The sequence below is a fragment of the Lithobates pipiens genome, unplaced genomic scaffold (genome assembly GCF_037356315.1).
Source record: "Lithobates pipiens isolate NorthernLeopardFrog02 unplaced genomic scaffold, aLitPip1_a1.2 Scaffold_13, whole genome shotgun sequence".
Lineage (NCBI taxonomy): Eukaryota > Metazoa > Chordata > Amphibia > Anura > Ranidae > Lithobates > Lithobates pipiens.
In genome coordinates this window covers 154567261-154808546 of record NW_027507718.1, presented here as the reverse complement: position 1 = coordinate 154808546, position 241286 = coordinate 154567261, and the positions used below count along the sequence as shown (strand labels likewise).

The 241286-nt window shown below is 48.8% G+C and overlaps 2 long non-coding RNA genes and 60 pseudogenes across 2 annotated transcripts; 24 read left to right on the top strand and 38 right to left on the bottom strand.

The window, feature by feature from the left end:
• Positions 1–44162: 44162 nt before the first annotated feature.
• Positions 44163–61274, bottom strand: LOC143976050 (uncharacterized). Its single transcript, XR_013272474.1, has 2 exons — positions 60774–61274; positions 44163–44266 (listed from the first exon to the last, which is right to left on the bottom strand). It is a non-coding gene; the product is annotated as an uncharacterized LOC143976050 (long non-coding RNA).
• On the bottom strand, positions 47440–47558 carry LOC143979177 (5S ribosomal RNA; annotated as a pseudogene).
• On the bottom strand, positions 47666–47784 carry LOC143979847 (5S ribosomal RNA; annotated as a pseudogene).
• Positions 61275–63584: 2310 nt separating the features above from the next.
• On the bottom strand, positions 63585–63703 carry LOC143979242 (5S ribosomal RNA; annotated as a pseudogene).
• A 328-nt stretch (positions 63704–64031) lies between these two features.
• On the bottom strand, positions 64032–64150 carry LOC143979428 (5S ribosomal RNA; annotated as a pseudogene).
• A 1077-nt stretch (positions 64151–65227) lies between these two features.
• LOC143979808 (5S ribosomal RNA) lies at positions 65228–65346 on the bottom strand (annotated as a pseudogene).
• Positions 65347–65455: 109 nt separating this feature from the next.
• LOC143979224 (5S ribosomal RNA) lies at positions 65456–65573 on the bottom strand (annotated as a pseudogene).
• Positions 65574–65680: 107 nt separating this feature from the next.
• Positions 65681–65799, bottom strand: LOC143979638 (5S ribosomal RNA; annotated as a pseudogene).
• Positions 65800–68222: 2423 nt separating this feature from the next.
• LOC143979344 (5S ribosomal RNA) lies at positions 68223–68341 on the bottom strand (annotated as a pseudogene).
• A 345-nt stretch (positions 68342–68686) lies between these two features.
• Positions 68687–68805, bottom strand: LOC143978533 (5S ribosomal RNA; annotated as a pseudogene).
• A 314-nt stretch (positions 68806–69119) lies between these two features.
• LOC143979752 (5S ribosomal RNA) lies at positions 69120–69238 on the bottom strand (annotated as a pseudogene).
• Positions 69239–69333: 95 nt separating this feature from the next.
• Positions 69334–69452, bottom strand: LOC143979474 (5S ribosomal RNA; annotated as a pseudogene).
• Positions 69453–69560: 108 nt separating this feature from the next.
• On the bottom strand, positions 69561–69679 carry LOC143979853 (5S ribosomal RNA; annotated as a pseudogene).
• A 108-nt stretch (positions 69680–69787) lies between these two features.
• LOC143978824 (5S ribosomal RNA) lies at positions 69788–69907 on the bottom strand (annotated as a pseudogene).
• A 1254-nt stretch (positions 69908–71161) lies between these two features.
• Positions 71162–71280, top strand: LOC143979854 (5S ribosomal RNA; annotated as a pseudogene).
• Positions 71281–71579: 299 nt separating this feature from the next.
• Positions 71580–71699, top strand: LOC143979861 (5S ribosomal RNA; annotated as a pseudogene).
• Positions 71700–72721: 1022 nt separating this feature from the next.
• Positions 72722–72840, top strand: LOC143979865 (5S ribosomal RNA; annotated as a pseudogene).
• Positions 72841–74396: 1556 nt separating this feature from the next.
• On the top strand, positions 74397–74515 carry LOC143979792 (5S ribosomal RNA; annotated as a pseudogene).
• A 95-nt stretch (positions 74516–74610) lies between these two features.
• Positions 74611–74729, top strand: LOC143979726 (5S ribosomal RNA; annotated as a pseudogene).
• Positions 74730–74839: 110 nt separating this feature from the next.
• On the top strand, positions 74840–74958 carry LOC143979769 (5S ribosomal RNA; annotated as a pseudogene).
• Positions 74959–75184: 226 nt separating this feature from the next.
• Positions 75185–75303, bottom strand: LOC143978785 (5S ribosomal RNA; annotated as a pseudogene).
• Positions 75304–75413: 110 nt separating this feature from the next.
• On the bottom strand, positions 75414–75532 carry LOC143979563 (5S ribosomal RNA; annotated as a pseudogene).
• A 495-nt stretch (positions 75533–76027) lies between these two features.
• Positions 76028–76146, top strand: LOC143979362 (5S ribosomal RNA; annotated as a pseudogene).
• A 109-nt stretch (positions 76147–76255) lies between these two features.
• LOC143978350 (5S ribosomal RNA) lies at positions 76256–76372 on the top strand (annotated as a pseudogene).
• A 108-nt stretch (positions 76373–76480) lies between these two features.
• LOC143979394 (5S ribosomal RNA) lies at positions 76481–76599 on the top strand (annotated as a pseudogene).
• A 1837-nt stretch (positions 76600–78436) lies between these two features.
• Positions 78437–85240, top strand: LOC143976049 (uncharacterized). The gene is made up of 2 exons (XR_013272473.1): positions 78437–78654; positions 85137–85240. It is a non-coding gene; the product is annotated as an uncharacterized LOC143976049 (long non-coding RNA).
• Positions 85241–98771: 13531 nt separating this feature from the next.
• LOC143979159 (5S ribosomal RNA) lies at positions 98772–98890 on the bottom strand (annotated as a pseudogene).
• Positions 98891–99702: 812 nt separating this feature from the next.
• LOC143979330 (5S ribosomal RNA) lies at positions 99703–99821 on the bottom strand (annotated as a pseudogene).
• A 108-nt stretch (positions 99822–99929) lies between these two features.
• Positions 99930–100048, bottom strand: LOC143979833 (5S ribosomal RNA; annotated as a pseudogene).
• A 323-nt stretch (positions 100049–100371) lies between these two features.
• On the bottom strand, positions 100372–100490 carry LOC143978035 (5S ribosomal RNA; annotated as a pseudogene).
• Positions 100491–100598: 108 nt separating this feature from the next.
• LOC143978695 (5S ribosomal RNA) lies at positions 100599–100717 on the bottom strand (annotated as a pseudogene).
• A 107-nt stretch (positions 100718–100824) lies between these two features.
• On the bottom strand, positions 100825–100943 carry LOC143979698 (5S ribosomal RNA; annotated as a pseudogene).
• Positions 100944–113983: 13040 nt separating this feature from the next.
• Positions 113984–114102, top strand: LOC143978869 (5S ribosomal RNA; annotated as a pseudogene).
• A 335-nt stretch (positions 114103–114437) lies between these two features.
• On the bottom strand, positions 114438–114556 carry LOC143979656 (5S ribosomal RNA; annotated as a pseudogene).
• A 108-nt stretch (positions 114557–114664) lies between these two features.
• LOC143978755 (5S ribosomal RNA) lies at positions 114665–114783 on the bottom strand (annotated as a pseudogene).
• Positions 114784–115903: 1120 nt separating this feature from the next.
• LOC143979737 (5S ribosomal RNA) lies at positions 115904–116022 on the top strand (annotated as a pseudogene).
• Positions 116023–116130: 108 nt separating this feature from the next.
• Positions 116131–116250, top strand: LOC143979467 (5S ribosomal RNA; annotated as a pseudogene).
• Positions 116251–116359: 109 nt separating this feature from the next.
• On the top strand, positions 116360–116478 carry LOC143979683 (5S ribosomal RNA; annotated as a pseudogene).
• Positions 116479–116585: 107 nt separating this feature from the next.
• Positions 116586–116704, top strand: LOC143979447 (5S ribosomal RNA; annotated as a pseudogene).
• Positions 116705–118801: 2097 nt separating this feature from the next.
• Positions 118802–118920, top strand: LOC143979139 (5S ribosomal RNA; annotated as a pseudogene).
• Positions 118921–119799: 879 nt separating this feature from the next.
• Positions 119800–119918, top strand: LOC143979746 (5S ribosomal RNA; annotated as a pseudogene).
• Positions 119919–121191: 1273 nt separating this feature from the next.
• On the bottom strand, positions 121192–121310 carry LOC143979009 (5S ribosomal RNA; annotated as a pseudogene).
• Positions 121311–123410: 2100 nt separating this feature from the next.
• On the bottom strand, positions 123411–123529 carry LOC143979817 (5S ribosomal RNA; annotated as a pseudogene).
• Positions 123530–144616: 21087 nt separating this feature from the next.
• LOC143979659 (5S ribosomal RNA) lies at positions 144617–144735 on the top strand (annotated as a pseudogene).
• Positions 144736–144842: 107 nt separating this feature from the next.
• Positions 144843–144961, top strand: LOC143979523 (5S ribosomal RNA; annotated as a pseudogene).
• Positions 144962–145514: 553 nt separating this feature from the next.
• Positions 145515–145633, top strand: LOC143979294 (5S ribosomal RNA; annotated as a pseudogene).
• Positions 145634–186735: 41102 nt separating this feature from the next.
• LOC143978903 (5S ribosomal RNA) lies at positions 186736–186854 on the bottom strand (annotated as a pseudogene).
• A 107-nt stretch (positions 186855–186961) lies between these two features.
• Positions 186962–187080, bottom strand: LOC143979791 (5S ribosomal RNA; annotated as a pseudogene).
• A 5759-nt stretch (positions 187081–192839) lies between these two features.
• On the bottom strand, positions 192840–192958 carry LOC143979426 (5S ribosomal RNA; annotated as a pseudogene).
• Positions 192959–193066: 108 nt separating this feature from the next.
• Positions 193067–193185, bottom strand: LOC143979739 (5S ribosomal RNA; annotated as a pseudogene).
• Positions 193186–193292: 107 nt separating this feature from the next.
• LOC143979747 (5S ribosomal RNA) lies at positions 193293–193411 on the bottom strand (annotated as a pseudogene).
• Positions 193412–193520: 109 nt separating this feature from the next.
• LOC143979418 (5S ribosomal RNA) lies at positions 193521–193639 on the bottom strand (annotated as a pseudogene).
• A 109-nt stretch (positions 193640–193748) lies between these two features.
• LOC143979758 (5S ribosomal RNA) lies at positions 193749–193877 on the bottom strand (annotated as a pseudogene).
• Positions 193878–193985: 108 nt separating this feature from the next.
• On the bottom strand, positions 193986–194105 carry LOC143979583 (5S ribosomal RNA; annotated as a pseudogene).
• A 345-nt stretch (positions 194106–194450) lies between these two features.
• Positions 194451–194569, bottom strand: LOC143979824 (5S ribosomal RNA; annotated as a pseudogene).
• A 107-nt stretch (positions 194570–194676) lies between these two features.
• Positions 194677–194795, bottom strand: LOC143979868 (5S ribosomal RNA; annotated as a pseudogene).
• A 108-nt stretch (positions 194796–194903) lies between these two features.
• On the bottom strand, positions 194904–195022 carry LOC143979721 (5S ribosomal RNA; annotated as a pseudogene).
• Positions 195023–195129: 107 nt separating this feature from the next.
• On the bottom strand, positions 195130–195248 carry LOC143979342 (5S ribosomal RNA; annotated as a pseudogene).
• A 22397-nt stretch (positions 195249–217645) lies between these two features.
• On the top strand, positions 217646–217765 carry LOC143979799 (5S ribosomal RNA; annotated as a pseudogene).
• A 320-nt stretch (positions 217766–218085) lies between these two features.
• Positions 218086–218204, top strand: LOC143979278 (5S ribosomal RNA; annotated as a pseudogene).
• Positions 218205–223829: 5625 nt separating this feature from the next.
• On the top strand, positions 223830–223949 carry LOC143979798 (5S ribosomal RNA; annotated as a pseudogene).
• Positions 223950–224269: 320 nt separating this feature from the next.
• LOC143979276 (5S ribosomal RNA) lies at positions 224270–224388 on the top strand (annotated as a pseudogene).
• The last annotated feature ends 16898 nt before the right edge of the window (positions 224389–241286 follow it).

Genomic DNA, 241286 nt, shown 5'->3' with positions numbered 1-241286 from the left:
CTGACAGAGGGAGAGGTAGCTGACGGGGGGGAGAGTAGCTGATGGGGGGAGTAGCTGACAGAGGGGGGGGAGAGTAGCTGACAGAGGGGGGAGAGTAGCTGACAGAGTGGGAAGAGTAGCTGACAGAGGGTGGGAGGAGTAGCTGACAGAGGTGGGGAAGAGTAGCTGACAGAGGGGGAAGAGTAGCTGACAGAGGGGGAAGAGTAGCTGACAGAGGGGTGGGGAGAGTAGCTGACAGAGTGGGAAGAGTAGCTGACAGAGGGGGAGGAGTAGCTGACAGAGGGGGGAAGAGTAGCTGACAGGGGGGGAAGAGTAGCTGACAGAGGGGGGAAGAGTAGCTGACAGAGGGGGAGGAGTAGCTGACAGAGGGGAGGAGTAGCTGACAGAGGGGGGAGAGTAGCTGACAGAGGGGGAGGAGTAGCTGACAGAGGGGGAGAGTAGCTGACAGAGTGGGAAGAGTAGCTGACAGGGGGGGGGAGAGTCGCTGTCAGAGGGGGGAGAGTAGCTGACAGAGGGGGAGGAGTAGCTGACAGAGGGGGGGGCGTAGCTGACAGAGGGGGAAGAGTAGCTGACAGAGGGGGGAGAGTAGCTGACAGAGGGGGGAAGTAGCTGACAGAGGGGGGGAGTAGCTGACAGAGGGGGAGGAGTAGCTGACAGAGGGGGAGGAGTAGCTGACAGAGGGGGGGGGCGTAGCTGACAGAGTGGGGGAGAGTAGCTGACAGAGGGGGGAGAGTAGCTGACAGAGGGGGGAGAGTAGCTGACAGAGGGGGGGAGTAGCTGACAGAGGGGAAGAGTGGCTGACAGAGGGAAGAGTAGCTGACGGGGGAGAGTAGCTGACGGGGGGAGTAGCTGACAGAGGGGGGAGAGTAGCTGACAGAGGGAAGAGTAGCTGACGGGGGGAGAGTAGCTGACGGGGGGAGTAGCTGACAGAGGGGGAGAGTAGCTGACAGAGGGGGAAGAGTAGCTGACAGAGGGGGAAGAGTAGCTGACAGAGGGGGGAAGAGTAGCTGACAGAGGGGGGAGAGTAGCTGACAGAGGGGGGGAGAGTAGCTGACAGAGGGAGAGTCAGAGGAGCAAAGTATCTGACAGAGGGAGAAGAGTATCTGACAGAGGGAGAAGAGTATCCGACAGAGGGGGAAGAGTAGCTGACAGAGGGGGGAGAGTAGCTGACAGAGGGGGGAGAGTAGCTGACAGAGGGGAGGAGTAGCTGACAGAGGGGGGAAGAGTAGCTGACAGAGGGGGAGAGTAGCTGACAGGAGGGGGGGAAGTAGCTGACAGAGGGGGGAGAGTAGCTGACAGAGGGGGGAGAGTAGCTGACAGAGGGGGGGGAAGTAGCTGACAGAGGGGGAGGAGTAGCTGACAGAGGGGGAGGAGTAGCTGACAGAGGGGGAGGAGTAGCTGACAGAGGGGGGAGAGTAGCTGACAGAGGGGGAGGAGTAGCTGACAGAGTGGGAAGAGTAGCTGACAGAGGGGGGGGGAGTAGCTGACAGAGGGGGGGAGAGTAGCTGACAGAGGGGGGGAGTAGCTGACAGAGGGGGGAGAGTAGCTGACAGAGGGGTGGGGAGAGTAGCTGACAGAGGGGTGGGGAGAGTAGCTGACAGAGTGGGAAGAGAAGCTGACAGAGGGGGGGGGAGAGTAGCTGACAGAGGGGGGGGAGAGTATCTGACAGAGGGGGAGTAGCTGACAGAGGGGGAGAGTAGCTGACAGAGGGGTGGGGAGAGTAGCTGACAGAGGGGTGGGGAGAGTAGCTGACAGAGGGGGGAGAGTAGCTGACAGAGGGGGGAGAGTAGCTGACAGAGTGGGAAGAGTAGCTGACAGAGTGGGAAGAGTAGCTGACAGAGGGGGGGAGAGTAGCTGACAGAGGGGGAAGAGTAGCTGACAGAGGGGGAAGAGTAGCTGACAGAGGGTGGGGAGAGTAGCTGACAGAGTGGGAAGAGTAGCTGACAGAGGGGGAGGAGTAGCTGACAGAGGGGGGAAGAGTAGCTGACAGGGGGAAGAGTAGCTGACAGAGGGGGAAGAGTAGCTGACAGAGGGGGAGGAGTAGCTGACAGAGGGGGAGGAGTAGCTGACAGAGGGGGGGGAGAGTAGCTGACAGAGGGGGAGGAGTAGCTGACAGAGGGGGAGAGTAGCTGACAGAGTGGGAAGAGTAGCTGACAGGGGGGGGGAGAGTCGCTGTCAGAGGGGGGGAGAGTAGCTGACAGAGGGGGAGGAGTAGCTGACAGGGGGGGGGCGTAGCTGACAGAGGGTGAAGAGTAGCTGACAGAGGGGGGAGAGTAGCTGACAGAGGGGGGGAAGTAGCTGACAGAGGGGGGAGTAGCTGACAGAGGGGGAGGAGTAGCTGACAGAGGGGGAGGAGTAGCTGACAGAGGGGGGGGCGTAGCTGACAGAGTGGGGAGAGTAGCTGACAGAGGGGGGGAGAGTAAGCTGACAGAGGGGGGGGAGTAGCTGACAGAGGGGGGAGTAGCTGACAGAGGGGGAAGAGTAGCTGACAGAGGGAAGAGTAGCTGACGGGGGGAGAGTAGCTGACGGGGGGAGTAGCTGACAGAGGGGGGAGAGTAGCTGACAGAGGGAAGAGTAGCTGACGGGGGGAGAGTAGCTGACGGGGGGAGTAGCTGACAGAGGGGGGAGAGTAGCTGACAGAGAGGGGAGAGTAGCTGACAGAGGGGGGAAGAGTAGCTGACAGAGGGGGAAGAGTAGCTGACAGAGGGGGGAAGAGTAGCTGACAGAGGGGGGGAGTGTAGCTGACAGAGGGGGGGAGAGTAGCTGACAGAGGGAGAAGAGTATCTGACAGAGGGAGAAGAGTATCCGACAGAGGGGGAAGAGTAGCTGACAGAGGGGGGAGAGTAGCTGACAGAGGGGGAGGAGTAGCTGACAGAGGGGGGGCGTAGCTGACAGAGGGGGGAGAGTAGCTGACAGAGGGGGGAGAGTAGCTGACAGAGGGGGGGAAGTAGCTGAAAGTGGGGGAGGAGTAGCTGACAGAGGGGGAGGAGTAGCTGACAGAGGGGGAGGGAGTAGCTGACAGAGGGGGGAGAGTAGCTGACAGAGGGGGAGGAGTAGCTGACAGAGGGGGGAGAGTAGCTGACAGAGTGGGAAGAGTAGCTGACAGAGGGGGGGGGGAGTAGCTGACAGAGGGGGGAGAGTAGCTGACAGAGGGGGGAGTAGCTGACAGAGGGGGGAGAGTAGCTGACAGAGGGGTGGGGAGAGTAGCTGACAGAGGGGTGGGGAGAGTAGCTGACAGAGTGGGAAGAGAAGCTGACAGAGGGGGGGGAGAGTAGCTGACAGAGGGGGGGGAGAGTATCTGACAGAGGGGGGAGTAGCTGACAGAGGGGGGAGAGTAGCTGACAGAGGGGTGGGGAGAGTAGCTGACAGAGGGGTGGGGAGAGTAGCTGACAGAGGGGGGAGAGTAGCTGACAGAGGGGGGAGAGTATCTGACAGAGGGGGAGGAGTAGCTGACAGAGGGGGGAAGAGTAACTGACAGAGGGGGGAAGAGTAACTGACAGAGGGGGGAGAGAGTAGCTGACAGAGGTGGGGAGAGTAGCTGACAGAGGGGGGAGAGTAGCTGACAGAGGAGAAGAGTATCTGATAGAGGGAGAAGAGTATCCGACAGAGGGGGAAGAGTAGTTGACAGAGGGGGGAGAGTAGCTGACAGAGGGGGAGGAGTAGCTGACAGAGGGGGAGGAGTAGCTGACAGAGGGGGGGCGTAGCTGACAGAGGGGGAAGAGTAGCTGACAGAGGGGGAAGAGTAGCTGACAGAGGGGGGGAGAGTAGCTGACAGAGGGGGGGAAGTAGCTGGACAGAGGGGGGGAGTAGCTGACAGAGGGGGAGGAGTAGCTGACAGAGGGGGAGGAGTAGCTGAAAGAGGGGGGGGAGTAGCTGACAGAGGGGAGGAGTAGCTGACAGAGGGGGAGGAGTAGCTGACAGAGGGGGAAGAGTAGCTGACAGAGGGGTGGGGAGAGTAGCTGACAGAGTGGGAAGAGTAGCTGACAGAGGGGGAGGAGTAGCTGACAGAGGGGGGAAGAGTAGCTGACAGGGGGGAAGAGTAGCTGACAGAGGGGGGAAGAGTAGCTGACAGAGGGGGAGGAGTAGCTGACAGAAGGGGAGGAGTTGCTGACAGAGGGGGGGGAGAGTAGCTGACAGAGGGGGAGGAGTAGCTGACAGAGGGGGAGGAGTAGCTGACAGAGTGGGAAGAGTAGCTGACAGGGGGGGGAGAGTCGCTGTCAGAGGGGGGGGAGAGTAGCTGACAGAGGGGGAGGAGTAGCTGACAGAGGGGGGGTAGCTGGCAGAGGGGGAAGAGTAGCTGACAGAGGGGGGGAGAGTAGCTGACAGAGGGGGGAAGTAGCTGACAGAGGGGGGGAGTAAGCTGACAGAGGGGGAGGAGTAGCTGACAGAGGGGGAGGAGTAGCTGACAGAGGGGGGGGCGTAGCTGACAGAGTGGGGGAGAGTAGCTGACAGAGGGGGGGAGAGTAGCTGACAGAGGGGGGGGGAGTAGCTGACAGAGGGGGGGGAGTAGCTGACAGAGGGGGAAGAGTAGCTGACAGAGGGAAGAGTAGCTGACGGGGGGAGAGTAGCTGACGGGGGGAGTAGCTGACAGAGGGGGAGAGTAGCTGACAGAGGGAAGAGTAGCTGACGGGGGGAGAGTAGCTGACGGGGGGAGTAGCTGACAGAGGGGAGAGTAGCTGACAGAGGGGGGAAGAGTAGCTGACAGAGGGGGGAAGAGTAGCTGACAGAGGGGGAAGAGTAGCTGACAGAGGGGGGGAGAGTAGCTGACAGAGGGGGGAGAGTAGCTGACAGAGGGAGAAGAGTATCTGACAGAGGGAGAAGAGTATCCGACAGAGGGGGAAGAGTAGCTGACAGAGGGGGGAGAGTAGCTGACAGAGGGGGAGGAGTAGCTGACAGAGGGGGGGCGTAGCTGACAGAGGGGGGAGAGTAGCTGACAGAGGGGTGGGGAGAGTAGCTGACAGAGGGAAGAGTAGCTGACGGGGGGAGAGTAGCTGACGGGGGAGTAGCTGACAGAGGGGGGAGAGTAGCTGACAGAGGGAAGAGTAGCTGACGGGGGGAGAGTAGCTGACAGAGGGGGGAGAGTAGCTGACAGAGGGGGGAGAGTAGCTGACAGAGGGGGGAAAGAGTAGCTGACAGAGGGGGGAAGAGTAGCTGACAGAGGGGGGAAGAGTAGCTGACAGAGGGGGGGAGAGTAGCTGACAGAGGGGGGGAGAGTAGCTGACAGAGGGAGAAGAGTATCTGACAGAGGGAGAAGAGTATCCGACAGAGGGGGAAGAGGTAGCTGACAGAGGGGGGAGAGTAGCTGACAGAGGGGGAGGAGTAGCTGACAGAGGGGGGAGAGTAGCTGACAGAGGGGGGAGGAGTAGCTGACAGAGGGGGGGAAGTAGCTGACAGAGGGGGAGGAGTAGCTGACAGAGGGGGAGGAGTAGCTGACAGAGGGGGAGGAGTAGCTGACAGAGGGGGGAGAGTAGCTGACAGAGGGGGAGGAGTAGCTGACAGAGGGGGGAGAGTAGCTGACAGAGTGGGAAGAGTAGCTGACAGAGGGGGGGGAGTAGCTGACAGAGGGGGGGAGAGTAGCTGACAGAGGGGGGGAGTAGCTGACAGAGGGGGGAGAGTAGCTGACAGAGGGGTGGGAGAGTAGCTGACAGAGGGGTGGGGAGAGTAGCTGACAGAGGGAAGAGTAGCTGACGGGGGGAGAGTAGCTGACGGGGGAGTAGCTGACAAAGGGGGAGAGTAGCTGACAGAGGGAAGAGTAGCTGACGGGGGGAGAGTAGCTGACGGGGGAGTAGCTGACAGAGGGGGGAGAGTAGCTGACAGAGGGGGGAGAGTAGCTGACAGAGGGGGGAAGAGTAGCTGACAGAGGGGGAAGAGTAGCTGAAAGAGGGGGGAAGAGTAGCTGACAGAGGGGGGAGAGTAGCTGACAGAGGGGGGAGAGTAGCTGACAGAGGGAGAAGAGTATCTGACAGAGGGAGAAGAGTATCCGACAGAGGGGGAAGAGTAGCTGACAGAGGGGGGAGAGTAGCTGACAGAGGGGGAGGAGTAGCTGACAGAGGGGGGGGGCGTAGCTGACAGAGGGGGGGAGAGGTAGCTGACAGAGGGGGGGAGAGTAGCTGACAGAGGGGGGGAAGTAGCTGACAGAGGGGGAGGAGTAGCTGACAGAGGGGGAGGAGTAGCTGACAGAGGGGGAGGAGTAGCTGACAGAGGGGGGAGAGTAGCTGACAGAGGGGGAGGAGTAGCTGACAGAGGGGGGAGAGTAGCTGACAGAGTGGGAAGAGTAGCTGACAGAGGAGGGGGGAGTAGCTGACAGAGGGGGGGGAGAGTAGCTGAAGTAGAGGGGGGGAGTAGCTGACAGAGGGGGGAGAGTAGCTGACAGAGGGGTGGGGAGAGTAGATGACAGAGGGGTGGGGAGAGTAGCTGACAGAGGGAAGAGTAGCTGACGGGGGGAGAGTAGCTGACGGGGGGGAGTAGCTGACAGAGGGGGGAGAGTAGCTGACAGAGGGAAGAGTAGCTGACGGGGGGAGAGTAGCTGACGGGGGGAGTAGCTGACAGAGGGGGGAGAGTAGCTGACAGAGGGGGAGAGTAGCTGACAGAGGGGGGGAGAGTAGCTGACAGAGGGAGAAGAGTATCTGACAGAGGGAGAAGAGTATCCGACAGAGGGGGAAGAGTAGCTGACAGAGGGGGAGAGTAGCTGACAGAGGGGGAGGAGTAGCTGACAGAGGGGGGGCGTAGCTGACAGAGGGGGGGAGAGTAGCTGACAGAGGGGGGGAGAGTAGCTGACAGAGGGGGGGAAGTAGCTGACAGAGGGAGGAGTAGCTGACAGAGGGGGAGGAGTAGCTGACAGAGGGGGAGGAGTAGCTGACAGAGGGGGAGAGTAGCTGACAGAGGGGGAGGAGTAGCTGACAGAGGGGGGAGAGTAGCTGACAGAGTGGGAAGAGTAGCTGACAGAGGGGGGGGAGTAGCTGACAGAGGGGGGGGGGGGAGAGTAGCTGACAGAGGGGGGGAGTAGCTGACAGAGGGGGGAGAGTAGCTGACAGAGGGGTGGGGAGAGTAGCTGACAGAGGGGTGGGGAGAGTAGCTGACAGAGTGGAAGAGTAGCTGACAGAGGGGGGGGAGAGTAGCTGACAGAGGGGGGGGAGAGTATCTGACAGAGGGGGAGTAGCTGACAGAGGGGGGAGAGTAGCTGACAGAGGGGTGGGGAGAGTAGCTGACAGAGGGGGGAGAGTAGCTGACAGAGGGGTGGGGAGAGTAGCTGACAGAGGGGTGGGGAGAGTAGCTGACAGAGGGAAGAGTAGCTGGCGGGGGAGAGTAGCTGACGGGGGGAGTAGCTGACAGAGGGGGGAGAGTAGCTGACAGAGGGAAGAGTAGCTGACGGGGGGAGAGTAGCTGACGGGGGAGTAGCTGACAGAGGGGGGAGAGTAGCTGACAGAGGGGGAGAGTAGCTGACAGAGGGGGGGAGGAGTAGCTGACAGAGGAGAAGAGTATCTGACAGAGGGAGAAGAGTATCCGACAGAGGGGAAGAGTAGCTGACAGAGGGGGAGAGTAGCTGACAGAGGGGGGGAGTAGCTGACAGAGGGGGGGGCGTAGCTGACAGAGGGGGGGAGAGTAGCTGACAGAGGGGGGAGAGTAGCTGACAGAGGGGGGGAAGTAGCTGACAGAGGGGGAGGAGTAGCTGACAGAGGGGGAGGAGTAGCTGACAGAGGGGGAGGAGTAGCTGACAGAGGGGGGAGAGTAGCTGACAGAGGGGGAGGAGTAGCTGACAGAGGGGGGAGAGTAGCTGACAGAGTGGGAAGAGTAGCTAACAGAGGGGGGGGGAGTAGCTGACAGAGGGGGGGGAGTAGCTGACAGAGGGGGGAGTAGCTGACAGAGGGGGGGAGAATAGCTGACAGAGGGGTGGGGAGAGTAGCTGACAGAGGGGTGGGGAGAGTAGCTGACAGAGTGGAAGAGTAGCTGACAGAGGGGGGGAGAGTAGCTGACAGAGGGGGGGGAGAGTATCTGACAGAGGGGGGAGTAGCTGACAGAGGGGGGAGAGTAGCTGACAGAGGGGTGGGGAGAGTAGCTGACAGAGGGGTGGGGAGAGTAGCTGACAGAGGGGGGGAGAGTAACTGACAGAGGGGGGAGAGTATCTGACAGAGGGGGAGGAGTAGCTGACAGAGGGGGAAGAGTAACTGACAGAGGAGGGAGAGAGTAGCTGACAGAGGGGGGGAGAGTAGCTGACAGAGGGGGGATGAGTAGCTGACAGAGGGAGAAGAGTATCTGACAGAGGGAGAAGAGTATCCGACAGAGGGGGAAGAGTAGTTGACAGAGGGGGGAGAGTAGCTGACAGAGGGGGAGGAGTAGCTGACAGAGGGGAGGAGTAGCTGACAGAGGGGGGGCGTAGCTGACAGAGGGGGAAGAGTAGCTGACAGAGGGGGAAGAGTAGCTGACAGAGGGGGGGAGAGTAGCTGACAGAGGGGGGGAAGTAGCTGACAGAGGGGGGAGTAGCTGACAGAGGGGGAGGAGTAGCTGACAGAGGGGGAGGAGTAGCTGACAGAGGGGGGGAGTAGCTGACAGAGGGGGAGGAGTAGCTGACAGAGGGGGAGGAGTAGCTGACAGAGGGGGAAGAGTAGCTGACAGAGGGAAGAGTAGCTGACGGGGGGACAGTAGCTGACGGGGGGAGAGTAGCTGACGGGGGGAGAGTAGCTGACAGAGGGGGGAGAGTAGCTGACAGAGGGGGGAGAGTAGCTGACAGAGTGGGAAGAGTAGCTGACAAAGGGGGAGAGTAGCTGACAGAGGGGAGGAGAGTAGCTGACAGAGGGGGGGAGAGTAGCTGACAGAGGGGGAGAGTAGCTGACAGAGGATGAAGAGTAGCTGACAGAGGGGGAAGAGTAGCTGACAGAGGGGGGAGAGTAGCTGACAGAGGATGAAGAGTAGCTGACAGAGGGGAAGAGTAGCTGACAGAGGGGGAAGAGTAGCTGACAGAGGGTGGGGAGAGTAGCTGACAGAGTGGGAAGAGTAGCTGACAGAGGGGGGGGAGAGTAGCTGACAGAGTGGGAAGAGTAGCTGACAGAGGGGGGGGAGAGTAGCTGACAGGGGGGAGAGTAGCTGACAGAGTGGGAAGAGTAGCTGACAGAGGGGGGGAGAGTAGCTGACAGAGTGGGAAGAGTAGCTGACAGAGGGGGGGAGAGTAGCTGACAGGGGGGAGAGTAGCTGACAGAGGGGGGAGAGTAGCTGACAGAGGGGTGGGGAGAGTAGCTGACAGAGGGGGGGAGTAGCTGACAGAGGGGGGAGAGTAGCTGACAGAGGGGGTAACAGACAGAGGGGGTAGCTGACAGAGGGGGGGTAGCTGACAGAGGGGGAGGAGTAGCTGACAGAGGGGGAGGAGTAGCTGACAGAGGGGGAGGAGTAGCTGACAGAGGGGGAAGAGTAGCTGACAGAGGGAAGAGTAGCTGACGGGGGGAGAGTAGCTGACGGGGGGAGAGTAGCTGACGGGGGAGAGTAGCTGACAGAGGGGGGAGAGTAGCTGACAGAGGGGGGAGAGTAGCTGACAGAGTGGGAAGAGTAGCTGACAAAGGGGGGAGAGTAGCTGACAGAGGGGAGGAGAGTAGCTGACAGAGGGGGGGAGAGTAGCTGACAGAGGGGGGGAGAGTAGCTGACAGAGGATGAAGAGTAGCTGACAGAGGGGGAAGAGTAGCTGACAGAGGGGGAAGAGTAGCTGACAGAGGGGTGGGGAGAGGTAGCTGACAGAGTGGGAAGAGTAGCTGACAGAGGGGGGGGAGAGTAGCTGACAGAGGGGGGGAGAGTAGCTGACAGGGGGGAGAGTAGCTGACAGAGGGGGGAGAGTAGCTGACAGAGGGGTGGGGAGAGTAGCTGACAGAGGGGGGGGAGTAGCTGACAGAGGGGGGGAGAGTAGCTGACAGAGGGGGTAACAGACAGAGGGGGTAGCTGACAGAGGGGGGGTAGCTGACAGAGGGGGTGACTGACAGAGGGGGGTGGCTGACAGAGGGGGTAGCTGACAGGGGAGGGGTAGCTGACAAAGGGGTAACTGACAGAGGGGGTAGCTGACAGAGGGGAGGAGAGTAGCTGACAGAGGGGGGAGAGTAGCTGACAGAGGGATTGAAGAGTAGCTGACAGAGGGGATGAAGAGTAGCTGACAGAGGGGGAAGAGTAGCTGACAGAGGGGGAAGAGTAGCTGACAGAGGGGTGGGGAGAGTAGCTGACAGAGTGGGAAGAGTAGCTGACAGAGTGGGAAGAGTAGCTGACAGAGGGGGGGAGAGTAGCTGACAGAGGGGGGGAGAGTAGCTGACAGGGGGGGAGAGTAGCTGACAGAGGGGGGAGAGTAGCTGACAGAGGGGTGGGGAGAGTAGCTGACAGAGGGCGGGAGTAGCTGACAGAGGGGGGAGAGTAGCTGACAGAGGGGTAACAGACAGAGGGGGTAGCTGACAGAGGGGGGGGGGTAGCTGACAGAGGGGGGTGACTGACAGAGGGGGGTGGCTGACAGAGGGGGTAGCTGACAGGGGAGGGGTAGCTGACAAATGGGTAACTGACAGAGGGGGTAGCTGACAGAGGGTGGTAGCTGACAGGGGAGTGGAGCTGACAGAGGGGGTAACTGACAGAGGGGGGGTAGCTGACAGAGGGGGTGGCTGACAGAGGGGGGTAGCTGACCGGAGGGGGAGTGGCTGACAGGAGGGTGGGTGACTGACAGGAGGGGGTGGCTGACCGGAGGGGGAGTGGCTGGGGTGGCTGACAGGAGGGGGTAACTGACAGGGGGGTAACTGACAGAGGGGGGTAGCTGACAGAGGGGGGGTAGCTGACAGGGGGGGTAACTGACAGGGGAATGGAGCTGGCAGAGGGGGGAGTAGCTGACAGGGGAGTGGAGCTGACAGAGGGGGTAGCTGACAGAGGGGGTGGCTGACAGGAGGGGGGTAGCTGACAGGGGAGGGGTAACTGACAGAGGGGGGTAGGGTTGCCACCTTTTCTTCAAGCCAAACCCGAACATTTTAGCCGTGCATGGCACTTTTTTTGTAGTGTACCCTGTAGGAATGTGAAGACCTGGGAAACCTTTGGGTGCACTAAGGAGAGCAATAATGTGGCACGCTTTATTGGACAGGGTTACCTCAGGGGTCATTGTCACCCCACTTTATAAAATACGGGTCAGTGTTACCCCCTCCATAATTTAGGGTCTTCCATAGAGAACCCCCATTAGGTCCCCTTATATCAGCACTCCCCTTAGAGACCTCTATTAGATCAGGGAACCCCCCCCATCAGTGTCCCCTGCCCCTAAAGGCCCACATTAGACTGACTTACCAAGAGCTGTTTCAAGCCAGGAAGTGTGGGAGCCGGAGTTTGGGGGTGGAGCAAAGCTGCTCTACTGTAGTGCTATTTTCCTTCTTTCGTTCCATTGTGTAGGGGGCTTGGAGAGTAAGCAAAGTAGAGGCAGGTGCTGCATCACTGTGCCCAGTGTCTGCAGGACACAGGAATCAAAATACATCCAAACTTGTGCACTCACTCACAGGGCCACTGTTAGGAATCATGGGGCCCTCACCCCCTGTGGGGGGAGAAGAGGTGGGGGCGGGAGGTGAGAAAGGGTGAGAGGAGAAGCAAAGGGGTTGAGGAGGCAGAAGAGAGAGGGGGGGAGAAAGAGAGATGGGGAGGGGATTGGGGGTGTGATGGGGAGTTGGGTGAGAGAAGCAGCTGAGAGGGAGGAGGGGTGAGAGAGAAAGGTGGTAAGAGACGGGGTGGCCTGACAGAGAGGGGGTAGCTGACAGAGGGGGAGGAGTAGCTGACAGAGGGGGAAGAGTAGCTGACAGAGAGGGGAAGAGTAGCTGACAGAGGGGGGAGGAGTAGCTGACAGAGGGGGAGGAGTAGCTGACAGAGGGGGGGAGTAGCTGATAGAGGGGGGGAGTAGCTGACAGAGGGGGAGGAGTAGCTGACAGAGGGGGAGAGTAGCTGACAGAGTGGGAAGAGTAGCTGACAGAGGGGGGGAGAGTAGCTGACAGAGGGGGGGGGAGAGTAGCTGACAGAGGGGGGGAGTAGCTGACAGATGGGGAGAGTAGCTGACAGAGGGGGGAGAGTAGCTGACAGAGGGGTGGGGAGAGTAGCTGACAGAGGGGTGGGGAGAGTAGCTGACAGAGGGGGGAGAGTAGCTGACAGAGGGGGGAGAGTAGCTGACAGAGGGGGAGGAGTAGCTGACAGAGGGGGGAAGAGTAGCTGACAGAGGGGGGAAGAGTAGCTGACAGAGGGGGAGGAGTAGCTGACAGAGGGGGGGAGAGTAGCTGACAGAGGGAGAAGAGTATCTGACAGAGGGAGAAGAGTATCCGACAGAGGGGGAAGAGTAGTTGACAGAGGGGGAGAGTAGCTGACAGAGGGGGAGGAGTAGCTGACAGAGGGGGAGGGCGTAGCTGACAGACGGGGAAGAGTAGCTGACAGAGGGGGAAGAGTAGCTGACAGAGGGGGGAGAGTAACTGACAGAGGGGGGGAAGTAGCTGACAGAGGGGGGAGTAGCTGACAGAGGGGGGGAGAGTAGCTGACAGAGGGGGGGGGAGTAGCTGACAGAGGGGGAGAGTAGCTGACAGAGGGGAAGAGTAGCTGACAAAGGGGGGGAGAGTAGCTGACAGGGGGGGAAGAGTAGGTGACAGAGGGGGGGAGAGTAGCTGACAGAGGGGTGGGGAGAGTAGCTGACAGAGGGGGAGTAGCTGACAGAGGGGGGGAGAGTAGCTGACAGAGGGGGGAGAGTAGCTGACAGAGGGGGGGAGAGTAGCTGACAGAGGGGGGGGGGGAGAGTAGCTGACAGAGGGGGGGAGAGTAGCTGACAGAGGGGTGGGGAGAGTAGCTGACAGAGGGGGAGAGTAGCTGACAGAGGGGGGAGAGTAGCTGACAGAGGGGGAGGAGTAGCTGACAGAGGGGGAAGAGTAGCTGACAGAGGGGGGAGAGTAGCTTACAAAGGGGGGAGAGTAGCTGACAAAGGGGGAGAGTAGCTGACAGAGGGGGGGAGAGTAGCTGACAGAGAGGGGGAGAGTAGCTGACAGAGGGGGGGAGTAGCTGACAGAGGGGGAGAGTAGCTGACAGAGGGGGAAGAGTAGCTGACAGAGGGGGAAGAGTAGCTGACAGTGGGGGAAGAGTAGCTGACAGAGGGGTGGGGAGAGTAGCTGACAGAGTGGGAAGAGTAGCTGACAGAGGGGGAGAGTAGCTGACAGAGGGGGGGAGAGTAGCTGACAGAGGGGGGGGAGTAGCTGACAGAGGGGGGGGGAGTAGCTGACAGAGGGGGGGGGAGTAGCTGACAGAGGGGGGGAGTAGCTGACAGAGGGGGGGGAGTAGCTGACAGAGGGGGAAGAGTAGCTGACAGAGGGGGAAGAGTAGCTGACAGAGGGGTGGGGAGAGTAGCTGACAGAGTGGGAAGAGTAGCTGACAGAGGGGGGAGAGTAGCTGACAGAGGGGGGGGGGTAGCTGACAGGGGGGGGAAGAGTAGGTGACAGAGGGGGGGAGAGTAGCTGACAGAGGGGTGGGAGAGTAGCTGACAGAGGGGGGGAGTAGCTGACAGGGGGGGGGAGTAGCTGACAGAGGGGAGGAGTAGCTGACAGAGGGGGGGGAGAGTAGCTGACAGAGGGGGGGGCGTAGCTGACAGAGTGGGGGAGAGAAGCTGACAGAGGGGGGGAGTAGCTGACAGAGGGGGGAGAGTAGCTGACAGAGGGGTGGGGAGAGTAGCTGACAGAGGGGTGGGGAGAGTAGCTGACAGAGGGTGGGGAGAGTAGCTGACAGAGGGGGGAGAGTAGCTGACAGAGGGGGAGAGTAGCTGACAGAGGGGAAAGAGTAGCTGACAGAGGGGGAAGAGTAGCTGACAGAGGGGGGAAGAGTAGCTGACAGAGGGGGGGAGAGTAGCTGACAGAGGGGGAAGAGTAGCTGACAGAGGGGGGGGAGAGTAGCTGACAGAGGGGGGGAGAGTAGCTGACAGAGGGGGAGGAGTAGCTGACAGAGGGGGGAGAGTAGCTGACAGAGGGGGGAAGAGTAGCTGACAGAGGGGGGGAGAGTAGCTGACAGAGGGGGGGGGAAGTAGCTGATAGAGGGGGGAGTAGCTGACAGAGGGGGAGGAGTAGCTGACAGAGGGGGAGGAGTAGCTGACAGAGGGGGAAGAGTAGCTGACAGAGGGAAGAGTAGCTGACGGGGGGGGAGAGAAGCTGACGGGGGGAGTAGCTGACAGAGGGGGAGAGTAGCTGACAGAGGGGGGAAGAGTAGCTGACAGAGGGGGGAAGAGTAGCTGACAGAGGGGGGAGAGTAGCTGACAGAGGGAGAAGAGTATCTGACAGAGGGAGAATAGTCTCCGACAGAGGGGGGAGAGTAGCTGACAGAGGGGGAGGAGTAGCTGACAGAGGGGGGGAGGGCGTAGCTGACAGAGGGGGAAGAGTAGCTGACAGAGGGGGGGGAGAGTAGCTGACAGAGGGGGGGGAAGTAGCTGACAGAGGGGGGGGAGTAGCTGACAGAGGGGGAGGAGTAGCTGACAGAGGGGGGGCGTAGCTGACAGAGGGGGAAGAGTAGCTGACAGAGGGGGGGAGAGTAGCTGACAGAGGGGGGGAGAGTAGCTGACAGAGGGGGGAAGTAGCTGACAGAGGAAGAGTAGCTGACGGGGGGAGAGTAGCTGACGGGGGGAGTAGCTGACAGAGGGGGGAGAGTAGCTGACAGAGGGAAGAGTAGCTGACGGGGGGAGAGTAGCTGACGGGGGGAGTAGCTGACAGAGGGGGGAGAGTAGCTGACAGAGGGGGGAGAGTAGCTGACAGAGGGGGAAGAGTAGCTGACAGAGGGGGAAGAGTAGCTGACAGAGGGGGAGGAGTAGCTGACAGAGGGGGGGGGGCGTAGCTGACAGAGGGGGAAGAGTAGCTGACAGAGGGGGGGAGAGTAGCTGACAGAGGGGGGAAGTAGCTGACAGAGGGGGGGAGTAGCTGACAGAGGGGGAGGAGTAGCTGACAGAGGGGGAGGAGTAGCTGACAGAGGGGGGGGCGTAGCTGACAGAGTGGGGGAGAGTAGCTGACAGAGGGGGGGAGAGTAGCTGACAGAGGGGGGAAGTAGCTGACAGAGGGGGGGGAAGTAGCTGACAGAGGGGGGGAGTAGCTGAAAGAGGGGGAAGAGTAGCTGACAGAGGGAAGAGTAGCTGACAGGGGGAGAGTAGCTGACGGGGGGAGTAGCTGACAGAGGGGGGAGAGTAGCTGACAGAGGGAAGAGTAGCTGACGGGGGGAGAGTAGCTGACGGGGGGAGTAGCTGACAGAGGGGGGAGAGTAGCTGACAGAGGGGGGAGAGTAGCTGACAGAGGGGGGAAGAGTAGCTGACAGAGGGGAAGAGTAGCTGACAGAGGGGGGGAGAGTAGCTGACAGAGGGGGGGGGCGTAGCTGACAGAGTGGGGGAGAGTAGCTGACAGAGGGGGGGAGTAGCTGACAGAGGGGGGAGAGTAGCTGACAGAGGGGTGGGGAGAGTAGCTGACAGAGGGGTGGGGAGAGTAGCTGACAGAGGGGTGGGGAGAGTAGCTGACAGAGGGGGGGAGAGTAGCTGACAGAGGGCGGAGAGTAGCTGACAGAGGGGGAAGAGTAGCTGACAGAGGGGGGAAGAGTAGCTGACAGAGGGGGGAAGAGTAGCTGACAGAGGGGGAAAAGTAGCTGACAGAGGGGGAAGAGTAGCTGACAGAGGGGGGGGAGAGTAGCTGACAGAGGGGGGGAGAGTAGCTGACAGAGGGGGAGGAGTAGCTGACAGAGGGGGGAGAGTAGCTGACAGAGGGGGAAGAGTAGCTGACAGAGGGGGGGAGAGTAGCTGACAGAGGGGGGGAAGTAGCTGATAGAGGGGGGAGTAGCTGACAGAGGGGGAGGAGTAGCTGACAGAGGGGGAGGAGTAGCTGACAGAGGGGGAAGAGTAGCTGACAGAGGGAAGAGTAGCTGACGGGGGGGAGAGAAGCTGACGGGGGGAGTAGCTGACAGAGGGGGAGAGTAGCTGACAGAGGGGGGAAAGAGTAGCTGACAGAGGGGGGAAGAGTAGCTGACAGAGGGGGGAGAGTAGCTGACAGAGGGAGAAGAGTATCTGACAGAGGGAGAATAGTCTCCGACAGAGGGGGGAGAGTAGCTGACAGAGGGGGAGGAGTAGCTGACAGAGGGGGGAGGGGCGTAGCTGACAGAGGGGGAAGAGTAGCTGACAGAGGGGGGGAGAGTAGCTGACAGAGGGGGGGAAGTAGCTGACAGAGGGGGGAGTAGCTGACAGAGGGGGAGGAGTAGCTGACAGAGGGGGGGCGTAGCTGACAGAGGGGGAAGAGTAAGCTGACAGAGGGAAGAGTAGCTGACGGGGGGAGAGTAGCTGACAGGGGGAGTAGCTGACAGAGGGGGGAGAGTAGCTGACAGAGGGGGGAAGAGTAGCTGACAGAGGGGGGAAGAGTAGCTGACAGAGGGGGGAAGAGTAGCTGACAGAGGGGGGGAGAGTAGCTGACAGAGGGGGGAGAGTAGCTGACAGAGGGGGAGGAGTAGCTGACAGAGGGGGGGGCGTAGCTGACAGAGTGGGGGAGAGTAGCTGACAGAGGGGGGGAGAGTAGCTGACAGAGGGGGGGAAGTAGCTGACAGAGGGGGGGAGTAGCTGACAGAGGGGGAGGAGTAGCTGACAGAGGGGGAGGAGTAGCTGACAGAGGGGGAAGAGTGGCTGACAGAGGGGAAGAGTAGCTGACGGGGGGAGAGTAGCTGATGGGGGGAGTAGCTGACAGAGGGGGAGAGTAGCTGACAGAGGGGGGGAGAGTAGCTGACAGAGGGGGGGAGAGTAGCTGACAGAGTGGGAAGAGTAGCTGACAGAGTGGGAAGAGTAGCTGACAGAGGGGGGGAGAGTAGCTGACAGAGGGGGAAGAGTAGCTGACAGAGGGGAAGAGTAGCTGACAGAGGGGTGGGAAGAGTAGCTGACAGAGGGGGAGGAGTAGCTGACAGAGGGGGAAGAGTAGCTGACAGAGGGGGAAGAGTAGCTGACAGAGGGGGAGGAGTAGCTGACAGAGGGGGAGGAGTAGCTGACAGAGGGGGGGAGAGTAGCTGACAGAGGGGGAGGAGTAGCTGACAGAGGGGGGAGAGTAGCTGACAGAGTGGGAAGAGTAGCTGACAGGGGGGGGGGAGAGTCGCTGTCAGAGGGGGGAGAGTAGCTGACAGAGGGGGAGGAGTAGCTGACAGAGGGGGGGCGTAGCTGACAGAGGGGAAGAGTAGCTGACAGAGGGGGGAGAGTAGCTGACAGAGGGGGGAAGTAGCTGACAGAGGGGGGAGTAGCTGACAGAGGGGGAGGAGTAGCTGACAGAGGGGGAGGAGTAGCTGACAGAGGGGGGGCGTAGCTGACAGAGTGGGGGAGAGTAGCTGACAGAGGGGGGGAGAGTAGCTGACAGAGGGGGGGAAGTAGCTGACAGAGGGGGGGGGAAGTAGCTGACAGAGGGGGGGGAGTAGCTGACAGAGGGGGAAGAGTAGCTGACAGAGGGAAGAGTAGCTGACGGGGGAGAGTAGCTGACGGGGGGAGTAGCTGACAGAGGGGGGAGAGTAGCTGACAGAGGGAAGAGTAGCTGACGGGGGAGAGTAGCTGACGGGGGGAGTAGCTGACAGAGGGGGGAGAGTAGCTGACAGAGGGGGGAAGAGTAGCTGACAGAGGGGGAAGAGTAGCTGACAGAGGGGGGGAGAGTAGCTGACAGAGGGGGGGGCGTAGCTGACAGAGTGGGGGAGAGTAGCTGACAGAGGGGGGGAGAGTAGCTGACAGGAGGGGGGGGAAGTAGCTGACAGAGGGGGGGAGTAGCTGACAGAGGGGGAGGAGTAGCTGACAGAGGGGGAGGAGTAGCTGACAGAGGGGGAAGAGTGGCTGACAGAGGGAAGAGTAGCTGACGGGGGGGAGAGTAGCTGATGGGGGGAGTAGCTGACAGAGGGGGGAGAGTAGCTGACAGAGGGGGGAGAGTAGCTGACAGAGTGGGAAGAGTAGCTGACAGAGTGGGAAGAGTAGCTGACAGAGGGGGGGAGAGTAGCTGACAGAGGGGGAAGAGTAGCTGACAGAGGGGGAAGAGTAGCTGACAGAGGGTGGGGAGAGTAGCTGACAGAGTGGGAAGAGTAGCTGACAGAGGGGGAGGAGTAGCTGACAGAGGGGGGAAGAGTAGCTGACAGGGGGGGAAGAGTAGCTGACAGAGGGGGGAAGAGTAGCTGACAGAGGGGAGGAGTAGCTGACAGAGGGGGAGGAGTAGCTGACAGAGGGGGGGAGAGTAGCTGACAGAGGGGAGGAGTAGCTGACAGAGGGGGGAGAGTAGCTGACAGAGTGGGAAGAGTAGCTGACAGGGGGGGGAGAGTCGCTGTCAGAGGGGGGAGAGTAGCTGACAGAGGGGGAGGAGTAGCTGACAGAGGGGGGGGCGTAGCTGACAGAGGGGGAAGAGTAGCTGACAGAGGGGGGGAGAGTAGCTGACAGAGGGGGGGAAGTAGCTGACAGAGGGGGGGAGTAGCTGACAGAGGGGGAGGAGTAGCTGACAGAGGGGGAGGAGTAGCTGACAGAGGGGGGGGGCGTAGCTGACAGAGTGGGGAGAGTAGCTGACAGAGGGGGGGAGAGTAGCTGACAGAGGGGGGGGAGTAGCTGACAGAGGGGGAAGAGTGGCTGACAGAGGGAAGAGTAGCTGACGGGGGGAGAGTAGCTGACGGGGGGAGTAGCTGACAGAGGGGGGAGAGTAGCTGACAGAGGGAAGAGTAGCTGACGGGGGAGAGTAGCTGACGGGGGGAGTAGCTGAAAGAGGGGGAGAGTAGCTGACAGAGGGGGGAGAGTAGCTGACAGAGGGGGGAAGAGTAGCTGACAGAGGGGGGAAGAGTAGCTGACAGAGGGGGGAAGAGTAGCTGACAGAGGGGGGGAGAGTAGCTGACAGAGGGGGGGAGAGTAGCTGACAGAGGGAGAAGAGTATCTGACAGAGGGAGAAGAGTATCTGACAGAGGGAGAAGAGTATCCGACAGAGGGGAAGAGTAGCTGACAGAGGGGGGAGAGTAGCTGACAGAGGGGGGAGAGTAGCTGACAGAGGGGGAGGAGTAGCTGACAGAGGGGGAAGAGTAGCTGACAGAGGGGGGAGAGTAGCTGACAGAGGGGGGGAAGTAGCTGACAGAGGGGGGAGAGTAGCTGACAGAGGGGGGAGAGTAGCTGACAGAGGGGGGGAAGTAGCTGACAGAGGGGGAGGAGTAGCTGACAGAGGGGGAGGAGTAGCTGACAGAGGGGGAGGAGTAGCTGACAGAGGGGGGAGAGTAGCTGACAGAGGGGGAGGAGTAGCTGACAGAGTGGGAAGAGTAGCTGACAGAGGGGGGGGGGGAGTAGCTGACAGAGGGGGGGGAGAGTAGCTGACAGAGGGGGGGAGTAGCTGACAGAGGGGGGAGAGTAGCTGACAGAGGGGTGGGGAGAGTAGCTGACAGAGGGGTGGGGAGAGTAGCTGACAGAGTGGGAAGAGAAGCTGACAGAGGGGGGGGAGAGTAGCTGACAGAGGGGGGGGAGAGTATCTGACAGAGGGGGGAGTAGCTGACAGAGGGGGGAGAGTAGCTGACAGAGGGGTGGGGAGAGTAGCTGACAGAGGGGTGGGGAGAGTAGCTGACAGAGGGGGGGAGAGTAGCTGACAGAGGGGGGAGAGTAGCTGACAGAGTGGGAAGAGTAGCTGACAGAGTGGGAAGAGTAGCTGACAGAGGGGGGAGAGTAGCTGACAGAGGGGGAAGAGTAGCTGACAGAGGGGGAAGAGTAGCTGACAGAGGGGTGGGGAGAGTAGCTGACAGAGTGGGAAGAGTAGCTGACAGAGGGGGAGGAGTAGCTGACAGAGGGGGGAAGAGTAGCTGACAGGGGGGAAGAGTAGCTGACAGAGGGGGGAAGAGTAGCTGACAGAGGGGGAGGAGTAGCTGACAGAGGGGGAGGAGTAGCTGACAGAGGGGGGGGAGAGTAGCTGACAGAGGGGGAGGAGTAGCTGACAGAGGGGGGAGAGTAGCTGACAGAGTGGGAGGAGTAGCTGACAGGGGGGGGGAGAGTCGCTGTCAGAGGGGGGGAGTAGCTGACAGAGGGGGAGGAGTAGCTGACAGGGGGGGGAGTAGCTGACAGAGGGTGAAGAGTAGCTGACAGAGGGGGGGAGAGTAGCTGACAGAGGGGGGGAAGTAGCTGACAGAGGGGGGGAGTAGCTGACAGAGGGGGAGGAGTAGCTGACAGAGGGGGAGGAGTAGCTGACAGAGGGGGGGGGCGTAGCTGACAGAGTGGGGGAGAGTAGCTGACAGAGGGGGGGAGAGTAGCTGACAGAGGGGGGGAGTAGCTGACAGAGGGGGGGAGTAGCTGACAGAGGGGGAAGAGTAGCTGACAGAGGGAAGAGTAGCTGACGGGGGGAGAGTAGCTGACAGAGGGGGGGGGAGAGTATCTGACAGAGGGGGGAGTAGCTGACAGAGGGGGGAGAGTAGCTGACAGAGGGGTGGGAGAGTAGCTGACAGAGGGGGGAGAGTAGCTGACAGAGGGGTGGGGAGAGTAGCTGACAGAGGGGTGGGGAGAGTAGCTGACAGAGGGAAGAGTAGCTGACGGGGGGAGAGTAGCTGACGGGGGGAGTAGCTGACAGAGGGGGGAGAGTAGCTGACAGAGGGAAGAGTAGCTGACGGGGGGAGAGTAGCTGACGGGGGGAGTAGCTGACAGAGGGGGGAGAGTAGCTGACAGAGGGGGGAGAGTAGCTGACAGAGGGGGGGAGAGTAGCTGACAGAGGGAGAAGAGTATCTGACAGAGGGAGAAGAGTATCCGACAGAGGGGGAAGAGTAGCTGACAGAGGGGGGAGAGTAGCTGACAGAGGGGGGGGAGTAGCTGACAGAGGGGGGGGCGTAGCTGACAGAGGGGGGAGAGTAGCTGACAGAGGGGGGAGAGTAGCTGACAGAGGGGGGGGAAGTAGCTGACAGAGGGGGAGGAGTAGCTGACAGAGGGGGAGGAGTAGCTGACAGAGGGGGAGGAGTAGCTGACAGAGGGGGGAGAGTAGCTGACAGAGGGGGAGGAGTAGCTGACAGAGGGGGGAGAGTAGCTGACAGAGTGGGGAGGAGTAGCTAACAGAGGGGGGGGAGTAGCTGACAGAGGGGGGGGGAGTAGCTGACAGAGGGGGGGAGTAGCTGACAGAGGGGGGAGAATAGCTGACAGAGGGGTGGGGAGAGTAGCTGACAGAGGGGTGGGGAGAGTAGCTGACAGAGTGGGAAGAGTAGCTGACAGAGGGGGGGGAGAGTAGCTGACAGAGGGGGGGGAGAGTATCTGACAGAGGGGGGAGTAGCTGACAGAGGGGGGAGAGTAGCTGACAGAGGGGTGGGGAGAGTAGCTGACAGAGGGGTGGGGAGAGTAGCTGACAGAGGGGGGGAGAGTAACTGACAGAGGGGGGAGAGTATCTGACAGAGGGGGAGGAGTAGCTGACAGAGGGGGGAAGAGTAACTGACAGAGGGGGGAGAGAGTAGCTGACAGAGGGGGGGAGAGTAGCTGACAGAGGGGGGAGAGTAGCTGACAGAGGGAGAAGAGTATCTGACAGAGGGAGAAGAGTATCCGACAGAGGGGGAAGAGTAGTTGACAGAGGGGGGAGAGTAGCTGACAGAGGGGGAGGAGTAGCTGACAGAGGGGGAGGAGTAGCTGACAGAGGGGGGGGCGTAGCTGACAGAGGGGGAAGAGTAGCTGACAGAGGGGGAAGAGTAGCTGACAGAGGGGGGGAGAGTAGCTGACAGAGGGGGGGAAGTAGCTGACAGAGGGGGGGAGTAGCTGACAGAGGGGGAGGAGTAGCTGACAGAGGGGGAGGAGTAGCTGACAGAGGGGGGGAGTAGCTGACAGAGGGGGAGGAGTAGCTGACAGAGGGGGAGGAGTAGCTGACAGAGGGGGAAGAGTAGCTGACAGAGGGAAGAGTAGCTGACGGGGGGACAGTAGCTGACGGGGGGAGAGTAGCTGACGGGGGGAGAGTAGCTGACAGAGGGGGGAGAGTAGCTGACAGAGGGGGGAGAGTAGCTGACAGAGTGGGAAGAGTAGCTGACAAAGGGGGGAGAGTAGCTGACAGAGGGGAGGAGAGTAGCTGACAGAGGGGGGGAGAGTAGCTGACAGAGGGGGGGAGAGTAGCTGACAGAGGATGAAGAGTAGCTGACAGAGGGGGAAGAGTAGCTGACAGAGGGGGGGAGAGTAGCTGACAGAGGATGAAGAGTAGCTGACAGAGGGGGAAGAGTAGCTGACAGAGGGGGAAGAGTAGCTGACAGAGGGGTGGGGAGAGTAGCTGACAGAGTGGGAAGAGTAGCTGACAGAGGGGGGGGAGAGTAGCTGACAGAGTGGGAAGAGTAGCTGACAGAGGGGGGGAGAGTAGCTGACAGGGGGGAGAGTAGCTGACAGAGTGGGAAGAGTAGCTGACAGAGGGGGGGAGAGTAGCTGACAGAGTGGGAAGAGTAGCTGACAGAGGGGGGGAGAGTAGCTGACAGAGGGGGGGAGAGTAGCTGACAGGGGGGAGAGTAGCTGACAGAGGGGGGGAGAGTAGCTGACAGAGGGGTGGGGAGAGTAGCTGACAGAGGGGGGGAGTAGCTGACAGAGGGGGGAGAGTAGCTGACAGAGGGGGTAACAGACAGAGGGGGTAGCTGACAGAGGGGGGTAGCTGACAGAGGGGGAGGAGTAGCTGACAGAGGGGGAGGAGTAGCTGACAGAGGGGGAGGAGTAGCTGACAGAGGGGGAAGAGTAGCTGACAGAGGGAAGAGTAGCTGACGGGGGGAGAGTAGCTGACGGGGGGAGAGTAGCTGACGGGGGGAGAGTAGCTGACAGAGGGGGGAGAGTAGCTGACAGAGGGGGGAGAGTAGCTGACAGAGTGGGAAGAGTAGCTGACAAAGGGGGAGAGTAGCTGACAGAGGGGAGGAGAGTAGCTGACAGAGGGGGGGAGAGTAGCTGACAGAGGGGGGAGAGTAGCTGACAGAGGATGAAGAGTAGCTGACAGAGGGGGAAGAGTAGCTGACAGAGGGGGAAGAGTAGCTGACAGAGGGGTGGGGAGAGTAGCTGACAGAGTGGGAAGAGTAGCTGACAGAGGGGGGGGAGAGTAGCTGACAGAGGGGGGGAGAGTAGCTGACAGGGGGGAGAGTAGCTGACAGAGGGGGGAGAGTAGCTGACAGAGGGGTGGGGAGAGTAGCTGACAGAGGGGGGGGAGTAGCTGACAGAGGGGGGGAGAGTAGCTGACAGAGGGGGTAACAGACAGAGGGGGTAGCTGACAGAGGGGGGGGTAGCTGACAGAGGGGGGTGACTGACAGAGGGGGGTGGCTGACAGAGGGGGTAGCTGACAGGGGAGGGGTAGCTGACAAAGGGGTAACTGACAGAGGGGGTAGCTGACAGAGGGGAGGAGAGTAGCTGACAGAGGGGGGGAGAGTAGCTGACAGAGGGGGGGAGAGTAGCTGACAGAGGATGAAGAGTAGCTGACAGAGGGGGAAGAGTAGCTGACAGAGGGGGAAGAGTAGCTGACAGAGGGGTGGGGAGAGTAGCTGACAGAGTGGGAAGAGTAGCTGACAGAGTGGGAAGAGTAGCTGACAGAGGGGGGGGGAGAGTAGCTGACAGAGGGGGGGAGAGTAGCTGACAGGGGGGGAGAGTAGCTGACAGAGGGGGGGAGAGTAGCTGACAGAGGGGTGGGGAGAGTAGCTGACAGAGGGGGGGAGTAGCTGACAGAGGGGGGGAGAGTAGCTGACAGAGGGGGTAACAGACAGAGGGGGTAGCTGACAGAGGGGGGGGGGGTAGCTGACAGAGGGGGGTGACTGACAGAGGGGGGTGGCTGACAGAGGGGGTAGCTGACAGGGGAGGGGTAGCTGACAAATGGGTAACTGACAGAGGGGGTAGCTGACAGAGGGTGGTAGCTGACAGGGGAGTGGAGCTGACAGAGGGGGTAACTGACAGAGGGGGGGTAGCTGACAGAGGGGGGTGGCTGACAGAGGGGGGTAGCTGACCGGAGGGGGAGTGGCTGACAGGAGGGGGGTGACTGACAGGAGGGGGTGGCTGACCGGAGGGGGAGTGGCTGGGGTGGCTGACAGGAGGGGGTAACTGACAGGGGGGTAACTGACAGAGGGGGGTAGCTGACAGAGGGGGGTAGCTGACAGGGGGGGTAACTGACAGGGGAATGGAGCTGGCAGAGGGGGGAGTAGCTGACAGGGGAGTGGAGCTGACAGAGGGGGTAGCTGACAGAGGGGGGTGGCTGACAGGAGGGGGGTAGCTGACAGGGGAGGGGTAACTGACAGAGGGGGGTAGGGTTGCCACCTTTTCTTCAAGCCAAACCCGAACATTTTAGCCGTGCATGGCACTTTTTTTGTAGTGTACCCTGTAGGAATGTGAAGACCTGGGAAACCTTTGGGTGCACTAAGGAGAGCAATAATGTGGCACGCTTTATTGGACAGGGTTACCTCAGGGGTCATTGTCACCCCACTTTATAAAATACGGGTCAGTGTTACCCCCTCCATAATTTAGGGGTCTTCCATAGAGAACCCCCATTAGGTCCCCTTATATCAGCACTCCCCTTAGAGACCTCTATTAGATCAGGGAACCCCCCCCATCAGTGTCCCCTGCCCCTAAAGGCCCACATTAGACTGACTTACCAAGAGCTGTTTCAAGCCAGGAAGTGTGGGAGCCGGAGTTTGGGGGTGGAGCAAAGCTGCTCTACTGTAGTGCTATTTTCCTTCTTTCGTTCCATTGTGTAGGGGGGCTTGGAGAGTAAGCAAAGTAGAGGCAGGTGCTGCATCACTGTGCCCAGTGTCTGCAGGACACAGGAATCAAAATACATCCAAACTTGTGCACTCACTCACAGGGCCACTGTTAGGAATCATGGGGCCCTCACCCCCTGTGGGGGAGAAGAGGTGGGGGCGGGAGGTGAGAAAGGGTGAGAGGAGAAGCAAAGGGGTTGAGGAGGCAGAAGAGAGAGGGGGGGAGAAAGAGAGATGGGGAGGGGATTGGGGGTGTGATGGGGAGTTGGGTGAGAGAAGCAGGCTGAGAGGGAGGAGGGGTGAGAGAGAAAGGTGGTAAGAGACGGGGTGGCCTGACAGAGAGGGGGTAGCTGACAGAGGGGGAGGAGTAGCTGACAGAGGGGGGAAGAGTAGCTGACAGAGAGGGGAAGAGTAGCTGACAGAGGGGGGAGGAGTAGCTGACAGAGGGGGAGGAGTAGCTGACAGAGGGGGGGAGTAGCTGATAGAGGGGGGGAGTAGCTGACAGAGGGGGAGGAGTAGCTGACAGAGGGGGGAGAGTAGCTGACAGAGTGGGAAGAGTAGCTGACAGAGGGGGGGAGAGTAGCTGACAGAGGGGGGGGGAGAGTAGCTGACAGAGGGGGGGAGTAGCTGACAGAGGGGGGAGAGTAGCTGACAGAGGGGTGGGGAGAGTAGCTGACAGAGGGGTGGGGAGAGTAGCTGACAGAGGGGTGGGGAGAGTAGCTGACAGAGGGGGGAGAGTAGCTGACAGAGGGGGGAGAGTAGCTGACAGAGGGGGAGGAGTAGCTGACAGAGGGGGGAAGAGTAGCTGACAGAGGGGGGAAGAGTAGCTGACAGAGGGGGGAGAGTAGCTGACAGAGGGGGGGAGAGTAGCTGACAGAGGGAGAAGAGTATCTGACAGAGGGAGAAGAGTATCCGACAGAGGGGGAAGAGTAGTTGACAGAGGGGGGAGAGTAGCTGACAGAGGGGGAGGAGTAGCTGACAGAGGGGGAGGGCGTAGCTGACAGACGGGGAAGAGTAGCTGACAGAGGGGGAAGAGTAGCTGACAGAGGGGGGGAGAGTAACTGACAGAGGGGGGGGAAGTAGCTGACAGAGGGGGGGAGTAGCTGACAGAGGGGGGAGAGTAGCTGACAGAGGGGGGGGAGTAGCTGACAGAGGGGGGAGAGTAGCTGACAGAGGGGGAAGAGTAGCTGACAAAGGGGGGGAGAGTAGCTGACAGGGGGGGAAGAGTAGGTGACAGAGGGGGGGAGAGTAGCTGACAGAGGGGTGGGGAGAGTAGCTGACAGAGGGGGGAGTAGCTGACAGAGGGGGGGGGGAGAGTAGCTGACAGAGGGGGGAGAGTAGCTGACAGAGGGGGGGGAGAGTAGCTGACAGAGGGGGGGAGAGTAGCTGACAGAGGGGTGGGGAGAGTAGCTGACAGAGGGGGAGAGTAGCTGACAGAGGGGGGAGAGTAGCTGACAGAGGGGGAGGAGTAGCTGACAGAGGGGGAAGAGTAGCTGACAGAGGGGGGGAGAGTAGCTTACAAAGGGGGGGAGAGTAGCTGACAAAGGGGGGAGAGTAGCTGACAGAGGGGGGGAGAGTAGCTGACAGAGAGGGGGAGAGTAGCTGACAGAGGGGGGGGAGTAGCTGACAGAGGGGGAAGAGTAGCTGACAGAGGGGGAAGAGTAGCTGACAGAGGGGGAAGAGTAGCTGACAGTGGGGGAAGAGTAGCTGACAGAGGGGTGGGGAGAGTAGCTGACAGAGTGGGAAGAGTAGCTGACAGAGGGGGGAGAGTAGCTGACAGAGGGGGGGAGAGTAGCTGACAGAGGGGGGGGGAGTAGCTGACAGAGGGGGGGGGAGTAGCTGACAGAGGGGGGGGAGTAGCTGACAGAGGGGGGGAGTAGCTGACAGAGGGGGGGGGAGTAGCTGACAGAGGGGGAAGAGTAGCTGACAGAGGGGGAAGAGTAGCTGACAGAGGGGTGGGGAGAGTAGCTGACAGAGTGGGAAGAGTAGCTGACAGAGGGGGGAGAGTAGCTGACAGAGGGGGGGGGTAGCTGACAGGGGGGGGAAGAGTAGGTGACAGAGGGGGGGAGAGTAGCTGACAGAGGGGTGGGGAGAGTAGCTGACAGAGGGGGGGGAGTAGCTGACAGAGGGGGGGAGTAGCTGACAGAGGGGGGGAGAGTAGCTGACAGAGGGGGGAGAGTAGCTGACAGAGGGGGGGAGAGTAGCTGACAGAGGGGGGGAGAGTAGCTGACAGAGGGGGGAGAGTAGCTGACAGAGGGGGAGGAGTAGCTGACAGAGGGGGAAGAGTAGCTGACAGAGGGGGGGGAGAGTAGCTGACAGAGGGAGAAGAGTATATGACAGAGGGAGAAGAGTATCTGACAGAGGGGAAAGAGTAGCTGACAGAGGGGGGAGAGTAGCTGACAGAGGGGGGAGAGTAGCTGACAGAGGGGGGGGGGAGTAGCTGACAGAGGGGGGAGGAGTAGCTGACAGAGGGGGGAGGAGTAGATGACAGAGGGGGAGAGTAGCTGACAGAGGGGGGGCGTAGCTGACGGGGGGGTAGTTGACAGAGGGGGAAGAGTAGCTGACAGAGTGGGGGAGAGTAGCTGACAGAGGGGGGGAAGTAGCTGACAGAGGGGGGGAATAGCTGACAGAGGAGGGGCAGTAGCTGATAGAGGGGAAGGAGTAGCTGACAGAGGGGGAAGAGTAGCTGACAGAGGGAAGAGTAGCTGACGGGGGGGGGAGAGTAGCTGACGGGGGGAGTAGCTGACAGAGGGGGAGGAGTAGCTGACAGAGGAGGGGCAGTAGCTGATAGAGGGGAAGGAGTAGCTGACAGAGGGGGAAGAGTAGCTGACAAAGGGAAGAGTAGCTGACGGGGGGCAGAGTAGCTGACGGGGGGAGTAGCTGAAAGAGGGGGAGGTGTAGCTGACAGAGGGGGGAGAGAGAAAGGTGGTAAGAGGAGGGGGTGGCTTACAGAGAGGGGGGTGGCTGGCGGGGGGTAGCTGGCGGGGGGTAGCTGACCGGGGGGGTAGCTGACCGGGGGGGTAGCTGACGGGGAGGGGAGCTGACGGGGAGGGGAGCTGACGGGGGGTAACTGACAGGGGAGTGGAGCTGACAGAGGGGGTAGCTGACAGAGGGGGTAGCTGAAAGAGGGGGTAGCTGAAAGAGGGGGGTAGCTGACAGGGGAGGGGAGCTTACGGGGGGGGGGGGGTAGCTGACAGGGGGGTAACCGACAGGGGAGTGGAGCTGACAGAGGGGATAGCTGACAGAGGGGGTAGCTGACAGGGGAATGGAGCTGACAGAGGGGGTAGCTCACAGAGGAGGGGAGTAGCTGACAGGGGAGTGGAGCTGACAGAGGGGGTAACTGACAGAGGGGGTAACAGACAGAGGGGGGTAGCTGACAGAGGGGGGGGTAGCTGACAGAGGGGGGTGACTGACAGAGGGGGGTGGCTGACAGAGGGGGTAGCTGACAGGGGAGGGGTAGCTGACAAGGGGGTAACTGACAGAGGGGGGTAGCTGACAGAGGGTGGTAGCTGACAGAGGGTGGTAGCTGACAGGGGAGTGGAGCTGACAGAGGGGGTAACTGACAGAGGGGGGGGTAGCTGACAGAGGGGGGGTGGCTGACAGGGGGGTGGCTGACAGAGGGGGGTAGCTGACCGGAGGGGGAGTGGCTGACAGGAGGGGGTGGCTGACAGGAGGGGGGTGGCTGACAGGAGGGGGAGTGGCTGACAGGAGGGGGGTGGCTGACAGGAGGGGGTAGCTGACAGGGGGGTAACTGACAGAGGGGGGTAGCTGACAGGGGGGGTAACTGACAGGGGAATGGAGCTGGCAGAGGGGGGAGTAGCTGACAGGGGAGTGGAGCTGACAGAGGGGGTAGCTGAAAGAGGGGGGTGGCTGACAGGAGGGGGGGTAGCTGACAGGGGAGGGGTAACTGACAGTGGGGGGTAGCTGACAGAGGGGGTAACTGACAGAGGGGAGCTGACAGAGGGGGGCAGCTGACAGAGGGGGGCAGCTGACAGAGGGGGGTAGCTGACAGGGGAGGGGAGCTGACGGGGGACTGGCTGACAGAGGTGGGTGAGAGGGCAGATATGAAAGACAACTCAGCGAGGACTCGAGGAGACACAGCAGGGAACACACCAGGCAAGGAGGCGGGACTTCGGGCAGCCGCGATCACCCACAGTCAAGCCCCGCCTCCACATGTGACAATGTCCACCGAGCCGATCAAAGACCTTCGTGTACGCCACCCGCACGTGACACTATCAGCCAATCACAGGCTGAATAGGTATGCCCGCTGCCCATCGTTGAGCGTGGCTCGGAGACTGAGCGCACAGGCAGTAATATACACTGTTACGCTGATGAATCAGGATTCACCGCTCTAGGGTGAACTGCAGCTATATGTGCCCGGGTTTCAGGCGGCTTGAAAACCGGGCACATGTGTCCAAACCCGGACTGTCCGGGTCAAAACCGGGCAGGTGGCAACAATAGTGGGCACTGATAGGCATAGTTAAGGCGACACTAATAGGCACAGATAAAGTGGCACCGATAGGCACAGATAAAGTGGCACCGATAGGCACAGATAAGGCAGTACTGATGGGCACAGATAAGGCGGCACTGATGGGCAAGGATGGGCACAGATAAGATGGCACGGATGGGTGGCACTAATAGGTACCACTGATAGATGGGACTGATGGGCACTGATAGGTGGCTCTGATAGGTGGCACTGCTGGGCACTGATGGGCGGAACTGATGGGCACTGGTAGATGACACTGATGGGCACGGATATGTGGCACTGGGGTACAGCACCGTTGTTGAGGCAGATTGTGGGCACTGATGGGTGGCACTGATGTGTGGCACTGTGGGCACTGCTGGGTGGCACTATGGGCACTGCTGGGTGGCACTATGGGCACTGCTGGGTGGCACTGATGGAGGGCCCCTTTTTTTATTACAGAGGTGGCACTGGCAGGGGGAGGAGGAAAAATAGCCTATTACCGGCTCCGTTGTATCACATGATCAGCTGTCATTGGCTGACAGCTGATCACGTGGTAAGGGGTCGGGATCTACCCCTTGCTCGGATCCGTGATCAGGCGAGTCTTGTAGACTCACCGATCACAGAGCACGCCGCGTGCGCCCCTCAGGCTGCTCATGCACGGGACGACGTCATTATACGTCGTCCCAGCAAAGGGGGTCCTCGCTGTAGCCGTCATTTGGCTATAGCGCGGGTCTCTACTGGTTAAACTGAGCCGCAGATCTAAACCATTCTGCAGAAACTCCAAAACTACTGAGGTGGACGGAGTAGTGGGGTCCCACTGCTTACTTTCTGCAAATGTTTTAAATGTATTCCATATTTTAGAATAGATAAAGTTCGTGGAAGGTTTCCTAGCCTTTAGGAGAGTAGAAATCACCCCCACTGAGAATCCTAATGACTGGATATTCTGCCGCTCAAGATCCAAAGATGTATATTCAGTTTGTGAGGAGCTGGGTGCACCAATTTCCCCTGTGAGAGAAGCTGCGGGAACACTGGAATCTTGAACGGCGGGGCATACGCTGAGGTTCACTGCCCATGGGAACCACGGCCTCTTCGGCCAGTACGGCAGAATAGCTATCACTCTGACTGGCTCCATCGATAATCTGATTAAAAACTTTGCGATCAAGGGTCTGGGGGGAAACGCATATGCGGTCTCGCATCGCCACAGACTCGAGAGGGCATCTACTGCTTCTGCACGGGGATGAGGCAGACGGGATGGAAATCTCGGCAGCTTCGCATTCATTGGAGAAGCAAAGAGATCTATTTCTGGTGGCTTCTGCAGACTCATGATCCAACTGAAGTCTGATGGGTGCACTGCCCACTCGTTGCTGTCTGGAAAACAACGTGATAGGTGATCCGCCTGCTGATTCAAACGGCCCGGAAGGTAAACTGCCTTTAAATCCAACAAATTTCTTTCCGCCCATAACATAATGGGCTCTACTTCCTTTAATAATGTGATGCTGTGCGTTCACCCCTGCCGTTATATATATGAAACTGCTGCTCTGTTGTCTAGCCGCACTAGCACTTGTTTCTGCCGTAGATGTTCTTTTAGACTCAGCAGAGCTAAATACACTGCTCGCAGCTCTAAGACGTTGGAGACTACCCCCGCCACAGGGACGTCCCATTTCCCTTGCACTGCCAGGTGATCTCAGTGTGCTCCCCACCCTTTCGAACTTGCGTCGGTGGTAAGAATGGTCCAGGAAGGGCATTGCAGGATCCGAGGCTTTGAAATGAGGTCTTCCTTTGACCCCCAGAGGAGACTTCTCTTCATAGAAGCTGAAATTGATATGACATAGGGACTTCTTCCTCCACTGCGTCAAAAAGCCCCATTGAAAAGTCCTCAGATGCCAATGAGCCCAAGGTAACATTGGAAGGCAAGCCGCCATGGTCCCAATTAAACTCAAGCAATTCGAGGCTGACAGGTGGGAGAGAGATCTGACGTGGACCATCTTCTGAACAATCGCCTTCACCTTCTGGGGAGGGAGGCGCACTGTACCAGCCTTGGTGTTGAATAGAGCACCCAGGTAAATCATCACCTGAGTTGGGGTTAGGAGGCTCTTCTCTGTATTTACTAACCATCCAAACTCTCTCAGAGTCCTCAGAAGAATCTCCTTGTGGTAGCTGGGCTTGATCGGACGCTAGCAGTAGAATGTCATCCAAAAAGTGAAAGACTCGAAGGTGCCAGGGCTGAAATTAGAACTTTTGAGAATATCCTTGGTGATGTGCATAGGCCAAAAGGCAGGCATTGAAACTGGAGATGTGTTGAGCCTATTGCCACTCTCAAAAATCTTTGGAACGCTGGTAACACGGGAACATGGAAATAAGCATCTTGCGAGTCTACCGATACCATCCAGTCTCCTGGTTGGACCATCTGGATGATCGTCTGCAAGGATTCCATCTTGAACGAGTCGAGCTGTATGTAACGATTTAACCTCTTCAGATCCACCACTGGTCTCCACTCTCCACTCTTCTTGGGGATGAGGAAGAGAGGAGAATAGAATCCCATGAATCTCTCGGAGGGAGGGACCAGTAAAACTGCCTGTTGTACTACAAGAAGGTAAAGATATTTCTGCAGAGCTTCCGCTTTCTGCTGTGAAGTTGGACTTTTTGTTAGAACTAACAAGTCTTGTGGGGGCACATCTTGGAAGGTCCAAAAATGGGTAAAATGGACTGTAGAGACCACACCCACGGATCTTCGCAACGACTGCCCGATACCTCCGCAAACCTCTTCAACCTGGCTGCAGTGGCCTTTTGTCAAAAGGACTTTGTCCCCTCCTGCATATTGGAGAGGCTTCTCTATTTGCCTTTAGAAACGTGGCCTGAGTACTCCTCCAATTCTTTTTGGGGTCTCTGCCTTGTCTAAAGTTGGAGAAATTCCTATTCCTGGAAGCTTGGAATTTTGTTGATGCCACGCGTGAATGCCTCACCCTTCTATCCTGGGGAAGTAGCCCCAACTTCCCTCCTGTCACTCTCGAGATTGCCTTTTCCAGTCTTTCTCCAAAGAGTGCCTTCCCATCAAAAGGGATTTTGCACCAGTTTTGTTTTGATGCTGCATCGGCTGCCCATGGCTTTTATAATGTCGTCCTTTGGTATATCTTCTCGGATGACTACTTCAATGTTTTCTGTCCAAACTTTAATGGCATTAGACACCAAGGCTAAAGCCACAGCCAGTCTACATGCTCCTCCAGCCAACTGATAGGCTTTTTTCAAATCCATCTATACGCCTGTCCAGAGGATCTTTAAAAGGAGGCCGAATCCTCCATAGGTAGGGTGATGTTCTTGGTTAAACGCACCACTGCTGCATCAAATACTGGAGGTGTATCCAGGAAGGCTGTATCTGACTTGGCCAGCGGGTACAACTTCTGGAGTCTATTTAGGGAGAAGCGTTTATCCGTCCTCTTCCATTCCCCTTCTATTAAATCCTTTAATTCTTCTAGAAAGGGAAAAAAATGAATTTCATTTTCAGAAATGGAAAAAAGGGGGGGCGTGACCGGATGGTGATGGTGGTGGTGCTGCGGGAGGAGTGAGAGGAGATGTGTGTGCTCTCACGACATGAGGCGATAATGAGGCGATAATAGCTGTGTCCGCGGTACCCCCCCCTGATTCCCCCAGCGGAGAAACAAGGACTGCGTGCGTGTACCTGTGGAGGTTCGGTGATTCCAACGGAGGCCGGTGCAGGACGCCTGGTGAGAGTGGTGGCGTGTGCGTGCGCCGGCGGGTCCCTCGAGTCCTCCACTGACAGCGCGCGGAGGGCGGAGGAGAGGACTCTCAGCTCCTGGTGAAGACCTCGTATAATCCCCTCGTATAATCGTTCGAGATGAGCCGTTCGAGATGAACCGCTCGAGATGAACCGTTCGAGATGAACCGCAGATGAACCGCAGTACTGAGATGGGATAGAATGTCACGGTTACAATCAGGTACAACGCACGCATAAGATATTAAAGGCACAGTTACAGTATTAAGTGGAGACTGTGGAGAGACATTGATTTGAATTTTTTAAATCAGAACCCTTACTACTGCTTTTTGAACTTAACAGAACCGAATTAAAGGAGAAGTAGAGGGGGGGGGGGGGGGGGGGGGTTGCTGTGGACGTTACAGTATTTCTGGGAAAAAAGTGCAATAATAAGAAATATATGTAAATGGAAATTTATTGGCGGCTATCTCTCATAATTGCTGGAAAAGGGGATGAAGAGGAGTAAAAGGAAGGAACCGGTTCATTTTTAATACAGTGGAGTAGCTGCGGAGTAGCTGAAATCTGTGAAAATTCTCGTTTTTTTTTTTATTTATTTTTTTTGTGTTGTTTGTCCTGGCCCAGGGAAAATTACCCCCCCCTCCCTTTTTTTTTTTTTTCCTCCCTCTCTTTCCTTTTTTTTTAAGAGAGTAGGTAAAGTGCGGGATACCTGCGGATTTGAATTATGTCTGCAAGGAGGAGAGGGGAGGAGCATGTCAGGCAGGAAAATGTTGGGGCACAATCACTGAGATCGGCCAAGGACAAAGATAAGGAAAAAGACCCCCAGCACGGTGCAACAACAGCTGGGATATCAGCAGCAGCCAAGTTGGAAAAATATGCTCATGCCCAAACCCCCGATAACACGCCAACTAAGGGGGGACAGGGGAGTCAAGTGAAACCTCCTATGGACAGAAAGAGTCAAGGACAGGCGACACAAGTGGGTACAAAACATACAAATAACAAAAGCATGGGTGTAACCGGAAGATCTGAGATAAACCCCATGCAGGAGCCCTCAATAGTTGGTGAAGAAGAACCGACGCTGAAGGAGGTCTTGGGAGCTGTTAACGTTTGTAAGCAGTCACTGCTAGAGTTATGTGATCAAACAAGAAGTATTAAAGAAGAACTGGCCTTTATGCGACAGGAACTTCAGATAACGGTTGACAGAATAACAGCAGCAGAAGGTAGAATTTCTCAGATTGAAGATGAGGTGTACCCACTAAACCAAGAGGTTAAAGATCTTAAAATAAAGATGGGTAAATATGACGGGAAATTGGATGAAATGGAAAACAGACTCCGAAGGGACAATATAAGATTGGTAGGCCTCCCGGAGAAGTGTGAAGGCTCTGATATAATGGAGTTTTTGGAAAAATGGTTAATTGAAGTGTTTGGTAAAGAGACCTTCTCCCAACAATTTGCCATAGAAAGGGCACACAGAGTTCCGCTTAGAATCCTGCATCGGGGGGGTCAGCCCAGATCCGTGCTACTGAAATTTTTGAATTTTCAAGATAAAGTTGCTTTGCTTCGCAGGGCCAGGGAGATGGGGAGTATTATTTATAGAGGCGCAAAAGTTTCGTTCTATTCTGACTTTTCCCCAGATCTGCAGAAGCGCAGAGCAGAATTTATAGAGATCAAGCGCAGACTCCAGAAATTGGACGTTACATATGCTTTGCTCTACCCGTCTAGGTTACGGGTAGTAGCATTGGGAGAGACTTTATTTTTTGACACCCCGGCAAATGTAGAAGCTTGGGTGCAGGAGAAGGGAGATCAATTATTGAAGAAGTGATGTTTTTTATTTATTTTTTTGTATGTGTATGGTTCCTTTTTATCCCCCTTTTTCCCTTCCTCTTTTGCTTTCCCTATTTGCTTTTTTTTTTTTTTTCTCTCTCCGGGGGAGGGGGATATTTGCATAGAGGAGATGTATTAGATGCACTGTACATGAAATAAGGGGAAAAATTTTGTATGATATACTTAAGTCGCGGTGTAGTGAGTGGCACATAGTATAATAGGAATTTATGAATGAGAAATGGGAGGGTCAAAAGGGGAGGCTGTTTAGGATGAGGTGGATATGGGGGGGGATAGGGAGGGGGGTGGGGATGGAAATATGAGAGAGGGAGGGGAGTGGAGGGAGCAGGAGGGTGTGTGTGGGAGTGTAGTGGTCACGGGAAAAACCCCCAGGGGTAACCTGGATAGGTATGTAGGGGGGAGGGGGGAGGGCTCAGGGAATACGGGAGTATACAAAATACAGGAAAAGGGTAAAATTTTCACAGTTAATGATGATAAATTAAAAGCGATGAGTAAACACGGGGTAATTGTATGTATAGATGTAAAGTTTAGATTTCGCTTTCACAAGGGAAGATTGAGAAGGGTTGACACAATGAAGTATAAACAAGTGTATAAATTTATTAGAGTACTTATTGAGTGGGGTCTCACTTTCTTTTTTACACCTCCTTCTTGCATCCTCTTTCTCGTTATGAACTATAGGGGGAGATGTAGGGATTATCTCTGCTCAACGTTAGGGAATTCTAATTTTAATGTTGAGTTTTAAGGTTTTTTGCTCTTCTTTTTTCCTTCTCTGCACCTCTGAGAGTTATGCAGTCTAGAGTTTTGAACATTGGCTCTTGGAATGTCCGAGGGCTAGGATCATCTGTAAAAAGAGCAGTAGTGTTTGACACCCTGGAAAGGTGTGATGTAGGATTGATCTGCCTACAGGAGACACACCTAACTGAAGAAACCAAATTAAAAAATCAGAGTAGGAAATTCCAAGTTCAGTACCACTCAGTCCACACCTCCTATTCGAGGGGAGTGGCCGTGTTGGTAAGGAGAGAGGTGGCGTTCTCCTGCCGACAGATCAATATAGATAAAGAAGGGCGGTTTATTTTTTTACATTGTGTAATTGAAGATCAGGAGTATGTTTTTGCAAATATTTATATTCCTCCTCCATTTAAACTGGAAGTTCTATATTGCTTGCTGGAATTTATAGTGGATAAATCAGGGATTCCAGTTATAGCAATGGGAGATTTTAATGAGGTTATTAATAAAAGCCAGGATAGGTTTCCATCAGGAATATATATGCAGACAGAAGCTGAGACCCGGTTGTCTCGATTTTTGCTGGAGGGGGGCTTGTCTGATATATGGAGAATGCGTAACCCGGATCAGTTGCAATACTCATGTTTTTCAAGCTCATACTCCTCACTCTCAAGAATAGACTTAGTCCTTGGGAATGAGGAGGCGAGCCGAATAGTAAAGGAAATAGTTTACCAACCTAGAGGGGTGTCAGATCACTCGTTAGTGACAGTATCGATAAATCTAGGGGGTATAAAACCCCCAAGAGTATGGAATATGAACCCAGTATGGTTCGAGTTAATAGGGGACCCCGATAAGGTGCTATCTAAAGTAGTAGAGTTTATGGAGTTTAATAATGAGTCTGCAGAAATAGGAGTAATATGGGATGCACTGAAGGCCTACCTCAGGGGGATTCTTATTCAACAGGTAGCGAATGTTAAGAAAACATCTAATGAATGGGAGAATAGGGTTAAAAGGGATTTAGTAATCGCAGAGAGAGCATATATAGAAAACCCCACCCCAGAGAAACAAAAAATATGGATAGAGAAACAACGGGAATACAAGGTAGTGATCACCAGGAAAATAGAGAATAAAAGATTGTTTCAGAAACAAGTGGAGTATGGGGAAGGGGAAAAAGTAGGAAAGATGTTGGCACAGATTGTAAGAAGCAATTCCTCGCCTTCCACCGTCCCAGTGATTAGGACTGAGAAGGGTGAAATCACAGCACAGAGATCAGTGATTATAGATACCTTCAGGGGATTTTATGCTAAACTGTATACCTCACAGGGGACGGGAGATGGCGAGGATATGGATAGGTTCTTTGCGAGTATCAAAATACCGTCCCTAACTAAGGAGGAGAGTGAGATAATGGAAGCCCCATTAACAATTGAGGAAATTCAATGCGCAGTGTCAGAAATGGCCAATAAGAAATCCCCAGGACCAGATGGTCTTCCTGTGGAAACCTATAAATATTACGGTAGAATATTGCTTCCAGAGCTCCTTAAAGTATTTAACTGGGCGAAAAAGGAGGGGAGATTGCCTACCTCAATGACTGAAGCGACAATAATAGTCTTGCACAAGGAGGGGAAAGATCCATTGGAAACTCAGTCTTACAGACATATTTCCCTTCTATGTGCGGACGCTAAAATATTAGCCAAAGTATTAGCCATCAGATTGAATAAAATTATATCCAGGTTGATACATCCCGACCAAACAGGTTTTATCCCAGGCAGATCTACAAGTACGAACATAAGAAGATTATATCTTAACATGCAGGTACCAACTGAAAACGAAGGCAATAAGGCAATAATGGCTTTGGATGTAATCAAGGCCTTCGATAGTTTAGAATGGAGTTACATCTGACGGGTACTGGGGGAATTTGGGGTTGGCCCTAATTTTATTGCATGGGTAAAAACCCTGTATAATGGCCCCAGTGCCAGAATTAGGGTTAATAATGAACATTCAGATAGGATCTTATTAGAGAGGGGGACAAGACAGGGGTGCCCTTTGTCACCCCTGATCTTCGCCCTGGCAATAGAACCACTAGCTATTGCAATTAGGTCTAATATGAATATGGTTGGTTTTCAAAGGAGGGTGAGGGAAGAGAGGATAGCGCTATATGCGGACGATATTCTCCTCTTTCTGGGGGACACAGAGCAGTCCCTCAGACAAGGGATGAAACTTATTACAGATTTCGGGAGGTTTTCAGGCCTGGATATAAATTGGGAAAAATCAGCTCTAATGTTATTGGATAAAAGTAGGGCTCAAAGCCCAGTGATAGGTGTGCAGCTGGAAGTAGTGGAGCGCATGAAATATCTGGGGATACACATACAAAGAGATCCTAATAATTATATAAGTGACAATATGGTCCCATTAATAGCTAAATTTAAAAAAAAAATCGAAATTTGGAAAAGACTCCCATTATCGACTGCAGGGAGATGTAATTTGATTAAAATAGTATGGATGCCCCAGTTATTGTATGTGTTACATAACTCCCCGATATGGGTAGATATAACGTGGTTCAGGAAAATGGAGGTATTATTTCGAGAACTTATATGGAGAGGGGGAGTATCAAGGATTGCTCTACAAACTTTGCAATCTCCAACAAGAAAAGGAGGAATGGCAGTTCCACACCCAAGGAGCTACTTTTTAGCTGCTCAACTACAACACCTGGGAATGAGTGAGGAGATAGGTGGTGGAAATAACAGGGCCCTAATGTTAACAGAGACACCTCATAAGAATATGGTAGAAGCTCTGGAGGCAAATTCATTTCCCCAAAAAAAAATTCCTACAATAAAATTAGTAGTAAAAGTGTGGAAGGCAGTTAAGGCGATTAAAGGTCTGGGAGGCTTAACTCAATATACCCCTCTGTGGGATAATCGGAACCTGCAGGAAATGGAAGAAATAGGGGGATATAAAGAATGGGAAGTAAAGGGGATAGATAAGCTGGCCCAGTTATATACAGGGAAAATATTAAAAACATTTAGCGCTTTAAGATCAGAGTTTGATATATCAAAACAATCATTTTATAAATACCTGCAAATTAGACACGCTCTAGAGAAACAATTCAATAGGCAAGGCCCAGTGTGGAATAATTCCCCTATTTTTGGCAGATTAAATGTTTCAGTAAGGACAAAAGGATTTATAGCGCATGTATATCCAGCTATATGCGAAGGAAGTATAGGGAGTCCAGAAAGGTTTAAATGCAGAAGGAAATGGGAGGAGGAATTTGGAATCTTTACAGATGTACAGTGGATGAAAATACTGGAGGATGGATATTCAATTTCAGTTTCTCCTGCCCAGAAGATGTCACATTTAATGCTGCTACATAGAGCCTATTATACACCAAAAAGACTGTTTAGCTTCGGTTGTAGAGCAGATGATAAATGCCCTAGATGCCAAGAGTCTGGAGACCTGGCACACATGTTCTGGCGATGCCCAAAATTGTTCCGCTACTGGTCAGAGATTGTTACCACTCTGAATGAAATATTTAGAGTGGCGATCAAGGGGGATCCCAGGATATGTGTGCTGGGCCTGGGAGAAGTAATGGGAAGTTCGCGATATACAAATATAGCAATACTGAGGTGTTTGTTTCAGGCAAGAAAATTGTTAGCACAAAGGTGGCAAGCAAAAAATGCCCCTTCAGTAGCGGACTGGCAGCTAGTAATTATGGAAACAATATAGAAAGAGAGGGTGATATATTTAAGGAGAGGAAATTTTAATGAATTTAAAAAGATGTGGAAACCCTGGTTGGATAGAATGGGCTACCCAGTGTGAGGTATGGGAGAGGAGGAGGACGGGTAGAGAGAGTGGAAGGAAAAAGGGGAAGGAAGAATACCTGGGTAGTGAGTGAAAAGGGGGGCCAGATGGAAGAGTTGTCGACACATTATGGATAGGAATGCTTACTTAAGGCTTTATTCTGCTCTAGAGAACTACTGTATTTGTTAGGGTGAAATAAGTGTTATACGTGCTATAGAGAATGTTTCTCTTGCTTTTACCATGTAAAATAATGATGAAAATGAATAAAGATTATGAAATTAAAAAAAAAAAGAAATGGAAAAAAGGTTTTTGTCTTTTTAGGAGGCTCTTCCACCTCTTCCCAGCAGATAGCTTGTTTAACCACCAAGACAAAAGGTTGCACTAATGAAAAATTAAACCCCGAGGGTTCTGATTCATCTGAGGAATCCTCCGACTCGGCACTGTCCCCAGCAGATAAGGGAGGCGGGGTTGAAGAAGTGCCTGCTGGGTCCGCGGATGATTGACCCTGGTTAGTCATTTCTGACGTTTGACCCCTAAGCGTGGAGGGAGTTGTATGAATTAGCTCTGCTAATGAGTCTTTAACCACTTAAGAACCGGCCCATAGTCGAATGACGGCTACAGAGCGGTTGTTTAACTCTGGGAGGCCGTCATATGACGTCCTCCCAGAATTCCGCTCTCACGTGCCCCCTGGGGCGCGCACTCGAGAACATCCTTGACTGCCGGATCCACAGGACCCGGCGCATCATGGATCACGGTAAACGGCCGCTCATTGCGGTCGTTTACCACGTGATCCCCCAGGTCAAATGATGGAGCGATCACTTGTAAACAAACCGGCGTCATAACATAACATAACGGCGTTCCTCCCTCCCCCTCTCTGTACCGATCGGTACAGCGGAGGGGGAAGAGATCAGTGTCAGCAGCGCTGTGGGCTGCATCTGCAGTGCCCACATCGCTGCTCACCGAAAATTAACCCCATCATACCCTGCCATTACTCTGCAATACTCTGCTGCAATACTCTGCTGCAATACCCTGCAACAGCACTCTGCAATACCCTGCAACAACACTCTGCAATGCTCTGCAACACCCGCCAATACCCTGCAACACCCACCAATACCCTGCAACACTCTGCAATGCTCTGCAACACCCTGCAACACACTGCAATGCTCTGCAACACCCGCCAATACCCTGCAACACACTGCAATGCTCTGCAACATCCGCCAATACCCTGCAACACTCTGCAATGCTCTGCAACACCCGCCAATAACCTGCAACACTCTGCAACACCCACCAATACCCTGCAACACCCTGCAATACCCTGCAACACTCTGCAATACCCTACAACACTCTGCAATACCCTGCAACACTCTGAAATGCTCTGCAACACCCGCCAATTCCCTGCAACACTCTGCAATGCTCTGCAACAACCACCAATACCCTGCAATGCTCTGCAACGCAATACTCTGCAACGCCATACTCTGAGATATCCAGTCATACTCTGAGATACCCAGTCATACTTGGAGATACCCAGTCATACTTGGAGATACCCAGCCATACTCGGAGATACCCAGCCATACTCGGAGATACCCAGCCATACTCGGAGATACCCAGCCATAGTCGGTGATACCAATAGACATCCCCCCCCTCCCGCCGCCCTCTGGTGCTTCTACCGACTCGCCAATACGATCAAAGCCAGAATCTTTTTTTTATTTTTTATTTTTTTTCAGGCTTTCCAGCTTAGAGGTGAGATGCAGGGTCTTATTGACCCCATATCTCACTGTAAAGAGGACCTGTTATGCCATATTCCTATTACAAGGGATGTTTACATTCCTTGTAATAGGAATAAAAGTGATCAAAAAATTTATTTTTGGGGAAAAAAAGTCAAACTAAAATAAATAAAGTAAAATGAACAATACATTTTTTTTTTTAAAGCACCCCTGTCCCCATGTGCTCGCATGCAGAAGCGAACGCATACGTAAGTCCCGCCCACATATGAAAACGGTGTTCAAACCACACATATGAGGTATCGCTGCGAACGTTAGAGCGAGAGCAATAATTCTAGCTCTAGACCTCCTCTGTAACTCAAAACATATAACCAGTAAAAAAAATCTAAATCATCGCCTATGGGGATTTTTAAGTAGAGATGTTTGGCGCCATTCCACGAGCGTGTGCAATTTTGAAGAGTGACATGTTAGGTATCTATTTACTCAGCGTAACTTCATCTTTCACATTATGCAAAAATTGGGCTAACTTTACTGTGTTTTTTTTTTTAAGCACAAAACTGTTTTTTTTTTTAAAAAAAAGCATTTGAAAATTGCTGCGCAAATACCGTGCGAGATAAAAAGTTGCAACGGCCACCATTGTATTCTCCAGGGTGTTTGCTAAAAAACATATATTATGATTTGGGATTCTTTGTAATTTTCTAGCAAATAAATGATGATTTTTACATGTAGGAGAGAAATGTCAGAATTGTCCTGGGTGCTCCAGACTGCCTGATGGAGCTCCCTGCATGTTGGGCCTCTGTATGTGGCCACACTGTGTAAAAGTCTCACACATGTGGTATCGCCGTACTCGGGAGTAATAGCAGAATGTGTTTTGGGGTATAATTTGTGGTATGCATATTGTGTGTGTGAGAAATAAACTGGTAATATGACAATTTTGTGAGAAAAAAAAAAAAGTAAAAAAAATCTTGATTTTGCAAAGAATTGTGGGAAAAAATGGCAACTTAAAAAAAACTCATCATGCCTCTTACTAAATACCTTGGAATGTCTTCTTTCCAAAAAGGGGTCATTTGGGGGGTATTTGTACTTTTCTGGCATGTTAGGGTCTCAAGAATTCAAATAGGCCGTCAGTACTTCAGGTGTGATCAATTTTCAGATATTGGCACCATAGCTTGTGGACTCTATAACTTTCACAAAGACCAAATAATATCCACCAATTTGTACTTATTTTTACCAAAGATATGCAGTAGTATAAATTTTGGCCAAAATTTATGAAGAAAAAATTACTAATCTGCTAAATTTTATAACAGAAACAAATAAAAATTCATTTTTTTACCAAATTTTCTGTATTTTTTCCTTTATAGCACAAAAAAAAAAAAACGAGCGGTGATTAAATACCACCAAAAGAAAGCTCTATTTGTGTGAAAAAAAGGACAAAAATTTCATATAGGTCCAGTGTTGCATGACTGAGTAATTGTCATTCAAAATGTGAGAGCACCGAAAGCTGAAAATTGGTCTGTTATTAAGGGTGTTTAAGTGCCCAGTGGTCAAGTGGTTAACCACTCTTTTGATCAACTCTGTAACTTGTTCCACCTCTGCCTTTTCGTGATCCGTGCAGGCTTGAAAACAGTCTTTACAGATCAGTTTATCTGTCATTACCTGCCTGGGAGGGCTAGCTGACCGATGCCTTTTGGATCTTGCTCTTTCCTTAGAATGATGAGAGCTAGTTGAGCGGCTGTGCGCCGAACTTGGGCGTGTGCGTCCGTTGTGATGACCAGATGTCTGATTAGACGTTCTCTTGTGTATAGGGCTAAAACTAAAGTAATAGTGCAAGGCACTCTTTTAGTCTGGGATAAACACAAAAAAAAACGAAAAAATAAATAAAAAACATGAGGTGCGAACCCCTACCTAAGAAAGGAAGGGTCTTGGTCTAGCAGCGGCTGACTCATAATCGCAGGGCAGGCAAGGGCAGAAAGCGACTGGACAGAATACTAAAGAAAGCACAATAGAATCCCATGAAACCCCCTGGCCATACACCCCCCCTGATTATATATATATCATAGTTGCCAACTGTCCCGAATTTCCCGGGACATTCCCGGGATTAGTACATTTGTCCCGAATTAATTTTGTCCCGGGAAATGTCCCGGGAAATTCGGTTTGTTCCAGGAAATTGAATTTCCCATTTTTTTGCCGCCGGCCGCTAGAGGTCTATGGGAGGACAATGTCTCCGCCGGCCGCCATTTTTAAGAAGACCAGAAGTTGGTCTACACATGTGGCGCCGCCCACCCCCGCTGCCAGTGTGTGTGTGTATCAGTGTAAAGTGCAGTGGGCGGTGCCACAGTTAAATGTCTCCGCACGGCAAGAGCTGCATGTCGGGGGCCAGTCTGTCACTGTGGATGTCGGAGTGGGGGCCAGTCGGATGTCGGGGGCCAGTCATGGTATGTAGATGTCGGGGGCCAGTCTGTGGATGTCGAGGGCCAGTCTGTGAATGTGGGGGCCAGTCTGTGGATTTTGGGGGCCAGTCTGTGGATGTTAGGGGCCAGTCTGTGGATGTGGGGGCCAGTCTGTGGATGTCGGGGGCCAGTCTGTGGATGTTGGGGGCCAGTGGTATGTTGGGGGCCAGTGGTATGTCGGGGGCCAGTCTGGAGATGTGGGGGCCGGCCATTGGAGTATGTGGGGGCAGGTCTGTGCAGGATGTGGGGGGGCAGTCTGTGGATGTGGGGGGGGGGCGGTCTGTGGATGTCGGGGACTGCATCTGGGAGAGGCCAGAACCCAGACGGAAAACTGCCCAGGGCAGAGGTAAGATACGTCCAAACACTATCCGTTAGGTATGAGGAAAAAAAGGAGATGTTGTCATTTTTATAAGCTATTAACTATCCTGAGGGGAGGACTCTGGGGCAGAGCTATCACAGGTATGCTGCCATGGTGGCACCAGGAGAGTTTTATTTGTGGGGAAAAAATAAAGGAAAAGGACAATATTTGGGCACGACGTCGCTCTTACTGTATGCAAATTTGCGTTCGTGGTGTTACTTTTTTTTTTAGAACGGTTGGCTTTTTAGTGATAACAACCAAGGCGGCTAAAAGCCGTTCGAGAGGGGACGTCCAACCCCCCCTCCAGCCGCTCTTCCTGTCCCACTGGTAGACCTGAGCCACCAGTCGGCACGTCCGCCCCCCAAGCTGAGACCTGAACAAAGCCAGATCATTAAATTCAGAAGGAAGAAAGAAATGACTGCAGATCCACAACTTCCGATTGCCTTTTATATTGTTTCACAAAGATAACACCAAAGACACCAAACTATGGTCATGTGGACGCATTTCACACATACATCTTGTGCTCATTCCGGTCATCTGCAACGAGATATTGGTAACATTAAAAAACACAAGGAGGATGATATGGGGCTTTAGGCCTCAATTATTGCATTAACAACCTTTAAAACACAATGCACTCAATTGTAATATTGACAAGCTAGGCATTTTAAAACAATAAAATGCTTTCCAGAAAAGCCCGGCGCCGCAGGGGTTAACAAAACCCCGTAGGCAGAGGGCTGGCATGACTGTGTGAACAGTGCATGTCAGCCCTGCATGATAGGGGGCGGGGGATTGGCCGAGGGGAGTAGGGTGGGAGTTACTCAGTGCAGAGAAGTTGATCCCGCCCCCTCCACGAGGCAGCATTCAAGAAAAAAGTTTGTATGGGACAGCAGCATGGCAGCCATAGAGGAGCTGATTGCAAAGGTTAGAGAGGAGGCAGCCACTCGGGGAGAGGCATGGGTGCAGGAGACACTGGGGGTTTTGCTGGGGCAGCCGGGGGGGACATCCACGGACGGAGGGGGGGGGTGGGGGGGCGCCCACGGAGGTCACGGCCCCCATCCAGGTTTTCACCTGAACCCCCCAGGAGAGGGAGGGCTGATGCCAGCAGTCCGGGGAGGGCTCCATCGGGCCCCCCGGCGAAGAGAGCCACCAGGACTGGAGGGGGGAGACTGAGGAGCCCATCCCCAAGGAGGCTGGGACAGAGGAGCAGGCCGGAAGGGGGATCTACTGGAGCCTCTTGGCCCCATAGGAGAGCAGTAGGAGCGGATGCAGCCCCCCCACCCAGCGTGGAACATGCAGGGTTAGGACCTCAGCGGAGGAGATCTCAGGCTACGGGGGTGAGTCCACCCCCCCCCCCCAGGGCTAGCATCGCCAGGTCGGGTGAGGAGGGACGGAGACTGGCGTCGGCGATTGGTGGTCGATCGGACGGGGCTGAGGTGGTCCGCACCGGCCCTACAAAGGCAACGCAAAAATCCACTGGCGGGTACGCAGCACGGCGGCAGGCCAGGTCGGCTGTTTTACCCTCGGCAGCCAGGGCCGTGTCCCCTGGTGGGCTGTCTGGAGAGGATGCGCTAATGTCCGGTCACAGGTCGGAGGGTAAGGTGTCCGGATCGGAGGAGGAGGTTCCGAGAAGTTCAATCCCTGCTAGGGTGTCCGAGAGATTGGCTGGTGGGATCGCTCCTGTGCCACCCGGTGAGTACCCTTTAAGTTTACCTATTGGTGGGGGGATTGTTTTGGCGGGTGCCGGTGGTGCTGTGAGTGCGGGTACACAGGAGGTGGTGGAGCAGGGGGGTTTGAGGACAGGTGGGGCTGTCAGGGCAGAGAGTGGGCTGTTGGGTTTTCTGGCTGGGATCAAGGAGCTGGTGGGCAGGTTTGAGCACCAGGAGAGGGCTGCTGCTGGCCCGGCGGCGGCGTGGGTCCCTTCTGGCGGGGTGTCCGGGGGTGTCGCAAAAGGCACGGAAGTGGTGGTCCCGGCAGTGGCTGGGCCCGCGGGGCAGGAGCCGCCAGTGCCCATTAAGGCATCGAGCGGGAGCGAGTCCTCTACTAGACAAGACATTGTGCGTTTGGCGGACTCTTCGAAATGCGAGGTGTATGTCTGCTTTGAAGGGCCATTGGGGGCTCATTTAAAGACAGAGGTACGGGAGAAAATATGGAAGGGTGAGTATGTGGAGATATTTTCACTACTACCACTAGAGAAGTTCAACCTGGACAGGGTCAAGCCGGATGATACTAAAAAAGACGACGAGGAGAAGCGGCGGTACAGACTGATACAGAGGACCTTTGCGAATTGGCTGCAGGCATTCGCCATCATGGCGAGTGTGATTGGTGAAAAGAACGCTGAGCATTGCTCGGCTCTTTTCTGTTACATGGACTCGGTTGGGGAAGCTTACCGAGTGTACGGGGGAACCGCGTGGCTGAGATACGATGAACAGTTTTGCCAGCGGAGAGCGGTGCGGCCGTCGCTGAGATGGGACCACAAGGACATTAGTCTGTGGATGCGCCCGATGACGTCAGCGAGGGCACTGGGCCAGTTTTTTCAGGGGGGGGCAGTGGATCTTCTACTCCCGGACAATCGGCCAGTAGAAAGAAGGGAACGTGTTGGCAGTTCAACGAGGGATCCTGTAAGTTCGGCGGATCCTGTCGGTACAAGCACGAGTGTTCCGGCTGCGGGGGAACGCACCCGTTGTCACGCTGTTTTAAACAGGGCAGGAACAGATCTGGAGATGCTGCGCAAAAGAGGGAGGACGCCAGTGATGGTGGAAAGGATGCGACCGTTTCTCAGTAGGTATCCGGATAGGAAGGCAGCACGCCTCTTGGAGGAGGGTTTCACAGAGGGGTTTCGGATACCGGGTAGATTAGAGGTACCGCGGAACCTGAAGTCGGCCTTGCTGCATCCTGACGTGGTTTCTATGAAGCTGCGTAAGGAGGTAGAGTTGGGATGGATGGGAGGCCCTTTTCTGGTGGCACCTTTCCCTGATCTTGTGGTTTCTCCTTTGGGGGTGGTTCCAAAGAAGGAACCGCAGATATTTCGGCTAATTCACCACTTGTCTTTTCCGAAAGGGGGGTCGGTCAATGATGCCATTGATCCTGAGGAGTGTACAGTTAGCTACACGTCCTTTGATGCGGCGGTGAGTTGGGTCCACCGATATGGGCGGGGGGCGCTGATGGCGAAAACAGACATTGTGTCGGCTTTTCAGTTGCTCCCCGTCCATCCCGAAAGTTTTCGGTTGTTGGGGTGTCATTGGGACAACATGTTTAATGTTGACTGTTGCCTCCCCATGGGGTGCTCCATTTCATGCGTGGTGTTTGAAACATTTAGCTCATTTGTGGAATGGGTGGTGCGGGATGTCGCAGGGCTGAACTCTGTTATATCCATTATTTGGATGACTTTCTCTGCGTGGGTCCGCCGGATTCCAGAGTGTGCGGGGTGTCGCTGGAACACGTAGCGGAACGGTTCGGCATCCCGTTGGCACCCGACAAGATGGAAGGGCCCAGGAAGGTCATCACCTTTATGGGTATTGTGTTGGATTCTGAAGCGATGGAATGCAGGTTGCCGGAGGACCAGCTTGTGGATCTGAAAACCGTCAGGGTGATGTGGCCGTAGGAAATTTTGTTGGCCACTCTCACCCCTCTTGACAAACCCCAAGATGGTCGCCTCGGCAAACAAGCAAAAAAATAAAACAGGTCGTCGACGCCAACAACATATTATAAAAAGCCTACGGCACCTTGTACTCCCAAGCGGTCTCCCACCCAGGTACTAACCAGACCCAACCCTGCTTAGCATCCGAGATCAGACAAGATCATGTGCATTCAGGGTGATGTGGCCATAGGCAATCTCGCTGGCCAATCTCAAACCTCTTGACAAATGCCAAGATGGTCACCTCGGCAAACAAGCAGAAAAATGAAACAGGTCGTCGACGCCAACAACATATTAAAAAAAGCCTACGGCACCTGGTATTCCCAGGAGGTCTCCCATCCAGGTACTAACATGGCCTGACCCTGCTTAGAATACGAGTTCAGATGATATCTAGCGGATTCAGGGTGATGTGGCCTTAGGCGATCTTGCTTGCCACTCTCAACCCTCTTGACAAACGCCAAGATGGTCACCTCGGCAAACAAGCAGAAAAATAAAACAGGTCTTCGACGCCGACTACACATTAAAAAAAGCCTGCGGCACCTGGTATTCCTGGTGCCACCTGGTGATGTGGCACCGGCTCTAGTAGAGCAGCCATTTACTATTTACATTGCCTATGAAATCTGCTCTGTTGGGACCACAGAGCATATGCGCAAGGGGAAATCACTGGCAATGCATTCTACACTGCTCCAAGGTGGGCATACTAATGAGCAGCAAACGGGTAGTTAACAGCATTATATACAAACAATGCTACAGTGGGCTTGGGAGGGGGTCCTGTCTAAATCCTGCTCTAGCAAATGGGCAGCAAGTGATATCTATGTGCATTGTGCCTGAACCCTACTCTGTTTTTGCTTGCTACTGGCTACACTATACATGGACATTAATGAATAGTTTTCATTGAAAACTTTCATATGGTTTAAATTATGGACGTTTAAACCTATTTGTGTGGGAATGGCATGTGTCATACCTTTTCCCCTATGGGGAGAAGACATCTTGACCCAGTCCCTAAAGTCTGAACCAAGAATAGGACACGTTGATTTTGGCCTGGCCAAAGTTTGTTGGCTGTAGTATGGTGCCGTCATACTCTAACCAAGAAAAGCTAAGAACCATTCCAAGATCAAAACACCGAATTCCCAGGAAGAAAGGATGAACAGTTAGAATAGGATCTGCCATTCGCTTCATAAGCCATAACCAAACATTTGGACTGCCTGCCATGTTGCCCTGGAAGCAGTTGGAAGAGAGACTGAATCAGATCTAGCCCGGCCTTCTCAGAGGAATGAGCACTCTTCCGCCAGTCCAGCACGAACTGAGATTGACCCAGTCCCTCAGCCTTCTACTTCAGAACAACCTAGCAACCAGACTAGAGGCTTAATTATAGCTTACAATTGAAATGTAAGATGGTCTAACACTTAGTAAATTCGAATTTACATGGGCTGGTCGCCTGGCAGCTTTCAAAATGATGACCTTACCAAAATTATTATATCAACTCAGGTCCCTTCCAATATGTATCCCTAAATACTACTTTAAATCCTTACAAAGCAGTTTGGGAAAATATCTATGGAATGGCAAAAAATCCCGTTGCGCATACCATATACTAATTAAACATAGAAATATAGGTGGTGCGACCGTACCTGATCTACAGGATTATTATGACGCAACTCTTTTGACCCAATTGCAAGAATGGTTCTTGCCTACTCCTAAAACTTTATGGGGACAAATTGAGAAAGACATCACACGACAGCCTAATATGCAATTCTGGTTACTTAGTAGGAAAATTAAGTCCACAATTACAGCTCAATACCCACCAACGGTGAAAGCAACGCTACACTCTTGGCAGAGAATCATCACATACAAATGGGATAAAACTCCAATCACGGTGTTAAACCCTCCTCTAACAATCATACCAACATTAATTCCTGGCGTACAAATACACGACTGGAATTTGGGTCGGGATATCAAACTTGGTTCCTTCTTCCAACAGGGCTCATTAAAGCCTTTTTCTCAGTTAAGTAATGAATTACAGCTTCCGAAATCTGAGCGATCTACATATATTCAAATAGAAAAGTGTCTGCTACACAATCCACAACTCAGAGCTTCAATCCCGGTTAAAATATGGTCTTTCCTCAATAACCATGCCACCTCACAGACAGGAGTAGCTACAATATACCCAATTCTAGGGGAAAAAAACATACCCAGCAAACTACCTTCCTTCCTTAAATGGGAACAAGATTTGGGGCAAGACTTTTCGATTAAACAATGGATGGCTTCCCTACGAAGCATATATAGGGCCACTGCATGTGTTACACTATGGGAATTGGCACAAAAAATTGTTTAAAGACAATACCTGACTCCACATATCCTAGCAAAATTCAAGGGGAACTCGTCACCTAATTGCTGGAGAAATTGTACCCAATTGGGGACCCTATTTCATATTATGTGGGACTGCCCAAGCTTACATAACTACTGGCAGGCAATCTCCCATTTACTCACTTCCGTAACAGGTATTGTCCTTCAACTTTCACCAGAACTAGCCATTCTGAATATGAATTTACATACGATTCCCAAACAATATCGTAAAGTAGTAACACATATACTTTTAGCTGCAAGACTATCCATAACTAGAAAATGGAAAACTGACTCTCTTCCTACTGTGACAGAAGTTATAGAATTAACCCAACTTCACCACTCCTACGAATTGTTATTTCCTAATGACAAATCCCTATATATTAAGGAATAGGGATGAGCCGAACACCCCCCGGTTCGGTTCGCACCAGAACATTCGAACGGACCCCAAATTCGTACGAACGTTAGAACCCCATTGAAGTCTATGGGACTTGAACGTTCGAAATTAAAAGTGCTAATTTTAATGGCTAATATGCAAGATACTGTCCTAAAAAGGGTTTGAGGACCTGGCTCCTGCCCCAGGGGATATGGGTCAATGCAAGAAAAAATGTTTTAAAAACGGCCGTTTTGGCAGGAGCACTGATTTTAATGACGATTAAAGTGGAAAAAAAAAAGTGAAATATTCCTTTAAATATGGTGCCTGGGGGGTGTCTGTAGTATGCCTGTGAAGTGCCACGTGTTTCCCCGTGTTTAGAACAGTCCCTGCACAAAATGACATTTAACGGAAATAACGTCATTTAAAGCTGCTTGCGGTTTTAATGTTATATCTGGTTCCTGCAATATGGTTGAAAATCATTGAGAAAAATGGCATGGGTAGCCCTCCCTGCTCATTACCAGCCCCTTTGGGTCTTGTACGCATATTAAGGGGAACCCCGTACCTATATTAAAAAAAGGAAACGCGTGTGGCCCCCAGGCCCTATATACTCAGAACAGCAGTATACAGGCGGTGCAAACAAGACAGGGACTGTGTAGGTTTGTTGTGTTAAGTTGAATCTGTTTGTAATTTTCAACTGGTACATTTTTAAAGTGTAGCTCCAGTCAAAAAAAAAAATGTTAAGCTTTTTGGAAAACATAGGGAAGGGTTATCACCCCTGTATAATTTGTTTTGTTGTCCATCTTTTTTCATCTCACTTGCTGTTGTCTCCTTCCGTTTGCAAGTAGGAGATCTTTGTAAGTTGGATGTTTGAAAGTAGGGGCCTGCCCTATATGCTCTGCAGAAATGGCGGAACAAGGTGTTGGTTTTGCCACAACATTGTAAGCCCTCAAAGTGACTCTTGGTGGGCGCTGGAGCGCCCTGCTGTGAACGATTATATCAAGAATTGTAATTACATGCCATTGTTGAACAGTGGTAGAAAAATTGACCTTTGGTGGTTGTGGTGCTGGTGCCACAACACTATAAGTCCTCACAGTTACTCTGGGTGAGCACAGGAACGGGCCCTCCTGTGAAATATTATATCAAGAATTGTAATTACATGTCCCTGTTAAACAGGGGCAGAAAAATTGGGCCTTAGGCACTGGTGCTGGTGCCACGACACTGCAACCTCTCCCATATACTCTAGTTTTATTGCAGGAATTAGCCCTGCTGCAAAGCTTTGCATCAAAATTTTTAATTAAACGCCCCTGTTAAACAGGGGCAGAAAAATTGGGCCTTAGGCACTGGTGCTGGTCCCACAACACTGCAACCTCTCCCATATACTCTTGTTTTATTGCAGGAATTAGCCCTGCTGCAAAGCATTGCATCAAAAATTTTACTTAAACGCCCCTGTTAAACAGGGGCAGAAAAATTGGGCTGATGGCATAACCCAGAAACAGAAATGTTCTTCCAACATATCATCGGAGGCGGAAGAGGATAGACAATCAACATAACAGGACAGTCACTCAGCATCAGCATAGGCAGTCTTGAAGGGATGTGATATTTCAAAAAAAATTATTCGGTTACATCAGCTTCAGGTGCTTGGTAGCTGTGGGTGATCCAAGACTGATTCATCTTGATGAAGGTCAGTCGATCAACTGATTCGGTAGACAGCCGCACCCTGTGATCGGTAACAAAGCCACCAGCAGCACTGAAGGTGTGTTCCGAAAGAACGCTGGATGCAGGACAGGCCAGTAGCTCAATTGCATACTGTGCAAGCTCTGGCCAGTGATCCATCCTCAAGACCCAGTAAGCCAGAGGATTTTCGGTAGAAAAGGTGTCCAAGTCTGACCTTGCCCCTAGGTATTCCTGCACCATGTAAATCAGACGCTGGCGATGGTTGCTGGAACCGATCATACCTTGGGGCTGCGGACTAAAAAATTGTCTGAAAGCATCAGTCAGACGGCCACCTTCTCCGCCGCTCCTTCTGACCGATGCCTCAGCAACACGTTGTCCAGGACCAGGAGTTTGTAACCTCCCAGTCTCTGGGAACGCATTGCACAGACCTTTCTGCAAGGCCTCCCGGAGATGTCTCATCCTCTGCTCCCTCTGCGATGGCAAGATAAGGTCGGCAACCTTACCCTTGTACCGTGGATCAAGGAGAGTGGCCAGCCAGTAATGGTCCCTCTCCTTGATCCGAAGACTACGAGGATCCTTCCGCAGGCTTTGCAGGATCAGGGAGGCCATGCAGCGTAGGTTAGCTGAGGCATTCAGTCCGGAGTCCTCTGGGTCACTAAGGACAACATGATCCGCAGCTACCTCCTCCCAGCCACGTACAAGTCCACGTGTTTCTTGGGACTGTAAATCATCCCTACAAGACTGCTGCTGCTGCTGCTGATGCTGAGTGCCAGCCTCCACCTCCATGCTGACACAATCATCCTCCTCCTCCTCTTCCTCCTCCTCATCCTCTTCCTGTGTGATGGGTGGCACAGCAGGAGCACTGTCTGGATAAAGGGGGCCTTGAGAGGCAAGGAAGTCCTCCTCTTCCTGCCTCTGTTCTGCCTCAAGTGCCCTGTCCATTATTCCATGCAGCGTATGCTCCAAGAGGTGGACAAGAGGTACAGTGTCACTGATACATGCACTGTCACTGCTCACCATCCTTGTGGCCTCCTCAAATTGTGACAGGACAGTGCATGCATCCCTGATCATGCCCCACTGGCGTGGTGAGAAAAATCCGAGCTCCCCTGACCCTGTCCTGGTGCCGTAGTCGCACAGGTACTCATTGATGGCCCTCTGCTGCGTGTGCAGCCGCTGCAGCATGGCCAACGTTGAGTTCCACCTGGTGGGCATGTCACATATAAGGCGGTTCTTGGGCAGGTTCAACTCCTTTTGGAGCTCAGCCAGCCGAGCACAGGCATTAAATGATCGGCGGAAATGCACACAGACTTTCCTGGCCTGCTTCAGGACATCCTGTAAGCCGGGGTACCTGCCCAAGAACCGCTGCACCACCAGGTTAAGGACGTGAGCTACACAGGGCACATGGGTCAGTTGTCCCTGTCGGAGGGCGGAGAGGAGGTTGGTGCCATTGTTGCAAACCACCAATCCTGGCTTAAGCTGGCGTGGCGTCAACCACCTCTCGGCCTGCCCCTGCAGAGCTGACAAAACATCCGCCCCAGTGTGGCTCCTGTCCCCCAAACAAACCAGCGCAAGCACGGCATGGCATCGTTTTGCCTGCGTACTTGCGTAGCCCCTGGAACGCCTATGGAGCACCGCTGGTTCTGAGGACAGAGCACTGGAAGAGGCCATGGAGGAAGAAGAAGAGGAGGGGGTGGAGGAGAGAGGTGTGTCACAACCAATAGTAGCATTTTGGAGGCGTGGTGGCGGAACAACCTCCAACACTACTGCACCTTGTCCTGCATCCTTCCCAGCTGCCAGAAGAGTGACCCAATGGGCCGTGAAAGACAGGTAACGTCCCTGTCCATGCCTGCTGGACCATGAGTCAGCGGTAATATGCACCTTACCGCTGACCGCCCTGTCCAGCGAGGCAAGGACATTGCCTTCCGCATGCCGGTAGAGAGCCGGAATCGCCTTCCGTGAGAAAAAGTGGCGTTTGGGGACCTGCCACTGAGGAACCGCACATTGTACAAACTCACGGAAGGGGGCCAAGTCTACCAACTGAAAAGGCAGCAGTTGAAGTGCTAGCAATTTAGCCAAGCTAGCATTCAACCGCTGGGCATGTGGATGGCTGGGAGTGAACTTCTTTCGCCGGTTCAGCAGCTGGGGCAGGGACATTTGCCTGCTATAATCGGACATGGGTGTACTGCTAGCAGAGTGCCCGGAAGCACTTGGCTGTGACACACCTAATTCTACACCTTCATTCCTCTCAGAGCAGGTTTCAGAGAGGACTGAAGGTCTAGTGGGGTTGGAGATGCCAGCTAATGAGGAGCAAGGAGAGGGCCGCTTTGTTCTTTGGTGTGGGTCTTTGAGGTACGCTTGCCAACGAGCTGCATGGAAGGTCAACATATGTCTGGTCAAGCATGTGGTGCCCAAGCGGCTGATGTTTTGGCCACGCTAGATACGCTTGAGACATATGTTGCAAATAGCAGCGGTGCGATTTGATGCACTCGTCTCAAAAAAGGCCCACACCAAAGAACTTTTAGCATAACGTGCAGAGGCAGCGCCCTGCACAGGCGGAGCTCTGCGGTGTGATTCAGTGTGCTGCCCCTAAGCTGGCCCCCGGAGGGCATCCTGCCTCGTTGGACATGTGCCTCCTCCTCCTCCTCCTCTCTCCTTCCAGGCACCCACGTGGAGTCAGTGCCCTCATCATCCCCTCCCTCTTCATCGCTGTAGCAAACCTGGCAGTATGCTGCAGCTTGTGGAACATGACTGCCAGATTGCTGTCCTTCTTAAGCATCCCCTTTCTCTGCATTCACGCTACTGCCTTCCTCTAGCTGAGTGTCATCATCAGAAGCTACAAAACACTGGGCATCCTCCTGGAGCATGTACCCAACACTGTGCTCAAAGAGTTCAGGAGACTCCTCAGGAGGACCTGGTGGGTCTAGGGACGGAGTCATTGATGATGACATTGAGAGGAGGGAAGACGATGCGTTGGCAGCTGCTTTGCTAGTACCCTGAGACTGGGTGAGAGAGGATGAGGAGGATGAAGAGGGCTTGGTCATCCACTCTACCAAGTCATTGGCATGTTGCGGCTCAACATGTCCAGCTGCCGAAAAGAAGGACAAGCGTGTCCCATGGCCACGTGCTGATGACAATGCACCGCGTCCATGACCAGCACTGTTGTCTCTAGACACAGAGCCTGCTTGCCCTCTTTTATCGGCTCGCGCCTGTCTGCCTCTCCTTGCTGGCCTTCCAGACATGGTAATGGCCTGAAGGGAGTTGGGTAAAAAAGCAGTTGGGTAGTGTATATTGTGCTAGAGACACACAACACCCACTAACTCCTGCAGATGCCTTTATTATAGAACACCAGAGATAAAGGGGTATATACAGATGTATACTGTGCTGTGCTGGAGGCACACACAACTTCCAATAACTCCTGCAGATGGCAAGTGGGCTCAAATAGAGAAGAGCTATGTAGGTGGATATAGCGGTATGTACTGGGTACAGAGCACACAGACAGCACGCACTAGCTCCTAACACTACTGACTGCAAGCTCTGTTATAAAAGATAGATCAATAGCTATATAGGTGAGGTGAATATAGCGGTGTATACTGCGGTCAGGGCACGTAGACAACAACCACTACACAACAGCAAGATCGAAAATCGTCCGAAAATGATCGGTGTGTACTGTGTTGAAGGTACACAGAACACCCACTAACTCCTGCAGATGCCTTTATTATAGAACACCAGAGATAAAGGGGTATATACAGATGTATACTGTGCTGTGCTGGAGGCACACACAACTTCCAATAACTCCTGCAGTTGGCAAGTGGGCTCAAATAGAGAAGAGCTATGTAGGTGGATATAGCGGTATGTACTGGGTACAGAGCACGCAGACAGCACGCACTAGCTCCTAACACTACTGACTGCAAGCTCTATTATAAAAGATAGATCACTAGCTATATAGGTGAGGTGAATATAGCGGTGTGTACTGCGGTCAGGGCACGCAGACAACAACCACTACACAACAGCAAGATCGAAAATCGGCCGAAAACGATTGGTGTGTACTGTGTTGAAGGTACACAGAACACCCACTGCTTCAGACGCCAACACACTACACAAGGCCGCCGCGCTGGCGGCCTTATATAGTGTGGGACGTGCACTACACAGCCTGAGCTATGATTGGCCACAGGTATCCTGCCTGTGGCCAATCATGGCTCTCCTCGCTGCTGGCGCTGCGATTGGCCAAGCATGCGGGGTCTAAGTGCATGCTTGGCCAATCATGAGCCAGCAATGCACTGCGCCATTGCAGTGCATTGTGGGCCGTGAGTGCCACACGAATTTGGCGCGAACGGACCAAAACGTTCGGACTTCGCCGAACGGGCCAACAGCCGATGTTCGAGTCGAACGTATGTTCGACTTGAACACGAAGCTCATCCCTATTAAGGAACAACAACTATGGGAACCTTGGAGTACATGGTGCAAAAATTACACTTCCACAATTTAGATAATGCTGATTCTTTAATCATATAGAAGAAAGAACTCCTGTGCGTTTTAATATTTTTTGGATGGCTTTAAAAATAATTTCATAACAAAATGACAAATATATCACATGTCTGTTTATCTGAATTGAGCTGCGGAGTAAGAATAGATCTTTATTTTCCTTCATAAAAGATAACTACTGTGTTTGAATTTCCTTTAGGATGTTGGCCTAGGTACTCCAAGACACAGATAGATCCCTGTGAAGGTGTCTTGGGGTCCAGAAGTGGCCTTTATCCATATCGCTATTTATAAGTCTTACAATAATTATATTACGGACTTTATTATACAAGTTCTAAGAGACTTACTCTTGTTCGAGTCCCTTTATGACTATGAATATTAGATACTTGGGAATACTACTTTATTCTTTATTGTGGACTATTTGTTTCTATGCTATATTGTGCTGAGAAAACCCTGTCACTACATTATACTGTTATGTTACTTTTATTACTATATATTATTTTTTTGTTTTGTATCCCTTGTTGTAACCAACTCTGCTAAAAATCTCAATAAAAACATTTGAAAAGAAATGTAAGATGGTCTTCCAACAGCCGCCCTTTACTTCCAGAGAGCGGGGGCTCTCTGTAGACTTTCCCAAGAGGGATCAGACTGAAATCCCTGCTCTCTTTCTTATTCCTAACTCCATCCAGCAATATTTTTGGGTCCACAAAATTCATTGATGAACCCAAGCAATGAGTTATGATTAAAACTGCTTCTATAGCATGTTAGACAATTTATTTTATCATCCTTAACCACTTAAGGACCGCCGCATGGCAATGTACGTCAGTGCAATGGCACCGACAGGCGCAAGGGCAGCACAGTGGTGTAGTGGTTAGCACTCTCACCTAGCAGTAAGAAGGGTCACAGGTTCAAATCCCAACCACAACACTACCTGCCTGGAGTTTGCATGTTCTCCCTGTGCCTGTGTGGGTTTCCTCCGGGTACTCCAGTTTCCTCCCACAATCCAAAGACATGCAGGTAGGTAAATTGGCTCTAGTATATGCATGGGGACCTTGGATTGTGGGCTACTTGAGGGTAGGGACCAATGTGAGTGTGCAATGTACAGGAATAGGGACAATTGTAGACACTCACTCAGATTAAACTGGATGGACTGGTGTCTTTTTTCAACCTAACTAACTATGAAACTATGAAAGCACGTAACATGTACGTGCTCGCCTTCCAGCGGGTGGGGGGTCCGATCGTACCCCCCTCCCACTGGATGTGGCGGTCCGTTCCGCTTCAGGAGCGATCCGGGATGAGGGGATGGCCGTTGGTTTCTGGTCATCCCCTCTCGATCGCTCCTGGCGAATGAGAAGCTTCCCCCGCTGTGTATAGTAAACACAGGCAGGCAGGGAGGAAGTGATGTCATTCTCCTCGGGGCGGTCTTATTGACCGGACTACGAGGAGAACAGTGAAAGTAAGTGTGCACCAACACTACACTGACATGTAGGCACACAGATCCCCCCCTCCCAGTCACAGTGTCACTGATTGCAGTGATCATTTATTTATTGATCACTGCATTTAGTGTCAGTTGTGACAGTAAAAACTGTCAGGGCAGTTATTGTTAGGTCCAGGGTAGCCCCCTACCCCCCCAATAAAGGTTTAACCCCCTGATTGCCCCTAGAGTTAACCCTTTCACCCCCTTTTGCCAGTGTCACTAAGCGATCGTTTTTCTGATCGCTGCATTAGTGTCACTGGTGCCGCTAAGTAGCTAGTTTTTTTTTAGGTTCACCGCCAGGTTTTTATAGTGCTAGGTACCCCGATATACTACCCAATAACGGTTTTAACCCCCTGATTGCCCCTAGTTAACCATTTCACCCCCTTTTACCAGTATCACTAAGCAATAGTTTTTCTGATCGCTGCATTAGTGTCACTGGTGCCGTTAGGTAGCTAGTTATTTTTTTAGGTTCACCGCCAGGTTTTTATAGCGCTAGGTACCCCGATATACTACCCAATAATAGTTTTAGCCCCCTGATTGCCCCTAGTTAACCCTTTCACCAGCGATCACCGTATAAGTGTCACTGGTGACGCTGGTTAGCCAGTTAGTTATTTTGGTTCCCCGTCAGGTTTTTATATAGCGCAAGGGACCCCCATATACTACCTAATAAAGATTTTAACCCCCTGATTGCCGCTAGTTAACCCTTTCACCAGTGATCACCGTATAAGTGTTATGGGTGACTCTGGTTAGTTAGTTTGCTTTTTATAGCATCAGGGCACCCACCATTTATTACCCAATAAAGGTTTAAGCCCCTGATCACCCGGGGGGTGATATCAATTAGGTTTTAGGGTCAGGGTCTGCGTCGCTACAGGCAGCGCTAGGTTAGTGCCAGTACTGCTAACACCCACACGCAAAGCATAAACCTCCCGTAGTGGTATAGAATCTGAACAGATCAATATCTGACTGATCAGATCTATACTAGCGTCCCCAGCAGTTTAGGGTTCCAAAAAAACGCATTGTTAGCGGGATCAGCCCAGATACCTGCTAGCACCTGCATTTTGCCCCTCCTCCCAGCCCACCCAAGTGCAGTATCGATCGATCACTGTCACTTACAAAACACTAAACACATAACTGCAGCGTTCGCAGAGTCAGGCCTGATCCCTGCGATTGCTAACAGTTTTTTTTGGTAGCGTTTTATATTTAAATCCGGAAGGCAGTGCTTGGATTCAGGGTCCCGTACGGGGCTAGGCTCCCAAAAAGTCCCACATATGTGGTATCCCCGTACTCAGGAGAAGCAGCAGAACATATATTTGGGGTGCAATTCCACATATAACTATGGCATGTGTATGCAATATATCATTTTGTGACAACTTTTTGTAAACTTTTTTTTTTTTGTCATTATTCAATCACTTGGGACAAAAAAAAAATATTCAATGGGCTCAACATGCCACTCAGCAATTTCCTTAGGGTGTCTACTTTCCAAAATGGTGTCATTTGGGGGGGTTTTGTGTTATTTTGGCATTTTATGGCCTTCGAAACTGTGATAGGTAGTGGGGAGTGAAATCAAAAATTTGCACCCTTAGAAATCCTGAAGGCAGTGATTGGATTTCGGGGTGCCGTACGCGGCTAGTCTCCCAAAAAGTCCCACATATGTGGTATCCCCATACTCAGGAGAAGCAGCAGAATATATTTTGGGGTGCAATTCCACATATATCTATGGCATGTGTGAGCAATATATCATTTAGTGACAACTTTTTGTAAACTTTTTTTTTTTGTGTCATTTTTCAATCACTTGGGACAAAAAAAAATATTCAATGGGCTCAACATGACCCTCAGCAATTTCCTTGGGGTGTCTACTTTCCAAAATGGGGTTATTTGGGGGGGTTTTGTGTTATTTTGGCATTTTATAGCCTTCGAAACTGTGATAGGTAGTGAGGAGTGAAATCAAAAATTTGCACCCTTAGAAATCCTGAAGGCAGTGATTGGTTTTCGGGGTGCCGTACGCGGCTAGACTCCCAAAAAGTCCCACATATGTGGTATCCCTGTACTCAGGAGAAGCAGCAGAATATATTTTGGGGTGCAATTCCACATATAACTATGGCATGTGTGAGCAATATATCATTTAGTGACAACTTTTTGTAAACTTTTTTTTTTTTTGTGTCAATATTCAATCACTTGGGACAAAAAAAAAATATTTAATGGGCTCAACATGCCCCTCAGCAATTTCCTTGGGGTGTCTACTTTCCAAAATGGGGTAATTTGGGAGGGTTTGTACTGCCCTGCCATTTTAGCACCTCAAGAAATGAGATGGGCAGTCATAAATTAAAAGCTGTGTAAATTCCAGAAAATGTACTCTAGTTTGTAGACGCTATAACTTTTGCGCAAACCAATAAATATACGCTTATTGACATTTTTTGGGGCTGAAGTGGTTAATGAGTTTTATGTAGGTACCCACCATCTGCTAATGCTGCAGGAGCAGAAAAGGGATTCCATCTTGCTTGAAGAGATCATGGCTTGCCATCTTGCTTGAAGAGATCATGGCTTGCCATCTTGCTTGAAAATTTAATGGCTTCCCATCTTGCTGGAAGATTTAATGGCTTCCCATCTTGCTTGAAGTTTTTATGGCTTCCCATCTTGCTTGAAGATTTCATGGCTTCCCATCTTACTTGAAGATTTCATGGCTACAGTGAGCTTGGGAGGGGGGTCTTGTCTAAAGCCTAGCTGCAAGAAATGGGCAGCAAAAAATCTATGTGCATTGCGCCTGAACACTGCTGTTGATTGAGCTATATACTTTTTCATTCCTAACTCAGTCTAGCAATATTTTTGAGTCCACAAAATTGAGTGGTTAACCCAAGCAATGAGTTATGATTAAAGCTCATAACTCAGGCAGTTGATTGGAGCTATATACTTTTTCATTCCTAACTCAGTCTAGAAATATATTTGGGTCCACAAAATTCAGTGGCTAAACCCAAACAATGAGTTATGATTAAAGCTCATAACTGCTTCTATAGCATGTTAGAAAATTTATTTTATCATCATCCATGATTTTTATGTAGGTACGCACCATCTGCTAATGCTGCAGAAGCAGAAAAGGGATTCCGTCTTCCTTGGAGTGTGCCTGGCTTCCCATCTTGCTTTGAGAGATCATAGCTTCCCATCTTGCTTGAAGATTTCATGGCTTATCAAACAGTCATGAAAAAGAGAAAATTTACAATGGCATTATGCTTACTTATCCAGAGATAATGAAATCTGAGGTTTGGGTTAAAAATACACAATCGAAACCATGGCACGATATACATTTTTTTTACTGTTAACCTAAAATGCTTACTTCATGGTTAAACCTGGCTTAACCCTTTCATGACTAAGCCTATTTTTGGCATTTGGTGTTTACAAGTTAAAATCCATATTTTTTGCTAGAAAATTACTTGGAACCCCCAAACATTATATATATATATATATATATATTTTTTTTTTAACAGAGACTCTAGAGAATAAAACGGCGATTGTTGCAATATTTTATGTCACACGGTATTTGCGCAGCGGTGTTTTAAATGCAACTTTTTGGGAAAAGGAACACTTTCATGAATAAAAAAAAAAAACAGTAAAATTATCCCATTTTTTTTTTGCATAATGTGAAAGATAATGTTACGCCGAGTAAATAGATACCAAACATGTCACACTTTATAACTGCACGCACTTGTGGATTGACGACAAAGTACGGTACCTAAAAATCTCAATAGGCAACGCTTTAAACATTTTTTACGGTTACCAGGTTAGCGTTTCAGAGGAGGTCTAGTGCTAGAATTATTGCTCTCGCTCTGACGATCGCGGCGATACCTCACATGTGTGATTTGAACACCGTTTACATACGCGGGCATGACTTCCGCATGCGTTTTCTTCGCAATAAAATAAAAAATGTGATCACTTTTATTGCTGTCACAAGGAATGTAAACATCCCTTGTGACAGTAATAGGCGGTGACAGGTACTCTTTATGGAGGGATCGGGGGTCTAAAAGACCCCCCACCCCTCCTTTACACTTCAATGTATTCAGATTGCCGAAAACGGCGATTCTGAATACCGGATATTTTTTTTAAAACCGGCGCCATTGGCAGCTGAGTAAACGGGAAGTGACGTCATGACGTCGCTTCCGTGTTTACTATGAGGAGACTGGAACGAAGCTGATTACGGCTTCGTTCCAGTTCCTCCCCAGCGGCATCGCACCAGGAATCGGTGCTCCCGATCGAGCGGGAGCACCGGTAACAGCGGCGGGAGGCGGCGGGAGGGGGGGATGTCCCCTCCCGCTCCTCCGGCATAACAGCCAATCGGCTTTTAGCCGCATCGGTTGTTTTGGCTGGATAGCCAATTGCCTGCTGAAAAAAACAGTACCGGGATGATGCCTGCAGGTGCGGGCATCATCTCGGTATACCGCCTGGAAGCCGAGTACGCACATCTGCGTACGCTCGGTGGGAAGGGGTTAATAACAAGGTTGAATATAGACAGGCACAGGGAGAACATGCAAACTCAGGGAGGGAGTGTCATGGTTGGAATTTGAACCAGCAACCCTTCTTACTGCTAGATGAGAGTGCTAACCACTACACCACTGTGCTGCCCAAACCACTGTGCTTCAATATCTCCAGGTCACTTAACCCCTGAATCTCTAAAGCTGGCCATGCACATGTCAGTTTTTTTCATTCAGCTAGTGGGTTAAATTTAAAAAACAACGCCTGACTGGATTCCTCCATCCACACACTCAATGTGGGTGCTGGAATCTTCTCCACTGTATTATTGAATTCTGACAGCAGGAAGGCTACCTTGCTGTCAAAATATACAGATCATCTCTCCAGCCTACAGCCCTGACTGATTGGGAATATCCTGACTTCTGTTCAACCACAGTGGCCACACATGGATCCAAATTCATCTTTAGTTACTCTAAGGCTTGCCATACATCTTTCTGGGTTATTGTATTCTGACAAAAGGGGAGATGACCCCACTGTCAAAATAAACTAATCAGCACTTATTGAAAGTAAAACCTTCCAACAAGCCGGTTCGAGAGAAGTCGATTAGAGAAAAGTTTCATGATGTGCCTATTTTGTGAGGTTCCCCCCCCAAAAAAAACCTATACCTTTGTCTTAAATAACTTATGATTGACCAGACGACACATTCTCTTTGGAGTCGAATGGCCATAGCAGCCTTTTTATTACCAGCAGATGAAAATACAAAATTCTTAGAAACAACATAACTTAATGCATATAAATACATTTTACAACAAACATTATAACCAGATATATATATCCGTATTACACATTCAGGGTGATATGGCCGTAGGCAATCTTGCTGGCCACTCTCAACCCTCTTGACAAACGCCAAGATGGTCACCTCGGCAAACAAGCAGAAAAATGAAACAGGTCGACGCCAACAACATATTAAAAAAAGCCTACGGCACCTGCTATTCCCAGGCTGTCTCCCATCCAGGTACTAACCAGGCCTGACCCTGCTTAGAATCCGAGATCAGATGATATCTAGCGCATTCAGGGTGATGTGGCCTTAGGCAAGCTTGCTTGCCACTCTCAACCCTCTTGACAAACGCCAAGATGGTCACCCCGGCAAACAAGCAGAAAAATAAAACAGGTATTCAACGCCAACAACATATTAAAAAAAGCCTACAACACCTGTTATTCCCTGACGGTCTCCCATCTAGGTACTAACCAGGCGCGTCCCTGCTTAGCATCCAAGATCAGGCGCATTCAGGGTGATGTGGCCGTAGGAGATCTTGCTGGCCACTCTCAACCCTCTTGACAAATGCCAAGATGGTTATCTTGGCAAACAAGCAATAAATTAAAATAGGTCGTCGATGCCAACAACATATTAAAAAAAAGCCTATGGCACTAGGTATTCCCATGCGGTCTCCCATCCAGGTACTAACCAGGTCCGACCCTGCTTAGCATCCGAGATCAAACGAGATCGATTGCATTCAGGGAGATGTGGCTGTAGGCGATCTTGCTGGCCACTCTCAACCCTCCTGACAAACGCCAACATGGTCACCTTGGCAAACAAGCAGAAAAATAAAACAGGACCCCAACAACATATTAAAAAAAAGCCTATGGCACCTGGTGTTCCCAGGCGGTCTCCCATCCAGGTACTATCCAGGCACGAGCCTGCTTAGCATCTGAGATCAAACGAGCTTGAGTGCATTCAGGGTGATGTGGCTATATTTGATCTTGGTGGCCACTCTCAACCCTCTTGACAAACGCCAAGATGGGCACCTCGGCAAACAAGCAGAAAAATTCAACAGGACGTTGATGACAGCAACATATTTAAAAAAGCCTACTACACCTGGTACTCCCAAGCGGTCTCCTATCCAGGTACTAACCAGGACCGACCCTGCTTATCATCTGAAATCAGATGTGATCGGGCGCATTCAGGGTGATATGGCCGTAGGCAGGGCCGCTGATAGAAATCATGGGGACCTGTACAGCCTACCTGACGGGGCCCCCTTCAGCTCCACCCTGGCCCCGCCCCTGGTCCCTTCTTTAGCCCCACCCCTGGCCCCACCCATTGCCCCTCCCCAGACCCCGCCTTGAAACAAAGTGTAGGTTTGTCTACAAGTGACATTTGTTTTTCTCCAGTCAGTTATAGGTTTGATTATACAAAAGAAATACTGTTTTCAGATGAGAACATACCTCTTTAATATCTATATGTAATACAAACAAAACAAATAAATAAAATGGTATTTTGGAGAGTATTGGCAGGGTATTTATTGCAGAGTATTGGCAGGGTAAGTATTGCAGAGTATTGCCAGGGTATTGGCAGGGTATTGGCGGGGTATGTATTGCAGAGTATTGGTGGGGTATGTATTGCAGAGTATTGGTGGGGTATGTATTGCAGAGTATTGGCAGGGTAAGTATTGCAGAGTATTGGCAGGGTATTGGCAGAGTAAGTATTGCAGAGTATTGGCAGGGTAAGTATAAAGTATTGCAGAGTATTGGCAGAGTATGTATTGCAGAGTATTGGCAGGGTATGTATTGGCAGGGTATGTATTGCAGAGTATGTATTGCAGAGTATGTATTGCAGAGTATTGCAGAGTATGTACTGCCTGGGAGTACCAGGTGCCGTAGTCTTTTTTTTAATATGTTGTTGGCGTCAACGACCTGTTTTATTTTATTTGTTTTACCTGTTTTAGGCCATCTTGCTGGTCACTCTCAACCCTCTTGACAAAAACCAAGATGGTCACCTCGGCAAACAAGCAGAAAATTAAAACAGGTCGTTGACGCCAACAACGTATAAAAAAAAAGCCTATGGCAGCTGGTATTCCCAGGTGGTCTCCCATCTATGTACTAACCATTTCAGACCTTGCTTAGCATCCGATATCAGACGAGATCGGGCACATTCAGGGTGACGTGGCTGTAGGCGATCTTGCTGGCCACTCTCAACCCTCTTGACAAATGCCAAGATGGTCAGCTCGACAAATAAGCAGAAAAATAAAACAAGTCGTCGACGCCAACAACATGTTAAAAAAAAGCCTACGGCACCTGGTATTCCCAGGGGGTCTTCCATCCAGGCTCTAACCAGGCCCGACCCTGGTTAGTATCCGAGATCAGACGAGATCAGGCGCATTCAGGGCGATGTGGCAGTAGGTGATCTTTTTGGCCACTCTCAACCCTCTTGAAAAACACCAAGATGGTCACCTCGGCAAAAAAGCAGAAAAATAAAAGAGGTTGTCGACATCAACAACATATAAAAAAAAAAGCCTACAGCTCCTGGTATTCCCATGCGGTGTACCATCCAGGTACTAACCAGGTTCGACCCTGCTTAGCATCCGAGATCAGATGAGATCGGGCGCATTCAGGGTGATGTACAGTAAGCGATCTTTCTGGCCACTCTCAACCCTCTTGACAAACGCCAACATATTTACCTTGGCAAACAACCAAAAAATAAAACAGGTCGTCGACGCCAACAACATATTAAAAAAAAGCCTACGGCACCTGGAATTCCCAGGCGGAATCCCACCCAGGTACTAAACAGGCCCGACCCTGCTTAGCATCCAAAATCATATGAGATCGGGCAAATTCAGGCTGATTTGGTCGTAGGCGATCTTTCTGGCCACTCTCAACCCTCTTGACAAATGCCAAGATGGTCTCCTCGGCAAACAAGCAGAAAAATAAAACAGGTCATCGACGCCAACAACATATTAAAAAAAAGAATACGGCACCTGGTATTCCCTGGCGGTTTCCCATCCAGGTGCTAACCATGTCACCCTGAATGTCCCTAGACCTAAGTGCAGCGTTTGATACAGTAGATCACAATACTCTACTCGTCCGCCTCACAGAAGTAGCCGGAGTCCAAGACATAGATCTCCAATGGTTCGCGTCCTTGCTAGGAAATCGGTCACAGACAGTGAAACTAGTAAAATTCCTCTCCGAAACTCAGGCAGTCACCTGCGGAGTCCCTCAAGGCTCTCCTTTGTCACCCCTTCTCTTCAACATTTACATTTGCCCACTTCTTCAAATCATCAGATGCTCAGATCTCTGCTTCCACTCTTACGCTGACGACACGCAACTTTATTTCCGGATCAATGGAAAAAAAGATCACCAACAACAACTTGAAAACTGCCTCAAATCAATAGAGGAGTGGATGACCACTAACTCCCTCCAGCTGAACGAATCAAAGACAGAGCTTCTTATCTTACACCCAAATCATAAGCCCGAAACCAAAACCTCCTGGTCTCCACCAACCGTCTTTGGACAGACTATCTCCCCAAAGACCAAAGCGAAGAGTCTCGGGGTTATTTTAGACGCACAAATGTCAATGGATGCGCATATAGGAGCAGTAGTCAGTGGATCTCACCATCTGCTGTGCATGCTTCGCAGACTCATCCCTTTTATCCCAAAGAATGATAAAAGCAGTGGTAGTTGGAACAATCATTAATTCACCACTGGACTACGCAAATTCGCTTTACATAGGATTACCACAATATCAACTTGCGCGATTACAACTGATCCAAAACACGGCGGCAAGGCTGATAACAGAAAAAAAAACCCTGGGAATCCATCTCTCCTTCGCTGAGGAGCTTACATTGGCTGACCATAAAAAATCGGATGACGTTCAAGACCCTTTGCCTCACCCACAAATGCGTGCATAGAGAAGCTCCGCAATACCTAATGGAGAAAATAAATCATTACACACCAAACCGCAGTCTTAAATCCAAGGGGGATCGGAGATTCGCTGTCCAAGGGCCTCGGCTATGGAATGCTCTACCAATCAACATCCGCCTGGAAGAAAATCACCTGGCTTTTAGGAAGAACCTCAAGACCTTCCTCTTTTAGCAGATGATCAATGCTTGCCACAGCGCCTAGAGGTGATTCAGTTCGCATTGTGCACTATACAAGTATTTCATTCATTCATTCATTTGTTCATTCCCAGGCGGTCTCCCATCCAGGTACTAACCAGGCCTGACCGTGCTTAGCATTCAAGATCAGACAAGATCAGGTGCATTCAGGGTGATGTGGCCATAGGCAATGTTGCTGGCCACTCTCAACCCTCTTGACAAATGCCAAGATGGTCATCAAACAAGCAGAAAAATAAAACAAGTCATTGACGCCAACAACATAATAAAAAAAAGCCTACAGCACCTGGTATTCCCGAGCGGTCTCCCATCAAGGTATTAACCAGGCCCAACCTTGCTTAGCATCCGAGATCAGGCATATTCCAGGTGATGGGGCTGTAGGATCTTGTTGGCCCCTCACAACCCTCTTGACAAATGCCAAGATGGTCACCTCGGCAAACAAGCAGTAAAATAAAACAGGTCATCGATGCCAACAACATATAAAAAAAAAGCCCACGGCACCTAGTATTCTCCGGCAGTCTCCGATCCAGGTACTAACCAGGCACGTCCCTGCTTAGCATCCACAATCAGACAAGATCGGACGCATTCAGGGTGATGTAGCTGTAGGCCATCTTGCTGGTCACTCTAAACCCTCTTGACAAACGCCAAGATGGTCACCTCAGCAAACAAGCAGAAAAATAAAACAGGTCGCCAAAAACATATTAAAAAAAAGCCTACGGCACCTGGTCTTCCCAGACGGTCTCCCATTCAGGTACTAACCAGTTCTGACGCTGCTTAGCAATCGATATCAGATGAGATTGGCACATTCAGGGTGATGTGGCCATAGGGTTCTTGCGGCCACTCTCAACCCTCTTGACAAACACCAAGATGGTCACCTCGGCAAACACCAAGATGGTCACCTCGGCAAACAAGCAGAAAAATAAAACAGGTCGCCAAAAACATATTAAAAAAAAGCCTACGGCACCAGGTATTCCCAGGCGGTCTCCCATCCAGGTACTAACCAGTCCTGACCCTGCTTAGCATCCGAGATTGGGCGCATTCAGAGTGATTTAGCCATATGCCATCTTGCTGGTCACTGCAAACCCTGTTGACAAACGCCAAGATGGTCAACTCAGCAAACAAGCTGAAAATTAAAACAGGTTGTCGACGCCAACAACATATTAAAAATTAGCCTACGGCACCTGGTATTGCCAGGCGGTCTCCCATCCTGGTACTAACCAGGCCCGACCCTGCTTTGCATCCAAGATCAGATGGTATCGGGCGCATTCAGGGTGATGTGGCTGTAGGGGATCTTGCTAGCAACTCTCAACCCGCTTGACAAATGCCAAGATGGTCACCTCGGCAAACAATCAAAAAAGAAACAGGTCATCGACGCTACCAACATATTAAAAAAAAAGCCTACGGTACCTTGTATTCTTAAGCGGTCTCCCATCCAGGTAACAACCCCGCCCGACCCTGCTTTGCATCCAAGATCAGACAAGCTTGGGCACATTCAGGGTAATGTGGCCATTGGGATCTTGCTAGCCACTCTCAACCCTCTTGACAAACACAAAGATGGTCACCTCGGCAAACAAGCAAATAAATAAAATAAATAAAATAAATAAAATAGGTCGTTGATGACATATTGAAAAAAAGCCTACGGCACCTGGGATTCCCAGGCGGTCTCCCATCCAGGTACTAACCAGGTACGACGCTGCTTAGCATCTGAGATCAGATGAGATCGGGCGCATTCAGGGTGATGTTGCCATAGGCAGTCTTGCTGTCCACTCTCAACCCTCTTGACAAACACCAAGATGTTCACCTCAGCAAACAAGCAGAAAAATAGAAGAGGTCGTTAACACAAACAACATATTAAAAAAACACCAACGGCACCTCGTATTTCCAGGCAGTCTCCCATCCAAGTACTAACCAGGCACGACCCTGCTTAGCAGGAACATTCATGGTGATGTGGCTATAGAGGATCTTGCTTGCCACTCTCAACCCTCTTGAAAAATGCCAAGATGGTCACCTCAGCAAACAAGCAGCAAAATAAAATAGGTCGTTGACGTCAACAACATATTAAAAAAAGCCTACGGCACCTAGTATTCCATGGTAGTCTCCCATCCAGGTACCAACCAGGCCTGACACTGCTTAGCATCCAAGATCAGACGAGATTGGGAACATTCATGGTGATATGGCCGTAGGGGATCTTGGTGGCCACTCTCAATCCTCTTGACAAACACTCAGCAAACAAGCAGAAAAATGCAATAGGTCGTTGATGTTAACAACATATTAAAAAAAAGCCTACGGCATCTGGTATTCCCAGGCGGACTCCCATCCAGGTACTAACCAATGCGGACCTTGCTTAGCATCCGAGATCAGATGAGATCGGGTGCATTCAGGGTGATGTTGCCATAGGCTATCTTGCTGTCCACTCTCAGTCCTCTTGACAAACGGCAAGATGTTCACCTCAGCAAACAAGCAGAAAAATAGAACAGGTCATTGACGCCAACAACATATTAAAAAAAGGCCAACGGCACCTGGTATTCCCAGGCGGTCTCCCATCCAGGTACTAACCAGGCACGACGCTGCTTAGCATCTGAGATCAGACGAGATTGGGCGCATTCTGGGTGATGTTGCTTTAGGCAATCTTGCTGGCCACTCTCAACCCTCTTGACAAACACCAAGATGGTTACCTCAGCAAACAAGCAGAAAAATAAAACAGGTCGTTGATGCCAACAACATATTAAAAAAGAGCCCACGCAACCTGGTATTCCCAGGCGGTCTCCCATCCAGGTACTAACCAGGCCCAAACCCTGCTTAGCATCCGAGATCAGATGAAATCGGGTGCATTCAGGGTGATGTAGCCATAGGCCGTCTAGCTGGCCACTTTAAACCCTCTTGTCAAACGCCAAGATGGTCACCTCGACAAACAAGCAGAAAAATAAAACAGGTCGTCAACGCCAACAACATATTAAAAAATAGCCTACGGTACTGGTACTCGTAGGAGCTCTCCCATTCAGGTACTAACCAGGCCCGACATTGCTTAGCATCCGAGATCAGACGAGATCGAGTAGATTCTGGGTGATGTGGCCATAGACAATCTTGCTGGCCACTCTCAACCCTCCTGACAAACACAAAAGATGGTCACCTCGGCAAACAAGCAGAAAAATAAAATAGGGAGTTGATGTTAACAACATATTAAAAAAACCAAGCCTGACACTACTTAGCATCTGAGATCAGATGAGATCGGGCGCATTCAGGGTGATGTTGCCGTAGGCAATCTTGCTTTCCACTCTCAACCCTCTTGACAAACGCCAAGATGTACACCTCAGCAAACAAGCAGAAAAATAGAAGAGGTCGTTGACGCCAACATATAAAAAAAAAAGCCAACAGCACCTCGTATTCCCAGGCGGGCTCCCATCCAGGTACAAACCAGGCACGACCCTGCTTAGCATCTGAGATTAGATGAGATTGGGAACATTCATGGTGATGTGCCCGAGGAGAATCTCGCTTGGCACTCTCAACCCTCTTGACAAACGCCAATATGGATTTTTTTTTTTTTACTAAATGGGAGGGGGGGGGGGTGGCGCCCGGGCGACCCCTATGGACGGGCCTCCACTGCTCCTGGGAATACCCAGCGCCATGGGCTTCTTTTTGTTTTTTTTGCCATCAACTTGAGGCTGCCCATAGAGATTGCCTATGGGCACATGACCCTGAAAGCACCTGGTCACAAAGGCTAAGCAGGGCTGGGCCTGGTTAGTACCTGTGTGGGAGACTGCCTGGGAATACCCAGTGCCACAGGCTTCTTTTTTTTTTTTTTTTTGGCGTTTACTTGTTTTTTCCCTTGTTTCCCAAGATGACCATCTTGGCATTTTGTCAAGAGGGTTGAGCGTGCGCAAAGAGGTTGCCTATGGCCACATCACCCTGAAAGCAACAAATCTTGGCTTATCTCGGAGGCTAAGCAGCATCGGCCCTGATTCGTACCTGGGTGGGAGACCGCCTGGGAATATCAGGTGCCGTAAATGTTTTTTGTTTTGATTATTGGTGTTGACTTGTTTTTTTCCCTTGTTTCCCAAGGTGACAATCTTGGTGTTTGTCAAGAGAGTTGAGGGTGCCAAAAGCAATTGCCTTCAGGCACGTCACCCTGAAAGCACCCCATCTCGTCTGATCTTGGAGGTTATGCAGGGTCGGGCCTGGTTCATACCTGGATGGGAGACCGCCTGGGAATACCAGGTGTCGTAGGTTTATTTTGTTTATTTTTTTGCCGTTGACTTGTTTTTTTTCCATTGTTTCCCAAGGTGACAATCTTGGCATTTGTCAAGAGGGTGGAGGGTGCCCAAAGAGATTGTCTACAGCCACATCACCCTAAAAGCACCCCATCTCGTCGCATCTCTGAGGAGAAGTAGGGGTGGGCCTGGTTAGTATGTAGATGGGAGACCGCCTAGGAATACTAGGTGCTGTAGGTTTCTTTTCTTTTTTTTCTCTTTTTACCCATGGATACCATCTTGGCATTGTCAAAAGGATTGAAGGTGCACAAAGAGATTGCCTACGGCCACATCACCCTGAAAGCGCACCATCTCATCTGATCTCGGAGACTAAGTAGTGGCGGGGCCTGGTTAGTACTTGGATGGGAGACCGCCTGGGAATACCAGGTGCTCTAGGCGCTTTTTTTTTTTGCCATTGACTTGTTTTTTTTGTTTTCCATGGTGACAATCTTGGCGTTTGTGAAGAGGGTTGAGGGTGCCCAAAGAGATTGTCTATGGATTCATCACCCTGAAAGCGTCTGATCTCAGAGGCTAAGCAGGTTCAGGCCTTGTTAGTGCCTGGATGTCAGACCACCTGGGAATACCATGTGCCATAGGCTTCTTTTTTTTTGGCGTTGGCTTGTTTTTTTCCCTTGTTTCTCAAGGCGACCATCTCGGCGTTTGTCAAAGAGGGTTGAGGATGCCCAAGAGATTGCTTACGGGCCATATCACCATGAAAGCGCCCAATCTCATCTGATCTCGGAGGCTAAGCAGGGTCGGGCCTAGTGACCATCTTTGCGTTTGTCAAGAGGGATGAGGGTGCCCAAAGAGATTGCCTATGAGTAGGGTCGGGCCTGGTAAGTACCTGGATGGGAGACCGCCTGGCAATACAAGGTGCTGTAGGTTTCCTTTTATTTATTTTTTGGGACGTTGACTTATTTTTTCCCTTGTTTCCCAAGGTGAATCTTGGTGTTTGTCAAGGGGGTTGAGGATGTCCAAAAAGATTGGCTATGGCCACATCACCTTGAAAGAGCCCCATTTTGTCTCACCTCGGGGGCTAAGCAGGGGCTGAGCCTGGTTAATACCTGGATGGCAGACCGCCTGGGAATACCAGGCCCCTGTGCTTCTTTTCTTTTTTTGCATTTACTTTTTTTTTTTTTCCTTGTTTCACAAGGTGACTATCTAGGCGTTTGTCAAGATGGTTCAGGGTGTCCAAATAAATTGCCTATGGCCACATCACCCTGAAAGCGACCAATCTTGTCTAATCTCAGAGGCTAAGCAGGGTCAGGCCTGGATGGTACTTGGATGGGAGACTGCCTGGCAATACCAGGTGGCATAGGCTTCTTTTTTTCTTTTTCTTTTGGCGTTGAATTTGTTTCCCTTGTTTACCAAGGTGACCATCTTGGCGTTTTTCAAGAGTGTTCAGGGTGCCCAAAGCGATTGCCTAAGGCCACATCTCCCTGAAAGCAACCGATCTCATCTGATCTCGGAGGCTTTGCAGGGTCGGGCCTGGTTAGAACCTGGTTGGGAGACCCCCTAGGAATACCTAGTGCCGTAGGTTTCTTTTTTATTTATTTTTTGGCGTTGACTTGTTTTTTGTCTTTTGTTTCCCAAGGTGACCATCTTGGTGTTTGTCAAGAGGGTTGAGGGTGCCGAAAGAGATTTCCTATGGCCACATCACCCTGAAAGTGCTCGATCTTGTCTGATCTCGGAGGCTGAGGAGCGTCTGACCTGGTTAGTAACAAATGGGAGACCTCCTGGGCAGTGGCGGTTAGTGAAGTTTTAGGATGGGGGCGCAAGACCACCCCCCCTCAGATTTGCCCTTCCACTTATCACAAGCCACACCCCTTATTGAATCAACATCATATACCAGGCTGCACATTATACACTGGGCTCTAATAAAGCAGATGAATCATGCCTATCTTGTGTATAACCACATCAGGCACCTTTTCTACAACCTGTAAATCGCACATATTTGCATTCTGCAACCTGTAAATCACACATATCTGCCTTCTGCAACCTGTAAATCACACATATTTGCATTCTGTAAATCGCACATAACTGCATTCTGCAACCTGTAAATTGCACATATCTGCATTCTGCAACATGTAAATCACACATATCTGCATTCTGTAAATCACACATCTGCATTCTGTAAATTGCACATATCTACAACCTGTAACTTGCACATATCTACAACATACAAATCGCACATATCTACAACCTGTAAATTGCACATATCTACAACCTGTAAAAAGCACATATCTGCATTCTGTAAATCACATTCTGTAAATCGCACATATCTGCATTCTGTAAATCACACATATCTGCAACCTGTAAATAGCACATATCTACAACCTGTAAATCTTGTTTGGGGGGAGTAATAACCCTTTTTTTTTAAATCTTGTTTGGGGGATATGCTGCCAAACATCGATAATAAGTTATTATTGGTGGTCGGCAGCAAACCCCCCCAACAAGATTTAAAAAAAAAGGGTTATTATCGGTGGTCTGCAGCATTAACCCCCATACCTGCCCCCTCAAACAAGATTTAAAAATAGGGTTTATATCGGTGGTTGCCAGTTTTTACCCCCCACACCACCCCCCCCGCTAAACAAGATTTTAAAAATAAGGGTTATTATCGGTGGTTGGCAGCATAACCCCCCCCCTTAGACAAGAGTTTTTTTTAAAAAGGGTTATTATTAATAACCCTTTTTTTAAAGCTTTTTGGGGGGGATGTATGCTGCCGGCCACCGATAATAACACTTTTTCTTTAAATCTTTTTTAGCAGGGTGGGTGAAGGTGGTTGGGGTATGCTGCCGAGTGCGACCACCATAGTAACCCTGTGGATTTGGAGGGGGGTACCGGCGGAGGCGCTGAATAAATAATAACGAATTTGTAAGCTGCCATGCGGCAGCCCCTTACCTGATCCTCTCAGGCGGGCAGAACAGAGAAGTGCTGTGCCAACGTCACTTCCTTGAGTGACGTCGGAAGCACTGCCCACCGCTCACTCAAAGTGCAAGTCTTTTTTTTTTTGGGTGTTGACTTGTTATTTTCCCTTGTTTACCAAGGTTAACATCTTGGCGTTTTTCAAGAGGATTGCGAGTGCCCAAAGCGATTGAATACGGCCACATCTCCCTGAAAGCAACCAATCTCATCTGATCTCGGAGGCTTAGCAGGGTCGGGCCTGGTTAGAGCCTGGATGGGAGACCCCCGGGGAATACCAGGTGCCGTATATGTTGTTGGCGTCGACGACTTGTTTTATTTTTCTACTTGTTTGCCAAGCTGACCATCTTGGTGTTTGTCAAGAGGGTTGAGAGTGGCCACCAAAATCGCCTATGGCCACATCACCCGGAATGTGCCTGATCTCGTCTGATCTTGGATGCTAAGCAGGGTCGGGCCTGGTTTGTACGTTGATGGGAGACTACTTGGGAATACTAGTTGCCGTAGGCTTTTTTTTTTAATATGTTGTTGGCGTCGACGACCTGTTTTATTTTTCTGCTTGTTTGCCGAGGTGGCCATCTTGGCATTTGTCAAGAGGGTTGAGAGTGACCTGCAAGTTTGTCTACAGCCACGACACCCTGAATGTGCTCGATCTCATCTGATATCGGATGCTAAGCAGGGTTGGAACTGGTTAGAACATGGATGGGAGACCACCTGGGAATACCAGGTGCTGTAGGCTTTTTTTTAATATGTTGTTGGCGTCTACGACCTGTTTTAATTTTCTGCTTGTTTGCCGAGGTGACCATCTTGGTTTTTGCCAAGAGGGTTGAGCGTGAGCAGTGATGTGGTGATGTGGCAATCTTGCTGACCACTTTCAACCCTCTTGACAAACGCTAAGATGGTCACCTCGGCAAACAAGCAGAAAAATAAAACAGGTCGTCGACGCCAACAACATATTAAAAAAAAGCTTACGGCACATGGTATTCCCAGGCGGTCTCCCATCCAGGTACTAAGCAGGCCCAACGCTGCTTAGCATCCGAGATCAGACGAGATCAGGCGCATTCAGGGTGATGTGGCCGTAGGCAAACATTCTGGCCACTCTAAATCCTCTTCACAAACGCCAAGATGGTCACCTCGGTAAACAAGCAAAAAAATAAAACAGGTCGTTGACGCCAACAACATATTAAAAAAAAAAGCCTACGGCACCTGGTGTTCACAAGCGGTCTCCCATCAAGGTACTAACCAGGCCCGACCCTGCTTAGCATCTGAGATCAGACGAGATCAAGCATATTTCGGGTGTTGGGGCCGTAGGTGATATTGCTGGCCACTCTCAACCCTCTTGACAAACTCCAAGATGGTCACCTTGGCAAGCTTGAGAGGGAATGGGATGTTTATCCCAGAGCGTGTGGAAACCGATGACCTTTTCCTTAAATAGTTTGTGTGTCTGCATGTTAGAGTGAATGATGTGGAGGGATATTGGTTTGTGCGTACCGAGAAAGGGCTAATGTCACCTTAAGTCAGTCGGTTGAAACATGTGAATCAAAAAACAATTAACAGATGCATCATAGTAACTTTTAGAACCATAACTATAACCAAAAAATAAAAGAGAAAAGAAAAGAAAAAACAGCCGTCCAGAATTCAGCTGGGCGGTATTATCTCGTAGATGAGCTTGATCTCTGGGCACATGTATATAGAAGCCTGTCAGGTGGACGAGCCTGGTTCCGCAAGAAAGCCATAGGTAAGCAGTCCCCAGATAACAGTGACCATCTTGGCGTTTGTCAAGAGGGTTGAGAGTGGCCAGCAAGATTGCCTTTGGCCACATCACCCTGAATGCACCCGATCTCGTCTGATCTTGGATGCTAAGCAGGGTCGGACCTGGTTAGTACCTGGATGGCACAACGTCTGGGAACCCCAGGTGCCGTAGGCTTTTTCTTTTATATGTTTTTGGCGTCGACGACCTGTTTTATTTTTCTGCTTGTTTGCTGAGGTGACCATCTTGCCGTTTTTCAAGAGGGTTGAGAGTGTCCAGCAAGATTGCCTATGGCCTTATCACCCTGAATGCACCTGATCTCGTCTGATCTCAGATGCTAAGCAGTCGGGCTTGGTTAGTACCTGGATGGGAGACCGCCTGGGAATACCAGGTGCCGTAGGCTTTTTTTTAATATGTTATTGGCGTCGATGACCTGTTTTATTTTTCTGCTTGTTTGCCGAGGTGACCATATTGGCATTTGTCAAGAGGGTTGAGAGTGGCCAGCAAGATCGCCTATGGCCCCATCACCCGGAATATGCCTGATCTCGTCTGATCTCAGATGCTAAGCAGGGTTGGGCATGCTTAGTACCTGGATAGGAGACCGCCTGGGAATACCAGGTGCCGTAGGCTTTTTTATAATATGTTGACTTCGACGACCCTTCTTCTTCTTCTTCTTCAGATGTTGCCTCGTCGAGTCCTCCGCTCACAATAGCTCTGACCGGGCACGCGGCGACTTATATAGGGACATCACTGGATGATGTCCCCGCCCATTATGGTGTCACAGTCCCAGAGGATGCTGGGACTGTTACATCATAATAGGCGGGGACATCATCCGGTGATGTCCCTATATAAGTCGCCGCGTGCCCGGTCAGAGCCATTGTGAGCGGAGGACTCGACGAGGCAACATCTGAAGAAGAAGAAGAAGAACAGAACAGAAGGCGGCGGCAGCGGCGGTGACAGCGGCGACAGAAGACCGGGCCACCGCCTGTAAAAGAGCTATATAAAGGCGCGGTGGCCCAACAGAAGAACCGAAGAGGGGGGACAAGACCCCCGAAGTCGGAAGAAGAGGGCGGCGGCGAGGAAGAAAGCCGGACTCCTCCGCTAGTAAAAGAGCTACAAGAAGATAGCGGAGGAGTGCGGCGAGAAGACCCCCGAAGACGGAAGACCCCCGGAGCTGTGCAATAAATTATTTTATCTTGTGTGTTGTGTTTTTTTTTGTACTTTATTTTACAGGTGAATGGGTAGGGGTACATTGTACCCCATACTCATTCACATAGGGTGGGGGGCCGGTATCCGGGGGCCCCCTTATTAAAGGGGGCTCCCGGATTCCGATAAGCCCACGCCCGCAGACCCCGACAACCAACGGCCAGGGTTGTCGGGAAGAGGCCCTTGTCCTCATCAACATGGGGACAAGGTGCTTCGAGGTGGGGGGGCCGCGCGGCCCCCACTTCCCCAAGGCACCCCCCATGTTGAGGGCACGCGGCCTGGTACGGCTCAGGAGAGGGGGGCGCTCGCTCGCCCCTCCTTTCCTGGCTGGCCGGGTAGCGTGCTCGGACAAGGGTCTGTTGTGGACTTGGGGGGGACCCCCACGCGGATTTTTTTCGCCGTTGGGGTTCCCCTTTAAGTCCATACCAGGTGGCGGGGCCAGCGGCGTCTTCTTCGCGGGCCCCGCCTACCTGGAGACCCGCTCGAAATGAGCGGACTTTTCTCCGGGCGGGAAAAGTCCATTCATTTCAAAAGTACGGCGGACTGGCACACACGCGGCCAGATTGTCCGCCGAAATGCGAGTCCAGCGGGAAGATTGGAGTGCAAAACTACTTTCTAAGTCCGCCGCACTTTCGGGTCAAAAAAGTATGCCAGAAGCCTACACATGGGGGGATTGTCCGGCGGACTTGAGTTTGCCGGACTTTTCCACCCGCTTGTTTGATCGTGTGTACGCGGCATAAGAGTAGCTAAAGATGAATTTGGATCCATGTGTGGCCACTGTGGTTGAACAGAAGTCAGGATATTCCCAATCAGTCAGGGCTGTAGGCTGGAGAGATGATCTGTATATTTTGACAGCAAGGTAGCCTTCCTGCTGTCAGAATTCAATAATACAGTGGAGAGGATTCCAGCACCCACATTGAGTGTGTGGATGGAGGAATCCAGTCAGGTGTTGTTTTTTAAATTTAACCCACTAGCTGAATGAAAAAAACTGACATGTGCATGGCCAGCGTTAGAGATTCAGGGGTTAAGTGACCTGGAGATATTGAAGCACAGTGGTTTGGGCAGCACAGTTGTGTAGTGGTTAGCACTCTCATCTAGCAGTAACAAGGGTTGCTGGTTTAAATCCCAACCATGACACTACCTGCCTGGAGTTTGCATGTTCTCCCTGTGCCTGTCTATATTCAACCTTATTATAAAGCCAGGTTTAACCATGAAGTAAGCATTTTAGGTTAACAGTAAAAAAAATGTATATCGTGCCATGGTTTCGATTGTGTATTTTTAACCCAAACCTCAGATTTCATTATCTCTGGATAAGTAAGCATAATGCCATTGTAAATTTTCTCTTTTTCATGACTGTTTGATAAGCGATGAAATCTTCAAGCAAGATGGGAAGCTATGATCTCTCAAAGCAAGATGGGAAGCCAGGCACACTCCAAGCAAGACGGAATCCCTTTTCTGCTTCTGCAGCATTAGCAGATGGTGGGTACCTACATAAAAATCATGGATGATGATAAAATAAATTTTCTAACATGCTATAGAAGCAGTGTCAGAGTTATGAGCTTTAATCATAACTCATTGTTTGGGTTTAGCCACTGAATTTTGTGGACCCAAAAATATTTCTAGACTGAGTTAGGAATGAAAAAGTATATAGCTCCAATCAACTGCCTGAGTTATGAGCTTTAATCATAACTCATTGCTTGGGTTAACCACTCAATTCTGTGGACTCAAAAATATTGCTAGACTGAGTTAGGAATGAAAAAGTATATAGCTCAATCAACAGCAGTGTTCAGGCGCAATGCACATAGATTTTTTGCTGCCCATTTCTTGCAGCTAGGCTTTAAACAGGACCCCCCTCCCAAGCCCACTGTAGCCATGAAATCTTCAAGCAAGATGGGAAGCCATGAAATCTTCAAGCAAGATGGGAAGCCATGAAAACTTCAAGCAAGATGGCAAGCCATGATCTCATCAAGCAAGATGGCAAGCCATGATCTCTTCAAGCAAGATGGCAAGCCATGATCTCTTCAAGCAAGATGGCAAGTCATGATCTCTTCAAGCAAGATGGAATCCCTTTTCTGCTCCTGCAGCATTAGCAGATGTTGGGTACCTACATAAAACTCATTAACCACTTCAGCCCCGGACCAATTGTCAGCCTAAGGACCAGAGGTCTTTTTACAATTTCGCACTGCACTGCTTTAAATGGTAATTATGCGGTCATGCAATGTTGTACCCAAACGAAATTTGCGTCCTTTTCTTCCCACAAATAGAGCTTTCTTTTGATGGTATTTGATTGCCTCTGCAATTTTTATTTTTTGCGATATAAATGGAAAAAGACCGAAAAGTTCGAGAAAAAAAATATATTTTCTACTTTTTGTTATAAGAAAAATCGAATAAACTCAATTTTAGTCATACATTTCGAGCAAAATTTATTCAGCCACATGTCTTTAGTAAAAAAAATGTCAATAAGCGTATATTTATTGGTTTGCGCAAAAGTTATAGCGTCTACAAACTAGAGTACATTTTCTGGAATTTACACAGCTTTTAATTTATGACTGCCTATCTCATTTCTTGAGGTGCTAAAATGGCAGGGCAGTACAACCCCCCCCCCCCCAAAGGATCCCATTTTGGAAAGTAGACACCCCAAGGAAATTGCTGAGGGGCATGTTGAGCCCATTGAATATTTTTTTTTGTCCCAAGTGATTGAATATTGACACAAAAAAAAATGTTTACAAAAAGTTGTCACTAAATGATATATTGCTCACACATGCCATAGTTATATGTGGAATTGCACCCCAAAATATATTCTGCTGCTTCTAATGAGTACGGGGATACCACATATGTGGGACTTTTTGGGAGTCTAGCCGCGTACGGCACCCCGAAAACCAAGCACTGCCTTCCGGATTTAAATATAAAACGCTACCAAAAAAACTGTTAGCAATCGCAGGGATCAGGCCAGACTCTGCGAACGCTGCAGTTATGTGTTTAGTGTTTTGTAAGTGACAGTGATCGATCGATACTGCACTTGGGTGGGCTGGGCGGAGGGGCAAAACGCAAGTGCTAGCAGGTATCTGGGCTGATCCCGCTAACAATGCATTTTTTTGGAACCCTAAACCCCTAAACTGCTGGGGACGCTAGTATAGATCTGATCAGTCAGATATTGATCTGTTCAGATTCTATACCACTACGGGAGGTTTATGCTTTGCGCGTGGGTGTTAGCGGTACTGGCACTAACCTAGCGCTGCCTGGGGCGACGCAGACCCTGACCCTAAAACCTAATTGATATCACCCGCCGGGTGATCAGGGGGTTAAACCTTTATTGGGTAATAAATGGTGGGTACCCTGCTGCTATAAAAAGCAAACTAACTAACCAGAGTAACCCATAACACTTATACGGTGATCACTGGTGAAAGGGTTAACTAGGGGCAATCAGGAGGTTAAAATCTTTATTAGGTAGTATATGGGGGTCCCTGGCGCTATATAAAAACCTGACGGGGAACCTAAATAACTAACTGGCTAACCAGCGTCACCAGTGACACTTATACGGTGATCGCTGGTGAAAGGGTTAACTAGGGGCAATCAGGGGGTTAAAACCATTATTGGGTAGTATATGGGGGTACCTAGCGCTATAAAAACCTAGCGGTGAACCTAAAAAAATAACTAGCTACCTAGCAACACTAGTGACACTAGTGCAGCGATCAGAAAAATGATCGCTTAGTGACACTGGCAAAAGGGGGTGAAAGGGTTAACTAGGGGCAATTAGGGGGTTAAAACCGTTATTGGGTAGTATATCGGGGTACCTAGCGCTATAAAAACCTGGCGGGGAACCTAAAAAAAATAAAAGTGCAGCGCTTGGCCTCTTAAATATAAATGTGACTTAATAGGAAAAATGTGTGTGTATGGAAAATGTGAAAAACCTAAATAATGCGAAAAATCATTAGTGAAAAATACTTTGAAAACCCAAATGTCCAAAGAAGTCAAAAGAAATTAATCTGTAACTCAAATGTCCATTAAAGTGAAAAACCAAATAATCATAAAAAATAATGTGACACAATATAAAGTCCCATGTGAAATATAAGACAAAAAATGATGATTGATCTTGTATGTTCAAAACAACAATAATAATGCTTGACCACGTGGACCCTTCACCTCTGTAAAGCAATAATGAATGCACCTCGGGTGATTAGGGTGTGCCCAGGCACGCAGCATGCCTGGGCACACCCTAATCACCCCAGGTGTATTAGCATTATCCAGGAGCAGCACCAGTGATATGACGTTTTGAGGCCTAAGAGAGGATCCGAGCGTATTTGGAGACTATGTGATATCCGAAGGATTGGGTCGTTTCCCGGCTTCTTGCACCGAACGATTGGGTCGGCTTTCGGCTTCCTTATCGAAACGTCTATGTTGATCGTATCTGCGCAGACTGACCTCCCTTAACAGGGGGTCACTGGAGATCTGGTAAGCCTCCATTCATTATTGGTTTACAGAGGTGAAGGGTCCACGTGGTCAAGCATTATTATTGTTGTTTTGAACATACAAGATCAATCATCATTTTTTGTCTTATATTTCACATGGGACTTTATATTGTGTCACATTATTTTTTATGATTATTTGGTTTTTCACTTTAATGGACATTTGAGTTACAGATTAATTTCTTTTGACTTCATTGGACATTTGGGTTTTCAAAGTATTTTTCACTAATGATTTTTCACATTATTTAGGTTTTTCACATTTTCCATACACACACATTTTTCCTATTAAGTCACATTTATATTTAAGAGGCCAAGCGCTGCACTTTTACTTTTTTATGCTTTTGTGTGCCCAGTATCCGGGTTATAGTGTTCAGCTGCTGTTTTTATATCATTTTATTTTATTTTATTTTACTAAGCGCAGATTTCTAATTTCTTTTGTAACCTAAAAAAAATAACTAGCTACTTGGCGGCACCAGTGACACTAATGGAGCGATCAGAAAAACGATCGCTTAGTGACACTGGCAAAAGGGGGTGAAAGGGTTAACTCTAGGGGCAATCAGGGGGTTAAACCTTTATTGGGGGTCGGGGGCTACCCTGGACCTAACATTAACTGCCCTGACAGTATTTACTGTCACAACTGACACTAAATGCAGTGATCAATAAATAAATGATCACTGCAATCAGTGACACTGTGACTGGGAGGGGGAGGGGGGGCAGGGTGCGATCGGGGGGGTGGGGTTTGTGTGCCTACATGTCAGTGTAGTGTTGGTGCACACTTACTTTCACTGTTCTCCTCGTAGTCCGGTCAATAAGACCGTCCCGAGGAGAATGACATCACTTCCTCCCTGCCTGTGTTTACTATACACAGCGGGGGAAGCTTCTCATTCGCCAGGAGCGATCGAGAGGGGATGGCCAGAAACCAACGGCCATCCCCTCATCCCGGATCGCTCCTGAAGCGAAACAGACCACCGCATCCAGCGGGAGGGGGGTCCGATCGGACCCCCCACCCACTGGAAGGCAAGCACGTACATGTACGTGCTTTCATAGTTTCATAGTTAGTTAGGTTGAAAGAAGACACCAGTCCATCCAGTTCAACCTGAGTGAGTGTCTACAATTGTCCCTATTCCTGTACATTGCACACTCACATTGGTCCCTACCCTCAAGGAGCCCACAATCCAAGGTCCCCATGCATATACTAGGGCCAATCTTGGACAGAGGCCAATTAACCTACCTGCATGTCTTTGGATTGTGGGAGGAAACTGGAGTACCCGGAGAAAACCCACGCAGACACAGGGAGAACATGCAAACTCCAAGCAGGTAGTGTTGTGGTTGGGATTTGAACCAGTGACCCTTCTTATTCCTAGGTGAGAGTGCTAACCACTACACCACTGTGCTGCCCTTGTGCCTGTCGGTGCCCTTGTGCCGACATACATTGCCATGCGGCGGTCCTTAAGTGGTTAAGGATGATAAAATAAATTGTCTAACATGCTATAGAAGCAGTGTCAGAGTTATGAGCTTTAATCATAACTCATTGCTTGGGTTCATCACTGAATTTTGTGGACCCAAAAATATTGCTTGACTGCGTTAGGAATGAAAAAGTATATAGCTCAATCAACTGCCTGAGTTATGAGCTTTAATCAGAACTCATTGCTTGGGTTTACCCACTGAATTTTGTGGACCCAAAAATATTGCTGGATGGAGTTACGAATAAGAAAGAGAGCAGGGATTTCAGTCTGACCCCTCTTGGGAAAGTCTACAGAGAGCCCCCGCTCTCTGGAAGTAAAGGGCGGCTGTTGGAAGACCATCTTACATTTCAATTGTAAGCTATAATTAAGCCTCTAGTCTGGTTGCTAGGTTGTTCTGAAGTAGAAGGCTGAGGGACTGGGTCAATCTCAGTTCGTGCTGGACTTGCGGAGGAGTGCTCATTCCTCTGAGAAGGCCGGGCTAGATCTGATTCAGTCTCTCTCCCAACTGCTTCTAGGGCAACATGGCAGGCAGTCCAAATGTTTGGTTATGGCCTATGAAGTGAATGGCAGATCCTATTCTAACTATTCATCCTTTCTTCCTGGGAATTCGGTGTTTTGATCTTGGAATGGTTCTTAGCTTTTCTTGGTTAGAGTATGAGGGCACCATACTACAGCCAACAAACTTTGGCCAGGCCAAAATCAACGTGCCCTATACTTGGTTCAGACTTTAGGGACTGGGTTAAGATGTCTTCTCCCCATAGGGGAAAAGGTATGACACATGCCATTCCCACACAAATAGGTTTAAACGTCCATAATTTAAACCATATGAAAGTTTTCAATGAAAACTATTCATTAATGTCCATGTATAGTGTAGCCAGTAGCAAGCAAAAACAGAGTAGGGTTCAGGCACAATGCACATAGATATCACTTGCTGCCCATTTGCTAGAGCGGGATTTAGACAGGACCCCCTCCCAAGCCCACTGTAGCATTGTTTGTATATAATGCTGTTAACTACCCGTTTGCTGCTCATTAGTATGCCCACCTTGGAGCAGTGTAGAATGCATTGCCAGTGATTTCCCCTTGTGCATATGCTCTGTGGTCCCAACAGAGCAGATTTCATAGGCAATGTAAATAGTAAATGGCTGCTCTACTAGAGCCGGCCTTTGGTTTATATGAAATTCAAATGATGTGTTGTGCAATCAAGCCCACTGAAGCATTGTTTACAATGCCATTAATTCCCCTCCACTACTCATTTATATGCCCAACTTGGAGCAGTGTAGAATGCATTGCAAATGATTTCACCTTGCACATATGCTTTTTGTGGTCCCAACAAAGCAGCATTCATAAGCAATGCAGATAGTGATTGGCTGCTCTAGGGGAGCCAGTTATATGAAATGCAAATGATGTGTTGCACAATCAAGCCCACTGTAGCATTGGTTTTATACAATGCCATTAATTCGGCCTTTGCTGCTGATTCATACCCAGTCTGGCGCAGCATAGAATGTATTGCGCCTGATTTCCCGTTTCAGGCTCTCTGTGGTCCCAACAGAGCAGTGTTCAGATGCAATGCACATAGATTTCTTGCTGCCCATTTGTTGCAGCTAGGCTTTCGACAGGACCCCCTCCCAAGCCCACGGTAGCATTGTTTGTATACAATGCCATTAATTTGCAGCATAGAATGCATTGCGATTGATTTCCCGTTGGTTTCCAGCTCTTTGTGGTCCCAACAGAGCAGTATTCAGACACAATGCACATAATTGATTTATTTTTATTTTTTTGTTAGGCTTTAGTACGGTTATTAGTTAGCATTAGAACCATATTGTTTAATGTGAAAATGATGTATATTTTTACTGCTGAATGCTTTATTTTTTTAGAAGCCAGGAAAGCATTTTATTGTTTTAAAATGCCTAGCTTGTCAATATTACAATTGAGTGCAGTGTGTTTTAAAGGTTGTTAATGCAATAATTGGGGCCTAAAGCCCCATATCATCCTCCTTGTGTTTTTTAATGTTACCAATATCTCGTTGCAGATGACTGGAATGAGCACAAGATGTATGTGTGAAATGCGTCCACATGACCATAGTTTGGTGTCTTTGGTGTTATTTTTGTGAAACAATATAAAAGGCAATCAGAAGTTCTGGATCTGCAGTCATTTCTTTCTTCCTTCTGACTGGAATGATCCAGTATGGCTGGGCTGCTGTTCGATCTAAAGTAAGTGAAGGGTACACATTTTTTCTTCATTTTATACATTTATTTTTCTTTAAAGATGCATTTAGCCTTTAACTCCAGGGCACGTTCATCCCATTGGTGGTCAATGGGCAGCATGTCTCCCCTTGGTGGTCAATGATGGGCAGCATGTCTCCCCTTGGTGGTCAATGATGGGCAGCACGTCTCCCCTTGGTGGTCAATGATAGGCAGCACGTCTCCCCTTGGTGGTCAATGATGGGCAGCACGTCTCCCCTTGGTGGTCAATGATGGGCAGCACGTCTCCCCTTGGTGGTCAATGATGGGCAGCACGTCTCCCCTTGGTGGTCAATGATGGGCAGCACGTCTCCCCTTGGTGCTCAATGATGGGCAGCACGTCTCCCCTTGGTGGTCAATGAGGATTCACTATTGAGTTGGCCCACCCTTTTGCAGCTACAACAGCTTCAATTCTTCTGGGCAGGCTGACCACAAGGTTTAGGTGTGTGTCTTTGGGAATGTTTGACCATTCTTCCAGGGAGAGCATTTGTGAAGTCAGGCACTGATGTGGACGAGTAGGCTTGGCTCGGGATTCTCTGCTCTAATTCATCCCAGAGGTGTTCTATTGGGTTGAGGTCAAGAATCTGTCCAGCCCAGTAAAGCTCCTCCATCCCAAACTTGCTCATCCATGTCTTTTATGGATTAGTTGGGGCTACTTCCCCAGGATAGAAGGGTGAGGCATTCACACGTGGTATCAACAAAATTCCAAGCTTCCAGGAATAGGAATTTCTCCAACTTTAGACAAGGCAGAGACCCCAAAAAGAATTGGAGGAGTACTCAGGCCACGTTTCTAAAGGCAAATAGAGAAGCCTCTCCAATAATCAGGAGGGGACAAAGTCCATTTGACAAAAGTCCACTGCAGCAAGGTTGAAGAGGTTTGCGGAGGTATCGGGCAGTCGTTGCGAAGATCTGTGGGTGGTTTCTACAGTCCGTTTTACCCATTTTTGGACCTTCCAAGATGTGCCCCCACAGGACTCGTTAGTTTTAACAAAAAGTCCAACTTCACAGCAGAAAGCGGAAGCTCTGCAGAAATATCTTCACCTTCTTGTAGTACAACAGGCAGTTTTACCGGTCCCTCCCTCCGAGAGATTCATGGGATTCTATTCTCCTCTCTTCCTCATCCCCAAGATGAGTGGAGAGTGGAGACCAGTGGTGGATCTGAAGAGGTTAAATCGTTTCATACAGCTCGACTCGTTCAAGATGGAATCCTTGCAGACAATCATCCAGATGGTCCAACCAGGAGACTGGATGGTATAGGTAGACTCGCAAGATGCTTATTTCCATGTTCCCGTGTTACCAGCGTTCCAAAGATTTTTGAGAGTGGCAATAGGCTCAACACATCTCCAGTTTCAATGCCTGCCTTTTGGCCTATGCACATCACCAAGGATATTCTCAAAAGTTCTAATTTCAGCCCTGGCACCTTCGAGTCTTTCACTTTTTGGATGACATTCTACTGCTAGCGTCCGATCAAGCCCAGCTACGGGACCACAAGGAGATTCTTCTGAGGACTCTGAGAGAGTTTGGGTGGTTAGTAAATACAGAGAAGAGCCTCCTAACCCCAACTCAGGTGATGATTTACCTGGGTGCTCTATTCAACACCAAGGCTGGTACAGTGCGCCTCCCTCCCCAGAAGGTGAAGGCGATTGTTCAGAAGATGGTCCACGTCAGATCTCTCTCCCACCTGTCAGCCTCGAATTGCTTGAGTTTAATCGGGACCATGGCGGCTTGTCTTCCAATGTTACCTTGGGCTCATTGGCATCTGAGGACTTTTCAATGGGGCTTTTTGATGCAGTGGAGGAAGAAGTCCCTATGTCAGAGAATATCAATTTCAGCTTCTATAAAGAGAAGTCTCCTCTGGGGGTCGAAGGAAGACCTAATTTCAAAGCCTTGGCTCCTGCAATGCCCTTCCTGGACCATTCTTACCACCGACACAAGTTCGAAAGGGTGGGGAGCACACTGAGATCACCTGGCAGTGCAAGGGAAATGGGACATCCCTGTGGCGGGGGTAGTCTCCAACGTCTTAGAGCTGTGAGCAGTGTACTTAGCTCTGCTGAGTCTAAAAGAACATCTACGGCAGAAACAAGTGCTAGTGCGGCTAGACAACAGAGCAGCAGTTTCATATATATAACGGCAGGGGTGAACGCACAGCATCACATTATTAAAGGAAGTAGAGCCCATTATGTTATGGGCGGAAATAAATTTGTTGGATTTAAAGGCAGTTTACCTTCCGGGCCGTTTGAATCAGCAGGCGGATTGCCTATCACGTTGTTTTCCAGACAGCAACGAGTGGGCAGTGCACCCATCAGAGTTCAGTTGGATCATGAGTCTGCAGAAGCCACCAGAAATAGATCTCTTTGCTTCTCCAATGAATGCGAAGCTGCCGAGATTTCCATTCCGTCTGCCTCATCCCAGTGCAGAAGCAGTAGATGCCCTCTCGAGTCCGTGGCGATGCGAGACCGCATATGCGTTTCCCCCCAGACCCTTGATCGCAAAGTTTTTAATCAGATTATCAATGGAGCCAGTCAGAGTGATTGTACTGATCTGCCGTACTGGCCGAAGAGGCCGTGGTTCCCTTGGGCAGTGAACCTCAGCGTATGCCCCGTCGTTCAAGATCCCAGTGTTCCCGCAGCGTCTCTCACAGGGGACATTGGTGCACCCAGCTCCTCACAAACTGAATCTACATCTTTGGATCTTGAGCGGCAGAATTTCCAGTCATTAGGATTCTCAGTGGGGGTGATTTCTACTCTCCTAAAGGCTAGGAAACCTTCCATGAACTTTATCTATTCTAAAATATGGAATACATTTAAAACATTTGCAGAAAGTAAGCAGTGGGACCCCACCACTCCGTCCACCTCAGTAGTTTTGGAGTTTCTGCACAATGGTTTAGATCTGCGGCTCAGTTTAACCAGTAGAGACCCGCGCTATAGCCAAATGATGGCTACAGCGTGGACCTCCTTTGCTGGGATGACGTCTATTGACGTCGTCCCGTGCACGAGCAGCCTGAGGGGCGCACGCGGCGCGCTCTGTGATCGGCGAGTCTACAAGATGCCTGATCACGGATCCGAGCAAGGGGTCGATCCCGACCGCTTACCACGTGATCAGCTGTCAGCCAATGACAGCTGATCATGTGATACAACGGAGCCGGTAATCGGCTATTTTTCTTCCTCGCGCTGACAGCGCGAGGAGAAAAAAAAGAGCCGATCACCGGTGGCCGTGATCGGGACATTAGTCCCGATCACGTCCAGCTTACCAGTACCCACCTGCCCCCTGCCAGTGCCACCTCTGTAATAAAAAAAAGGGCCCTCCATCAGTGCCACCCAGCAGTGCCCATAAGGCCACCCAGCAGTGCCCACAGTGCCACCCAGCAGTGCCCACAGTGCCACACATCAGTGCCCACAGTGCCACCCATCAGTGCCCACAATCTGCCTCAACAACGGTGCTGCACCCCAGTGCCACATTTCCGTGCCCATCAGTGTCATCTACCAGTGCCCATCAGTGCCGCACATCAGTGCCCAGCAATGCCACCTATCAGAGCCACCTATCAGTGCCACCTATCAGTGCCCATCAGTCCCATCTATCAGTGGTACCTATTAGTGCCACCCATCCGTGCCATCTTATCTGTGCCCATCTTTGCCCATCAGTGCCGCCTTATCTGTGCCCATCAGTACTGCCTTATCTGTGCCTATCGGTGCCACTTTATCTGTGCCTATCGGTGCCACTTTATCTGTGCCTATTAGTGTCGCCTTAACTTTGCCTATCAGTGCCCACCAGTGCAGCCTATCAGTGCCCACCAGTGCCGCCTCATCAGTGCACTTCAATGTAGGAGAAAAATGACCTGTTTGCAAAATTTTATAACAAACTATTAAACATGATTTTTTATTTTTTTGCATCTTTTTTTGTTTGTTTAGCAAAAAATAAAACTCCCAGCTGTAATTAAATACCACTAAAAGAAAGCTCTATTTGTGGGAAAAAAATGATAAAAATTCCATTTGGGTACGGTGTTGTATGACCGCGCAATTGTCATTCAAAGTGCATCAGCGCTGAAAGCTGAAAATTGGTCTGGGCAGGAGGGGGGTTTAAGTGCCCAGTAAGCAAGTGGTTAAAGTGGTGCTCAGGCCAAAATTACACTTTTTAAATAAAAATACCCCTATAATACACAAGCTTAATTGTATTCAGTACAGTTGGTCTGTAAACTAAGGTCCGTTTTGTTAGGTTATTACAGCATTTTGAAAGTTTATAAAGTAGCAGCAGACTGTGGCCATCTTAAGTGTGGGCATCTGAAGCCAGACTGTATTTCTTCCTGGATTTCAGCCTTGCAGATCTCGCACATGCTCAATGCTGCACAAGCAGTGTAATAAGTTTCAGGTCAGGTTTCCATGGCAACGGCAGTGTTGGAGGAAGTTGCCACCCATATCTATGCAAACCCCTCCTCCCTCCAGGAACCAGTAAATATACTGCATGTACAAGAAATATTATTCAAGAAACACACACACACACTATATATATATATCGTGTTCTGTACATATACACACACACACATATCTACACTCAGCTGATACTTTTTTCTGTACAGCTTTTCATTTAAAAAGAAAAAAAAAATAATTAAAAAAATAATAATGTCAGCAACACAATTAATTTATGCATCTAGACGTATTGAAGACGACTTTATGAAGTTCAAACTGTGCATATTAATTTTGAAAAATTGTGCTTGTGTTTTGGTGTTAGGCCCCTTTCACACGGGATGGATCAGTAATGATCCGCCCCGTGATGATCCGCTTGCTCAGCGGGGATCGCTCTGTTGTCCCCGCTGAGCCGGAGGATAACAGGGCGGTCCCAGTACACTGTGCATGGACCGCCCTGTCAGCTCTCCGCTCTCCTCTATGGGGGATCGTCTGTCCGTGTTCATCCGATCCGCTCTGCAGAAGGATAGAAAAATAGGATTTTCCTCCGTCTGCAGAATCGGACAATTGCGGAGGCGGACGATATCGGGTGTTTGTGGATGTTCATTCGCCGACTCCCGCTATCCCATAGGAATGCATGTATGTCCGTACTTCATCCGCAAACGGATGGATAAAATACGCACATAATGTCCGCATGTGTGAATGGGGCCTTAGATGGGATGGTGGGAGTATTTAAAAAAACTGCTTATTTACAACTATTTGCACAAACAACTTTCTCTATGTTACATAGATAATCGGGTTAAAAATAAGAAAATATTCCCCCAGCACATCGCATCACCCCCCTCCCCGTAAAATCGCATCGCCCCAGCACATTGCATCACAACGCCCCCAGCACATCGAATCGCATCTCCCCCAACACTTCTCATCGCATCGGCCAAAGCACATTGCATCACTCCGACACATCAAATCGCATCAGAACATCGAATCGCGTCGCCCCCAACAGATCGCATCAAATCGCATCACCCAAGCACATCGCATTGAATCGCCCCAGCACATTGAATCGCATCTCTCCCAGAACATCAAATCGCAACACCCAAGCACATCGCATCGCATCTCCCCCAGAACATCGAATCGCATCACCCCCAGCACATTGCATCACCCCCAACACTTCGAATTGTATCAGTACATCGAATCGCATCACCCCAGCACATCTCATCGCCCCAGCAAATCGAATCGCATCTCCCCCATCACATTGCATCTCCCCCAGCACGTTGCATCACCCCCAGCGCATCGAAACGCCCAAAGCACATCGAATCGCATCTCCCCAGAACATCGAATCACATCGCCCCCAGCAAATTGCATCGCCCAAAGCACATTGCATCACCCCAACACATAAAATCGCATCAGAACATCGAATCGCGCCGCCCCCAACACATCGCATCGAATCACATCATCCAAGCACATCGCATTGAATCGCCCCAGCACATCGAATCGCATCTCCCCCAGAACATCGAATCACATCACCCCAGCACATTGCATCACCCCCAACACTTCGAATTGCATCATCACATCGAATCGCATCGCCCCAGCACATTGCATCGCCCCAGCAAATTGAATCGCATCTCCCTCAGCATATTGCATCTCCCAGTACATCGAATCGCATTAGCACATCAAATCGCTTTGCCCCACCACATACCATCAAAACGCATTGCCCAAGCACATCGCATCGCCCCAGCACATCAAATCGCATCACCCATCGCATTGAATCGCATCACCCAAGCACATCGCATTGAATCGCCCCAGCACATCGAATTGCATCTCACCCAGAACATTGAATTGCATCACCCCGGCACATTGTATCACCCCCAACACTTCGAATTGCATCAGCACATCGAATCGCATAGCCCTAGCACATCTCATCGCCCACAGCACATCACATCTCCCCAGCAAATCGATTTGCATCTCCCCCAGCACATTGCATCTCCCCCAGCACATTGCATCTCCCCCAGCACATCGAATCGCCCCAGCGCATCAAATCGCCCAAAGCACATTGCATCACCCCCAACACATCGAATCACATCAGCACATCAAATCGCTTTGCCCCACCACATCGCATCGGAACATATCACCCAAGCACATCGCATCGCCCCAGCACATCGAATCGCATCTCCCCAGAACATCGAATCGCATAACTCCCAGCACATTGCATCACCCCAGCACATCGATTCGCCCCCAGCACATCACATTGGCCCCAGCACATCGAATCGCATCTCCCCAGCACATCGCATCGCCCAAAGCACATTGCATCACCCCCAAAACATCGAATCGCATCAGCACATCGAATCGCTTCGCCCCAACACATCGAATCCCATCGCCCAATCGCATCGCATCTCCCCAGAACATCGACTCTCCCCAAAGCACATTGCATCACCCGCAACACATCGAATCACATTGCCCACAGCACATCACATCAAATCACATCGCCCCAGCACATCGCATCGCCCCCAGCATATTACATCACATTGCCCCCAGCACATAGAATCGCATCTCCCCCAGCACATAGAATCGCATCTCCCCCAGCACATCGAATCGCAACTCCCCCAGCACATTGAATCACCCCCAGCACAACGCATCGCCCAAAGCACATTGCATTGCCCAAAGCACATTGCATCACCCCCAACACGTCGAATCACATCAGCACATCGAATCGCTTCACCCCAACACCTCGAATCCCATTGCCCAATCGCATCACATCTCCCCAGAACATCGAATCGCCCCCAGCACATCACATTGAATTGCATCACCCCAGCACATCGCATCGCCCCCCAGCATTGACATCACATCGAATTGCATCTCCCCCAGCACATCGAATTGCATCTCCCCCAGCACATCGAATCACATCTCCCAGCACATCGAATCACCCCCAGCACATCGCATCTCCCAAAGTACATTGCATCACCAGCAACACATCGAATCGCATCGCCCCAGCACATCACATCGAATCGCATCGCCCCAGCACATCGCATTGCCCCCAGCACATCGCACCACATTGCTCCCAGCACATAGGATCGCATCTCCCCCAGCACATCGAATCGCATCACCCTCAGCACATCGAATTGCATCTCCCCCAGCACATCGAATCACATCTCCCACGAACATCGAATCACCCCCAGCACATCGCATTGCCCAAAGCACATTGCATCACCCCCAACACATCGAAATTGCATCAGCACATCGAATCGCTTCACCCCAACACCTAGAATCCCATCGCCCAATCGCATCACATATCCCCAGAACTTCAAATCCCCCCCAGCACATCACATCGCATCGCCCCCAGCACATCGCATCACATCGAATCACATCAGCACATCGAATCGCTTCGCCCCAACACATCGAATCCCATCGCCCAATTGCATCTCCCCAGAACATCGAATCTCCCCAAAGCCCATTGCATCACCCACAACACCTTACATCAGAGTCCCACTTTATAGCAGAGTATCGCCCCCTTGCATCAGAGTGTGGCAGAGTGCGGCAGAGTGCCCCCTTACACATACACTATATTGTCAAAAGTATTGGGACACCTGCCTTTACACACGAACACACACAAACTTTAATGGAATATCAGTCTTCGTCCATAGGGTTCAATATTTAGTTGGCACACTCTTTGCAGTTCTAACAGCTTCAACTATTCTGGGAAGGCTGTCTACAAGGTTTAGGAGTGTGTCTATGGGAATATTTGACCATTCTTCCAATAGTACATTTGTGAGGTCAGGCACTGATGTTGGACGAGAAAGGCCCATCTCGCAGCCTTCACTCTATTTCACCCCAAAGGTATTCTATTGGGTTGAGGTCAGGACTCTGCATTCCAGTCACGTTCCTCCACCCCAAACACGCTCATCCATGTCTTTATGGATCTTGCTTTGTGCACTTGTCCAAATCACTTGGTGGAGGGGGGATTATGGTGTGGTGTTGTTTTTCAGGGGTTGGGCTTGGCCCCTAAATTCCAGTGAAGGCAACACTTAAGGTGTCAGCATACCAAGAAATGTTGGACAATTTCATGCTCTCAACTTTGTGGGAAGTTTGAGGAAGGCCCATTTCTGTTCCAACATGACTGTGCACCAGTGTACAAAGCATAATCCATAAAAGACATGGATGAGCGAGTTTGGGGTGGAGGAGCTTTACTGGGCTGGACAGATTCTTGACCTCAACCCAATAGAACACCTTTGGGATGAATTAGAGCAGAGAATCTCGAGCCAGGCCTACTCGTCCACATCAGTGCCTGACTTCACAAATGCTCTTCCTGGAAGAATGGTCAAACATTCCCAAAGACACACACCTAAACCTTGTGGTCAGCCTGCCCAGAAGAATTGAAGCTGTTGTAGCTGCAAAAGGGTGGGCTAACTCAATAGTGAATCCTCATTGACCACCAAGGGGAGACGTGCTGCCCATTACTGAGCACCAAGGGGAGACGTGCTGCCCATCATTGACCACCAAGGGGAGACGTGCTGCCCATCATTGACCACCAAGGGGAGACGTGCTGCCCATCATTGACCACCAAAGGGAGACATGCTGCCCATCATTGACCACCAAGGGGAGACATGCTGCTCATCATTGACCACCAAGGGGAGACATGCTGCCCATTGACCACCAATGGCATGAACGTGCCCTGGAGTTAAAGGCTAAATGCATCTTTAAAGAAAAATAAATGTATAAAATGAAGAAAAAATGTGTACCCTTCACTTACTTTAGATCGAACAGCAGCCCAGTCATACTGGATCATTCCAGTCAGAAGGAAGAAAGAAATGACTGCAGATCCAGAACTTCCGATTGCCTTTTATATTGTTTCACAAAGATAATACCAAAGACACCAAACTATGGTCATGTGGACGCATTTCACACATACATCTTGTGCTCATTCCAGTCATCTGCAACGAGATATTGGTAACATTAAAAAACACAAGGAGGATGATATGGGGCTTTAGGTCCCAATTATTGCATTAACAACCTTTAAAACACACTGCACTCAATTGTAATATTGACAAGCTAGGCATTTTAAAACAATAAAATGCTTTTTTGGCTTCTAAAAAAATAAAGCATTCAGCAGTAAAAAATATACATAATTTTCACATTAAACAATATGGTTCTAATGCTAACTAATAACCGCACTAAAGCCTAACAAAAAAATTAAAATAAATCAATGATGTGCATTGTGTCTGAATACTGCTCTGTTGGGACCACAAAGAGCTGGAAACCAATGGGAAATCAATCACAATGCATTCTATGCTGTGCCAGGCTGGGCATGAATCAGCAGCAAAGGGCAAATTAATGGCATTGTATACAAACAATGCTACCGTGGGCTTGGGAGGGGGTCCTGTCGAAAGCCTAGCTGCAACAAATGGGCAGCAAGAAATCTATGTGCATTGCATCTGAACACTGCTCTGTTGGGACCACAGAGAGCCTGAAACGGGAAATCAGTCGCAATACATTCTGTGCTGCGCCAGACTGGGTATGAATCAGCAGCAAAGGGCGAATTAATGGCATTGTATAAAACCAATGCTACAGTGGGCTTGATTGTGCAACACATCATTTGCATTTCATATAACTGGCTCCCCTAGAGCAGCCAATCACTATCTGCATTGCTTATGAATGCTGCTTTGTTGGGACCACAAAAAGCATATGCGCAAGGTGAAATCATTTGCAATGCATTCTACACTGCTCCAAGTTGGGCATATAAATGTGTAGTGGAGGGGAATTAATGGCATTGTAAACAAACAATGCTTCAGTGGGCTTGATTGCACAACACATCATTTGAATTTCATATAAACCAAAGGTCGGCTCTAGTAGAGCAGCCATTTACTATTTACATTGCCTATGAAATGTGCTCTGTTGGGAACACAGAGCATATGCGCAAGGGGAAATCACTGGCAATGCATTCTACACTGCTCCAAGGTGGGCATACTAATGAGCAGCAAACGGGTAGTTAACAGCATTATATACAAACAATGCTACAGTGGGCTTGGGAGGGGGTCCTGTCTAAATCCTGCTCTAGCAAATGGGCAGCAAGTGATATCTATGTGCATTGTACCTGAACCCTACTCTGTTTTTGCTTGCTACTGGCTACACTATACATGGACAATAATGAATAGTTTTCATTGAAAGCTTTCATATGGTTTAAATTATGGACGTTTAAACCTATTTGTGTGGAAATGGCATGTGTCATACCTTTTCCCCTATGGGGAGAAGACATCTTAACCCAGTCCCTAAAGTCTGAACCAAGAATAGGGCACGTTGATTTTGGCCTGGCCAAAGTTTGTTGGCTGTAGTATGGTGCCCTCATACTCTAACCAAGAAAAGCTAAGAACCATTCCAAGATCAAAACACCGAATTCCCAGGAAGAAAGGATGAACAGTTAGAATAGGATCTGCCATTCGCTTCATAAGCCATAACCAAACATTTGGACTGCCTGCCATGTTTCCCTAGAAGCAGTTGGAAGAGAGACTGAATCAGATCCAGCCCGGCCTTCTCAGAGGAATGAGCACTCTTCCGCCAGTCCAGCACGAACTGAGATTGACCCAGTCCCTCAGCCTTCTACTTCAGAACAACCTAGCAACCAGACTAGAGGCTTAATTATAGCTTACAATTGAAATGTAAGATGGTCTTCCAACAGCCGCCCTTTAATTCCAGAGAGCGGGGGCTCTCTGTAGACTTTCCCAAGAGGGATCAGACTGAAATCCCTGCTCTCTTTCTTATTCCTAACTCCATCCAGCAATATTTTTGGGTCCACAAAATTCAGTGGGTAAACCCAAGCAATGAGTTCTGATTAAAGCTCATAACTCAGGCAGTTGATTGAGCTATATACTTTTTCATTCCTAACGCTGTGTATACATGTACGTGCTGGCCTTCCAGCGGGTGGGGGGTCCCGCTGGATGCGGGCGGTCCGTTTTGCTTCAGGAGCGATCTGGGAGGAGGGGATGGAAGTTGGTTTCTGGCCATCCCCTCTCGATCGCTCCTGACGAATGAGAAGCTTCCCCCGCTGTGTATAGTAAACACAGGCAGGGAGGAAGTGATGTCATTCTCCTCGGGGCGGTCTTATTGACCGGACTACGAGGAGAACAGTGAAAGTAAGTGTGCACCAACACTACACTGACACGTAGGCACACATAGACACACAAACCCCCCTCCCCCTCCCAGTCACAGTGTCACTGATTGCAGTGATCATTTATTTATTGATCACTGCATTTAGTGTCAGTTGTGACAGTAAAAGCTGTCAGGGCAGTTAATGTTAGGTCCAGGATAGCCCCCTACCCCCCCAATAAAGGTTTAACCCCCTGATTGCCCCTAGAGTTGACCCTTTCACCCCCTTTTGCCAGTGTCACTAAGCAATCATTTTTCTGATCGCTGCATTAGTGTCACTGGTGCCGCTAAGTAGCTAGTTATTTTTTTCGGTTCAGCGCCAGGTTTTTATAGCGCTAGGTACCCCGATATACTACCCAATAACGGTTTTAACCCCCTGATTGCCCCTACTTAACACTTTCATCAGTGATCACCATATAAGTCTCACTGGTGACGCTGGTTAGCCAGTTAGTTATTTAGGTTCCCCGTCAGGTTTTTATTTAGCGCCAGGGACCCCCATATACTACCTAATAAAGATTTTAACCCCCTGATTGCCCCTAGTTAACCCTTTCACCAGTGATCACCGTATAAGTGTTATGGGTGACTCTGGTTAGTTAGTTTGCTTTTTATAGCATCAGGGCACCCACCATTTATTACCCAATAAAGGTTTAAACCCCTGATCACCCGGCGGGTGATTTCAATTAGGTTTTAGGGTCAGGGTCTGCGTCTCCCAAGGCAGCGCTAGGTTAGTGCCAGTACTGCTAACACCCACGCGCAAAGCATAAACCTCCCCTAGTGGTATAGAATCTGAACAGATCAATATCTGACTGATCAGATCTATACTAACGTCCCCAGCAGTTTAGGGTTCCAAAAAAACGCATTGTTAGCGGGATCAGCCCAGATACCTGCAAGCACCTGCGTTTTGCCCCTCCGCCCAGCCCACCCAAGTGCAGTATCGATCGATCACTGTCACTTACAAAACACTAAACACATAACTGCAGCGTTCGCAGAGTCAGGCCTGATCCCTGCGATTGCTAACAGTTTTTTTGGTAGCGTTTTATATTTAAATCCGGAAGGCAGTGCTTGGTTTTCAGGGTCCCATACGTGGCTAGGCTTCCAAAAAGTCCCACATATGTGGTATCCCCGTACTCAGGAGAAGCAGCAGAAAATATATTTGGGGTGCAATTCTACATATAACTATGGCATGTGTGAGCAATATATCATTTAGTGACAACTTTTTGTAAACTTTTTTTTTGTATCATTATTCAATCACTTGGGACAAAAAAAAAATATTCAATGGGCTCAACATGCCCCTCAGCAATTTCCTTGGGGTGTCTACTTTCCAAAATGGGGTCATTTGGGGGGGGTTTGTGTTTTTTGGCATTTTATGGCCTTCGAAACTGTGATAGGTAGTGAGGAGTGAAATCAAAAATTTGCACCCTTAGAAATCCTGAAGGCAGTGATTGCACTGAAGGCAGTGATTGGATTTCGGGGTGCCGTACGCGGCTAGACTCCCAAAAAGTCCCACATATGTGGTATCCCTGTACTCAGGTGAAGCAGCAGAATATATTTTGGGGTGCAATTCCACATATAACTATGGCATTTGTGAGCAATATATCATTTAGTGACAACTTTTTGTAACCCTAGCAACCAGACTAGAGGCTTAATTAAAACAGGTCGTCCACGCCAACAACATATTAAAATAAAGCCTACGGCACCTGGTATTCCCAGAAGGTCTCCCATCCAGGTACTAACCAGGCCCAAAACTGCTTAGCATCCTAGATCAGAGGAGATTGGGCACATTCAGGGTGATGACCACTCTCAACCCTCTTGACAAAGGCTAAGATGGTCACCTCGGCAAACAAGCAGAAAAATAAAACAGGTCGTCGACGCCAACAACATATTAAAAAAAGCCTACGGCACGTGGTATTCCCAAGAGGTCTCCCACCCAGGTACTAACCAGGCCCAAACCTGCTTAGCATCCGAGATCAGATGAGATCGGGAACATTAAGGGTAATGTGGCCGTAAAAGGTCTTGCTGTCCACTCTCAACCCTCTTGGCAAACGCCAAGATGGTCACCTCGGCAAACGCCAAGATGGTCACCTCGGCAAACAAGCAATAAAATAAAACAGGTCGTCGACGCCATCAACATATTAAAAAAAAGCCTATGACACATGGTATTTCCAAAGGTCTCCCATCCAGGGACTATCCAGGCCCGACCCTGCTTAGCATCCAAGATCAAACTATATCTGGCGCATTCAGGGTGATGTGGCATTAGGCGATCTTGCTTGCCACTCTCAACCCTCTTGACAAACTCCAAGATGGTCACCTCGGCAAACAAGCAGTAAAATAAAACAGGTCGTCGATGCCAACAACATATTTAAAAAAAAGCCTACAGCACCCGATATTCCCAGGCGGTCTCCCATTCAGTTACTGACCAGACCTGACCCTGCTTAGCATCTGAGATCAGACGATAGCGGGCGCATTCAGGGTGATATGAACATAGGCAATTTTGATCGCCACTCTCAACCCTCTAGACAAAAGCCAAGATGATCCCCTCGGCAAACAAGCAGTAAAATAAAGCAGGTCGTCGATGCCAACAACATATTTAAAAAAAGCCTACGGCACCTGGTATTCCCAAAGGTCTCCCATCCAGGGACTAAACAAGGCCAACCCTGCTTAGCATGCGAGATCAGCCAAGATAGGGCACATTCATGGTGATGTGGCCTTAGATGATATTTCTGTCCACTCTTAACCCTCTTGACAAACGGCAAGATGGTCACCTCAGCAAACAAGCAGAAAAATAAAAAAGATCCTCAACGCCAGCAACATATTAAAAAGACGCCTACAGCACCTGGTATTCCCAGGCGGTCTCACATCCAGCTACTAACCAGGCCCGACCCTGCTTAGCATCTGAGATCAGACGAGATCGGGCGCATTCAGGGAGATTAAGCCATAGGCGATCTTGCTGTCCACTCTCAACCCTCTTGACAAATGCCAAGATGGTCACCTCGGCAAACAAGCAGTAAAATAAAACAAGTCGTCGATGCCAACAACATATTAAAAAAAAGCCTACGGTACCTGATATTCCTAGGCGATCTCCCATTCAGTTACTAACCAGGCCCGACCCTGCTTAGCATCCGAAATCAGACGAGATCGGACTCATTCAGGGTGATGAGGCCATAAGCGATCTTCCTTACCACTCTCAATCCTCTTGACAAAGGCCAAGATGGTCACCTCGGAAAACAAGCAGAAGAATAAAACAGTTCGTTGTTGCCAACAACATATTAAAAAAGCCTACAGCACCTGGTACTCCCGAGCGGTCTCCCATCCAGTTAATAACCAGGCCCAACCCTGCCTAACATCCTAAATCAGGCACATTCAGGGTGATGTGGCCGTAGGCAATCTTGCTGGCCACTCTCAACCCTCTTGACAAACGCCAAGATGGTTATCTCGGCAAACAAGCAATAAAATAAAACAGGTCGTCGATGCCAACATCATATTAAAAAAAAGACTACGGCACCTGGTATTCCCATGTGGTCTCCCATACAGGTACTAACCAGGCCCGACCCTGCTTAGCATCCGAGGTCAAACGAGATCGAGCGCATTCAGGGAGATGTGGCCGTAGGTGATCTTGCTGGCCACTCTCAACACTCCTGACAAACGCCAAGATGGTCACCTTGGCAAACAAGCAGAAAAATAAAACAGGACGTTGACGCCAACAACATATTAAAAAAAAGCCTATGGCACCTGGTGTTCCCAGGCGGTCTCCCATTCAGGTACTAACCAGGCCCGACCCTGCTTAGCATCCAAGATCAAACGAGCTTGAGTGCATTCAGGGTGATGTGGCCGTATGCGAGCTTGGTGGCCACTCTCAACCCTCTTGACAAACGCCAAGATGGGCACCTCGGCAAACAAGCAGAAAAATTAAACAAGACGTCGACGACAACAACATATTTAAAAAAGCCTACGGCACCTGGTACTCCCAAGCATTTTCCCATCCAGGTACTAACCAGGACCGCCCCTGCTTATCATCTGAAATCAGACGAGATCGGGCGCATTCATGGTGATATGGCCGTAGGCTATCTTGCTGGCTACTCTCAACCCTCTTGACAAACGCCAAGGTGGTCACCTCAGCAAAGAAGCAGAAAAATAAAACAGGTCGTCGATGCCAACAACATATTAAAAAGAAGCCTACGGCACCTGGTATTCCCAGCCAGTCTCCCATCCAGGTATTAACCAGGCCCGACCCTGCATAGCATCCGAGATCAAATGATATCTGGTGCATTCAGGGTGAAATGGCAATCGCATCGCCCCGAGCACATGGCATCACATCGAAACCCATCTCCCCCAGCACATCGAATCGCATCTCCCCCAGCACATCGCATCTCCCAAAACACATCGCATCTCCCAAAGCACATCGCATCACCCCAACATATCGAATCGCATCAGCACATCGAATCGCATCGGCACATCGAATCGCTTCGCCCCAACACATCGAATCCCACCGCCCAATCACATTGCATCTCACCAGAACATCGAATCGCCCCAAAGCACATTACATCACTCGCAACACATCAAATCGCATCGCCCCAGCGCATCACATCGCACTGCCCCAGCTCATTGCATCTCCCCCAGCACATCAAAACGCATCACACCCAGCACATTGCATCACCCCCAGAGCACTCACTTCAGTAGAATTTATGGAAAGGGCGATTGAGGCAGCTCTCGCATTTCTTTGAATACAATTTTTTTCTTTGAAGCAGTACCCACCCTGGTCTTAGCTATTTATTGTATCACATGGTGGCACCAGGAAAACGTACCTCTGCTGTGCATATTATGAGGGGCTCCCACCATCCCTGTGCTGTGCTGACTTCCTCCTGGGGCTGTACCTCTGCTGTGCCTATTATGAGGGGCCCCCGCCATCCCTGTGCTATGCTGACTTCCTCCTGGGGCTGCTTATTATGAGGGGCTCTCACCATCCCTGTGCTATGCTGACTTACTCTTGTGCCTCTGCTGTACCTCTGCTGTGCATATTATGAGGGGCTCCCACCATCCCTGTGCTGACTTCCTCCTGGGGCTGTACCTCTGCTGTGCATATTATGAGGGGCTCCCACCATCCCTGTGCTATGCTCATTATGAGGGGCTCCCACCATCCCTGTGCTATGCTGACTTCCTCCTGGGGCTGCTCATTATGAGGGGCTCCCACCATCCCTGTGCTGTGCTGACTTCCTCCTGGGGCTGCTTATTATGAAGGGCTCCCACCATCCCTGTGCTATGCTGACTTCCTCCTGGGGCTGTACCTCTGCTGTGCATATTATGAGGGGCTCCCACCATCCCTGTGCTATGCTCATTATGAGGGGCTCCCACCATCCCTGTGCTGTGCTGACTTCCTCCTGGGGCTGCTTATTATGAGGGGCTCCCACCATCCCTGTGCTATGCTGACTTACTCCTGGGGCTGTACCTCTGCTGTGCATATTATGAGGGACTCCCACTATCCCTGTGCTATGCTTATTATTAGGGGCTCCCACCATCCCTGTGTTATGCTCATTATGAGGGGCTCCCAGCATCCCTGTGCTATGCTGACTTACTCCTGGGGCTGCTTACGGTGCAGGTGTCAGTGCTGTATATCACAGTGCTGGTGTCAGTGCTGTATATCACGGTGCTGGTGTCAGTGCTTTATGTCACGCTGCTAATGTCAGCGCTCTCTATCACGGTGCAGGTGTCATTGATGTATGTCACGCTGCTGATGTCAGTGCTCTCTATCACGGTGCTGGTGTCAGATCACTCTATCACGGTGCAGGTGTCATTGCTGTATGTCACGCTGCTGATGTCAGTGCTCTCTATCACGGTGCTGGTGTCAGATCACTCTATCACGGTACAGGTGTCATTGCTTTATGTCACGCTGCTGATGTCAGTGCTCTCTATCACGGAGCTGGTGTCAGATCACTCTATCACGGTGGAGGTGTCATTGCTGTATGTCACGCTGCTGATGTCAGTGCTCTCTATCACGGTGCTGGTGTCAGGTGACTCTATCACGGTACAGGTGTCATTGCTGTATCTCTCGCTGCTGGTGATCATCTCCTGCACCCTCTTCTTTGCCTACCCTGACCTTCCCTCTTCTCCATTGCCTTCATGCGCTCCACAGTCCTGAATTGTCACAATTTCACATATAAAAAAAGAATGCTTGTAGTTGTCGATCCCAGATTCACCTCATACATGTGTTATGTCATTGGCCATGTGGTGGGACTATGTTTGCACAGCTAGTAATTATTTTATTCAATGGGGCCTGCCGCGAACGTTACGGTTCGCGAACTATCGGTCGCGTTCGCGAAACGTCCCGTCGGAAGTTCGTCCATCACTACTAACCAGGCCCAACCCTGCTTAGCATCCGAGATCGGACGAGATCGGGCGCTTTTAAGGTGATGTGGCTGTATGCAATCTTGCTGGTCACTCTCAACCCTCTTGACAAACGCCAAGATGGTCACCTCTGCAATCAAGCAAAAAAATAAAACAGGTCATCGACTTCAACAACATATTAAAGAAATAGCCTATGGCACCTGGTATTCCCAGATGGTTTGTAAGAGGGGGGTACTGGGGGGTAGGTTTGGGTGGGCCTAAAAATCATATAAATCATGGCTCCTGTATATCCTGGATCAGGGATAAGGCTAGTAAGGGGGGTATCACTTGATAAATTGACCACCCAATGCCTGCAATATTGTAAGGTAGTGAACGGGCTCCTGCTTTCAGGGTAGTATGATGTTTAGTAAAGTATATAGAATTACTAGCTCCTCTATGATGATATGAGGTCTACAATATGAAGAATAGTTCATATAAGGCATAGAGGTAAGTGCCAATATAAATGTCGCAGCAGGGCACAAGATCGGATCAGTCACTAAAATATACCAAGTGCTCTGTTCGATGTATACTTTACCGATAGGTGTCTCGGGTCCTTCTGGGCGCTCATTCGGCTGTGGTAATGTTCAGTTAGAGAGTAAAAGGCTACAACTATATGGGATCCGAGCAGGAATGGTGTCTAGTCGAGTGCGTGCGTTGAATGCTCTCTCGTCTGACGGATTGGGGGCCCAGGACTGCTCCAGGTAGAAATCCTGGTGGTAACCGGAGTCGGGGATATTGAAGCTAGTGTAAGTGTCTGTAGTCTTTCAAGGCAGGTGAGTAAGGGAATGGTCCATATGCACAGCAGAGGAAAGGAGAGCGGCACTAGGCAGGGTATGAAGCATGTAGGCTAATCCACCGTCGCATGGGTGTCCCGGAGCTCTCGTGAGGCGACAGGTCTAGCGGTCCCTGCGTGCTATGTGAGGTAGCGGGGCCGAAGTCGGGCTCGTCGGTGGGTGGCAGGGTCGGTGTCCCCCAAGTGGTCTGAAGGTGGATGGCGACCTATGTCTGCGAGATCTGGACAGTTGAGTTTCCATGAGATCTTCAGTGCTGTGGGTGTTGGGTGAAATGTGGACCCGAAAATCTCACAAAATTGTCATATTATCAGTTTATTTCTCACACACAGCATATGCATACCACAAATTACACCCCAAAACACATTCTGCTATTACTCCCGAGTATGGCAATACCACATGTGTGAGACTTTTACACAGTGTGGCCACATACAGAGGCCCAACATGCAGGGAGCGCCATCAGGCGTTCTGGAGCACCCAGGACAATTCTGACATTTCTTTCCTACATGTAAAAATCATCATTTATTTGCTAGAAAATTACATAAAATCCCAAAACATTATATATGTTTTTTTAGCAAACACCCTGGAGAATACAATGGTGGTCGTTGCAACTTTTTATCTTGCACGGTATTTGCACAGCAATTTTTCAAATGCTTTTTTTTGGAAAAAAAACTGTTTTGTGCTTAAAAAAAAAAAAACACAGTAAAGTTAGCCCAATTTTTGCATAATGTGAAAGATGAAGTTACGCTGAGTAAATAGATACCTAACATGTCACTCTTCAAAATTGCACACGCTCGTGGAATGGCGCCACGCGTCTCTACTTAAAAATCCCCATAGGCGATGATTTAAATTTTTTTTACTGGTTATATGTTTTGAAGTATAACGGCAGGGGTGAAAGCACAGCATCACATTATTAAAGGAAGTAGAGCCCATTATGTTATGGGTGGAAAGAAATTTGTTGGATTTAAAGGCAGTTTACCTTTCGGGCCGTTTGAGTCAGCAGGCGGATTGCCTATCACGTTGTTTTCCAGACAGCAACGAGTGGGCAGTGCACCCATCAGACTTCAGTTGGATCATGCGTCTGCAGAAGCCACCAGAAATAGATCTTTTTGCTTCTCCAATGAATGCGAAGCTGCCGAGATTTCCATCCCGTCTGCCTCATCCCCGTGCAGAAGCAGTAGATGCCCTCTCGAGTCTGTGGCGATGCGAGACCACATATGCGTTTCCCGCCAGACCCTTGATCGCAAAGTTTTCAATCAGATTATCGATGGAGCCAGTCAGAGTGATAGCTATTCTGCCATACTGGCCGAAGAGGCTGTGGTTCCCTTGGGCAGTGAACCTCAGCGTATGCCCCGCCGTTCAAGATCCCAGTGTTCCCGCAGCTTCTCTCACAGGGGAAATTGGTGCACCTAGCTCCTCACAAACTGAATCTACATCTTTGGATCTTGAGCGGCAGAATTTCATTAGGATTCTCAGTGGGGGTGATTTCTACTCTCCTAAAAGCTAGGAAACCTTCCATGAACTTTATCTATTCTAAAATATGGAATACATTTAAAACATTTGCAGAAAGTAAGCAGTGGGACCCCACCACTCCGTCCACCTCAGTCGTTTTGGAGTTTCTGCAGAATGGTGGCTCAGTTTAACCAGTAGAGACCCGCGCTATAGCCAAATGACGGGGCGACGTCTATTGACGTCGTCCCGTGCACGAGCGGCCTGCGCGTCTACGAGACTCGCCTGATCACAGATCCAAGCAAGGGGTCGATCCCGACCCCTTACCATGTGATCAGCTGTCAGCCAATGACAGCTGATCATGTGATACAACGGAGCCAGTAATCGGCTATTTTTCCTCCTCGCGCTTACAGCGCGAGGAGAAAAAAAAAGAGCCGTTCACCGGCGGCCGTGATCGGGACATTAGTCCCGATCATGGCCAGCTTACCAGTACCCACCTGCCCCCTGCCAGTGCCACCTCTGTAATAAAAAAGTGCCCCCCATCAGTGCCACCCAGCAGTGCCAATAGTGCCACCCAGCAGTGCCCACAGTGCCACCCATCAGTGCCCACAATCTGCCTCAACAACGGGGCTGCACCCCAGTGCCACATATCCGTGCCCATCAGTGTCATCTACCAGTGCCCATCAGTGCCGCCCATCAGTGCCCAGCAGTGCCACCTATCAGTGCCCATCTATCATTGGTACCTATTAGTGCCACCCATCCGTGCCATCTTATCTGTGCCCATCTTTGCCCATCAGTGCCACCTTATCTGTGCCCATCAGTACTGCCTTATCTGTGCCTATCGGTGCCACTTTATCTGTGCCTATCGGTGCCACTTTATCTGTGCCTATTAGTGCCGCCTTAACTTTGCCTATCAGTGCCCACCAGTGCAGCCTATCAGTGCCCACCAGTGCCGCCTCATCAGTGCACTTCAATGAAGGAGAAAAATGACCTGTTTGCAAAATTTTATAACAAACTATTAAACATGATTTTTTTTTTTTTTGCATCTTTTTTTGGTTTGTTTAGCAAAAAATAAAACTCCCAGCTGTAATTAAATACCACCAAAAGAAAGCTCTATTTGTGGGAAAAAAATGATAAAAATTTCATTTGGGTATGGTGTTGTATGACCGCGCAATTGTCATTCAAAGTGCATCAGCGCTGAAAGCTGAAAATTGGTCTGGGCAGGAGGGGGGTTTAAGTGCCCAGTAAGCAAGTGGTTAAAGTGGTGCTCAGGCCAAAATTACACTTTTTAAATAAAAATACCCCTATAATACACAAGCTTAATGTATTCAGTAAAGTTGGTCTGTAAACTAAGGTCCGTTTTGTTAGGTTATTACAGCATTTTGAAAGTTTATAAACTAGCAGCAGACTGTGGCCATCTTAAGTGTGGGCATCTGAAGCCAGACCGTATTTCTTCCTGGATTTCAGCCTTGCAGATCTCGCACATGCTCAATGCTGCACAAGCAGTGTAATAAGTTTCAGGTCAGGTTTCCATGGCAACGGCAGTGTTAGAGGAAGTTGCCACCCATATCTATGCAAACCCCTCCTCCCTCCAGGAACCAGTAAATATACTGCATGTACAAGGAATATTATTCAAGAAACACACACACACACTATATATATATCATGTTCTGTACATATATATACACACATATCTACACTCAGCTGATACTTTTTTCTGTACAGCTTTTCATTTAAAAAGAAAAAAATAATAATCACAGCAACACAATTCATTTATGCATCTAGACGTATTGAAAACGACTTTATGAAGTTCAAACTGTGCATATTAATTTTGAAAAATTGTGCTTGTGTTTTGGTGTTAGGCCCCTTTCACACGGGATGGATCAGTAATGATTCGCCCCGTGATGATCCGCTTGCTCAGCGGGGATCGCTCTGTTGTCCCCGCTGAGCCGGAGGATAACAGGGCGGTCCCAGTACACTGTGCATGGACCGCCCTGTCAGCTCTCCGCTCTCCTCTATGGGGGATAGTCTGTCCGTGTTCATCCAATCCGCTCTGCAGACGGATAGAAAAATAGGATTTTCCTCCGTCTGCAGAATCGGACAATTGCGGAGGTGGACAATATCGGGTAGGAATGCATGTATGTCCGTACTTCATCCGCAAACGGATGGATGAAATACGCACATAATGTCCGCATGTGTGAATGGGGCCTTAGATGGGATGGTGGGAGTATTTAAAAAAAAAATGCTTATTTACAACTATTTGCACAAACAACTTTCTCTATGTTACATAGCTAATCGGGTTAAAAATAAGAAAATATTCCCCCAGCACATCGATCCCCCTCCCTGTAAAATCGCATCGCCCCAGCACATTGCATCACAACGCCCCCAGCACATCGAATCGCATCTCCCCCAACACTTCTCATCACATCGCCCAAAGCACATTGCATCACCCCCGACACATCAAATCGCATCAGAACATCGAATCGCGTCGCCCCCAACAGATCGCATCAAATCGCATCACCCAAGCACATCGCATTGAATGGCCACAGCACATAGAATCGCATCTCTCCCATAACATCAAATCGCAACACCCAAGCACATCGCATCGCATCTCCCCCAGAACATCGAATCGCATCACCCCCAGCACATTGCATCACCCCCAACACTTCGAATTGCATCAGCACATCGAATCGCATCGCCCCAGCACATCTCATCGCCCCAGCAAATCGAATCGCATCTCCCCCATCACATTGCATCTCCCCCAGCACATTGCATCACCCCCAGCGCATCGAAATGCCCAAAGCATATTGCATCACCTACAACACATCGAATCGCATCAGCACATCGAATCGCTTCGCCCCACCATATCGCATCGAAATGCATCGCCCAAGCACATCGCATCGCCTCAGCACATCGAATCGCATCTCCCCAGAACATCGGATCGCATCTCCCCCAGCACATCGAATCACCCCCAGCACATTGCATCGCCCAAAGCACATTGCATCACCCCAACACATCAAATCGCATCAGAACATCGCATCGCGCCGCCCCCAACACATCGCATCGAATCACATCACCCAAGCACATCGCATTGAATTGCCCCAGCACATCAAATTGCATCTCCCCAGAACATCGAATCACATCACCCCAGCACATTGTATCACCCCCAACACTTCGAATTGCATCATCACATCGAATCGCATCGCCCCAGCAAATCGAAACGCATCTCCCCCAGCACATTGCATCTCCCAGCACATCGAATCGCAACAGCACATCGAATCACCCCAAAGCACATTGCATTACCCCCAAAACATCGAATCACATCAGCACATCAAATCGGTTTGCCCCACCACATAGCATCAAAACGCATTGCCCAAGCACATCGCATCGCCCCAGCAAATCAAATCGCATCACCCATCGCATCGAATCGCATCACCCAAGCACATCGCATTGAATCGCCCCAGCACATCGAATCGCATCTCCCCAGAACATCGAATCGCATCACCCCAGCACATTGCATCACCCCCAACACTTCGAATTGCATCAGCACATCGAATCGCATAGCCCCAGCACATCTCATCGCCACCCAGCACATCACATCTCCCCAGCAAATCGAATCACTTCTCCCCCAGCACATTGCATCTCCCCCAGCACATCGAATCGCCCCAGCGCATCAATTCACCCAAAGCACATTGCATCACCCCCAACACATCGAATCACATCAGCACATCGAATCGCTTTTCCCCACCACATCGCATCGAAACGCATCACCCAAGCACATCGCATCGCCCCAGCACATCGAATTGCATCTCCCCAGAACATCGAATCGCATAACCCCCAGCACATTGCATCACCCCAGCAAATCATATTGGCCCCAGCACAACGAATCGCATCTCCCCAGCACATCGCATCACCCAAAGCACATTGCATCACCCCAAAACATCGAATCGCATCAGCACATCGAATCGCTTCGCCCCAACACATCGAATCCCATCGCCCAATCGCATTGCATCTCCCCAGAACATCGACTCTCCCCAAAACACATTGCATCACCCGCATCACATCAAATCGCATCGCTCACAGCACATCACATCGAATCACATCGCCCCAGCACATCGCATCGCCCCCAGCATATCACATCACATTGCCCCCAGCACATAGAATCACATCTCCCCCAGCACATAGAATCGCATCTCCCCCAGCACATCGAATCGCAACTCCCCCAGCACATTGAATCACCCCCAGCACAACGCATCGCCCAAAGCACATTGCATCGCCCAAAGCACATTGCATCACCCCCAACACATCGAATCGCATCAGCACATCGAATCGCTTCATCCCAACACCTCGAATCCCATCGCCCAAACGCAGAACATCGAATCGCCCCCAGCACATCACATCGAATCGCATCACCCCAGCACATCGCATCGCCCCCCAGCACATGGCATCACATCGAATTGCATCTCCCCCAGCACATCGAATCGCATCTCCCCCAGCACATCGAATCACATCTCCCCAGCACATCGAATCACCCCCAGCGCATCGCATCTCCCAAAGCACATTGCATCACCCGCAACACATCGAATCGCATCGCCCCAGCACATCAAATCGCATCGCCCCAGCACATCACATTGCTCCCAGCACATAGAATCGCATCTCCCCAGCACATCGAGTCGCATCACCCCAGCACATCGAATTGCATCTCCCCCAGCACATCGAATCACATCTCCCCGGCACATCGAATCACCCCCAGCACATCGCAACGCCCAAAGCACATTGCATCACCCCCAACACATCGAATTGCATCAGCACATCTTATTGCTTCACCCCAACACCTAGAATCCCATCGCCCAATCGCATCACATATCCCCAGAACATCGAATCGCCCCCAGCACATCACATCGCATCGCCCCCAGCACATCGCAGCACATCGCATCACATCGAATCGCATCAGCACATCGAATCGCTTCGCCCGAACACATCGAATCCCATCGCCCAATCACATCTCCTCAGAACATCGAATCGCCCCAAAGCCCATTGCATCACCCACAACACCTTACATCAGAGTCCCACTTTATAGCAGAGTATCGCCCCCTTGCATCAGAGTGTGGCAGAGTGCCCCCTTCCACATACACTATATTGTCAAAAGTATTGGGACACCTGCCTTTACACACGAACACACACAAACTTTAATGGAATATCAGTCTTCGTCCATAGGGTTCAATATTTAGTTGCCACACTCTGCAGTTATAACAGCTTCAACTATTCTGGGAAGGCTGTCTACAAGGTTTAGAAGTGTGTCTATGGGAATATTTGACCATTCTTCCAATAGTACATTTGTGAGGTCAGGCACTGATGTTGGACGAGAAAGGCCCATCTCGCAGCCTTCACTCTATTTCACCCCAAAGGTGTTCTATTGGTTTGAGGTCAGGACTCTGCATTCCAGTCACGTTCCTCCACCCCAAACACGCTCATCCATGTCTTTATGGATCTTGCTTTGTGCACTGGTCCAAATCACTTGGTGGAGGGGGGATTATGGTGTGGTGTTGTTTTTTAGGGGTTGGGCTTGGCCCCTAAATTCCAGTGAAGGCAACACTTAAGGTGTCAGCATACCAAGAAATGTTGGACAATTTCATGCTCTCAACTTTGTGGGAAGTTTGAGGAAGGCCCCTTTCTGTTCCAACATGACTGTGCACCAGTGTACAAAGCATAATCCATAAAAGACATGAATGAGTGAGTTTGGGGTGGAGGAGCTTTACTGGGTTGGACAGATTCTTGACCTCAACCCAATAGAACACCTTTGGGATGAATTAGAGCAGAGAATCGCGAGCCAAGCCTACTCGTCCACATCAGTGCCTGACTTCACAAATGCTCTTCCTGGAAGAATGGTCAAACATTCCCAAAGACACACACCTAAACCTTGTGGTCAGCCTGCCCAGAAGAATTGAAGCTGTTGTAGCTGCAAAAGGGTGGGCCAACTCAATAGTGAATCCTCATTGACCACCAAGGGGAGACGTGCTGCCCATCATTGAGCACCAAGGGGAGACGTGCTGCCCATCATTGAGCACCAAGGGGAGACGTGCTGCCCATCATTGAGCACCAAGGGGAGACATGCTGCCCATCATTGACCACCAAAGGGAGACATGCTGCCCATCATTGACCACCAAGGGGAGACATGCTGCCCATCATTGACCACCAAGGGGAGACATGCTGCCCGCTGACCACCAATGGGATGAACGTGCCCTGGAGTTAAAGGCTAAATGCATCTTTAAAGAAAAATAAATGTATAAAATTAAGAAAAAATGTGTACCCTTCACTTACTTTAGACGATGATTTAATTTTTTTTTACTGGTTATATGTTTTGAGTTACAGAGGAGGTCTAGGGCTAGAATTATTGCTCTCGCTCTAACGTTCGCAGCGATACCTCACATGTGTGGTTTGAACACCATTTTCCTATGTGGGCGGGACTTATGTATGCGTTCGCTTCTGCATGCGAGCACATGGGGACAGGGGCGCTTTAAAAAAAAAAATGTTATTGTTCATTTTACTTTATTTATTTTAGTTTGACTTTTTTTCCCCAAAAATAAATTTTTTGATCACTTTTATTCCTATTACAAGGAATGTAAACATCCCTTGTAATAGGAATATGGCATGACAGGTCCTCTTTACAGTGAGATATGGGGTCAGTAAGACCCCGCATCTCACCTCTAAGCTGGGAAGCCTGAAAAAAAAAAAGATTCTGGCTTTGATCGTATTGGCGAGTCGGTAGAAGCACCAGAGGGCGGCGGGAGGGGGGTGTCTATGGGTATCACCGACTATGGCTGGGTATGGCTGGGTATCTCCGAGTATGGCTGGGTATCTCCGAGTATGGCTGGGTATCTCCGAGTATGACTGGGTATCTCAGAGTATGACTGGATATCTCAGAGTATGGCGTTGCAGAGTATTGCGTTGCAGAGCATTGCAGGGTATTGGCGGGTGTTGCAGAGCATTGCAGAATGTTGCAGGGTATTGGCGGGTGTTGCAGAGTATTGCAGAGTGTTGCAGGGTATTGGCGGGTGTTGCAGAGCATTGCAGAGTGTTGCAGGGTATTGGCAGGTGTTGTAGGGTATTGCAGAGTGTTGCAGGGTATTGCAGGGTGTTGCAGGGTATTGGCGGGTGTTGCAGAGTGTTGCAGGGTATTGGCAGGTGTTGCAGAGCATTGCAGAGTGTTGCAGGGTATTGGCGGGTGTTGCAGAGAATTGCAGAGTGTTGCAGGGTATTGGCAGGTGTTGCAGGGTGTTGCAGAGCATTGCAGAGTGTTGCAGGGTATTGGCGGGTGTTGCAGGGTATTGCAGGGTGTTGCAATGGTATTGGCGGGTGTTGCAGGGTATTGGCGGGTGTTGCAGAGTGTTGTTGCAGGGTATTGCAGAGTGTTGTTGCAGGGTGTTGCAGGGTATTGCAGGGTGTTGCAGGGTATTGGCGGGTGTTGCAGAGTGTTGCAGGGTATTGGCGGGTGTTGCAGAGCATTGCAGAGTGTTGCAGGGTATTGGCGGGTGTTGCAGAGCATTGCAGAGCGTTGCAGGGTGTTGCAGAGCATTGCAGGGTGTTGCAGGGTATTGGCGGGTGTCGCAGAGCATTGCAGAGTGTTGTTGCAGGGTATTGCAGAGTGTTGTTGCAGGGTATTGCAGAGTATTGCAGCAGAGTATTGCAGCAGAGTATTGCAGAGTATTGAAGCAGAGTATTGCAGAGTAATGGCAGGGTATGATGGGATTAATTTTCGGTGAGCAGCGATGTGGGCACTGCAGATGCAGCCCACAGCGCTGCTGACACCGATCTCTTCCCCCTCCGCTGTACCGATCGGTTTGTTTACAAGTGATCACTCCGTCATTTGATGGAGCGATCACGTGGACCCGGCAGTCAAGGATGCTCTCGAGTCCGCGCCCCAGGGGGCGCGTGAGAGCGGAATTCTGGGAGGACGTCATATGACGGCCTCCCAGAGCCGTCATTCGGTTATGGGCCGGTTGTTAAGTGGTTCAAGACTCATTAGCAGAGCTAATTCATACAACTCCCTCCCTGCAAGACACGCTTAGGGGTCAAACGTCAGAAATGACTAACCAGGGTCAATCATCCGTGGACCCAGCAGGCACTTCTTCAACCCCGCCTCCCTTATCTGCTGGGGACAGTGCCGAGCGTCGGCATCCTGTTTAATTTTTCTGCTTGCTTGCCGAGGTGCCCATCTTGGCATTTGTCAAGAGGTTTGAGAGTGGCCTCCAAGATCACATACGGCCGCATCACCCTGAATGTACTCAAGATCGTTTGATCTCGGATGCTAAGCAGGGTCGGTCCTGGTTAGTACCTGAATGTGAGACCGCCTGGGAACACCAGGTGCCATAGGCTTTTTTTTTATATATTGTTGGCGTCGACGACCTGTTTTAATTTTCTGCTTGTTTGCCGAGGTGACCATCTTGGCGTTTGTCAAGAGGGTTGAGAGTGGCCAGCAAGATCTCCTATGGCCACGTCACCCTGAAAGTGCTCGATCTCATCTGATCTCGGAAGCTAAGCAGGGTCGGGCCTGGTTAATACCTGGATGGGAGACCGGATGGGAATACCAGGTGCCGTATACTTTTTTTGAATATGTTTTCTCAACCCTCTAGACAAAAGCCAAGATGATCCCCTTGGCAAACAGCAGAAAAATAAAACAGGTCGTCGATGCCAACAACATATTAAAAAAAATCCTCTGGCACCTGGAATTCCCAAAGGTCCCCCATCCAGGGACTAAACAGGCCCAACTTTGCTTAGCATGCAAGATCAGACGAGATGGGGCACATTCATGGTGATGTGGCCTTAGACGATCTTTCTATTCACTCTTAACCCTCTTGGCAAACTGCAAGATGGTCACCTCAGCAAACAAGCAGAAAAATAAAACAGGTAGTCGACGCCAGCAACATATTAAAAAAATCGCCTACAGCACCTGGCATTCCCAGGCTGTCTCCCATCCAGGTACTCACCAGGCCCGACCCTGCTTAGTATTTGAGATCAGACGAGATCGGGCGCATTCAGGGTGATGTGGCCAAAGGCAACCTTGCTGGCCACTCTCAACCCTCTTGACAAATGCCAAGATGGTCACCTCTGCAAACAAGCAGACAAACAGAACAGGTCGTCGACGCCAACAACATACTAAAAAAATGCCTACTGCACCTGGTATTCCCAGGCAGTCTCCCATCCAGGTACTAACCAGGCCTGACCCTGCTTAGCATCCGAGATCACATGAGATCGGGCGCATTCAGGGTAATGTGGGCATAGGCAAACTTTCTGGCCACTCTAAACCCTCTTGACAAACGCCAAGATGGTCACTGTTATCTGGGGACTGCTTACCTATGGCTTTCTTGCGGAACCAGGCTCATCCACCTGACAGGCTTCTATATACATGTGCCCAGAGATCAAGCTCATCTCCGAGATAATTCCACCCAGCTGAATTCTGGACGGCTGTTTTTTCTTTTCTTTTCTTTTTTCTTTTTTGGTTATAGTTATGGTTCTAAAAGTTATTATGATGCATCTGTTAATTGTTTTTTGATTCACATGTTTCAACCGACTGACTTAAGGTGACATTGGCCCTTTCTCGGTACGCACAAACCAACATCCCTCCACATCTTTCACTCTAACATGCAGACACACAAACTATTTAAGGAAAAGGTCATCAGTTTCCACAGCTCTGGGATAAACATCCCATTCCCTCTCAAGCTTGCCAAGGTGACCATCTTGGCGTTTGTCAAGAGGGTTGAGAGTGGCCAGCAATATCGCCTACGGCCCCAACACCCGAAATATGCCTGATCTCATCTGATCTCAGATGCTAAGCAGGGTCGGGCATGATGGGAGACCGCTTGTGAACACCAGGTGCCATAGGCTTTTTTTTTTTTAATATGTTGTTGGCGTCAACGACCTGTTTTATTTTTTTGCTTGTTTACCGAGGTGACCATCTTGGCGTTTGTGAAGAGGATTTAGAGTGGCCAGAATGTTTGCCTACGGCCACATCAGCATGAATGTTCCCGATCTCGTCTAATCTCAGATGCTAAGCAGGGACGTGCCTGGTTAGTACCTGGATGGGAGCCCGCCTGGGAATACGAGGTGCTGTTGGCTTTTTTTTTTTTTATATGTTGGCGTCAACGACCTCTTCTATTTTTCTGCTTGTTTGCTGAGGTGTACATTTTGGCGTTTGTCAAGAGGGTTGAGAGTGGAAAGCAAGATTGCCTACGGCAACATCACCCTGAATGTGCCCGATCTCATCTGATCTCAGATGCTAAGTAGTGTCAGGGTTGGTTTTTTTAATATGTTGTTAACATCAACACCCTATTTTATTTTTCTGCTTGTTTGCCGAGGTGACCATCTTTGTGTTTGTCAAGAGGGTTGAGAGAGGCCAGCAAGATCGCCTATGGCCACATCACCCAGAATCCGCTCGATCTCGTCTGATCTCGGATGCTAAGCAATGTCGGGCCTGGTTAGTACCTGAATGGGAGAGCGCCTATGAATACCAGGTGCCGTAGGCTTTTTTTTAATATGTTGTTGGCGTTGACGACCTGTTTTATCTTTCTGCTTGTTTGTCGAGGTGACCATCTTGGAGTTTGACAAGAGAGTTTAAAGTGGCCAGCTAGATGGCCTTTGGCTACATCACCCTGAATGCACCCGATTTCGTCTGATCTCGGATGCTAAGCAGGGTCGGGGCCTGGTTAGTACCTGGATGGGAGACCGTCTAAGAATAGCAGGTGCCGTTGGCTTTTTTTTAAATATGTTGGTGGCGTCGACGACTGGTTTTATTTTTCTGCTTGTTTGCCGAGGTGACCATCTTGGCGTTTGTCAAGAGGGTTGAGAGTTGCCAGCAGGATTGCCTTAGGCAACATCACCCAGAATGCACCCGATCTTGTCTGATCTCGGATGCTAAGCAGCATCGTGCCTGGTTAGTACCTGGATGGGAGACCGCCTGGGAATACCAGGTGCCGTTGGCTTTTTCTAATATGTTGTTGGCGTCAATGACCTGTTCTATTTTTCTGCTTGTTTGCTGAGGTAACCATCTTGGTGTTTGTCAAGAGGGTTGAGAGTGGTCAGTAAGATTGCCTATGGCAACATCACCCTGAATGCGCCCGATCTCATCTGATCTCGGATGCTAAGCAGGGTCCGGCTTGGTTAATACCTGGATGGGAGACCGCCTGGTAATACCAGATGCCGTAGGCCAGGCATGTCCAAAGTCCGGCCCGCGGGCCAATCGCGGCCCGCGGTCCGGTTTTGAACAGCCCGCCTGGTTATTTAAACATATACATCTTTTGTGGCCCCCGGCGATCTCCCAGCGCCGGGGTCACAAAAGATATATAGTCCAGCTGCCTTGGAGGGAGGAGGCAGGACGAGTGCCGTGCACACAGGCTGAGAATTTCCTGTGTACATGGCAGCTGTAAAAGAAAGTCCCATCTCTGCCATTGGACGACTGTTCTGTCCATCAGAGGAGGAGGGACTTTCTCTTAAAGGGGCCGTTGTGTAAACAGGAAATTCTCCTGTAGGATGTCTTTGGCGCTCGTCCTGCCCTCCATGGCTGCACTGATGGTAATGGTGGCTGCATTCCTGGCAATTGCAATTGTGGGGCTGCATTCCTGGCAATGGTGGCTGCATTTCTGGCAATGGTGGGTGAATTCCTGGCAATGGTGGGTGAATTCCTGGCAATGGTGGCTGCATTCCTAGCAATTGGGGGTGAATTCCTGGCAATGGTGGCTGCATTCCTGGCAATGGTGGCTGCAATGGTGGCTGCATTCCTGGAAATGATGGGGCTGCATTCCCGGCAATAGTGGGTGCATTCCCGGCAATGGTGGGGCTGCATTCCTGGCAATAGTGGGTGCATTCCCGGCAATGGTGGGGCTGCATTCCTGGCAATGGTGGGGCTGCATTCCCGGCAATGGTGGGTGCATTCCCGGCAATGGTGGGGCTGCATTCCTGGCAATGGTGGGTGCATTCCCGGCAATGGTGGGGCTGCATTCCCGGCAATAGTGGGTGCATTCCCGGCAATGGTGGGGCTGCATTCCCGGCAATGGTGGGGCTGCATTCCCGGCAATGGTGGGGCTGCATTCCCGGCAATGGTGGGGCTGCATTCCGGGCAATGGTGGGTCTGCATTCCGTGCAATGGTGGGGCTGCATTCCGTGCAATGGTGGGGCTGCATTCCTGGCAATGGTGGGGCTGCATTCCTGGCAATGGTGAGTGAATTTCTAGCAATGGTGGGGCTGCATTCCTGGCAATGGTGAGTGAATTTCTAGCAATGGTGGGGCTGCATTCGTGGCAATGGTGGGTACATTCCTGGCAATGGTGGGCACTGCAATTCTAGCAATGGTGGGCGCTGCATTTCTAGCAATGGTGGGCGCTGCATTCCTGGCAATGGTGGGCGCTGCATTCCTGGCAATGGTGGGCGCTGCGTTCCTGGCAATTGTGGGTCTGCAGATGGGCACTGACCCTTATTTTGCTTCAGTTCTTTATTTAAAATTAAATTTTTTTTTTCCTGAAGCTTCCCTCTTAAAGTGAAGGTGCGTGTTATACCCCAAAAAATACGGTGTATCCAAATAATACACTTGAGTTCATCTCTTCACCACACACAGCCACAAAAGCATGAGAATTCTTGTTGGGTAGTGTATTAGTGCTCGGCCGAACACACTTAGACCGAATTTTAATGGTTCAAAGAATGTCAAGCAAAATGGTCGGCCCTCGAGCATGTTCAGTTCATCAAATCTGGCCCTCTTTGAAAAAAGTTCGGACACCCCTGCCGTAGGCTTTTTTTTAATATGTTGTTAACATCAACGACCTATTTAATTTTTCTGCTTGTTTGCTGAGTGTTTGTCAAGAGGGTTGAGAGTGGCTAGCAAGATCCCCTACGGCCACATCCCCATGAATGTTCCCGATCTCGTCTGATCTCAGAATGCTAAGCAGTGTCAGGCCTGGTTGGTACCTGGATGGCAGACTTCCTGGGAATACTAGGTGCCGTAGGCTTTTCTTAATATGTTGTTGACGTCAACGACCTATTTTATTTTGCTGCTTGTTTGCTGAGGTGACCATCTTGGCATTTTTCAAGAGGGTTGAGAGTGGCAAGCAAGATCCTCTATAGCCACATCACCATGAATGTTCCTGCTAAGCAAGGTCATGCCTGGTTAGTACTTGGATGGGAGACTGCCTGGGAATACGAGGTGCCGTTGGTGTTTTTTTAATATGTTGTTTGTGTTAACGACCATTTTTCTGCTTGTTTGCTGAGGTGAACATCTTGGCGTTTGTCAAGATGGTTGAGAGTGGACAGCAAGATTGCCTACGGCAACATCACCCTGAATGCGCCTGATCGCATCTGATCTCAAATGCTAAGCAGTGTCAGGCTTGGTTAGTACCTGGATGGAAGACCGCCTGGGAATCCCAGGTGCCGTAGGCTTTTTTTTAATATGTCGTTAACATCAACGACCTATTTTATTTTTTTGCTTGTTTGCCGAGGTGACCATCTTTGTGTTTGTCAAGAGAGTTGAGAGTGGCTGGCAAGATCCCAATGGCCACATTACCCTGAATGTGCCCAAGCTTGTCTGATCTTGGATGCTAAGCAGGGTCAGGTGTGGTTGTTACCTGGATGGGAGACCGCCTAAGAATACAAGGTACCGTAGGCTTTTTTTTAATATGTTGGTGGCGTCGATGACCTGTTTCTTTTTTGATTGTTTGCCGAGGTGACCATCTTGGCATTTGTCAAGAGGGTTGAGAGTTGCCATCAAGATCCCCTACGGCCACATCACCCTCAATGCGCCCGATACCATCTGATCTTGGATGCAAAGCAGGGTCGCTGAGTTGACCATCTTGGCGTTTGTCAACAGGGTTTGGAGTGACCAGCAAGATGGCCTATGGCTAAATCACTCTGAACGCGCCCAATCTCAGATGCTAAGCAGGGTCTGGACTGGTTAGTACCTGGATGGGAGACCGCCTGGGAATACCTGGTGTCGTAGGCTTTTTTTAATATGTTGGCATCGACGACCTGTTTATTTTTCTGCTTGTTTGCCGAGGTGACCATCTTGGTGTTTGTCAAGAGGGTTGAGAGTGGCCGCAAGAACCCCTATGGCCACATCACCCTGAATGCACCGATCTCATCTGATATCGATTGCTACGCAGGGTCAGGACTGGTTAGTACCTGAATGGGAGACCGTCTGGGAAGACCAGGTGCCGTAGGCTTTTTTAATATGTTTTTGGCGACCTGTTTTATTTTTCTGCTTGTTTGCTGAGGTGACCATCTTGGCGTTTGTCAAGAGGGTTTAGAGTGACCAGCAAGATGGCCTACAGCTACATCACCCTGAATGCGCCCAATCTCGTCTGATTGTGGATGCTAAGCAGGGACGTGCCTGGTTAGTACCTGGATGGGAGACTGCCGGAGAATACCAGGTGCCGTGGGCTTTTTTTGTTGGCATCGATGACCTGTTTTATTTTACTGCTTGTTTGCTGAGGTGACCATCTTGGCGTTTGTCAAGAGGGTTGTGAGGGGTCAACAAGATTCTACGGTTAGCCAATGTAAGCTCCTCAGTGAAGGAGAGATGGATTCCCAGGGTTTTTTTCCTGTTATCAGCCTTGCCGCCGTGTTTTGGATCAGTTGTAATCGCGCAAGTTGATATTGTGGTAATCCTATGTAAAGCGAATTTGCGTAGTCCAGTCGTGAATTAATGATTGTTCCAACTACCACTGCTTTGTCATTCTTTGGGATAAAAGGGATGAGTCTGCGAAGCATGCGCAGCAGATGGTGAGATCCACTGACTACTGCTCCTATATGCGCATCCATTGACATTTGTAAGTCTAAAATAACCCAGAGACTCTTCGCTTTGGTCTTTGGGGAGATAGTCTGTCCAAAAACGGTTGGTGGAGACCAGGAGGTTTTGGTTTCGGGCTTATGATTTGGGTGTAAGATAAGAAGCTCTGTCTTTGATTCGTTCAGCTGGAGGGAGTTAGTGGTCATCCACTCCTCTATTGATTTGAGGCAGTTTTCAAGTTGTTGTTGGTGATCTTTTTTTCCATTGATCCGGAAATAAAGTTGGGTGTCGTCAGCATAAGAGTGGAAGCAGAGATCTGAGCATCTGATGATTTGAAGGAGTGGGCGAATGTAAATGTTGAAGAGAACGGGTGACAAAGGAGAGCCTTGAGGGACTCCGCAGGTGACTGCCTGAGTTTCGGAGAGGAATTTTACTAGTTTTACTGTCTGTGACCGATTTCCTAGCAAGGACGCGAACCATTGGAGATCTATGTCTTGGACTCCGGCTACTTCTGTGAGTCGGACGAGTAGAGTATTGTGATCTACTGTATCAAACGCTGCACTTAGGTCTAGGGACATTCAGGGTGACATGGCCGTAGGCGATCTTGCTGGCCACTCTCAAACCTCTTGACAAACGGCAAGATGGTCACCTATGCAAACAAGCAGAAAAATAAAACAGGTCGTCGACGCCAACAACATATTAAAAAAAAAGACTACGGCACCTGGTATTCCCAGGCGGTCTCCCATCACAGTTTCTAACCAGTCCTGACCCTGCTTAGCATCCTAGATAACAAGAGATCGGGCGCATTCACGGTGATGTGGCCGTAGGTAATCTTGATGGCCACTCTTAACCCTCCCTCTTGGTCACCTCGGCTAACAAGCAGAAAAAAAAACAGGTCGTCGACGCCAATAACATATTTAAAAAAAAGCATACGGCACCTGGTATTCCCAAGTAGTCTCCCATCAAGGTACTAACCAGGCCCGACCCTGGTTAGCATCCGAGATCAGACGAGATCAGGCACATTCCTGGTGATGTGGCCGTATGCGATTTTGCTGGCCACTCTCAACCCTCTTGACAAACACCAAGATGGTCAGCTCGGCAAATAAGCAGAAAAATAAAACAAGTCGTCAACACCAACAACATGTTAAAAAAAAAGCCTACGGCACCTGGTATTCCCAGGGGGTCTTCCATCCAGGCTCTAACCAGGCCTGACCCTGCTAAGCCTCCGAGATCATATGAGATTGGTTGCTTTCAGGGAGATGTGGCTGTATTCAATCGCTTTGGGCACTCGCAACCCTCTTGAAATACGCCAAGATGTTAACCTTGGTAAACAAGGGAAAATAACAAATCAACACCCAAATAAAAAAAAAAGACTTGCACTTTGAGTGAGTGGTGGGCGGTGCTTCCGACATCACTCAAGGAAGTGACGTTGGCACAGCACTTCTCTGAAAGGATCAGGTAAGGGGCTGCCGCATGGCAGCTTACTAATTCTTTATTATTTATTCAGTGCCGCCGCCGGTAGCCCCTCCACATCCACAGGGTGACTATGGTGGTCGCACTTGGCAGCATACCCCAACCCCATTCACCCCCCCTGCTAAACAAGATTTAAAGAAAAAGTGTTATTATCGGTGGCCGGCAGCATACACCCCCCCCCCAAGAAGCTATAAAAAAACAACGGTTATTAATAATAACCCTTTTTTTTAAATCTTGTCTAGAGGGGGGTATGCTGCCAACCACCAATAATAACCCTTATTTTTAAAATCTTGTTTAGCGGGGTGGGGGGGTTAATGCTGCCGACCACCGATAATAACCTTTTTTTTTAAAATCTTGTTGGGGGGTATGCTGCCGACCACAGATAATAACTTATTATCGGTGTTAGGCAGCATACCCCCCCAAACAAGATTTAAAAAAAAAGGGTTATTATCGGTGGTCGGCAGCATACTCCCCCCCAAACAAGATTTACAGGTTGTAGATATGTGCAATTTACAGGTTGTAGATATGTGCGATTTACAGGTTGTAGATATGTGCAATTTACAGGTTGTAGATATGTGCGATTTACAGGTTGTAGATATGTGCAATTTACAGAATGCGATTTACAGAATGCAGATATGTGCTATTCACAGGTTGTAGATATATGCGATTTGCAGGTTGTAGATATGTGCGATTTATAGGTTGTAGATATGTGCAATTTACAGGTTGTAGATATGTGCGATTTGCAGGTTGTAGATATATGTGATTTACAGGTTGTAAATATGTGCAATTTACAGAATGCAGATGTGCGATTTACAGAATGCGATTTACAGAATGCAGATATGTGTGATTTACATGTTGCAGAATGCAGATATGGGCAATTTACAGGTTGCAGAACGCAGTTATGTGCGATTTACAGATTGCAGATATGTGCAATTTACAGGTTGCAGAATGCAGATATGTATCATTTACAGGTTGCAGAAGGCAGATATGTTTGATTTACAGGTTGCAGAAGGCAAATATGTGTGATTTACAGGTTGCAGAATGAAAATATGTGCCATTTACAGGTTGCAGAAAAGGTGCCTGATGTGGTTATACACAAGATTGGCATGATTCATCTGCTTTAGTAGAGCCCAGTGTATAATGTGCAGCCTGGTATATGATGTTGATTCAATAAGGGGTGTGGCTTGTGATAAGTGGGGGGGCAAATCTGAGGGGGTGTGGTCTTGCGCCCCCCATCCTAAAACTTCACCAGCCGCCACTGCCCAGGAGGTCTCCCTTTTGTTACTAACCAGGTCAGACGCTGCTCAGCCTCCGAGATCAGACAAGATCGAGCACTTTCAGGGTGATGTGGCCGTAGGAAATCTCTTTTGGCACCCTCAACCCTCTTGACAAACACCAAGATGGTCACCTTGGGAAACAAAGGACAAAAAACAAGTCAACGCCCAAAAAAAAAAAGAAGAAACCTACGGCACTAGGTATTCCCAGGGGGTCTCCCACCCAGGTTCTAACCAGGCCCGACCCTGCGAAGCCTCCGAGATCAGTTGCTTTCAGGGAGATGTGGCCTTAGGCAATCGCTTTGGGCACCCTGAACACTCTTGAAAAACGCCAAGATAGTCACCTTGGTAAACAAGGGAAAATAAGTCAACGGCAAAAAAAGAAAAAGAGAAAAAGAAGCCTATGCCACCTGGCATTCCCAGGCAGTCTCCCATCCAGGCACTATCCAGGCCTGACCCTGCTTAGCCTCCGAGATTAGATGAGATTGGTCGCTTTCAGGGTGATGTGGCCATAGGCAATTTCTTTGGACGCCCTGAACCATCTTGACAAACGCCAAGATAGTCACCTTGGCAAACAAGGGAAAAAAACAAGTAAATGCAAAAAAAGAAAAGAAGCCCAGGAGCCTGGTATTCCCAGGTGGTCTGCCATTCAGGTATTAACCAGGCTCAGCCCCTGCTTAGCCCCCGAGGTGAGACAAGATGGGGCTCTTTCAAGGTGATGTTGCCGTAGCCAATCTTTTTGGACATCCTCAACCCCCTTGACAAACACCAAGATTCACCTTGGGAAACAAGGGAAAAAATAAGTAAACGCCCCCCAAAAAATAAAAAAAAATAAAAAGGAAACCTACAGCACTTTGCATTCACAGGCGGTCTCCCATCCAGGTACTTACCAGGCCCGACCCTACCCATAGGCAATCTCTTTGGGCACCCTCATCCCTCTTGACAAATGCAAAGATGGTCACTAGGCCCGACCCTGCGTAGCCTCGGAGATCAGATGAGATTGGGCACTTTCATGGTGATATGGCCCGTAAGCAATCTCTTGGGCATCCTCAACCCTCTTTGACAAACTCCAAGATGGTCACCTTGAGAAACAAGGGAAAAAAACAAGCCAACGCCAAAAATAAAGAAACCTACAGCACCTGGTATTCCCAGTACTAACCAGGCCCGCCCCTGCTTAGCCTCAGAGATGCGACGAGTTGGGGCGCTTTCAGGATGATGTGGCCGTAGACAAATACTTTGGGCACCCTCAACTCTCTTGACAAACACCAAGATCCTCACCTTGGGAAACAAGGGGGAAAAAAGTCAACGCCCCCAAAAAAATTGCGGCACCTGGTAATCCCAGGCGGTCTCCTATCCAGGTATGAATCAGGCCCGACACTGCTTAGCCTCCGAGATAAGACGAGATTTGTCGCTTTCAGGGTGATGTGGCTGTAGGCAATGTCTTTGGGCACCCTCAACCCTCTTGACAAAAGCCAAGATGGTCACCTTGGGAAACAAGAGAAAAAAACAAGTCAACGCCAAAAAAAAAGAAAGAAGAAGCCTGTGGCACTGGGTATTCCCAGCGGACTCTCCCACCCAGGTACTAACAAGGCCCGACCCTGCCTAGCCTTTGAGATGAGGCGCTTTCAGGGTCATGTGCCCATAGGCAATCTTCTTGGGCAGCCTCAGCCCTCTTGACAAATGCCAAGATGGTCACCTTGGGAAACAAGGGAAACCTTGGCACCCTAGATTTTTGGAACTACATTTCCCATGATGCTCAACTACACTGCAGAGTGCATGAGCATCACTGGAAATTTAGTTCCAAAACATCTGGGGTGCCAATGTTCACCATCACTGTCCAAGGGCAAGGATAGATGAAGACTTTGCACTATGCGGTCTTCCAGGGAGGCCTGCTGCAGATGGCAGGCTCTCATCTTGTCCGTCCCTGCACCGCGCTGATCTACTCACTGTCTCTCCTTGCTCCTTCCCTTTGCCTCCCGGCATGGATTCTTTCACTGCCTTCTGAGTCAGGATCCTTCCAAGCCAGCTTTCCTGAGCCCCTGGCCTGAGCTACCACCCCTTCCCGGCAGGGGTTTCCTCAAGGGCCACCAACAACCTCTCCTCAGCACTGCTTCTCCATCTTCCACCCAACTCCCCTGCTGGTATGGTCCATGTCTATTTATGGGGTTGTCTCAGTCCTTTGCCAACCCACTTCTGGGGACCCCATAAACATTCATGTCAGCCCTTCCTAACCCCTACCTTCTAGTTCTAGAAGATTCTTCAACCTTCTAGACACCATGGGGAGGCACCAGAGAGCTGCCAAGAGGAGTCATCCAGCCCTGGCCTCTAGTAACCCAGACCCAATTTAATGATTCAGGTTATTCCTGGCCAGAAATATGCTTTTTTTCTACTCTCACACTAGAGGGTGCTATACTCACCTCCCTCTTAAAAGCAGCCGTGTTCCCATCGTCTAGAAAAACAAAAATTGGTTCTGCACCCAGGAGCAAGGGCATCCCATAAGCAAAAATGGGAAGGGGAAAAAGGCAATACACCTGGAAAAGGGCTTTGTACAAATAAATATGTGGTATCAAAAAAAGATGATTTATATATTTTCTTTCACAAACAGAAACCATATACATAATGTGTACATCCTGACTACAGGTCCCTGTAGCTAGAAAGATCTGTCAATGTCAACATATGTACATTAGGGATGAGCTTGGTGTTTGAGACGAACACATGTTCGACTCGAACACCGGCTCTTTGCCCGTTCGACGAAGCCAGAACTCTGCGCCATCGCAGTGCATTGCTGGCTCATGATTGGCCAAGCATGCACTGTGACCCCACATGCTTGGCCAATCACAGCGCCGGCAATGAGGACAGCCATGATTCCCTGTGGTCAATCATAGCTCAGGCTGTGTAGTACATGCCCCACACTATATAAGGCCGCCAGCGTCTGCAGGAGTTAGTGGGTGTTCTCTGTGTACCTTCAACGCAGTATACAACGTCCATTATCCACCTATATAGCTATATTGCTCTTCTGTAATTGAGCTATCAGCCATCTGCAGGAGTTTCTGGGTGTTGTCTGTATGCCCTGAGTGCAGTATACACCATTATCCACCTATATAGCTATATTGCTCTTCTGTAATTGAGCTATCAGCCATCTGCAGGAGTTTCTGGGTGTTGTCTGTGTGCCCTGAGCGCAGTATACACCTTTATCCACCTATTTTGCTCTTCTTTAATTGAGCCATCTGCCATCTGCAGGAGTTAGTTGGTGTTGTCTGCCTCCAGCACAGCACAGTATACACCGGTATCTACCCTTTAATTCCTGTTGTTCTATATTAAAGGCATCTGCAGGAGTTAGTGGGTGTTGTGTGCCTCCAGCACAATATACACTACCCAATTTCTGGTTTTCCCATCTCCCTTCAGGCCACTACCATGTCTGGAAGGCCAACAAGGAGAGGCAAACAGGTGCGAGCCGATAAAAGAGGGCAAGCAGGCTCTGTGTCTAGAGACAACAGTGCTGGTCGTGGACTCGGTGCATCGTCATCAGCACGTGGCCATGGGACACGCTTGTCCTTATTTTTGGCAGCTGGACGTGTTGAGCCGCATCATACTGAAGACTTGGTAGAGTGGATGACCAAGCCCTCTTCATCCTCCTCATCCTCTCTCACCTAGGCTCAGGGTACTAGCAAAGCAGTACTAGCAAAGCAAGGTAAGGTACTAGCAAAACAGGTGCCAACGCATCCTCTTCCCTCGTCTCAATGTCATCATCAGTGACTCCTTCCCTAGACCCACCACGTCCTCCTGAGGAGTCCCCTGAACTCTTTGAGCCTAGTGTTGGGTACATGCTTCAGGAGGATGCCCAGTGTTTTTTAGGCTCTGATGATGATACTCAGCTAGAGGAAGGCAGTACGTGAGTGCAGAGAGAGGGAATGCTCAAGAAGGACAGCAATCTAGCAGTCATGTTCCACAAGCTGCAGCATACTGCCAGGTTTGCTCCAGCGATGAAGAGGTAGGGGATGATGAGGGCACTGACTCCACATGGGTGCCTGGTAGGAGAGAGGAGGAGGAGGCACATCTCCAACGACGCAGGATGCCCTCCGGGGGCCAGCTTAGGGGCAGTACACCGACTGAATCACACCGCAGAGCTCCGCCTGTGCAGGGCGCGTTATTCTAAAAGTTCTTTGGTGTGGGCCTTTTTTGAGACAAGTGCATCAGATCACACTGCTGCTATTTGCAACATATGTCTCAAGTCTATCTCTGGGCACCACATGCTTGACCAGACATATGTTGATCTGCCATGCAGCTCGTTGGCAAGTGTACCTCAAAGACCCACACCAAAGAACAAAGCGGACCTCTCCTTCCTCCTCATCAGCTGGGATCTCCAACCCCACTAGACCTTCAGTCCTCTCTGAAACCTGCGCTGAGAGGAATGAAGGTCTAGAATTAGGTGTGTCACAGCCAATTGCTTGCAGGCACTCTTCTAGCAGTACAGCCACGTCCGATTGTAGCTGGCAAATTTCCCTGCCCCAGCTGCTGGACCGTAGAAAGAAGTTCACTCCCAGCCATCCACATGCCCAGCGGTTGAATGCTAGCTTGGCTAAATTGCTAGCACTTCAACTGCTACCTTTTCAGTTGGTAGACTCGGCCCCTTTCGTGAGTTTGTGCAATGTGCGGTTCCTCAGTGGCAGGTCCCCAAACGCCACTTTTTCTCACGGAAGGAGATTCCGGCTCTCTACCGGCATGTGGAAGGCAATCTCCTTGCCTCGCTGGACAGGGCGGTCAGTGGTAAGGTGCATATTACTGCTGACTCATGGTCCAGCAGGCATGGACAGGGACGTTACCTGTCTTTCACGGCCCATTGGGTCACTCTTCTGGCAGCTGGGAAGGATGCAGGACAAGGTGCAGTAGTGTTGGAGGTTGTTCCACCACCATGCCTCCAAAATGCTACTACTGGTTGTGACACACCTCTCTCCTCCACCCCCTCCTCTTCTTCTTCCTCCATGGCCTCTTCCAGTGCTCTGTCCTCGGAACCAGCGGTGCTCCGTAGGCGTTCAAGGGGCTATGCAAGCAAAACGATGCCATGCTGTGCTTGCACTGGTTTGTTTGGGGGACAGGAGCCACACTGGGGCAGATATTTTGTCAGCTCTGCAGGGGCAGGCCGGTTGTTAAGTGGTTAAAGACTCATTAGCAGAGCTAATTCATACAACTCCCTCCCTGCAAGACACGCTTAGGGGTCAAACGTCAGAAATGACTAACCAGGGTCAATCATCCGCGGACCCAGCAGGCACTTCTTCAACCCTGCCTCCCTTATCTGCTGGGGACAGTGCCGAGTCGGAGGATTCCTCAGATGAATCAGAACCCTCTGGGTTTAATTTTTCATTAGTACAACCTTTTGTCTTGGTGGTTAAACAAGCTGCTGGGAAGAGGTGGAAGAGCCTCCTAAAAAGACAAAAACCTTTTTTCCATTTCTGAAAATGAAATTAATTTTTTTCCCTTTCTAGAAGAATTAAAGGATTTAATAGAAGGGGAATGGAAGAGGACGGATAAACGCTTCTCCCTAAATAGACTCCAGAAGTTGTACCCGCTGGCCAAGTCAGATACAGCCTTCCTGGATACACCTCCAGTAGTTGATGCAGCAGTGGTGCGTTTAACCAAGAACATCACCCTACCTATGGAGGATTCGGCCTCCTTTTAAAGATCCTCTGGACAGGCGTATAGATGGATTTGAAAAAAGCCTATCAGTTGGCTGGAGTGGCATGTAGACTGGCTGTCTAATGCCATTAAAGTTTGGACAGAAAACATTGAAGTAGTCATCCGAGAAGATGTACCAAAGGACGACATTATAAAAGCCATGGGCAGCCGACGCAGCATCAAAACAAAACTGGTGCAAAATCCCTTTTGATGGGAAGGCACTCTTTGGAGAAAGACTGGAAATGGCAATCTCGAGAGTGACAGGAGGGAAGTTGGGGCTACTTCCCCAGGATAGAAGGGTGAGGCATTCACACGTGGTATCAACAAAATTCCAAGCTTCCAGGAATAGGAATTTCTCCAACTTTAGACAAGGCAGAGACCCCAAAAAGAATTGGAGGAGTACTCAGGCCACGTTTCTAAAGGCAAATAGAGAAGCCTCTCCAATACTCAGGAGGGGACAAAGTCCTTTTGACAAAAGGCCACTGCAGCCAGGTTGAAGAGGTTTGCGGAGGTATCGGGCAGTCGTTGCGAAGATCCGTGGGTGGTCTCTACAGTCCGTTTTACCCATTTTTGGACCTTCCAAGATGTGCCCCCACAAGACTCGTTAGTTCTAACAAAAAGTCCAACTTCACAGCAGAAAGCAGAAGCTCTGCAGAAATATCTTCACCTTCTTGTAGTACAACAGGCAGTTTTACCGGTCCCTCCCTCCAAGAGATTCATGGGATTCTATTCTCCTCTCTTCCTCATCCCCAAGAAGAGTGGAGAGTGGAGACCAGTGGTGGATCTGAAGAGGTTAAATCGTTTCATACAGCTCGACTCGTTCAAGATGGAATCCTTGCAGACGATCATCCAGATGGTCCAACCAGGAGACTGCTTGTTATCGGTAGACTTGCAAGATGCTTATTTCTATGTTCCCGTGTTACCAGCGTTCCAAAGATTTTTGAGAGTGGCAATAGGCTCAACACATCTCCAGTTTCAATGCCTGCCTTTTGGCCTATGCACATCACCAAGGATATTCTCAAAAGTTCTAATTTCAGCCCTGGCACCTTCGAGTCTTTCACTTTTTGGATGACATTCTACTGCTAGCGTCCGATCAAGCCCAGCTACGGGACCACAAGGAGATTCTTCTGAGGACTCTGAGAGAGTTTGGATGGTTAGTAAATACAGAGAAGAGCCTCCTAACCCCAACTCAGGTGATGATTTACCTGGGTGCTCTATTCAACACCAAGGCTGGTACATCTACATCTAAGAACATCTCAGCATATGCCCCGCCGGTCAAGATCCCAGTGTTCCCGCAGCTTCTCTGACAGGGGAAATTGGTGCACCCAGCTCCTCACAAACTGAATCTACATCTTTGGATCTTGAGCGGCAGAATTTCCAGTCATTAGGATTCTCAGTGGGGGTGATTTCTACTCTCCTAAAGGCTAGGAAACCTTCCACAAACTTTATCTATTCTAAAATATGGAATACATTTAAAACATTTGCAGAAAGTAAGCAGTTGGACCCCACCACTCCGTCCACCTCAGTAGTTTTGGAGTTTCTGCAGAATGGTTTAGATCTGCGGCTCAGTTTAACCAGTAGAGACCCGCGCTATAGCCAAATGATGGCTACAGCGCGGACCTCCTTTGCCGGGACGACGTCTATTGACGTCGTCCCATGCACGAGCGGCCTGCCCATTTATGAGACTCGTCTGATCACAGATCCAAGCAAGGGGTCGATCCCGACCCCTTACCATGTGATCAGCTGTCAGCTAATGACAGCTGATCATGTGATACAACGGAGCCGGTAATCGGCTATTTTTCCTCCTCGTGCTGACAGCGCGAGGAGAAAAAAAAAAGAGCCGATCAACGGCGGCCGTGATTGGGACATCAGTCCCGATCACGGCCAGCTTACCAGTACCCACCTGCCCCCTGCCAGTGCCACCTCTGTAATAAAAAAGTGCCCCCAATCAGTGCCACCCAGCAGTGCCCATAGTGCCACCCAGCAGTGCCCACAGTGCCACACATCAGTGCCCACAGTGCCACACATCAGTGCCCACAATCTGCCTCAACAACGGTGCTGCACCTCAGTGCCACATATCCGTGCCCATCAGTTTCATCTACCAGTGCCCATCAGCGCCGCCCATCAGTGCCCATCAGTGCCACCTATCAGAGCCACCTATCAGTGCCCATCAGTCCCATCTATCAGTGGTACCTATTAGTGCCACCCATCCTGAACTACACCTATACCATACCAGTCCTTAAAATAACTTTTGTGGACCTAATAGCTAGCGATTTGGGTCACTGCAGTCTCTCCCTGCTCCAAAGGAAGACTTATGAACCGAAAGCTTCTGTCGAAAGGCTTCATCATAAGAGAACCAAGCTAAACCTGGAAAAATTTTATAAGCTTCTAAAATTATTTCAACATGATGAAACATACCGCTACATAACTCAGGATGACATTCGCCCATTACACTAGCATAAATACAAAAAGATTGTAACCAATTATTAAAATTGCGTGTGCCTAAACGTCTCCTGTCATCATCAGATTTCTCACCATATTTTTTATCAAACCTATATTCTTTAAATGACGGCAATAAGGAAAGCAATTCAATATAATCCCCTTTCCAAATCTTTTCTTTAACTGAAATAGGTAAGTGAAAACCTAATGGAGACAATTCACACGTAAGTACTTCTTTAATGTAAGGTTCAGGAACATTAGAAACAGTAGCACAAGAGGGAACTAATGATAAACCAGAGGAAGTCAAATCGACATTAAGTAAAACAGAAGAATTTGAAGCAGTATGAACACTATCTTTTGAAACTGACATAAGAGCAGCGTCATCAGCAGAGCGAGAAGAAGCAGTTTTAGGCAATAAATTAGATAAAAGTTGTGACATATTAATCATAAAGTTTTGCAGAATAGAGGCATCAATCGACTCACCTCCATTTAAACGTGAAACTTCTTGAGCAGTAGGAACAGCTGCCTGCTGAAATCCTTCAGAAATGGAGCAATCTGCAGCCATTACAGGAGCTCTGTCATTCACCATGGCAACGTTATCAAGCACCAGTGAAGCATTATCAACTGTAGCAGCCACCGCATCAGATACATGTAAAGCACTATAGACATTGTCCCTAGCAGTGACAGTATGCCCAGTAACATTCAAATGATTCGATTTCTTCTTTTTCTTCAAACAAGCAGACCCAGTACCTTTTTTGTTTTGCAGGGGTGAATCCACCGATTCAAATCTTCGCGGTCTCCTTCTCGTTTTTTTCCGGGCAGCCCGATGGTCCACTGCACCTGCGCCGTCCTCGGAGATCGGAGAATAGGCCGAACAGCTGCGGACATCTCCGAAAGGTTCTTGCGTCACCGTGTCAAGAGGAGGGACCGACCGGGAGGAAGAGGAAGCCGCCGAAACCGGAAGATCCTGGGGTACCCGAGAGAATGCACTGAGGAAATCAAACTGCTCCACCAGAGGGACATCCACAGATGGAACACTACCAGAACCAGCCACCGGATAAGCCGACAGACAGGAATGGAGCCACCGCTCTCCATCCATGGCACCAGCCCGTTCGATCACCTGTCGCAGTAAGGACTCCATAACGAAACTGCAGGGATGTGTTCTGATCTTCTTTGTCCGTTATACTGCGGCAACTGACACACTTTTTTCTCTTTTATAGGGTCTCCTGTTTGTGGCAACCGTTACTAAGCCTCTGGACCAATCAAAGGTAAGTACTCTAACAACATTTAACTGTAAATTAATTAATTAATTAATTCCCTTCTACCAGCGCCCCATACATAGTGGGCGGGGACAATTCTTGCCCCTCCCACTATTATTAATATTCCCATAGACACACTCCTAAACCTTGTAGACAGCCTTCCCAGAATAGTTGAAGCTGTTATAACTGCAAAGTGCGTGCCAACTAAATATTGAACCCTATGGACGAAGACTGATATTCCATTAAAGTTTGTGTGTGTTCGTGTGTAAAGGAAGGTGTCCCAATACTTTTGACAATATAGTGTATGTGTAAGGGGGCACTCTGCCATACTCTGATGCAAGGGGGCGATACTCTGCTATAAAGTGGAACTCTGATGTAAGGTGTTGTGGGTGATGCAATGGGCTTTGGGGCGATTCGATGTTCTGGGGAGATGCGATTGGGCGATGGGATTCGATGTGTTGGGGCGAAGCGATTCGATGTGCTGATGCGATTGGATGTGATGCGATGTGCTGGGGGCGATGCGATGTGATGTGCTGGGGGCGATTTGATGTTCTGGGGATATGTAATGCGATTGGGCGATGGGATTCTAGGTGTTGGGGTGAAGCGATTCAAAGTGCTGATGCAATTTGATGTGTTGGGGGTGATGCAATGTGCTTTGGGCGATGCGATGTGCTGGGGGTGATTCGATGTGCTGGGGAGATGTGATTAGATGTGCTGGAGGAGATGCAATTCGATGTGCTGGGGGTGATGCGATTCGATGTGCTGGTGGAGATGCGATTCTATGTGCTGGGAGCAATGTGATGCGATGTGCTCAGTGTGCTGGGACCGCCCTGTTATCCTCCGGCTCAGCGGGGACAACAGAGCGATCCCCGCTGAGCAAGCGGATCATCACGGGGCGGATCATTACTGATCCATCCCGTGTGAAAGGGGCCTAACACCAAAACACAAGCACAATTTTTCAAAATTAATATGCACAGTTTGAACTTCATAAAGTTGTCTTCAATACGTCTAGATGCATAAATGAATTGTGTTGCTGTGATTATTTTTTTAATTATTATTTTTTTCTTTTTAAATGAAAAGCTGTACAGAAAAAAGTATCAGCTGAGTGTAGATATGTGTGTGTATATATGTACAGAACACGATATATATATAGCGTTTGTGTGTGTGTGTGTTTCTTGAATAATATTCCTTGTACATGCAGTATATTTACTGGTTCCTGGAGGGAGGAGGGGTTTGCATAGATATGGGTGGCAACTTCCTCTAACACTGCCGTTGCCATGGAAACCTGACCTGAAACTTATTACACTGCTTGTGCAGCATTGAGCAAGGCTGAAATCCAGGAAGAAATGCAGTCTGGCTTCAGATGCCCACACTTCAGATGGTCACAGTCTGCTGCTAGTTTATAAACTTTCAAAATGCTGTAATAACCTAACAAAACAGACCTTAGTTTACAGATCAACTGTACTGAATACATTAAGCTTGTGTATTATAGGGGTATTTTTATTTAAAAAGTGTCATTTTGGCCGGAGCACCACTTTAACCACTTGCTTACTGGGCACTTAAACCCCCCTCCTGCCCTGACCAATTTTCAGCTTTCAGCGCTGATGCACTTTGAATGACAATTGCGCGGTCATACAACACCGTACCCAAATTAAATTTTTATCATTTTTTCCCCACAAATAGAGCTTTCTTTTGGTGGTATTTAATTACAGCTGGGAGTTTTATTTTTTGCTAGACAAACAAAAAAGATGCAAAAAAAATAAAAAATCATGTTTAATAGTTTGTTATAAAATTTTGCAAACAGGTAATTTTTCTCCTTCATTGAAGTGCACTGATGAGGCGGCACTGGTGGGCACTGATAGGCTGCACTGGTGGGCACTAATAGGCTGCACTGGTGGGCACTGATAGGCATAGTTAAGGCGGCACTAATAGGCACAGATAAAGTGGCACCGATAGGCACAGAAAAAGTGGCACCGATAGGCACAGATAAGGCAATACTGATGGGCACAGATAAGGCGGCACTGATGGGCACAGATAAGATGGCACGGATGGGTGACACGGATATAGGTTTGAGGCACTGCTATTCAAGTCATTGTTGCTGCAGATTGTCTTTTGTCAGGGCTGAGAGAGGACGCTGTGTGCAGCAGGGACAGTCAGTTTAATCATTAGCTGTTACTATTAGGTCCACAAAAGTCCTTTTCAGGACTGATATGGTAAAGTAGTGCAGGATATAGTTTTGAGTGCTATTCAAGTTATTGTTGCAGGAGCCTGTGTTTTGTCAGTTTAAATAGGGACAGGCAGGAAGCTGTGTGTGGCAGTGAGGAACAGTCAGTTTAATCAGTAGCTTTTACTATTAGGTCCACAAAGGTTCTTTTCAGGACTGGTATGGTAATAGGCTTGTACACGTATAATATTCTTTCTTCCAAATAAAGAAAGAATATTATACTTGACTGCTGCCCTTCTGCTGCAGTAGTCCTTTATGAGTATAGGGACTGAGGTACAGTTTGCTCATCACAACCTACTATTTGCACAAAGGTCCTTCTAAGGACTGGTAAGGTATAGCGTACTACAGTATATAGGGTTGAGTGAGGTACAGTCTGCTAATCCTTAAGGACTGGTATAGGTCCACAATATATAGGGTTGAGGTGCACTACTGCTGACTGCTGCCCTACTCTGAAGCAGTCCTTTATGAGAATAGGGACTGAGGTACAGTCTGCTAATCACAACCTACTATTTGCACAAAGGTCCTTCTAAGGCCGCGTACACACGGGCGGATTGTCTGTCCAACTTAGTCCGCTGAACCGTGTTTCAGCGGACAATCCGCTAGTGTGTGGGCTTCAGCGGACTTTTTCAGCGGACTGTCTGACGAACAAAGTCTTACGGAATTTCCGTAATTTTGTCCGTTCAAACTTGGTTTTGTCCGTCCAAACTTGGTTTCAGCGGACAGTCCGCTCGTGTGTAGGCAAGTTGGACGGACTAAGTATGGCGCATGCTCAGAAAGGATTTACACGGCCGAAGGTTGCATTGCAGTGTATAGGACGTCGTTTTTCTAGTCCCGTCGTACGTGCTGTACACGTCATCACGCACGCTTTCAGCGGACTGTCTGCTCATCGTGTGTGGTCAAGTCCGTTCATTCAAATTTTGAACGGACTTTCTGTCGGATTGTCTGACGAACTTAGTTGGGCAGACAATCCGCCCGTGTGTACGTGGCCTTAGGACTGGTAAGGTATAGCATACTACAGTATATAGGGTTGAGTGAGGTACAGTCTGCTAATCCTTAAGGACTGGTATAGGTCCACAATATATAAGGTTGAGGTGCACTACTGCTGACTGCTGCCCTATTCTGCAGCAGTCCTTTATGATTATAGGGACTGAGGTACAGTCTGCTAATCACAACCTACTATTTGCACAAAGGTCCTTCTAAGGACTGGTAAGGTATAGTGTACTACAGTATATAGGGTTGAATGAGGTACAGTCTGCTAATCCTTAAGGACTGGTATAGGTCCACAATATATAGGGGTGAGGTGCACTACTGCTGACTGCTGCCCAATTCTGTAGCAGTCCTTTTATCAGTATAGGGACTGAGGTACAGTCTGCTAATCACAACCTACTAGCTCCACAAAGGTCCTTTTAAGGACTGGTAAGGTATAGTGTACTACAGTATATAGGGTTCAGTGAGGTACAGTCTGCTAATCACAACCTAAAAAGCACACCGTACTATATGCCCGTACCCTCCTGTTTGAAGAGGTTGAGCGGTGTCATATTTTTGGGGCCCAGCAGCAAGTTGCTGGTATCAGTGCTGCTGTTAGTGCTCTCTATCTCGGTGCTGGTGTCAGTGCACTCTATCACGGTGCAGGTGTCAGTGCTGTATATCACGGTGCTGGTGCTGGTGATCATCTCCTGCACCCTCTTCTTTGCCTACCCTGACCTTCCCTCGCCTCCATTGTCTCAAGAGTCCTGAATTGTCAGAATTTCACATATAAAAAAGAATGCTTGTAGTTGTCGATGCCAGATTCACCTCATACATGTGTTATGTCACGGTGCTGGTGTCAGATCGCTCTATCACGGTGCAGGTGTCAGTGCTCTAAATCACGGTCCTGGTGCTGGTGATCATCTCCTGCACCCTCTTCTTTGCCTACCCTGACCTTCCCTCGCCTCCATTGTCTCAAGAGTCCTGAATTGTCAGAATTTCACATATAAAAAAAGAATGCTTGTAGTTGTCGATTCCAGATTCACTGCACAAAGGTCCTTCTAAGGACTGGTAAGGTATAGCGTACTACAGTATATAGGGTTGAGTGAGGTACAGTCTGCTAATCCTTAAGGACTGGTATAGGTCCACAATATATAGGGTTGAGGTGCACTACTGCTGACTGCTGCCCTATTCTGCAGCAGTCCTTTATAAGTATAGGGACAGAGGTACAGTCTGCTAATCACAACCTACTAGTTCCACAAAGGTCCTTCTAAGGACTGGTAAGGTATAGCGTACTACAGTATATAGGGTTGAGTGAGGTACAGTCTGCTAAACCTTAAGGACTGGTATAGGTCCACAATATATAGGGTTGAGGTGCACTACTGCTGACTGCTGTCCTATTCTGCAGCAGTCCTTTATGAGTATAGGGACTGAGGTACAGTCTTCTAATCACAACCTACTAGTTCTACAAAGGTCGTTCTAAGGACTGGTAAGGTATAGCGTACTACAGTATATAGGGTTGAGTGAGGTACAGTCTGCTAATCCTTAAGGACTGGTATAGGTCCACAATATATAGGGTTGAGGTGCACTACTGCTGACTGCTGTCCTATTCTGCAGCAGTCCTTTATGAGTATAGGGACTGAGGTACAGTCTTCTAATCACAACCTACTAGTTCTACAAAGGTCCTTCTAAGGACTGGTAAGGTATAGCGTACTACTGACCGGCCGGGCTGCGTGCTCGGATGGGGACCCCACGCCTTTTTTTCGGCGTAGGGGATTCCCCTTAAAACTCCTACCGGACCTAAGGGCCTGGTATGCCCCCGAGACATTATCGCCGTTCTCTCGCTCTCGCTACTATAGGAAAATGGCGGAACCTACTATACTATAAATCTGGCATGAGAAGAGAGAAGATAGGGTGTAGCAGAAAGAGTGAGAGCCCAGAAGCAAGCAAGGAAGCGTGTTTGGCAGACGAACCCTGGTGGAGGACATTTGAATTGCGGTATATAAAAACTGGATTATTCCCTTTAAAGGCGCTTATTATTCTTATATCTGGTGAGTTTAACCCCCTGAGGGGATACAAACTTCACGCGGTGAAATATTGGTGCAATCCTGGTGGATGGAGTAGTTACAGCACTTTTTGATGAACATTATTATCACCTCACAGAGTTGATTAATACCATCATTGTCACCCTTTCTGCACAATCTCCTTTTGGATTTTTATGCTGTTATTTGGGACTTTAATTTGTTTATTGTTTAGCGCTGTGTTAGTACTGATATTTTGAGGACATGAACTGATTTTTATCCATGTACTATTTGCTTTAAAACTAAGGAATAAATCTCCATAGACAGCGCTTTTAAAAATAATGTAATGGTTACCAGGTTAGAGTTACAGAGGAGATCTAGTGCTAGTATTATTGCGCTTACTCTGACGATTGTGGCAATACCTTATGTGTGATTTGAACACCATTTATATATGAGGTGTGACTTACGTAAGCGTTTTCTTTGCTGTGCAAGCATGCGAAGATGGGAGGGGGGCGCTTTAAAAAAAAAAATCTTATTTTTTTTTCTTTTTTTGCATTGTCCCTTTAAAAAAATAAAAATAAATCTCATCACTTTTATTGCTGTCACAAGGAATGTGACAGTAATAGGCATGTGAATGGTACTCTTTATGTAGGTATCAGGGGTCTAAAAGACCCTCCTTTTGCACTTACAAGTATTCAGATCACCAAAATCAGCGATTCTGAATACTGTTATTTTTTTTTATAAATCGGTGCTGTTGGGATTTTACATCGGAGACCCGATCCAAACCAAATCTGGCTTTGTTCAGGTCTCAGCTTGGGGGGCGGACGTGCCGACTGGTGGCTCAGGTCTACCAGTGGGACAGGAAGAGCGGCTGGAGGGGGGGGTTGGACATCCCTTCTCGAACGGCTTTTAGCCGCCTTGGTTGTTATCACTAAAAAGCCAACCGTTCTAAAAAAAAAAAAAGTAACACCTTCAAGCCACGAACGCAAATTTGCATACAGTAAGAGAGACATTGTGCCCAAATATTGTCCTTTTCCTTTATTTTTTTATTTTTTCCCCACAAATAAAACTTTCCTGGTTCCACCATGGCAGCATACCTGTAATAGCTCCGCCCCGAGGTCCTCCCACCAGGATAGTTAATAGCTTATAAAAATGACAACCCTACCCCCCCAGCATTCTCCTTTTTTTCCTCATACCTAACGGATAGTGTATGGACATATCTTACCTCTGCCCTGGGCAGTTTTCCGTCTGGGTTTTGGCCTCTCCCAGATGCAGTCCCCGGTCTTGGGTTACTAACTAGCGCTTATAAGAGGGGAGCCCCTTCTGGGGGTCTTTTGGGGCAGCAGCCACTTCCTACATTGGAATTTGGTTCTGCTTTTATATATATATATATATATATATATATATATATATATATATATATATATATATATATATATATCTCATAGTTGCCAACATTGTAAAAAAAAAATCGGGACACTTTTTTGGCAGTAGGTATAATTAGGGGGTGGGGCATGCAAACAGGGGGGTGTGGTTTACGGTAATAGTGGGCGTGGCTCAAATGGGTGTGGTTAGAGTCTGAGATGAATGCTGGATGGAGAGGGAACGGAGGGAGGGGGGAGAGGGAAAGGAGGGACAGCAGCCCCCCGATCCTACACCACAATAGCAATATGTGTTTTCCAGAGTTTGACAATCAGCAGATAAAGATCCAAATACCTGGTGTTGGCGCTTCAATCATCCCGGCGCCATGATTGTTATGGTGTCAGGATGATTGAAGCGCATTATTTCTATTATTACATTGTAACATTAAATGAAATCATTCAACTCACCATAATGCTGAATCAGTGGGAGCCATGAGCGCGTCACTAGCCATGTTACCTGCCACCAGATGCCATCAGCTGTCCCAAGCGGAGTCTGTCTTATATCAGGTGCCCCATCAGAGGTACCTTCCTCACATCTGTGTCCATCAGCAGAGCCCCTCCTTACATCTGGTGCCCCTCTGACATCCACAGACCGCCCCCCCCCACATCCACAGACCGCCCCCCCACATCCTGCACAGACCTGCCCCCACATATTTCACAGACCGGCCCCCACATCTGCAGACTGGCCCCCGACGTACCACTGGCCCCCAACATATCACTGGCCCCCGACATCCACAGACTGGCCCCCGACATCCACAGACTGGCCCCCGACATCCACAGACTAGCCCCCACATCCACAGACTGGCCCCCAACATCCACAGACTGGCCCTCAACATCCACAGACTGGCCTCCGACATCCACATACCATGACTGGCCCCCGACATCCGACTGGCCCCTGCTCCGACATCCACAGTGACAGACTGGCCCCCGACATGCCGCCGTTGCCGTGCGGAGACATTTAACTGTGGCGCCACCCACTGCACTTTACACTGACACACACACACACTGGCAGCGGGGGTGGGCGGCGCCGCAGGTGTAGACCAACAAAATTTAGCAGATTAGTAATTTTTTCTTCATAAATTTTGGCCAAAATTTATACTACTGCATATCTTTGGTAAAAATGAGTACAAATTGGTGGATATTATTTGGTCTTTGTGAAAGTTATAGAGTCCACAAGCTATGGTGCCAATATATGAAAATTGATCACACCTGAAGTACTGACGGCCTATTTGAATTCTTGAGACCCTAACATGCCAGAAAAGTACAAATACCCCCCAAATGACCCCTTTTTGGAAAGAAGACATTCCAAGGTATTTAGTAAGAGGCATGATGAGTTTTTTTAAGTTGCTATTTTTTCCCACAATTCTTTGCAAAATCAAGATTTTTTTAACTTTTTTTTTTTTTCTCACAAAATTGTCATATTATCAGTTTATTTCTCACACACAGCATATGCATACCACAAATTACACCCCAAAACACATTCTGCTATTACTCCCGAGTACGGTGATACCACATGTGTGAGACTTTTACACAGTGTGGCCACATACAGAGGCCCAACATGCAGGGAGCGCCATCAGGCGTTCTGGAGCACCCAGGACAATTCTGACATTTCTCTCCTACATGTAAAAATCATCATTTATTTGCTAGAAAATTACAAAGAATCCCAAAACATTATATATGTTTTTTAGCAAACACCCTGGAGAATACAATGGTGGTCGTTGCAACTTTTTATCTCGCACGGTATTTGTGCAGCAATTTTTCAAATGCTTTTTTTTTTTTAAAAACAGTTTTGTGCTTAAAAAAAAAACTCAGTAAAGTTAGCCCAATTTTTGCATAATGTGAAAGATGAAGTTACGCTGAGTAAATAGATACCTAACATGTCACTCTTCAAAATTGCACACGCTCGTGGAATGGCGCCAAACATCTCTACTTAAAAATCCCCATAGGCGATGATTTACATTTTTTTTACTGGTTATATGTTTTGAGTTACAGAGAAGGTCTAGGGCTAGAATTATTGCTCTCGCTCTAACGTTCGCAGCGATACCTCACATGTGTGGTTTGAACACCGTTTGCGTTCGCTTCCGCAAGGCGAGCACATGGGGACAGGGGCGCTTTAAAAAAAAAACAATGTATTGTTCATTTTACTTTATTTATTTTAGTTTGACTTTTTTTCCCCAAAAATAAATTTTTTGATCACTTTTATTCCTATTACAAGGAATGTAAACATCCCTTGTAATAGGAATATGGCATGACAGGTCCTTTTTACAGTGAGATATGGGGTCAATAAGACCCTGCATCTCACCTCTAAGCTGGGAAGCCTGAAAAAATAAAAAATAAATAAAAAAAAGATTCTGGCTTTGATCGTATTGGCGAGTCGGTAGAAGCATCGGAGAGCGGCGGGAGGGGGGTCTATTGGTATCACCGACTATGGCTGTGTATCTCCGAGTATGGCTGGGTATCTCCGAGTATGGCTGGGTATCTCCGAGTATGACTGGGTATCTCCGAGTATGACTGGATATCTCAGAGTATGGCGTTGCAGAGTATTGTGTTGCAGAGCATTGCAGGGTATTGGCGGGTGTTGCAGAGCATTGCAGAGTGTTGCAGGGTATTGGCGGGTGTTGCAGAGCATTTCAGAGTGTTGCAGGGTATTGGCGGGTGTTGCAGAGCATTGCAGAGTGTTGCAGGGTATTGCAGAGTGTTGCAGGGTATTGCAGAGTATTGCAGAGTGTTGCAAGGTATTGCAGAGTGTTTCAGGGTATTGGCGGGTGTTGCAGGGTATTGGCGGGTGTTGCAGAGCATTGCAGAGTGTTGCAGGGTATTGGCGGGTATTGCAGAGTGTTGCAGGGTGTTGCAGAGCATTGCAGAGTGTTGCAGGGTATTGGTGGGTATTGCAGAGCATTGCAGAGTGTTGTTGCAGGGTATTGCAGAGTGCTGTTGCAGGGTATTGCAGCAGAGTATTGCAGCAGAGTATTGCAGCAGAGTATTGCAGCAGAGTAATGGCAGGGTATGATGGGGTTAATTTTCGGTGAGCAGCGATGTGGGCACTGCAGATGCAGCCCACAGCGCTGCTGACACTGATCTCTTCCCCCTCCGCTGTACCGATCGGTACAGAGAGGGGGAGGGAGGAACGCCGTTATGTTATGTTATGACGCCGGTTTGTTTACAAGTAATCTCTCTGTCATTTGACGGAGTGATCACGTGTTAAACGGCCGCGATGAGTGGCCGTTTACCGTGATCCGTGATGCGCCGGGTCCTGTGGACCCGGCAGTCAAGGATGCTCTCGAGTGCGCGCCCCAGGGGGCGCGGGAGAGCGGAATTCTGGGAGGACGTCATATGACAGCCTCCCAGAGTTAAACAACTGACCTGTAGCCGTCATTCGGCTATGGGCCGGTTGTTAAGTGGTTAAAGACTCATTAGCAGAGCTAATTCATACAACTCCCTCCCTGCAAGACACGCTTAGGGGTCAAACGTCAGAAATGACTAACCAGGGTGAATCATCCGCGGACCCAGCAGGCAGTTCTTCAACCCCGCCTCCCTTATCTGCTGGGGATAGTGCCGAGTCGGAGGATTCCTCAGATGAATCAGAACCCTCTGGGTTTAATTTTTCATTAGTACAACCTTTTGTCTTGGCGGTTAAACAAGCTATCTGCTGGGAAGAGGTGGAAGTGCCTCCTAAAAAGACAAAAACCTTTTTTCCATTTCTGAAAATTAAATACATTTTTTTCCCTTTCTAGAAGAATTAAAGGATTTAATAGAAAGGGAATGGAAGAGGACGGATAAACGCTTCTCCCTAAAAAGACTCCCGAAGTTGTACCCGCTGGCCAAGTCAGATACAGCCTTCCTGGATACACCTCCAGTAGTTGATGCAGCAGTGGTGCGTTTAACCAAGAACATCACCCTACCTATGGAGGATTCGGCCTCCTTTTAAAGATCCTCTGGACAGGCGTGTAGATGGATTTGAAAAAAGCCTATCAGTTGGCTGGAGGAGCATGTAGACTGGCTGTGGCTTTAGCCTTGGTGTCTAATGCCATTAAAGTTTGGACAGAAAACATTGAAGTAGTCATCCGAGAAGATGTACCAAAGGACGACATTATAAAAGCTATGGGCAGCCGACGCAGCATCAAAACAAAACTGGTGCAAAATCCCTTTTGATGGGAATGCACTCTTTGGAGAAAGACTGGAAAAGGCAATCTCGAGAGTGACAGGAGGGAAGTTGGGGCTACTTCCCCAGGATAGAAGGGTGAGGCATTCACGCGTGGTATCAACAAAATTCCAAGCTTCCAGGAATAGGAATTTCTCCAACTTTAGACAAGGCAGAGACCCCAAAAAGAATTGGAGGAGTACTCAGGCCACGTTTCTAAAGGCAAATAGAGAAGCCTCTCCAATACTCAGGAGGGGACAAAGTCCTTTTGACAAAAGGCCACTGCAGCCAGGTTGAAGAGGTTTGTGGAGGTATCGGGCAGTCGTTGCGAAGATCCGTGGGTGGTCTCTACAGTCCGTTTTACCCATTTTTGGACCTTCCAAGATGTGCCCCCACAAGACTCGTTAGTTCTAACAAAAAGTCCAACTTCACAGCAGAAAGCGGAAGCTCTGCAGAAATATCTTCACCTTCTTGTAGTACAACAGGCAGTTTTACTGGTCCCTCCCTCCGAGAGATTCATGGGATTCTATTCTCCTCTCTTCCTCGTCCCCAAGAAGAGTGGAGAGTGGAGACCAGTGGTGGATCTGAAGAGGTTAAATCGTTTCATACAGCCCGACTCGTTCAAGATGGAATCCTTGCAGACGATCATCCAGATGGTCCAACCAGGAGACTGGATGGTATCGGTAGACTCGCAAGATGCTTATTTCCATGTTCCCGTGTTACCAGCGTTCCAAAGATTTTTGAGAGTGGCAATAGGCTCAACACATCTCCAGTTTCAATGCCTGCCTTTTGGCCTATGCACATCACCAAGGATAGTCTCAAAAGTTCTAATTTCAGCCCTGGCACCTTCGAGTCTTTCACTTTTTGGATGACATTCTACTGCTAGCGTCCGATCAAGCTCAGCTACGGGACCACAAGGAGATTCTTCTGAGGACTCTGAGAGAGTTTGGATGGTTAGTAAATACAGAGAAGAGCCTCCTAACCCCAACTCAGATGATGATTTACCTGGGTGCTCTATTCAACACCAAGGCTGGTACAGTGTGCCTCCCTCCCCAGAAGGTGAAGGCGATTGTTCAGAAGATGGTCCACGTCAGATCTCTCTCCCACCTGTCAGCCTCGAATTGCTTGAGTTTAATCGAGACCATGGCGGCTTGCCTTCCACTGTTACCTTGGGCTCATTGGCATCTGAGGACTTTTCAATGGGGCTTTTTGATGCAGTGGAGGAAGAAGTCCATCTGTCAAAGAATATCAATTTCAGCTTCTATGAAGAGAAGTCTCCTCTGGGGGTCGAAGGAAGACCTCATTTCAAAGCCTCGGCTCCTGCAATGCCCTTCCTGGACCATTCTTACCACCGACGCAAGTTCGAAAGGGTGGGGAGCACACTGAGATCACCTGGCAGTGCAAGGGAAATGGGACGTCCCTGTGGTGGGGGTAGTGGGTTGAGAGTGGCCGCCAAGATCGCATACGGCCACATCACCCTGAATACACTCTAGCTCGTTTGATCTTGGATGCTAAGCAGGGTCGGGCCTGGTTAGTACCTGGATGGGAGAACGCTTAAGAGTACCAGGTGCCGTAGGCTTTTTTAAATATGTTGTTGTCGTCAACGTCCTGTTTAATTTTTTTGCTTGTTTGCCGAGGTGCCCATCTTGGCGTTTGTCAAGAGGGTTGAGAGTGGCCACCAAGATCACATACGGCCACATCACCCTGAATGCACTCAAGCTCGTTTGATCTTAGATGCTAAGCAGGTTCGGGCCTGGTTAGTACCTGGATGGGAGACCGCATGGGAATACCAGGTGCCGTAGTCTTTTTTTTAATATGTTGTTGGCATCGACGACCTGTTTTATTTTATTGCTTGTTTGCTGAGATAACCATCTTGGCGTTTGTCAAGAGGGGTGAGAGTGGGCAGCAAATGTGCCTACAGCCACATCACCCTCCATTTCGTTTGATCTCGGAAGCTAAGCAGTGTCAGTCCTGGTTAGTACCTGGATGGGAGACCGTCAGGGAATAACAGGTGCTGTAGGCTTTTTTTTAATATGTTGTTGGCGTCGACGACCTGTTTTATTTTTCTGCTTGTTTGCCGAGGTGACCATCTTGGCCTTTGTCAAGAGGGCTGAGAGAGGTAATGAAGAACCCTTAAGGCCTCATCACCCTGAATGCGCCCAATCTCGTCTGATTTCGGGTGATAAGCAGGGTCAGGCCTGGTTAGTACCTGGGTTGGAGACTGCTTGGGAGTACCAGGTGCCATAGGCTTTTTTTTTATATGTTGTTGGCATCGACAAACTGTTTTATTTTTCTGCTTGTTTGCCGAGGTGACCATCTTGGCGTTTGTCAAGAGGGTTGAGAGTGGTCAACAAAATCGCCTTCGGCCTCATCACCCTGAATGTGCCCAATCTCCTCTGATCTCGGATGCTAAGCAGGTTTGGGCCTGGTTAGTACCTGGATGGGAGATCTTCTGGGAATACCAGGTGCCGTAGGCTTTATTTTAATATGTTGTTGGCGTGGACGACCTGTTTTAACCACCTTCAGACCGGACCATTTTGCTGGTAAATGACCAGAGGTCTTTTTACACTTTGGCACTGCGCTGCTTTAACTGGTAATTGCGCGGTCATGCAATGTTGTACCCAAACAAAATTTGCGTCCTTTTCTTCCCACAAATAGAGCTTTCTTTTGATGGTATTTGATTGCCTCTGCGATTTTTATTTTTTGCGATATAAACGTAAAAAGACCGCAAATTTTGAAAAAAAATTATATTTTCTACTTTTTGTTATTAGAAAAATCCAATAAACTCAATTTTAGTCATACATTTAGGCCAAAATGTATTCAGCCACATGTCTTTGGTAAAAAAAAAGTCAATAATTGTATATTTATTGGTTTGCGCAAAAGTTGTCACATCTACAAACTAAGGTACGTTTTCTGGAATTTACGCAGCTTTTAGTTTACGACTGCCTATCTCATTTCTTGAGGTGCTAAAATGGCAGGGCAGTACAAAACCCCCCCAAATGACCCCATTTTGGAAAGAAGACACCCTGAGGAAATTGATAAGTGGCATGTTGAGCCCATTGAATATTTTATTTTTTTGCCTCAAGCGATTGAATAATGACAAAAAAAAATTTTTTTTTTTTTTTTACACAAAGTTGTCACTAAATGATATATTGCTCACACATGCTATGGGCATATGTGAAATGACACCCCAAAATAAATTCTGCTGCTTCTCCTGAGTATGGGGATACCACATATGTGGGACTTTTTGGGAGCCTAGCCGCGTACGGGGCCCCGAAAACCAAGCACCGCCTTCAGGCTTTCTAAGGGCGTTACAGTTTTGAAGGCCATAAAATGCCAAGATGGCACAAACCCCCCCCAAATGACCCCATTTTGGAAAGTAGACACCCCTAAATTTAGGGGTACACTAGTGAGACTAGGTAATAAATGGCGGGTGCCCTGAAACTATAAAAAAAATAACTAACCAATCAGCGTCACCTGTAACAGTTATATGGTGATCACTGGTGAAAGGGTTAACTAGGGGGCAATCAGGGGGCTTTATGCGGTAGTATATGGGGGTCCCTGGCGCTATAAAAAGCTGCGGCGAACCTAAATACCTACCTGCCTAACTAGCGTCACCTGTGACACTAATACAGCGATCAGAAAAACGATCGCTTATTAGGCTGGGTTCACACTGGAGCGATGCGGGAACGCCACGAATGCGCGGCGGGTTCCCGCATCGCATGCCTCCCGGCGGCAGTTCACACTGCCCTATGCGAACTGCTGGGAGTGTCAGTGAAATGTTAATGACACCCCCAGATCAGTTCGCATATCGCAGTGCGATCTGCAAACTCGGATCGCATGGTGTGAACACCCATGCGATCCGATTCTGCTGCGGACCAAAAAAAGGGTCCCGTGCGAGTTTGCGGCGGGTGCGGCGGGTGCGACACGAATTCAGCCATACTATCTGTATGGCTGAACTCGAATCGCACAGAGATCGGATGTGATTTGCACTGCAGTGCGGTGCGAATCACATCCGTTCTCATAAACAGCTGCAATGTGAACCCAGCCTTAGTGACACTGGCGACGGGGGGTGATCACGGGGTTAAACCTTTATTGGGGGGGTTAGGGGGGTACCTTAGAACTAAAGGGGGCTAACCCTAACTGCCCTAACAGTTATTACAGTCACAAATGACACCCGCCGGGTGATCGGGGGGTTAAACCTTTATTAGGTAATAAATGGCGGGTGCCCTGAAACTATAAAAAAATAACTAACCAACCAGCGTCACCTGTAACAGTTATATGGTGATCACTGGTGAAAGGGTTAACTAGGGGGCAATCAGGGGGCTTTATGCGGTAGTATATGGGGGTCCCTGGCGCTATAAAAAGCTGCGGCGAACCTAAATACCTACCTGCCTAACTAGCGTCACCTGTGACACTAATACGGCGATCAGAAAAATGATCGCTTATTAGGCTGGGTTCACACTGGAGCGATGCGGAAACGCCACGAATCCGCGGCGGGTTCCCGCATCGCATGCCTCCCGGCGGCAGTTCACACTGCCCTATGCGAACTGCTGGGAGTGTCAGTGAAATGTTACTGACACCCCCAGATCAGTTCGCATATCGCAGTGCGATCTGCAAACTCGGATCGCATGGTGTGAACACCCATGCGATCCGATTCTGCTGCGGGCCAAAAAAAGGGTCCCGTGCGAATTTGCGGCGGGTGCGGCGAATGGCTGAACTCGAATCGCACAGAGATCGGATGTGATTTGCACTGCAGTGCGGTGCGAATCACATTCGTTCTCATAAACCGCTGCAATGTGAACCCTGCCTTAGTGACACTGGCGACGGGGGGTGATCACGGGGTTAAACCTTTATTGGGGGGGTTAGGGGGGCACATTAGAACTAAAGGGGGCTAACCCTAACTGCCCTAACAGTTATTACAGTCACAAATGACACCAATGCAAAAAAAAAAAAAAAAAGCAATTGGTGTCACTGTGACTGGGGGGGCAGGGGTAATTGGGGGGTGATCGGGGGGTAAAGGGGGGGTGTGAGTGTGCCTGGCATGTTCTACTGTGTAGTGTAGTGCTTGTGCAACTCACCGATGCTCTCTCCTCGGTGCTGGAACGAAAACTACCGACACGGAGGAGAGAATACATCACTTCCTCTCCTGTGTTTACATTACAGGAGAGGAAGTGATGTCACCGGACAATTTCATTCGCCGGGAGCGATCGCGAGGGGGTGGCCATGAATGAATGGCCGTCCCCTCGTCCGGGATCGCTCCCGAACGAATACCGACCGCCGCAGGCACCGGGCGGGGGCCCGATCGGGCCCCCGACCCGCGGGAGGCAAGGGACGTACATGTAAGCCCTTATGCCTGCCCGTGCCATTCTGCCGACGTACATCGGCGTGCGGCGGTCGGCAAGTGGTTAATTAAGCCTCTAGTCTGGTTGCTAGGTTTACAAAAAGTTGTCACTAAATTATATATTGCTCACAAATGCCATAGTTATATGTGGAATTGCACCCCAAAATATATTCTGCTGCTTCTCCTGAGTACGGGGATACCACATATGTGGGACTTTTTGGGAGTCTAGCCGCGTACGACACCCCGAAATCCAATCACTGCCTTCAGGATTTCTAAGGGTGCAAATTTTTGATTTCACTCCTCACTACCTATCACAGTTTCGAAGGCCATAAAATGCCAAAATAACACAAAACCCCCCCAAATTACCCAATTTTGGAAAGTAAACACCCCAAGGAAATTGCTGAGGGGCATGTTGAGCCCATTGAATATTTTCTTTTGTCCCAAGTGATTGAATAATGACACAAAAAAAAAGTTTACAAAAAGTTGTCACTAAATGATATATTGCTCACACATGCCCTAGTTATATGTGGAATTGCACCCCAAATATATATTCTGCTGCTTTTCCTGAGTACGGGGATACCACATATGTGGGATGTTTTGGGAGCCTATCCACGTACGGGACCCTGAAAACCAAGCACTGCCTTCCGAATTTAAATATAAAACGCTACCAAAAGAAACTGTTAGCAATCGCAGGGATCAGGCCTGACTCTGCGAACGCTGCAGTTATGTGTTTAGTGTTTTGTAAGTGACAATGATCGATCGATACTGAACTTGGGTGGGCTGGGCGGAGGGGCAAAACGCAGGTGCTAGCAGGTATCTGGGCTGATCCCGCTAACAATGCGTTTTTTTGGAACCCTAAACTGCTGGGGACGTTAGTATAGATCTGATCAGTCAGATATTGATCTGTTCAGATTCTATACCACTACGGGAGGTTTATGCTTTGCGCGTGGGTGTTAGCGGTACTGGCACTAACCTAGCGCTACCTGGGGCGACGCAGACCCTGAACCTAAAACCTAATTGATATCACCCGCCGGGTGATCAGGGGCTTAAACCTTTATTGGGTAATAAATGGTGGGTGCCCTGATGCTATAAAAAGCAAACTAACTAACCAGAGTCACCCATAACACTTATACGGTGATCACTGGTGAAAGGGTTAACTAGGGCCAACCAGGGGGTTAAAATCTTTATTAGGTAGTATATGGGGGTCCCTGGCGCTATATAAAAACCTGACGGGGAACCTAAATAACTAACTGGCTAACCAGCGTCAGCAGTGACACTTATACAGTGATCGCTGGTGAAATGGTTAACTAGGGGCAATCAGGGGGTTAAAACTATTATTGGGTAGTATATCGGGGTACCTAGCGCTATAAAAACCTGGCGGTGAACCTAAAAAAATAACTATCTACTTAGCGACACCTAATGCAGCGATCAGAAAAATGATTGCTTAGTGACACTGGCAAAAGGGGGTGAAAGGGTTAACTAGGGGCAATCAGGGGGTTAAAACCATTATTGGGTAGTATATCGGGGTACCTAGCGCTATAAAAACCTGGCGGTGAACCTAAAAAAATAACTAGCTACCTAGGGACACTAGTGACACTAATGCAGCGATCAGAAAAATTATCGCTTAGTGACACTGGCAAAAGGGGGTGAAAGGGTTAACTCTAGGGCCAATCAGGGGGTTAAACCTTTATTGGGGGGGGGGGTAGGGGGCTACCCTGGACCTAACATTAACTGCCCTGACAGCTTTTACTGTCACAACTGACACTAAATGCAGTGATCAATAAATAAATGATCACTGCAATCAGTGACATTGTGACTGGGAGGGGATCGGGTTTGTGTGCCTATTTGTGCCTACATGTCAATGTAGTGTTGGTGCACACTTACTTTCACTGTTCTCCTCGTAGTCCAGTCAATAAGACCGCCCCGAGGAGAATGACATCACTTCCTCCCTGCCTGTGTTTACTATACACAGCGGGGGAAGCTTCTCATTCGCCAGGAGCGATCGAGAGGGGATGGCCAGAAACCAACGGCCATCCCCTCATCCCGGATCGCTCCTGAAGCGAAACGGACCGCCGCATCCAGCGGGAGGGGGGTCCGATCGGACCCCCCACCCACTGGAAGGCAAGCACGTACATGTACCTGCTTTCATAGTTTCATAGTTAGTTATGTTGAAAAAAGACACCAGTCCATCCAGTTCAACCTGAGTGAGTGTCTACAATTGTCCCTATTGCTGTACATTGCACACTCACATTGGTCCCTACCCTCAAGGAGCCCACAATCCAAGGTCCCCATGCATATACTAAGGCCAATTTTGGACAGAGGCCAATTAACCTACCTGCATGTCTTTGGATTGTGGGAGGAAACCGGAGTACCCAGAGGAAAACCACACAGGCACAGGGAGAACATGCAAACTCCAAGCAGGTAGTGTTGTGGTTGGGATTTGAACCAGTGACCCTTCTTACTGCTAGGTGAGAGTGCTAACCACTACACCACTGTGCTGCCCTTGTGCCCTTTGGTGCCATTGCACCGACTTACATTTCCATGCGGCGGTCCTTAAGTGGTTAAGGATGATAAAATAAATTGTCTAACATGCTATAGAAGCAGTGTCAGAGTTATGAGCTTTAATCAGAACTCATTGCTTGGGTTTACCCACTGAATTTTGTGGACCCAAAAATATTGCTGGATGGAGTTAGGAATAAGAAAGAGAGCAGGGATTTCAGTCTGATCCCTCTTGGGAAAGTCTACAGAGAGCCCCCGCTCTCTGGAAGTAAAGGGCGGCTGTTGGAAGACCATCTTACATTTCAATTGTAAGCTATAATTAAGCCTCTAGTCTGGTTGCTAGGTTGTTCTGAAGTAGAAGGCTGAGGGACTGGGTCAATCTCAGTTCATGCTGGACTGGCGGAAGAGTGCTCATTCCTCTGAGAAGGCCGGGCTAGATCTGATTCAGTCTGTCTTCCAACTGCTTCTAGGGCAACATGGCAGGCAGTCCAAATGTTTGGTTATGGCCTATGAAGTGAATGGCAGATCCTATTCTAACTGTTCATCCTTTCTTCCTGGGAATTCGGTGTTTTGATCTTGGAATGGTTCTTAGCTTTTCTTGGTTAGAGTATGAGGGCACCATACTACAGCCAACAAACTTTGGCCAGGCCAAAATCAACGTGCCCTATTCTTGGATCAGACTTTGGGGACTGGGTCAAGATGTCTTCTCCCCATAGGGGAAAAGGTATGACACATGCCATTCCCACACAAATAGGTTTAAACGTCCATAATTTAAACCATATGAAAGTTTTTAATGAAAACTATTCATTAATGTCCATGTATAGTGTAGCCAGTAGCAAGCAAAAACAGAGTAGGGTTCAGGCACAATGCACGTAGATATCACTTGCTGCCCATTTGCTAGAGCAGGATTTAGACAGGACCCCCTCCCAAGCCCACTGTAGCATTGTTTGTATATAATGCTGTTAACTACCCGTTTGCTGCTCATTAGTATGCCCACCTTGGAGCAGTGTAGAATGCATTGCCAGTGATTTCCCCTTGCGCATATGCTCTGTGGTCCCAACAGAGCACATTTCATAGGCAAAGTAAATAGTAAATGGCTGCTCTACTAGAGCCGACCTTTGGTTTATATGAAATTCAAATGATGTGTTGTGCAATCAAGCCCACTGAAGCATTGTTTGTTTACAATGTCATTAATTCCCCTCCACTACACATTTATATGCCCAACTTGGAGCAGTGTAGAATGCATTGCAAATTATTTCACCTTGCGCATATGCTTTTTGTGGTCCCAACAAAGCAGCATTCATAAGCAATGCAGATAGTGATTGGCTGCTCTAGGGGAGCCAGTTATATGAAATGCAAATGATGTGTTGCACAATCAAGCCCACTGTAGCATTGGTTTTATACAATGCCATTAATTCGGCCTTTGCTGCTGATTCATACCCAGTCTGGCGCAGCATAGAATGTATTGCGACTGATTTCCCGTTTCAGGCTCTCTGTGGTCCCAACAGAGCAGTGTTCAGATGCAATGCATATAGATTTCTTGCTGCCCATTTGTTGCAGCTAGGCTTTCGACAGGACCCCCTCCCAGGCCCACGGTAGCATTGTTTGTATACAATGCCATTAATTTGCCCTTTGCTGCTGATTCATGCCCAGCCTGGCACAGCATAGAATGCATTGCGATTGATTTCCCGTTGGTTTCCAGCTCTTTGTGGTCCCAACAGAGCAGTATTCAGACACAATGCACATAATTAATTTATTTTTATTTTTTTGTTAGGGTCCTTTCACACGGGGCGGATCAGTTCTGATCCGTCCCGTGGATATCCGTTTGCTCAGCGGGGATCACTCCGGCGATCCCCGCTGAGCAGGGAGATGACAGGTCCGTCTCTGCACACTGCGCAGGGACAGACCTGTCACAGCGCCGCTCTCCCCTATGGGAGATCGGATGACGACGGACCGCAGTGCCCATCGTCACCCGATCCGATCTGCAGACGGATGGAAAAATAGCTTTTTCCTCCGTTACACTTTTTCGGATCGGAGCGGGTCGGATGTCAGCGGACATGTCACCGCTGACATCCGACGCTCCATAGAGCTCTATGGAGCACCCGTTCAGGTCCGCCTGAAAAACTGACAGGCGGGCCTGAACGGGATGTCAGTGTGAAAGGGGCCTTAGGCTTTAGTACGGTTATTAGTTAGCATTAGAACCATATTGTTTAATGTGAAAATTATGTATATTTTTACTGCTGAATGCTTTATTTTTTTTAGAAGCCAGGAAAGCATTTTAGTGTTTTAAAATGCCTAGCTTGTCAATATTACAATTGAGTGCAGTGTGTTTTAAAGGTTGTTAATGCAATAATTGGGGCCTAAAGCCCCATATCATCCTCCTTGTGTTTTTTAATGTTACCAATATCTCGTTGCAGATGACTGGAATGAGCACAAGATGTATGTGTGAAATGCGTCCACATGACCATAGTTTGGTGTCTTTGGTATTATCTTTGTGAAACAATATAAAAGGCAATCGGAAGTTCTGGATCTGCAGTCATTTCTTTCTTCCTTCTGACTGGAATGATCCAGTATGGCTGGGCTGCTGTTCGATCTAAAGTAAGTGAAGGGTACACATTTTTTCTTAATTTTATACTTTTATTTTTCTTTAACCACTTTCAGACCGGACCATTTTGCTGGTCAAAGACCAGACCACTTTTTGCGATTCGGCACTGCGTCACTTTAACTGACAATTGCGCGGTCATGCGACGTGGCTCCCAAACAAAATTGACGTCCTTTTTTCCCCACAAATAGAGCTTTCTTTTGGTGGTATTTGATCACCCTTGCGTTTTTTATTTTTTGCGCTATAAACAAAAATAGAGCGACAATTTTGATCCCGATGGCAGGGCGGCATTGAAGATTGGACGTACATGTATGCCAATATGCCTGCCCGTGCCATTCTGTCGACGTACATCGTCGTGCGCTGGTCGGGAAGTGGTTAAAGATGCATTTAGCCTTTAACTCCAGGGCACGTTCATCCCATTGGTGGTCAATGGGCAGCATGTCTCCCCTTGGTGGTCAATGATGGGCAGCATGTCTCCCCTTGGTGGTCAATGATGGGCAGCATGTCTCCCTTTGGTGGTCAATGATGGGCAGCACGTCTCCCCTTGGTGGTCAATGACGGGCAGCACGTCTCCCCTTGGTGGTCAATGATGGGCAGCACGTCTCCCCTTGGTGCTCAATGATGGGCAGCACGTCTCCCCTTGGTGGTCAATGATGGGCAGCACGTCTCCCCTTGGTGCTCAGTGATGGGCAGCACGTCTCCCCTTGGTGGTCAATGAGGATTCACTATTGAGTTGGCCCACCCTTTTGCAGCTACAACAGCTTCAATTCTTCTGGGCAGGCTGACCACAAGGTTTAGGTGTGTGTCTTTGGGAATGTTTGACCATTCTTCCAGGAAGAGCATTTGTGAAGTCAGGCACTGATGTGGACGAGTAGGCTTGGCTCAGGATTCTCTGCTCTAATTCATCCCAAAGGTGTTCTATTGGGTTGAGGTCAAGAATCTGTCCAGCCCAGTAAAGCTCCTCCACCCCAAACTCGCTCATCCATGTCTTTTATGGATTATGCTTTGTACACTGGGGCACAGTCATGTTGGAACAGAAAGGGGCCTTCCTCAAACTTCCCACAAAGTTGAGAGCATGAAATTGTCCAACATTTCTTGGTATGCTGACACCTTAAGTGTTGCCTTCACTGGAATTTAGGGGCCAAGCCCAACCCCTGAAAAACAACACCACACCATAATCCCCCCTCCACCAAGTGATTTGGACCAGTGCACAGAGCAAGATCCATAAAGACATGGATGAGCGTGTTTGGGGTGGAGGAACATGACTGAAATGCAGAGTCCTGACCTCAACCCAATAGAACACCTTTGGGGTGAAATAGAGTGAAGGCTGCGAGATGGGCCTTTCTCGTCCAACATCAGTGCCTGACCTCACAAATGTACTATTGGAAGAATGGTCAAATATTCCCATAGACACACTCCTAAACCTTGTAGACAGCCTTCCCAGAATAGTTGAAGCTGTTAGAACTGCAAAGAGTGTGCCAACTAAATATTGAACCCTATGGACGAAGACTGATATTCCATTAAAGTTTGTGTGTGTTCGTGTGTAAAGGCAGGTGTCCCAATACTTTTGACAATATAGTGTATGTGTAAGGGGGCACTCTGCCACACTCTTATGCAAGGGGGCGATACTCTGCTATAAAGTGGGACTCTGATGTAAGGTGTTGTGGGTGATGCAATGGGCTTTGGGGAGATTCGATGTTCTGGGGAGATGCGATTGGGTGATGGGATTTGATGTGTTGGGGCGAAGCGATTCGATGTGCTGATGCGATTCGATGTGATGCGATGTGCTGCGATGTGCTGGGGGCGATGCGATGTGATGTGCTGGGGGCGATTCGATGTTCTGGGGATATGTGATGCGATTGGGCGATGGGATTCTAGGTGTTGGGGTGAAGCGATTCGATGTGCTGATGCAATTCGATGTGTTGGGGGTGATGCAATGTGCTTTGGGCGATGCGATGTGCTGGGGGTGATTCGATGTTCGTGGGAGATGTGATTCGATGTGCTGGGGGAGATGCAATTTGATGTGCTGGGGGTGATGCGATTCTATGTGCTGGGAGCAATGTGATGCGATGTGCTGGGGGTGATGCGATGTGCTGGGGCGATGCGATTCGATGTGATGGGCTGGGGGCGATGCGATTAGATGTGTTGCGGGTGATGCAATGTACTTTGGGAGATGCGATGCGCTGGGGGTGATTTGATGTGCTGGGGAGATGTGATTCGATGTGCTGGGGGAGATGCATTTCGATGTGCTGGGGTGATGCGATTCGATGTGATGTGCTGGGGGCGATTCGATGTTCTGGGGAGATGTGATGCGATTGGGCAATGGGATTTGAGGTGTTGGGGTGAAGCGATTTGATGTGCTGATGCAATTCGATGTGTTGGGGGTGATGCAATGTGCTTTGGGCGATGCAATGTGCTTTGGGTGATGCGTTGTGCTGGGGGTGATTCAATGTGCTGGGGGAGTTGCGATTCGATGTGCTGGGGGAGATGCGATTCTATGTGCAGGGGCAGATGCGATTCTATGTGCTAGGGGCAATGTGATGTGATATGCTGGGGGCGATGCGATGTGCTGGGGAGATGTGATTCGATGTGATGTGCTGTGGGCGATGCGATTCGATGTGTTGCGGGTGATGCAATGTGCTTTGGGGAGAGTCGATGTTCTGGGGAGATGCGATGCGATTGGGCGATGGGATTCGATGTGTTGGGGCGAAGCGATTCGATGTGCTGATGCGATTCGATGTTTTGGGGGTGATGCAATGTGCTTTGGGCGATGCGATGTGCTGGGGAGATGCGATTCGATGTGCTGGGGCCAATGTGATTTGCTGGGGGTGAATCGATGTGCTGGGGTGATGCAATGTGCTGGGGGTTATGCGATTCGATGTTCTGGGAAGATGTGATTCAATGTGCTGGGGCGATGTGCTTGGGTGATGCGTTTCGATGCGATGTGGTGGGGCAAAGCGATTTGATGTGCTGATGTGATTCGATGTGTTGGGGGTGATGCAATGTGCTTTGGGCGATTTGATGCGCTGGGGCAATTTGATGTGCTGGGGGTGATGCAATGTGCTGGGGGAGATGCGATTCGATTTGCTGGGGAGATGTGATGTGCTGGGGGCGATGAGATGTGCTGGGGTTATGCGATTCGATGTGCTGATGCAATTCGAAGTGTTGGGGTTGATGCAATGTGCTGGGGTGATGCGATTCGATGTTCTGGGGGAGGTGCGATTCGATGTGCTGGGGCGATTCAATGTGATGTGCTTGGGTGATGCAAATCGATGCGATGGGTGATGCGATTTGATGTGCTGGGGCGATGCGATGTGCTTGGGCAATGCGTTTTGATGCTATGTGGTGGGGCAAAGCGATTTGATGTGCTGATGTGATTCGATGTTTTGGGGGTGATGCAATGTGCTTTGGGCGATTCGATGTGCTGGGGCGATTCGATGTGCTGGGAGATGCAATGTGCTGGGGGAGATGTGATTCGATTTGCTGGGGCGATGCGATGTGCTGGGGCGATGCGATTCGATGTGATGATGCAATTTGAAGTGTTGGGGGTGATGCAATGTGCTGGGGTGATGTAATTCGATGTTCTGGGGGAGATGTGATTCGATGTGCTGGGGCAATTCAATGCGATGTGCTTGGGTGATGTGATTCAATGCGATGTGTTGGGGGCGGCGCGATTCGATGTTCTGATGCGATTTGATGTGTTGGGGTGATGCAATGTGCTTTGGGCGATGCAATGTGCTGGGGGCGATTCGATGTGCTGGGGGAGATGCGATTCGATGTTCTGGGGAGATGCGATTCGATGTGTTTTGGGCCTTTTCGATGCGCTGGGGGTGATGCAATGTGTTGGGGGAGATGCAATGTGATGGGGGAGATGCGATTCAATTTGCTGGGGCGATGAGATGTGCTGGGGCGATGCAATTCGATGTGCTGATGCAATTCGAAGTGTTGGGGGTGATGCAATGTGCTGGGGGTGATGCGATTCGATGTTCTGGGGGAGATGCGATGCGCTTGGGTGTTGCGATTTGATGTTCTGGGAGAGATGCGATTCAATGTGCTGGGGCGATTCAATGCGATGTGCTTGGGTGATGCGATTTGATGCGATCTGTTGGGGGCGACGCGATTCGATGTTCTGATGCGATTTGATGTGTCGGGGGTGATGCAATGTGCTTTGGGCGATGCGATGAGAAGTGTTTGGGGAGATTCGATTTGATGTGCTGGGGGTGTTGTGATGCAATGTGCTGGGGCGATGCGATTTTACGGGGAGGGGGGCGATGCGATTCGATGTTCTGGGGGAGATGCGATGCGATGTGCTTAGGTGTTGCGATTTGATGTTCTGGGAGAGATGCGATTCAATGTGCTGGGGCGATTCAATGCGATGTGCTTGGGTGATGCGATTTGATGCGATCTGTTGGGGGCGACGCGATTCGATGTTCTGATGCGATTTGATGTGTCGGGGGTGATGCAATGTGCTTTGGGCGATGCGATGAGAAGTGTTGGGGGAGATTCGATTTGATGTGCTGGGGGGTGTTGTGATGCAATGTGCTGGGGCGATGCGATTTTACGGGGAGGGGGGCGATGCGATGTGCTGGGGGAATATTTTATTTTTAACCCGATTATCTATGTAACATAGAGAAAGTTGTTTGTGCAAATAGTTGTAAATAAGCAGTTTTTTTAACCACTTGCTTACTGGGCACTTAAACCCCCCTCAGTCCCAGACCAATTTTCAGCTTTCAGCGCTGATGCACTTTGAATGACAATTGCGCGGGCATACAACACTGTACCCAAATGAAATTTTTATCATTTTTTTCCCACAAATAGAGCTTTCTTTTGGTGGTATTTAGTTACAGCTCGGAGTTTTATTTTTTGCTAAACAAACAAAAAAAGATGCAAAAAAAAAAAAAAAAAAATCATGTTTTAATAGTTTGTTATAAAATTTTGCAAACGGGTCATTTTTCTCCTTCATTGAAGTGCGCTGATTAGGCGGCACTGATGGCTGCATTGGTGGGCACTGATGGGCTGCATTGGTGGGCACTGATGGGCTGCATTGGTGGGCACTGATAGGCTGCACTGGTGGGCACTGATAGGCATAGTTAAGGCGGCACTAATAGGCACAGATAAGGCGGCACCGATGGGCACAGATAAGGCGGCACTGATGGGCAAAGATGGGCACAGATAAGATGGCATGGATGGGTGGCACGGATAAGTGGCACGGATGGGTGGCACGGATGGGCACTGATAGGTACCACTGATAGATGGGACTGATGGGCACTGATAGGTGGCACTGATAGGTGGCTCTGATAGGTGGCACTGCTGGGCACTGATGGGCGGCACTGCTGGGCACTGATGGGCGGCACTGCTGGGCACTGATGGGCGGCACTGGGGTGCAGCACCTTTGAGGCACATTGTGGGCACTGTGGGTGGCACTGTTGGTGGCACTGCTGGATGGCACTGTGGGTGGCACTGTGGGTGGCACTATGGGCACTGCTGGGGGGCACTGATGGGGGGCACTTACTTTTATTCAGGATGGCACTGCGGTGGGCAGGTGGGCACTGGCAGGGGGCAGGTGGTCAGCTGTATTGCTGGCCGTGATCGGGACTGATGTCCCGATCACGGCCGCCGGTGATCGGCTTTTTTTTTCTCTACTCGCGCTGTCAGCGCGAGGAGGAATAATAGCCGATTACCGGCTCCGTTCTATCACATGATCAGCTGTCATTGGCTGACAGCTGATCACGTGATAAGGGGTCGGGATCGACCCCTTGCACGGATCGGTGATCAGGCGAGTCTCACGGACTCGCCGATCACAGAGCGCGCCGCGCGCGCCCCTCAGGGCGCGCGCAGGCCGCTCGTACCCGGGACGACGTCAATAGACGTAGTCCCGGAAAAGTAGATCCGCGCTAATGCCGTCATTTGGCAATAGCGCGGATCCCAAGTGGTTAAATACTCCCACCATCCCATCTAAGGCCCCATTCACACATGCGGACATTATGTGCGTATTTCATCCATCCGTTTGCGGATGAAGTACGGACATACATGCATTCCTATGGGATAGCGGGTGTCGGCGGATGAACATCCGCAAACACCCGATATCGTCCGCCTCCGCAATTGTCCGATTCTGCAGACGGAGGAAAATCCTATTTTTCTATCCGTCTGCAGAGCGGATCGGATGAACACGGACAGACGATCCCCCATAGAGGAGAGCGGAGAGCTGACAGGGCGGTCAATGCACAGTGTACTGGGACCGCCCTGTTATCCTCCGGCTCAGTGGGGACAACATCCCCGCTGAGCAAGCGGATCATCACGGGGCAGATCATTACTGATCCATCCCGTGTGAAAGGGGCCTAACACCAAAACACAAGCACAATTTTTCAAAATTAATATGCACAGTTTGAACTTCATAAAGTTGTCTTCAATACGTCTAGATGCATAAATGAATTGTGTTGCTGTGATTATTATTTTTTTAATAATTTTTTTTTTCTTTTTAAATGAAAAGCTGTACAGAAAAAAGTATCAGCTGAGTGTAGATATGTGTGTGTATATATGTGCAGAACACAATATATATAAAGTGTGTGTGTGTGTGTGTGTGTGTTTCTTGAATAATATTCCTTGTACATGCAGTATATTTACTGGTTCCTGGAGGGAGGAGGGGTTTGCATAGATATGGGTGGCAACTTCCTCTAAAACTGCCTTTGCCATGGAAACCTGACCTGAAACTTATTACACTGCTTGTGCAGCATTGAGCATGTGCGAGATCTGCAAGGCTGAAATCCAGGAAGAAATACGGTCTGGCTTCAGATGCCCACACTTAAGATGGCTACAGTCTGCTGCTAGTTTATAAACTTTCAAAATGCTGTAATAACCTAATAAAACGGACCTTAGTTTACAGACCAACTTTACTGAATACATTAAGCTTGTGTATTATAGGGGCATTTTTATTTAAAAAGTGTAATTTTGGCCTGAGCACCACTTTAACCACTTGCTTACTGGGCACTTAAACTAGGGTTGCCACCTTTTCTTCAAGCCAAACCCGAACACTTTAGCAGCGCCGGTGTCCTATCATATAAGGTCCCCCATCTGATAGTGTCCGCTGTGTACTGCGCATGCGCAGTACACAGCAACACAGATTCCGAAAAATTGCCGAGGATGAACGGCGCTTGCGCTGTGAGTCTAGGTTCTATCCCCACCATCCAAGTGGACATAGAGTAGGAATATAAAAGAGCCGAGCACAGCGAGGCCGAGCCCAAAGCGTGGCGAGCAAAGCTCGCCCGCGAGGGGCCCTCTAATATTCACAACCCTATGTCCGCTTGGATGGTGGGGCTACCACCTCCACTCACGGCGCAGGCGCTGTTCAGCTTCGGAGATTTTCCGAATCTTCATCTGCTCCGTACTGAGCATGCGCAGTATGGGGCGGACGCTATATGATGGCAGGACACTATCTGCCAGAACATCGGCAAATATTTTTTTTTTGTAGTACATTAAATTCATTACCACTGTACATTGTAATGAACATCTTTTTTTATGTTGTATACACTATACATATAGTTTTGTGATTAAATAACATTTCTGGAGGGGGTGATGGGTGCAGTATGTACAGGAGAGGAGTGCTATGATGGGTTTAGTATGTACAGGAGAGGAGTGTGGAGGGTATGATGGGTGTAGTATGTACAGGAGAGGATTGCTATGATGGGTGCAGTATGTACAGGAGAGGAGTGTGGAGGGTATGATGGGTGTAGTATGTACAGGAGAGGATTGCTATGATGGGTGTAGTAGGTACAGGAGAGGAGTGCTATGATGGGTGCAGTATGTACAGGAGAGGAGTGCTATGATGGGTGCAGTATGTACAGGAGAGGAGTGTGGAGGGTATGATGGGTGTAGTATGTACAGGAGAGGAGTGTGGAGGGTATGATGGGTGTAGTATGTACAGGAGAGGATTGCTATGATGGGTGTAGTATGTACAGGAGAGGAGTGCTATGATGGGTGCAGTATGTACAGGAGAGGAGTGCTATGATGGGTGCAGTATGTACAGGAGAGGAGTGCTATGATGGGTGCAGTATGTACAGGAGAGGAGTGTGGAGGGTATGATGGGTGCAGTATGTACAGGAGAGGAGTGCGGAGGGTATGATATGGGCAGTATGTACAGGAGAGGGGTGCAGAGGGTATGATGGGGGCAGTATGTACAGGAGAGAGGTGCAGAGGGTATGATGGGTGCAGTATGTACAGGAGAGGGGTGCAGAGGGTATGATGGGGGCTGCATGTACAGGAGAGGAGTGTGAAGGGTATGATGGGTGCAGTATGTACAGGAGAGGGGTGTGGAGGGTATGATGGGGGCAGTATGTACAGGAGAGGGGTGTGGAGGGTATGATGGGTGCAGTATGTATAGGAGAGGGGTGTGGAGGGTATGATGGGTGCAGTATGTACAGGAGAGGAGTGTGAAGGGTATGATGGGTGCAGTATGTACAGGAGAGGGGTGTGGAGGGTATGATGGGTGCAGTATGTACAGGAGAGGAGTGTGAAGGGTATGATGGGTGCAGTATGTACAGGAGAGGGGTGTGGAGGGTATGATGGGTGCAGTATGTACAGGAGAGGAGTGTGGAGGGTATGATGGGTGTAGTATGTACAGGAGAGGATTGCTATGATGGGTGTAGTATGTACAGGAGGGGAGTGCTATGATGGGTGCAGTATGTATGATGGGTGCAGTATGTACAGGAGAGGAGTGCGGAGGGTATGATAGGGGCAGTATGTACAGGAGAGGGGTGCAGAGGGTATGATGGGGGCAGTATGTACAGGAGAGAGGTGCAGAGGGTATGATGGGTGCAGTATGTACAGGAGAGGGGTACAGAGGGTATGATGGGTGCAGTATGTACAGGAGAGGCGTTATTGAGGGTATGATGGGGGCAGTATGTACAGGAGAGGGGTGCAGAGGGTATGATGGGGGCAGAATGTACAGGAGAGGGGTGCAGAGGGTATGATGGAGGCAGTATGTACAGGAGAGGGGTGCAGAGGGTATAATGGAGGCAGTATGTACAGGAGAGGGGTGCAGAGGGTATGATGGAGGCAGTATGTACAGGAGAGGGGTGCAGAGGGTATGATGGAGGCAGTATGTACAGGAGAGGGGTGCAGAGGGTATGATGGGGGCTGCATGTACAGGAGAGGAGTGTGAAGGGTATGATGGGTGCAGTATGTACAGGAGAGGGGTGTGGAGGGTATGATGGGTGCAGTATGTACAGGAGAGGGGTGCAGAGGGTATGATGGGGGCAGAATGTACAGGAGAGGGGTGCAGAGGGTATGATGGAGGCAGTATGTACAGGAGAGGGGTGCAGAGGGTATGATGGAGGCAGTATGTACAGGAGAGGGGTGTAGAGGGTATGATGGGTGCAGTATGTACAGGAGAGGAGTGTGGAGGGTATGATGGGGCAGTATGTACAGGAGAGGGGTGCAGAGGGTATGATGGGGGCAGAATGTACAGGAGAGGGGTGCAGAGGGTATGATGGAGGCAGTATGTACAGGAGAGGGGTGTAGAGGGTATGATGGGTGCAGTATGTACAGGAGAGGAGTGTGGAGGGTATGATGGGGGCAGTATGTACAGGAGAGGGGTGCAGAGGGTATGATGGGGGCAGAATGTACAGGAGAGGGGTGCAGAGGGTATGATGGAGGCGGTATGTACAGGAGAGGGGTGCAAAGGGTATGATGGAGGCAGTATTTACAGGAGAGGGGTGCAGAGGGTATGATGGAGGCAGTATGTACAGGAGAGGAGTGTGGAGGGTATGATGGGGGCAGTATGTACAGGAGAGGGGTGCAGAGGGTATGATGGGGGCAGAATGTACAGGAGAGGGGTGCACAGGGTATGATGGAGGCAGTATGTACAGGAGAGGGGTGTAGAGGGTATGATGGGTGCAGTATGTACAGGAGAGGAGTGTGGAGGGTATGATGGGGGCAGTATGTACAGGAGAGGGGTGCAGAGGGTATGATGGGGGCAGAATGTACAGGAGAGGGGTGCAGAGGGTATGATGGAGGCAGTATGTACAGGAGAGGGGTGCAAAGGGTATGATGGAGGCAGTATTTACAGGAGAGGGGTGCAGAGGGTATGATGGAGGCAGTATGTACAGGAGAGGGGTGCAGAGGGTATGATGGAGGCAGTATGGGGAGGGATTTCTTGCGGTGTCTGTGGGGTGACTATGGGATGAAGTCCGTCAGCTGGGGGGTAGGAAGCGGCTCGGAGTGATGTCTGTATGAAGTGGTCTGGGGGTGATATAAGCTGGGGGGGGAGTTGGGGGCTGAGAAGTGGTCAGATAGGGATGTCTATAATTTAAAAAAAAAAAGCTATTGTGATCATCTACTAAAATATACAACAATACTATTAAATAAAAAACATGTGTTATAAGATGCTGCCCCCCAGCACTCTTTATGTACAGATGATGTGAAGGTAATGTATGACCATTCATATATCCTGTGTTATCCAGGCTCTGAGTCTGGACTATCAGGGGTGTAAACTCACCACATACACACAGGGGTTAAGTGAATGGTCATAAATGACATCACATAATCCTGACAGAGAATGGGGAAGTTTGTGTACATAGATAAGTGAGCTGCTTGGGAGATACTGTGATTGGACTGCAGACTCCCCCCCCCCCCCCCCCCTTACACTCACTATTGTCTCTTCCGATTCTGCTTATCTTTAACTTTCACAAAATAAACTCTCCTGGAACTTTGCTTAGTAAAATAAAAAGTCTGCTCACCTCTTGATGAACAGTGGGCAGCCCTACAGCAGCTCCAGTGATCTCCTCCGCTCTGCCTCCCCCTTCTTCCAGACCACGGCACTAGTGATTGCAGAGGGGGGAACAGAGATAATGGAGATCCTGCAGGAGCCTGGAGGGGGGAGACAGAAAGGAGCTTCAGATTCCCAACACACACACACCAGCACAGTGTGTGTATTTATTGAGACAAAACGATACTGCTGCTGTGACTGTCTCCACAGTGGCATGTATTGTAATGAAGCTCCCCCCTGCCACTGCCAGAATGGTCTGTCCGGGTTTCAGGCAGTCTGAAAACCGGGCAGATGATTCAGAACCCGGACTGTCCGGGTGAATCCCGTACAGGTGGCAACCCTAACTTAAACCCCCCTCCTGCCCAGACCATTTTTCAGCTTTCAGCGCTGATGCACTTTGAATGACAATTGCGCGGTCATACAACACAGTACCCAAATTAAATTTTTATCATTTTTTTCCCACAAATAGAGATTTCTTTTGGTGGTATTTAATTACAGCTGGGAGTTTTATTTTTTGCTAAACAAACAAAAAAAGATGCAAAAAAAAAAATCCTGTTTAATAGTTTTTTATAAAATTTTGCAAACAGGTCATTAAAATCTCCTTCATTGAAGTGCACTGATGAGGCGGCACTGGTGGGCACTGATAGGCTGCACTGGTGGGCACTGATAGGCTGCACTGGTGGGCACTGATAGGCATAGTTAAGGCGACACTAATAGGCACAGATAAAGTGGCACCGATAGGCACAGTTAAGTCAGTACTAATGGGCACAGATAAGGTGGCACTGATGGGCAAAGATGGGCACAGATAAGATGGCACGGATGGGTGGCACTAATAGGTACCACTGATAGGTGGGACTGATGGGCACTGATAGGTGGCTCTGATAGGTGGCACTGCTGGGCGGCACTGATGGGCACTGGTAGATGACACTGATGGGCACGGATATGTGGCACTGGGGTACAGCACCGTTGTTGAGGCAGATTGTGGGCACTGATGGGTGGCACTGTGGGCACTGATGTGTGGCACTGTGGGCACTGCTGGGTGGCACTATGGGCACTGCTGGGTGGCACTATGGGCACTGCTGGGTGGCACTGATGGAGGGCCCCTTTTTTTATTACAGAGGTGGTACTGGCAGGGGGCAGGTGGGTACTGGTAAGCTGGCCGTGATCGGGACATCAGTGATCGGCTCTTTTTTTTTCTCCTCGCGCTGTCAGCGCGAGGAGGAAAAATAGCCGATTGCCGGCTCCATTGTATCACATGATCAGCTGTCATTGGCTGACAGCTGATCACGTGGTAAGGGGTCGGGATCTACCCCTTGCTCGGATCTGTGATCAGACTAGTCTTGTAGACTCACCGATCACAGAGCGCGCCGCGAGCGCCCCTCAGGCTGCTCATGCACGGGACGACGTCAATATACGTCGTCCCAGCAAAGGAGGTCCTCGCTGTAGCCGTCATTTGGCTATAGCGCGGGTCTCTACTGGTTAAACTGAGCCACAGATCTAAACCATTCTGCAGAAACTCCAAAACTACTGAGGTGGACGGAGTGGTGGGGTCCCACTGCTTACTTTCTGCAAATGTTTTAAATGTATTCCATATTTTAGAATAGATAAAGTTCGTGGAAGGTTTCCTAGCCTTTAGGAGAGTAGAAATCACCCCCACTGAGAATCCTAATGACTGGATATTCTGCCGCTCAAGATCCAAAGATGTAGATTCAGTTTGTGAGGAGCTGGGTGCACCAATTTCCCCTGTGAGAGAAGCTGCGGGAACACTGGGATCTTGAACGGCGGGGCATACGCTGAGGTTCACTGCCCAAGGGAACCACGGCGTCTTCGGCCAGTACGGCAGAATAGCTATCACTCTGACTGGCTCCATCGATAATCTGATTAAAAACTTTGCGATCAAGGGTCTGGGGGGAAACACATATGCGGTCTCGCATCGCCACGGACTCGAGAGGGCATCTACTGCTTCTGCACGGGGATGAGGCAGACGGGATGGAAATCTCGGCAGCTTCGCATTCATTGGAGAAGCAAAGAGATCTATTTCTGGTGGCTTCTGCAGACTCATGATCCAACTGAAGTCTGATGGGTGCACTGCCCACTCGTTGCTGTCTGGAAAACAACGTGATAGGTGATCTGCCTGCTGATTCAAACGGCCCGGAAAGGTAAACTGCCTTTAAATCCAACAAATTTCTTTCCGCCCATAACATAATGGGCTCTACTTCCTTTAATAATGTGATGCTGTGCGTTCACCCCTGCCGTTATATATATGAAACTGCTGCTCTGTTGTCTAGCCGCACTAGCACTTGTTTCTGCCATAGATGTTCTTTTCGACTCAGCAGAGCTAAATACACTGCTCGCAGCTCTAAGACGTTGGAGACTACCCCCGCCACAGGGACGTCCCATTTCCCTTGCACTGCCAGGTGATCTCAGTGTGCTCCCCACCCTTTCGAACTTGCGTCGGTGGTAAGAATGGTCCAGGAAGGGCATTGCAGGAGCCGAGGCTTTGAAATGAGGTCTTCCTTTGACCCCCAGAGGAGACTTCTCTTCATAGAAGCTGAAATTGATATTCTCTGACATAGGGACTTCTTCCTCCACTGCGTCAAAAAGCCCCATTGAAAAGATGCCAATGAGCCCAAGGTAACATTGGAAGGCAAGCCGCCATGGTCCCGATTAAACTCAAGCAATTCGAGGCTGACAGGTGGGAGAGAGATCTGACGTGGACCATCTTCTGAACAATCGCCTTCACCTTCTGGGGAGGGAGGCGCACTGTACCAGCCTTGGTGTTGAATAGAGCACCCAGGTAAATCATCACCTGAGTTGGGGTTAGGAGGCTCTTCTCTGTATTTACTAACCATCCAAACTCTCTCAGAGTCCTCAGAAGAATCTCCTTGTGGTCCCGTAGCTGGGATTGATCGGGCGCTAGCAGTAGAATGTCATCCAAAAAGTGAAAGACTCGAAGGTGCCAGGGCTGAAATTAGAACTTTTGAGAATATCCTTGGTGATGTGCATAGGCCAAAAGGCAGGCATTGAAACTGGAGATGTGTTGAGCCTATTGCCACTCTCAAAAATCTTTGGAACGCTGGTAACACGGGAACATGGAAATAAGCATCTTGCGAGTCTACCGATACCATCCAGTCTCCTGGTTGGACCATCTGGATGATCGTCTGCAAAGATTCCATCTTGAACGAGTCGAGCTGTATGAAACGATTTAACCTCTTCAGATCCACCACTGGTCTCCACTCTCCACTCTTCTTGGGGATGAGGAAGAGAGGAGAATAGAATCCCATGAATCTCTCGGAGGGAGGGACCAGTAAAACTGCCTGTTGTACTACAAGAAGGTGAAGATATTTCTGCAGAGCTTCCGCTTTCTGCTGTGAAGTTGGACTTTTTGTTAGAACTAACGAGTCTTGTGGGGGCACATCTTGGAAGGTCCAAAAATTGGTAAAATGGACTGTAGAGACCACACCCACGGATCTTCGCAACGACTGCCCGATACCTCCGCAAACCTCTTCAACCTGGCTGCAGTGGCCTTTTGTCAAAGGGACTTTGTCCCCTCCTGCGTATTGGAGAGGCTTCTCTATTTGCCTTTAGAAACGTGGCCTGAGTACTCCTCCAATTCTTTTTGGGGTCTCTGCCTTGTCTAAAGTTGGAGAAATTCCTATTCCTGGAAGCTTGGAATTTTGTTGATACCACGCGTGAATGCCTCACCCTTCTATCCTGGGGAAGTAGCCCCAACTTCCCTCCTGTCACTCTCGAGATTGCCTTTTCCAGTCTTTCTCCAAAGAGTGCCTTCCCATCAAAAGGGATTTTGCACCAGTTTTGTTTTGATGCTGCGTCGGCTGCCCATGGCTTTTATTATGTCGTCCTTTGGTACATCTTCTCGGATGACTACTTCAATGTTTTCTGTCCAAACTTTAATGGCATTAGACACCAAGGCTAAAGCCACAGCCAGTCTACATGCTCCTCCAGCCAACTGATAGGCTTTTTTCAAATCCATCTATACGCCTGTCCATAGGATCTTTAAAAGGAGGCCGAATCCTCCATAGGTAGGGTGATGTTCTTGGTTAAACGCACCACTGCTGCATCAACTACTGGAGGTGTATCCAGGAAGGCTGTATCTGACTTGGCCAGCGGGTACAACTTCTGGAGTCTATTTAGGGAGAAGCGTTTATCCGTCCTCTTCCATTCCCCTTCTATTAAATCCTTTAATTCTTCTAGAAAGGGAAAAAAATTTATTTCATTTTCAGAAATGGAAAAAAGGGTTTTGTCTTTTTAGGAGGCTCTTCCACCTCTTCCCAGCAGATAGCTTGTTTAACCGCCAAGACAAAAGGTTGTACTAATGAAAAATTAAACCCCGAGGGTTCTGATTCATCTGAGGAATCCTCAGACTCGGCACTGTCCCCAGCAGGTTAAGGGAGGCGGGGTTGAAGAAGTGCCTGCTGGGTCCGCGGATGATTGACCCTGGTTAGTCATTTCTGACGTTTGACCCCTAAGCGTGGAGGGAGATGTATGAACTAGCTCTGCTAATGAGTCTTTAACCACTTAACAACCGGCCCATAGTCGAATGACGGCTACAGGGCGGTTGTTTAACTCTGGGAGGCCGTCATATGACGTCCTCCCAGAATTCCGCTCTCGCGCACCCCCTGGGGCGCGCACTCGAGAGCATCCTTGTATCACGGATCACGGTAAACGGCCGCTCATCGCGGCCGTTTACCACGTGATCGCTCCGTCAAATGATGGACCGATCGGTACAGCGGAGGGGGAAGAGATCAGTGTCAGCAGCGCTGTGGGCTGCATCTGCAGTGCCCACATCGCTGCTCACCGAAAATTAACCCCATCATACCCTGCCATTACTCTGCAATACTCTGCTGCAATACTCTGCAATACCCTGCAACAGCACTCTGCAATACCCTGCAACAACACTCTGCAATGCTCTGCAACACCCGCCAATACCCTGCAACACCCGCCAATACCCTGCAACACTCTGCAATGCTCTGCAACACCCTGCAACACTCTGCAATGCTCTGCAACACCCGCCAATACCCTGCAACACTCTGCTCTGCAATGCTCTGAAACATCCGCCAATACCCTGCAACACTCTGCAATGCTCTGCAACACCCGCCAATACCCTGCAACACTCTGCAACACCCACCAATACACTGCAACACCCTGCAACACTCTGCAATACCCTGCAACACTCTGCAATACCCTACAACACTCTGCAATACCCTGCAACACTCTGAAATGCTCTGCAACACCCGCCAATTCCCTGCAACACTCTGCAATGCTCTGCAACAACCGCCAATACCCTGCAATGCTCTGCAACGCAATACTCTGCAACGCCATACTCTGAGATATCCAGTCATACTCTGAGATACCCAGTCATACTTGGAGATACCCAGTCATACTCTGAGATACCCAGCCATACTCGGAGATACCCAGCCATACTCGGAGATACCCAGCCATAGTCGGTGATACCAATAGACATCCCCCCCCTCCCGCTGCCCTCTGGTGCTTCTACCGACTCGCCAATACGATCAAAGCCAGAATCTTTTTTTTATTTTTTATTTTTTTTTCAGGCTTCCCAGCTTAGAGGTGAGATGCAGGGTCTTACTGACCCCCATATCTCACTGTAAAGAGGACCTGTTATGCCATATTCCTATTACAAGGGATGTTTACATTCCTTGTAATAGGAATAAAAGTGATCAAAAAATTTATTTTTGGGGAAAAAAAGTCAAACTAAAATAAATAAAGTAAAATGAACAATAACATTTTTTTTTTTTAAAGCGCCCCTGTCCCCATGTGCTCGCATGCAGAAGCGAACGCATACGTAAGTCCCGCCCACATATGAAAACGGTGTTCAAACCACACATGTGAGGTATCGCTGCAAACCTTAGAGCGAGAGCAATAATTCTAGCCCTAGACCTCCTCTGTAATTCAAAACATATAACCAGTAAAAAAAATCTAAATCATCGCCTATGGGGATTTTTAAGTAGAGATGTTTGGCGCCATTCCACGAGCGTGCGCAATTTTGAAGAGTGACATGTTAGGTATCTATTTACTCAGCGTAACTTCATCTTTCACATTATGCAAAAATTTGGCTAACTTTAGTGTGTTTTTTTTTTTTAAGCACAAAACTGTTTTAAAAAAAAAATAAAAGCATTTGAAAAATTGTTGCGCAAATACCGTGCGAGATAAAAAGTTGCAACGACCACCATTGTATTCTCCAGGGTGTTTGCTAAAAAACATATATAATGTTTTGGGATTCTTTGTAATTTTCTAGCAAATAAATGATGATTTTTACATGTAGGAGAGAAATGTCAGAATTGTCCTGGGTGCTCCAGAACGCCTGATGGAGCTCCCTGCATGTTGGGCCTCTGTATGTGGCCACACTGTGTAAAAGTCTCACACATGTGGTATCGCCGTACTCGGGAGTAATAGCAGAATGTGTTTTGGGGTGTAATTTGTGGTATGCATATGCTGTGTGTGAGAAATAAACTGATAATATGACAATTATGTGAGAAAAAAAAAAAAAGTAAAAAAAATCTTGATTTTGCAAAGAATTGTGGGAAAAAATGGCAACTTAAAAAAAACTCATCATGTGTCTTACTAAATACCTTGGAATGTCTTCTTTCCAAAAAGGGGTCATTTGGGGGGTATTTGTACTTTTCTGGCATGTTAGGGTCTCAAGAATTCAAATAGGCCGTCAGTACTTCAGGTGTGATCAATTTTCAGATATTGGCACCATAGCTTGTGGACTCTATAACTTTCACAAAGACCAAATAATATCCACCAATTTGTACTTATTTTTACCAAAGATATGCAGTAGTATACATTTTGGCCAAAATTTATGAAGAAAAAATTACTAATCTGCTAAATTTTATAACAGAAACAAATAAAAATTCATTTTTTTACAGAATTTTCTGTATTTTTTCTTTTATAGCACAAAAAAAAAACGAGCGGTGATTAAATACCACCAAAAGACAGCTCTATTTGTGTGAAAAAAAGGACAAAAATTTCATATAGGTCCAGTGTTGCATGACTGAGTAATTGTCATTCAAAATGTGAGAGCACCGAAAGCTGAAAATTGGTCTGGTTATTAAGGGTGTTTAAGTGCCCAGTGGTCAAGTGGTTAACCACTCTTTTGATCAACTCTGTAACTTGTTCCACCTCTGCCTTTTCGCGATCCATGCAGGCTTGAAAACAGTCTTTACAGATCAGTTTATCTGTCTTCGGGGGTGCACATCACGCCCTACATTCCCTCTTTACCTGCCTGGGAGGGCTAGCTGACTGATGCCTTTTGGATCTTGCACTTTCCTTAGAATGATGAGAGCTAGTTGAGCGGCTGTGCGCCGAACTTGGGTGTGTGCGTCCGTTGTGATGACCAGATGTCTGATTAGACGTTCTCTTGTGTATAGGGCTGAAACGAAAGTAATAGTACAAGGCACTCTTTTAGTCTGGGATAAACACAAAAAAAACGAAAAAAAAATAAAAAACATGCGGTACGAACCCTTACCTAAGAAAGGAAGGGTCTTGGTCTAGCAGCGACTGACTCATATTCGCAGGGCAGGCAAGGGCAGAAAGCGACTGGACAGAATACTAAAGAAAGCACAATAGAATCCCATGAAACCCCCTGGCCATACACCCCCCCTGATTATATATATATCATAGTTGCCAACTGTCTCGAATTTCCCGGGACATTCCCGGGATTAGTACATTTGTCCCGAATTAATTTTGTCCCGGGAAATGTCCCGGGAAATTCGGTTTGTCCCAGGAAATTGAATTTCCCATTTTTATGCCGCCGGCCGCTAGAGGTCTATGGGAGGACAATGTCTCTGCCGGCCGCCATTTTTAAGAAGACCAGAAGTTGGTCTACACCTGTGGCGCCGCCCACCCCCGCTGCCAGTGTGTGTGTGTATCAGTGTAAAGTGCAGTGGGCGGCGCCACATTTAAATGTCTCCGCACGGCAACGGTGGCATGTCGGGGGCCAGTCTGTCACTGTGGATGTTGGAGCGGGGGCCAGTCGGATGTCGGGGGCCAGTCATGGTATGTGGATGTCGGGGGGCCAGTCTGTGGATGTCGAGGGCCAGTCTGTGAATGTGGGGGCCAGTCTGTGGATTTTGGGGGCCAGTCTGTGGATGTTAGGGGCCAGTCTGTGGATGTGGGGGCTAGTCTGTGGATGTCGGGGGCCAGTCTGTGGATGTCGGGGGCCAGTCTGTGGATGTTGGGAGCCAGTGGTATGTTGGGGGCCAGTGGTATGTCGGGGGCCAGTCTGGAGATGTGGGGGCCGGCCTGTGGAGTATGTGGGGGCAGGTCTGTGCAGGATGTGGGGGGGCGGTCTGTGGATGTGGGGGGCGGTCTGTGGATGTCAGAGGGGCATCAGATGTAAGGAGGGGCTCTGCTGATGGACACAGATGTGAGGAAGGTACCTCTGATGGGGCACCTGATATAAGGACAGACTCCGCTTGGGACAGCTGAGGGCATCTGGTGGCAGGCAACATGGCTAGTGACGCGCTCATGGCTCCCACTGATTCAGCATTATGGTGAGTTGAATGATTTCATTTCATGTTACAATGTAATAATAGAAATAATGCGCTTCAATCATCCTGACACCATAATAATCATGGCGCCGGGATGATTGAAGTGCCAACACCAGGTATTTGGAGTATCTTTGTCTGCTGATTGTCAAACTCTGGAAAACACATAATGCTATTGTGGTGTAGGATCGGGGGGCTGCTGTCCCTCCTTTCCCTCCTCCCCCCCTCCGTTCCCTCTCCATCCAGCATTCATCTCAGACTCTAACCACACCCATTTGAGACACACCCTGTGTAAGCCACACCCACTATTACTGTAAACCACACCCCAGTTTGCATGCCACACCCCCTAATTATTCCACGGCTCCGCCTACTGCCAAAAAAGTGTCCCGATTTTTTTTTTTACAATGTTGGCAACTATGAGATATACAGTGACTACAAGTAGTATTCAACCCCCTGCAGATGTAGCAGGTTTGATAAGATGCAAATAAGTTAGAGCCTTCAAACTTTAAACAAGAGCAGGATTTATTAACAGATGCATAAATCTTACAAACCAAAAAGTTATGTTGCTCAGTTAAATTTTAATAAATTTTAAACATAAAAGTGTGGGTCAATTATTATTCAACCCCTAGGTTTAATATTTTGTGGAATAACCCTTGTTTGCAATTACAGCTAATAATCGTCTTTTATAAGACCTGATCAGGCCGGCACAGGTCTCTGGAGTTATCTTGGCCCACTCCTCCATGCAGATCTTCTCCAAGTTATCTAGGTTCTTTGGGTGTCTCATGTGGACTTTAATCTTGAGCTCCTTCCACAAGTTTTCAATTGGGTTAAGGTCAGGAGACTGACTAGGCCACTGCAACACCTTGATTTTTTCCCTCTTGAACCAGGCCTTGGTTTTCTTGGCTGTGTGCTTTGGGTCGTTGTCTTGTTGGAAGATGAAATGACGACCCATCTTAAGGTCCTTGATGGAGGAGCGGAGGTTCTTGGCCAAAATCTCCAGGTAGGCCGTGCTATCCATCTTCCCATGGATGCGGACCAGATGGCCAGGCCCCTTGGCTGAGAAGCAGCCCCACAGCATGATGCTGCCACCACCATGCTTGACTGTAGGGATGGTATTCTTTGGGTCGTATGCAGTGCCATCCAGTCTCCAAACGTCACGTGTGTGATTGGCACCAAAGATCTCGATCTTGGTCTCATCAGACCAGAGAACCTTGAACCAGTCTGTCTCAGAGTCCTCCAAGTGATCATGAGCAAACTGTAGACGAGCCTTGACATGACGCTTTGAAAGTAAAGGTACCTTACGGGCTCGTCTGGAACGGAGACCATTGCGGTGGAGTACGTTACTTATGGTATTGACTGAAACCAATGTCCCCACTGCCATGAGATCTTCCCGGAGCTCCTTCCTTGTTGTCCTTGGGTTAGCCTTGACTCTTCGGACAAGCCTGGCCTCGGCACGGGAGGAAACTTTCAAAGGCTGTCCAGCCCGTGGAAGGCTAACAGTAGTTCCATAAGCCTTCCACTTCCGGATGATGCTCCCAACAGTGGAGACAGGTAGGCCCAACTCCTTGGAAAGGGTTTTGTACCCCTTGCCAGCCTTGTGACCCTCCACGATCTTGTCTCTGATGGCCTTGGAATGCTCCTTTGTCTTTCCCATGTTGACCATGTATGAGTGCTGTTCACAAGTTTGGGGAGGGTCTTAAATAGTCAGAAAAGGCTGGAAAAACAGATAATTAATCCAAACATGTGAAGCTCATTGTTCTTTGTGCCTGAACTACTTCCTAATACTTTAGGGGAACCAAACAGAATTCTGTTGAATTGAGGGGTTGAATAATAATTGACCCTCTGAATAAACTTTTCACTATTTAAAAAAAAATTAAACAAAGAAATAACATTCTTTTTTGCTGCAGTGCATTTCACACTTCCAGGCTGATCTACAGTCCAAATGTCACAATGCCAAGTTAATTCCGAATGTGTAAACCTGCTAAATCTGCAGGGGGTTGAATACTACTTGTAGGCACTGTATATATATATATATATATATATATATATATATATATATGTAAGCAGAACCGAATTCCAATGTAGGAAGTGGCTGCTGCCCCAAAAGACCCCCAGAGGGGGCTCCCCTCTTATAAGAGCTAGTTAGGAACCCAAGACCGGGGACTGCATCTGGGAGAGGCCAGAACCCAGACGGAAAACTGCCCAGGGCAGAGGTAAGATACGTCCAAACACTATCCATTAGGTATGAGGAAAAAAAGGAGATGTTGTCATTTTTATAAGCTATTAACTATCCTGAGGGGAGGACTCTGGGGCGGAGCTATCACAGGTATGCTGCCATGGTGGCACCAGGAAAGTTTTATTTGTGGGGAAAAAATAAAGGAAAAGGACAATATTTGGGCACGACGTCGCTCTTACTGTACGCAAATTTGCGTTCGTGGCTTGAAGGTGTTACTTTTTTTTTTTGAACGGTTGGCTTTTTAGTGATAACAACCAAGGCGGCTGATAGGATCAGAGTTCTAGCTTAAGTTATGAGTTGACATTATTTGTACAAAATTGCTGTGTTATAAGATACGTATTGTGAAAAGTGTAAAGTCACTCAGACTACACCCATCTGCTGACCACACGATAGAGAAAGGCTGTTTTCTCCTTATCTGGTATTTTTGTGTTTTTTTTCCCTTATTATGGTACTTTTGTTTTGTATGACACATCAATTTTGAGGGTATATAAGAACTGTGAAAACAATAAACCTTTGGCCATTCAGCTTGGATTTGGGCTACAGAAAAGGTCTCCTGTATTTCATTTCTATCAGAAGCATGAGATTTGAACTCAGCATTACAAAGAGGAAAAGCAATTGGTTTGAGAATTGCACTTAACAATTTTGGCGCCCGAAGAACAAGGACCTCATCAATGATCCTACAAGAGGTGGACGAACGGAGCTGACGGAACCATAACACTGGGGCACTTCGGGAACCACAGACCACAAAGCCTGGCCAGGTAAGAGAAAGCCTTTATTTCTCTTTATACTCTGAGCTTCCCTGATTTGTGCCTTTAGTCAGTTCTGTCAGAAACGGGTCTCCACGCAGCATATTAACTGCAACCTCTGTAGGGGTGAGTCTTGAACTATAATACCTTTGTTTTGCTGATAATTTGTTGTCTGTCTGTCTTGTTGAGAAAGTGAATGAGCCTTGTTAAGGATGGTATGAGTTAGAAGGGGATTGCCGAACTAAGCAACGGAATGCGCCCTTTCGGGGGGGTCTGACGCTTATGCTTAACCTCACATCTAATTCATAAACCATAGGCGGGTTGAGGGTATAAGCCCTGTCTGCTCCATAAAGCAGGGATAAGAGTGCACGAGAGGGATCCCAGATACGGTAGGGGGAATAAGGTCTCCACAAGCCCGGAGATCTAGTCGGATACCTGGCCACTTAAAGGAATGCTTGTATATGTTGTAGCCGTCAGTCTGGTCATAATATTTGTCAGTTGGCTAGCATATAAAGTAATTCGATTTCAGAAATCTCATCCCGGGGAGGTTTTTTAGTATTCTAGCATCCTAGGAGAAAGGCAACGAGGAACTGTTGTAGGGTCCCGCATACACACTTTTTTCTTTTTTATTTTGGGACATATAACAGTGTCCCACACGCTACCTAGGCACGGACTGTTAGAATGGGTCAGAGGTACACAAAACCCCGTCAAGGAACTGTGGCCCACTATACGGTGCCACAGATAATTAAGAACATATATGGGAAAGATGAAGCACAAAATGTAAAAACTATACTTCATAAATTTAAGGTAAAAGGAGCAGCGGGTTAAGACCCAGACGTGTGGAAGGAAATAAAAAGGGACAGACAAGGCGAGGTGTTAGAGAAGCAATGGATGCGTCAGGTTCAGTGCTTAATTAAGGTCTCCAATAAAGCGAAAGAGGAGGGGTGAAAATATAACCCAGATTGTGATGGTTGGGACATGAAGGATAGAAGAACAAAAAATGCTGAGGCTCTGGTTGACCCCAGCTCAGCCATTCCACCCCATACACTGACATAGAACATAAACCACATAAGATATATCCTTCACTCCAAGGCAGGGGATGGGTTTGTCAGGTTTGTGGAACACAAAACCCAGAATGGGCAATAGAATGTGTGCATTGTGGGGCACAAAAACCTCATCCAGAAACTGTAGCCCCCGTACGCACTGATACACACATTGTACAGGTAAATAATCCGGAATTTGGACAAGTAGCCCATCCAAATGCCCCACCTACTGTTACTCGTAGGATGCAGATAAGGACCTGGGCACCATGGACACCAGACGCCCTTATGGCACTAATACAGAATGCCCCAGACCCAGTAGCGAAACCAGCAGCGTTTTGTAGATTTGTAAGACAGTTGATGGATACACATGATGCAACATGGCAAGACGGGGAAGATTTGTGTAGACATAAAATGACTCCTACTCTGTTTCAGCAATTTGTGACAGAAATAGGTCCGCACCGACCTATAGACCAGTTTGACGCAGACGGCAACCAACAGGCAGGACACGTCAGACACATAGATTTAAGGGCCCCATTTGTTGTTAGGTTGGAAGCTTTCTGTACGGCAAAACAAATAGAGAGAGGGTCCATATCACCCATGAAACAAACTCCAGGACAGACAGTATCAGACTTTTACTTGTCTATGGAAAGTATGATGGCAGATGAAGGATTGGATTTGGCTCAGCCAACTACGATCCGAGCCTTCAATAGACAATTTATGGAAGGATTAATTCCACAGATAAGTGAAAGACTGAAAGCCTGTACACCGGAGTGGAGAGCAACTAGAGATAGAGGAACATTGTTGCAAAAAGCGCAGGGAATAGAGGCTGACCTGGTAGAGACGAAAACCCGAAGACACCCTACAGTTAATGCCATAACCACCCCACAAGATAGGGAATATGGACAGTATCGAAAACCTTTGACTTGTCACTACTGCAACAAAATTGGCCACGTGAAACGCCATTGTAGGAAAAGAATGAGAGATGAGGGAGACGACTTTTCATCTCCAGCCAGGTTTGATACTAGATATGGATCTAGGCAGGCCTCTGGACCTCCTAATCAATCGGAGGATCAGAGGGCATGACTCGCTCCTGTCTTAGGAAAATCACATACAAAAATGTTACACATCCCAATACAAATAGACAATAAAAACATCTCATGTTTAGTGGACAGTGGAGCTTCGCGCAGCCTGCTTTCAGACTCGGTGATACGGCCCGGTCAGGAGTCCACTGAAACAGTATTAATTACGGGGTATGATGGAGTTTTATCTGACGCTCCCCTGACAAAGCCCCTGAAGGTTAAAATTGGAAATAGGATTTTTCTTTCTCGGTTTTTAATATCACGGGGAGCACCAACAAATCTGCTGGGAGCAGATATTTTACAAAAATTGGGAGCCAATATTGCATATCATACAGATGGTACAGTAACATTAACAATAGATGAGGAACAACACCTCGACACATGTAATGTGATCCAATATTTGGAGGAGGAACCCGAAATTCTGTGTCACCCTCCTCCAGATATATATCAGGCTCTGCAGACACTCCCATAAGATTTGTGGGAAAGTCATCAAGCAGATGTTGGTTTACTACCTGTTTCCCCAGTTAAATTACAGTTGATTCCAGGTGCCGTCCTACCCCAGCTGAAACAATATCCCCTTAGTGCGCCGCAAGAAGCAGCTAAAGCTACACAAATACAATCTCTGCTTAAAGCGGGGGCATTGAAGGAAGTAAAATCACCCGCTAATACTCCTTTGTATCCAGTAAAAAAAGAAGCCCGGCACTGACAGTCAAGTCAAATATAGAATGGTACAGGACTTGCGGGCAGTGAATAAAATCTTGGCACCCATGACACCTTTAGTACCAAACCCCCACACACTGTTGTCACAGGTGCCATCCACTAGTACGCATTTTTGGTAATAGACTCTTATGTATTGCTACAATATGTGGATGACCTATTGCTATGCTGTCCAGATAGGGAAACATGTCTCCATGCCACTTTGGCACTTTTGCAAATCTTGGCAAAAAAAGGGTTGCAAGGTTAACAGGAAAAAGTTACAAGTGTGTCAGGAAAAAGTTGTCTTCTTAGGACATTGCATATCACAAGGAACAAGACATCTCACAGATAAAGGGAATCTTACCCCCACGAAATTTCAAACAATTGCGTATGTTTCTGGGTATCGTGTCATATTGTAGACAATGGATACCCCACGCTAGCTCTTTGATGCAGCCATTATACGATTGTTTGAAAATTGTGCCGTATATGCTTACAGAAGTAGCTTATGAGTCGTTTGTCACTTTGAAACAGTTGTTGATTTCTGCACCGGCTCTAGGTATCCCCGATTATACAAAGACATTCCATCTATACATTGCTGAGATCACTGGACATGCAACAGGAATTTTGACACAGTCACATATAAAACAAAGGCCCGTTGCTTACTTCTCAGCAGCTCTAGATCCAGTGTCCAGAGGTTCACCGTCCTGTGTACGGGCGGTAGCAGCAGTGTCAATAATTATAGATAAGTCATCAGAAATTGTTCTAGACAATCCAGTTGTAGTGCACACCACACATGACATACATGCAATCTTGTCTCAAGTACAGCCCAAACACATTTCAATGGCTAGGCAACTAAGGTTACAGTGTACTTTACTTTTACCTCCAAATGTCACTTTTCAGCGCTGTACAACTTTCAATTTGGCCACCTTTTTGCCTCTTCAGTCACCAGATTTGACAAGGGGGAATAAGGAGGAAGGAGATGAGGAAACTGACACTCTTCTGTTTAGAGAGATAGTTGAACACGACTGTTTTCAGCTCATGGAACAAGAGACAATGGGGTTCCCTCATGTTATAGATACACCAATTTTAGACGCTGAGCACACTTTGTATATAGATGGCAGCAGATTTGCTGATGATAAAGGAAGATATCACACAGGATATGCAGTAGTAACTGATACATAGGTGATTGAAGCGCAGCCCTTACCAGCCCACATGTCAGCACAGGAAGCAGAATTAAAAGCTTTAGAACAAGCCTTAGAATATTTACAAGGACAAGAAGGAAATATTTACACTGACTCTGCCTACGCTTACGGCGTAGCGCACGATTTCGGCCATATATGGAGAGCTTGAGGGTATCTGACAGCAGCAGGCACACCAGTAAAGCATGCGGAAGGAATAAAACGGGTTTTGACACATCTTCAAAAAGTTAAAAGGGTAGCCATCTTGAAGATAGCGGCACACACAAGTGCAAAGACAAGGGAAGCAAAAGGAAATGCCTTTGCAGATTTAACTGCGAAACAGGCAGCTCAGAAAGAGATGTACCCTGAGACAGTGGCAGTGGCAGAGGTAAGTACAGTAAAGCCTTCATGGCAACAGTTGAGCAAGCTACAGGAGCAAGCGGCGGACAGTAAAAGAGACAAGTGGGTAAGGATGGGAGCCCAAATTGACCCTGACAATGTATGGAGGGCAGGAGGTAAAGTATGCCTACCGGCGTCTCTGTACCCAGCCATGGCCACGGCAATCCACCTAACTACCCATGTCAGTTCCAATTCCATGTATAGAATTGTGAACCAAGGATGGCTAGCACCAGGATTCAGTAGTATGGCCAAAAACTACTGTGCAGCATGCCAAATCTGTCTCCTGAATAATCCAGGACAAAAGGTAAAAACGCCACGAAAACACCAAGCTCGGGCCCAGTACCCCTTTCAAAGGCTGCAAATTGACTACATACAGTTGCCAAAAAGTGGCCCCTTTGAATTTGTACTTGTGTGCATCGATTTATTTTCAGTCTGGCCAGAGGGATATTTATTAAAATCAGCCACGGCAAAAGCTACGGCTAAGAAACTGATCACTGAATTAATACCAAGGTTTGGATTACCTGAAACAATAGAATCAGATAGAGGGACACACTTTACAGGTGAAGTAATGCAGAATGTGATGACCATGTTAGGGGTTCAACAGAGTTTCCACACCCCTTATCACCCACAGAGTTCAGGATCAGTAGAAAGAGTAAATGGGACAATAAAGCTAAACATACAGAAAGCCATGCAAGAGTTAAACAAGCCATGGCCAGAATGCCTGCCTTTGGCTTTGTTCTCCATAAGATATACCCCAACAGGAAAAACAGGGTTGTCTCCATATGAGATACTTTTTGGGAATGCACCTAGATTAGGTTTATACTTTCCACAGAGTATGCAATTGCAATGTGATAGTTTGACTGCATATGTGATACAATTGCAACAGCATCTAACCAAGATCCACAAGAGTGTTTATGCTTCCATTCCAGATCCCAACTCTATAGCAGGTACTCATTCACTTAGCCCCGGAGATTGGGTCTATGTAAAGAAACATACCAGAAAAGCTTTAGAGCCACGGTTTGAAGGACCATATCAAGTGCTGCTGACCACTCCCACATCGGTCAAGTTGGAGGGAAAAGCAGCCTGGATCCACGCATCACACTGCAAAAAGAGTCCTGAACCGAGAGAAACAGAATGACGATCTTTCTAACTATGATAATAGTGCTTGAATGTTTTCAAATATTTGTTTACACATGGACTCCCGGTATCAATGTAACAGTTCATGAAAACAGTACTGATCTTAGATGGACAAATCAGGATAAGGGTGTAATGCAAGTGTATACTGTAGGAAATTTCACTGTGTCAGGACAGGAGGGTCCTTTCTATGTAAAAGAAAATGACTATTATCCACGTTCACCAGTGGCCTTCATAAAAGCTAAGTCACAAGCACAAGTAAACATAACTTTCCAGTGTAAGGACAATTTACCATCACCCTTTAATAACACACCACATAAATGTCATAAGTTAGGTCCATCTGAAACATGGAGGGAAGTATTTGACAAAACACAAATGTTACTTTCTACCCCAGATTCCCAAATCTACAGGAACCTACAGAAGGGAAAGGGTCCCAGACCAGTAAGTGGAAGTGAACAATTCAATCTAACAGGTCCTATTAGTACAAATCAATCTGCAACTTATATTTGTGCAGCATGGTATTTTGTACCAATAAGGAAATCAGGTAAAACAACAGGAGGATATATACAATGGCAACATTATGGTTTTGATATAAAGATAGAGGACACTCTACCTACCATCTTCGAATCCTCTGTATTAACTCCTATTCCTAAATCTTGCATAAATGTTTCATTATCACAACAGAAAACAAAAATCTAATTTAATGTAACTTTTCCCCAGCTACCAGAGTGTAGGTATCGACGAGAATGGTATGATACAGTTCTGGGAGCTGCAGGAACTGGAATGGGAGTAATGAATGGGATACAGATGGAAATGATACAAAATAAGTGGAAACGTGCAGGAAGTCACATAGCTGATAGTTTAATAATCACAAGCAAATGGTTACCTACAACATTTGAAACACAAATTAGCCAGTTACAGTTAACTAAATATCTCAATATTATGGTTAATCACACAGCACTAGCTAGTTTGGAGTTGTGGAAAGCAAATCAGAAGTTCATAAACATTACTCAATGTGCTTTCTCTACACTATCTTATCACATTCAAATTAATAGAGCTCGAGATGAGCTACGATTGGGGAATTATCACACTTGGATGAACTATTTCAAGGGTTTAAATTTAGAAAGTACATGGTTTGAAGTACCAGGAAAAGAAGTTGAATGTGAAGAAAGATGGTGTGCTGGAAGATTTGATGTATATAAAGTAGAAAGGATTGAAGTAATGTGTAAGTTAATAGTAATGCCACTCTTGATAGGAAAGGATCTACCTGAATTTTGGTATCCTGAGATCTATGGACATTATGTAGATACACAAAACATGACTCATGATCTAAGTCTATGTACTAATACTAATAAGGGAATAGTTTGTGGAAGAAGTTCTCCAGTCTATGAACCTTGCTTATTGAAACATCAATCTAATATATGTAAGTTTCAGAGACTACCAGTAAGTGTAGGAAACAGATTTATGGAGATAGGACCACAACATATTTGTTTAATTACAAATAATCAGGAAACTATGGAAAGTTTAAATAAAACAGCTCCCTTTTCAGGATGTGTAAAGAATGTTAAAATGCTTAAATGGCAGAATGAAACTTTCCTTTTTGAACCAGATGCACATAGAATATTTAATCAAGAATGGACGGTAGATAACCTTACTGATACTACCCCTTTCATAATATCATTAGAGCCCTTACAACAAATCTTAAGAGAGTCTGAAATACTTAGAAAACACATAGAGACACAGGAACATACCCTTCAAAATAATCTAATATCTGCAGTTATAGATAAAGGAAAATTAATACATTCATCCTCACAGATAAGAGATGAAACTACCCACCATTGGTACGATGTTTTCAGTGGATGGTCTCCTACCGCCACTACTATACTTAATTGGATGTTGAGTCCTATTTATGTTTGCTTTTGTTATAATGACAATTATTAATTGTTGTATATACAAGAGAATTCAAAAGAAAGTTAAAAGAATGAATAGGGGTGCCCTATAGAACTCTGAGTTTGGGATTATGAGTTGACGTCACCCTTCTCTTTGATTCTCTTTGCTTTTGAGATGCTGATATGGAACTGGGGGATGAGGACATTGTTCTCCTCTGACAACCCGCGGTCAGGGATAGTACTCAGGAAAGTATTGGCTATAACTCATGAGTAAGGACCCAGAGTTGGGAGAAGGATGATGTCAAAGGGGGAAAATGATAGGATCAGAGTTCTAGCTTAAGTTATGAGTTGACATTATTTGTACAAAATTGCTGTGTTATAAGATACGTATTGTGAAAAGTGTAAAGTCACTCAGACTACGCCCATCTGCTGACCACACGATAGAGAAAGGCTGTTTTCTCCTTATCTGGTATTTTTGTGTTTTTTTTCCCTTATTATGGTACTTTTGTTTTGTATGACACATCAATTTTGAGGGTATATAAGAACTGTGAAAACAATAAACCTTTGGCCATTCAGCTTGGATTTGGGCTACAGAAAAGGTCTCCTGTATTTCATTTCTATCAGAAGCATAAGATTTGAACTCAGCATTACAAAGAGGAAAAGCAATTGGTTTGAGAATTGCACTTAACAGCGGCTAAAAGCCGTTCGAGAGGGGACGTCCAACCCCCCCTCCAGCCGCTCTTCCTGTCCCACTGGTAGACCTGAGCCACCAGTCGGCACATCCGCCCCCCAAGCTGAGACCTGAACAAAGCCAGATCATTCCACACAATGCACTCAATTGTAATATTGACAAGCTAGGCATTTTAAAACAATAAAATGCTTTCCAGAAAAGCCCGGCACCGCAGGGGTTAACAAAACCCCGTAGGCAGAGGGCTGGCATGACTGTGTGAACAGTGCATGTCAGCCCTGCATGATAGGGGGCGGGGGATGGGCCGAGGGGAGTAGGGTGAGAGTTACTCAGTGCAGAGAAGTTGATCCCGCCCCCTCCACGAGGCAGCATTCAAGAAAAAAGTTTGTATGGGACAGCAGCATGGCAGCCATAGAGGAGCTGATTGCAAAGGTTAGAGAGGAGGCAGCCACTCGGGGGGAGGCATGGGTGCAGGAGACACTGGGGGTTTTGCTGGGGCAGCCGGGGGGGACATCCACGGACGGAGGGGGGGGGGCCCACGGAGGTCACGGCCCCCATCCAGGTTTTCACCTGAACCCCCCAGGAGAGGGAGGGCTGATGCCAGCAGTCCGGGGAGGGCTCCATCGGGCCCCCCGGCGAAGAGAGCCACCAGGACTGGAGGGGGGAGACTGAGGAGCCCATCCCCAAGGAGGCTGGGACAGAGGAGCAGGCCGGAAGGGGGATCTACTGGAGCCTCTTGGCCCCATAGGAGAGCAGTAGGAGCGGATGCAGCCCCCCCACCCAGCGTGGAACATGCAGGGTTAGGACCTCAGCGGAGGAGATCTCAGGCTACGGGGGTGAGTCCACCCCCCCCCCCCCCGGGCTAGCATCGCCAGGTCGGGTGAGGAGGGACGGAGACTGGCGTCGGCGATTGGTGGTCGATCGGACGGGGCTGAGGTGGTCCGCACCGGCCCTACAAAGGCAACGCAAAAATCCACTGGCGGGTACGCAGCACGGCGGCAGGCCAGGTCGGCTGTTTTACCCTCGGCAGCCAGGGCCGTGTCCCCTGGTGGGCTGTCTGGAGAGGATGCGCTGATGTCCGGTCACAGGTCGGAGGGTGAGGTGTCCGGATCGGAGGAGGAGGTTCCGAGAAGTCCAATCCCTGCTAGGGTGTCCGAGAGATTGGCTGGTGGGATTGCTCCTGTGCAGCCCGGTGAGTACCCTTTAAGTTTACCTATTGGTGGGGGGATTGTTTCGGCGGGTGCCGGTGGTGCTGTGAGTGCGGGTACACAGGAGGTGGTGGAGCAGGGGGGTTTGAGGACAGGTGGGGCTGTCAGGGCAGAGAGTGGGCTGTTGGGTTTTCTGGCTGGGATCAAGGAGCTGGTGGGCAGGTTTGAGCACCAGGAGAGGGCTGCTGCTGGCCCGGCGGCGGCGTGGGTCCCTTCTGGCGGGGTGTCCGGGGGTGTCGCAAAAGGCACGGAAGTGGTGGTCCCGGCAGTGGCTGGGCCCGCGGGGCAGGAGCCGCCAGTGCCCATTAAGGCATCGAGCGGGAGCGAGTCCTCTACTAGACAAGACATTGTGCGTTTGGCGGACTCTTCGAAATGCGAGGTGTATGTCTGCTTTGAAGGGCCGTTGGGGGCTCATTTAAAGACAGAGGTACGGAAGAAGAAGGAAGAAGGGAACGTGTTGGCAGTTCAACGAGGGATCCTGTAAGTTCGGCGGATCCTGTCGGTACAAGCACGAGTGTTCCGGCTGCGGGGGAACGCACCCGTTGTCACGCTGTTTTAAACAGGGCAGGAACAGATCTGGAGATGCTGCGCAAAAGAGGGAGGACGCCAGTGATGGTGGAAAGGATGCGACCGTTTCTCAGTAGGTATCCGGATAGGAAGGCAGCACGCCTCTTGGAGGAGGGTTTCACAGAGGGGTTTCGGATACCGGGTAGGTTAGAGGTACCGCGGAACCTGAAGTCGGCCTTGCTGCATCCTGACGTGGTTTCTATGAAGCTGCGTAAGGAGGTAGAATTGGGACGGATGGGAGGCCCTTTTCTGGTGGCACCTTTCCCTGATCTTGTGGTTTCTCCTTTGGGGGTGGTTCCAAAAAAGGAACCGCAGAAATTTCGGCTAATTCACCACTTGTCTTTTCCGAAAGGGGGTCGGTCAATGATGCCATTGATCCTGAGGAGTGTACAGTTAGCTACACGTCCTTTGATGCGGCGGTGAGTTGGGTCCACCGATATGGGCAGGAGGCGCTGATGGCGAAAACAGACATTGAGTCGGCTTTTCGGTTGCTCCCCGTCCATCCCGAAAGTTTTCGGTTGTTGGGGTGTCATTGGGACAACATGTTTTATGTTGACCGTTGCCTCCCCATGGGGTGCTCCATTTCATGCGTGGTGTTTGAAACATTTAGCTCATTTGTGGAATGGGTGGTGCGGGATGTCGCAGGGCTGAACTCTGTTATCAATTCCAGAGTGTGCGGGGTGTTGCTGGCGACGCTGGAACATGTAGCGGAACGGTTCGGCATCCCGTTGGCACCCGACAAGACGGAAGGGCCCAGGAAGGTCACCACCTTTCTGGGTATTGTGTTGGATTCTGAAGCGATGGAATGCAGGTTGCCGGAGGACAAGCTTGTGGATCTGAAAACCGTCAGGGTGATGTGGCCGTAGGAAATTTTGTTGGCCACTCTCACCCCTCTTGACAAACCCCAAGATGGTCACCTCGGCAAACAAGCAAAAAAATAAAACAGGTCGTCGACGCCAACAACATATTATAAAAAGCCTACGGCACCTTGTACTCCCAAGCGGTCTCCCACCCAGGTACTAACCAGACCCAACCCTGCTTAGCATCCGAGATCAGACAAGATCGTGTGCATTCAGGGTGATGTGGCCATAGGCAATCTTGCTGGCCAATCTCAACCCTCTTGACAAATGCCAAGATGGTCACCTCAGCAAACAGCCAGAAAAATGAAACAGGTCGTCGACGCCAACAACATATTAAAAAAAGCCTACGGCACCTGGTATTCCCAGGAGGTCTCCCATCCAGGTACTAACATGGCCTAACCCTGCTTAGAATCCGAGATCAGATGATATCTAGCGGATTCAGGGTGATGTGGCCTTAGGCGATCTTGCTTGCCACTCTCAACCCTCTTGACAAACACCAAGATGGTCACCTCGGCAAACAAGCAGAAAAATAAAACAGGTCTTCGACGCCGACTACACATTAAAAAAAGCCTGCGGCACCTGGTATTCCTGGTGCCACCTGGTGATGTGGCACCGGCTCTAGTAGAGCAGCCATTTACTATTTACATTGCCTATGAAATCTGCTCTGTTGGGACCACAGAGCATATGCGCAAGGGGAAATCACTGGCAATGCATTCTACACTGCTCCAAGGTGGGCATACTAATGAGCAGCAAACGGGTAGTTAACAGCATTATATACAAACAATGCTACAGTGGGCTTGGGAGGGGGTCCTGTCTAAATCCTGCTCTAGCAAATGGGCAGCAAGTGATATCTATGTGCATTGTGCCTGAACCCTTCTCTGTTTTTGCTTGCTACTGGCTACACTATACATGGACATTAATGAATAGTTTTCATTGAAAACTTTCATATGGTTTAAATTATGGACGTTTAAACCTATTTGTGTGGGAATGGCATGTGTCATACCTTTTCCCCTATGGGGAGAAGACATCTTGACCCAGTCCCTAAAGTCTGAACCAAGAATAGGGCACGTTGATTTTGGCCTGGCCAAAGTTTGTTGGCTGTAGTATGGTGCCCTCATACTCTAACCAAGAAAAGCTAAGAACCATTCCAAGATCAAAACACCGAATTCCCAAGAACAAAAGGATGAACAGTTAGAATAGGATCTGCCATTCGCTTCATAAGCCATAACCAAACATTTGGACTGCCTGCCATGTTGCCCTAGAAGCAGTTGGAAGAGAGAGAGAGACTGAATCAGATCTAGCTCAGCCTTCTCAGAGGAATGAGCACTCTTCCGCAAGTCCAGCATGAACTGAGATTGACCCAGTCCCTCAGCCTTCTACTTCAGAACAACCTAGCAACCAGACTAGAGGCTTAATTATAGCTTACAATTAGGGTTGCCACCTTTTATTCAAGCCAAACCCGAACACTTTTGCGGCACAGGGCAATTTTTTGTTTCTTTTTTTCTGTAAACACTATAGGATTATAAAAGACCTGGGATATATTTGCGTGCCCCAAGGAGAGTAGTAATGTAGCGCACAGAGTGCACCAGTGGGTGCGGCCAAATTACTCTTGCTGACATCATCAACCCACCCTTCAGTGATGCCGAACCTGACCTCAAACAGCTGCCCGCAGCGGCAACAGATTTGTGTATGACTATCTGGGTCACTTGGGGAGCCACAGCCTGGTCTGAATCATGTGTCCGGATTTCAGGTGGACTGAAACCCGGACACATGATTCAAAACCCGAAATGTCCGGGTGAATCCTGGACAGGTGGCAACCCTACTTACAATTGAAATGTAAGATGGTCTTCCAACAGCCGCCCTTTACTTCCAGAGAGCGGGGGCTCTCTGTAGACTTTCCCAAGAGTGATCAGACTGAAATCCCTGCTCTCTTTCTTATTCCTAACTCCATCCAGCAATATTTTTGGGTCCACAAAATTCAGTGGGTAAACCCAAGCAATGAGTTATGATTAAAGCTCATAACTCAGGCAGTTAATTGAGCTATATACTTTTTCATTCCTAACGCAGTCAAGCAATATTTTTGGGTCCACAAAATTCAGTGATGAACCCAAGCAATGAGTTATGATTAAAGCTCATAACTCTGACACTGCTTCTATAGCATGTTAGACAATTTATTTTATCATCCTTAACCACTTAAGGACCGCCGCATGGCAATGTACATCGGTGCAATGGCACCGACAGGCACAAGGGCACCGACAGGCACAAGGGCACCGACAGGCACAAGGGCAGCACAGTGGTGTAGTGGTTAGCACTCTCACCTAGCAGTAAGAAGGGTCACTGGTTCAAATCCCAATCCCAACCACAACACTACCTGCCTGGAGTTTGCATGTTCTCCCTGTGCTTGTGTGGGTTTTCTCTGGGTACTCCAGTTTCCTCCCACAATCCAAACACATGCAGGTAGGTTAATTGGCCTCTGTCCAAAATTGGCCTTAGTATATGCATGGGGACCTTGGATTGTGGGCTCCTTGAGGGTAGGGACCAATGTGAGTGTGCAATGTACAGGAATAGGGACAATTGTAGACACTCACTCAGATTGAACTGGATGGACTGGTGTCTTTTTTCAACCTAACTAACTATGAAACTATGAAAGCACGTACATGTACATGCTCGCCTTCCAGCGGGTGGGGGGTCCGATCGGACCCCCCTCCCACTGGATGCGGCGGTCCGTTTCGCTTCAGGAGCGATCCGGGATGAGGGGATGGCCGTTGGTTTCTGGCCATTCCCTCTCAATCGCTCCTGGCGAATGAGAAGCTTCCCCCGCTGTGTATAGTAAACACAGGCAGGCATGTCATTCTCCTCGGGGCGGTCTTATTGACCGGACTACGAGGAGAACAGTGAAAGTAAGTGTGCACCAACACTACACTGACATGTAGGCACACATAGACACACAAACCCCCCTCCCCCTCCCAGTCACAGTGTCACTGATTGCAGTGATCATTTATTTATTGATCACTGCATTTAGTGTCAGTTGTGACAGTAAAAGCTGTCAGGGCAGTTAATGTTAGGTCCAGGGTAGCCCCCTACCCCCCCCCCCAATAAAGGTTTAACCCCCTGATTGCCCCTAGAGTTAACCCTTTCACCCCCTTTTGCCAGTGTCACTAAGCAATCGTTTTTCTGATCGCTGCATTAGTGTCACTGGTGGCGCTAAGTAGCTAGTTATTTTTTTAGGTTCACCACTAGGTTTTTATAGCGCTAGGTACCCCGATATACTACCCAATAACGGTTTTAACCCCCTGATTGCCCCTAGTTAACCCTTTCACCAGCGATCACCGTATAAGTGTCACTGGTGACGCTGGTTAGCCAGTTACTTATTTAGGGTCCCCGTCAGGTTTTTATATAGCGCCAGGGACCCCCATATACTACCTAATAAAGATTTTAACCCCCTGGTTGCCGCTAGTTAATCCTTTCACCAGTGATCTCCGTATAAGTGTTATGGGTGACTCTGGTTAGTTAGTTTGCTTTTTATAGCATCAGGGCACCCACCATTTATTACCCAATAAAGGTTTAAGCCCCTGATCACCCGGCGGGTGATATCAATTAGGTTTTAGGGTCAGGGTCTGCGTCGCCCCAGGTAGCGCTAGGTTAGTGCCAGTACCGCTAACACCCACGCGCACAGCATAAACCTCCCGTAGTGGTATAGAATCTGAACAGATCAATATCTGACTGATCAGATCTATACTAACGTCCCCAGCAGTTTAGGGTTCCAAAAAAACGTATTGTTAGTGGGATCAGCCCAGATACCTGCTAGCACCTGCGTTTTGCCCCTCCGCCCAGCCCACCCAAGTGCAGTATCGATCGATCATTGTCACTTACAAAACACTAAACACATAACTGCAGCGTTCGTAGAGTCAGGCCTGATCCCTGCGATTGCTAACAGTTTTTTTTGGTAGCGTTTTATATTTAAATTCGGAAGGCAGTGCTTGGTTTTCAGGGTCCCGTACGTGGCTAGGCTCCCAAAAAGTCCCACATATGTGGTATCCCCGTACTCAGGAGAAGCAGCAGAATATATATTTGGGGTGCAATTCTACATATACAGTGGTGTGAAAAAGTGTTTGCCCCCTTCCTCATTTCCTGTTCCTTTGCATGTTTGTCACACTTAAGTGTTTCGGAACATCAAACCAATTTAAACAATAGTCAAGGACAACACAAGTAAACACAAAATGCAATTTGTAAATGAAGGTGTTTATTATTAAAGGTGAAAAAAAATCCAAACCATGATGGCCCTGTGTGAAAAAGTGATTGCCCCCTAAACCTAATAACTGGTTGGGCCACCCTTAGCAGCAACAACTGCAACCAAGCGTTTGCGATAACGTGCAATGAGGCTTTTACAGCGTCCTGGAGGAATTTTGGCCCACTCATCTTTGCAGAATTGTCCTAATTCAGTTACATTAGAGGGTTTTTGAGCATGAACGGCCTTTTTAAGGTCATACCACAACATCTCAATAGGATTCAGGTCAGGACTTTGGCTAGGCCACTCCAAAGTCTTCATTTTGTTTTTCTTCAGCCATTCGGTGGTGGACTTGCTGGTGTGTTTAGGATCATTGTCCTGCTGCAGAACCCAAGTTCGTTTCAGCTTGAGTACACAAACAGATGGTCGGACATTCTCCTTCAGGATCTCTTGGTAGACAGCAGAATTCATAGTTCTTTTTATCACGGCAAGTCTTCCAGGTCCTGAAGCAGCAAAACAGCCCCAGACCATCACACTACCACCACCATATTTTACTGTTGGTATAATGTTCTTTTTATGAAATGCAGTGTTCATTCTATGCCAGATATACTTGGACACACACCTTCCAAAGAGTTCCACTTTTGTCTCATCGGTCCACAGAATGTTGTCCCAAAAGTCTTGGGGATCATCAAGATGTGTTGTGGAGAAATTGAGACAAGCTTTTATGTTCTTTTTGCTCAGCAGTGGTTTTCTCCTTGGAACTTTGCCATGCAGGCCATTTTTGCCCAGTCTTTTCCTGATGGTGGAGGCATGAACGCTGACCTTAACTGAGGCAAGTGAGGCCTGCAGTTCCTTGGACGTTGTTGTGGGGTCTTTTGTGACCTCTTGGATGAGTCGTCGCTGCGCTCTTGGGGTAATTTTGGGCGGCCGGCCACTCCTGGGAAGGTTCACCACTGTTCCATGTCTTTCCCCATTTGTGGATAATGGCTCTCACTGTGGTTCGCTGGATTCTCAAAGCTTTGGAAATGGCTTTATAACCCTTTCCAGACTGATAGATCTCAATTACTTTCTTTCTCAATTGTTCCTGAATTTCTTTGGGTCTCGGCATGATGTGTAGCTTTTAAGGATCTTCTGGTGGACCTTACTGTGTCAAGCAGCTCCTATTTAAGTGATGCCTTGATTGTGAACAGGTGTGGCAATAATCAGGCCTGGGTGTGGCTATAGAAATTGAACTCAGGTGTGGACAACCACAGTTATAGTATGTTTTAACAAGGGGGGCAATCACTTTTTCACACAGGGCCATGAAGGTTTGGATTTTTTTTCACTTTTAATAATAAACACCTTCATTTACAAATTGCATTTTGTGTTTACTTGTGTTGTCCTTGACTATTGTTTAAATTGGTTTGATGTTCCGAAACACTTAAGTGTGACAAACATGCAAAGGAACAGGAAATGAGGAAGGGGGCAAACACTTTTTCACACCACTGTAACTATGGCATGTGTGAGCAATATATCATTTAGTGACAACTTTTTTGTAAACTTTTTTTTTTTTTGTATCATTATTCAATCACTTGGGACAAAAAAAAAATATTCAATGGGCTCAACATGCCCCTCAGCAATTTCCTTGGGGTGTCTACTTTCCAAAATGGGGTCACTTGGGGGGGGGGGGGTTGTGTTATTTTGGCATTTTATGGCCTTCGAAACTGTGATAGGTAGTGAGGAGTGAAATCAAAAATTTGCACCCTTAGAAATCCTGAAGGCAGTGATTGGATTTCGGGGTGCCGTACGCGGCTAGACTCCCAAAAAGTCCCACATATGTGGTATCCCCGTACTCAGGAGAAGCAGCAGAATATATTTTGGGGTGCAATTCCACATATAACTATGGCATTTGTGAGCAATATATCATTTAGTGACAACTTTTTGTAAACCTAGCAACCAGACTAGAGGCTTAATTAAAACAGGTCGTCCACGCCAACAACATATTAAAATAAAGCCTACGGCACCTGGTATTCCCAGAAGGTCTCCCATCCATGTACTAACCAGGCCCAAACCTGCTTAGCATCCGAGATCAGAGGAGATTGGGCACATTCAGGGTGATGAGGCCAAAGGCGATTTTGCTGACCACTCTCAACCCTCTTGACAAACGCCAAGATGGTCACCTCGGCAAACAAGAAGAAAAATAAAACAGTTCATCGACGCCAACAACATATAAAAAAAAAGCCTATGGCACCTGGTACTCCCAAGCAGTCTCCAACCCAGGTACTAACCAGGCCCGACCCTGCTTATCATCCGAAATCAGACGAGATTGGGCGCATTCAGGGTGATGAGGCCTTAGGGGTTCTTCATTACCTCTCTCAACCCTCTTGACAAAGGCCAAGATGGTCACCTTGGCAAACAAGCAGAAAAAGAAAACAGGTCGTCGACGCCAACAACATATTAAAAAAAGCCTACAGCACCTGTTATTCCCTGACGGTCTCCCATCCAAGTACTAACCAGGCCCGACACTGCTTAGCTTCCGAAAACAAACGAAACAGAGCGCATTCAGGGTGATGTGGCTGTAAGCAATCTTGCTGTCCACTCTCAACCCTCTTGACAAATGTCAAGATGATCACCTCGGCAAACAAGCAGAAAAATAAAATCTGGTCGTCTACACAAACAACATATTACAAAAAAGCCTATGGCACCTGTTATTCCCAGGTGGTCTCCCATCCAGGTACTAACCAAGCCCGACCCTGCTTTGCATCCGAGATCAGACAAGATCAAGAGCATTCAGGGTGATGTGGCTGTAGGCAACCTTGCTGGCTACTCTCAACCCTCTTGACAAACACCAAGATGGTTACTTCGGCAAATTAGTAGAAAAATATAACAGGTTGTCGACGCCAACAACATAATAAAAAAAAAGCCTACGGCACCTGGTATTCCCAAGCTGTCTCCCATCCAGGTACTAACCAGGCCCGACACTGCTTAGCATTCGAGATCAGATGAGATAAGATAAGATCGGGAGCATTCAGGGTGATGTAGCTGTAGGCGATCTTGCTGGCCACTCTCAACCCTCTTGACAAACGTCAAGATGATCACCTCGGCAAACAAGCAGAAAAATAAAACAGGTCGTCTACACCAACCACATATTAAAAAAAAGCCTACAGCACCTGGTTTTCCCAGGAGGTCTCCCATCCAGGCACCTAAGCAGGCCCGACCCAGCTTAGCATCCAAGATCAGACGAGATTGTGCGCATTCAGGGTGATATGGCCTTTGGCGATCTTGCTGGCCACTCTCAACCTCTTGACAAACGCTAAGATATTCACCCCGGCAAACAAGCAGAAAAATAAAACTTTGTCGACGCCAACAACATATTAAAAAAAACCTATGGCACCTGTTATTACCAGGCGGTTTCCCATCCAGGTACTAATCAGGCCCGACCCTGCTTAGCATCAGAGATCAGACGAGATAAGACGAGATCGGGCACATGCAGGGTGATGTGACCAAAAGTGATCTTGCTGGCCCCTCTCAACCCTCTTGATAAACACCAAGATGGTCACCTCGACAAACAAGCAGAAAAATAAAACGGGTCATCGACGGCAACAGCATATTAAAAAAAAAAAAGCCTACGGCACCCAGTATTCACAGGTGGTCTCCCATCCAGGTATTAACCAGGCCCAACCCTGCTTATCATCCAAGAATAGACAAGATCAGGCGCATTCAGGGTGATGTGGCCGTAGGTGATCTTGCTGGCCACTCTCAACCCTCTTGACAAATGCAAAGATGGTCACCTCTGCAAACAAGCAGAAAAACAAGACATGTCGTCGACGCCAACAACATATTAAAAAAAATCTATGGAACCTAGTATTCCGAGGCGGTCTCCCATCCAGGTACTAACCAGGCCCGACCCTGCTTAGCATCTGATATCAGATGGTACCAGGCTCATTCAGGGTGATGTGGCCATAGGGGAACTTGCTGGCCACTCTCAACCCTCTTGGCAAACGCCAAGATGGTCACCTCGGCAAACAAGCAGAAAAATTAAACAGGTCGTCGATGCCAACAACATATAAAAAAAAAGCCTACGGCACCTGGTATTTCCAGGCAGTCTCCCATCCAGGTACTAACCAGTCCTGATCCTGCTTAGCATCCGAGATCAGATGAGATCAAGCGCATTCAGAGTGATATAGCAGTAGGCTATCTTGGTGGCAACTCTCAACCCTCTTGACAAACGCCAAGATGGTCACCTCGGCAAACAAGCAGAAAAATAAAGCAGGTTGTCGACGTCAACAACATAATTAAAAAAGCCTACGGCACCTGATATTCCCGGGCGGGCACCCATTCAGGTACTAACAAGGCCCGACCCTGCTTAGCATCCGAGATCAGACGAGATTGGGCGCATTCAGGGTGATGTGGCCTTAGGCAAACTTGCTGGTCACTCTAAACCCTCTTGACAAACGCCAAGATGGTCACCTCGGTAAATAAGCAGAAAAATAAAACAGGTCGTTGACGCCAACAACATATTAAACAAAAAGCCTACGGCACCTGGTATTCCCAAGCGGTCTCCCATCAAGGTACTAACCAGTAGGGATGGCCGAACTGTTCGCCCAGGTTGTCTTTTGTCAGGGCTGAGAGAGGGACAGGACGCTGTGTGCAGCAGGGACAGTCAGTTTAATCATTAGCTGTTACTATTAGGTCCACAAAAGTCCTTTTCAGAACTGATATGGTAAAGTAGTACAGGATATAGTTTTGAGTGCTATTCAAGTTATTGTTGCAGGAGCCTGTGTTTTGTCAGTTTAAATAGGGACAGGCAGGAAGCTGTGTGTGGCAGTGAGGGACAGTCAGTTTAATCAGTAGCTGTTACTGTTAGGTCCACAAAGGTTCTTTTCAGGACTGGTATGGTAATAGGCTTGTACACGTATAATATTCTTTCTTCCAAATATAGAAAGAATATTATACTTGACTGCTGCCCTTCTGCTGCAGTAGTCCTTTATGATTATAGGGACTGAGGTACAGTCTGCTAATCACAACCTACTATTTGCACAAAGGTCCTTCAAAGGTCCTTCTAAGGATTGGTAAGGTGATGCTATGATGGGAGGGGGGTGCTTTAAAAAAAAAAATCTTATTTTTTTTTCTTTTTTTGCATTGTCCCTTTAAAAATAAAATAAAAAAACCTGAACACTTTTATTGCTGTCACAAGGAATGTGACAGTAATAGGCATGTGAATGGTACTCTTTATGGAGGTATAAGGGGTCTAAAAGACCCTCCTTTTGCACTTACAAGTATTCAGATCGCCAAAATAAGCGATTCTGAATACTGTTATTCTTTTTAATAAATCGGTGCTGTTGGGATTTTACATCGGAGACCCGATACAAACCAAATCTGGCTTTTGTTCAGGTCTCAGCTTGGGGGGCGGACATGCCGACTGGTGGCTCAGGTCTACCAGTGGGACAGGAAGAGTGGCTGGAGGGGGGGTTGGACGTCCCCTCTCGAACGGCTTTTAGCCGCCTTGGTTGCTATCACGAAAAAGCCAACCGTTCTAAAAAAAAAAAAAAGTAACACCTTCAAGCCACGAACGCAAATTTGCATACAGTAAGAGCGACGTCGTGCCCAAATATTGTCCTTTTCCTTTATTTTTTTATTTTTTCCCCACAAATAAAACTTTCCTGGTGCCACCATGGCAGCATGCCTGTGATAGCTCCGCCCCGAAGTCCTCCCCTCAGGATAGTTAATAGCTTATAAAAATGACAACCCTACCCCCCCAGCATTCTCCTTTTTTTCCTCATACCTAACGGATAGTGTTTGGACGTATCTTACCTCTGCCCTGGGCAGTTTTCCGTCTGGGTTCTGGCCTCTCCCAGATGCAGTCCCTGGTCTTGGGTTGCTAACTAGCGCTTATAAGAGGGGAGCCACTTCTGGGGGTCTTTTGGGGCAGCAGCCACTTCCTATATTGGAATTCGGTTCTGCTTATATATATATATATATATATATATATATATATATATATATATATATATATATATATATATATATATATATCTCATAGTTTCCAACATTGTAAAAAAAAATCAGGACACTTTTTTGGCAGTAGGCGGAGCTGTGGTATAATTAGGGGGTGGGGCATGCAATCGGGGTGTGGTTTACGTAAATAGTGGACGTGGCTTACATAGGGTGCGGCTCAAATGGGTGTGGTTAGAGTCTGAGATGAATGCTGGATGGAGAGGGAAAGGAGGGGGATGGAGAGGGAACGGGGGGGGGGAGAGGGAAAGGAGGGACAGCAGCCCCCCGATCCTACACCACAATAGCAATATGTGTTTTCCAGAGTTTGACAAACAGCAGATAAAGATACTCCAAATACCTGGTGTTGGCGCTTCAATCATCCCGGCGCCATGATTGTTATGGTGTCAGGATGATTGAAGCGCATTATTTCTATTATTACATTGTAACATGAAATGAAAACTCACCATAATGCAGAATCAGTGGGAGCCATGAGCGCGTCACTAGCCATGTTGCCTGCCACCAGATGCCATCAGGTATCCCAAGCGGAGTCTGTCCTTACATCAGGTGCCCCATCAGAGGTACCTTCCTCACATCTGTGTCCATCAGCGGAGCCCCTCCTTACATCTGGTGTCCCCCGACATCCACAGACTGGCCCCCGACATCCACAGACTAGCCCCCACATCCACAGACTGGCCCCCGACATCCACAGACTGGCCCCCGACATCCACAGACTGGCCCCCGACATCCACAGACTGGCCCCCAACATCCACATACCATGACTGCCCCCCAAGATCCGACTGGCCCCCGCCCCGACATCCACAGTGACAGACTGGCCCCCGACATGCCGCCGTTGCCGTGCGGAGACATTTAACTGTGGCGCCGCCCACTGCACTTTACACTGACACACACACACACTGGCAGCGGGGGTGGGCGGCGCCACAGGTGTAGACCAACTTCTGGTCTTCTTAAAAATGGCGGCCGGCGGAGACAATGTCCTCCCCATAGACCTCTAGGGGCCGGCGGCATAAAAATTGGAAATTCAATTTCCCGGGAAAAAACGAATTTCCCGGGACATTTCCCAGGACAAAATTAATTCGGGACAAATGTCCTAATCCCGGGAATGTCCCGGGAAATTCGGGACAGTTGGCAACTATGATATATATATATATATATATATATATATATATATAAAATCGGGGGGTGTATGGCCAGGGGGTTTCATGGGATTCTATTGTGCTTTTTTTTGTATTCTGTCCAGTCGCTTTCTGCCCTTGCCTGCCCTGCGATTATGAGTCAGCCGCTGCTAGACCAATACCCTTGCTTTCTTAGGTAAGGGTTTGTACCTCATGGTTTTTTTTTCCCGTTTTTTTTGTGTTTATCCCAGACTAAAAGAGTGCCTTGCACTATTACTTTCGTTTCAGCCCTATACACAAGAGAACGTCTAATCAGACATCTGGTCATCACAACGGACGCACACGCCCAAGTTCGGCGCACAGCCGCTCAACTAGCTCTCATCATTCTAAGGAAAGAGCAAGATCCAAAAGGCATCGGTCAGCTAGCCCTCCCAGACAGGTAAAGAGGGAATGTAGGGCGTGATGTGCACCCCCGATGACAGATAAACTGATCTGTAAAGACTGTTTTCAAGCCTGCACGGATCGCGAAAAGGCAGAGGTGGAACAAGTTACAGAGTTGATCAAAAGACTGGTTAACCACTTGACCACTGGGCACTTAAACACCCTTAATAACCAGACCAATTTTCAGCTTTCGGTGCTCTCACATTTTGAATGACAATTACTCAGTCATGCAACACTGGACCTATATGAAATTTTTTTTCCTTTTTTTCACACAAATAGAGCTTTCTTTTGGTGGTATTTAATCACCGCTCGGTTTTTTATTTTTTGTGCTATAAAAGAAAAAAAACTGAAAATTCTGTAAAAAAATGAATTTTTATTTGTTTCTGTTATAAAATTTATCAGATCGGTGGGCGTGGCTTGGCGCGCCTAGAAAGAGAGCTCCGTCGGTTAGTGGCCCCAGCTTGTCTGTTTTCACCGGCGAACGAAACAAAATGAGCAAGCAGAATAGGCATCAGCATCAGACCCGTCCCCGCCATTCAGCGGCAGCTAATTCTGGACGCCACATCTCGGATATCTTTAAAACACAGGCCTCAGCACTGAAGGTATCGGAGGAAGGCAAGATGGCGCCGGTCCATGCGGACGAGGACTACAGCGAGGATTCGCAGTCAGCCCCGGAGGACAACGGTAGGCGCAGTGTTCGCACTACTCACCCACTCACCTATGAGGACATGTCAGGCTTTGCGGCTGACATTAAAGCGGAGGTCCACCCTAAAATGGACCTTCCGCTCATCGGATTCCTCCCCCCCTCCGGCGCCACAATTGGCACCTTTCAGGGGGGAGGGGGTGCAGTTACCTGGATAATCCAGGTAACTGCACCCACTTCCGGGCTAGCTCTCTGCGGAAAGGGGCGTACATTACGCCCCTTTCCGCAAGTGCCCGCCCCCTTCCGCAAGTGCCCCGCTGCCTGCTGGGAAACACACAGATCCCAGAGGCAGCGGGGACCGTCCTCATTGCGCAGCGCGGCTCGCGCATGCGCAGTAGGGAACCGGGAAATGAAGCCGAAAGGCTCCATTTCCTGATTCCCATACCCAAGATGGCGGCGGCAGCACTCGAGTGTCGATCTAGACAGGCGCGCTGGACAGGTAAGTGTCACTATTTTAAAAGTCAGCAGCTGCAGTATTTGTAGCTGCTGACTTTAAAAAAAAAAAAAAACGCGGAGTCCCGGCGGACTCCCGCTTTAAGGCTTCGTTTTCTGCAGCCATTACAGATCTGAAGACCAGTTTCCTGGTTCTGCAGGAGAAAATGAGGGACAAGTCCATAAGCAGACAAGGCTGTCACCGCACACTCCCTCCATTTCATTGAAATGAATAGACATTTAGAGGATTTAGACAATAGGGGGAGGCGTAATAATATCAGGGTGCGAGGCATACCGGAGTCTGTCGCGGCAGACCAAATCACCCCAGTTCTGCAGAGGGTTTTCAACACCCTTCTTGAACGGCCAGAAGATACCGCTATAGACTTTGTGAGGGCGCATAGGGCGGTAAGAGCCAGAGGTCCTGACACATTACCTCCCCGGGATATAATTTGCTGCTTACAGAGCTTTACTCTTAAAGAGGATATAATGTCCAGGGCACGCAGGAATGATCAGATTGTATTCAATGGGGAGAACATTAAACTTTTTCAGGATCTATCCCAAATTACTTTGAAAAACCGAAGGGCCCTGCGTCCTCTTCTGGACCATCTGAGAGAGAAAGACCTGCGTTACTCATGGCGTTTCCCTTTCGCCCTGTTAGTTACCCACGGTGGTAAGCAACACGTTCTACGCATGCCTGCGGACCTTCCGGAGTTCTGTGCGGCCCGCCAGATCGAGCTGATTACCTTACCTGATTGGTATCAGGAGTTTTCATTGCCACCTAAGGATAGAAGCCCACCTTTTTCTCCGATGGCTTTGCCAGAGAAACATCTCACCAAGAGACAGGGACACAATGAAACACCGCCAAGGGGAACACCCCGAAGTCGTCCACACTCTTCTAGGAACCTGATGGAAGCCTAAAGCATATGACGCACCTATACCCGCCTGCAATTTTGGGATCCCCCTTTTTGCTTTTCTTTTTTTTTTTCCTTTTTTGTCTTTTTTGCTTTTTTGCTTTGTTAACGCAATTCTCTTTCCACTCGACCATCGCTTACTTACCATGACCACGCTGCTCCACTGCCGTCTGGGGTGGAGTGCTTCTACATGTTTGTTCACATACTCCTGACATGGAGCCTTATGGAAGCACAGTGTACAAAGACAGCTTTTGGGATTTTGACCATAACTCATTGGAGCTATAGTTCGAGTGTTTTGGCAGTTGTTAATTGTGGGACTAATACTCTGTTGGAGAATTGCTGATTCCCTGAGTCTTGAACATATGTGGTTTTGTTTGTATGGTCTGGACCGGGGAAAGGCATGGACTCCGAAGTGATCATGGGATGAGAGTACCCCGTGGGTCATTCTATGATGGTGGTGGGGGTTGCTTATAAGGGGTTGATTTCCTCTGTTCAGATTTTGGCGGGTGGTGTGCCTACTGTCCTAAAAGGTTAAATATGCTCAGATATTATGCTCGTAATCTGTCAAGCATGCTCATTGCTATTTATTAGTCATTGGTTTGCTTTAAACGTGCGTCGTTATAACAGACCGTTTAATACTTTTCATATGCTTTCTAGGGCCGCGCACGATGGTTCCTACTTGAATAAGTTGAGTACCCACTGTTGATTTAGTGATAGTTCGGTACTGTTTGTTATTTCTTCTCACGGTGCGGGCACCTGGTTAGATAACCTGAGGTGCTTCGCACGGTGAGTGTTGCTGTCTCCGGGGAGAGCCTCCCCGGACCCCTCAATAGTGTTCCAGACGGGTTCTTTTAGGACCTGTTCACGTGCACTAAAATTAACCCCCCGGGACGGTCAGTCCGTCTAAAGGGGTTGTAACCTACAACTCCTTCTTTATTTCTTTCTCATTTCTCTCATTCTCTTTGCTGCTCTTTAGCTCTCTCTTTTGCCTTATCACGACGCACGCGTTGGTGAAGATTTATTGTTCTCTACTGATTGCAACTAAAAATCTACCTTTTTGTTTTTGTGTGTATTGCTGGGACTATAATTGCAGGTACTGAACTCCGCACCTCCCTGAGTCTGAACCATGGCATATTCCGATTTGGGTCGTAATCCTACGGTGATCTCCCACAAAGTTAAGGGGCTTAACATCCCTGAAAAGAGATCCACCTTAATGAGAGAACTTAAAAAAGGTAGGCCTAGTTTTATATTTCTACAAGAGACCCATTTTAAGACAGGCCATGTACCAATGCTCACTGACTCGTACTTCACTGAGGCGCATCACGCTACCAGTCCCGGGACCAAGTCAAAAGGGGTCTCGATACTGGTAGGCAGGGATGCTGCTTTTGAGGTAACCGACAAACTAGTTGACCCAGATGGGAGATTTCTCTTCCTAAAAGGGACATGCAGGGGGGCCCCCCTGACACTAGCTAACGTGTACTTTCCCAATTCAGCCCAGCTTACTTTTTGTCGGAAACTAACCACCGAGCTGCTGTGCTTCAGCTCGGGTAGATTGATTTTAGGCGGGGATTTTAACATCCCCCTCATACCAACTGAAGACACCTCCAATGGTAAGACTACTATCACTTACAAAGTCCTTAAAAGCATTAAGAAGCTCTTACAATCTATGAACTTGGTCGATACCTGGCGCCACCTGAACCCGGAGGGAAGGGACTATTCCTTCTTCTCTATCCCACACAACCACCACTCACGAATAGATTCTATCTTCATCACACAGAGGGACCTACCACTGCTGAGCGCTGCTCACATCGGTCTGCAAACTATTTCAGATCATGCCCCAATCTCCGTATCATTGGACTAGATGAGCACCCCTACCAAACATAATATGTGGAGATTAAACTCATCTCTACTGACGGATCCCACGTTGCTCCCTGATCTAGTTTCCTCCTTGACTGAATTTTTTAAGCTGAATAATACACCCGGGATGAGCCCCCTTGTGATTTGGGAAACCCACAAATGTCATATTAGGGGTGAGCTGATACGTATGGGCACCCATAAAAAAAGGGAGAGAGACAAAATGATTATGGATCTGACCACAAAAATTAGATCATTAGAATCGCTACATAAACGCTCCCTTGCTGGTGACTCAGCGGGGGCATTACTTGAAGCCAGGAAAACTCTAAAACAGATATTAGATAATACCACCAGGAGATTTTTTTTTTTTAAGAAGAAAATATACTATGAGCACGGGGATAAAACGGGCAAGATCTTGGCGAGAGCCCTGAAAACCCGGACAACCCACAACCACATTAAGGGCATTACTGCTATGGGTGGACGAATTGACAGTGAAACTGAGAAGATTGCCCGACATTTCCAAAATTATTACACGGCCCTCTATAACCTCCCGACTATGCACAAACCATCAGATATACAGGGTGATCGGGCTCAGGCGATACAGGCCTACCTAGACGCAGCGGACCTTCCCAAGCTAGATGAGGGGGACTGTAATCAGCTAGACAGGCCCTTCGATGATGCGGAAATCAAGATTATTAGGGAGTTGAAAACGGGCAAAAGTCCTGGGCCTGACGGGCTTAGCACCATCTACTATAAGACATTCATGGACATTTTACTTACCCCTTTCAAAGACGCTATGAATTCGTTGACAACTCAGGGTTCGACTTCTAATGACTTTTTGTCTGCTTTTATTACTATCCTACCTAAGGAGGGGAAGGATCCGCTCAGCTGCTCCAGCTATAGGCCCATCTCCCTCCTGAATATTGACGTCAAACTTATAGCAAAAGTTCTGGCCAACAGGTTGAGACCCCTACTTCATGATCTGATTGGACCCGTTCAGGCCGGATTCATGCCTGGTAGGGAGGCAAGAGATAACGTGACGAAGTCCCTGAATTTGATCCATTTAGCACACCAGCGAAAGATCGAGGGCTTTCTCATGTCGACTGACGCGGAGAAGGCCTTTGATCGAGTAGCTTGGGATTACATGTTAGAGACATGCAAACGCACTGGTTTGGGCCCTGGCATGATGGCATGGATTTCGGCATTGTACCAGAATCCTTCGGCCAGGCTTAAGGTAAATGGGTCACTTTCAGACATAGTGTTTATTAAAAACGATACTTGACAGGGGTCATGGATTCCTCAATCAAGGGTTTCCAATTAAATGGGAAGGTCTTCAAAGTAGCGGCTTATGCCGACGATCTATTGTTCTTTTTTACAGATCCTCATATTTCTATTCCCTCTCTTTTAAATGAATTCGCTCGTTTTGGTTATATATCTAACTTCAAAATAAACTATTCTAAATCGATGGCCATGAATATTTCACTTCCCAATGCCCGGTTGTCAACGGCCCAAGCCAGTAGCCCCTTTAAGTGGACGGCGTCAGCTATTAAATATTTGGGGATCTGGCTGACTCCTAGACTTTCACTGACCTTTGTGCAGAACTTCCCCCCCCTCCTTAAAAGCATAGCACAGGATCTTCAGAAGTGGGGCTCGGGGTACTTTTCGTGGTTTGGCAGGGCTGCCATCTGTAAAATGGTCATTCTGCCAAAGGTGCTCTACCTGCTACGTACCTTACCTATTAGGATACCTATGAGCTTTTTTTAAATCCCTACATTCCCTCCAGATGAACTTTATCTGGGCACACAAGCCACCTCGACTGAAGAAGGCCCTACTGACCAAACCTAAGGACAGGGGAGGCTTGGGCGTCCCTGACTACAAATACTACTACTACGCTACACATGTTGCACGTATTATCGACTGGCATTGCCATTCCCAAATTAAAGATTGGGTTTTCCTAGAGGAAGAGGTGAGCACAATCCCCCTCAGGTTTTCGCCCTGGATCCCACGAACTAGATACCCCATATCCTTGCTTTCTCACCCTACCATTGGTACTTCCCTCAGCGTATTTCATGTTCTAGCCAAACAACCCGAATTCTCCACTCCTCTGAGCCCCCTCACCCCTATTCGAAACAACCCTGACTTTCCCCCGGGATTGGAGAACCCCTTCCTCAAACCGCTGAGGCCGAGAAGGCCACTCCTGGCGGTTGACTGTTTCCTCAACAAACTGATGAAAGATTTTTCGGACCTTAAACTAGACTGTGAATTGCCACATATGCCAAGGTGGACATACTTTCAGCTACGAAGCTATTGCAACGACGCTACACGTCGATTACACTTTGCAAGAGACCTAACGGAATTCGAATCAGGCCGCGTACACACGCGCGGACTGTTCGCCCAACTTTGTCCGTCCAACAGTTTCGGCAAACAGTCCGCTCAAACTTAGCATGGACGGACATGGCCACACACGACGGACGAACAGTTTGCTGAAACCGTGCGCGATGACGTGAACGGCACGTACGACGGGACGAAAAATACGACGTCCTATACACTGCAATGCAACCTTCCGACGTGGAAATCCTTTCTGAGCATGCGCGAGACTTAGTTGGCCGAACAAGCCTACACACGAGCGAACAGTCCGCTGAAACCTTGTTTCAGCGGACAGTTTTTCGGAATTTCCGTAAGACCTTGTTCGTCCAACTGTCCGCTGAAACTGTCCGCTGAAGCCCCACACACGAGCGGACTGTCCGCCCAAACACTGTTCAGCGGACAAGGTTGGGCGAACAGTCCGCGCGTGTGTACGCGGCCTCACTGTGCTTAAAGGGGGAACCCACCCCGAAAACCACTGCGCTTTCATATGCCTGGCTATAAACTCTAGGTCCGCTTGAGGACCACAGACTCAGGGAGCGGTGGACTCAGGCTCTGGGAACACCGATTTCAGATGACCAGTGGGACAGGGCTTGCGTTCTCTCACACAAATGTTCTTTGAGCACGAGAATGCAAGAAACGTCCTACAAATTGTTGACTCATTGGTACGCTACTCCAGAGAAGATCCACAAATGGTATCCACACTCGTCCGACAGATGTTGGAGATGTGATAAAGAGGAGGGTACGCTGCTCCACATTTGGTGGCAGTGTGAGCAACTGCAACCATACTGGTCAGGGGTACGGGATTTGATCGTTCAGATCACGGAGACCAGCCTTAGGATAGATGCCGCGTGTTGTCTGCTACATATTTCTAACACCTCCTTCAGGAAATACAAGAACTCACTCTCCAGACATATGCTAAATGCAGCCAATTCTCTCATTCCACTTTACTGGAAATCTAAAACAATCCCCACCCTGAAGGAATGGTTGATTAAAGTCGCCTTTATATGTGAGATGGAGGATACGGCAGCCCAATCTAATGAATGAGTGGATAGCTATCATAAGACCTGGTCTCCGTGGTTTGTTTTTAGGTACTCCCAGACCTTCAGGGATCAGATGAGTCCAGGAGGAATTTAGGTCCAGAGATCGGAGGTCGGACCTGGATCTGTATCTTGGATGGGATACTTTAGCTTTTTTAAACGTGTCTTAGGGGTTGTGTTCTCTTTCATCTCAGTACCACACTGACAGTTCTTGTGCTACTTTCTTGGATCTTTTGGAATAGGCACTCTCTTTACTTTCCTTCTCTTTCTTTACCTATCCCTTTAATTTTGCTTTTTCTATAGACTGCTACTCTTCTCCAATCTGTTTTCTTACCATCTACTGGGAACAAATGGATATACTCAGACTCGGGGTGTTAGACAATGATTTACCCTCCAGGGCCTTGATGGGCCCATAATGGAGGAAACTGGTTCTTAATATATAACACCTCTGTTGCTGTTTGAAAGACAGTGTTGACACGATTCTGGCCTTGTTAAGATCTGTATTGATTTTGTAGTGTCGATTGTTTACCCATGTAATTTGTATCTTAATTTGCAAATAAACTTCTTCTTGAATGGAAAAAAAAAAAAAATTAGCAGATTAGTAATTTTTTCTTCATAAATTTTGGCCAAAATTTATACTACTGCATATCTTTGGTAAAAATAAGTACAAATTGGTGGATATTATTTGGTCTTTGTGAAAGTTATAGAGTTCACAAGCTATGGTGCCAATATCTAAAAATTGATCACACCTGAAGTACTGACGGCCTATTTGAATTCTTGAGACCCTAACATGCCAGAAAAGTACAAATACCCCCCAAATGGCCCCTTTTTAGAAAGAAGACCTTCCAAGGTATGTAGTAAGAGGCATGATGAGTTTTTTTAAGTTGTCATTTTTTCCCACAATTCTTTGCAAAATCAAGATTTTTTTTACTTTTTTTTTTCTCACAAAATTGTCATATTATCAGTTTATTTCTCACACACAGCATATGCATACCACAAATTACACCCCAAAACACATTCTGCTATTACTCCCGAGTACGGCAATACCACATGTGTGAGACTTTTACACAGTGTGGCCACATACAGAGGCCCAACATGCAGGGAGCGCCATCAGGCGTTCTGGAGCACCCAGGACAATTCTGACATTTCTCTTCTACATGTAAAAATCATCATTTATTTGCTAGAAAATTACATAGAATCCCAAAACATTATATATGTTTTTTTAGCAAACACCCTGGAGAATACAATGGTGGTCGTTGCAACTTTTTATCTCGCACGGTATTTGCACAGCAATTTTTCAAATGCTTTTTTTTGGAAAAAAAACTGTTTTGTGCTTAAAAAAAAAAAAAACACAGTAAAGTTAGCCCAATTTTTGCATAATGTGAAAGATGAAGTTACGCTGAGTAAATAGATACCTAACATGTCACTCTTCAAAATTGCACACGCTCGTGGAATGGCGCCTCTACTTAAAAATCCCCATAGGTGATGATTTAAAAATTTTTTTACTGGTTATTTGTTTTGAGTATAACGGCAGGGGTGAAAGCACAGCATCACATTATTAAAGGAAGTAGAGCCCATTATGTTATGGGCGGAAATAAATTTGTTGGATTTAAAGGCAGTTTACCTTTCGGGCCATTTGAATCAGCAGGCGGATCGCCCATCACGTTGTTTTCCAGACAGCAACGAGTGGGCAGTGCACCAATCAGAGTTCAGTTGGATCATGAGTCTGCAGAAGCCACCAGAAATAGATCTCTTTGCTTCTCCAATGAATGCGAAGCTGCCGAGATTTCCATCCCGTCTGCCTCATCCCCGTGCAGAAGCAGTAGATGCCCTCTCGAGTCTGTGGCGATGCGAGACCGCATTTGCGTTTCCCGCCAGACCCTTGATCGCAAAGTTTTTAATCAGATTATCGATGGAGCCAGTCAGAGTGATAGCTATTCTGCCGTACTGGCCGAAGAGGCCGTGGTTCCCTTGGGCAGTGAACCTCAGCGTATGCCCCGCCGTTCAAGATCCCAGTGTTCCCGCAGCTTCTCTCACGGGGGAAAATGGTGCACCCAGCTCCTCACAAACTGAATCTACATCTTTGGATCTTGAGTGGCAGAATTTCATTAGGATTCTCAGTGGGGGTGATTTCTACTCTCCTGAAGGCTAGGAAACCTTCCACGAACTTTATCTATTCTAAAATATGGAATACATTTAAAACATTTGCAGAAAGTAAGCAGTGGGACCCCACCACTCCATCCACTTCAGTAGTTTTGGAGTTTCTGCACAATGGTTTAGATCTGCGGCTCAGTTTAACCAGTAGAGACCCGTGCTATAGCCAAATGACGGCTACAGCGCGGACCCCCTTTGCCGGGACGATGTCTATTGACGTCGTCCCGGGCACGAGCGGCCTGCGCGTCTACGAGACTCGCCTGATCACAGATCCAAGCAAGGGGTCGATCCCGACCCCTTACCACGTGATCAGCTGTCAGCCAACGACAGCTGATCATGTGATACAATGGAGCCGGTAATCGGCTATTTTTCCTCCTCGCGTTGACAGCGCGAGGAGAAAAAAAAGAGCCGATCACCGGCGGCCGTGATCGGGACAACAGTCCCGATCACGGCCAGCTTACCAGTACCCACCTGCCCCCTGCCAGTGCCACCTCTGTAATAAAAAAAGTGCCACCCAGCAGTGCCCATAGTGCCACCCAGCAGTGCCCACAGTGCCACCCATCAGTGCCCACAATCTGCCTCAACAACGGTGCTGCACCCCAGTGCCACATATCCGTGCCAATCAGTGTCATCTACCAGTGCCCATCAGTGCTGCCCATCAGTGCCCAGCAGTGCCACCTATCAGTGCCACCTATCTGTGCCCATCAGTCCCATATATCAGTGGTACCTATTAGTGCCGCCCATCTGTGCCATCATATCTGTGCCCATCAGTGCCGCCTTATCTGTGCCCATCAGTACTGCCTTATCTGTGCCTATCGGTGCCACTTTATCTGTGCCTATCGGTGCCACTTTATCTGTGCCTATTAGTGCCGCCTTAACAATGCCTATCAGTGCGCACCAGTGCTGCCTATCAGTGCCCACCAGTGCTGCCTCATCAGTGCACTTCAATTAAGGAGAAAAATTACCTGTTGGCAAAATTTTATAACAAACTATTAAACATGTTTTTTTTTTGCATCTTTTTTTGGTTTGTTTAGCAAAAAATAAAACTCCGTGCTGTAATTAAATACCACCAAAAGAAAGCTCTATTTGTGGGAAAAAAATGATAAAAATTTTGTTTGGGTACTGTGTTGTATGACCGCGCAATTGTCATTCAAAGTGCATCAGCGCTGAAAGCTGAAAATTGGTCTGGGCAGGAGGGGGGTTTAAGTGCCCAGTAAGCAAGTGGTTAAAGTGGTGCTCAGGCCAAAATTACACTTTTTAAATAAAAATACCTCTATAATACACAAGCTTAATGTATTCAGTAAAGTTAGTCTGTAAACTAAGGTCCGTTTTGTTAGGTTATTACAGCATTTTGAAAGTTTATAAACTAGCAGCAGACTGTGGCCATCTTAAGTGTGGGCATCTGAAGCCAGACCGTATTTCTTCCTGGATTTCAGCCTTGCAGATCTCGCACATGCTCAATGCTGCACAAGCAGTGTAATAAGTTTCAGGTCAGGTTTCCATGGCAACGGCAGTGTTAGAGGAAGTTGCCACCCATATCTATGCAAACCCCTCCTCCCTCCAGGAACCAGTAAATATACTGCATGTACAAGGAATATTATTCAAGAAACACACACACACACTATATATATATCGTGTTCTGTACATATATACACACACATATCTACACTCAGCTGATACTTTTTCTGTACAGCTTTTCATTTAAAAAGAAAAAAATAATAATTAAAAAAATAATAATCACAGCAACACAATTCATTTATGCATCTAGATGTATTGAAGACAACTTTATGAAGTTCAAACTGTGCATATTAATTTTGAAAAATTGTGCTTGTGTTTTGGTGTTAGGCCCCTTTCACACGGGATGGATCAGCAATGATCCGCCCCGTGATGATCCGCTTGCTCAGCGGGGATCGCTCTGTTGTCCCCGCTGAGCCGGAGGATAACAGGGCGGTCCCAGTACACTGTACATGGACCGCCCTGTCAGCTCTCCGCTCTCCTCTATGGGGGATCGTCTGTCCGTGATCATCCGATCCGCTCTGCAGACGGATAGAAAAATAGGACTTTCCTCCGTCTGCAGAATTGGACAATTGCGGAGGCGGACGATATCGGGTGTTTGCGGATGTTCATCCGCCGACACCCGCTATCCCATAGGAATGCATGTATGTCCCGTACTTCATCCGCAAACGGATGGATGAAATACGCACATAATGTCCGCATGTTTGAATGGGGCCTTAGATGGGATGGTGGGAGTATTTAAAAAAAAAACTGCTTATTTACAACTATTTGCACAAACAACTTTCTCTATGTTACATAGATAATCGGGTTAAAAATAAGAAAATATTCCCCCAGCACATCGATCCCCCTCCCCGTAAAATCGCATCGCCCCAGCACATTGCATCACAACGCCCCCAGCACATCGAATCGCATCTCCCCCAACACGTCTCATCGCATCGCCCAAAGCACATTGCATCACCCCCTAAACATCAAATCGCATCAGAACATCGAATCGCGTCGCCCCCAACAGATCGCATCAAATTGCATCACCCAAGCACATCGCTTTGAATCGCCCCAGCACATTGAATCGCATCTCTCCCAGAACATCAAATCGCAACACCCAAGCGCATCGCATCTCCCCCAGAACATCGAATCACATCACCCCCAGCACATTGCATCACCCCCAACACTTCGAATTGCATCAGCACATCGAATCGCATCACCCCAGCACATCTCATCGCCCCAGCAAATCGAATCGCATCTCCCCATCACATTGCATCTCCCCCAGCACATTGCATCACCCCCAGCGCATTGAAATGCCCAAAGCACATTGCATCACCTACAACACATCGAATCGCATCAGCACATCAAATCGCTTCGTCCCACCATATCGCATTGAAATGCATCGCCCAAACACATCGCATCGCCTCAGCACATCGAATTGCATCTCCCCCAGCACATCGCATCGCCCAAAGCACATTGCATCACCCCAACACAAATCTCATCAGTACATCGAATCGTGCCGCCCCCAACACATCACATCGAATCACATCACCCAAGCACATCGCATTGAATCGCCCCAGCACATCAAATTGCATCTCCCCAGAACATCGAATCACATCACCCCAGCACATTGTATCACCCCCAACACTTCGAATTGCATCATCGAATCGCATCGCCCCAGCAAATCGAAACGCATCTCCCCCAGCACATTGCATCTACCAGCACATCTAATCGCACCAGCACATCAAATCGCCCAAAGCACATTGCATCACCCCCAAAACATCGAATCACATCAGCACATCAAATCGCTTTGCCCCACCACATAGCATCAAAACGCATTGCCCAAGCACATCGCATCGCCCCAGCACATCAAATCGCATCACCCATCGCATCGAATCGCATCACCCAAGCACATCGCATTGAATCGCCCCAGCACATCGAATTGCATCTCCCCAGAACATCGAATCGCATCACCCCAGCACATTGCATCACCCCCAACACTTCAAATTGCATCAGCACAATGAATCGCATAGCCCCAGCACATCTCATCGCCCCCAGCACATCACATCTCCCCAGCAAATCTAATCACATCTCCCCCAGCACAGCGCATCTCCCCCAGCGCATCAATTCGCCCAAAGCACATTACATCGAATCACATCAGCACATTGAATCGCTTTGCCCCACCACATCGCATCGAAACGCATCACCCAAGCACATCGCATCGCCCCAGCACATCGAATCGCATCTCCCCAGAACATCGAATCGCATAACCCCCAGCACATTGCATCACCCCAGCACATCGAATCGCCCCCAGCACATCACATTGGCCCCAGCACAACGAATCGCATCTCCCCAGCACATTGCATCACCCCCAAAACATCGAATCGCATCAGCACATCGAATCGCTTCGCCCCAACACATCGAATCCCATCGCCCAATCGCATTGCATCTCCCCAGAACATCGACTCTCCCCAAAACACATTGCATCACCCGCAACACATCAAATCGCATCGCCCACAGCACATCACATCGAATCACATCGCCCCAGCACATCGCATCGCCCCCAGCATATCACATCACATTGCCCCGAGCACATAGAATCGCATCTCCCCCAGCACATAGAATCGCATCTCCCCAGCACATCGAATCGCAACTCCCCCAGCACATTGAATCACCCCCAGCACAACGCATCGCCCAAAGCACATTGCATCGCCCAAAGCACATTGCATCACCCCCAACACATCGAATCGCATCAGCACATCGAATCGCTTCACCCCAACACCTCGAATCCCCTCGCCCAAACGCAGAACATCGAATCGTCCCCAGCACATCACATCGAATCGCATCACCCCAGCACATCGCATCGCCCCCAGCACGTGGCATCACATCGAATTGCATCTCCCCCCAGCACATCTAATCGCATCTCCCCAGCACATCGAATCACATCTCCCCAGCACATCGAATCACCCCCAGCACATCGCATCTCCCAAAGTAAATTGCATCACCCGCAACACATCGAATTGCATCGCCCCCAGCACATCAAATCGAATCGCATCGCCCCAGCACATCACATTGCTCCCAGCACATAGAATCGCATCTCCCCCAGCACATCGAATTGCATCTCCCCCAGCACATCAAATCACATCTCCCCAGCACATCGAATCACCCCCAGCACATCGCAACGCCCAAAGCACATTGCATCACACCCAACACATCGAATTGCATCAGCACATCGAATCGCTTCACCCCAACACCTAGAATCCCATCGCCCAATCGCATCACATATCCCCAGAACATCGAATCGCCCCCAGCACATCACATCGCATCGCCCCCAGCACATCGCAGCACATCGCATCACATCGAATCGCATCAGCACATCGAAACGCTTCGCCCCAACACATCGAATCCCATCGCTCAATCACATCTCCCCAGAACATCGAATCGCCCTAAAGCCCATTGCATCACCCACAACACCTTACATCAGAGTCCCACTTTATAGCAGAGTATCGCCCCCTTGCATCAGAGTGTGGCAGAGTGCCCCCTTACACATACACTATATTGTCAAATGTATTGGGACACCTGCCTTTACACACGAACACACACAAACTTTAATGGAATATCAGTCTTCGTCCATAGGGTTCAATATTTAGTTGCCACACTCTTTGCAGTTATAACAGCTTCAACTATTCTGGGAAGGCTGTCTACAAGGTTTAGGAGTGTGTCTATGGGAATATTTGACCATTCTTCCAATAGTACATTTGTGAGGTCAGGCACTGATGTTGGACGAGAAAGGCCCATCTCGCAGCCTTCACTCTATTTCACCCCAAAGGTGTTCTATTGGGTTGAGGTCAGGACTCTGCATTCCAGTCACGTTCCTCCACCCCAAACACGCTCATCCATGTCTTTATGGATCTTGCTTTGTGCACTGGTCCAAATCACTTGGTGGAGGGGGATTATGGTGTGGTGTTGTTTTTCAGGGGTTGGGCTTGGCCCCTAAATTCCAGTGAAGGCAACACTTAAGGTGTCAGCATACCAAGAAATGTTGGACAATTTCATGCTCTCAACTTTGTGGGAAGTTTGAAGAAGGCCCCTTTCTGTTCCAACATGACTGTGCACCAGTGTACAAAGCATAATCCATAAAAGACATGAATGAGCGAGTTTCGGGTGGAGGAGCTTTACTGGGCTGGACAGATTCTTGACCTCAACCCAATAGAACACCTTTGGGATGAATTAGAGCAGAGAATCCCGAGCCAAGCCTACTCGTCCACATCAGTGCCTGACTTCACAAATGCTCTTCCTGGAAGAATGGTCAAACATTCCCAAAGACACACACCTAAACCTTGTGGTCAGCCTGCCCAGAAGAATTGAAGCTGTTGTAGCTGCAAAAGGGTGGGCCAACTCAATAGTGAATCCTCATTGACCACCAAGGGGAGACGTGCTGCCCATCATTGAGCACCAAAGGGAGACGTGCTGCCCATCATTGAGCACCAAGGGGAGACGTGCTGCCCATCATTGACCACCAAGGGGAGACGTGCTGCCCATCATTGACCACCAAAGGGAGACATGCTGCCCATCATTGACCACCAAGGGGAGACATGCTGCCCATCATTGGCCACCAAGGGGAGACATGCTGCCCATTGACCACCAATGGGATTAACGTGCCCTGGAGTTGAAGGCTAAATGCATCTTTAAAGAAAAATAAATGTATAAAATTAAGAAGAAATGTGTACCCTTCACTTACTTTAGACGATGATTTAAATTTTTTTTAGTGGTTATATGTTTTGAGTTACAGAGGAGGTCTAGGGCTAGAATTATTGCTCTCGCTCTAACGTTCGCAGCGATACCTCACATGTGTGGTTTGAACACCGGTTTCATTTGTGGGCGGGACTTATGTATGCGTTCGCTTCTGCATGCGAGCACATGGGGACAGGGGCGATTTAAAAAAAAAAACATTTATTGTTCATTTTACTTTATTTATTTTAGTTTGACTTTTTTTCCCCAAAAATAAATTTTTTGATCACTTTTATTCCTATTACAAGGAATGTAAACATCCCTTGTAATAAGAATATGGCATGACAGGTCCTCTTTACAGTGAGATATGGGGTCAATAAGACCCCGCATCTCACCTCTAAGCTGGGAAGCCTGAAAAAAAAAAAAAGATTCTGGCTTTGATCGTATTGGCGAGTCGGTAGAAGCACCGGAGGGCGGCGGGAGGGGGGGGTGTCTATGGGTATCACCGACTATGGCTGGGTATGGCTGGGTATCTCCGAGTATGGCTGGGTATCTCCGAGTATGGCTGGGTATCTCTGAGTATGACTGGGTATCTCCAAGTATGACTGGGTATCTCAGAGTATGACTGGATATCTCAGAGTATCAATGTGCTTTGGGCATCTCCAGGGATGTGTTCTGATCTTCTTTGTCCATTATACTGCGGCAACTGACACACTTTTTTCTCTTTTATAGGGTCTCCTCTTTGTGGCAACCGTTACTAAGCCTCTGGACCAATCAAAGATAAGTACTCTAACAACATTTAACTGTAAATTAATTAATTCATTCATTCCCTTCTACCAGCGCCCCATACATAGTGGGCGGGGACAATTCTTGCCCCTCCCACTATTATTAATATTCCCATAGACACACTCCTAAACCTTGTAGACAGCCTTCCCAGAATAGTTGAAGCTGTTATAACTGCAAAGAGTGTGCCAACTAAATATTGAACCCTATGGACGAAGACTGATATTCCATTAAAGTTCGTGTGTAAAGGCAGGTGTCCCAATACTTTTGACAATATAGTGTATGTGTAAGGGGGCACTCTGCCACACTCTGATGCAAGGGGGCGATACTCTGCTATAAAGTGGGACTCTGATGTAAGGTGTTGTGGGTGATGCAATGGGCGATGGGATTCGATGTGTTGGGGCGAAGCAATTCGATGTGCTGCGATGTGCTGGGGGCAATGTGATGTGCTGGGGGCGATTTGATGTTCTGGGGATATGTGGTGAGATTGGGTGATGGGATTCTAGGTGTTGGGGTGAAGCGATTCGATGTGCTGATGCAATTCGATGTGTTGGGGGTGATGCAATGTGCTTTGGGCGATGCAATGTGCTGGGGGTGATTCAATGTGCTGGGGAGATGTGATTAGATGTGCTGGGGAGATGCAATTCGATGTGCTGGGGGTGATGCGATTTGATGTGCTGGTGGAGATGCGATTCTATGTGCTGGGAGCAATGTGATGCGATGTGCTGGGGGCGATGCGATGTGCTGGGGCGATGCGATTCGATGTGATGTGCTGGGGGTGATGCGATTTGATGTGTTGCGGGTGATGCAATGTACTTTGGGAGATGCGATGTGCTGGGGAGATGTGATTCGATGTGCTGGGGAGATGTGATTCGATGTGCTGGGGGAGATGCGATTCGATGTGCTGGGGGAGATGCAATTCGATGTGATGCCATGTGCTGGGGGGCGATGCGATGTGCTGGGGTGATGCGATTCGATGTGATGTGCTGGGGCGATTCGATGTTCTGGGGAGATGTGATGCGATTGGGCGATGGGATTCGAGGTGTTGGGATGAAGCGATTTGATGTGCTGATGCGATTCGATGTGTTGGGGGTGATGCAATGTGCTTTGGGCGATGCAATGTGCTTTGGGGGATGCGTTGTGCTGGGGGTGATTCAATGTGCTGGGGGAGTTGCGATTCGATGTGCTGGGGGAGATGCGATTCTATGTGCTGGGGAGATGCGATTCTATGTGCTGGGGCAATGTGATGTGATATGCTGGGGGCAATGCGATGTGCTGGGGCGATGTGATTCGATGTGATGTGCTGTGGGCGATGCGATTTGATGTGTTGCGGGTGATGCAATGTGCTTTGGGGAGAGTCGATGTTCTGGGGAGATGCGATGCGATTGGGCGATGGGATTCGATGTGTTTTGGAGCGAAGCGATTCGATCTGCTGATGCGATTCGATGTTTTGGGGGTGATGCAATGTGCTTTGGGCAATGCGATGTGCTAGGGAGATGTGATTCGATGTGCTGGGGCCAATGTGATGTGCTGGGGGCGATTCGATGTGCTGGGGTGATGCAATGTGCTGGGGGTTATGCAATTCGATGTTCTAGGGAGATGCGATTCGATTTGCTGGGGCGATGCGATGTGCTTGGGTGATGCGTTTCGATGCAATGTGGTGGGGCAAAGCGATTTGATGTGCTGATGTGATTCGATGTGTTGGGGTGATGCAATGTGCTTTGGGCGATTTGATGCGCTGGGGCGATTCGATGTGCTGGGGGAGATGCAATGTGCTGGGGGAGATGCGATTCGATTTGCTGGGGAGATGTGATGTGCTGGGGGCGATGAGATGTGCTGGGGCTATGCAATTCGATGTGCTGATGCAATTTGAAGTGTTGGGGGTGATGCAATGTGCTGGGGTGATTCGATTCGATGTTCTGGGGGAGATCCGATTTGATGTGCTGGGGTGATTCAATGCGATGTGCTTGGGTGATGCGATTCGATGCGATGGGTGATGCGATTTGATGTGCTGGGGCGATGCGATGTGCTTGGGCAATTCGTTTTGATGCTATGTGGTGGGGCAAAGCGATTTGATGTGCTGATGTGATTCGATGTTTTGGGGGTGATGCAATGTGCTTTGGGCGATTTGATGTGCTGGGGCTATTAGATGTGCTGGGAGATGCAATGTGCTGGGGGAGATGCGATTCGATTTGCTGGGGCGATGCGATTCTATGTGATGATGCAATTCGAAGTGTTGGGGGTGATGCAATGTGCTGGGGTGATGTGATTCGATGTTCTGGGGGAGATGCGGATCGATGTGCTGGGGCGATTCAATGCGATGTGCTTGTTGGGTGATGTGATTCGATGCGATGTGTTGGGGGCGGCGCGATTCGATGTTCTGATGCGATTTGATGTGTTGGGGTGATGCAATGTGCTTTGGGCGATGCGATGTGCTGGGGGCGATTCAATGTGCATTCTAAGGAAAGAGCAAGATCCAAAAGGCATCGGTCAGCTAGCCCTCCCAGGCAGGTAAAGATGGTAAAGAGGGAATGTAGGGAGTGATGTGCACCCCCGATGACAGATAAACTGACAGCAACTGATGACAGCATCAGAAACCTGTTTCGCTAAACCTTTAAATTCTAATGTACTTTCATCAGCTAAAACATCTACAAATTCCATATTACTTTTCTACTCACCAAATATAAAACTCGTCAGTTTTCCCGCAGTCCGCCGTCTTTCAAGACTTCTGCATATCTGAAATTATCCGGTCTTTCACAATCAATCGATCGAATTTTCTTCTAGGTTCAATATCACCCTGAATGCGCACGATCTTGTCTGATCTCGGATGCTAAGCAGGGTCGGGCCTGCTTAGTGCCTGGATGGGAGACCTCCTGGGAATACCAGGTGCCGTAGGCTTTTTTTAAATATGTTGTTAGTGTAGACGACCTGTTTTATTTTTCTGCTTGTTTGCCAAGGTTGATCATCTTGACGTTTGTCAAGAGGGTTGAGAGTGGCCAGCAAGATCGCCTATGGCTACATCACCTCGTCTGCTCTCGAATGCTAAGCAGTGTCGGGCCTGGTTAGTACCTGGATGGAAGACCGCTTGGGAATACCAGGTGCCGTAGGCTTTTTTTTAATATGTTGTTGGTGTCGACAACCTGTTATATTTTTCTACTGATTTGCCGAAGTGACCATCTTGGCGTTTGTCAAGAGGGTTGAGAGTGGCCAGCAAGGTCGCCTACAGCCACATCACCCTGAATGCTCTTGATCTTGTCTGATCTCAGATGCAAAGCAGGGTCGGGCTTGGTTAGTACCTGGATGGGAGACCGCCTGGGAATAACAGGTGCCATAGGCTTTTTTGTAATATGTTGTTTGTGTAGACGACCAGATTTTATTTTTCTGCTTGTTTGCTGAGGTGATCATCTTGACGTTTGTCAAGAGGGTTGAGAGTGGACAAAAGTGATCAGATTTTTTTATTTTTTTAAAGGGACAATGCAAAAAAAGAAAAAAAAATCCGATTTTTTTTTTTAAAGCACCCCCCTCCCATCTTCGCATGCTTGCGCAGCAAAGAAAATGCTTATGTAAGTCACACCTCATATATAAATGGTGTTCAAATCACACATAAGGTATTGCCACAATTGTCAGAGTAAGCGCAATAATACTAGCACTAGATCTCCTCTGTAACTCTAACCTGGTAACCGTTACATTATTTTTAAAAGCGCTGTCTATGGAGATTTATTAAGTTCCTTAGTTTGTCGTCATTCCAGTAATGTTCACAAGCATGACATTGACATTAAGTATCTATTTACTTGGCATAACATCATCTTTTACATTATAGAAAAAAATTGGGCTAACTTTATGGGGTTTTTTTTTTCATAAAAGTGTATTTTTCCCCCAAAAATGTGTTTGAAAGAGCACTGCGCAAATATCATGAGACAAAAAAAATGATTTCAACGATCACCAATTTATTCGCTAGGGTCTATGCTAAAATATATATATATAAATATATACAGTAGGTGCCGCCATTTTCCTATAGGAGCGAGAGAGCGGCGATAATGTCTCGGGGGCATACCAGGCCCTTAGGTCCGGTAGGAATTTTAAGGGGAATCCCCTACGCCAAAAAAAGGCGTGGGGTCCCCCTCAAAATCCATACCAGACCCCTATCCGAGCACGCAGCCCGGCCGGTCAGGAAAGGGGTGGGGACGAACGAGCGCCCCCCCCCCCCTCCTGAGCCATACCAGGCTCAACATGGGGGGTGCCTTGGGGAAGGGGGGGGGCGGCGCGGCCCCATGTTGATGAGGACAAGGGCCTCTTCCCGACAACCCTGGCCGTTGGTTGTCGGGGTCTGCGGGCGGGGGGCTTATCGGAATCTGGGAGCCCCCTTTAATAAGGGGGCCCCCTGATAGCGTCCCCCCACCCTACGTGAATGAGTATGGGGTGCAATGTACTTTTAAGATCAGCCTAACTTCCTTATCCTTTGGATTACAAATTATAAAGGACCATCATAGCTAGCAGAAGAAAAGAAGATTAAAGAATGTTTACTATTAACAAGATCTTGCAACTAGCTATTAAAGTAGGGGGAGCTCCCTTGTGGTTTCACCTTGTAAAATTGTTGTTTTGCATTCATTGTTCTGTCAATTTACGTTAGGATGACAGTACAATTATTCTAACCACCTGTTTATCATAATTACAGTAAAGTATATTTATGGTTAAGTACTTCAATTGTGTGGAGTATTGTTTTCTCTCAGCAGGTGGAGCCATCGGGTGTCCTGGTAATAATACAGGTATATTATATTGTATTGTGGCGTTACCTCTCACCATTTCATTACACATTCATATTGCACCACAGCTGTGTCAAGGGGACTGAGTCAAGTCAAGGGGGGTTCATTAGCAAAGTGCAGGTGCAAATAAAACCAGCAGCTCCTTCAGGGGTTAGTGCTACATGGTAATGGGGGAAAAAAAAATCAAGCCGTTTTTGTTCAACCCACTGGTTGAGCACAAAGAAACATTCTGATGTATGGACTGAGCTTACATGAAAGAAGAACTTAATTACAACCAGCAACAGTTGAGACAATGAACACCTTGGTCAGGTCTATGTACAGTATATCTATGCATATTGTATAGAGTACAGGGATTAAGAGCAAGCAATAAACAAAACAGAGTACAGGCAGTAAGGATAACTGCCACATTCACAACAGGGTTCTCCTTTACATCCATGTCTCTAAAGTCCCACCCAGTAGTGCACCTCACCCCTATATATTGTGGACCTATACAAGTCCTTAAGGATTAGCAGACTGTACCTCACTCAACCCAATATACTGTAGTACGCTATACCTTACCAGTCCTTAGAAGGACCTTTGTGCAAATAGTAGGTTGTGATTAGCAGACTGTACCTCAGTCCCTATACTCATAAAGGACTGCTGCAGAATAGGGCAGTAGTCAGCAGTAGTGCACCTCAATCCTATATATTGTGGACCTATACCAGTCCTTAAGGATTAGAAGACTGTACCTCACTCAACCCTATATACTGTAGTACGCTATACCTTACCAGTCCTTAGAAGGACCTTTGTGGAACTAGTAGGTTGTGATTAGCAGACTGTACCTCAGTCCCTATACTTATAAAGGACTGCTGCAGAATAGGGCAGCAGTCAGCAGTAGTGCACCTCAACCCTATATATTGTGGACCTATACCAGTCCTTAAGGATTAGCAGACTGTACCTCACTCAACCCTATATACTGTAGTACACTATACCTTACCAGTCCTTAGAAGGACCTTTGTGCAGTGAATCTGGGATCGATAACTACAAGCATTCTTTTTTTATATGTGAAATTCTGACAATTCAGGACTCTTGAGACAATGGAGGCGAGGGAAGGTCAGGGTAGGCAATAAAGAGGGTGCAGGAGATGATCACCAGCACCGAGATATAGAGCACTGACACCTGCACCGTGATAGAGTGATCTGACACCAGCACCGTGACATAACACATGTATGAGGTGAATCTGGGATCGACAACTACAAGCATTCTTTTTTTATATGTGAAATTCTGACAATTCAGGACTCTTGAGACAATGGAGGCGAGGGAAGGTCAGGGTAGGCAAAGAAGAGGGTGCAGGAGATGATGATCACCAGCACCGTGATATAGAGCACTGACACCTGCACCGTGATAGAGCGATCTGACACCAGCACCGTGACATAACACATGTATGAGGTGAATCTGGGATCGACAACTACAAGCATTCTTTTTTTATATGTGAAATTCTGACAATTCAGGACTCTTGAGACAATGGAGTCGAGGGAAGGTCAGGGTAGGCAAAGAAGAGGTGCAGGAGATGATCACCAGCACCAGCACCGTGATAGAGTGCACTGACACCTGCACCGTGATAGAGTGCACTGACACCAGCACCGAGATAGAGAGCACTAACAGCAGCACTGATACCAGCAACTTGCTGCTGGGCCCCAAAAATATGACACCGCTCAACCTCTTCAAACAGGAGGGTACGGGCATATAGTATGGTGTGCTTTTTAGGTTGTGATTAGCAGACTGTACCTCACTGAACCCTATATACTGTAGTACACTATACCTTACCAGTCCTTATAAGGACCTTTGTGGAACTAGTAGGTTGTGATTAGCAGACTGTACCTCAGTCCCTATACTGATAAAAGGACTGCTGCAGAATAGGGCAGCAGTCAGCAGTAGTGCACCTCTACCAGTCCTTAAGGATTAGCAGACTGTACCTCACTCAACCCTATATACTGTAGTACGCTATACCTTACCAGTCCTTAGAAGGACCTTTGTGGAACTAGTAAGTTGTGATTAGCAGACTGTACCTCAGTCCCTATACTAATAAAGGACTGCTGCAGAATAGGGCAGCAGTCAGCAGTAGTGCACCTCAACCTTATATATTGTGGACCTATACCAGTCCTTAAGGATTAGCAGACTGTACCTCACTCAACCCTATATACTGTAGTATGCTATACCTTACCAGTTCTTAGAAGGACCTTTGTGGAACTAGTAGGTTGTGATTAGCAGACTGTACCTCTGTCCCTATACTCATAAAGGACTGCTACAGAATAGGGCAGCAGTCAGCAGTAGTGCACCTCTACCAGTCCTTAAGGATTAGCAGACTGTACCTCACTCAACCCTATATACTGTAGTACGCTATACCTTACCAGTCCTAAGAAGGACCTTTGTGCAAATACTAGGTTGTGATTAGCAGACTGTACCTCCGTCCCTATACTCTTAAAGGACTGCTGCAGAATAGGGCAGCAGTCAGCAGTCAGCAGTAGTGCACCTCAACCCTATATATTGTGGACCTATACCAGTCCTTAAGGATTAGCAGACTGTACCTCACTCAACCCTATATACTGTAGTACGCTATACCTTACCAGTCCTTAGAAGGACCTTTGTGCAAATAATAGGTTGTGATTAGCAGACTGTACCTCAGTCCCTATACTCATAAAGGACTGCTGCAGAATTGGGCAGCAGTCAGCAGTAGTGCACCTCAACCCTATATATTGTGGACCTATACCAGTCCTTAAGGATTAGCAGACTGTACCTCACTCAACCCTATATACTGTAGTACGCTATACCTTACCAGTGCTTAGAAGGACCTTTGTGGAACTAGTAGGTTGTGATTAGTAGACTGTACCTCAGTCCCTATACTCATAAAGGACTGCTGAAGAATAGGGCAGCAGTCAGCAGTAGTGCACCTCAACCCTATATATTGTGGACCTATACCAGTCCTTAAGGATTAGCAGACTGTACCTCACTCAACCCTATATACTGTATTACGCTATACCTTACCAGTCCTTAGAAGGACCTTTGTGCAAATAGTAGGTTGTGATTAGCAGACTGTACCTCAGTCCCTATACTCATAAAGGACTACTGCAGCAGAAGGGCAGCAGTCAAGTATAATATTCTTTCTATATTTGGAAGAAAGAATATTATACGTGTACAAGCCTATTACCATACCAGTCCTGAAAAGATCCTTTGTGGACCTAATAGTAACAGCTACTGATTAAACTGACTGTTCCTCACTGCCACACACAGCTTCCTGCCTGTCCCTATTTAAACTGACAAAACACAGGCTCCTGCAACAATAACTTGAATAGCACTCAAAACTATATCCTGCACTACTTTACCATACCAGTCCTGAAAAGGACTTTTGTGGACCTAATAGTAACAGCTAATGATTAAACTGACTGTCCCTGCTGCACACAGCGTCCTGTCCCTCTCTCAGCCCTGACAAAAGACAATCTGCAGCAACAATGACTTGAATAGCAGTGCCTCAAACCTATATCCGTGCCACCCATCCGTGCCATCTTATCTGTGCCCATCAGTGCCTCCTTATCTGTGCCCATCAGTACTGCCTTATCTGTGCCTATCGGTGCCACTTTATCTGTGCCTATCGGTGCCACTTTATCTGTGCCTATTAGTGCCGCCTTAACTATGCCTATCAGTGCCCACCAGTGCAGCCTATCAGTGCCCACCAGTGCCGCCTCATCAGTGCACTTCAATGAAGGAGAAAAATTACCTGTTTGCAAAATTTTATAACAAACTATTAAACATGATTTTTTTTTTTTTTTGCATTTTTTTTTGTTTGTTTAGCAAAAAATAAAACTCCCAGCTGTAATTAAATACCACCAAAAGAAAGCTCTATTTGTGGGAAAAAAATGATAAAAATTTCATTTGGGTACGGTGTTGTATGACCGCGCAATTGTCATTCAAAGTGCATCAGCGCTGAAAGCTGAAAATTGGTCTGGGCAGGAGTGGGGTTTAAGTGCCCAGTAAGCAAGTGGTTAAAGTGGTGCTCCGGCCAAAATTACACTTTTTAAATAAAAATACCCCTATACAAATTCCATATTACTTTTCTACTCACCAAATATAAAACTCGTCAGTTTTCCCGCAGTCCGCCGTCTTTCAAGACTTCTGCATATCTGAAATTATCCGGTCTTTCACAATCAATCGATCGAATTTTCTTCTAGGTTCAATATCACCCTGAATGCGCACGATCTTGTCTGATCTCGGATGCTAAGCAGGGTCGGGCCTGCTTAGTGCCTGGATGGGAGACCTCCTGGGAATACCAGGTGCCGTAGGCTTTTTTTAAATATGTTGTTAGTGTAGACGACCTGTTTTATTTTTCTGCTTGTTTGCCAAGGTTGATCATCTTGACGTTTGTCAAGAGGGTTGAGAGTGGCCAGCAAGATCGCCTATGGCTACATCACCTCGTCTGCTCTCGAATGCTAAGCAGTGTCGGGCCTGGTTAGTACCTGGATGGAAGACCGCTTGGGAATACCAGGTGCCGTAGGCTTTTTTTTAATATGTTGTTGGTGTCGACAACCTGTTATATTTTTCTACTGATTTGCCGAAGTGACCATCTTGGCGTTTGTCAAGAGGGTTGAGAGTGGCCAGCAAGGTCGCCTACAGCCACATCACCCTGAATGCTCTTGATCTTGTCTGATCTCAGATGCAAAGCAGGGTCGGGCTTGGTTAGTACCTGGATGGGAGACCGCCTGGGAATAACAGGTGCCATAGGCTTTTTTGTAATATGTTGTTTGTGTAGACGACCAGATTTTATTTTTCTGCTTGTTTGCTGAGGTGATCATCTTGACGTTTGTCAAGAGGGTTGAGAGTGGACAAAAGTGATCAGATTTTTTTATTTTTTTAAAGGGACAATGCAAAAAAAGAAAAAATAATCCGATTTTTTTTTTTAAAGCACCCCCCTCCCATCTTCGCATGCTTGCGCAGCAAAGAAAATGCTTATGTAAGTCACACCTCATATATAAATGGTGTTCAAATCACACATAAGGTATTGCCACAATTGTCAGAGTAAGCGCAATAATACTAGCACTAGATCTCCTCTGTAACTCTAACCTGGTAACCGTTACATTATTTTTAAAAGCGCTGTCTATGGAGATTTATTAAGTTCCTTAGTTTGTCGTCATTCCAGTAATGTTCACAAGCATGACATTGACATTAAGTATCTATTTACTTGGCATAACATCATCTTTTACATTATAGAAAAAAATTGGGCTAACTTTATGGGGTTTTTTTTTTCATAAAAGTGTATTTTTCCCCCAAAAATGTGTTTGAAAGAGCACTGCGCAAATATCATGAGACAAAAAAAATGATTTCAACGATCACCAATTTATTCGCTAGGGTCTATGCTAAAATATATATATATAAATATATACAGTAGGTGCCGCCATTTTCCTATAGGAGCGAGAGAGCGGCGATAATGTCTCGGGGGCATACCAGGCCCTTAGGTCCGGTAGGAATTTTAAGGGGAATCCCCTACGCCAAAAAAAGGCGTGGGGTCCCCCTCAAAATCCATACCAGACCCCTATCCGAGCACGCAGCCCGGCCGGTCAGGAAAGGGGTGGGGACGAACGAGCGCCCCCCCCCTCCTGAGCCATACCAGGCTCAACATGGGGGGTGCCTTGGGGAAGGGGGGGGGCGGCGCGGCCCCCGCACCCCAAAGCACCTTGTCCCCATGTTGATGAGGACAAGGGCCTCTTCCCGACAACCCTGGCCGTTGGTTGTCGGGGTCTGCGGGCGGGGGGCTTATCGGAATCTGGGAGCCCCCTTTAATAAGGGGGCCCCCTGATAGCGTCCCCCCACCCTACGTGAATGAGTATGGGGTGCAATGTACTTTTAAGATCAGCCTAACTTCCTTATCCTTTGGATTACAAATTATAAAGGACCATCATAGCTAGCAGAAGAAAAGAAGATTAAAGAATGTTTACTATTAACAAGATCTTGCAACTAGCTATTAAAGTAGGGGGAGCTCCCTTGTGGTTTCACCTTGTAAAATTGTTGTTTTGCATTCATTGTTCTGTCAATTTACGTTAGGATGACAGTACAATTATTCTAACCACCTGTTTATCATAATTACAGTAAAGTATATTTATGGTTAAGTACTTCAATTGTGTGGAGTATTGTTTTCTCTCAGCAGGTGGAGCCATCGGGTGTCCTGGTAATAATACAGGTATATTATATTGTATTGTGGCGTTACCTCTCACCATTTCATTACACATTCATATTGCACCACAGCTGTGTCAAGGGGACTGAGTCAAGTCAAGGGGGGTTCATTAGCAAAGTGCAGGTGCAAATAAAACCAGCAGCTCCTTCAGGGGTTAGTGCTACATGGTAATGGGGGAAAAAAAAATCAAGCCGTTTTTGTTCAACCCACTGGTTGAGCACAAAGAAACATTCTGATGTATGGACTGAGCTTACATGAAAGAAGAACTTAATTACAACCAGCAACAGTTGAGACAATGAACACCTTGGTCAGGTCTATGTACAGTATATCTATGCATATTGTATAGAGTACAGGGATTAAGAGCAAGCAATAAACAAAACAGAGTACAGGCAGTAAGGATAACTGCCACATTCACAACAGGGTTCTCCTTTACATCCATGTCTCTAAAGTCCCACCCAGTAGTGCACCTCACCCCTATATATTGTGGACCTATACAAGTCCTTAAGGATTAGCAGACTGTACCTCACTCAACCCAATATACTGTAGTACGCTATACCTTACCAGTCCTTAGAAGGACCTTTGTGCAAATAGTAGGTTGTGATTAGCAGACTGTACCTCAGTCCCTATACTCATAAAGGACTGCTGCAGAATAGGGCAGTAGTCAGCAGTAGTGCACCTCAATCCTATATATTGTGGACCTATACCAGTCCTTAAGGATTAGAAGACTGTACCTCACTCAACCCTATATACTGTAGTACGCTATACCTTACCAGTCCTTAGAAGGACCTTTGTGGAACTAGTAGGTTGTGATTAGCAGACTGTACCTCAGTCCCTATACTTATAAAGGACTGCTGCAGAATAGGGCAGCAGTCAGCAGTAGTGCACCTCAACCCTATATATTGTGGACCTATACCAGTCCTTAAGGATTAGCAGACTGTACCTCACTCAACCCTATATACTGTAGTACACTATACCTTACCAGTCCTTAGAAGGACCTTTGTGCAGTGAATCTGGGATCGATAACTACAAGCATTCTTTTTTTATATGTGAAATTCTGACAATTCAGGACTCTTGAGACAATGGAGGCGAGGGAAGGTCAGGGTAGGCAATAAAGAGGGTGCAGGAGATGATCACCAGCACCGAGATATAGAGCACTGACACCTGCACCGTGATAGAGCGATCTGACACCAGCACCGTGACATAACACATGTATGAGGTGAATCTGGGATCGACAACTACAAGCATTCTTTTTTTATATGTGAAATTCTGACAATTCAGGACTCTTGAGACAATGGAGGCGAGGGAAGGTCAGGGTAGGCAAAGAAGAGGGTGCAGGAGATGATGATCACCAGCACCGTGATATAGAGCACTGACACCTGCACCGTGATAGAGCGATCTGACACCAGCACCGTGACATAACACATGTATGAGGTGAATCTGGGATCGACAACTACAAGCATTCTTTTTTTATATGTGAAATTCTGACAATTCAGGACTCTTGAGACAATGGAGTCGAGGGAAGGTCAGGGTAGGCAAAGAAGAGGTGCAGGAGATGATCACCAGCACCAGCACCGTGATAGAGTGCACTGACACCTGCACCGTGATAGAGTGCACTGACACCAGCACCGAGATAGAGAGCACTAACAGCAGCACTGATACCAGCAACTTGCTGCTGGGCCCCAAAAATATGACACCGCTCAACCTCTTCAAACAGGAGGGTACGGGCATATAGTATGGTGTGCTTTTTAGGTTGTGATTAGCAGACTGTACCTCACTGAACCCTATATACTGTAGTACACTATACCTTACCAGTCCTTATAAGGACCTTTGTGGAACTAGTAGGTTGTGATTAGCAGACTGTACCTCAGTCCCTATACTGATAAAAGGACTGCTGCAGAATAGGGCAGCAGTCAGCAGTAGTGCACCTCTACCAGTCCTTAAGGATTAGCAGACTGTACCTCACTCAACCCTATATACTGTAGTACGCTATACCTTACCAGTCCTTAGAAGGACCTTTGTGGAACTAGTAAGTTGTGATTAGCAGACTGTACCTCAGTCCCTATACTAATAAAGGACTGCTGCAGAATAGGGCAGCAGTCAGCAGTAGTGCACCTCAACCTTATATATTGTGGACCTATACCAGTCCTTAAGGATTAGCAGACTGTACCTCACTCAACCCTATATACTGTAGTATGCTATACCTTACCAGTTCTTAGAAGGACCTTTGTGGAACTAGTAGGTTGTGATTAGCAGACTGTACCTCTGTCCCTATACTCATAAAGGACTGCTACAGAATAGGGCAGCAGTCAGCAGTAGTGCACCTCTACCAGTCCTTAAGGATTAGCAGACTGTACCTCACTCAACCCTATATACTGTAGTACGCTATACCTTACCAGTCCTAAGAAGGACCTTTGTGCAAATACTAGGTTGTGATTAGCAGACTGTACCTCCGTCCCTATACTCTTAAAGGACTGCTGCAGAATAGGGCAGCAGTCAGCAGTCAGCAGTAGTGCACCTCAACCCTATATATTGTGGACCTATACCAGTCCTTAAGGATTAGCAGACTGTACCTCACTCAACCCTATATACTGTAGTACGCTATACCTTACCAGTCCTTAGAAGGACCTTTGTGCAAATAATAGGTTGTGATTAGCAGACTGTACCTCAGTCCCTATACTCATAAAGGACTGCTGCAGAATTGGGCAGCAGTCAGCAGTAGTGCACCTCAACCCTATATATTGTGGACCTATACCAGTCCTTAAGGATTAGCAGACTGTACCTCACTCAACCCTATATACTGTAGTACGCTATACCTTACCAGTGCTTAGAAGGACCTTTGTGGAACTAGTAGGTTGTGATTAGTAGACTGTACCTCAGTCCCTATACTCATAAAGGACTGCTGAAGAATAGGGCAGCAGTCAGCAGTAGTGCACCTCAACCCTATATATTGTGGACCTATACCAGTCCTTAAGGATTAGCAGACTGTACCTCACTCAACCCTATATACTGTATTACGCTATACCTTACCAGTCCTTAGAAGGACCTTTGTGCAAATAGTAGGTTGTGATTAGCAGACTGTACCTCAGTCCCTATACTCATAAAGGACTACTGCAGCAGAAGGGCAGCAGTCAAGTATAATATTCTTTCTATATTTGGAAGAAAGAATATTATACGTGTACAAGCCTATTACCATACCAGTCCTGAAAAGATCCTTTGTGGACCTAATAGTAACAGCTACTGATTAAACTGACTGTTCCTCACTGCCACACACAGCTTCCTGCCTGTCCCTATTTAAACTGACAAAACACAGGCTCCTGCAACAATAACTTGAATAGCACTCAAAACTATATCCTTTACTACTTTACCATACCAGTCCTGAAAAGGACTTTTGTGGACCTAATAGTAACAGCTAATGATTAAACTGACTGTCCCTGCTGCACACAGCGTCCTGTCCCTCTCTCAGCCCTGACAAAAGACAATCTGCAGCAACAATGACTTGAATAGCAGTGCCTCAAACCTATATCCGTGCCACCCATCCGTGCCATCTTATCTGTGCCCATCAGTGCCTCCTTATCTGTGCCCATCAGTACTGCCTTATCTGTGCCTATCGGTGCCACTTTATCTGTGCCTATCGGTGCCACTTTATCTGTGCCTATTAGTGCCGCCTTAACTATGCCTATCAGTGCCCACCAGTGCAGCCTATCAGTGCCCACCAGTGCCGCCTCATCAGTGCACTTCAATGAAGGAGAAAAATTACCTGTTTGCAAAATTTTATAACAAACTATTAAACATGATTTTTTTTTTTTTTTGCATTTTTTTTTGTTTGTTTAGCAAAAAATAAAACTCCCAGCTGTAATTAAATACCACCAAAAGAAAGCTCTATTTGTGGGAAAAAAATGATAAAAATTTCATTTGGGTACGGTGTTGTATGACCGCGCAATTGTCATTCAAAGTGCATCAGCGCTGAAAGCTGAAAATTGGTCTGGGCAGGAGTGGGGTTTAAGTGCCCAGTAAGCAAGTGGTTAAAGTGGTGCTCCGGCCAAAATTACACTTTTTAAATAAAAATACCCCTATAATACACAAGCTTAATGTATTCAGTAAAGTTGGTCTGTAAACTAAGGTCCGTTTTGTTAGGTTAATACAGCATTTTGAAAGTTTATAAACTAGCAGCAGACTGTGGCCATCTTAAGTGTGGGCATCTGAAGCCAGACTGTATTTCTTCCTGGATTTCAGCCTTGCAGATCTCGCACATGCTCAATGCTGCACAAGCAGTGTAATAAGTTTCAGGTCAGGTTTCCATGGCAACGGCAGTGTTAGAGGAAGTTGCCACCCATATCTATGCAAACCCCTCCTCCCTCCAGGAACCAGTAAATATACTGCATGTACAAGGAATATTATTCAAGAAACACACACACACACACTATATATATATCGTGTTCTGTACATATATACACACACATATCTACACTCAGTTGATACTTTTTTCTGTACAGCTTTTCATTTAAAAAGAAAAAAAAAATAATTAAAAAAATAATAATCTCAGCAACACAATTCATTTATGCATCTAGACGTATTGAAGACGACTTTATGAAGTTCAAACTGTGCATATTAATTTTGAAAAATTGTGCTTGTGTTTTGGTGTTAGGCCACTTTCACACGGGATGGATCAGTAATGATCCGCCCCGTGATGATCCGCTTGCTCAGCGGGGATCGCTCTGTTGTCCCTGCTGAGCCGGAGGATAACAGGGCGGTCCCAGCACACTGTGCATGGACCGCCCTGTCAGCTCTCCACTCTCCTCTATGGGGGATCGTCTGTCCGTGTTCATCCGATCCGCTCTGCAGATGGATAGAAAAATAGGACTTTCCTCCGTCTGCAGAATCGGACAATTGCGGAGGCAGACGATATCGGGTGTTTGCGGATGTTCATCCGCCGACACCCTCTATCCCATAGGAATGCATGTATGTCCGTACTTCATCCGCAAACGGATGGATGAAATACACACATAATGTCCGCATGTGTGAATGGGGCCTTAGATGGGATGGTGGGAGTATTTTAAAAAAAAACTGCTTATTTACAACTATTTGCACAAACAACTTTCTCTATGTTACATAGATAATCGGGTTAAAAATAAGAAAATATTCCCCCAGCACATCGATCCTCCCCGTAAAATCGCATTGCCCCAGCACATTGCATCACAACGCCCCCAGCACATCGAATCGCATCTCCCCCAACACTTCTCATCGCATCGCCCAAAGCACATTGCATCACCCCCGACACATCAAATCGCATCAGAACATCGAATCGCGTCGCCCCCAACAGATCGCATCAAATCGCATCACCCAAGCACATCGCATTGAATCGCCCCAGCACATTAAATCGCATCTCTCCCAGAACATCAAATCGCAACACCCAAGCGCATCGCATCTCCCCCAGAACATCGAATCGCATCACCCCCAGCACATTGCATCACCCCCAACACTTCGAATTGCATCAGCACATCGAATTGCATCGCCCCAGCACATCTCATCGCCCCAGCAAATCGAATCGCATCTCCCCCATCACATTGCATCTCCCCCAGCACATTGCATCACCCCCAGCGCATCGAAATGCCCAAAGCACATTGCATCACCTACAACACATCGAATCGCATCAGCACATCGAATCGCTTCGCCCCACCATATCGCATAGAAATGCATAGCCCAAGCACATCGCATCGCCTCAGCACATCGAATCGCATCTCCCCAGAACATCGAATCGCATCTCCCCCAGCACATCGAATCACCCCCAGCACATCGCATCGCCCAAAGCACATTGTATCACCCCAACACATCAAATCGCATCAGAACATCGAATCGCGCCGCCCCCAACACATCACATCAAATCACATCACCCAAGCACATCGCATTGAATCGCCCCAGCACATCAAATATCATCTCCCCAGAACATCGAATCACATCACCCCAGCACATTGTATCACCCCCAACACTTCGAATTGCATCATCACATTGAATCGCATCACCCCAGCAAATCGAAACGCATCTCCCCCAGCACATTGCATCTCCCAGCACATTGCATCTCCCAGCACATCGAATCGCCCCAGCACATCGAATCGCCCAAAGCACATTGCATTACCCCCAAAACATCGAATCACATCAGCACATCAAATCGGTTTGCCCCACCACATAGCATCAAAACGCATTGCCCAAGCACATCGCATCGCCCCAGCACATCAAATCGCATCACCCATCGCATCGAATCGCATCACCCAAGCACATCGCATTGAATCGCCCCAGTACATCGAATCGCATCTCCCCCAAAACATCGAATCGCATCACCCCAGCACATTGCATCACCCCCAACACTTCGAATCGCATCAGCACATCGAATCGCATAGCCCCAGCACAATTAATCGCCCCCAGCACATCACATCTCCCCAGCAAATCGAATCGCATCTCCCCCAGCACATTGCATCTCCCCCAGCACATTGCATCTCCCCCAGCACATCGAATCGCCCCAGCACATCAATTCGCCCAAAGCACATTGCATCACCCCCAACACATCGAATCACATCAGCACATCGAATCGCTTTGCCCCACCACATCGCATCGAAACGCATCACCCCAGCACATCGCATCGCCCCAGCACATCGAATCGCATCTCCCCAGAACATCGAAACGCATAACCCCCAGCACATCGCATCTCCCCAAAACACATTGCATCACCCGCAACACATCAAATCGCATCGCCCCCACAGCACATCACATTGAATCACATCGCCCCAGCACATCGCATCACCCCCAGCATATCACATCACATTGCCCCCAGCACATAGAATCGCATCTCCCCAGCACATAGAATCGCATCTCCCCAGCACATAGAATCACATCTCCCCCAGCACATCGAATCGCAACTCCCCCAGCACATTGAATCACCCCCAGCACAACGCATCGCCCAAGGAACATTGCATCGCCCAAAGCACATTGCATCACCCCCAACACATCGAATCGCATCAGCACATCAAATCGCTTCACCCCAACACCTCGAATCCCATCGCCCAAACGCAGAACATCGAATCGCCCCCAGCACATCACATCGAATCGCATCACCCCAGCACATCGCATCGCCCCAGCACATCGAATCGCATCTCCCCAGAACATCGAAACGCATAACCCCCAGCACATCGCATCTCCCCAAAACACATTGCATCACCCGCAACACATCAAATCGCATCGCCCCCACAGCACATCACATTGAATCACATCGCCCCAGCACATCGCATCACCCCCAGCATATCACATCACATTGCCCCCAGCACATAGAATCGCATCTCCCCAGCACATAGAATCGCATCTCCCCAGCACATAGAATCACATCTCCCCCAGCACATCGAATCGCAACTCCCCCAGCACATTGAATCACCCCCAGCACAACGCATCGCCCAAGGAACATTGCATCGCCCAAAGCACATTGCATCACCCCCAACACATCGAATCGCATCAGCACATCAAATCGCTTCACCCCAACACCTCGAATCCCATCGCCCAAACGCAGAACATCGAATCGCCCCCAGCACATCACATCGAATCGCATCACCCCAGCACATCGCATCGCCCCCAGCACATGGCATCACATCGCATTGCATCTCCCCCCAGCACATCGAATCGCATCTCCCCAGCACATCGAATCACCCCCAGCGCATCGCATCTCCCAAAGTACATTGCATCACCCGCAACACATCGAATCGCATCGCCCCCAGCACATCAAATCGAATCGCATCGCCCCAGCACATCACATCTCCCCAGCAAATCGAATCGCATCTCCCCCAGCACATTGCATCTCCCCCAGCACATCGAATCGCCCCAGCACATCAATTCGCCCAAAGCACATTGCATCACCCCCAACACATCGAATCACATCAGCACATCAAATCGCTTTGCGCCACCACATCGCATCGAAACGCATCACCCCAGCACATCTCATCGCCCCAGCACATCGAATCGCATCTCCCCAGAACATCGAAACGCATAACCCCCAGCACATCGCATCTCCCCAAAACACATTGCATCACCCGCAACACATCAAATCGCATCGCCCCCACAGCACATCACATTGAATCACATCGCCCCAGCACATCGCATCACCCCCAGCATATCACATCACATTGCCCCCAGCACATAGAATCGCATCTCCCCAGCACATAGAATCGCATCTCCCCAGCACATAGAATCACATCTCCCCCAGCACATAGAATCACATCTCCCCCAGCACATCGAATCGCAACTCCCCCAGCACATTGAATCACCCCCAGCACAACGCATCGCCCAAAGCACATTGCATCGCCCAAAGCACATTGCATCACCCCCAACACATCGAATCGCATCAGCACATCGAATCGCTTCACCCCAACACCTCGAATCCCATCGCCCAAACGCAGAACATCGAATCGCCCCCAGCACATCACATCGAATCGCATCACCCCAGCACATCGCATCGCCCCCAGCACATGGCATCACATCGCATTGCATCTCCCCCCAGCACATTGAATCGCATCTCCCCAGCACATCGAATCACCCCCAGCGCATCGCATCTCCCAAAGTACATTGCATCACCCGCAACACATCGAATCGCATCGCCCCCAGCACATCAAATCGAATCGCATCACCCCAGCACATCACATTGCTCCCAGCACATCAAATCGCATCACCCCAGCACATCGAATTGCATCTCCCCCAGCACATCGAATCACATCTCCCAGCACATCGAATCACCCCCAGCACATCGCAACGCCCAAAGCACATTGCATCACCCCCAACAAATCGAATTGCATCAGCACATCGAATCGCTTCACCCCAACACCTAGAATCCCATCGCCCAATCGCATCACATATCCCCAGAACATCGAATCTCCCCCAGCACATCACATCGCATCGCCCCCAGCACATCGCATCACATCGAATCGCATCAGCACATCGAATCGCTTCGCCCCAACACATCGAATCCCATCGCCCAATCACATCTCCCCAGAACATCGAATCGCCCCAAAGCCCATTGCATCACCCACAACACCTTACATCAGAGTCCCACTTTATAGCAGAGTATCGCCCCCTTGCATCAGAGTGTGGCAGAGTGCCCCCTTCCACATACACTATATTGTCAAAAGTATTGGGACACCTGCCTTTACACACGAACACACACAAACTTTAATGGAATATCAGTCTTCGTCCATAGGGTTCAATATTTAGTTGCCACACTCTTTGCAGTTATAACAGCTTCAACTATTCTGGGAAGGCTGTCTACAAGGTTTAGGAGTGTGTCTATGGGAATATTTGACCATTCTTCCAATAGTACATTTGTGAGGTCAGGCACTGATGTTGGACGAGAAAGGCCCATCTCGCAGCCTTCACTCTATTTCACCCCAAAGGTGTTCTATTGGGTTGAGGTCAGGACTCTGCATTCCAGTCATGTTCCTCCACCCCAAACACGCTCATCCATGTCTTTATGGATCTTGCTTTGTGCACCGGTCCAAATCACTTGGTGGAGGGGGATTATGGTGTGGTGTTGTTTTTCAGGGGTTGGGCTTGGCCCCTAAATTCCAGTGAAGGCAACACTTAAGGTGTCAGCATACCAAGAAATGTTGGACAATTTCATGCTCTCAACTTTGTGGGAAGTTTGAGGAAGGCCCCTTTCTGTTCCAACATGACTGTGCACCAGTGTACAAAGCATAATCCATAAAAGACATGAATGAGCGAGTTTCGGGTGGAGGAGCTTTACTGGGCTGGACAGATTCTTGACCTCAACCCAATAGAACACCTTTGGGATGAATTAGAGCAGAGAATCCCGAGCCAAGCCTACTCGTCCACATCAGTGCCTGACTTCACAAATGCTCTTCCTGGAAGAATGGTCAAACATTCCCAAAGACACACACCTAAACCTTGTGGTCAGCCTGCCCAGAAGAATTGAAGCTGTTGTAACTGCAAAAGGGTGGGCCAACTCAATAGTGAATCCTCATTGACCACCAAGGGGAGACGTGCTGCCCATCATTGAGCACCAAGGGGAGACGTGCTGCCCATCATTGAGCACCAAGGGGAGACGTGCTGCCCATCATTGACCACCAAGGGGAGACGTGCTGCCCATCATTGACCACCAAGGGGAGACGTGCTGCCCATCATTGACCACCAAAGGGAGACATGCTTCCAATCATTGACCACCAAGGGGAGACATGCTGCCCATCATTGACCACCAAGGGGAGACATGCTGCCCATTGACCACCAATGGGATTAACGTGCCCTGGAGTTAAAGGCTAAATGCATCTTTAAAGAAAAATAAATGTATAAAATGAAGAAAAAATGTGTACCCTTCACTTACTTTAGACGATGATTAAATTTTTTTTTACTGGTTATATGTTTTGAGTTACAGAGGAGGTCTAGGGCTAGAATTATTGCTCTCGCTCTAACGTTCGCAGCGATACCTCACATGTGTGGTTTGAACACTGTTTTCATATGTGGGCGGGACTTATGTATGCGTTCGCTTCTGCATGCGAGCACATGGGGACAGGGGCGCTTTAAAAAAAAAACAATTTTATTGTTCATTTTACTTTATTTATTTTAGTTTGACTTTTTTTCCCCAAAAATAAATTTTTTGATCACTTTTATTCCTATTACAAGGAATGTAAACATCCCTTGTAATAGGAATATGGCATGACAGGTCCTCTTTACAGTGAGATATGGGGTCAATAAGACCCCGCATCTCACCTCTTAACTGGGAAGCCTGAAAAAAAAAAAAAGATTCTGGCTTTGATCGTATTGGCGAGTCGGTAGAAGCACCAGAGGGCGGCGGGAGGGGGGGTGTCTATAGGTATCACCGACTATGGATGGGTATGGCTGGGTATCTCCGAGTATGGCTGGGTATCTCTGAGTATGGCTGGGTATCTCTGAGTATGGCTGGGTATCTCTGAGTATGGCTGGGTATCTCAGAGTATGACTGGGTATCTCAGAGTATGACTGGATATCTCAGAGTATGGCGTTGCAGAGTATTGCGTTGCAGAGCATTGCAGGGTATTGGTGGGTGTTGCAGAGCATTGCAGAATGTTGCAGGGTATTGGCGGGTGTTGTAGAGTATTGCAGAGTGTTGCAGGGTATTGGCGGATGTTGCAGAACATTGCAGAGTGTTGTAGGGTATTGGCAGGTGTTGCAGAGCATTGCAGAGTGTTGCAGGGTATTGCAGAGTGTTGCAGGGTATTTCAGAGTGTTGCAGGGTATTGCAGGGTGTTGCAGGGTATTGGCGGGTGTTGCAGAGTGTTGTAGGGTATTGGCGGGTGTTGCAGAGCATTGCAGAGTGTTGCAGGGTATTGGCGGGTGTTGCAGAGCATTGCAGAGTGTTGCAGGGTATTGGCGGGTGTTGCAGGGTATTGGCGGGTGTTGCAGGATATTGGCGGGTGTTGCAGGGTATTGGCGGGTGTTGCAGAGCATTGCAGAGTGTTGTTGCAGGGTATTGCAGAGTGTTGTTGCAGGGTGTTGCAGGGTATTGCAGGGTGTTGCAGGGTATTGGCGGGTGTTGCAGAGTGTTGCAGGGTATTGGCGGCTGTTGCAGAGCATTGCAGAGTGTTGCAGAGTATTGGCGGCTGTTGCAGAGTGTTGCAGAGCATTGCAGGGTGTTGCAGGGTATTGGCGGGTGTTGCAGGGTATTGGCGGGTGTCGCAGAGCATTGCAGAGTGTTGTTGCAGGGTATTGCAGAGTGTTGTTGCAGGGTATTGCAGAGTATTGCAGCAGAGTATTGCAGCAGAGTATTGTAGAGTATTGAAGCAGAGTATTGCAGAGTAATGGCAGGGTATGATGGGGTTAATTTTCGGTGAGCAGCGATGTGGGCACTGCAGATGCAGCCCACAGCGCTGCTGACACCGATCTCTTCCCCCTCCGCTGTACCGATCGGTTTGTTTACAAGTGATCACTCCGTCATTTGATGGAGCGATCACGTGGACCCGGCAGTCAAGGATGCTCTCGAGTGCGCGCCCCAGGGGGCGCGCGAGAGCGGAATTCTGGGAGGACGTCATATGACGGCCTCCCAGAGTTAAACAACCGCCCTGTAGCCGTTATTCGGTTATGGGCCGGTTGTTAAGTGGTTAAAGACTCATTAGCAGAGCTAATTCATACACCTCCCTCCCTGCAAGACACACTTAGGGGTCAAACGTCAGAAATGACTAACCAGGGTCAATCATCCGCGGACCCAGCAGGCACTTCTTCAACCCCGCCTCCCTTATCTGCTGGGGACAGTGCCGAGTCGGAGGATTCCTCAGATGAATCAGAACCCTCTGGGTTTAATTTTTCATTAGTACAACCTTTTGTCTTGGCGGTTAAACCAGCTATCTGCTGGGAAGAGGTGGAAGAGCCTCCTAAAAAGACAAAAACCTTTTTTCCATTTCTGAAAATGAAATTCATTTTTTTCCCTTTCTAGAAGAATTAAAGGATTTAATAGAAGGGGAATGGAAGAGGACAGATAAACGCTTCTCCCTAAATAGACTCCAGAAGTTGTACCCGCTGGCCAAGTCAGATACAGCCTTCCTGGATACACCTCCAGTAGTTGATGCAGCAGTGGTGCGTTTAACCAAGAACATCACCCTACCTATGGAGGATTCGGCCTCCTTTTAAAGATCCTCTGGACAGGCGTATAGATGGATTTGAAAAAAGCCTATCAGTTGGCTGGAGGAGCATGTAGACTGGCTGTGGCTTTAGCCTTGGTGTCTAATGCCATTAAAGTTTGGACAGAAAACATTGAAGTAGTCATCCGAGAAGATGTACCAAAGGACGACATTATAAAAGCCATGGGCAGCCGACGCAGCATCAAAACAAAACTGGTGCAAAATCCCTTTTGATGGGAAGGCACTCTTTGGAGAAAGACTGGAAAAGGCAATCTCGAGAGTGACAGGAGGGAAGTTGGGGCTACTTCCCCAGGATAGAAGGGTGAGGCATTCACACGTGGTATCAACAAAATTCCAAGCTTCCAGGAATAGGAATTTTTCCAACTTTAGACAAGGCAGAGACCCCAAAAAGAATTGGAGGAGTACTCAGGCCACGTTTCTAAAGGCAAATAGAGAAGCCTCTCCAATACTCAGGAGGGGACAAAATCCTTTTGACAAAAGGCCACTGCAGCCAGGTTGAAGAGGTTTGCGGAGGTATCGGGCAGTCGTTGCGATGATCCGTGGGTGGTCTCTACAGTCCGTTTTACCCATTTTTGGACCTTCCAAGATGTGCCCCCACAAGACTCGTTAGTTCTAACAAAAAGTCCAACTTCACAGCAGAAAGCGGAAGCTCTGCAGAAATATCTTCACCTTCTTGTAGTACAACAGGCAGTTTTACCGGTCCCTCCCTCCGAGAGATTCATGGGATTCTATTCTCCTCTCTTCCTCATCCCCAAGAAGAGTGGAGAGTGGAGACCAGTGGTGGATCGGAAGAGGTTAAATCGTTTCATACAGCTCGACTCGTTCAAGATGGAATCCTTGCAGACGATCATCCAGATGGTCCAACCAGGAGACTGCTTGCTATCGGTAGACTTGCAAGATGCTTATTTCCATGTTCCCGTGTTACCAGCGTTCCAAAGATTTTTGAGAGTGGCAATAGGCTCAACACATCTCCAGTTTCAATGCCTGCCTTTTGGCCTATGCACATCACCAAGGATATTCTCAAAAGTTCTAATTCCAGCCCTGGCACCTTCGAGTCTTTCACTTTTTGGATGACATTCTACTGCTAGCGTCTGATCAAGCCCAGCTACGGGACCACAAGGAGATTCTTCTGAGGACTCTGAGAGAGTTTGGATGGTTAGTAAATACAGAGAAGAGCCTCCTAACCCCAACTCAGGTGATGATTTACCTGGGTGCTCTATTCAACACCAAGGCTGGTACAGTGCGCCTCCCTCCCCAGAAGGTGAAGGCGATTGTTCAGAAGATGGTCCACGTCAGATCTCTCTCCCACCTGTCAGCCTCGAATTGCTTGAGTTTAATCGGGACCATGGTGGCTTGCCTTTCCAATGTTACCTTGGGCTCATTGGCATCTGAGGACTCTTCAATGGGGCTTTTTGACGCAGTGGAGGAAGAAGTCCCTATGTCAGAGAATATCAATTTCAGCTTCTATGAAGAGAAGTCTCCTCTGGGGGTCGAAGGAAGACCTAATTTCAAAGCCCCAGCTCCTGCAATGCCCTTCCTGGACCCTTCTTACCACCGACGCAAGTTCGAAAGGGTGGAGAGCACACTGAGATCACCTGGCGGTGCAAGGGAAATGGGACGTCCCTGTGGCGGGGGTAGTCTCCAACGTCTTAGAGCTGCGAGCAGTGTATTTAGCTCTGCTGAGTCTAAAAGAACATCTACATCTAAGAACATCTCAGCGTATGCCCCGCCGATCAAGATCTCAGTGTTCCCGCAGCTTCTCTCACAGGGGAAATTGGTGCACCCAGCTCCTGAATCTACATCTTTGGATCTTGAGCGGCAGAATTTCCAGTCATTAGGATTCTCAGTGGGCGTGATTTCTACTCTCCTAAAGGCTAGGAAACCTTCCACAAACTTTATCTATTCTAAAATATGGAATACATTTAAAACATTTGCAGAAAGTAAGCAGTGGGACCCCACCACTCCGTCCACCTCAGTAGTTTTGGAGTTTCTGCAGAATGGTTTAGATCTGCGGCTCAGTTTAACCAGTAGAGACCCGCGCTATAGCCAAATGACGGCTACAGCGCGGACCTCCTTTGCCGGGACGACGTCTATTGACGTCGTCCCGTGCACGAGCGGCCTGCCCGTTTATGAGACTCGCCTGATCACAGATCCAAGCAACCCCTTACCATGTGATCAGCTGTCAGCCAATGACAGCTGATCATGTGATACAACGAAGCCGGTAATCGGCTATCTTTCCTCCTCGCGCTGACAGCGCGAGGAGAAAAAAAAGAGCCGATCACCGGCGGCCGTGATCGGGACATCAGTGCCGATCACGGCCAGCTTACCAGTACCCACCTGCCCCCTGCCAGTGCCACCTCTGTAATAAAAAAGTGCCCCCAATCAGTGCCACCCAGCAGTGCCCATAGTGCCACCCAGCAGGCCCACAGTGCCACACATCAGTGCCCACAGTGCGACACATCAGTGCCCACAATCTGCCTCAACAACGGAGCTGCACCCCAGTGCCACATATCCGTGCCCATCAGTGTCATCTACCAGTGCCCATCAGCGCCGCCCATCAGTGCCCAGCAGTGCCACCTATCAGAGCCACCTACCAGTGCCACCTATCAGTGCCCATCAGTCCCATCTATCAGTGGTACCTATTAGTGTCACCCATCCTTAACTACACCTATACCATACCAGTCCTTAAAATAACTTTTGTGGACCTAATAGCTAGCGATTTGGGTCACTGCAGTCTCTCCCTGCTCCAAAGAAAGACTTATGAACCGAAAGCTTCTGTCGAAAGGCTTCATCATAAG